Here is a 233299-nt window from a genome sequence, read left to right as displayed (position 1 = left end):
CCAAGAGCTGAATTAATGAAGCAGGTTATTATACATTTCCAAACGTCCTGTAGTAGTGTACTGGGCTCTGAAATAAACTGAAATGTCTGGACTGCTGGCTAGCCTAAAAGTACATTTCCTTTTGTGATTCGTAGTGGAGAGGAGTCTGTGCTTTGTGCTTCCTTTAGAAGATCGTCTCTATTTAAGTTATTTGATCTTGAAATTTTTAAGAAAAGGGAATCATAGGTTTTGCACCTGAATGGAAACCTTACTCACTTGGGGCAGAGCCTCAGCTGAGGTAAACGGTCACAGCTGCAAATGGAGCTGTGATAGTTAACACCAGCTGAGGATCTGCTCCTGTGGTTCCGAATAGTGAAATCCTGAAGTGGGATTTCAGTGATGCACAGGCCTAGGGTGGGATCCACAAAGGTGCACTGGTGCTTAAGTCCCATTTTTAGGTACCATTGTGAGCTACACAACTCCTGCTCGACTGTCACCTAACCTGGTAGGTTCCTAAGCTCACTTTGACACCACCGTTTTCCCTCGGCATGCACACTGCAGCCTCGCTGCAGGTGCCTATCTCCTGTCTGAGAATGCGCGTTGCTAGGTGTCTGGGTGCCTGTCTCTTGCCTAAGCCCCAGAATCATTCACAAACCAGGAAAGATAGGTGCACAGCCAAGCTGTGTGCAGGGACCCGGTCCAGCAGGTGGGCTCTGGCCACACTTACCAGCTTGGGGCCCTCAGGCAAGTTCACACAAAACAAGGGGGGGAGGACCTCCCTTATAATCTTTATCCTAGTGCAGAGGTATCCAAACTGAGGTGTATCCCCACAATGAGGTTGTTGGTGGGGAGTGCAAGAATCTGACAGGGCCCCACTGGAGGGCTGGGGTAAGGAGCGGGCTCTGTCCAGCAGGGGAAATGGATGGGGCTCTGTTGTGGGGATCAGGCTCCCAACCTTGCCCCCCTCCTAGCCACAGCTACCAATGAGCAGTTACCCCCCCCTCCTGGGGAGGATGTTCTCGGGGACTCTGCGAGTGGAGTCAGAGGCTGCACCCTGTGAGTACTGACCACACCTCCAGAGTCCCCTCCTGACTCTAGCCCTTCAGCGCGGCCCTTGCCAGACAGCCGGTGGAGAGGAAGAAAATGGGACTGTGCTGAAGGGCCGGTGTTAGGAAGGGGCTGTATCTGGCAGGGGTCCAATACTTAAGGGGTGCAGCTTTCTGCTCTCCTGACCCCGCTCCTTCAGCACCACCCTCTTTGCTTCTCCTGCACAGGCAGCCGAGACCGCCCGACCGCTGCAGGGAGCAGAAGGCTTCCTCAACTGCCACATGGTGAGTTCCCCCCATGGGTACTGCACAGCCTCTCTTGGCCCTGATGCGTACTTGGCACCCCAGACCCCATGAAGCTGGCATGCATGTGACATGACTCTCCGAAGGGCAACTGAGGGAAAAAAAAAAAGTTTGGGAACCTCGGGTCAAGTGGATAGGTTCCTCAGCCACGGATATGGGAGACAAATGGTTCAATTGGCCCTTCCATCTTCAAATCCCTCCTCTGTCCTCAGGAGGATCGGCCACCCCTCAGGCAAGTGTCCTAATCACTAAGCTATAGTCAGTCTAACGCTTTCTCTGGCCTAATTAATATGTAAGTGTTCCCAAACCCCTACTAAACCTGTTTCTTCTGCTCTAAATGAAATATCGGGGGGTCGAGGGCAAGTGTTAATCAAAAGAATGGGTGTTATAAGTGAAGGTTCTTAGGACTTGAGCCTTTAGGGACTGATGAATAAATAGGGCTGGTCCAAAAATACTAATTATTATCTCCCTGCCAGCGCAAGTGGCCAGGCAGCAGAGACAGAGGGAAAGAATATTCCCCAACCCTGCAATAAGTGTAGATTCCTGTAGGATTTGCACTGCGGTAGGTCCTCTGGCCCTAGCCTCTACTCCAGCTTTCACCTGTGCACTAATGAGCAGGGTGCTCTGTAAGAGGAGCTGCACCATTTCCACTAGTGGGGAGGAGGAGGCTCTTATTTCACCCACTCTTCAAGTGAAAGATTTGCAGGCCATGTTTAGTTGCTGTACAGGATTGAGCCCATATTCTGCTAAAGTTTTGGGATCTTAGTTCTTTTACAAATAAAAGATTTGTGCTTTGTAAGCCCCAGTGCACGAATGACACTCAGCAAACGCACGGGGCAGGGGGAATTAACTGTAAATCTGCAGCGGGGGGGAATCTAGATAAAAAGCTAAGGTTTATCATCCACTTACTGTAATTGCAAGTAGTGATTAAAAATCCATCTAATCTTATTTTCTTTAGCCATGTGCTATTATATATAGCTAGAACTACGTGTGTGCCAGAATAGCAAGCAAGCCGTTTCCAAAGAACCATCCTCTTTCATTTTATATTTCTATACAAAGTAAAGTGTATCTATTGCTGTGTGTGTCTATTGGTGGCAGACACAAGTGAGGGAAAGAGGACAGACTCACTTTTGGGTTTCAGATTCATTCAGACTTTCTTCTCGGGACCAGCTGAACTGTCTCCATCGATATGCACAAGAAAGCAGGTGGCCCTTCCGTTTGTATACATATTGTGTCCCTCATTGCCATGCTCTCTTTTGGCCTTCTCTGCATTCTGAAGGGGATCTCCTTTGGGTTCTTCACCTGGTGGTACATCGTTGGCGCTTCTTCCATTGTCGCTGCTGCCTTCACCTCCTTCCGCATCTATGAAGTCTGCATCCTGGAGGTGCGCCAAGAGTCTGCCTCGGAGCTCAGCCCACACCCGTGAACGGGATCACACAGGAGAGAGAGGCAGCACAACCTATAGGTCTCTCCATCCAGGGATTCCCCCCACAGCACATCTCACTCCAGCAGGGAAGAGCAATGAGACAGCTAGTCCAAGAACTGTGGCTTTTCAATCTGCTTTATCTGCAAACATTGAGAAAGATCAACATCATTTGTGGTGCATGAGACCATTTGACATGAACCTGCAGGGTTGAACACTTGAGTCATTACTGTGGCTCCATCTTAAAGTCCAGAGAAGCAAAAGAATGGAGACATCAGGTACAGCAATAGCACTTGGTGGAATTTGGGGTAGGAGTGAGTTTGATTCTCTACTATCTCTCCCCTTGCAGAGTCCTTTATACTACTAAAAAATGAGTGTGACACACTACTAGTCAGCTGTAGGATCATTTTACACCAGCTTTGCACTGATGTGAAAGATTGCACAGGATGCAAGGCAGTGGTGAATCAGGTCCTTAATTTTTCCTTTGTTTGCAGCAAAAAGACAGTTACTCACCTTTGTAACTCTTGTTCTTCAAGATGTGTTGCTCATATCCATTCCAATTAGGTGACTTCCAAGCCTTACCTAGGCGGGTCGGAGTGAGACGTTGCAGAGTGGAGAACCACTGAGCCAAATGCCACTTCACCCCTTGACTGTTGGACAGTCGTGTAGTGGGAAGCAAAGGTATGCACCGATGACCAGGTTGCTGCCCTACATATCTCCTGTATGAGTATATAAGCCAGGAAGGTGGAGGAGGAAGCTTGAGCCTGGGTGGAGTGGGCAGTAAGGTGCGTAGTTGGCACACCAGCCAAGTCATAGCACGCACAGATGCAAGATGTGATCCAGGACAAGATGCACTGTGTGGAGACCAGGAGGCCCTTCATCCGGTCTGCCACAGCTACGAACAGCTGGATTGTCATTCTAAAAGGTTTCATTTGTTCGATGTAAAAGGTGAGGGCCCTGCGAACGTCTAGGGAGTGCAGCTGTTGTTCTCGTTGAGAAGTGTGCGGCTTCGGATAGAAGACCGGAAGGAAGATGTCTTGGTTGACATGGAAGGCAGACACCACCTTAGGAAGGAAGGCAGGATGCGGTCGCAGCTGTACCTTGTCCTTATGAAACACCTTATACAGTGGGTCTGATGTAAGGACTCTAAACTCCGACACACATCTCGCCAAGGTGATAGCAACGAGGAAATCTGTTTTCCAGGAAAGGTACAGGAGCGAGCAAGTGGCCTCGAACGGGACACCCATGAGTCTGGATAGGACCAGGCTGAGGTCCCACGTAGGGGCCGGATGCTGAATTTGGGGGTAAAGATGTTCCAATCCCTTGAGGAACCTGCTGACCATGGGGTTGGAGAAGACCGAGTGTGCGTTTTCGCCTAGGTGGAAGGCCGAAATTGCTGCTAGGTGTACTCTGATGGATGAAACTGCTGACCCTGCTGTTTCAAGGACAAGAGATAGTCTAAGATGGTAAGTACTGGTGCCTCCAGAGGGGCAGCAATGCTCAGAGCACACCAGCAGGAGAAACGTCCACTTGGCCAAATACATGGACCTAGTAGAGGGCTTTCTGCTACCCAAAAGTACCCGCGCTGCACTGAGCGGGAGCAACATAGTTCAGATTGAGTTAGCACTTCAAACAGGAGTTGTGGGAGTCTCCCGTAGGCATCGGCTTAAGGCAGCCGAGCACGGTTTGAAACCCAGAGACCTAGACATGAGCCCGGGTACTGGGAGGAAGGGAAGGGGAGAGCCCCTTACCCCCCAATTACTATTACTATTTACTATTACAACACTAACAACAACAACAACTATTAACTACAACTAGAAACTAATAACAACTACTCTATAAAAACTATCTACAACTATACATGAGCTAGAAGCTAGGGAAGGGGAGATCAGTTCCAACGACCGTCAGGGGTGGTAAGAAGGAACTGAGAGGGCGCTGGGTCGGCTGGGGCATATATCTGGAGCCATAAGGGCGCCACTCCAGGGGGCGCCTCAGCCGACCCACCGAGTGTTGCTAGGAAAAATCTTCCCACGATCGTGCACACGGCGCGCGCACACTTAATTGGAATCGATATGAGCAACACATCTTGAAGAAGAACCCATGTTGTGGAAGACATGGACTGTATCTTATTTCCTGGACCTCACGCTAGTAATACTAAATTTTATTTTAGACATTTAATTTAAGCAATTTGCTTTTCAGCTTTAAAACTTGTACAGATGTCTACAGGGAAAGTGAAGGATGCGTAAGGGATAGATTCAGGACTGAAAGAGTTACAGCTGATCAAGGTCTCTAATAAAGTGAATTTCCAAAAGGCACTGGATTTATGTTTTATTACAACAATCTTTAACCAGCTAATCCCACCTTTTTGTCCTATGACAGCAAACGTGTTAACTTCCCACTTCACCTTGAATGATTTCTTACAATGTGTGTTAACTACTTGTTTTTAGCTGTGACACTCTGAATATCTTTCCCAAACCTGAAGAAGAGCTCTGTGTAGATCGAAAGCTTGTGTCTCTCACCAGCAGAAGTTGGTCCAATAAAAGATATTATCTGACCCACCTTGTCTCTCTAATATCCTGGGTTCAACGCAGCTACAACAACACTACCAACAAGGTCACAATGGCAACTTAAAACCGAAAGAAGTGAAATACATTTCCTTGATGTGCGCAAGCACAGCCCCTGTATAGACTCTGATGCGACAAGTTCAAATAAGGAGCAGAACATCATCTGTGTGGAGCTGAGAGTCCTGAACTCCCATTGAGAGTGCTCAGTGCCTTACATGATTGAACCCTTACGTTGATTGTACAGAATGTCTAAAGATCAAGAGCCAAGCTGACTGCTTTTTGCCAAAAGCGCTCTGCTACAGATTTGCTGGTACACACTGTAAGTCCTTACGAAATTAGCTGCTGTGTGCACAGTAGCCAATTTATGTGTATTTATTTTACAGATTGCACAGCAATGCCTGCCCATTTAACTGTGATTACGGTCAAATCCACAACAGGGTGCATGCTAGTCTTTGACGGGGGCCCTTCCAGAACAAGTCTCTTATAAAGAAGTCATTTTTCATAGGAAAGCTTCATTGTGAGCCAAAACCAGGGCTGAGCCCAAATAAGCAGGCTATGAAATGGAGATTCCCCCTGGGAGTGAATGCACCTGCAGACAACAGAGAGGCAGCTCTGGATATCACATCATGAATGTAATAGTCATAATGAAAATCGCTCTTTCATTGTAAAAGTTGTTACTGTTGTGTTATGCTAAAGCATTTACTAGTATAAGATACATAAAACAAAAGCACATGCTGGAAACTTATTGCAGTGAAAACAAATGTCATCTGATAAACCCATGATCCCTGCTATGTATATCCAAATGTAAAGCCAATAAACAGAGATTGGAAAAAAAATTAATGCATTGGGCTGGATCTCTTTTTTCCACAGGAAAGAGCTAAGAGAGGAAAATTCCATAACGGGGGTTAGGATCGGAGCGGGAGAGGGACTCTATTTCAGTGGAAATAGAGGATCTGGGGCATACAGGCTACCCACAAAAGTTCCACAAAGCCCCTCTAGTAGGGAATATCCCTTTAGTGGGGTGGTCCCAACATAGCTGAAGCCAGGGGAGTTCATGACAATGTGCTTTACTGGCTCTGTGCTGCCTGAGTGGTGCTCTGGGGGAACAGGACCCTGCCTTCCTAAACATTCCAAAGGGATCCACATGGACCCCATGGCATCCTCTAGGGGGCTCATTCCAGATGGACACAAACTTCCGTATTCAGATGGAACTGTCAAGCTGGAACTCCACAAGGATGATGCATTATGGGCCACAGAACAACTCAGTGGCAACTCCATGTGATCAGGTCCCAAACGACCTGCTTATGAGGAGGTAGGGAGCTCATACAATTAGTTCCCACAACCCTCCACCAAAAGTGTATCATTGGTTTGGTGGTGAGTGACTCCTGTGCTAGGCACCTGCCAATCCACAATGCAGGAACTGGTCATGTGATTCGCAGTCCGGGTATATAAGCCCCACAAGGGGACGAGTAGCTCAGTCTGTTCAGTGTCGCTCCAGGGCTTGGAACTCTCTTCTGCCTCATGGGGGCAACAGACTCCCCAGGTCTTAGCTTGCCCCTGCCCTGCTCCAGTCTCACTCCAATCCCACCTGGACTCCTGATTCTGGCTCTGACCATTAGGCATGACCAGATCCAGCCCAGTTTCTGATATTTACTCTCTTTTTAATAGGGTGATAAGATAATTGATGCTTCCTTTTTCTAAAATTAAAAAAATTAGCATGCAGGCGAGCCATTTCCAGTGATGTCATGGGAAGAAAGCAATGAGTTAACGTTGTCGTTTGAGGAAGAAATTGTACAGAGACTCAATTACCATTCTTAAAAATTGATCCTTTGTGGGTCAAGGATAAGTCTGGTGACACCGTAGTATTGTTATCATGTTTGACTAAAACTCACTTTTGAATTTAAATTCATATCTGTGGAAGTTTTTTCCACTCTTGTTGTTGCTTTTGTAAATGTCAATAGCACCAGCTCATTCACATACAGATTCAAGTGGAGTTGATCAAAACAAATTAAACATCACCCCCAAAAAAATGAAATTTCGAGGTAGATTGTAGTTTTCTAGGGTTCAAAATAGATCAGTTGTTTTCAAAATGTTATTAATTTTCATAAATCATTAACTATTTTGATGATGATTTGATAAAAATGTAGACAGAAAATTTCCACATAAGTTTGAAAATAGGCCCCAGTTTGAATGCTGCAAAATGGAAACAACTTTAAAATATTTTGCAACCATTTGTGTTGTTAGCAGTGAAAATGCTATCAAAATAACTTGATATTTTTACAGTAGAAATGATTACAATAGAAACATAACTTAAACTACGCTTTTATTTTGGTTAGCCACAGCACTTTGCAACCGCTGGTTAACAATCTGCTCTGATGACATGGAAAGAAAATTAGGTAGGCCTTCCTGAGCCCTCGCTCGCTTTTTGTTAAGTCAAGGTAGATGTCAATATGATCTGAGTGTAAATTTACTAGCTCAGAAGTTAATGAACCATTTCCTAGTTAGCAAAACCCAAATTGATCAGCTTTCATTTTAAAGTAAAACTATGCTGAAGAGCCAACTACAAACCTCACTGGATGGACTTTTCTGAAAATGTGCTAAGTAATTGCTGTCTATCTTTCCAGTTTCAAGGCAAAAATATTATATTCACGTTCAAAGTTTCAGGTTACTTCCTGTTAACATTGATGAAAGGTGGCAGGTGAAAGCCATCAATCAAACTGAAACTGTATTGCAGCATCTTAGTGCTCCTTGAATAGCAAATAGTGCATTTTTTTTGTTTGTGACTTTTATTTTAATGTTTACATCTAACACATCAATACTGGTAATACTTAAGGTCATTGGTACATTTGCTTGGGCACTGATACTGAGTGTCCTTTGGAACTTCCAGTGCAGCTTTGGTTTCTCCATTGGAGTTGGGACAAAGGATGGACCGGATAGGACTGCAATCTATTTTCTCATTGCCCCCTCTGGGTATTTTCTGGGAGCTAAGACTGGCTTACAACACTTTCTTAGTAGTCTTCAGGTTTCCTGCACATTTCTCCATCTGTGCAGTCTCTAAGGTGAGTTGCTCAATATTGCCAAACCCAAATGTTCAAAAAATCTTGAGGCATGTCAACCAAAATCATTAGATTGGCTTAAAAATCATGAGATTATTAAAAAGTAATACATTCTGGTTTTTGTTTGTTTGTTGGTTGAGCCTTTAGGTCTCTCTGCAAGCACGAGGGCGAGAAACTTCCATTTTTTTAAGTAAAGGTAAGAATCTCACAGAATCACACAATTCCAGGAGCTGGAGCTTTACAAAAACATCAGACTATCATGAGAATCCTTATTAAATAGTCTGAGTTGACAAGACTGGTTGTGAAGATGTTTGGCAGTCACTCTTCCACAATATGCTTGTTTCCTAGAACGAGTGAATTGTGGCTGGTAGATTAAATATATGTGCACATTTTCCTGCTTGACAGGAAAAGTGAGCCAGCCACAAAGGTTTCTGGGGAGAAATGTCTACATTCATTCTATGAGATTCCTTGGGTTATTTCTCCCTTTCAGACTGGTTGTCATTTCCGATCTATATTCATTGTTACCACGCTAAAACAAACTTCATTATTCCATATCTCCTGGGCACCCCAAGGGCTCCATTTGCTGCAGAATGGAGAGGTACTGTGGGACAGGTTAGGAGAGGGCTGCAGGTGTGATTGGTAGCTCTACAACCACACAGATCTTCTTGTCAAAGACACACACCCCAGGGGGAGGCACAGCAAATGTGGTAGGTACTGCAGCTGTGAGGCTGTCATCCAGAATGACCTGGAGTGGGGCAGAATGCTATTCCCATGGAATACTGCTGTGCAAACCCATTCACGCAGGGGCTTGGTCCAGGGGAGAAGAGTTAGCCCTAAATAAAATAAATGTAGAATAATTGTAATATGCAGAATGTCCAAATTCCATAACAGAAAAATGAGCATGATAGATCTCATTAGGGTCCATCTTTCATGGGTGCCTAGTCATTAGAAGAGCGGGCAAACTAATTATTTCCTGAAAAGGGGGTGCGGGGGGGAGATCAATGATTTATGGCAAAATGAGACACATAATTAATGACAAGACAATTAATAAGTCCACTGCAGCTACATTGCAAGATAGTTAATTAATATGCTATGAGATGATAAACCTGCTATAGATGAGGTTCAGGAAAGCAGAAATAAGTAGACTATTTAGATAGAGAGCTGTATTTTCAAGCTGCAAAACTCAGACCCAGTTTCAAATACTCTGAAGTTAGAGCTGTTCTAATCTGGGGTTTGGTTTAGTGCATTAAAAAGCTAAGGGCTATTTGCCAGAATTAGACCCCGATTTGTATTTCAAACACAATGGGTGTTTACATCCAGGTTTTTGACCCATCTCTGGACTCAATTGCTACACATTGTTGTACTGCCCCTGGAGCAGATGTAAAGACTGATTGTGACTCTGAGCCTGCATCTGACACTGAGAATCACAGTCTGCCTTCTGAGTACCCCCTTGCTCCGAGAGACAAATACCCTGCACCTGGTCTATGGTGTTCTTCGTGTGGAAGCTGCTCTCCTTCCTGTGCTAATACCCATGATCCTGGCAGCTGGTGCAAGAAACAAGGAAACAACCTACACTCCTTTTGTCCCATCCATGGGTATGCAAGCCAGGCCACAATCTGGCCCTATATAAGCAATACAATCAGAAAATCACTGCTATTTACTACATTTCCGGATGGGGCTCCATCCTGGTTGATCTTTAGGGGCTATGGCAATATCCATATTAAATAATATTAGGCAGGTGTCACTACGTGTCACTGCTACAGAGCTCCTTTTAACGTGAAAGCAAATGTTCAGTCTTGGGAAGGTGCTGTGGTGGTGTTAGGTATTTTGATATGTTACTTGCTGTGTAGAGGCCTGGGTCCTTGATGTGGAGCTGTGTGAGCAGCCAGAGAGTTTGCTTTCTGCCCTGGTGTCTGATTAGAGTCAGTTCCTGAAACAGAATTGCTCCCTAGGAACCAGGTGCAGGTATTGGGCTGAGATTCCTGGCACAATCTTCCCTTCTGTTTATCTATATAAAGGCCAATATAGGCTTTACATTTTATAGTATGCAAATGAATTAAAGCTAACTCTATGATGATTGGCTGAATAACCATAGATGTCATAATTCCACCATCAAAAGAGTTCTAGAACTCTCTTGAATGAAACTGTAAATAAATGTCTTCTGGTATGATTTTATTTCCAAAACATATTTTTTGCAAAACTTAAACAGACAAAAAAAAGACATTTTTCTATATTAAAAAAGCATCTTGTTTTTTTTAACTAAATTGTGTAACAGGTAAAGACTGAAAAACACCCTGTGAATAAGGTTCTGTTTACAAATTCTAATGACATCACAAATCAACAGAATGCCATTAATGTAGTTACCATGTCATCAGAATCCTGTTTTGTTTGTGCAGGGTTTGTTGTTTGTACCTCTCCTCATACGCAGGCAGAGCTCCATGAGTCAGATCTACATGTCACAGCTAGCACCAATAGCATTATTCCACATGTGATAAGTTACCAGCAAAAACCTATCCACCCTACAAAATATATTTCACTAGGAGAAGAGACTCCCATGGGTGCATGTCACTTGTTTGATAAACTAATTTTGAAACAGAATGTATATAGATTCCATACTTAGACACACAAAACTAGCATACCAAAAAGCCACTCCACGGTGTGCATTAATGTAGCAATAACCCACAACAGAGCAGGCATTAGTAAGCTAACAATGGACACCTTTGGTGCACTCAATTAAAGACATTCAACCCCCAGTACTCAACTAATATACCCCATAAGGTGACTTATTTCTTCCGGAGTATGGCTTATTCAGTTTATATATTATTCTTTTTAAAATGCTTTTTTTCCCCTCTCTAGACAGTTAAGTGGTTTTCATGCAATGTATCCTTCCATTATGAAAAGTAGTTCCTAGTTTGGTGAGAAGCTAAATAATAAGGGAAAGGTTACAAATTCTACTCTACACATTTCCCTCTTCTACTTTGAAAACTTGTTGTTTGTTCATTTGTCCTAAAACATCCCCCCTCCCCCGCTTTTTTTTAAAAGGTTCCCTGGGCTATTTGGCCCTCTTATTTCACCTTCCTGTCCCCAGAGGCTCGACTGCCCTTTTGGCAGAAGTTTGCGGCTCAGCAGCCAGTGTTGATTTAGTTTCCCCTCTGAAAGTTGCCTGGGATTGTTGAACAGCTCCTTGAAATGGAACTGAAAATGGCTGAAAGCGCAATATGGGTAAGGGTAGTTTGCCCCCATTCTCACAAAGTGGCAATTTAAAGCTATTTTCTCCCTTTAACTTCTCACTCGCCTGTCGCCCCTCCCCTTCACCTTCATATCCACAGGGTATATTATTATTTCTCCTCCTCCCTTCAGCGCTCTGCCTCCTCTCTCCCAAGTATAGCATAAGTGTGTGGGGGTGAGGGGTAGCATACGATAGAAGGTATGTGTGATTCACTGAAGAGATTTCCTGCTGGTGCACTACTGAGGGAGTTGACGCACAGCTAAGACATAATAGTGTCACTCCCTGACATACACATTATCCCCCTTCAGCCTATAACAGTAACGTTATCTTCCTTGTCCGTTGCTTTGATCTGGGGACTCACCACTCAAACACCTCTTTTTGCTCCCCAGCTGCTATCGCATCCAATCTAAGCTCTGTGTCACCTTTCAAAGCCGTCTCTCCCTCTCCCTATTTATTTCGCTTTATGTTGTCCCTCACTATCTCTGCTCCACCAATGTTTCCATCATAGGCTACCCATCTCTCAGCTTCTCATTCAGTCATCTCTATGTCGTCTTACATGTGGACCCTAGGCATAGTATGGCTGCCTTGAACTCATATGTGAGGCCCCTACACATGTCCACATATCAGTCCTCATAGACCCACTTTTGCCATTGTGCCTACAGGGAATCTAGTTAACTTGTATAAAAATTACCTATTTGTTGTTTTCCTTCCCCTAACCTCTATCTCCTTCTCCTAGACTGTGATCTGCTTGGACAGGGACTGAAACTTCTTGAAGCTCTGGAAAGCACCTAGCACATTGTGGGATACCATAAACAATAATCAACCTCAAAAAAGTTCAAGTGGCCAGTCCGAATGTGTTGGGTTTTTTTGTAGAATCAGTGTCTGCAGCCAAACTCTAATGCTCCTTGGAAGGGCAATTAACAAGATCATTATGGACATATCTTTGGGTTGTATGGTCAGGGAGTGTTTGCTGTACAGATCGCTGACCTGCCAATATCTTCCAGCTATGGAACAGTGTTCTTCATAGCTCTTCTCATACTCCTTTGCTTTTTCATGTTCTTTTTCTAACAATTTTAGGACCCAGACCTGCAACCCTCACTCACTTACTGATTTCAGTGCGACAATTCCTGAGTAATGATTACTCATTTAATAAGGGCTATCAGGATCAACCTTTAATTTTCCCTATGCTATTATGTTTTTCTCAGTCTTTGTTCTTGCTGTGTCTTTTTATTTCTCATCACTTTTATTTTTCCATTCCCCAGAAGCACTCATACTTACTATTTTACTTTAACTAAAGGCAAAATTACTGTTTCCCATCATATCCATAAGAGGGGGCCCTTTCATTTCTTTACAATTTGTTTGTAATACAGTACTGGTCTGTGTATTGTAAATAACAATATCATTATGATAATGGAGATCAGCAGTTGCAATGTGATAAGCACAGAGGAAAAGCACTACAATCAAATATATTGTGCATTTGTGTTTCCTTTGATTCCTAAGATTCAGTGACACATCTTCCACCCTCTAATTTCTCCTTTTTTATCTCTGTTTTCTATCTGTTATACTTCTCACACTCTAGGTTTTCTTAGTCTTTAAGAGGTATTTTAAAATTAAAGAGGATCTACAGTGCTGACCATTAAACAGGCACTTCGGGCCAACAATTATTATACATCGGTATCTGAGATAGCAGTGTTTTACCTTAGAATAAAATAGACCTGTAGTAACAATTGGCCCATGTTGATATTTAATACATCTTGTATAGAAACTTTTTTTTTAAACTAAGAGGATTACATTCTGATGCATCAGAGATTAATAAGTTTGGGTCATCTTTGTTTTCATTCAGATGCTGTGTTTTTTGAACCTGTATCACTATAAAGCATGCAGTCTAGTGAAAAATATTAAATATTTAAATTTGCATTGATTGTAAGGTGGGGACACATCTTCTCATGGCCTGAAGAGGTATGAAAATGTGCACTAGCTGGGTCTCTGCCCCACAGAGCTTTTTTAAAATAAAAGAAGCTGTAATGTAATTAATCACTGAGGAAACTTTTTCAGAGAAAAGTTTATTTCTTCTTATCTACCCAAAGACAGTTCCATTTCTAACATTAAAAAACAAACACATTATTCAAAGATAAAGTGTCATTTTAAAAATCTCAGAAGTTATCTGTGGTATCTCTTTCCAGAAATTCAGATGCATATTCTTCTCTGATTGGTCTGTGCTGGTTCTAAAAGCGATGGTGATGTCACAATGATCTACTTTGGAATGTGACACTGATGACTGTAAGACGAAACTGTGAGACAGATCCAGGATAATGACTGGAGATGCACAACAGTTTTCCCTATGAATCCCATACTTTTTCTCTTTGTATCTCTGCTTATTTCTGCAGGGACTACCAAAAAGCTAATTTCATCTTCTAAAGGTATGATCTCATCAAAACCTCTATATGGTGAGAATGGTTAAGGAAGTCTATTGTTACTTCTAGGAATAGATTGAATGCATGTTTCCCTTAACCTGTTGGGGGGACAGGAGTTGATTGATTGTTGTTTTTGTTTAAACTACTATAGTTTTTTTTTCCTCCAGAAATCTTAAGGAATCTGTTCCCCTCGGTGGCACTTTTAGCAGTGTCTTCTTGAAAATATACAACTAAATTCTGCTTAGTCATCCCTTGGGGTGCTGGAGGGTAGAAACGAAGTGTGCAGAGCATCTCCAACATCCCACCTTTGCACCTCTGCAGAACCTAGTCAGAATGCTGCTGCTAAAGCTCAGTCATGGGGTAAGGAAGGGCAGACTAGTATGCTGAGCAGACCACAAAGGGTCTGTTGAGTTGATACGTATGGTACAAGGCCTGCCCCTGAACCTCCCTGCTCTCCACTCCACTACTCTTTTCATGACACAAACAACAGAATTTGGTCCTTAGGAACTTTGGATCTGCCATACTGAATGAGCATCTATCAGTACTCTGCTGGGGTGATGCCAATCCCTGCTGCTTCAGAGGAAGGTGAATGAATTTTTATTGAACATAGTCTGCCATGTAATGCTGAACGCAAGGGAGTAATTCCTTCGTGACCCTGGCAACAATTATCTTATGCTTTGAAGCATGAGGTTGGATGACCCTTCTCTGACCATGCATAATTATAAGAATTATTTTTTAACATAAAGTTATCCAACTTTTTAAAAATCCAGACACAGTATTTGACCTGATGATCCCCTGGAGCAGTCATTTCCATTGGCTGACTACACACTGCATGAAGTAATATTTTCTTTTGTTTGCTCTATGTTAACTGTAATATCAATGTACGACCACTTTTCCTGCACTATTGGATGGCAAGGTTGGTATGATTTTCCCCAACCTGAAAAAATAACTTGTCCCAGAAAAATAAAACAAAACTCTGAAACTATCCAAAGATCTGACATACGATTTACTAAAGGAAATACCAAACCCATATCATATTATTCACTTCACAAGATACACACATTGTCCAATCTGAAAAGCATGCAATTCTATAAGTGAAATATAAACACAATAATTGAGTCCCTAATCTACTAAATCATTAGCCCTACAGTAGGCCTTTTGTATCTGCCCTTAGATACTGATATACACCAGACCCTCGCTAGAATGCGTGTCTATCTAGCGCGGATTCGCATATAATGTGGTCGTGGCCATGGATCCCAAATTTAATTACTTTAATTACACTTCATTTTAAGGCGGTCCCGCGCATGGATCTCAAATCCTGCGTTCTAGTGAGGGTCCGGTGTAATTTTACCAACTTGTTTGCTTCTTCAGCACTTAACCAATCAGAATGTGCTAAAACTGAGCTGACTGGTCAGAGCTGCAGGTCTTTTAAAAAATTGACAAAATTGATAATTCAACTGTCTTTACTTCCATGAATTTACTTCCACAATTTCCTATAATTTTGATGTTACACGATCTCATTCAAAACCATAGATTCTTGAGGGTAAAAAATCTGGTTCTTATATTTTAAACCTAAAAGAGAAGGAAGAACCTCAGAATTGCATTCCACCTGTCATTTTCAGATGTTACTTCTTGTTCTGGGCTTACCTAATATGATTGATTCCATATGTTAAGTCATAGAAAGGTTACGTAGCTTCTCTGCATCATTTCTTGATTTTGTCCTTGTGTGGTTCCAGGCTTCTGTTTTCAAGCTGGGTTTCCACTGGCACTATGACTGTCATCCAGCCTGCAATTTGTCAGCTGAAACATCCTTCAAATGCTCTTGCGAGTTTAATGTCTCTATGTAGAGTCCCTTGTATGTGTGCTATGTATTGATTCAAGTCCTTCCTGTGTTCAAGGCAAATTTCAACATACTTAGGGTAGCAGGATGCAAATGTGACACAGGTCAATTCTCTAGTTTTCCCAAATTATGCTCAGTTCATCACCAAAGTGGAGGGAGCAAAAGGTGGGTTTAGGTTACCTTTGCAGTCCTCTGCTACTGGGTTGGCTATTCTTCCAGTGCAGATCAGAGGGATAGCTCAGTGGTTTGAACATTGGCCTGCTAAACCCAAGATTATGAGTTCAATTCTTGAGAGGGCCATTTAGGGATCTGGGGCAAAAATCTGTCTGGGGATTGGTCCTGCTTTGAGCAGGGGGTTGGACTAGATGACCTCCTGAGGTCCCTTCCAACCCTGATATTCTATGATTCTGGCTGTTCTATACTGCACTAGCTGTCAAGAGTCCCTAAGGACCATTTCAAGCAGTCATGGATTGCTATGGTGTAGGTATGCCTTGAACATGTTCCCTGCTGGAGCAGCTGAAAGTGGGGGGGGTTGAGTAGGAACCATGATGACAGTTCTGTACCATTAAATGATTAACCTGTGGAAGGGGGGGTGGCGCAAAGTAGAGGCCACAAGTAATATGATTTACAAGCTCTTCTGCACCTAAATACCATACGGTAAGAAGTCCTTTAGAAATGCTGGGACAAGACTAGTTTATACCAGTAAAAATAAATGGCTTCTGGCTTCCGGTAGGTAAGAGGATGGGTTGAGAGATTTTCCCCCTATGATTCCTATCCCTCTCCCTGCTACTTGGAAAGATTGAAATGGGTACAAATTATTCTGTACCTTGTGCCAAGCAGCGTGAAAGCCACTCCTTGACCAAACTGAGAAATGCTCTGAGCAGCGTGTTGTGCCCAGAGGAGTTGCCGATGAAGTAGGAAGCTGCACCTGAGTTTCTCTGGACTACAGGATGCAATTTCTAAGTATCAATATTTTACACCCTGGGTGCAGAAAAATATGCAAGATTTAGAAATACATACAATTTACGTTATGACCATCAATCTTTGCCAAAGAAAGACTATCAGCATTTTTAGAGCCCATGGAATTGTATTGTTTTTAGATCAATTTGTCGCAGCAAATAAAATTCACAGCATGTCTCTGATTGTCAGCAAATACAGTAAGAAAAATAATCACAGTTTTGACAACTAATTTGCCCCATTTTTCTAGACTACCATAACTTACCTGTCAATGACTTGGAGGAAGAGGAGGAGGAGGAAGATGATAATAACTACGTTGTACAAAGTCCTGAGGCCCATGAGATCTTTTTAGAAACAGGTGAAGTAAGGTTTTAAGACTCCAAAATATAGATCTAATAGCAGAAATATACCAGCAATGGCAGTACAATCATCTACAAATTGCAGCTTTAAAAATGTTCTCCTATAGTGAAGTTCTCCCTGTTTTTATATCATATGAATTGTTCCATGTAAATTTATGCTCACAATTAATCAAGAACCCTTTGTTCTCTATAATCCTCTAGCATTCAAAAGAACTCACCCTACAGAGTCCTGCTGAATGAGATGCTATATAGGCATAGGAATTCCTTTGCAGTGAATCCCTTTGCAGATTAGGACTATATAAATATACATATATTATGAGTTATATTCTAGCAACAGAAATCTGTAGTTCCACGGTGGTACAATATTCCTAGTTCTTATGCATAGGATGGAAATAGAATGTTTGCATCACCATTATACAAAAGATGCATGAAAGAATGCAACACAGTACATAGCCTGAGGTACCAAACATAATCAGTCACGATGTGCGTGAATCATGGGAGGAGAGTGGCCACAACACTAGCCGAAGAGAAGATGTGCAGCAAAGCACGGTCGGGGGAAAAACCACCTTTAATCAAAATAATAATGCAAACAGACAACAAACGGCCAACATTTCAATGCAGGAATGAATTGAAGTCACTTCCAAAGGAACCAAACACACTCCACTCTGGATGCTCATAGACTGTCACTTTCCCTCATTTGTCAGGCTTTCAAAGAACTAGTAAATGCCCAACAGAGGAGGAAATAAGCCTTCTACAGCAGTTCTCCAGTTTTTTTCCTTATCCCTGGGGTACCTGTCCTACTGCTAGTAAAATTTAAGCATGGACTAAAGCTACGTCCATATTACCCGCCCGAGTCGGCGGGTAGCAATCGACTTCTCGGAGTTCAATATATCACGTCTCATCTAGACGTGATATATCGAACTCCGAACGCGCTCCCGTCGACTCCGGAACTCCACCACCGCGAACAGCGGTGGCGGAGTCGACGGGGGAGCCGCGGACTTCGATCCCGCGCCATCAGGACGGGTAAGTAGTTCGAACTAAGGTAGTTCGAGTTCAGCTACGCTATTTGCGTAGCTGAACTTGCGTACCTTAGTTCGACTCCCCCCCCAGTGTAGACCAGGCCTAAATTAGTACCATCATAGCATAGATAAGGTAGCATTGCTCTGACCCTAAAAACATTTTAAATACATGAATTTGTAATGCAGTGGACAAAGAACTGTATAGATTTATATAGATTTATAAAATGGTTGCTAGACGTGTATAGATTTCCTTTAAACTAGTTCTTTCTGTAATTTTTTGAAATAAATCATGCAGCACTTAATAGGCAGCAAAACTACCGTAATTAAAATCTCTGCTATTAAATTAATATCTGTACTACAGAATGGAACAAAACAGATTACGAAGGCTAAAGAAGGCTAAGCAAAGAAGGAGAATTATAAATTTGAATCGTTAAAACATATATCTTAATTGTACTGTAGGCTGTTAAAAAACAGTAAAAACCAAATTTCCAAAAGAGAGTACCGTGGCTGCACCCAAAAACGATACACCTATTGTGCCTCAACAAATGCACACTTGCATCCATAAATCAGAGAGTTGCATGCACAACTTGGTAGCTAGATATACATTAACCAAATTCGCAAGTGTGGGGGGGGGTGTTTTTCAGAGTTACATGCATTATACTCTCCTTTGAAAATGTGGCCTTATATGTCAAAAATAAGAATTTAACTGATTTTTTAAAAATTTATTTAGATATTTCTACAAATCCGCCTGTGTCCAAAGATGTGTTAATGCTGAAGGACAGTATGCAGAATTTACGGGAGTACTGTAAGTGGCCAAAGTCACCATTTAAGAACCTACGTGCAGGCACTTGAATAATTTTTAAGCACTTTAGGAGTAGTGGGGCAGGAGGGAAGATAGAACCATGCAGTAATGAAAAAAACCAGTTTATTTCCTTGCATGACACTCAGATACCACTGACGTGACTGTGATGTAAGTACCTGATAGATGGATGGATGTTAAAACAAGAAATCCTAATGTAGCCTCAAACTATTAACATATTCTTGGGCTGTGTGGATAGAAGGGGAAGGGATTCTATTGCCATTCTATTTTTTAAGTACAATATTTTGTGTCAAAGGCAAGTGTACAGAAATCATTTGTGGTACAGTGTGACTTGTGGGGAGAAGAGAAAAGCAATCGAATCTCACAGGTTTCCCATTCATTTAACTGAGAAACTCAGAAGATTCCTCTTCCCTGCTAATTTAGAGAGATCAGCATTGTTGGTGGCTGATGCTTAAAAGGAATTTAAATCCAGTACATTTACCATTCGGAATCCACACTCCTGATCCATATTTAATTATAAGAATGTAAGAGAACTTTGTGGAGCTAGAACATGTTGTTACTTTTACATTTTATTTTTGGGATAAAAAGTTGGAATAGTGCTAGTTTCAAACTAAACTTTATTGCAAACTTTCTTTACTCATTTCTCACAAAACAAACATTGCTGCTAAGAAACTACTCTCTGTTTTGTGTTAATTTTCTCATTTATTTGTACAATAATTTCTTGTCAACACACAAGACAGTATGTGCACATGGTTACAACATCTTTCCAATTTTGATCAAAATTGTTTCTTTAGTACATTCTTTTACAATCCAATCCTGAACCACTGAAGTTAATGAGAATTTGTGCTGGCATGTAGTAACATAGTGCTTCTGGAGCCTGAGCTACTTTACACAAAGGGTGATGGACCAGTGCTAACCCTCAAAACGTATCAGCATCCCCACCAGCTGATACTGGAGAAACATTAAAGATGATCTCAATTAAAAGCCATAGTTGTCCCTCCCTCCCACCCCATTCAGACCAGGGGCATCAGTCACATTGTCTTCTGTTACGTGGCTGCCAAAGCTACAAATGGGAATACAGAATCGGTAAGAATAGGTTGGCAAAAACCTATAGTTGGATGTTGGAATTTTTTCAAGTGTCCATTCCTATAGTAACTCCATACCTTTAAAAGATCCTATTATACTCAAACCTATTTGTTATTTAAACTTCTAGTGAAATTGCTCTCCATCAAAAAAGCTGAAGAGGAACAACTAGAGAGTTCTGAAGCAGAGCCTTCAGAAGGTAAGAATACAATGGAAGGTTTTATTGTGAGTATTGCTCTTGTAATGATTTACTGTAATATGCTAAAAACAAAAAGAACTTTAAGACACTGCTCTGACATGATTTTCTAGTTGTATTAATTGGTGCCATGACTTGAACTTGACTCTCCGGCAGCCCAGGAGAAGTGCCCTAACCAGTGGGTTAACAAGTCAGTCTCTCTCTCTGGCCCAGTGAATATTTATGTATGCAAAGTGAAGCAGCTTCAGTAGGAGAGATTGAGAGAGTCCCTTCCTTTACCCCAAATACCCAATAGCCTGGTGATTAGGGGACTCTCTTGAGTTCAACTCCCTACTCTAAATCATGCAGAGAGGGGATCTGCCCTGGGCAGCCCATATTCTGATTGAGTGCACTGCACTACAGGGCTGCCTTGGCTTAAGCATCTAAGTCCAGGAGCAGGTTCACTGCTGTGAACCTCAGGCTAAAAGAGGCGCCTCCCCTTTGCCCAAAAGAAGGTAGCATCTAGATCACATGTTGTCGGTTCTGCAAAGGCACACATTTGGAATAGGAGACATCAGTAACATACAAGTATTTTGCACTGAACTGGACAGTAATAAATAGAAACGGGACCTGAATTAGAGGATTCAAGTCAGTACTTGACTTCAAGAACTCACAGATTCAGCTAGCTAAAAACAAAAGAAAGAATTGATGACAAAATGATAGGCAAGGAGGTTGATAAAAAAGTCATGCCTAATACAAGGACAATAACTTCTTTTTACTGTTTGAAGAGCTATGTATATCATTGTACCAGCACAAAGGTCTTGACTTGCAGACAACGGAATGTAATACATTAAAACCGAAAGTTCTGACAGTGCTAATATGTAACTGAATGATTCTTAGATTTTTCTTTCATTAAATATGGCTACTAGTGATACATTGTGCTATCCTGTCAAGAGATATTGGAGTGCTGCTTCAACATTTCCCATTTTGTCATGAATAAGGACAAGCGCAACTTTTTTGCTGTTAGTGACAAGGCTGTGTTGAACTGTAAATAGTCTTTGCAACTCTTTTTTCTAGAATCCAAATTTGGACCTCATTATCTCAACATTATCACTCAAGGCCCAGTCGAGGAATCACTTAGTGGAGGTATGGTATGATGAAATCATCAAAACATCTTTTCACAGTTAAAATGGCCAAATTAAAACTTAAAATAATTGTAATCATAAATTACACAAGAAAACAATGCTGACTTCTCAAAATATTCTGGATGCAATTGACAAAAGTGAAATTAACAAAGAAAACTGAATTAAAGAGACTGTAATTCTACATCTGCATTGACTCCAAAATATCTACATTGACTCTAAGATAGTTGATAACCATACCCAGATTTTATAAAAATGTTTTGCACTTATGGTAGCCCCTTTCATCCAAGGATTTCCAAGCAGTGTAAAGGGTTAAATAAGCCTCACAACACTCCCAGGAAGTATGCAAGTATTATTGTCCCTATTTTAAAAATGGGGAAACTGTGGTATGAATAGGTTATGATTTACCCAAGCAAGTCAGAGAAAGGAACCGAACCAAGGTTTCCTGATACCCTGTCATGTGCTTTAAACCCTAGAACATGCGCTCACACCAAATTCTTGAAGAATTCTCTAGTCTGTATCTCTGGCATTAATTTTTTTCCTTCTATGAACAACCAAAGATTATTACCATTTTGGAACTGGGCTGACCACGAAAGAACATATTACCCTTTATCCCAAAGGTCTACGTGGGGCTTTCACTGAAGTAAATAAGACTCACTTGTGTATGCAAAGGCATAATTTGGCTTTTCGAGTCATATATTCTTTTTCTGTTTGGGCTCACTTGCAAAGTTCCTAATAATAACATAAGAATTGATGCCTTTGGCAAGGCAAATTACCATGTGTCTAAATTGTCATTTGTTTCTCCCGAGTGTTTCTGAAAAATAAGCTTAACTTCCTTTGTTTCCATGTAAAGAACATCTTAGCAAAAATATTTTTAAATTCCAAATTTAATCCAACTCATAAGGAAAGAAATGGCTCTACAACATGTTTATTTATTATGAACTTGTATATCAGACCTAAACAGATGAAAATAAGTTACTTGCTATTGGTTTTGTTGTGCAATGACTGAAGTACTACTGACAGATTCTTGTCATCTTTTTACAGATCTAAGAGCAAAACCTGTGAACATTTACAAGGACCCAATTTTGAAAGACCTATCTTCTGGTAAAAGTCTACAGACAGGGAATTTCTGGCTGATTTATGCAAATAGTTTTGTTGCCCCTTTGAAAATACTTATGGCAGGAAATTAATTGGCTTTTAGAAACTGCGTATGCGCTAAAAGACAATTAAATATGTGTTAATCTGATTGCTATTGCTTATTAGAACATATTGCAATCAAGAAATAAAAGAGAATCCAGATGCAACTAGATCTTAAAAAAATCAATGCAAGCAAAAAACAGACTGCACAACAACTAAAGACCAAAGTGAAATTCTGGCCCCATTGAAGTCAATGGCCCAAATCTCCAGCTAATGTAAATCAGCATAGCTCCATTGACTTAAACAAAGTTACACCAATTTACAACAGCTGAGAATCTGGCCCTAAATTTTTACATACAAAAGGATATAACCAAAATCAAGATCTATTATAATAGTTGCAATTAAATAATTTATAATATGGTCAACTGCTTGCAGATTACATTACTGTATGCAATGTTGTTATAGCAATGTTGGTCCCAGGGTATTAGAGAGACAAGGTGGGTTGGAAGCAGGGCCGGCTCTAGACCTCAGCGCGCCAAGCGCGCGCTTGGGGCGGCATGCCGGCGGGAGGGCGGCAGGCGGCTGCGGTGGACCTCCCACAGGCATGCCTGCGGAGGGTCCGCTGGTCCCGCGGCTCGGGTGGACCTCCCGCAGGCATGTCTGCGGAGGGTCTGCTGGTCCCGCGGCTCAGGTGGACCTCCCGCAGACGTGCCTGCGGATGCTTCCCCGAAGCCGTGGGACCAGCGGACCCTCCGCAGGCACGTCTGCAGGAGGTCCACCCGAGCCGCGGGACCGGCAACTGCCAGAGCGCCTCCCGCGGCATGCCGCCCTGCTTGGGGCGGCCCAATTCCTAGAGCCGCCCCTGGTCGGAAGAGCTTTGGGTAAGCTCGAAAGCTTTCCTCTCACCAGCAGACGTTGATCCAATAAAAGATATTATCTCACTCACCTTGCCTCTTCAGATTACATTGTCTTTGTTTCCATTCTGAAGCAAAAGAATTAACTTCATATGTCAGGGGGTAAGGAAACGGCACATTACATCACCTGTGTTTTCACTGCATCACAGGTTTTTTTGCTTTCCAGCAGAACTGGATAACCAAACTCCTGAGTTCAATGAGACAGAATATCACCCAAGAAACATGTTTTTTAAACCAGTACCAAGTAAGAACACAGTACAGTACTTACTATAATCTTATTGATTTCCCAGACAATAATCTTCTGGGATCATGGGAGATGATAGAGCTCAAGAATACTCACGAACACAAGGTCATATTTGTTTGGGGGGAGGAGGGGAAGTATTTTGATTAAACTAAAAATATTCATAGATCTCCGTACTCCATGGGGGCTGTTAAACTTCTACCAGAACGTCCTCTGGGACAGATCTGGATGTGGCAGTGATTTGAAGATCTTCACTTCGGGCTAAATTGTGGTCGTGTATGCAAAGGTCAAATAAACAGGCCTCAAGCATGGGATCTATACAGAGGCACGTTTAGCCTTTTTATCAGTCTGCTCATTTGTTGATGTATAATCTTTTTTTAAAAATCATCATTTCTATGTACATGGCATTCATTGTTTGAATTTGATTGGTCTGGTTTGTTTTATTTTTCTAGTGTCGGATAAGGGGGATCTTATTCAAAAGAAGGCAGCAAATGTAGGAAGAAAAAAAGATGTAAGGGAAATACTAATGCTTGCTGTATCATCTACAACTCTGATCATTTTAATAATAATTATGATATGCTGTGGTGTGACTCTCAGCCAGTTCAGCAAACAAAAAAAGTAAGTCTTCCTATCACATGGAGTCTGAGTCCTGGGAGGAGGCTATGATGAAAATACCTGTTCTGTACAGACCTCCCCATTGCACCTCTGAGCTCCCATATGGGATAGCTGAGTTTGTCTTTGGTGTAATGCTGGAGACAACATCCAGGTTAAGAGACCTCAGTTATTTCTACTTCCCATAAGACAATGGCTCTTTTGTGTTGTTTCAAGAGCTCAGGATTTTACCCTAGGAAGTATAAGGCAGACTTATGCATAAGCCTATTGTTTCTAATTATCCGCAACAGTGCTGCCTAATGCACCATGTATATGGAGCAGGGATGTACTGCTAGACCCCAGAATGCCCCCCACACCTGATATGTTTCTGTTAAGGTATTCATATTCTAATAGAATATTAACTCTTAAAAGAAAACTACTGCTCTTCTCCAGTGCACAGAAGTGGTAAAGCAGTTTAACAGTGAAGGGTAATATTCTTATATTGAAGATAATTACATGTTGAAATACATATGCTTTGAGAAAAGAATTGCGTGTTGAAATGCATAAAGGTTTTAAGATGTAAGGTTGCTATTGTTAACATTTAAGTGATACTACAATTTTATGTAGAACAGTGCAAAATCTTTAGCAACCAAATAAAAACAAATCCAACTTTAATTCTCTCTCCTGTTTGGGAAAAGGCACACATACATTCAATCACTTTGGTAACATTTTCCCCTTCAGGCGAAAAACAAGAAAAAAACCAACAAATGCTCAAACAAATGTTGAATCTAGGAAGTCTATGTACTACAGCGTTCTTATCAAATACATTAACTTTTCCTGCTTAGTTGTTAAAATCTTGAAAAGTGGAAGCTTGGTAATTTATATGCAACTCCAAGAATGTCTAGGGTGTTTGTTCTCAACATAATATTTAACGAGTAAAATGTTTTTTCTTTTTGTGTTTCAGGGGTTTTAGTAATGCCTTCACCACTCATGCTGAGCAACAGAGACTGGCATATCTATCTTATTTTCAACCTTTGGAAGGAGTATCTGATTCTTCTTTTTCTAAGACTGCAGACAGTAGCATGTGGGATGAAAAAACACTGTCGGAGATAAGGAGCAATTCACAGTCTAGACATTCAAAAACAAGAACATTATCCAATATAAAGTCAGTAGATGATGTCTCATCAATTTCTGATGAATCAACTCGCAGTGGAGCTACTTCACATAAAGCCTCAAAAACAAGCGAAAATGAGCTATAAACCAATCAGCTGAGTGCATGATTGACAAAACCTTTGAACCCTGATGCTGCTGGTATAAAAACAAACAAAAAATGCTGCAGCTACTTTTATAAAAATAGCATGCATTTGTGATTCATTAAAGTTTACAACTTGCAATTACATGAAGGAGGCAGAGCTAACTTAAAATTCTGATAGAAAAGGGAGAAGGGAAAGGGACTTGAAATTAAATCTGGATCACAAATGTTTGCAGGCATACTATACTCTAAGTGCTTCAGAATCAAGGGTGAAAGGAACAGAACAGAATTGGCTTTTAAATACCCTCATCTACACAATGCTACATGAAGGCAAAAGGAAGACCTAAGAAGTTTTTCCCAGTAACTCTGTTATTGCGATTTACTATAGTGACCTTGTTAAGTGAAGTAAATTCAAGGCCACATAAGCCAATACCAGGGGCATATACAGTATAGATTTGTAATGATGTAATCTCTAAGCAATAAATCACCTTTTTGAAAGATTTTTTTCAATAATAGCTATCTTGTATCAAAAAAGATATTAGCATTAAACTATTTTCTGAAATAGACACTGAGAATTTCAGTGAGAATAGCCTTTCAAGTCTGAGAAACACAAATAAGAATACCTGTGTGACGGGTTTGGTCACAGAGACCCCCCTGGGGACTGTCACCTGTTGTGCTGAGACTATCTCTGACCCCATTTTCTCTGCCAGTTTGAGACTCCAGAACCCTGGCTTGTTGAGCCAGACACAGAAGCCTGCTGCAACACAGACTCAGGGTCTAAACCACGACACCAAAGCTGAAGACTTAACTGAAAACAGCTTTGCAAGTATTCCTGTCTCCAGCACCCAGACACCCAGTTCCCAGTGGGATCCAAACACCAAATAAATCAGTTTTTCTCTGTATAAAGCTTATACAGGGTAAACTCAAACTGTCCGCCCTCTATGACATCGATAGAGAGATGTGCACAGCTGTTTGCTCCCCCAGGTATTAATCACTTACTCTGGGATAATAAAATCACTTTTGTTTATTAATTAAGTATACAAAATAGGATTAAGTGGTTCCAAGTAATAACAGGCAGAACAAAGTAAGTTACCAAGCAAAATAAAACACACAAGTCTAAGCCTAATACATTAAGAAATTGAGTACAAGTAAATCTCACCCTCAGAGATGTTCCAATAAGCTTCTTTCACAGACTAGATTCCTACCTGGTCTAGGCCCAATCCTCTCCCCTGGTACAAACCTTGTTAGGTCCAGCTCAGCTGGTAACTAGGGCATTTCTTCATAACTGGTCCACACATATGCAGTGGAGACTTGCAGGTAATCAGAACCATCTACAGTCAATTGTCCTAGACAATGGGCGCCATCAAGATTCTAAACCATCATTAATGGCCCACACTTTGCATAATTATAATAGGCCCTCAGAGTTATACTTCATATTTCTAGTTTTAGATACAAGAATGATACACACATACAAAGAGAATGAACACACTCAGTAGATCATAAGCTTTGTAATGATACTTCACAAGAGAACTTTTGCATAAAGCATATTCCAGTTACATCATATCCACACGTATTAACATATTTTTATTAAACATATGGAGTGCAATGTCACAACCTAGGTTTAATGAATGTTTTTGTAAGTAATGGCTGCATTTCAGCAGAAGTATTCCTGTATGTAGACCCCAACTTGTTGAGTGCGGGTGGTGTTCCACTGGAGTCAGTGGGACTCCATGTAGGTACAGCAGTAAAACACTGTAGGACCATGCAGCTCAAAGGTGTTGTGCTAATATCTGATTCCTATCGGAACAGCCCAGGGTGCAATGCAATTTGATGGTTCTTCTCAATAGAGCAGGGGTGGGCAAACTACGGGCCGTCTCCAGCCCCTCAGGACTTTGGATCCTGCCCCTGGGATTGCCACCCCTGTGGCACTGTGGGCCCCGCGCTGCTCCCAGAAGGGGCCGGTACCATGTCCCTGTGGCCCCTGGAGGAGAGGGGGCAGAGGGCTCTGCGTGCTGCAGGGAGGTGCTGCTGGCCGCTTCCGGGAGCGGCATGGGCCCAGGGCAGGCAGGCAGAGAGCCTGCCCTGGCCCCAGTGCATGCCACTGCCACCTTGGAGCTGCTCCAGGTAAGTGGTGCCAGATCAGAGCCTACACCTCAAACCCGCCCCTGCACCTTGCACCCCAACCCCCTGCCACACCCCTCCTGCACCCAACCCCCTGCCCTGCCCTCCTAACTCCCCCCGCACCCCAATCCCCTGCTGCGCCCCCTGCTGCACCCCTTCACCTCTCCTGCACCCCAACCCTCTGCTGCACCTTGCACCCCAACCCCCTGCCAAGCCCCTACCACATCCCTCCTGCACTCCAACCCCCTTCCCTGAGACCCCTTCTGCACCTCACACCTCCCCTGCACCCCAACCTTGAGCACCCTCCCTGCACCCCAACCTCCTTTCTTGCACTCCTCCTCTGCCCCAACCCCTTGCCCTGAGCCCCTTCATGCACACCGCACCCCGTCCCACACTCCAATCCCCTGCCCCAGTCCTACATTCATGGCCCTGCATGCAATTTTCCCACCCAGATGTGGCCCTCGGGCCAAAAAGTTCATCCACCCCTGCAATAGCGGGAACCACATATATACTTTTAAACACCAAATTAATCCTTATTTTAAATGTTTAAATTTATAAGTGCTATAGGTCCTCTCCCTAGAGCCCTCCTTAAACACTGAGTAGTCTGCTTCGAAGGTGGTCTTTAAAAGGTACCCAACTTCCACTGAAATCAAGACGAATTAGACACCTAAACGTGTCTAATCCTAAATGTCTTCCATCCTAAATGAGGATCTGTACCTAACTCCCTCTATAAGACATGGTAATTACTATTTGAAATAAAGCAAACTCTGCAAGGTTGGAGAAAACAAAACATTTACAGATTCTAACATTAATAATAGACTATAAATACAAATAGAAAAGATTTCAACCAGGCTCCTAAACCTACTTCCTTGCAGGGAATGATCTTGGTTATAAATTCAACAAGGAGTCCAGTGGCACTTTACCATAAGCCTTCATGGGTAAAAAACCTCAGACTAACATGGCTACCCCCTGATATTTGGTTATAAATTAACATTCAATTCCACCAGCTTAGCTTCCCCTTCCTTTTTGTCTACTCTTGCCTTTCTGTCCCATTTGTGTCTTACCTTCCCCTTTTTTCATCTTGTTCCCCATATTGTCACATCTGTGCCCCTGCTACTACCAAACAGAAGCAGCAGATTAAAGCGGAGATTGTGTGATTCTGCCGCTGATAGTGCTGACTGCCCTGTGAAAGAGGGAGGGGAAGGAAAAGTGTTATAGGCATTATCTTTCTAGGGGATAATTAATATAATTATTTTTGAAATTTACAAGTTATTGCAATAAAAACTTTAGCTTTCAGAATAAACATTAAGAATCACAAACTTGGGTTTAGTTTCATAAAGTACAAACATTAAAATACAGAACACAATTATGTACAGAAAGTGACAACATTCTTTTAACTCCATACCTTTTAACTTGATCAAGAAGCAAGAGTTAGCACTCAGTAGGAATCTAAAACGGAACATGGCTGAATAAGAATTAAACATGCAAACTGCTTTACATTTAGCAAACTAAACAGCTCTAGTTCAATTTAACTGATTGTTTGGAAGTGGTCTTAACTAAAAAAATTGTAAACAAAGAAGTTAGGGGTTTGCCAGTATTTGGTTAGGGGACTGCCTTGAGATTTTTTTTTAAATGAAGGGTCAATAAAAACGGAGGATTTCCAAACCCACACTGAATTTAACCCCTTGAAGACAACACAAGCATTTTAAATACTGTATACCTGTTTAACCTCACTAACTAGGGCCTGATCCAAAGCTGACTGAAGTCTATGGAAATCTTTCCACGTACTTCAATGAGCTTTCAGTGCAAAACCACCAGTATCGATTTAAGTGTCCCAAATACAAAAGGAGTTTTTCTTTGCCTTTATCTTACGCTATCTTCAATATATTAACTTTCTTGGTGACTGACAAAACAAGCTGTTTCTCTCAACGTTTACTGCTACCAACAATTAAACCAGCAGTCACGTTTTTTTGTTATTCCGTTATCTTAATCGTTTAAAAATGTTTTGAAACTTCTGCCTGTCCCAAATCTCCCACTGACGGGAGGGTAAAGAATTCCCGACTGAAAAGTGCATACTTTATAAACCCTGTTAACCCAGGGCCAGGTTCTTTCAGCTTATTCACTTTGATTAGTATCTTATGCCCAGATCCACACAGGTATCCAGGCTTCTAACTTCCACTGAAATCAACTCTGTTCGCACACTGTTTCCTCCGTTAAAAATCACATTGCAACAGGGACCCTGGGAGCACCCCTGCTGCCCTTGGCCCTTGCACACCCACTATGGATCGCCACACGCCGCAATGGGGCACCCTAGGTTTGCAGGCCCGCGGCTTCCACGCGCAGCGGGCAACCTAACAGCCGCGGGCGCGCGAGGCTCGGCGAAGTTTGCGAACGTTCCTCTCCCGGGAGACTCCGCCCCCGCTCTGGTTCCAGCGGCTGAACAGGGACGCGGGGCCCCGGGGCCCCGCCCCCGCTCTCTATAAGTACGGAGGAGGCTGACCCGTCCCGCCCACCTGCTGCCGCGGGAAGAGGGCGTGGCCGGGGTGGGGCAGTTACTGCGGGCGCCGCGGGGGGAGCGCGTGGCTCTGGCCGTGCCGCCCCCAACGGCCGGCTCCGCGCGCGGGAGTCTCGCTGGGCTGCGCGCGCGCGCTGGCTGGCTGAGGGCGGGGCGGGGATGCTGCGCTCCGCGGGTTACTTCAGTGGCTTTTCCTGCCCGTTCGATGGCGCCTCGGGCGCCGGCTGCCCGCGGCCTCACTGCCAGTATAGGCACGAGGCGGGGCGGAGCGGGGGGCAGCAGCAGCCGCTGAGCGACGCCCCTGCCATGGGTGAGGACGGGGGCGCTGCCCACGTTGTTAGAGGGCTGAGGGAGCCGGGGACCCCTCTGAGCGCCCCCTCCCCCTTGGGGGACGCTGTGAGGCGGGGGGGTGCCTGGACCGCCTGCTCCCCCCTAGTCTGCGCTGGCTGCTGTTCATCCCCTAACTCCACCCCCCTCCCCCAGCCTTTCTGGGGGCTCTGCAGCCTGCTGCTCCCCGCTGTGTGGGGCAGCCCCCCTGGGGCTGTGCCTCCTGACTGCACTGGGCCCCGCCAGTGGCGCTATGGGGAGGGGGGGGCTTTCCTTGGTACCAGTGTGTCTCTGACTGCCACCCCCGCCCGGTGGTGACGGGTAGCCCATGGCGCTGGTTCCACCCCAACACCAGCACAGCAGTGCCGCGTGGCCACTAGCCGGGCCTTAGGGGATGGCTGCCACGGCCTCAGTTGCTGCCCTGTGGCCACCCCCTCCGCCCCCCATAGAGACCTGGCTGTTAACTGCAGGTGTTGCTGGATATAGGTACCCCATAAAGCTGTTTACGCAAGTCTTAGGTTAGGGTAAGTAAGTAAGTTAGGCATTGTAAGCTGTGGGGCGCAATGTGGCACACAGTGTTTCCAAGCCTGCATTTGAGTGTCCACGCTGCATTTTGAGCCTGGGTTTGTACTTGCTGGGCCTGTGTCTTGCAGCCATGCTAATGTGTCTGTATTGAGCAATGCCACCCTTGCTCAAGTCCATGCTGCAAAACAACAGGGCTAGGGCTTGGAAGTGAGTCTCAGTGGAAGTTGTGCTCTGACCCAGCCTGGGGCACAGTCCTAGGGCCTAAATCCTGAATGTTTGTTGCTCTGTGTCAGACTGATTTGTGTTTGGACAAAAGAGGGGCATGTGCTCAAACCTGAGTCAGAGCCTTGGCTTCAGTATGCAGGTTAGGTATAGTAGAGTGTCATCTGGTGGCTTCATAAATAAATTACTGGTGGTAGCATAGCCTCTCTTCTTGCCTCTTTCTCAGAATTTTAAATGTAGCCCCAGCAAGAGAAATAGAAATGTTTCAATTATACTATTAAAAAAATAGAAACTAAAATAAAATGCAGTTCTCTGCAGAGTCTCTGCTGCAATATTGTTGTAGTGGTGAATGAAAACCAGGCAGTGAATTGCCTAGAAATTAAGTATAAAATGATTCGAGTTTCTAGCATTTATTCTTGCATTTCTCCCAGTTTTGATTAGCAACATAGAAAATGTGAGGGCTGATTTTGAGAGATGTTGAACCCCTGTAACTCCCTGTGGCATAAATAGAAGTTGGAAATGCTTCCTGGACTCAAAACTTGGTTTTTAAGTGTGTAGTTTTTTTTTAACTTTGAGCTATTCCTGTGAGCAATAGTCTTTCTGAGGAAGAGTAGAGGTGTATTGTAAATATTTACAGCTTTTCTGAAGGTGAGCACTGCTTTTCAGGTAGGAGTATGTCAGTTCATGAAGAGCCTAGTAGAACTTCATAGGGAATGTGATGTTCCAGATGGGTTTTATGCCACCTTCAACACTGTAGTATCTGAGTGCCTTTCAGTAGTGCATTAAGCAGTGTGACTAACATCTGTCACATCTGGTTTGTTTTTACTCTCACTGATGACTTTTCTGCGAGGGACTTTGTTCCTCTTATGAATTGTCATTTTCAGACACTTGTGTGTCAGTTTGAGTTGATTGTTGCATGACAAATAGTAGTGTGTAACTTGGTGGGAAATCTGGGCTGTTAGTACAGTAGTGGGCTAAGTTTATTTAACGGTGTAGAGCAAAACTTGATCTTAACCACTCTAATATCCCCAAATAAGAAAAGAATGCTGTAAATGTAGGTTTTAAAAACCTGAATTGCATTTCAGATACTTAAAAAATAAAAACGTAGTTTTTTTCATTTGATTTACTAATTTTTTTCTTCTGAAATCTATTTCCCTTGAAAGAATTGATAACCTTAATTAGTGCTTAAAGACAATAGGGAGTGTAGCTGGATGTTCCCAGTTTTATTTTAGATGTGTACAGTTTTAAGCATATAGTCTGTTATTAATTTGGGGTTGTAAATGATTGCGCTTCTTACTGATCCTTTGCCGTTTCACCTTTGTAGGACAATTGTGTTATATGTGAGAGCCATGAGTGACTCTTACCCCATGAAGTCTTTATCTTGCCTCCATGATGGAAGACTTAACTTCCAGATTAGTGCAACTGGATTTCCATGTTTTACAGTTGAATTATGATTAGTGGAGATTGTAGTTTTTCAACCCATGGGAGTTCAAGCTCATGGGTGTTACAAAGGGGTCACAGGCTAAGCAGCACTTCTGCTAAGAAAAATTAGCAGAATCCAGTTGTCACTAGCACCCAACCAGAGACAGGGAATGAGTTGATCCTTCATTCTCTTCCTTCTGTATCTACTGCTTACTCAATTGCAGTAGAGCACTCCCCTTCCCTGGATACACTGCAGCAGCACCACTTTAAGAAGCTCGCCTTAGAGCTGAGGTTTCAGTGTACTTTGTGCTCCACTGAAATGCAGTTAAAAAACAAAAAACAGTATTTGTAATAGTTTAAAAAGATTGGTATACCAAATGCTTTTTGGTATACCAAATTATGTTCAAGTACAATACTAATTGGCGTTTCAAGCCGTCTTAGAGCTGATACTGAGCTTACAGATGATGATATGCTTGTCTTGAAACTTATAAAGGTTATGAATATAACAGCTTAAAAACATAATTTAAGTGACTGAATAACAAAACTGATGTCTGGACCATAAACCTGTATAATTGTAGAGCTTTGCCACAGACTGCAATATTTATTACGCAGAAGATATTTTTCAGCTGAACTCTGTGAAATCATAACTTAATACTTGTAGTATTTAAGAGAGATCAGTGAATGACATGATTTTCTTCCATCAACAGAGCTAGGTAAAAGTATACAAGAATTGGAAAGAATCAAAAAAGCAATTGAGTCAGTCAAGACTGAAGTTGAAGCAGGGCAGAAGAAACTCTCGCAGTATAATTTGCAAGATGAAATACCTAAAAACTCTTTGACATCTAAAACAAATGATGTTAAAGGAAATAAAACTTCCCCAGATGATGATGGTCTGCGTAGCTCTCTTACAAAAGACAAATGTCTTGTAGCTCCAGTCTCTAAGTACTCTAGCAAAGGCTGTCATTTGGTGTCCAGTAAATATGTCATTGACCATAGTTGTCCAGCAACTGACCTTGAATATGATCCACTGCTAAATTATTCTGCAGGCCTACTCAGCTCTTCCATAATGAAAGAGCAGGAAAATGACACACAGCAATTTAAGCGGGTGAAAATGCCTCTTGCTGATTTTCACATGGAGTCTCCAAAAATGTCTCCATGTGGAAATCGGCATGGATCCCCAAAGAAGAGATCAAGAAGCTATTCACCAATCAAGCTTGAAATAAAGCTCCAAGAATCTGATGATGATGATATTCTGGTTATTGATGCTCCACCATTGACTGTCACTAAGAAGCCAAGAATAAGTAGGACCTTTAAAAACTGGAATAGAGAAGAAAACAAACAAGTTGCTGTAACATGTGCAGAAAATCTGCACAATAGTAACATAGGAGAAGATCCTCTTAAGTGTATTGAGGAAAAACGAGCAGAAGTTACTGTAACTCTGCAAAAGGATGACAACACAGATGTAAGCAACCCTGAAAAATCACTGAAAACGCCAACAAAAACTCAAAGTGCATATTTGCCTGATGTGAAAATTAATGCTTTGAAGTCTTTAAATAACCTTTGTGAACAAAGAAAACCTTTTACTATCTCTAAGGAAAAGAATATATCTTCAATTTCTCATATTAAGGCACAGATGCAGAATGAAACTTTGAAGAAAGAAGATCCAAAGAGTGAAATATCAGTGAAAACATCTGTAGAAGAATTGAGTACTAATAAAGATAAAAACACACCGAGTTGCAAGAGAGAGGCCCAAACTAGCCTGTATTTTGAAGCCAGCTCAAAAGACAAAACTGTGCTAACTGCACAAGGGACTTCTAAAACATTACCTGGAAATATAGGAAAAATTCAGATCATACATGAAAATGGAAAAAATGAAGTGTTGGGAAATGCACCCATTCATCCCAGCACTCCCTTGAATTTGGGTGAGAAAATTTGTCATGATGTAGATCTCTTGACTAAAAACCGTAGTGGAGAAAATAGTAATACTGTGAACACTACCATCCAAGAAAGTGAAATAATTATATTAGATTCTTCTTCAGAAGAAGAGATGGAGTGTAGTGAAGAGGATACTGAACTCTCTGAATCAGATGACCCTATAGAGGAATGCCGGAAAATTTTCAATGAGTTTGTTGAAAGCGAAGCACAGAAGCAAGAAATTGCTAAGCAGGTGCAGTACATTTTGTTGTACATCTGCACTTCCTTCCTTCATGGGGATGCAAAGAGCGAGAAGTGTTCCATACATTCTGTAATACTTTTTACTAGTGTTTTCTCTAATCGTATAGATCCACATTTTGGAAAATGTCCACTAATATTGCGTGCTCAGATTGGGACACAGGGCCAAATACTCAAAACTGTTGAGCACAGTCAACCCCAATTCAAGTAATTGGGAGCTTTCCCTGCTCAGCATATTTGAAGATCGTACACTAAATGCTTGAGTTGGGCATCCAAAATTAGTGGACACTCTTAAAAACATTTTTGGCAATAGTGTTTTATCTTTAGAAGTGGCCAGATGCAATGTATGGGAAGTCTAAAATGTGTTAGGCTTAGTAAATTTTGGATTAACTACATAACCTCTTTATTTGATGTTTCTCAAGTTTGGTACTTTTACTAAACAGACCGACTTGTAGGAGACTCTATTTTGAAAAATCTACTTATGCTATTAAAATTATTTCTAATAATGAAAATATACCATCTTTTTTCATGTGAAAATAAAGATGAAGTCCTTGTAGCTTAATCTTGGTGAAGGTATATACTTTAGTTGTTGTAACTTTAGATTGGAAATGTTAGGATTTCTTCCATTAGTTGGAACAGTTGAAAGCCTAACTAGTGAATTATGACATTTAGTCAAAGCAGTTTGTACATTGTGTAGCTAATAAAAGAAAAAACCTGTGTTGTCTTTTATTCTTAATTTTAATAGGCTCTTGGAGCTCATGTTGAAGTAGATACATTGGATACCAAGACAAATATGGTTTCTGGGCAGAAGAAAAGAATTGCGCACACTGCAAAATTTGATGTGAGTTTTCTTCTGGGAATTTTTGAGAAATATGCCTATATAATATCAACAATTAAATTACTAGTATTTTTTACTAATCTTCAGCTTAAAGTTAATTCCTTTTGAGGCTCATCTTAAATGAGGTATGTTAAACTAAAAGTTCGTGTTCAGTTTTAGTGAAAACTTCTTACTTGTAAATCCTTTCTTTAACCTTTATAAATTACAATTAACATTAGCAAACTCCAAGACTACTAGTGACTGAACTGTAGGCCTGCAAATTGAGATGTATATTTCTGCTTCACTGAACTCTCAAACAGTGAACCTACCACCACAATGCAGATCAGGCTGTTAGAATAAATTGAAGGAAGTATTAAATGTAGGGTGCCATTGACTCCAATGTGTAATTTTGCTCACAACTTGTTCTAATTTAGGAAAGGGGTGGCCCATTTTGAGCTGGCAGACACTAGCCATTCTACCAAACTGTTGCAGTACAAATATACCTAAATGCTGTGTTCATAAGTTCCAATTACAGCATCAACTTGGAAACAGTAGCAAAACTATTTGTTTTTGAACACCCTAGTTGAAAGCTTGCATTACCTGCTAGAGATCCTGCTATACGCCTCTACCCCGATACAATGCGGTCCTCGAGAGACCAAAAAAAAAAATCTCACTGCATTATAGGTGAGACGGCGTTATATCGAACTTACTTTGCCCTCCCACCCCAGTTCCTTGTTCCCTGAATGCCCCCTCCAGAGACCCCGTCCCTAATCACCCCCAGGACCCCAACCTCCCTGCTCCCTGTCCCCTGACTGCTCCAACCCCTATCCACACCCCCTGTCCCCTGACAGGCACTCACCGGCAGCGGCAGGAAGCGCAGCAATGTGGCCCCAGCCAACTCCACTCCGCCAGCTACTAGCCGCGGTGCTCCGCTTCCTGCTGCTGGTGAGTGCAGGGAGGTTGGGGAAAGGACACTTTCCTTGCCCTGGCCCCAGCTGGGGTGGGGTTGGGGAAAGGTCCCACACTCACCTGCTGCAGGAAGCTGAGCACTGCCGTTGGGAGCTGGTGGAGTAGAGCGGGCTGGGGCCGGGCTGCTCCGCATCTGTCACTGCCAGTGGGTGCAGGGAGGAATCCCTTTCCCCAAGTCCCTTCCCTTGAGCGACACAGCTGGGACTGGGGCGAGGAGAGGGAGCCCCTGACCATCCCCGAGACCCTCTGCCCCTTATCCAGCTCCTCAACCCTGGCCTGGCACCCTTAACACGCTGCTCAGAGCAGCATGTAAGAGCTTTACCACATTGTATGCGAACCCGTGTTCTATCGGGTCGCCTTCTATCGGGGTAGAGATGTATTATGTTATATATGGACGCTTCTTTTCTCTTTTGAATTGCATTCGAACAATTGCTTAATAATAAACAGTGAGTATAGTTCCACTGAAGGTCATTGGGACTACTTGCTTGCTTATTAAGCATGTCCTGAGGTGACTGTTGAAAACACAACACTTAATTATACTTCATTGAGCTCTCTGACTTCTGAATGAACCTCCTTCAGCTGAAAGTGTCCTGATGCACAGTGCATGATCTTTTTTAAAAAGAAGTTGTATTTTAGAGCAAGCAGTGCCGTACATTTCTTTTCAACAGTTGTTCTTTTAATTACAAAATATTTTAAGGCCTGTATCTGCATTGTATTATTTGGAATGTTCCTGTTTCTAGAACTAAGATATGCTAGAACTCTTCAGTTGAGGCCTACATTACAAGACTGGAGGATTTATCCTGCTACTGTTGTCATACCCATTATGGGGAACTGCCTTCAGATGTTAATGATATCAGCCACAGGAGAAACAAAGTTCTGAGCTTGATTCTTAGTATGAAATGTAAAACATAAAGTACAAATTAGTGTGTGTGGCAGAGTCTCAACATCTAGTCTCTTACTGACTTATATTCTTCAGTACTGTGTACTGTACTATACACCTAACTCCACTGATAACCTTGAATCAGATTACATTTATGTGTAAAAGGTTAATTATCCTTATCTTCTAGGGATGAAACGTACTATATTTCACATTTAATCTGATATTCTGCTTAGGGTGACCAGATGTCCTGATTTTATAGGGACAGTCCCGATTTTTGGGTGGGTCTTATATAGGCTCCTATTTACCCCCCCATCCCCGTCCTGATTTTTCACACTTGCTATCTAGTCACCCTAATTCTGCTTGACATCTATGGTATCCCAAGCCAACTATGCCATCTCTCTATATATAATATATACTTGTGTATATAATTTTTTTTTAAATTGAATAGATTCAAATAAAATCCTGTAACTAACATTTTTCACCAAGTGTGAGTTTGCATATGGATGACTGCAGGGTCAGGCCTTGTTGGTTTAAGGGTGTCTTGTGAGGATTTTGTCAGTATTGTGCATGGTGTTTTTTGCTTTCCGTTTGAGTTATTGGTCATATGCTCTCCACAGGTCTTTATCTGAAGATCATTGGGAAACATGCAAACTGTGATTTACTTCTTACTTTTATAGGAGGCATGTTGTGCCTTTTCTCCAAAAGCTGCCATTCAGTTTGTATTTAGATGGCCTATAAAATGGTGACTTGAATTTCTAAAGTCCTTTGTTGTTTCAGTCCTAGGTATCTTAGAGACTATTCTCTCTCTCCTTCCTCCCCCCCCCCCCTTTCCTTATCCTGGTGTTTGATATTAGCTAGGTTACTTTGCAGTTGCTTGGATGAGTAATGTGGGATTAAAAAAAAATAGACTATACGGCCTGAACCTCAGCTGGTGTGAATTAGTTGAGCTCCATTGCCTTCAGTGGAGTTCTGTTGACTTATGCCTGCTGAGAATCTGGCCCTGAAGCTTGTCTTGTTGGAAAATAAATTCTTTGAGAAGGAATGTAGAAGAGATAGTGGAAGTATATGTTTGGATGCAGTCTTCTATCATAAAATACACTGTAAATGTATTCTACGACTGTTAGCTTGTAAATTTGGAAGTGTATTTTGACAAATGTGCAATTGGCTGAACATTCTAATTTTCATGCCCATTAGGTACAGACCAACAAAGAAATACTGGTGCCTTTTAAGGCACCTCTTCCACAGCAATCTTGTCCTACCAGAATCCTGCATGCACAGCAACAGGCAGTGCAGATAACAGCTGCTGTTAAAAGTGGACAGGCTTTTGTTGCTGCAACTTCTGGACAGAAGAAAAGTGTACCTGTATTGTCAACTACTCAGATTCAAAACGTAGGACCAATGGGTATGAGATCTCGCTTCGCAAAGTGGGATAAACCAGGTTTTTAAAATAAATTTTGGTCTTTGGATTACTTTAAAATATTTGATCAGTTTGTTTTTGTTCCAAATGTGAGCATTCTTAAATATTTTGGATGCCTGAGTGAACCTTTAATTCATTTTATTATTCTAAGTATCATGGCTGAGTCAACATTTTAATGTCAATTTACATTAATGCAGTTAGTTTTGGTTTTGGGTGAAGTTCTCTCTAAAATGTTTGGAGGCAGTTCTGGGGGGCTGGAATGAAACAACTTTCAATGTCTATAATTGTTTCAAGTTACTGTCAAGTATGTAGGGTTTCTCAGAAGCCCTAAAGCATGGCAATCACTGTCTTTCTTTCCTGCATTTATGTATTTGCTTTCCTGAAAGCCTTCCTCCAGTTCAGTGGTTCTCAAACTGTGGGTCAGGATCCCATTTTAATGGGGTCGCCAGGGCCAGTGTTAGATTTGCTGGGGCCCAAGCCTAAGCCCTGCCACTCAGGGCTGATGCCAAAGCCTGAGGGCTTTAGCCTGGGGCAGTGAGGCTTAGGCTCCAGACCCCTTTTCTCCCAGATCATGTAGTGATTTTTGTTGTCAGAAGGGGGTCTCAGTTTGAGAACTGCTGCTTTAGTTTGAAAGAAAATACCAATAACTTAACATTTGGATATCTCTATTTTCATGCTGACATTAAAACCATCATGGCGCTTTTATAATTTTAAAAGTATACCTCTTTTAACTCTAATGTAATTTTTAAAAGAATGAGTACTCCCTGCCAGTTGTGCTGTTTAAAAATTTTTTAAGTTCTTTCTTTGCTATGTGAAAGTTTCCCTACTTTGAGTGGGTCTATGTATTCAGTGTTGTCAAATGCCCAAAGTGTGTGTGTGTTAATATATCTATTTATTTTTTTCTCTTAATTTTTCAGCTAGTAATTTTAAGTATTTACTAACAAGGCCTTTGGGCAAAAATATTCCATGTAGTAACTCCACTGATGTCAAGAATTGCACTAGGGATTAATTTAGTACTTTATACGTAGCCTGAAGGCTTTTTGGTTGTACAAGCCTGGCTTTTCAGTTCATTCATTTCAAGTGAGCACATGTAACTTAGAATGTAATTGAGTGAGTGTTTCTCAAACTGTATAATTGTCTTCTCACTTTCTAGTCCCTTCAACAGTGTGGTAGAAATTGGTGCCGAGAGGATCTATTTAGGAAACCGGTGGGCAGCTTATCAGGGTAATCTGCTGACGGGCCACGACACAGTTTGTTTACATCAACTGTCCACAGGCCCGGCCACCTACAGCTCCCAGTGGCCGCAGTTTGCTGTTCCCGTTCCTGACCAATGGGATGGTCAATGTAAACAAACTGTCACGGCCCACCAGCAGATAACCCTGATGGGCCGCAGGTTGCCCACCACTGATTTAGCGTAATAGCTATAATCCATACACTGTACCCTGGTCTTGGGGCCTATTTCTAAACTTTGTTTATTTACTTTTCTTGTGGTTTGTTGCCCATTTTTGGAGTTAGATTTTACTTACACGCCTCAAAGGTTTGTTCTGGTAAAGCACTTGGAGAGCTCAAACTAAAGTTTTGTATCAAGTTTTTATAAGTTTACCTGAATAAGTATTTTACTTTTACCATCCTGCTGCCCATCCCTGTAATATGAGTGCCTTCCACATAAAGTAGATTAGTAAAGTGAAGTTACTGGTGTGCTTTTTGGAGTCTCTAGCTATTGTCCTAAAGTTAGGCTAACTTTGAATGTGGTTACCAAAATAAAATTGTACAGAATGTGTCTCCTATGTGGCAGGGGTGGTGAGTTCTGTGGGCCCGTGGTACCTGTGCTCCAGGAATATTCAGAGCACAGGGGCCCGGATCCACCAATGTTCGGGGCCAGGTCTCTCCCCTGGCACTGCCTGTCACCCAAGCGTGCCTCCCTTGGAGCATCTTCTGGCCCCGCCAGCCACCCCTGGGCGATTTAAAAGGGCCCGGGGGCCACCATTGGCAGCACAGCGAGGCTAAAGTGACTTCCTGCTTGCCCTCGCTCTGCATGGCGTGCCACTCTCAGAAGCGGCCGGCACATCCTTGTGGCCCCATGGGGGTGGGGGATGTCTCTGCATGCTTCCCCTTCCCCAAGCACAGACTGCCATTGGAATTGTGGGCAATGGGAGCTGCGGGGGCAGTGGCTGTGGGCTGTGGCACCCAGAGACACACCCCACCCCACCCTGCCTAGGAACTGCTGCCAGAGGGGTGGGAGCTACCCAAGGTAAGCATCACACCCCTCATCCCCTCCCTGCCCCAGCCCAGAGTCTGCACCCAATGTCCTTCCAGAGCCTGCACTCCATCCTGCATCCAAATTCCTTCCCAGAGCCTTAGGTGAGGGGGGGAAGGGATGGGGGCTTGGACCCATTCTGGGCACCACCAAAATTATACAAACCTGCTATTTGGTGAAAGGGGATTGAGCAGTAAAACTTCATTCTTAATGAATAACTATATGTAATAACTACCTTCTGTTGTTTCAGTATGTTTAAATTTGCTTGAAGTTCAACCTGTTGCAACCAGCAGTGGTCAACTGAATGTATTCCTTCAAGGAAATGCTGTAACAGCAATGCCATGCAGACCTTCTAATATTTCAGTAAAAAGGATTGCTCCCATGCCTATTAAGGTACTATAATAGTAGTAAAATATGTGCCCAAATACTGCAGTTATCTGGAAAAACTCCTATTGATTTTATACAGAGGCTTGCTTGCTAAGCACTGCAGGGTATGTAAATATTAAATGTTAACTTTTTTCTGAATATTTCATAATCACATCATACAGTAAGTACTGCTTTCGAGTCCATCTAATAATACTAACAATTGGTGGTGTTCTGTGTGGTTACAAGTGGTCAGATTTCAGTGGTCAGTATTGTATTCTAGCAGAACTGTAGCTCACTCTCCTGCCTTCTCATAACTATCAACCTTCTGCTGAGAAGTTGCAGACATTGGGGCATTGCAGGTGGTTTCATGTGGGAATAGGTAGCAGTGATTAGGTGTCTGGATATTATTGTTGCATGTTTTACTTACACTAAATACAGCAGACCTTTAATAGAGGTGGTCAGACAGCATGTAGGCAATTCTTTATTTCAGGACCCAGTGGTAGGTTTCAGGAAGCAACTCTGCCCCAAGAATTTACTAGTTAGAGATTAAGGCAGAGAGCAAAAATATCCTGCTGGTAACTGCTCTTCCAAAAAAAATCTCACAACTAACAATGCAGCATTTCTTAAAAGGCTGAGCAGTGCTTGCACAGTAAACTTGTTAAACTGTAATACTATCATCTAACTCCCACCATGGTAGAACTTCAGATCAATCTAAAGGTAATTAATGATGGTGTTACTGTGTTTCATGGCTTAATTTAGTCTAGTCAGGCCAAATAAAACTATTTTACAATAATTATCTTATAGTTGTACTGGCTAGAGTTAATAAAGACAAGTGCATCTGAAATTATTTGTACATATGATATTGTGACATAACTTAGCATGATAGCAGGTTTGTTGGCATATAAATGTTTTATACAAGATCTGAAGGGGGTGGCTTCTCTGGCTTTATTCAATAAAGTATTTTTCCTCTTCTAGAAAGCAGAAGTTGAAAGGTTTATAGAAACTCCTTTTAATGTGAGTCCAAGTAGTAGTGCTTGGTTGCAGTAGGTTTATAGTGTGTTAGCACAGAAGTGCTCTGTCATCTTGAGCAACCAGCTTCTGTGTAGAGTACCATTGGTCTTGCTTACTTTCAAAGATTCCTCTAATCTTGATTTACTGACAGAAGGCATGACAGTTTGGGGGATAAAGTAAAATTCACTTATGAGAGTGGACTTTAAAGCTCTAAGTTTCAGAGTAGGCTAGGTAAATCTACATGTCAAGCAAAACTTCAATAATTGAGTTTTAATTAAAAAAACATAACCCAGAGTGAATAAATCAGTACAGTAATAGCATAGTAGCTGAGCATGCCACCCCATATCTTTTGTAGGCTATTAAACACAATTTTCAATTAAAACTGCTTACTAGATTGCTTCTTCAGTGTTGCTAAAGTAGTTTCAAATTGATTAAAACATACATTTTTGAAGATTTTTAAAGGCCAAATTCATTTACACTTCAATGATGGTCTGTCCCAAGTACCAGATTGTTTATGCCTGGTTCTGAAACTTGCTTTTTTGATCTCTCTCAAAACTACTTTCTGGAAGGCATTGTGGCTAACATGCTCTCTAGAAAGAGACTGACAAAATCAGAGGGTGATGAGAGTATCCTTATCTTTCGTTCTCTTCTACCAAAACTTACTCCTAGATGTTGGTAAATATCATTTAGATGGTGGTGATCATTCAGTATCACTACATAAAAGCCAACCATTCTGTGAGAATAAGTGGGACTAACGTGTTATAAGTAAACAGCTTGTTTAATAGCGACCCTGTTTGGACAAAAAAATTTAAAATAAGGCATATTATCACACCAGACTTCTGGATTTGACAGGTTTACCCTCAACTTCTTATTAAACAAATTTAAATTCTATTATGGCAAGCCTTGAGAAATTTTACATCTAATTACAAACTTTTTTTTTAAATGACAAAGCTCGTAGATTGTACCAAATTAATTAACTCCTGCAGTGTGCCTTCAGTTTGTGTTCTGAATGAAAAATATTTAGACACAGGCCAAAAATAGAAACTGTTGACTATTAGATGATAGCTGGAGCTGGTAACTCTTCGTGAGGGTAACACTGTATTCTGTCTAACTCTGCTTTTTGTTTGCTCTTGACTTTTTGAAACTTTTTTAGCTGAATTTTTATACTTCATTTTGGACTAAATTATTATTTTTTAGTTTGAGTAAAAACTGAATTATTTATATTATTCAGCTCCTTGTTATAACGTATGAACTGAATATTGAATGTTCTCTCTAAGGTTTCTAGTCGGAGAAGGCTTTCTATAATTCCAGAATCTGGATCCAAAGTTCCACATGACACAAGACAACGATATGTCAACTTTTTTGTTGAAGAATATTTGAAAGTTTGTAGAACAGTAAATGAAGCTTTTGATAAGGTTTGTATTGGTTATGAAGAAAAGCTTTAAAGGTGTTTAACACTTAAACTTTTCAAGGAAATGAACACGCTTCTTGCTATACATGGTTGGGGAAAAATGTTAGACTGTTGAGAAAAGACCCATTAAAATCAAGTATGTGTATAAGCCATTTGAAAATAGTCTAGTCATTAGCAGACAAAAACTAGCAATTTACTTGGTTTTTCTCCTCTTCCTTACCCCGTTCATTTCTCTCATGTTGTCCAAGTGTAAAATATGCTTGGAAGCTATCATAAAGTAAATAAGTTCCCTTTAAAATATGACATCATTTACATCTTTTATGAGAGAAATTAATACCTTAGTGCTATTCATGTTTGTGGTCACCTGTTTGGCAACAATCCTCATTCAAAAAAGCAGCCACAATGGTCCAGGCCATTGTTTTCCCTGGAGATTCTATTATACTGTCCACCCCACCCCAAGTAAATACAAATATACTCTAGAGATAGGCTCACGGGCACTAGCAGCCTGGGCAACATCTTCAGTGTGATCCAAATTTCTTGATTATTGCAAATTTGAGGGTGTTCTGTGAAGCTGTTCTGCTAGGGTCCAATGTAAATGTTTTGTAATTCCTTGTTTCTGTGCTCCATAGTCTCTAATGTCTTTCCTTTATTCTTAAACTTGTTTTATCCTTTCATTTTCCTGTCCTGAGGGTTGGCCTTCACTACAGGGAGATTGACACTGCTGCAATCTATTCAGCAGGAGTTTATTTAATTTAGCAGATCTAGTGAAGACCCACTAAATCGATGGCAGAGCACTCTCCTGTTGACTGATACTCCACCTCTCTGAGAAGATTAAGGGAAGTCGACTTACCCCAGTGTCTTCACTGTGCTGCAAGTCGACCTAAGCTATGTCAACTCAGCTGGTGTAGTGTAACTTAGGTCGATTTATCCCGGTAGTGAAGACAAGCCCTTAGTCTCTAATTATCCCTCTCAGTTTGCCACATGTAAAACCAAGGAGAGGAGAAGTAACTGTTGCCTCTGAGAGAAAGGAACACATTTTTGCTATCAAGTGTTCTCCAAAACAGAAAGCCAGGTTCGCTGCAGCAGGTTCAATCTACAAACCTATCTCATTAACTTTCCTCTTCCGTCAAATTGCTTCATGTCCTTCAACTTCTTCCACTACACCTTTACAGGAGGAAGCTTGGGGAAATTTTCCTAGCCCTAAAAATGTTATAGCAGCTACTGACTTCTGGGATGCTCTGTGGTATTGCTTATATCTGTCCCCAAGTGTCATAGTACTAAATTGCCTTGAAATAGCACGTGCAGAATCTGCCAGGCAATAATAAAATAAAATAAGACAGATCAGACTGTACTGCTTAGGGCTTCAAAAAATGGGAGTGGAAATATCTACCCTCCAAAGGAAGCCCTGACCATTATTTTCCTTCTATGCAAGAAAATCTTCAGACTTTAATGTTACACTAACTGTGTTTTACGTAGTTGTATAATGATGCTCTTTATATCATTCAATTTCATCTATTTGCAAGACAAGATTCCTGTAATCCCTATCTATAAATTTATATTTAGGATTTATTTAAAGTATCACTCTTATTTTCACTCAGATATGTGTTTACTTTCTAGTTCCTGAAATGGAGTTTTTTCTAAATATTACTTCCAAATATTTGTACAACTTATTAAAATATGATAGTCTATGATTAATGTAGCACTTAAGTGTTTAGGACACTACAGCTTAGAACTGAAGACATTTTTGACTGCAAAACTTTCTTAGACGCTGACTAACAAAGCTCTGCAAAATTTACAATAAGCTATATGCCCTTAAATTTTGGTCTTACTCTTTTAAATGTAGGCATTGGTAGAAGAAAAAGCAATTTATGATCGTTGTGGCAGTAAAAATATGTATCTGAACATAGCTGTGAACACCCTTAAAAAGCTGAGGGATCAAGGTAGTCTCTCTCCAAATGGTAAGAAATTATGTAGGGAAATGGGGGGGAAAGAAAGAAGTGATGCTGTCTGACACAGATAAAGATCATTCTGTTTTGCCTCATTAATGATTTTTATTTAAATTATGTTGGTGTAAACATGCTTCTAAAAGGTTACCAATGAGATGCAATGTTTTAATTCTTAAAGACTTCACTAACTGAAACAGGAAGTCTGAAGTTTGGAAGATGCATTTAAAAGTGTTTTTCTATTTTTAGGGCAGTCTTGTGGTAGCAGATGTACTAATACAACTGGATCTAGAAAATCGGAAGAGAAGAATGGTAAAACAATCTGATAGTTCTTACCTAAAATATGTAGCTTCTCCCATTTACATATAAACTGGGGCAACTTTTTCAACGTGAAATGAATTTTCATACCCAGTTTCCTGGTCCTTATTCCTATTGTTAGATTTTAGATATCAGCCCCAAATGCCACCCAGGACCAACATATGACCAACTTCTAAAACAGATTGAAGATGCTATTTTTCAAATCACTGATCTTTCTAAAGACAAGGAAAGAATTGAATTTCTGTATGAAGCAAGAATGCTTTTCAGAATTGTGGTTTTGCAGCCTTCTGTTAGTGTTAAATAGTAACTTGTTGGAAGTCATTTTAATATCTTACTCTATGTAGGGTTTTGGTTTTTGTTAATTTTGTTTGCTGTCAGATGTGACAAGTATATAATTTCTGATAGTGATCAGGTAAACAAACTAAGATGATTCAGTATAACTGAATCAAAACCTTAAATGTGCATCTAAGATGTAAAATGTTTGTTTTGAAATTCATTGTCATATTTGCTCTAACCTGTCTTTAAATGCTATTAGATTTTTCAGGAATTGTTCTCTATAGAATTCTAAAAGACTATGTTCTGACTGAGGAACAATTGCATGAGAATGGCTACCCACAACCAAATCCTGAAAAACCTGGCAGTGCTATGTTGAGTAATGGCATTACAAAAACAGCTGTATCTGATGGTAAGTAAATGAAACCAGAATTTGTAAATGTATATCTATAACAGTTGATATGGAAAAAACAGGTTTTTTTGGGTTTTTTTTTTTTAAACAAATCATTCTCTTAAACTTAACTTTCTTTTGGCATCTGGTATATATTGTATTGAAATTGTGTACAATAGTGTTACATAACTACTTGGGCCCTGATTGTTGCAAACTGTTACAAAATTCTTTAGGTTAGTAAAACTATTCGCGAGTGAAATTCTTGCCGAGAATTGCATATTCTGTCCACAGTGCAGTATTAGTAAACCAAAAATGTTTGAGAGTCTTTGACTTAAGTAATTGGATTAATAAAAGATAATACTTCAAGAATTTAATTTGTGAGTTTTAAAATAAAAAGCCTTAAGAATTCTTTAAATTCTTATAACTGAAGCATATATCAGAATTATGCCACAGGAATTCATACTATTTTAGTGCTTAAAAAAATAACTTGACCAGCCTCGGAAAACTTGTCATAAAAATGTATTTACTTAGCTAGGCAACTAGTTACTATGCCTATTACTTCTCTGATAATTGAAAAGGAAGAAGATCTTGTATTGTTTCATTTGTCCAGAGTAGGGCAAGTAGGATTTTTTCAAGGCTGAATTTTAATTAGTCATTGAACTATCATACTACTTTCAGCTTCCAAAAGAGTATGTTGTAGATGTGGAGAAATATACACTGTTACTGCTTCAGGAAAGCACATTCGTAAAGAAGAATGCAACTACCATTCTGGTAGAGTACTAAGACAAAAAGGTTAGTATAGTTCGTGTTCACTCTTGATGTAAGCCACTATCAAAAATCATTTAAAATAACTTTTTAATTGCTAATGTTTCATATTACGATCTTGTTTACCACCTTGAAGTGTGCTTGGATCGGGATGCACATAAAACTAGAAATATCTGCTGTGCCCTGAGGATTGTGGATACCTAGCAACATATCAATTGTTCATGTGTAAGAAGCCTGGGTTCTGCTAACCTAGACACACCATCATGAAGTCAAGTATAGGTGCATTAAAACATGTCCCTTGCGTCAAGTATAGGTGCATTAAAACATGTCCCTTGCTTCAGGAAAGTAAAACAAGTACTGATTTGTTTCAGTTGTTTGACTGCTTTTTGAATTTTCCTTTTATGGCAGTTCCTGGTGGCTTGGAAACACGGTATAGCTGTTGTGAGGGAGTAGTTGGGTCTCCTGGATGCCAGGTTGCAAAGGTAGGAACATGTTAGCATCGCTTCTCAAACTTTTTCACAGTGGGGATCACATCTTAAGAAACAATGTCTCAGGGACCCACTTTCCACTCCAATAGCAGGGGCTGAATACTTATGATCACAAAATAGCCCTGTGGCTATTTTCATGGAAATAAAATAGGAAAGTAATTGTATTGTTTCAGCTATTTCTAATATAATTAGGGTTATTTTTTCCAAAAAGAACCGCATCTAATTTTGCTTATTTTTGTGTGTCTTTTTCCTCCATTCATTTCTCTCTTCAGGAAAAAGGGGAGCCAGCACCTTGTGACCAGCCAGTTACCCATGACCCACCAGTTGTCATATTGCTTCATAAACTTGACATCTATCTTTACAGAAACGTTGGTTTCTGTACTAAGATTTAGTAGGTTGAGTGGAGAATGTTAAATAAAAGGGTCTCCTGTTTAACTCTAGTTAGTCTGTATCAAAGATAACTTACTCTCTCAGCAATTGAATAACACCTGGTCTGCACTTAAAATGTAGATTGACAGACTTGCGTTGTTCAGAGGTATAAAATATCTGTGCCACTGAATGAAATAGCTATGCTAATCTAACCACCCAGTGTGGATGCAGCTAGGTCAATGGAAAAAAGGTTTCCCTTGATCTAGCTACATTTGGATGGGGAGATGGTGGCCATACACTGATACTAAAAACCCCTTCCATCAGCATAGGCTGCATCTCTATCTATGGAGTTATGCTGGCATAGCAATAAGATGCTTATTAATCACATTTTAATGCTAATGGAAACTTCACAGCTCCATGTCCATGATGGCCGAAAGGAGAACCTGGAAGGCTTTGTGAAGACATTTATCAAACTAACTCCAGCTGATGGAAATCATGGTGTATTTGCACTCGACTGTGAGATGGTATGGTTAACTTTAGGCTTCTTGAAATATTCAGCTCAAACCAAACATTTGTCAGCTACTTTTGAATGTTGCTTCATAGGAAATACTGTGTATAATTTTGTTCTAGGGATAAAAAGTGGTGGAATGGGATTCCATTAAGATTTAGGCTAAACTGGATGCATTTTATCTATGAAGAATGATACAGAATTGGAGGCTGTTTAGTATGAGCTAAATAAAACGTGACTGCTGTTTATTACATCCAGAGACTACGTCTCAGTCTTTCCTTAAGGAGCAATCGATATAAAGAAACTTAACTGTTGCAGCAATCTGTGTTGGGTTTTTTTGGAAGGGAAACAAAACTACTTAAAAGTGTGGTTGCAGGAAAGGGTAGGTAACACGATTATTTGGACTCCACAGTACCTGTGTGGTTCTTTTATGTTACATATCTTGTACAAAGAGCAAAAAGCACAGAGGTGACTGACACATTCTAAATTTTCATTTAATACTTGTTTTGTTTTTCTTTTTAGTGTTATACAACACAAGGTCTGGAACTTACTAGAGTGACCGTGGTTGATTCCAACCTACAGGTTGCCTATGATACACTTGTTAAACCAGATAATGAAATCATAGACTATAATACTAGGTATGCATATCTTTAAAAAACACTAACATTTGAAGATGATAGTGCCTTAATTCGTGAACTGTTCATTTTAATTCAATAAAAACTCAGTTCTGAGAAGTTCCATATATATTTTCTATATTTACTTTTGTTAAACTTTCTTCTGCCTATTGGAGGTAAATTTGGATACAAAACAATTGGCTACCCCCTTTAAGTTAAACAGAAACCTCTTTTCTACATTATGTAAATTTTCCCTGTTTCTCCCCAAATGAATAGTTGCATTTTCATGTGACTTCACTTACACATTTAGAGATGTTGGTGTTTGTGATCCCTGTCTGAAGCATGACAACTTTTAAATAACAAACTTAAAAACTTACTGGAGTAAGATTTGATGAATGTGGCTGCTATTAATGCAGTTTCTGTGCATGTCCTATCTCCCTGTCAGTCAGGCAAGAGGCATCCATCCTGGATGCAAAAGCTTTTCGGCTTCAACCTCCTCGGGATCCTCATGCATTCTGTTCCGAAGTCTTGATTTTTGCCTTTGCTGAAGTAGCAGCAAATGTCTTAAGGCAAGACAACCTTTCTAGAGGTGTTGGCTTTTTACCTGCTCTGATCCCCTGTCAAAGGGGAGGAGGAGGAAGAAGCCCAGCAAATGCCAAGTCTGTGGTTCTTGCCTCAATCTGTCATTAGCGGGACCTGTGTCCTTGCAGTACCCCAAATCCTCCTTCATTCTAAGCTTACGTGGACAATCTGCAGCCAGCTGTCACAGTAGTTTTTCTGAAAGCAGAGCCAAAGCCAGTAACCTCATTATCCTGGCAGCTATGCTGGAGAGGAGAATAAAAATTGTTCTACTGTCACAGTTCAGTGTTCTACGTCTAACTCTACCCAGTTTTGGAATTTGAATGCTACAAAAAGGAATCCAGAGGCTATATTTCTCACTTACTGAAGCTCTTTTAAATCTATCTTAGATTTTCTGGAGTGACAGAAGAGGACTTGAAGAACACATCCTCATCTATTCGGGATGTGCAGGCAATATTGCTAAACTTGTTCAGTGCAGATACTATTTTAATTGGACACAGCTTAGAAAATGATTTATTTGCTCTTAAGGTAAAACATTTAAGCATTAGTTCCATGAAATTTCTACAAGATTTTTTTTTAAACCTGTGCTGTCACTAACTTTAATTTCAGAGCAACTGGTCTTCGGGAGAATATCTTTAGAATAGAACTGAACTTATTGCAGGATATAATGGTGCCCAGTTAAAGTAATGAAATAGGAAATAAAAGTTAAGATTTTGGCAGATTAATTTGTCAGCATTATACATGCTGTGGTTCATCGTACATATTATGACATAGATTAAATGAATAGCTTTCATATACTTAGATATAGAATAGAAAAAGGTATCCATACATAGGTATCAATACATAGATACAACACAAGCAAGCAAATGTCAATGAACATTTTTTTCTTTTGATTTTTTTTGTGTGCTTTTAACTATGCATTTTCACATCACCCTTGCATTATATTTTCCTTGTTGTTAAATGGGGGGTGGGGGAGAAATCTGCCACTATTTGCCTTTTTAGCATAAACTCTAATGAATTCACCACATTTAAATAATTGAGCATATATTTGTACTCAATTACTGCTGAAGCAAGCATCGTTAAACACACAACTTCTTGCTGTATGTATTCAGTACTCAGGTTTCTAACAGTCAGAATTTATTGGACTGACACTAGTTATTTTTAAACCTGTGAAAGGCACTAGTACTCAATGGAAGATTTCAGCCAAATGTAAAAAAGAAACAAGCATTTGGCAATCCTAGTAGGGAGTCCCTGCCATTGATTGATATTCAGAAGCTACAACTGTGAATTTTTTTCATACGACATATGAATTTATCAGGGTGCTTTTCACATAGTTTTCTGGCAAGAATAAAAAGTGGTAAAATATTAGCTTGTGGCCTAAAAATAGTTGATAGTTGTTGACTGTACATCAAATTAGCAAACTTCTAGATTGTGGAAGTAATATACATAACACGTTTCAGAACATATAAAGACAGCCCCTGCCCTTAAGAATTTACAATCTAATAAGACCAGATGAAACAGGAATAGTATGAAGAAATCAAGGGTGAGACCAGTTGAAGGAAGTGGGTTATAAAAAGGTATTTATAGGTGACAGAGGTAGTGCTTTAACCATGAGAATTTTTAAGTTTTATTTTATTAAAGGAAAAATGTAATTGGACTTGTGATCATGGATTGTACTTAATACAGACCACTGCAATTTTTTTTAACAGCTGATTCATAACACTGTTGTGGACACAGCAGTGGTGTTTCCTCATCGGCTAGGCTTGCCTCATAAAAGAGCACTTAGAAATCTAATGGCTGATTACCTCAGACGAATTATTCAAGATGATGGTAGGCGCTTATTTTAGTTTCTATATAATCCATTGGTGATTTGCATAATAAAAGGAAAAGCACCAAGCAACAACCAATCTCATAATACGATTGTTGCCATTTAAAAACTTGCTAACTTTATCTTAGATGAAATTACCTCAGTATTTGCAGTGTTCATTGTAGTATATACATAAAATACTGCAAGTGTAGATGTGGAAGTATTTAAGGCAAAATTGTCACCCTTTAACTTGCCAACTCTTTTTTTTTTGTGTGTGTGTGTGGGGGGGAATGACGCTCTTAATTTCACTAATTAAGGTATAGAATCTTGTGTAAGATTGCCTTTTACTTTAGTTGCACTTTAACATTTCTTTACTTTTGAGACTCTCTTCTCCATTTTCTCTCCCATGAGTAAAGTGAGTAATATCTCTCAAAGCAGAATTAACTTTCAAAGTGCAAGTTGTGTACCTATGTTTCAGCCATTTTCATTTATGCACATGTCAATTATTTTGGAGGATTACTTTTAGTCCACTTTTCAAATGCAATATTCAGTGTTTTTAAAATATTTTTTTCTCTCCTAGAGGCAAAAGTTCTAATAGTGACTTCATTTAAAAAAAAATAAAATTCTTTATACAAAACCGATGTGTATATATCAAATGTATAGAAACATATGAGCAAGGAAATCATATTGTCTACAAGTAGCACTAACGGGGAAAACCAATTTGAGGGAGTCAGAAATAAATATCTGAGAATCAAAATGGAAAACATAATGGGTTATGGTTGATAAATATTTTACATGCATATTTTAAACACACATCACACATGCTAGCAGCTAGAGACATGACACAGAAGGTTTTTTGTTAGGATACAAAATACCATCCTTAAAATTTTATTGGATTTCAGTTTTAAAATAATAAAAATGAATTGCTTAGTTGGGCTTAAAAGAAAAATCAGTAAAACTACATACACGGTATACATGTACAATATTTCTATAGACTAAAATGAGACATACTGTACATTATTAGTCATCTAATTGAAAGCACTATTTTAATGAGTTCCTAGACACACACTTTTTTGAGTCTTGGGGAGAAAAAAATGGAAACTGTACTTCAGATTAGCACTTCTGTATTTAGCTCTTTGTTAACACAGTTCTTCAAATACTGTCTTGATTGACAATCAGTTCTCGCTTTCAGAATGCTTCTATTTGTATGGCTGTCCAACTGAATGAGACATAAGGGTGCTTGGGGAGGAAAAGGGGCAAAAAGGGGATTCTAAGGAAGAGCAGGAACAACCTTTAAGTTATACAAGTTTTGAACACAACTTGTATCTGAATGCATTTGTACTCAAACTCCAGGTCTACGAGGCTCCTAATTGGCAACTGTCTATGATCATGTGGTCTAGATGATTAGTTGAAGGCTTCCTTTCAATAAACGCTTAGTTTGTATAAAGTTAAATATTCTCCAAAGACACCCTGGCTCTGTGATCTCACATTCCTTGGCTTCTAAATTCTACATAATACACAAGTTTAAATTATGAAATTGTTGTTAGGCATAGTTTCCTTGAAACTTAGAATTTCTATGGTGCCTACAAAATGTGAATTAATACCTGATGTTAATAGGCGTTTCAATAATGGCTAATCAAACAGAAAACGTCCGCACATAAGTAACCAAAGTAATGGCATGATCTTGTTGCTTTTACTTGACTCCTTCCTCACCTGAATCCCTTGCTACTATTCTGGCCACTCTCATGCCCAGTGTTAGATTATAATCACTTCAGGGGCAGGGAACATTCTGATATGAGGTGCCTAGTGTGCTTTTTGATATTGTAAAACAAGTGGTGGTGTCCAGAGCTAATGTGGAAATGTTCAGTCATATCCTGAACTACTTTCTCTGTAGTCAACAATATTTGTCTTCCATTTAATAGTTTTAATCAATAAAATCTTCAAAAGTAGAATACTTTTTTTTAATCTCTCTAAGCAAATATCTGACACAAGATGACTTGTACCTTTTGAACTTCTGTGTTTGAATCTTTCTTGGCTACTGCCTTGTCTTAGAGCTTTGTAATTACAGAGGTACAATAGCATCTCTACATTAAGCCTGGATTCAGTTTTTCACTTAAAGCAGAGATTCAGAGAATGCAGAATAGTGTCTCTTCCCCAGACTGGCAGGACACAATCTGTGGGTGATGTTTGAACTTCTAGGAATTTTCAACTAAATCTGTTAAGTTGGATTTAAATCAGACTTTTTAAAAATGGAAACTGTTTTTTCCAGTGTTTGTTGGGGTGTTTTTGTGCAGGGTGGGGAGAGGAATTATTTTAGCGAACAGTTGTGTTATCACCTAAACTCCTTACAAACCTTCCTAGAACATACATTTTAAAGAAATGTACATCTAATTAAGATATATATGAGAGAGAGGTCTCAATAAATTAGGTAAGTGATGCATTTACAAGGATTCTTCACTTTAGATCTCAGTCTCCAAGTTTTTAAGTGTATCAACATCCTGGCTAAAGGATGTCTGAGATCCTTTCTGAATGTCTGAGAATTTCAGTAATAGTCAATAAATATATAATTAAACAGGTAACCAGCAATGCAGACTTTTATACCAACAAAGCTAGAACTAAATTCATGAAGTTAAAGCCTCCTGTTTGCTTTCTGATAGAAGAAACTTGCCATATGATGACAACTTTAAATTTATTTGTGTAGGATACAAAAGGTCATTGAAAGACCTCCATATTATGACATAGGAATTTGTTTGGAGATGACACAGTACTTAATACAACATATTAAGTATTTACAGAGCTGGTACTTTGTTGTATTTTATTATCTTAACTTGTGCAAATTATATTTCTTCCAATGAATCTGGAAAGTACAATATTCAGGATTTCAGTACCTCTGTTGTTGGGCCCTGCTTCCTTTGAGTTAATGGAAATTTTGCCATTTCAGTGACTTGAGCGGATTTTATGCAAAAAAAACTAGATCATGTTCTTAAATGGTATTAACTCCTTTTGTTTGTACTTGTATCACTCTTCCTTATAGATGTAGTTTGTATGTGGTATATGTGATGGCACCATATTCTATTTTTTTAAAAAGGTGGTTTAAAGCTTGTTTCTAGCCTTTGAACACCACTGTTTTATATGGGGACTTATTTTAATAGCTTCTGGGCTAGTTGTTCTGTTGTCTATAAATCTTGCATATTTCATGAAGCAGAACACCAAACAGTTCTGTCTGCTTTGGACAACATTCCCCATCAACCACCTCACCTCATGCTACCAGATGGAAATGCCCACCATTAGCTCAAAGATAAGGGAAAAGAATGGCTGCTTGCAGGTTCTGAAGGACAAATGGGAAATGAGTTCTGCAGGTTTAAATGCTTCAAGGAAGACTGGAAAAAGAATAGATTTTTACAGCCTCCTAAACTTTCTGAAATCTTGATGCATCTTCAGTGGCTGGCAATACTTTTTTTTTTAAATGTTAATCACAAAACAGGCATGTAACTACTTTTATTTAAGTCAATAGGAGCTACAAATGTGTAGCGGGAGGGGAAAAAAAGCAGTGCATTACTATCTTACCTTCCCAGCTGGGTGTTTTCATTTTAAAGTAGACTTGCAAAAACATAAATTAACTGAACTGTGCAATGAGACAGTCAGGATATAATAGATGCATGTGGACTGGTGAATGCCAGCCTTGATCATTTTTCCTGTGTAGGGTACATGCCAAACATTTTTCTGTTCTACTAAAATCAAGGATAAGTACACCTGGCAGACAGTCAGGGAATGCTCACTTCAATTTAGCTACTCCGTACGAGGTAGTTCTACCCTTTCTTAGTGAAATATCAATAAAAATGCGTATTTGTACCTATTACTGCTGAAGAGTTTGGTACTCCTTATATGTTGCTATGGAAGTGCTTTTGCAAATTCCTGTCATATCAGTCTAAATACTGAATTTCAACTTTGTCACCTGTTTCCTGGAAGATATTCAGGTTTGGTCCTGATGTTTGATAGGATGTTTGTGAACAACACAGGAGCCATAACAAACTGCATATGGAAAAGTATTACGTAGTAACAAGCAAACTTACCTTGCAGTTTTTTTTCACGACTCTATACTTAATATCATTGAAAGATCAATTGTCTTTTCTTGTTTGTCCATATGCAGGGATGCTTTATCTCACAAATGATGGGCAAATAAGTGTCTGACGTAGATCATGCCACTAACCCTCCCACTTTGTTATTGCCCCCTCCACCTTCCCATTCCTGAATTAATTTTACTGCTGTACGCCAGTTATGTTCTGCAACACCACCGTTCTTGTAAGATTTTTTTCTTTACTTCTGTTTCTCTTCCTTCCACTGCATCTCATCCATCCTCTACTTTCTCATGTCACTAAATTAGTTTTAAATGCAATACCTATATATGCAGTACGCTCACAGATGTCCCAGGTTCATGTAAATATTATTTGGTAGGTTGCTGGTTTTCCATCCTATAGTTCACTAGCCAGTAGTGAAGCTGGGCCCTCTACATCAGTCAGTTTGAGAATAATTGACTCTTCTGAATGCTATGTTTTTCCTCTTTGTGATGGACACTATCTAATGGGAAAATGTTGCCGTTTACTACTACTTAAATATGAATCTATTTTGTTCCTTCATAGTTGGTGGCCATGATTCTAGTGAAGATGCTGCTGCTTGTATGGAACTGATGCTTTGGAAAGTAAAGGAGGATACTAAGGGCAGAAAATGGTGATTTTCTTCAAGAACATCATAATCAACATGGAACCACTTCCTTTTCCATAATATTTCAGTATTAATCACATTTTGTGTATGTTGCAGACAATGGGTGCTATTACTAATAGTGCTAGTGTAAAAGTATATCAACCCCCCTGTAATTACATTGAATATTCAGTGGAGTGTACTTAAACAGTCTGAAAGGATTTTTGTACAAGAATTATTTAATTTTGAATGTTTGCTATTCAGTGTATAATTGTTGTTCAGTGTAAAAATGTGGTTAGGTGAGGGGGGTTGGTTCTGTAGCTACTACTTAACAGCTTTGCACTGCTGATGATCTAAACAGTAAGAAACAAGAACTTGGTTTTTCAATTTTTAAAACTTGTACTAAATTCTTACAATACTAAACAAAGAACTAATTTACCTGACTACCTTTAAGGTGCCACTGCTGCTGTCTGCAAATCACACGCAGAAAGTAAATTTCTCTCCTACTTCTCTTTGACCCTGTGCCTCTCCTTCTCTCTCCCCCCACCCCCCCCGAAAGAGTGGTATAGAAAAACAATGAAGTGGAGAAACACACACTACACTCTTCTCACCTATGCCAGTTTTTCCCAATAAATGTATGTTAAGAAGTAAAATGCAGCTAAAACAGAAAGAAGTTAGGCTATCTGTAATCTGTACTCTTGTTTATGGATAACCTAATGATTTATATCTTTTATTTTGACCTGTTTTTGTTAAACTTGCTTCATAAAGGTGTTTTAGTATGGTCACCTTTTTTTTTAAAATGAAGAATAGTTAAAAAGCAATAAGCTGTCAGTTACAATCATCAACCTACAAAAAAAAATCCAAATTAAAGGTGTTACTCTTTACTGCAAAGGACATGTTGGCCACTTATTTCTCTCAAAGCTACAATGTTTTTCTTCATAGAACCCTTATGTGCTTCCATAATCTGATCCATAATTTATACTCTAGCACTAGCTACAGATTTTGGAAGTGTTAATGCACAAAATATTGAACTTGCGCAGTCTATGTGGTGTGATTTCTCTTGTGGTAGAGAGCAGATGGAGTGCATTGAAATCCTTCCAGTATTATAGCTCAGCCTGGACACCTGTGTCATGTAGAGTACACAACATTTATGGACTTTCTTGTTAAAGATTAATGAAATAATGTAAAGGAAAAAATGACACCAAATGTGGAGGTGCTAGTGCAGGGAGGGTGGACTAACAACTGTATTCCAAATCAGTACCAGGTTAAGCACCTGCTAGGAATAACCATGTGGTAGAATGCTATGCAACAGTACACCATGACAGAAGGTTCTTTGCACAAAGTACACTTAGCTAATGAAAACATAACTGGAAAACATGAGAGGCTGCCTGTAGAAGAGCCCAATTTCATTATTCCCCTTTCAGGGATGTGTCGTTTCCTCACATAGATTGTATTACAAGTTAAGCTTGACCTAAATTAGGAGACATATACTACTACCACGATGTAGAGGGGTTGATTTTTTTTTTCCTTTCAAATATTGACTTTACGAGACTTAGGATGGTGCTTGCCACATCCAAAAGAAACTCGTTACTCAGCTCTGTAAAGGCCACAGCTAGCACTAATCAACCTTTTGTTTACAGAACTCTCAAATAGCAAAGACACAAGTGCCAAAAATCTTTCTATCACAGCAAAGTAGTCAAAACTTTCTCTAAAAATGACCTGAAATAGGGCTGTATCTAAAAACTCTGCTCATGGGTGTGTTATTGTTTGAGGAGAGAGAGAGACTGCAGTGAAAGGGGGGTTCTTGTTTTGGGTGTTTTTTTTTTAATTGGTGGTTGTGTGAGCTGGCCAAGGAGAGACAATGTTTAATCCAAACTTCGCCGCCCCAGAAAGAAGGCTGAATGCAAATATGGCTAAAAACAATCAAATGAGTTAATATACACATAGCTCTGAAATTTGTCTTGGACATGATTAATTTATAAAATGTGATGGTGTATGTACAGAGCTACGGCTGTATGTTTATATATAGCTACATAAAAACTTTTAATAGGCAGCCTGTGGACTGATATAGCCATTATACCATCTAATGGGGTAGCTACAAATGCAGGCCCCCCCTTAGCATCCCCAGTCTGGAATAAAGTACCTCTTTAGGATCGGTGTGGGGAAAAAAGCTCATGCCAGCACCAGGCCTGTAGTGCTAGAGTCCTTTGCAGAACTGGGGGAGGGGCAGGGTGAGGGAGGTCTTAACAGTGTATTGTAAAATGTGATTGATCAAAATGTTAACTTGCATGATTATGGCTTGAGCAGGTACTTTCATACACTGATATAAATGTTTGGTGGTTTTGTTTTGTTTCTTTGTTGTTTTTTTTTGGGGGGTGGAATGTGTGGTACCTTGAACATATCACTTTAAAGTCTTTTCCCCCCACCAGGTTTCATATAGTTGTCCTTGATATATCTGGGAACATGAGAATCTGTCTAGGTTTTGCATTTACAAGGCATTTTGAAAAAGTAAATGGATGCCCCGCCCCCCTGACCAACTGCAAATTTGTGCCCCCAAAAGGTGCGATGTAAATAGCGTTACACATAGGTGCCTTAACAAGCCAACTGGTGTGCAGAGTGTGACCCTGAGGTAGGGGTATTGGTCTGTTATAATTTGTCTGAACAGCTTTAACATTCTTCAGCAATTATTTTAAAAATATTACAGCTGTGATATTATATAAACTGATCTGCACTTTAGGCAAGCACATCTTAACTGACAATGGACCATGAGCACGCCCATCTACACTTAATGGAATTTCCTGCCGTGACTAGGCAAAATGCAGGGACATATGACTTGCCAATGTGACGCCAAACTCCATCTTGTTGCTGTAATTTTCCACAGTAAGAACAATGGGATTCGCTCCACATGGCAAAAGCTGCAACAGGACCTGGAAACCTCTCCATTTTGTCTTCAATCTGGCTTCTTACTTCTGGAGGAGCTTTGCTACACACTGAAGCTCTGAATGACTCATCCAAGCTGCGGCTATATTCCAGACACTTGCCTTAACCTAGCAGTTTATTCCAACACTGCTACAATCCTGAACCAAGAGCTTTGTAATGACTGTATATAGTTGAGGCTTTTAACCAATTTTAACGCTCACCTTTCTTTCTTTTTATAAATAAACTTTTAGATACTAAAGGTTTAGCATCAGTGTGGCTCAACCTGTCCCTCCTCACTGTCCTGCCTCTGTGGGGGATGGTGAGGAGGGATGCAGTGAGAGGTGGGGGCGGGGACCTGGGGGGAAGTTGGTGTGGGTGTGGAGGGGAGGAAGATTCACCAGGCAGCAGCAGCAGGGACGGGCCACCACAGCCCAGGTGTCCTATTATACCTGCCACCCAGGGGCTGAGAGCAAATTAAAATTAAAAATCGTCATCTGACAGCAAGCGTCCGGATTCAGGTGTCAGACACACTAATGTGGAAGGCCATTATACTGAAATGTAAAAATATTCCTGTCCTCTTGAACATCATGTGCATTAGCTGAATGATGTGTAGGAGTTGCAAGCCTTTTAATAATGCCACTGAAGGAAACTATTTCAAAGGCTTTTAGTACATTATTTTTTAAAGGCCACACAGTAAACTACAGGCAGGCACACAAGGAATAGATTGGTCACAAGCAAGTAAGTGAACCTTGCCTGTTTATAATTAACTAATGATCTATAATTAGTCAGTGCATTATTAGACTCAAATACAAAATGAAAAAGCTGCACTCGTAGCCAAACTGACTTTTTAGAAATGTGTTTTACAATATGTAATACATTTATGAATGTCCACTCTTCGTGATAAACACCATGTGACTTTCTAAAATAACACCTCTCTAATACTTATATTATCACGTTAAACTTTGATATTTAATACAAGAAATTGTCTATTAAACTGAATGACAAAAAACAAACAGCAATTGCTTGTATGGCATAGATGTCAGCTAGTTCAAAAGCTCTAGCAACAAATTATTTTCAGGGCTCACTTTTACTGCTGATTTCCTAAAGCGGTGTTGTCTGGTACTGCTACAGCATTGTCTGTTCTCTGGAGACATGGCACTGTTTTGGCACGTACACAAAACGTGTTGTGTTAGACTCACCATAAAATTTAGCTACTGAGATATTCTATGTTATCATTAACGCTTGGAAAATACCTAGGGTAGCAATGTACAATGCATTTCAATAAGTGTGTCCACATGGGCTACTTAAAGTAAGTATCACCACATTTTCTGAAAAAAAATTCTATTGTGTGTGAGATGTAGTTCGAATTTATGACGTTAGCCCATTACCACTCAAAACAGTATATACACTCCTACAGTCTATGGAGGAAGAGCTTGCTGTAAGATATACACAATGCTATCTGTAGTTCAACAATATTATACAAAGAGCTATACACAGCACATCCCATTTGTGCCCCAGAAGACTGAGTTTTTAGTTTGTTTAATATATGACGATTTTTTTTCTGTCTTAAGCAGCTTCTTCAGCAGAGCAGTCGATGCCTGCATAGGTAAACTTCTCATACAGCGTGGTATTCACATATGTCTGAAAAAAAATAAGAGAAGTTGAAGTAGGTGATGCATTTTTTTTTCTCAAGTGCACCAAGCTGTGCGCTAATTATTGAGCAGGCTATAGACCTCACTAATTGTCTCATGAACTTTACACACATATGCCATGGAAAGATTTACCCTTTGGACTTCAAGCTAGCACAGCTATTCAGCCTTACCTTTCGTTCCTCTAACATTCTGTTCAGTGACACCAGGATCTGAGCAAATGATGGCCTTTCATATGGTTTCTCCCGCCAACACTGTCGCATTAGGTCATACCTTTAAAAAGCAGACACAACCCATGATGACTTAGAAGAATGTCACTGAACACAAAGCGTGAAGAGATCATCTTAAAACCATGACAAGCAACCCCAGTTTAAGGCTGGAATTTTTCAGCCAGACCTTTAAGAGGTGTACCAATCAGCCCTGACAGCCATGCTGAGAATTGAATGGCCACACTCCCTCCCGCTCCGCCAGTCCTCCCAGAACATATCCACTGCACCAGAGGTGGGGACGCGGGAGGCATAGGACCTGAGCTTTCACCATCTGAGAAGCTCATTAGGCACTCCCAGACTCCTGCAAAGGAATTGGCTTTACTGCATGGCACATATCCACGTTTATGATCTCCTCCATGGCTTCCACCAGCGTAGTGGTAATTATATTGGCGTTGCCCAGGTCTGCTAAGGTAGCAAACCAATGTTAATTAAAACATGCTTTGTTTTCGCCATCCAACGTCCATATTTGGGCTTAAATTTCCCATGATTGGCCTCCTTGAAGATGATTTTTTTTGTGTGGAAACTTGTGGTGGTTTTCAAAAGGATAGCCACCCAGCCTGTACAAAGTATAGCACCTTTGGAGGAGAATTGCTAGATTATTAAACATGAAAAAAAAATCACACAGTTGCTGAATCATGGCATCTCTGAAAACTGCTAGCTTTGCAGTAAACTATGAAAATACAATAATAATTAATGCACGTGTTTGCTTACACCTCATCATCACAGTTGAGAGGCTTTTCCAGTCTGTACCCTTGTGGCAATTTCTCATAGAGTTCTGCACATGTCATTCCACAGTATGGGGTTCCACCTGAAACACAGAGAGTTTAACATTGGCTTAAGCAAATTTTTCTGGTGCTCTCACAAGTAAGGCTAACCGCGCTCAGCACAAGAGCCACAGGATGGCTCAGCAACAAAATAGTTGATGAAGACAGGTAAAGCTGAAGGAAGCATGTACTGAGTAACTGGATTTAATAATAATAATTTTATTCATTATTTATGCTCTGCTAAAACTATGCATAGTGTTTTTATAAAGTAAAAGGCAAACGGGCCAGAGCCTCAGCGGGTGTAAACTGGTGTAGTTCCATTGCTAATGTGTCTTCCCAAAATTCTTACTGTCAGTGGCCTGATTCTGATCTCACTTACTTACAGCAGTGTACATCAGGAATAACACTACTGATGGCAGTGTAAGAGCAGACTTAGGGCCCATGTGACCAGTGGCAGTAAGTGTTTGCAGGATCAGGTGCTAAATTAGAGTTGGAGAGTAATCTTAGGGCTAGATATACAAAGAAACTTAGGCCTGGTGACATTGACTAGGGAGGCCTAGAAAAATCTCTGTGATTCACAAAGCCTGAGTTTGGCGCCTAGGCGCCCTATACAATGAATGCGGAAAAAATCAGCACCTCAGAATGGGCGTCACAAAAAGCCAGCATGCTAGGTGGACCTTGCCTAAAATAGCCAATGGGAGCTGCCAAGCTGAGGGGTATGGGCTCCTCCTCCTCCATCTGTTTTGCATAACCTCACCTCTAGGGGCCCAATCCAGTAGGCATGCTCTGAGCACGCTTACCAAACTGGGCCCTATAGGTGACGTAGGTGAAAGCATGCCTATCTGCTCCTGGTTTCCGTATGGCTCTGGGGCTTAGGCATGCAGACACCTAGCATGGCTGCAGTGTGCATGCTGAGAGGCAGAAAAATAGGTGCCTACAGGGTTCCGGGGCAGCTGAGCAGCGGTTTTGTGAATCCCAGTGCAGCCTGGGATTTAAGTGCCTAAACCGGCAGTTAAGTGCCTTGGTCCTTTTCTGAATCTAGCCCTTGGAATATTCATTATTTAAAAAGTAACTACCTGCTGTAAATGCCTTGTCATGGGCTAATGAAAAGAGGGTCTCTCTACCTTGCTCAGGTTACGTGGGGCCTCATCTGGCCTGAGTTGGAATTGTGACTTTTTTTTTTTTTAAAGGGTATTGTGACCAATGCAGGATGTAGTTAATAAATCAAAAGACAACAGCGAAAGATGTTTGAAAGCGAGGAATGGCTTAGTGGGCTGAGTGCAGGGCTGAGAGCCCAGAATGCCCAGTAGGGAGGTTACTGTACTAGAATACCCCACGCTGGTTTAGTTGTGTACCAATAAAAACGGATACTTACCTAAACTAACTATTTCCCATAATAGGACACCATATGACCACCTGCAACAGGGACAAAGACAAAGCACTCATGCCTTAACAGGAACAATGATTAAAAGTGAGCAGGTGTGTTATTGAACAAGATACTTTGCTAATATACAGAGAACGTAAGTGTCAATTCACTATTTCTGATTAATTTTCTGTTTGGTAGTAAGGGTCCAGGCTTTAAAACATATAAGGCCAGATCCTCAGCAGGTGTAAATGAGCATTGTACCATTGACTTCTATGGAGCGACACTGATTTACACCAGCTGAGGATTTGGCCCATTTCCTCACTGTCTTGGTCTCGTTTATTACACAAAGTGCCAAAAACTCTTCTCAGTTTCACCAGTGTAATCCCAGAACAACTTCACTGAACTTAATGAACTTATGCTGGCTTTACACTGGTGGAATTCATACCCAAAGAACCTCGCTCCACTTGCATGTCCTAGGGGATCACTCCTTTCCCCCATTGTCCTCCACCTTCACTCCATTCTAATTCTAAATTGTTTTGTGTGTGGTCCTTTCTCTCCAAGATGCCCTGTTTGCCCAGGACACAAGCAGAAATTTCCTCATTCCAGGGTAGAAGGAATTTTTTTCTTTCCTGTGAATGTTCTTGGCAAATCTTGCTTACTTTGTTCATGCAAGTAGGCCCATGGGACCAAATTCAGCTCTGTTAAGTGGCATAAATCCAGAGTAATTCTACTGACTTTGAGGAAGTACTCTCAGTTTTCAGCAGTGTACCCCAGGGCAGAATTTAGCCCACTGACTTCAATAGCACTAGTCAGATGGGCAGAAATTGGCTCTTAAAGGAGTCATCAAGAACATAAGAACAGTCATATTGGGTCAGACCAAAGGTCCAGCTAGTCCAGTGTCCTGTCTTCCAACAGTGGCCAATGCCAGGAGCTTCAGAAGGAATGACCAGAACACATAATCATCAAATGATGCATCCCTTGTCACCCATTCCCAGCTTCTGCCAAACCTCCTTATGAGGTTTCTTTTTTTAACTACGATTATATTCTGCTATTTTATTTCTGCGATTCCAGAAGAGACTGTCATACAAAGGAGAATTATGCTGTACCTCCTTTTTGTCTCTTCACTTAAAGATTTACAGAGCCTACGTTCCACAGAAAATGAGCACGTGTCACAGACGTTACCTAGAAATGAACCAACACTATAGTCTATACAGAAAATTTCAGCAAGGCACTTAAGCCCCCCCAAGCTTTTATGAGACAGCTCAAGTACTTACAGTTATGCACATACTTAAGTGCTTTGCAAGATCAAGCCAGTAGAGCTTGGGCAATTCTATCTGGTTTCCTGGCAAGTACTGCTATCACAGATCTGAACTTTTACTGTTTTCCTGGCAGAAACTGGTGTTCGTACGGGCCTTCCAAAGGTGCAGTTGAGTTTGAGTTTCAAACTAGAGATGCCCATGTCCAAACATCACATGTACTTTGTAGAAACTCAGATCTGGACTCACACCCAAATTTAGCTTGGTTCAGTTTTTTCAGACTATTCATTGTAGTCTGCTCAAGCTGTCTGCTGACATGGTGACACATATACCTGTTTTTTCTGAGTTCCATGAATTAATAGCTGCATGATTAAAAGGGCTGGCAAAAAAACTTTTCCCTATGTAGCTTTGTTGTTAATAAAGAAAGTCTTATTAAAGACACGTTAAAGAACTGTACTTACACGTCGCTGTTTGTGGTGTACACACTGTAATTTAGAGATTCAATTGCCATCCATCGCACTGGGAGCCTTCCCTGGAAGTGATGCCATTAGAAATGCATTACAGGCTATTACTTTAATGATAGTGCTCATAGCTGTTTCAAAACAATCTTATTGCAACCTGCACCACAAATCACCGTTATTTACATTAGTGAGCACTTACAGAGGTAGTCCCTTCAAGTCAATAGGCCTACGGATGTACGTGCTACCCAACTTGAGCAGTGGTTGTGCAGTCAGGTCCCAGGTGTACAGCTCCCAGTAAAGCAAAGAGACGGTCTTTCCAAATGAGTGCGGTCCCAGTATGAAATGAAAACAATTCTGCTTGTATGATGCAGCATGATAGCTCACATCCTGTGAACCATTCCTTTCCCATAGAACACAAGGTGTTATGGACTCAGCTGCAGAATCATGTGGAATTGGATGAAGAGACTCATTAGACAGTTCACTTCTTCCTCTTTAAGTGATTCCAAGGGTTTGGTGCCTGGGAACTGGTCTTCCTCCCTGAGAATCCTTGCTCATAGGATTCCATCTCATCACTCCCACCCACTCCACCCACTTTTCAGTGGAGCCTCTAGGGGAGCTTGCAAGATATTTTGAGCTGATGATTCATCCACATTCAGTCTCACTACTTTCTCAGGCCCTGATCCTAATCTCAGGTCACTGGCTTTACACCTGTGCACATCATGGAGGGATTCACTGTCATATATGAACTTTGTAAATATCAAATTGGAAAATAAGAATCAGTTACGTGCCTTTACATTGCTATTTCATTTTTCCTCATTACATTCATGAAATAAATACAAAGGCTAGGGTTGGAGTACAAACTTTAAGTTTGTGCAAACAATTTGCTTCTAAATAAGTCTGCCTTTCATTAAAAATCACCAGACAATTCTAGCTAGAGTTATTCCCATCCCTTGCATGGCAGTGTTCTATCCCAGAACTCCTTCTGCACATCTGGACAGTTGTCTGTGGTAGTGACACCCTTTTTTAAGTAGTTCACTCTTTCAGTTGTGAGCCAAAGCTGCCTGTGAATAATTATTTTGTTTTTTTTCTTCTTTTTTTTAAGTTCAATTTTTAGTACTCTTAATTGTGACAATAAGACTGACTGTTGCATTTGTCCTATGTGTGACATGCTCTTTTTAAAACCACTAAAAATCTTACTTAGTAGTAATGTCATACATACCGACATTTACTCTGCTCCAAATATCTGTATAGAACATTATTGCCATTGCTTTAACACATCTGTTTTGCACAATGGGATCCTTAGCTGACGCAAGCTGACATAGCTCCATCTACGTCAATAGAATTAAGCCACCTGAATACAGATTATAGTCGAAAGGTTTTTTTTTTTTAAAACGCTAGTGATGGGCCTCAGCCAAAAGGCTACATCCAAATATCCCTGAACTTCGCATGTGATTTTTGCAACTGGCTCCTTGGACTTTAGGAAGGTTAAAAACCAAACTTTGTCTCTCAGCCCCATCTCTAAGAAAAGACACAGTGATAACCCCTGATGACGTGTGATTGTCTCAAAGAATGATCATGCTGAACATGTTTGTTTCAATCCTTACCATGGTCTTCTTAACATAAACTTCTTGACCTCTAGACAATCCAAAATCGGCTATTTTTGCAACATAGTTTTCTCCAACCAAGATGTTTCTTGCTGCCAAATCGCGATGAATAAACTACAATAAAGAAAACAGAAATTCCAGTGTGGTTAGATGTTCGGCTGTATGTGCGTGTGTCTGTTCTCCCTGTGTGCTGTCCCAGCTCTGCTCAGACAGCCGGCACAGCAGACCTCGAGCGAACTGCCCAATGACCACAAGATTCATTAAGGTACGAAGGCACCAGGCCAGGTTTATTGTTGACAAAGCAGGGTAATAGCACCTGGTAGACTCTACAAGGATACTGTGACAGTGGATGCAGCTCAGTGAATGGCAGGACTTTCCTTTCCCCCCTCAGCTGGACAAAGATACTCCCTCTGAGATACACCTTTATAACCTGATACAAACAAGTTCTTCTTCGAGTGATTGCTCCAATGCATTCCAGTTAGGTGTGCGCGCCGCGCGTGCACGGCTTCTCCGGAACTTTTTTCCCTAGCAACTCCGGCGGGCCGGCTGGCGCCCCCTGGAGTGGCGCCGCTGTGGCGCTAAATATATACCCCAGCCGGCCCGTCCGCTCCTCAGTTCCTTCTTACCGCCCGTGACGGCCGGTCGGAACTGTGGAGTGCTCGTTGGCCTCCACTGCCCTAGCTCTTCCTATTTTGTATATATATAGTTAGTTGTTTAGTTAGTGATTAGAGTTGTTATAGTTCTTGTAGTGTAGTTGTTCTAGGTTTTAGTAAACGGTTAAGGGGGGTTTCCCCCCCTTCCATTTCCCGGTGCGGGCTCATGCCCAGGGCACCGGGCTTCAAGCCCTGCGCTGTGTGCCAAAGGCCTATGCCAATTGGCGATCCACACGACGCTTGCCTCCGTTGCCTCGGAGAAGGACATCGCACCGACAAGTGCGTTATCTGTTCTGCTTTTAAGCCGCGGACACGCAAAGAACGGGACTACAGGCTTAAGCAGATCCTTATGGAGGCGTCGCTCCAACCTTCGGCACCAGCGGCGCCGGCGCCGAGAACCTCTTCGGTGCAGAGCGCACCAGCGGCACCAGCCCGCTCCGGTACCGAGGCCCCGCAGGCCCCGCCTCCGGCGCCGAAGACCCGGCACCGCTCACTTTCGCCGGCAAGGAAGCGCAAGCTTGCTAAAGCCGTAGCTAAGTCCCGGGCTGCAGACTCAGCTAAAGTGCTCGTGCCGCCTGCGCCCACAGTGGTGACTGTGCGCAGGGCAGACACCGTGCCGTTGACTCCGCAAGAGCCGTCGAGTCCGGCACCGCCACGCTCCCCGGCACCGTCCGGTGTTGAGCCAAGGCTGCCGACGACGCCGGAGACGTACTCCTCCGCGCGTGAGCTGATACAGCTCGTAGAGGCACCGAGCCTCCGGCCCCCGGCGCCGCCGGTGCGGGCTGTCCCGTCGGCAGGAAAACCGGCGATGATGGTCCGACCGCCATCCACGGACCGCCGGCACGGTCGACGCTCTCGGTCCCGCTCAGGCTCCAGGAACCGACGCCGTTCACCGTCTAGCCGCTCAAGATCTCGGCACCGCTCTCCGTCGCGGTACCGATCGCCATCTCGCCGCCGGTCGCAGTCCCGGTACCGATCGTCATCTCGGTACCGGTCGCACTCCCGGCACCGGTCCAGGTCTCGATCGCCGTCGCGTCGACACCGCCGGAGGTCCCCGTCTCGACACCGTTCCCGGCACCGGAACTCCCGCAGCTGCTCCCGGCACCGCAGGTCCGGCTCCCGGTCGAGCTCCCGGCACCGGTCGAGCTCCCGGCACCGCGGGGACCGATGGTCGCGGTCACCCTCTCGGTACCGGACGGACGGACATCGGGCCTCCATACCGCCTGGTGATATCCCACAGGCCTCGATATCGGGCTCCGCCCCGCCCTGGCCGTCTCGCCTGGCATCTGTCGCCTCTGGCGCGGACGGCACCGGCTCATTGCCACCAACCCCACGCGACCACCCTCAAGGGGCTCAGCAGTGGGGCTTCTGGGTGCCCTGGGGTCACCATGAAGCGCAAGTCATTCCGCTTCCCCCAAGAGACGTTGCTGCGGAGCGCAGAGTTCCCGAAGCGACGATCAGTCGCCCCCCGGCGTCACCTCTCCGCGAGCCCTCGATGCCGCAGGACCGCCAGTCCCCAGTCCAGCCTGCCCCAGCCGAGGCGCCTCTAACGGCCCCTCCCATGGAAACCATCGGACAGGCTATGTCCTCGTCATCGTCCCCGGACGAAGCGGTGGCTGGGACTTCTGCTAAAGACCCGCCCCCCATAGACCTCAAGGCCCACCAGGAGCTACTCCGTCGGGTCGCGACGGCCATGGGCCTCCCGGTGGCAGAGGTCCAAGAGGATGAGGACCCCATTACTAATGTGGTCGGCTTGGACACTCCTGTGCGCGTGGCATTGCCTTTTGTTAAGACCATACAGAAGAACGCTGCCACGCTCTGGCAAACGCCCGCGTCCATCCCTCCCACAGCTCGAGGGGTAGAACGGAAGTACTCAGCCCCCCCCACGGGCTATGAGTACTTATACTCGCACCCAACCCCGGACTCGCTTGTCGTGCAGTCTGTGAACGGCCGAGAACGAAATGGCCAACCGGCCCCGGCGCCCAAATCTAAGGACGCTCGGAGGATGGACCTGCTAGGCCGTAAGGTCTATTCCGCGGGCGGCCTGCAGATGCGAATAGCCAACCAAATGGTCCTTCTAGCCAGGTATGTTTTTGACATCATGGCATCCCTGGCAAAATACACCGAACTCCTGCCGACAACTGCCCGCCAAGAGTTCTCGGCAATGCTCGAGGAAGGGAAGAAGTCCTCCCGTTCGTCCATTACGGCTGCCCTCGACGCGGCGGACTCGGGGGTGCGGACAATAGCAACAGGGGTGACGATGCGACGCATCTCATGGCTGCAATCCTCTACGTTACCACAGGAGGTGCAGTATACGCTGCAGGACCTGCCGTTCGACACGAAAGGGCTGTTTTCCGAACAGACCGATTCGCGTATACAGACCTTAAAAGATGGGCGTATTGCCATACGAACCCTTGGCATGCACACGCCGGCTCCACAACGCAGGTCTTTCCGGCAGCAGCCCCCTTGGTCCTTCCAGCAGCAGCGTTATCGACCGTATACGCCCAGACGTCCTGGCCAGAATCACAGACGGCCTTCGGGTAACCGTCGGAACCAGTCCCAGGCCTCTTCCAAGGGCCCTCAGGGGTCCAAGCAGGCCTTTTGATGGGACGCCCCAGGACGGCCCATCACTCTCCCCCTCGGATCCTCCCCGTTTGTTCTCCAACCGCCTCTCCTATTTTCTTTCGGCGTGGTCCCGAATAACATCGGACAACTGGGTTCTTCAGACAGTCCAGTCGGGATACCGTCTACAATTTGTTTCGCCCCCTCCTTCCCACCCACCCTCCCTGTCCCTCTTCAGGGACCCCTCTCACGAGCAAGTCCTTTTACAAGAGGTACAGACTCTACTGAGCGTGGGTGCCATAGAGGCAGTGCCTCCAGACAGGCGGGGCAGGGGATTCTATTCCCGTTATTTTCTCATCCCCAAGGCGAAAGGAGGGCTGCGTCCTATCCTGGACCTTCGAGAGCTGAACAAATACCTGCTCAAGCCCAAGTTTCGCATGGTCACCCTGGGGACCATCATTCCCTCTCTGGATCCGGGAGACTGGTTTGCCGCCCTCGACATGAAGGACGCTTACTTCCATGTCGCAATTTATCCCCCTCACCGGCGTTACCTTCGCTTTCTCGTCAACAACGACCACTACCAGTTCGCCGTGTTACCTTTCGGACTTGCCACGGCACCGCGAGTATTTACAAAGTGCATGGCAGTGGTAGCAGCGGCCCTCCGTCGTCGTCAGATGCATGTCTACCCCTATCTGGACGACTGGCTGATTCGTGGGCAGTCACAAGGGCTGGTGCAGCGCCAGGTAGCGGAAATCCTGTCCCTCTTTCAACATCTCGGGCTGCTTGTCAATGCCGAGAAGTCTACCTTGCTTCCGGCACAGCGGGTGGAGTTCATTGGCGCGGTTCTCGACTCCTCTGTGGGCCGCGCCTGCCTGCCGCGGTCTCGACACCTGACAATGGTCTCCCTCATCCGGGAGCTCGTCAACTTTCCGACCACGACGGTGCGGTCGTGCCTCCGCCTCCTGGGTCACATGGCATCGTGTACTTATGTCACCGCGTACGCGCGGCTCCACCTCCGTCCGTTCCAGTCGTGGCTGCCGTCGGTGTACCGCCCGCATCGCGACCACATCGACATGGTGGTCACGGTCACCAGACCGACCCTCGAGTCCCTCCGTTGGTGGCTCGACCCGGAGATCGTCTGCGCCGGAGTGCCGTTCCACCTTCCTCGTCCGTCCGCGACACTGACCACGGACGCCTCGGCACTCGGTTGGGGGGCTCACCTGGGTGGCCTTCACACTCAAGGCCGCTGGTCGCCCCAGGAGCTCGCTCTCCACATCAATGTCCGCGAGCTCCGAGCGATCCGCTTTGCATGTCACACCTTTCGGACCAACCTGCAAGGCCGCTGTGTGACAGTGTTCACGGACAACACAGCGGCAATGTTCTACGTGAACAAGCAGGGCGGAGCCCGCTCGTCCCCCCTCTGCAAGGAGGCGATCCTCCTGTGGGACTTCTGCGTGACCCACTCCATTCACCTGGAAGCGTCCTTTCTTCCGGGAGTGCAGAACACGCTGGCCGACCACCTCAGCAGATCGTTTCTCTCCCACGAGTGGTCCCTCCGTCCCGACGTTGCATACGCGATTTTCCAGAGGTGGGGGTTTCCCCGGGTCGACCTCTTCGCCTCCAAGGCGAACAGGAAGTGTCTCCAGTTCTGCTCGTTCCGGGGGCACTCGCCGGGCTCTCTGTCAGACGCTTTCCTCTATCCGTGGCAGACTCACCTCCTCTATGCCTTCCCTCCGTTTCCACTCGTGCACAGAGTGCTCCAGAAGCTTCGGAGGGATCGAGCCACCATGATACTTGTGGCTCCAGCCTGGCCGCGGCAGCATTGGTACACCCTGCTGCTCGAGCTCTCCGTTCGGAAGCCCATCACCCTCCCATTGTGGCCGGACCTCATCACGCAGGACTTCGGCAGACTCCAACATCCGAACCTGCAATCCCTCCATCTTACAGCCTGGTACCTGCGTGGTTGACCCACGCGGAGAGGGACTGTTCGGCGGCCGTGCAGCGCGTCCTGCTTGAAAGTAGAAAGCCTTCCACCCGCACCACCTACATGGCGAAATGGAAGAGGTTCGCGCTCTGGTGTGACCAGCAGGGGCTCAACCCTTTCGTGGTACCTGTCGCTACCATCCTAGACTACCTCTGGTACCTCAAGGAGCAGGGTCTGGCGGTTTCCTCCTTGAGAGTCCACCTCGCCTCGGTGTCCGCCTTTCGTCCGTCGGTGGAGGGTCGAACCATCTTTTCCGATCCGATGGTCTCCCGCTTCCTGAAGGGCCTCGACCGCTTATACCCGCCAGTGCGCCGCCCGGCACCGACCTGGGACTTGAACCTCGTCCTGGCCAGACTCATGTGTCCACCATTCGAGCCTATGGCCACGTGTTCTCTCCTCTACCTCTCCTATAAGACGGCCTTCCTGGTTGCCATAACATCGGCACGGAGAGTCTCGGAGCTCCGAGCGTTGACGGTGGGCCCCCCCTACACCGTCTTTCACGCGGATAAGGTGCAGCTTCGTCCTCACCCGGCCTTCCTACCAAAGGTGGTCTCAGCCTTCCACCTTAATCAGGACATCTTTCTCCCGGTCTTCTGCCCGAAGCCTCATGCTTCGCCCCGGGAACAACAGCTCCACACCCTCGACGTCCGTAGGGCGCTGGCGTTTTACATCGACCGGACAAGGTCCTTTCGGCGTTCCACCCAACTCTTCATCGCAGTCGCTGATCGCATGAAAGGCGAGCCGGTCTCTACCCAGCGCATTTCCTCCTGGGTGACTCAATGCATCAGGTCATGCTACGAGCTGGCTCACGTGACACCATGCCGACTCACCGCTCATTCTACGAGAGCGCACGCCTCGTCCGCCGCCTTCCTGAGCCATGTCCCCATCCAGGACATCTGCAGAGCGGCTACCTGGTCTTCGGTCCACACCTTCGCCTCCCATTACGCGTTGGTGCAGCAGTCTAGAGACGACGCAGCCTTCGGCTCTGCGGTATTACACTCCGCCACGTCTCACTCCGACCCCACTGCCTAAGGTAAGGCTTGGGAATCACCTAACTGGAATGCATTGGAGCAATCACTCGAAGAAGAAAAGACGGTTACTCACCTGTAGTAACTGGTGTTCTTCGAGATGTGTTGCTCCAATCCATTCCAGACCCGCCCTCCTTCCCCACTGTCGGAGTAGCCGGCAAGAAGGAACTGAGGAGCGGACGGGCCGGCTGGGGTATATATTTAGCGCCATAGCGGCGCCACTCCAGGGGGCGCCAGCCGGCCCGCCGGAGTTGCTAGGGAAAAAAGTTCCGGAGAAGCCGTGCACGCGCGGCGCGCACACCTAACTGGAATGGATTGGAGCAACACATCTCGAAGAACACCAGTTACTACAGGTGAGTAACCGTCTTTTAGTACTGCCCCTTTGACATAGTTAATCACTGCCCCCTGACGTGGCTAGTTATCACCTTGTTCATGTTGGTTCGAATAAAACATCTCTATTACGGACTGTCAACCTGGCATTATCTTTTAGGAGGGGTCAGTCTGTTCCTGTTACCCTTGGGGAATGTTTTTGTACCATCCTTGATATCGGAGTGTTCTGGTACCACTTGATATCGGGACGTGTTTGCGTGAGTATTCTGTGACTAGCACTTCTTAGGAATGTGTATTTATGCAGTATCAGCTCTGTTCTTGCCAGATTCTGGGAGCAGGTCCTGCCTCATACCAGGCCTCTGATACAAGGGCTTATGTCTCAGGCCCTCTTCCTACAACACGCATGACCCTTGGGTTTTGCATTATGCTGTGAGCTACATTCAAAACTGCCAAATGCAGAAACCATGGCAAAGGAAACAATACAGTGACAGTATATTGAAAATAGCGATTAAAGCTTCTGATTTAATAGAGAAAAAGGAAAAGGAAGAAAACAGCGAGAGTATTAACTGCAAATTCCTAAACCCCCATAAATTACCATCCATGTCAAAATATCTCATGAAGCCACATAAACCCAACAAATCTGGCCTCCATCTAGGCACCTGAAAAGAGGGCTGCCCAGAGGATTCCGGGGGCCTGGGGCAAAGCAATTTCGGGGACCCCTTCCATTAAAAAAAAGTTGCAATATTATAGAATACTGTATTCTCGTGGGAGCCCCTGCGGGGCCTGGGGCAAATTGCCCCACTTGCCTCCCACCCCACCCCGTGGGCAGCCCTGCCTGAAAAGGCTGTAAGAGCAGTCTTAAAATGGAGGTCAAAGTCTAACTGCTTCAGTACTTAATTTGTAATGAACGAGGTGCCAGGGCTCAAGCAATTTTTTACCCAGAAGTGCGAGGGCTGAGCCCTGACAAGCCCTGCACAAATTAAGCACTGGGCTGCTCACATCCCTATACATAGTCACATCCCTGCCACCTAGTGCCAGTGTACTTTTGCCAGTGGCTACAGTAATATGCCTGGGCTGGAATGCCACCTAATCCTCTCCCATCCCCCTCTGGAATACCCCTCTGTCATTCTAGCCATGAAGAGGTCTGGAGAATGGCATGTCCTGGAGTTTCAAGGGGAGACAGAAACAAACCAGGGAATTTCCACCCCCCTGTTCCCCCTCTGGACAGATTTAAGGATGGCATCAAAAATTCAGCCCTTGTTTTAACTTGCGCTAGTAATTTTCTGCCAATTTCAAAACAAGAAAGTCACACACTTTTTTAGGAGAGAGAGCAAGTTGATAAGGTGGCCTTCTCACCCACTTAGAACTGATACTGTACTTGGGTGGCAGCTAACTGTCACTGTCTACCGAGGTATTTATTAGAGGGAGTGGAAAAATGGGAAAACAAATTAATGACAATTTTGAAATTGTGAAATTATTTCCACTTCATAGCGTTTGAAACTGAGCCATTTTTTATTTGTTCAAAATTTTTGTCATACATTCCCCCCAAAAGTTCAATGTTTTGAAATGTTAAAATTTGAATGTTCAAAAAGTTGAATTTTGGATTTTCTCTGCCTGCTTTCTAGCCTCTGATGTCCAGGGTTTTTTCACTTTTAAAAAAAAATTCATTTTAACTTTTGCTAGACTTTAACTTTTCAAACCTTTCTCAATTTTAGAAAAGTTACAGTGTGGCAAAAGGAAAAATGAAATAAAAAGAAATTTTTTAAAGAGACAAAAGCCCCTACCTGACTCATCATTCATGCTATTGCATTCAGTAGGGAAAAGGGGGCAGAATGAAGTTTTTTTGAAACATTTTTGCTTTCTACAAAAAAGTGGAAATTTTGAAAAATCTGACCGCTTTTAGCAGAAGTTTTAGGTTTTGAAAAAGCGCATTTATTGAAAAAATATTTTGAATGAAAAACGTTGACCCGTTCTAGTATTTATACTGCACTCGTTAGCATAGTGTCTAATCACCAAAGGAGTGGATTGCTTAACAATTTCACTGCTGATCTCTGCTGCTTGCTTTTGTGTAGCCATGTTCTACTGGCATGTCACTATTTCAAAAGGTGATATTCCCTGTGCATGAAATAACTTGAAAGTAGGCAAAGCAGTAGTGAAGCAGTACATTTATTGTGGTGAAGTCGCCCTTCCATTAGATTACTCTTTCATATTCTAAGCTATGAGATGATACAACCTACAAGGCACTCAGAAGAAAAGAAAATAAACCAATTCTATCAAGAAGTACTTACGTGAAAATGCCTTTTGGTGATAATCTTGAGTTTCATTCAGATTTATTTTTAAGTGTTGCATGCATGCTCAGATAATATGGTGACAAGAGCCATATACATAGGTGAGTGAGTGAATATGAGTGGATAGATAGATAGATAGATAGATAGATAGATCCACGTTCTAGAAGAAAGAAATCTGAGTTGGAGGAACAAATAACTCACTGAAGAAATGCATAAAATATCAGTTCTGGTGTAGTACTACCAATACATACTGAATAGGGGCGACAAAAATTAGATCAAGCCCTAAAAAATAAAGCACAGTGGTTTTAAAAGGCAAGAAGCTCAGAGCTGACCTGTTTTTGGCTTAAGTAGTCCATCCCTCTGGCCACATCTGCTGCAAAATGCAGAAGCTGCTGCGAGGACAGAGTGGAGGCAGTGCTGTTGGCAATAGCAAATGCTGGGTCTGTCTCCAGCACTCTGCTCTTCCTCAGGAAATCGAGTAAATTTCCATGGGGAGCATATTCAATAGCCAGGTAAAGATACCCTAATGTAAAACAGAGAGAGCAGTATTACATAACAAGCTAAACATGGAGACAGTGTCAGTGATTATGCATTTCCCCTGATAGGGTCCCACTACTACAGTATAATGCCACACAAGATGCAAACAAACCAACCAACCTTGTAACTCCCAGGTGCAGAAGAAGATGGCAATGATGGCCATTTCAGAAAGATTCTTGTGATTTTATAGTTCAAAAAGAGTTTTTCATAACAGAAAGGTTGCAGCCCAGCAGTTCACAATGTGGAATACAGTAGAACCTCAGAGTTACAAATACCTCGGGAATGGAGGTTGTTCGTAACTCTGAACAAAACTTTATGGTTTGAAACTTACTGTGCAGAAGAAAAATGCTGCTTTTAACCATCTTCATTTAAATTAAATAAGCACAGAAATAGTTTCTTTACCTTGTCAAACCTTTTTTTAAACCTTTCCTTTATTCTTTTAGTAGTTTACATTTAACACAGGACTCTACTTGCTTTTTTTTTTTTGTGTGTGTCTGCTGCTGCCTGATTGCGTATTTCCAGTGCCAAATGAAGTCTGTGGTTGACTGGTCAGTTCATAATTCTGGTGTCCATAACTTTAAAGTTCTACTGTAGTACATGGCCAGATCATTAACTGGTGTGGATCTATTCACTTCAGTGAGCCTCCCAGGTAAACATTGGCTTATGAACGAACCTCCTGTCCAACTACCCCATTGCTTGGTTTTCAAACAGATTAATTCTGCAAACCACCAAAAAGAGCACTGCTGATCACTGGTGGTCCACAGACCACTGTTTAGCTATGTCGTGTTTTCTGGTTATTATGCATCTAAATATTTTATGTAAAATCTACTTATATTTTATGTTATGAACAGGGTGATATTTTTCCTTTTTTGAGTACAATAATTACTTTAATATAAGGAGAATTTCTGGCCTGGACAAATATGTAGTTTTATATTTTATTTTATTGTATAATTTTTAAAGTCAGGTAAACAAAATATCCTACCCCGATGTTCACATGCTCCCAAAAGATTTATGATATTATGATGATGTCCAAGTTTACAAAGAACTTCCAATTCTCCAGCAAAGTCTCTGTGATCATCCTTTGAGGCATACTCTAGAAATCAAAGAAACATTTATTTATGTACTCATCTAAACTGCAGTTAAAACCACACTGTTGCTACTATTCATTAAGACAAGACCTTGGACTACTGGTTGATGTCGAAGAGGGATAAACTCCATGGTATTCCAGTTTTTACCTAAATAATAACATAATTCTTCAATCAAAAACCTAGAGGCATCATAATGTCTTCAACAGTCACACCCAATATGTCACTCCTCTTATGGTATGGAGACACAATATGCCTTAGCAGATTATACAAATCCACCAGCCTAAAAAAGCGAGTGAGCAGATCTTGATATTGAAGTCCCCAAATACCAAACGCCTTAAAGCATCCAATTCAAGGGTAATAAAAGTACCCAAGTGAGCTTATTCCAAAATCCATCGATAGGCTAACGTGATCATACACCAGAAATATTTTTCACCTAGCACACTTACAATGCAGCACAAAATAAGACTTCTGTGAAGTCTGGTGTAGGAAACCAACTGAACCCATCTGCTGCTTATCTATGATGAAAAGTTCTTTTAACATCTAAAAATGAGGATATGATCTGAAACATCATAACACCGTTGTGGAATATGCCTGGTTTTATATATAAACCTTGTCTACAGCTATGATTCATCTTGTCCTTAATTAAGGGTCCAATCTAACCTTACCTGAAGTCAATCAAAAGACTCTACTGGGAGGTGGATTGAGCATAATAATCCCTAAAGAGCTTGGATCTCTCTGATTAAAAGATACATTATAAATATTGGGAGCTTGGCTGGAGCGTTGCCCCTAAACTTATATTTTGATTTACCATATACAATTTTACTTGCGTCTGTTTGTACTTGTCTATTGTAGCTGGCATAACCAGGGTGGTACTGCCCTTCTGGGCTATCCACACTTCGACCAGTTTTTCATCCATAAAAGATGCACACTGGGTGTGACGAATGACTAGTGAGGTATTAGAAGGTTTTGGTCTGGCTTGGTAAATCTAAATATTGGCATATCCACCAGGTTTGGGGATTGTTTGCCCCATTCTTTGCAGTTCATCCTAATTGACTGACCTCACTCGGCTCCCCTGGGATTCCGGGCACAGTGGCATAGTCGTGCTTGGACACACATTACCACAGGTTAACTGGGTTTTTGGATCAAAACCACACACTTGTCAAAAATTAATTTTGATATGGGAGAGTTTAAGGGTTAAAAATCAGTTACAGTTAGTGACCCAGATCCTACAAAGATCCTGACAGAAAAAGCCAGGAAGAATTGTGCTCACAGAGGGGGGTGTCTTTTAATAAATGGCCCCAGAGCAAGAACTGAAAAATCTGTTTATGGCCAGTCATCAGGAAGCAGACGCAGCGAAAATGCTTTCAGTGAGAAACCAGGCGCAACTTGAACAAAAGCGAATAGATCTTGGATTGCAGGAAAAGCAAAGATAGCTGATATGGAAAGAGACGCTGCTGAAAGAGAATGCCTATGTTTTGAACATGAACAAAGAATTGCATATATTTGATTGCAGGAACTAGAAACTAAGGCCAAAATGGACAGACTTAAGCTGCAGCTCAAGAGAATGAAAGAACTGTATCATCCTGAAAAGCCAGCTCCTCCCAGCAGCAAAGATGGGGATAGAATCTATCCAGTTTGTAACAATGTTGGTATGTTGTTTGACTCTAGGCAGTTGTCTGTGTGTAACCAAAATACACCCCAACTCTGCCACCTTTTATGTAAATATTTTTACTGTGAGCTCAGGTGAAGGTAACCCCATAACTTGGGCAGAGAATGTACAAATCAATGGTAAAAGCTGTTTAGGGCAAATGACAGGTTCTAACATCACTCTTTTTTAAAGAGGATCTTGTCAAAGAGGAAGATTACTTAACGGGTGAAAGTGTGAATATTGTAATCCTCTGTGAGTTTACTGTACATGTGCCTTTAGCCAGAATCCACCTTGAATGGAATGGCATTAAACATGAAGTGATAGCTGCTGTCTTTTGATTGAGCAGGATATTAAAGCTTTGTTCAGTCAGATTAAAATAAACCAGTCACAGGAAAGAAATAATCCTAAACCTGTGTCTATTAGGAATTGCCTATTGAGGAATTCTCCAAATGTTTGTCTGTGGAAAATAGCTCTGTGTGTCTGTCCAGAAAAGCAGTTTATATGTGAATGAAGTTTCTGAATGTCTGTCTAATATCTCAGGGTACGTCCATACTACCCGCCGGATTGGCAGGTAGTGATCAATCTATCGGGGATCGATTTATCATGTCTAGTGTAGACGCGATAAGATCGATCCCCAATCACTCTGCCGTCGACTCCGGAACTCCACCGCGGCGAGAAGCAGAAGCGGAATCGACAGGGGAGCGGCAGCGGTCGACTCGCCGCCATCCTCACGGCCAGGTAAATCGACCTAAGATACGCTGACTTCAGCTACGCTATTCACATAGTTGAAGTTGCATATCTTAGGTCAACCCCCCACGCAGTGTAGACCTAGCCTCAGAAGTGAATCTGGAATTAGACAAAGCACAGAAAGAACTCACTGGTCAGGAAAATGTTTCACTAGAGCAGATTAAAGTTGATGATCAAATTAAAAACCCAAACTGAGAAAGAAAGGGTTAAGCATCCTGCAGGACAAATGACACAAATTCAACCCTGAAAAACATGTGGGTAGATGTTTGTGTTTTTGTGTATTTACATATATATGGGTAGCGATCAACAATGTAATCAAACAGTCTGTCTATGCTGTATTCTGTTAATTCAGAGATCAAAAGAAATTCTTAACAATTAAATGAACTGTAAACCTAGGATATCGTTGTATTCATCTCTCTTTGAAATGTATAGCAAATCATCTGCAAATGGTGGGAAAACAGGCAATTGCCTTATGTGGATCTGTGTGGATAATTACTGGCGATGCTTAGGAAATGAGTGTCTATTGTTCTCCGAGGGACTCCGAGCTGTCACAAGAGAGCCTGAGGCTGTATGAAAAAGGGCTTGGGTCCTGATCCTGTCGTCTCAGATCTGCTTGAGGCTTCATGCAGGGGAAGCCTAAGCCACAAGCACTGAGATCCCAGCGCTGACTGGCCTGCCCTGAATACAAACACTGGACTATAACCTATGAACTATTTCTGAAGGAACTCTTTGCCTCTACAAAGCTCACCGTCTCTGCTATGAATCTCAAGCCCTGTACTCATGTCTGTGTGTATACTGATCTTCTAACCAATCTTCTCTCCCTTTTCTTTTTTAATACATTTTAGTTTAGTTAATAAGAATTGGCTGGAGCGTGTATTTGGGTAAGATCTGGAATATTCATTAACCTGGGTGGTAATGTGTCTGATCCTTTGGGATTGGTAGAACCTTTTTATATGATTAATAAGATTTTCATTAGTCCTCATTGTATTTAACTTGGGTGTCTGGGTGAAGGCCTGAGGCTGGGTTACTTTAAGGCAACTGTGTTGTTGGCTTCTGGGTAACAAGTATTATAGAAGGCTTTGTGCTGGCTTGGTAAATCTAAGTATTGGAATATCCACCAGCTTTGGGGATTCTCTGCCCGATTCTTTGCAATTCATCCTAACTGAGTGACCTCAGTCGGCTCCCCTGGTATTCTGGTCACACTGGGTATCATTGAAAACTCAGCATTCACCATTCCATGCAGCAGCAGCAACCATGCTTTCTCTTCTTCTTCTTCTTAGAATGGGTGATACAATGGCCACCCTTAAACAACTGCCAGTTTCCTTGGATAATGACTTAGAGAGCTGCATAACAACATCTCAGTATCTGCAGTATTCCAGGCACGATAGTGGCAGTATTCTAGTATTTTTGGAACTTAGATACCATGCTGATATGCATCTTAAAAGTACCTTAGACAGAGAAGTGATGCCCGACAATAAGTAGAGGGAAATTTAAATGACCCTGCAAATATACTACTACCTTATCTATTTATTTAGGGCAACCTTGGCAAGTTTTAAACGCTCTGTGCCATTATCACTGTGGAGTAGCAAATGATGAGCTTTTCATATGACCCATCAAACAGACTGAAACTCACATGTAAAAGTCAGCACTCAATGATACCGGGTTAAACTATAAAAAACACACAGACGGGGAAAAAAAGCCATCACCAGGATGCAAACGTCGGGCAGACAAAAGCAGCAGTGATCTTATTATTCACGCTCATTATTTAGCTAGTATTTATATTACAGTAGCAACCAGAGGCCCCAGTCAGAATCAAGGTCCCCTTGTGCCAGGCACTGTACAATCCCAGATAAACGTAGGGCCCTGGCCTCACAGACTCTACATTCTTTAATGCAAACTGCTGACCTTTCATCCTTTTGATGGCAGCATCCATTCGCAAGCCATCCTTCTTAATTCGTGCTTTAAGGACTTGTCCAAAGTTGCCCTCCCCGATCACATCTTGAAATTTGATGTCATTCCACTCGAGGACTGGATAGATAGTGTGGTCTGGGCTGTTCTTGGCTTTCCTGCTCAGAGTGAGAGTTCCTGAGTTAAACTGGACAGCTGGCTCTTCTCTCTGTGAAAAAAATTAACCAGGTGTTCGTAGTTGTTGTTGGTAACATTTGGAGTAATACCACAGAACTTATTGTGCACTCAGTATAAGCATATGGGAGCTGAGCCTTCTCTTGCTTATTGTCTTCTGCAGAGTAATTTCAGGTTTATACTGTCTAAATGAGAGGAATGTCAGACACTTGCTGACTGCTTTTATGATAGTGTAGGGGAGGCTGACAGAAAGTAGGCTACAGGGTTGGATAAGCTTCCCTCTTCATATTGAGCAGGTTCTACTGCAGTGTTGAGGAAGAAAGAAGAGACAGTGAAACATCTGAGCAAACTATTACATCTAGCAACTAAATCATCTCCACTCTGTCCCTTGCCTAATCAGGCTGTGGTGCAGCAAATAGACTGCTGTGTTCGAAGGGTCATCCTCACTTTAATTAATGCATTCCCATAGGATTTGCTTCTGTGGAAGAAAAGCATGTAGGGAGAGTTTCCATGGGACCTAGCAACTGGTGATCATGGCCTATACTGTCCACTGTCTGAAAGAAGCTGGTAGAGGTGTGGTGCTGCCATTGGCTGGCTCCTGGCCTGCTGCGCCCATCTCTAAAAACTGTAAAGGAGCAGTTACTGGGCTCAGAGTAGCAGCAACTTGCACTGCATTTTACAACCCATGGTGCAGCTTAAATGGAGACCATGCCACACAGAGTAGTGTGCTCACAAGCCTTTCTCTGGTCTGGCAGGGCATGCCTCCTGTCCTCACACACATCAGATCACAAACTGGTTCTGCAAAGGAGATAGAAGCAGCAAAGCAGAAGGGGAGACATAGTACATAGCTGCCTTCCTCCTCACGGTGGACCCTCTACTTCGTATCCCACAATTGTGATCCACTGCTCACCTCTGGGTCAGTGGTAGGAAAGCTTGACACTATTAATGCTAACACATACATTGGGGGCAGCTTTATTTTGAAAGTCGGAAGAGGAGGAGGAGGGAACCATCAGGAAAAGACAACAGATGAGGCTGAGATGAACCACTGCACAGACAAAGCAAAACTGGAAACTCACCACCACATTTTGGAAGGCTTGAGCCATTCTGCGCTGGAAGTTGGCTCTCTTTAGCTGCAGCATGATGAGAAAGGCCAGCAGGATTGTTAGGCAGGTCATCCCTGCTGAGCCAAGGATAGCAATCAGCAGCATTTTCCCTCCCTTGGATTCATAGGGAGCTGTTGAGGGGAAAATGGCACTTAGCACCTGGTTAACATTGACAGTCCTCTGAGGGAAGTAAATAAATATTAGCATTCTCATGTTACAGATACACAAATGGAAGCCCAGAGAACTTGGGCCTCATCTTCAGTAGTGCTGAGCACCTGTGGCTCCACTGATTTCAACTGGAGCTGGGGGTGTTCAGCATCTCTGAAAATCAGTCAGTGGGTGGCCAGGCTTGTGAAATTCCATGGCCTGTGTTATGCAGGAGGTCAGATTTGATGAGCTAATGGTCCCTTCTGGCTTTGAACGCTAAACTTCTATCAAACATTGGGCCCTCAATAACTGGGGCACTGAAAGTCAGCGGCCACTTTTGGAAATTGTGTGACTTGCCCCAGAGACAATAACAGAGCTGGGATTCAAATTCTAAGGCCTTTGTCTGGATGTGCATTGTGTATATTTTTCTTAAAATGCAAAACATTCAGAATAACAAATAAATAAAATCTCAGGTGTTCATAGTCCCCAGCTCTGTTCTCAGCTTGCTAACCCACATGGCCTCCCAGACCACCCAGGCATGGTCTGGATTGAGTTCAGTACGCTGGAGTAACCAACCTTTTGTTTCCGGGAGAGTCTTCAGTTCAAGAGAAGCATTTGGGTTGCTCGATCCAATATTGTTCTGTGCACTAATCTGAACCAGATACGCAGTGTTTGGCTCGAGGCCCTTGAGAGGATACTGCGTGGTGGTTGTGTTTTTTATTGTGACGTCAGTGTGGTCAGCAGTGCCATACATCTTGTAGCTGATGATGATGGAGGAGATGGACTGTCCCACAGCAGTTGACCAAGAGATGATGGCAGAGGTGTCCGTGATGTTGAAAATCTTGATGTTGTCAGGTGACGGTGGGATTCCTATGAACAAAAAGAGAACATGTTCCAGTTTACATCCATCCTTGCTCCTTCTCTTAGTGCCGATCCTTTCCCCAGTACTCCCACTGGCTTAAAGAGAACCAGGATCAGGGCGACAGCAAATGAAACTTGACTATGTTTTTATAAAGTTGACATGGTGCATTTCATTCTGGCACCAACTATTGCACTGCTGAACACTTCCAGCAAATTTCTCGTGGTATTCCCTATCCTTGCTAGGAAAAGGAAGAGACTGCTCCAGGTACTATCCTAGACAAAGGGATTCCTCTTGAATTGGGGCAGTGTAATTTTACCTCCTGACTGGATCAGCATCCCTCTGTGGCTCCAGTATCCCTTAGTTTTCATTGCTTTAAGGCCTGTTTTCCTTGTCCATTTAACAGCTGTTAGGAAGGGTAGAAGTCAACTGCAAAACTCCCACAGATTTCAACGGGAGCAGGATTGAGTCCCTAGCTGGTGGCCACAGCCACAGCTGGCAAGATAAATTCTCCTCAGAATAATATACCTATGGTGATATTTCCAGAAGCAGGTCACCACTAGTCATGTTTGTAATACACGCAGGGCCCAGCTGTGCAACCTTTACCAGTGGGGGTAAGCACCTATGCGAATGGGATTAGCACTAAGGTTGCAGGCACGAGTGGTGCAGAGATGTGCCCTTCCAGAGGAGCGTGCTAGAAGCACCGTGCCTCAGGCAAGCACAATGACTTCATGAGCCCCCAGGGAGTGTGGCTGTGGTGACAGTACTGTGGGGGGCAGGTGAATCTATGGCCTTACCACATTCTCATCCCTTCCCACCTCCTTTGAGGATTCTAGCACCAGCATTGCGACAGACTCAACTACTCTCTGCACTCAGTGTAGTGCACAAACATTGCACTCTCTCTTCACCGTTCAGTGGTTGGTACAACTCAGCCAGATTTTCCGAATCAATGGAGAGCCTGTTGTCTTGGATGGAGCTGTGAGTGCCCAGCACGTCTGAGAATCAGGCCCTCAGGGTGGGGTTTTCAAACGCACCGAAGTGATTAGGAGCATGTTTCCCATTGAAAGTCACTGAGACCTGTGCTCCTGAGTCACTGAGGAACTTTTGAAACTCACATCCTTAGTCTCTGACCGGGGAATAAGAATTAGTGCTGACCCTCAGCCATCCCTCTTAACAATAGCTAAAAGCAGCTGTAAGTGTGCATTCAGAAGGACTATGCTATCATTGCAGAGGATTGCTGTGACATTGCACTCCATATGTTTTATGGAAATATGTTTATAAGTGTAAATATAATGTAACTGGACTATGCTTTATGCAAAAGGTCTCTTGTAAGGTATCATTATAAAGCTTATAAACTACTGAGTGTGTTCATCCTATTTGTATGAATATATCATTCTTGTATCTGAAAATGAAAGTATTACTCTGAAGTCCTATTGTAACTGTGCAAAGTGTGGACCATTAATGGTGGCTTGGAATCTTGATGGCTCCCATTAACTAGGACAATTGGTTGTGAATGGCTCTGTTTACTCACAAACCTTCCTGGGTACGTGCAGGCCAGCCCTGAAAGAATGGAGAATGAGGGCTTACATGTCACCTGGTACTGGAATCCATGTTAAACCTGGTGCTTTTCCATTTAGAAGGAGGAGTGGGGACCCAGACATACAGAAGATTCCTGCCTTGTGCCAAAGCTATAAAAGGGGGTGGAACAGAGCAAAGGGGGCTGCAGTCATGAGAAAACCCCTAGTTACCACCTGAGCTGGAACTAACTACAACTGTACCAGGGGAAAGGATTGGGCCCAGACTAGGAAGGAATCTAGTCTGTGAAAGAAGCTTATTGGAACATCTGTGAGGGTCAGATTTACCTGTATTCAGTTTCTTAAATGTATTAGGCTTAGACTTGTGTATTTTGTTTTATTTTGCTTGGTCACTTACTTTGTTCTGTCTGTTATTTCTTGAAACCACTTAAATCCTACTTTTTATACTTCATAAAATCACTTTTGTTTATTAATTATCCCAGCGTAAGTGATAGTACCTGTGGAAGCAAACAGCTGTGCATCTCTCTCAGCGTTATAGAAGGTGGACAATTTATGAGTTTGCCCTGCATAAGCCTTATACAGAGTAAAATGGATTTATTTGAGGTTTGGATCCCACTGGGAGTTGGGTGTCTGAGTGCTGGAGACAGGAGCACTTGCTGATCTGTTTTCAGTTAAGTCTGTAGCTTTGGGGTCATGGTTCAGACCCAGGATCTGTGTTGCAGCAGGTTTGCATGTCTGGTTCAACAAGACAGGGTTCTGGAGTCCCAAGCTGGCAGGGAAGATGGGCTCAGAAGTAGTTTCAGCACATCAGATGACTGTCCCAAGTGGGTCTCTGTGACCAAACCCGTCACAATTACATTTTACAGAGACCTCTAGCAACATCAGAATCCTGCTTTGTGGGGGAGAGGGTAGAGGAAGAGAAAGGATTAAATAAAGTAAAGTGAATCCAGTCACTTACTGTCACTGTAGGTCCATGCATACAAATAATCACTCCACTCTCCGTCAGACCTGGTATTCACACGTACCCTGCACCTATACTGCTGTCTGGGTTCTAAATCACCAATAACCAGAGTGGATATATTTCCTGGCACACCGGTGATAACATTGTCCTGATCACCACTGTTGTCATTCACACTCGTCCTTTCCACTTCTACAAGAAGGTCATCTTCTGGCTTCTGTGCTATTGGCTTCCATGACAAAATCAGAGATGTCTTGCTTTCAGGAATGAGGGTGAGATCTTCTGGTGGAGGAAGACCTTGGAGAATCCACAGAGAGAGAGAAAAAAAACTTTATTTTATGTCTTCTGGATACTTGCACACAAAGGACGGTATTAAAACAATAATCTGGAACTGGCCTTCTGGGTTAGTGGTTAGTGCTTTGCACGGCCAAATGAGGCCTGAGGTCATCCAGAGTTCAAATGTTGTCCTCCATACCTAGCAGAGGCGAGAATTGCTGTTGAGGTCAAATGCTCAGCCCAAGCATGGCGTGTTTTGGGTTGCTTCTCAGGGACATGGCATCCTTGCATGGATCACAATACTGACATTTTTAAACGACTTTAGCATTTTGCAGTGCCCTTGATGGTGCCACTGGAAAGTACTGTCAATCTCTGATGCTGCTGGGCCTGCCACAAGTAGCAGGGTGGTGGATTTCAGATCTTCAGTTTCTCTGCAATGCCATTTGCTTCTCAGAAAATCTGGAATGTCTCCAGCCACCTCCTCCAGCCACATTCCCTCCTGGACTGAAGGATTCATGTGGCTTCATTTGCTCTGTTTTTGTGAAAGATTGTTTACTTCTAACATTTGGTGATAAGGAGTGCTGGTAAGAAACCAAGGGCCTGATGCCTGATTCTCCACTGCTCTGCACTGTGTATAATCATTTATAGTGCTACAAAGTGCACATAAAAGGCTAATACAGGGATTAGCAAGGTTTGTCCCGCGGCCTGCCAAGGTAAGCCCCCTGGCGGGCCGGGTCGGTTTGTTTACTTGCCATGTCAGCAGGTTCAGCCGATCGCGGCTCCCACTCGCCACGGTTCACTGCTCCAGGCCAATGGGGGCTGCGGGAAGTGGCACGGGACGAGGGAGGTGTTGGCCGTGGCTTCCCGCAGCCCCCATTGGCCTGGAGCGGCAAACCACAGCCAGTGGGAGCTGCGATCAGCCGAATCTGTGGACGCGGCAGGTAAACAAACCGGCCTGGCCGGCCAAGCGTTGCCGATCCCTGGGCTAATATGTCAATTTGGCAGCATTCTACATTCTGCATTCGCTTTCATAGGTGTAAATGACTACACATGGGGCAAGGCAATGGAGAATCAGACCCTGTCACTTAGTTCCTGTCCACAGTCACATTCGCTAGATCAGAATAGCAGAAGTAAACTCCCCTCTCACTTCCTACAGTTCTTCGAAGGAGAATGAGGAGGCCTGAATAACTATATTGTGTGTTGTTAAGTAAAACAACAGAGCTATGGGACAATATAGAACAGAGATAATAGACTTGGGAATTCAAATGACATTGAAGTAGATGGGGTGAAGGGAATAGAGCTAATACTCCACAGCTAGTAGATCCCTGTTTGGTTGCTGGTGTGCACAAGCTCCGTATAAAGAACTGTTGACCCGGGTATCAGCAAAAAAGTATCTTTCTTGTCTCATGTCCTTCACTGGGATGGAGGAGGGTTGAAAGATTACTGATGCAAAGTGGAAGTTTTTAAACCTGAGGAAAGGGCCAGGCCCCTCTCTTTTTATTGCTGGGTCATTTCCATTTTAAGGGTTCAGTAAACAAGAAGTCATTTATTTAGTGCTTGAGTATTTGATTGCTTCCTGTTCCTTGACTCAGTATGAGATTCTGATTTTTAAATTGTCTTAACCTTAAAGAAGTCAACATCGTCTAATGGTTAGAGCCATCACTAGTAACCAGGAGAAGGGGTTCTATCCCCAACATAGCTGAGTACTCGCTGTGTGGCATTGGGCAAGTTACCTAACCTCATTGTGCCTCAGTTTTCCCACCTGTAAAATGGGGAGAATTATATTTCGCCACTTTTGCAATTCTTCCCCCATTTTCCTTTGCTTTGCTTGAGACTCCTCTGAAAGGACCTGAGCCTCCCCGGGCCTCACTGTTTGAGAAACATTGTTTTGAGGCTTGGTCCAAAACCCACTGAAATCAATGGAAAGGCATCCATTGATTTCAGTGGGCTTTGGCATGCATGCAGCTGAATGTGGCTGTGCATATTGCAAAGAAAACGAAGAAGGCTGATTGAAAGCTCGCCATGTGAAAGGCCAAAAGTCCTACGTACCAAGTGCAGCCGTTGTGAAGCTTGCCTGTGGCCCAGGATGCCCTTCTCCACCATCCCCTTGCCGGCTGAGCTGAACACAGAACTGATATTCTGTTTTGGGTTCTAGATTATCTAATTTCTTGCTCTCTCCATTTACTGGGAACGAAAGGAGAAAGAAAGGTCAACCCTCCAGTCCATTCTGAAAAATAATAAGGGATTTTCTGAATCCCGCATCACAGCTGGATCTGCTCTTGAAAGAGGTCAACGTTATAGGCTCCGCTTTACCCCCATTACTCTAGGGTGAGCTGTTTAGCCGTACCTGTTAATTACCATTATGACAGTATTGCTTATTATGGGTTAAAGCACCAGCAATGTGCCCAGCCTTGCATGAGCTACAAAAGGGCAGCTTTTCAAAAGTACTGAAGTGCTCAGGGTCCTCAGTGGGCTGAGCACTTCTGAAAATCTGGCCCCAAGTGAGCTGGCCCCGATCCAAAGATCTTACAATCTGCTCCTGTAGTCAGATATGTGCAGGCAGGGCTCTTCACTCTTTTGGAGACTGGTCTAGCTATTAGGAGTTCAGATACCACAATGATGCACAGAACATATAAGCCTGGAAAGAACAAATTGGAATTCCGAATACCCGTGAACATGTTGATGAAAGGCTCAAGAATCCTCAGTGTTGATGTATCTGTGTTTTCGTCAAGAGATCCCAGCAAAGAGACTTGGTGACTAATGAAGATGATATGTAAAGTGATATAGGTTAGACTCCCATACAATCAGGCATACTCCCTTATATCTACCCTTATATCCAGTTATTTACACTTCTACCTCGATATAACACTGTTCTCAGGAGCCAAAAAACTCACTGCGTTATAGGTGAAACCGCGTTATATTGAACTTGCTTTGATCTGCCGGAGTGCACAGCCCCCCTGAGCACTGCTTTACCGCGTTATATCCGAATTTGTGTTATAGCGGGTCACGTTATATCAGGGTAGAGGTGTATATGTAAGGGAAACCAAGCTGGTGTAAATTACACAATGAGGAGTCAGAAGGTGTCAGTTAAAGAGGATGGGAGCTGCTTTAGATTACACCTTCTTACATCCTGCAATTCATTGTTTTTTTTAGCTACTCCCCTCGCTTCTGGCCTGTCAGACAGAGTCTGAAATACATTTGTTTACATTCCCTTGCACTCAGTGGGTCAAATTTAGAGCTGACGTGTAAGGTGTGTGTTTGTAAGTTACTCACATACTCACCAACGTGTAAGTGAGCCCATGTAAGCCTACGGGAATCTAGAAAAAGTCTACATGGCTTTGATATACATTGAGGGGACTGGATGAAGTGGTAATCTATCCTCTCCTCTAGGCTACTTAAATTCACTTGACTCACTTCTGAACTTTGCCCTTGGTCTTTAGAAGTCCTAGAAGCCAGTACTTAGGTACCACAGTGATAGGAGCCTTATAAAAACCTGAGACAGGAGGCCATTTGCTTCTGCTGCTGCTTTAATATCTTTTTAGTTTAAAAACTATGTAAAAATTGCACTTTCCAGGACCAGCTGTAGGTTCTTTTGAGCCCTGCATAAGTAAAAGTCATTTTTCAGAACAGAATTTTACTTTAGAGCAAACACTCCGTTCTAATTTTGCTTCAGCTTGATTGTAGATGAGGTTTCTGTATGATTGATGGGATGAACGGACTGACCCTTACCTTCCACTGACATCCAGGGCTGATAACCTTTAGCAGGCTTATACAGGAGCTTGGTTGACACAATCGGTCCATCGCCAGTATGGGAATCAGCATTGATATCGATGGTGAGAAAATTATGTCCACCCTCTATCATCCTCGGAGCATACTGAGGCACAGGAGGAACTGAGCAAGAATGTGGCTATTAGACCAGATCTTTTATTTGTCTGTATTAATAAAACTGTGGCATCTACCTGGATTCATAGGAATACAGGTATTGCCAGACTGTATCAGAGCAATGAACCGTCTACTCCAGTACCCTGTTTCTGACAGCTGCTTCAACAACATCTCTCTGTGGTAGGGAAAGTTTCTTCCTAACTCCCATTAGTTAGAGATGGGATTATATCCTAAAAAATGAGGGTTCAGATCCCTTTCCAAATGCTCAGATTTTTTTTTTCAATCTTTACCATCCCATTCATTTGCCAATTCACAAAAATTACAATGCAGGAGGTGGCTGTTCAAGGTAGAACTGCTTTAATATTTTGAATAGAGATGTTTGTTTAAACATTTCCCTGTAGTGTTGTCAATAAAAAAACATTTCAATCTTGTGCCAGTCTATGAGAACCAGAAAGTGAAACTGATTGGAAACATGGTCCAGGATAAGTGAAATGCCAAGAAAGTAAACAAACATTATCCACAATGAAAATACATCAGATTTTTAAAATTCTTTCAGCTTTAATAATCCCAGGTAGGACTATCAAGAGGAAGGAAGACTGTTAAAACATGAGTTTTGAACTATATAGTGTCCCCTTATGGTCAATATGCTCCCTACTGTAAGGGTCCTATTTCTATAACTCTTATTCACTTTGAGTAGCACTTACTTACTTACATACCCTGATTTTTAGAGCTGCTGAGGGAGACACAGAGGCCCATTGGTGGTTCACTTCTCTGTATCAGCAACTCTTGTCAAGCCTGACATACTCACTACACCTAATACAAAGTTGTCATGATATAGACCCAAAAGGTAGCGTGTAATGTATCACTGGAAAACTGATAACTCACTGATCATTAATATTCTTGCCTGAGATATGGATGGGTGTGTACAAGGAGAGACAGCAGGGAAGGTAGCTGTCTACTGTCTCCAAGGTCAATGAAGCATTATCAAAACAATGTAAGCCTGGTTTACATGCAGATCAGCACAGGGATGGAAAATCAACAGGAAGCCTTCCTGCATCTTTAACCGGGTAAATGAACTTTGGGAAAATAGCCTGGTGTCTACATCCCAGCAGGAGAGAGAAGTTTGGGCTGGTTTACTTTCCAAAGACTACAAAGAAAGGGGAGAGAGACCCATAAAATTCAAGGGACCAGAGCCCTTCAAATCACAGGACATTGGAGCCTTCAACCAAGGGGGCTGAAGTTTCTGGGAACTGTATATAGGTGAGAAACCTGCTTAGGCAAAGACTGTAACTTGCTGAAATTAAGTTTTAGTCTTAGAAGAGTATTTTTACTTTTGTTTGCTTGTAACCCTTTCTACCTTTACTCCTTTATACTTGATATCACCTAGACCTTTGATATTTTGCTTAATAACCTTATTTTTCTTTTACTATACACCAATTCTGTGCAGTGATTGAAGTAAGAGTGTTTGTCAAACCCAAGTTAAATTAATGAATTGGAGTGTATTGTCTCTTTAAAGGAGCAATGAACTAATAACTTCTCGAGCCTTCCAGGAGAGGACACTGCGGGAGACGTCTCTGGGGAACTTGGAAGTCACTGTTTGTTACCTGCAGGGCAAGGTTTGGACTGGCAGAGTCCTGAGGAGTTTGCTGGCAAGGCAGACAAGCTGGTGTGTCAGGGAGCTGTGACAGAGCTTAGCAGTAGCAAAACTCTCACTTGCTGAGGCAGAGGGGGGTAACGCAGTAACTCTCAATTCTGGGAACCTCAGCACATTGTCACACTGGCAGACGGTTTGGGGGAAATTTGGGACTGAGTATTGGGGGTCGCTCTGCAAAAAATAACTGGGTTGTGGAAGCCAGGGTGTGACCTGCCTGCTTGTATGCTGGCTGTTGGTGTTTGGGCTGTGAGCCATAGCAGCATAGCACTGACGCATCCAAAGTTGCAGGGCAGGCGGCGACACAACCTCTTACTGGTCTGGCTTGAACCCCAAAGCACCACTCTGAGCGCCTGTATCTCTGAAGTCTCTGGGTTTTCTAGGTGCTCAGTACACAAAGGGGGGAGGGATAGCTCAGTGGTTTGAGCATTGGCCTGCTAAACCCAGGGTTGTGAGTTCAATCTTTGAGGGGGCCACTTAGGAATCCAGGGCAAAAATTGGTCCTGCTAGTGAAGGCAGGGGGCTGGACTCAATGACCTTTCAAGGTCCCTTCCAGTTCCAGGAGATTGGTATATCTCCAATTATTATATTATTTTTTTATTTTATGACAATTGGGCTTCTTTTATTAAGATGAGTTAATACGGATGGCAGTGCCTAATTTACACATCTATGTTTGAGGATACTTGTCCTAGTCTCTAAAGAAGATTTTCCATACTACATTAAATATCAGCAAAGCAGCAAGCTCTGGGCCTGATTCACAGCTCTTTCCAGTCAATGGAAGGACTTCCACTGAGTTTAATAATGTAGGCTTTGGTTCAGACCCTTTAAGCATAGCTGGAACATAAATGATGGAGCAGGATAATATACATGGAAAGGGTTAAGTATTTGTATAAACAAACATAAACATGACATAAAGAAATGGGCTCATGACTCAACTCAATGCATTATCAGATCTCTGATCAGAAACTGCTAGAAGATAGATAGCATCTCATGAATGTTACGGACATTTAATGGTGTAAACTTGCCCGGGTTAAAAGAGGGATGCGAGGACATCTAAAAGCACATGATTCAGAGAACCTTACCTTTAACTGTAACATGGAAAGGCTCTTCTGCCATCCCCGCTACTGTCTGAACACTGCAAACCCATATTCCTGAGTCAGGGGGCTGGATTCTATTGATATGAAACTTTGCCTCTGAGCGATTGCTAAGAAATGAGACGGGCTGAAATGACAAATCATAAGAAGGGTCAGACACACCTGAACAATGAAAAACCTCCTCCGAGTCACGCCTCCTCCTAATCTAGGGTCTCATCCAAAATCCATTAATGCCAATGGCAAGTCATTACATGTAGTATATTACACCTCAGTCAGTTTTCTAGTGCAGACAAAATGGCCCTGGTAACTTCTGATTTTGATATCACTGTAGCTATGTTATTTCCTGACTACTGCGTGTTTCACTCTGCAACCTTCACTTTCCTTTAATGTAGCTTTTAATGTGGGACAATAATAAATATAGCTTCCATTTATAATACGCGTCCTCCCAAAAAACCCCAAAGTACTTCAGAGAAAGTCCCGCTTCTATTGGCCTCAGTGACAAAACTGCCATTGATTACCAGCTCCGCATGTATGAGCCCTCTTCACCCATCTGCAAAATGTAGCTAACTCTGAAGGAAATTTTACAGCCATTGCACATCAGTGTTATTTACTCAGTTTTGCTGCTACAACTGGTTGAATTAGCAACTACCAGTAAATCATCTAAAGAACTCAGACCTTTTTCTGTTTTGAGGTTTGCAAGAGCATTAATTATTCAGTCTTTGCTGAATAGTTTGAGTGGTGAATTCTGAGTGAATGTGTTGTCCGTGAACAGTTAATTTCAGTCATTTGCTATGTATTATTCACTGTGTTTCGCTAGTCATCCAAGTCACATGATATTTTTCTACTACCTCTTAAACTATTTAAACAGGGGAAAAACAAATGAAGAATGACAAACAGAACAGCAAACACACTTTTTCACAGACAAATATCACGGTTTGTACGCAAAGTAGGGGAATTTGTATGAAGGACAGACATTCCCCCAAACAATAGTGCAAACAGAAGCCTGTTCGCACAAATTGTCATGAACAGTGAATAAAAAGTGGCACAAACGTGGATGAACTTAGCAACCAATGGGAATTTGAACAAATGCTCTCACACTTTTTCACCATTATACAGCAAGTTCTGGACCTGATTTAGGAAAGCACTGAAGCACATGAATAAGTCTGTCCCTAGACAGATGACCATCTGCTAAGTGCTTTTGTGGAATAGGGATACCTTCCTGAACTGGCACCTCTATGAGTCTAGGCAAATTCATAGAAGCTGGTTGAAAATTTAGCCCTGAAGATCTCGTGGCATTTTCATACCACCAAGGAAGTGTACTTGGTCAAAATGTCTTTAGTGTGCAATAACTCACAAATAAACATAACAATAATAATAAAAATAAGAAACAGAGTAGAAACCAACCAGGGACTTACCTTGAAGACAGTCCCATCTTGTTTCAACAGTTTAAAGTCTTCAATAACAGGGAGTGGCTTGCCAGTGGCTATACAAATAGGCTTAAACTCTGTGCCAGAATTGAGTTCCACATGGTCTGGCAAGTGCTTTATCTGAGGTGGTACATCAGCTGAACCTGTGTAAGGAACCCAATATTCACAACATGACATCTGCTGATTGCTTTCCCCCCTCACAGATAAAACAGAGCAGGCTAAGAGGTTAAAAAAAGCAGCTACAATTCAAATTCAGGGCATATGCTGAACACATTGTAGACCTTAGCTACAGTGGGCCTGATTCTCCTCTCACTTACACAGGACTAAATCAGAAATAATTCCACCAAAGTCCGGGGTGTTACACCAGTGTAAAACTAAGTCAGAAAAGATTCAGACCCAAACCATACCAAGCACAAGCGAGCTAGCTTTTGCAAACTGCACACACTGCATTCTCTGAGTTAATGTGAAACACCCCCGCCGCTCATCATTGCCCAGGCCCAGAAGAAGACAGAAGTGACATCTGGGTAGCGTAGAAGTGCTACAGTCTGATCGTGATCTCAACCCTCCCCACTCTTCTTGAGCTTGAAAGACCTCGTGAGCCAGGAACAATATATGCATGTTCCTTCCTGTCGCCTATCTCCTGAGAATTTGAAGGCTACTGCCGGACTACAATAGGGTGACCAGATAGGAAGTGTGAAAAATCGGGACATTTTTGGGGGGGGGGAAGGAGGGCAGGGGGAATAGTTGCACGTATCAGACAAAGCCCCTAATATTGGGATAGTCCTGATAATATCGGAACGTCTGGGCACCCTGATCTAAAACATAGATCCCAATCTTTTGGGGCTATTCTATCAGTTTACCAGGTAAAAGCCAAATTCCGTGCTGCTTTATACCCTGGACAACTCCACTGAATTCAGTGGGGTTGCACAGAGTGTGAATCAGCACAGAGCTTAGCCTCCTGACTCTCCTGCGTCAGCTGGTGCCTACTGTCTCCCATTCAGCTCTGCAAGGCCTAACTCCCCGTGGAGCTAGTGTTGCTTCAAATCCCAGCCTGGTGATAAGCTTGGGGTTTAGAGAGCACCAAGAGACACTTGGTGCAAGAACATGCCCAGCTGAATGGGACAGAGGAAGTGGCAGTGCCCCATGAGCCAGCCCTGAGAGTCATCAGTAAGGGCTAGATGTGCAACCTTTGTTCACGTCAGTAAGTACTTACACAAGTATTCCACTGAAGTTCATGTCAGAGTCAAAGCCTGTGTGAGGAAGGGTTGTGTATTCTAGCTCCAATGTAGGGAGAGGTATTTTAGACTAGTACTCGTAAGCCTGAGGCACCATTCATGGTGTGCCTAACAGAGGCTGGCAGCCATTGCACTAGAGAAAAGATTTGAACCCAGGTCCTGTGCCCTCCAGAATGAAACGGGGCAGCTGCCATGGGCTATCAACCATAGCTGGAAATGTTAGGCCAGCATGAAGATTTGTTTCAATCACACTGGAAGAGGCCATTTACGACAGTGTTACCTTGCTTTACCTTCTTTTTCACAGTGTAGACCGCGCCAGCCAAACTGACAGAGGCAGCCTTTAAATCTGTCGCATTTCCCCCGATTGTTGCAATTACACTTGAGTTTACAGTCCGGTCCATAAAAACCAGATTGGCACTCTGCAAGCACAGGTGTTCAGGGTAAGTGTTAATAACACGGAATGAATAAAAGCAACTTGCTTTGCATCCTATGGATCTTCCTCCATTGCTTTAGAATCTTATGCTGAGTTCATTCTATCCAGTTCAGTGATGGGTGTGGTCCATCAGAGTAATCCACTGGCGGGCTGCCAGACCATTTGTTTACATTTGCACGGCTGCCCGCAGCTCCCAGTGGCCGTGGTTCGCCGTTCCCAGCCAATGAGAGCTGCGGGAAGGGTCGTCCGACATCCAAACGGTCTGGCGGCCCACCAGCGGATTACCCTGATGGGCCACGTGTGGTCCGCAGGCCACAGATTGCCCAACACTGATCCAGTTGGACTGAGTTTGCGAAGGCTTTTGTGCTTAAAGCATCAATACAGGGTCTCAAGGAACTTGACGACAACAAAACAGAGCAAAGCTGTTTCTGTACTTGTTATCCTGCGAAGTTGCAAGCATCTTCGACTCTCAGTGAAGCCATTATGATTTGAGTTGTGCTAGTACTCCTATCAGGATTATGGCACCATCGTGCTAGATGCTGCAAAGACAGATAGGAAAACTTGGTCCCTGTCCTAAAGAGATTACAGTCTAATATATAGTCAATGGAAGCTGAAGATGCTTGGCAGTTTGTAGAAATGGGTACTGACGTAACCCATTTTTATCCCTAGGGAGGGCGGGGGGGGGGAATGCTGAGAGTCATTTAACCAAACTATAAACCCTGGAAAGCACTTCAAGCCAGGAGGTGTGGCAGCACCCACAGCACCCCTAGTTCCAGCACCTATGTACCCCAGGTTATAGAATGTTTTAAATTTCCGTTACAGAATCAGTTAATTTATGGGATACTGGCAATATTTTGCACTTATACAGCACCTTTGATCTGCAAACCTCATATGCCCCTCTGGGGTAGATCTGATTATTATCTCTATTTCATAGATTGGGAAATTGATGGTATGTGAGCTGGGCATAAACAGCCTGGCTCTGTCCCACTGCCATTGCTTTTCTTTTTGTGTTTTACACACACTAAGCAGCAGCAGCAAACTTTCAATGAATGTACTATATTTATGACTGTACCTTCATCACATGCCAGGCCCATCCATCCTGTAGCACAAGAGCAGCCATATGGATCTGGTAGACAGAACATATAATATTTGCAGCCTGAGTTCTCTTTACAGCTTTCTTTGCAGGTTCTGCCAAATGTATTGTCTCCGCAAGCTATAGAAGGGGGGAAAAAATGGCCCAACAGCGTCAAGGCCATGAAAGTGCTTGTTCTTCCAGTGATACATCATTAGGCAACGTTAAAGAAATAGAAAAAACGGAAAATAAATAATTTTACCCCCAAATATTGGGTCCATTAAAATCCATAACTATGTCAATCAGCAGGCAAGATTCCAGGCATGACCTACGCTGCTGCTGCAGTGAAGATAACTTTAAGCAATGAAAACAACCATGGATTTTCTGTAAGATGAGGAAATATAAGAACATCTAGTGCTTTGAATATTCAAGGTCAGATCTTTACCTGGTGCAAATCACTGCAACCCCTTTGAATTTGATGGAGCTATGGTTATACCAGCTGAGGACCTGACCTAGCATTTTCCTCAGAACTTGATTATGGCTGAAATCTTGGACGTTTCCCTTCCAACCTAGTATGAAATCTTGGGCTCTCTGAAGTCAATGGCAGTGTTGCCAGAATTAGGGCCAGGATTTAACCTCATGTTTCCAAGGAGAGGTAAGTTTTCTTTCTTTGAGGGTGTTGTTCACAGCAAAGGGTCAAGAAAAACCTCCAGATCAGCCAAACAAAATGCTGAAGAACACATCACATGTGTGACACATAAGCTTGAGAGTAAACAGCCATGTTATATCCATGAGTGACATTATAGCCATGGCAGTTATAATTAAACAAACAAATACAGTATTGAATGGCCGATGGTCTCTTCCAACACTGTTCTATCAGGGATAACATAATAAATCAGGAGCGTATTTATATATATAGTGGCAAATGGCTGACGCTATTGTGGTGGGTCCCATGCTTTTCCTTGGCGTGATGGGGTCAGGGTGCTGCCCCTTCCCCCTATTCTTGGGTGTCGATGGCTCTGGTAGTGCCCTAGTGGGGGAGAGAAGGTGAGCGGGGAAGGGACCTGGTGAAGGTGACAGGGGAAGAGACCCTACTCTGGGTCCCAGCCCCTTCAGCTTCACAGGCTTCTTACCCTCTTTCCCCTTGGGCAGGGTATCTCTCGGTCCTCTGTGCCAGGGGAGTCCCTCTGCTCTGCCTGGGCAGGGTTTCCCTTCCCTTGGTATTCTGATCCTCTGCTCAATAACAGTACTCCTCCAAACTACAGTCAGATCTCCTTCCCTCCTCCTGTCTGACTGAAGCAGGGGGGTTTTATTAGGTCTCTGGCAGGGCCTTAATTGGCTGAAGGTGCTCTAATTAATCTGTAGTAACCTCTCCTCAGTCCACAGGGAGGGGCTTATATGCCTCCTTCTATCACTCTCCTGCTGCCCCCTGGCCCTGCTGTAACACAAAACATATATATATGTGTGTATATATATATGTACACACACACACTTATAGATAGATATATACACACACATATATATACACTGCTCACCTGCTTGAATTTAAACATATGTGTATACACGCACACACACGTGTATGTGTATGTATATATATACACCTCTACCCCGATATAACGCGACCCAATATAACACGAATTCGGATATAACGCGGTAAAGCAGCGCTCCGAGGCTGCTCACTCTGGCGGATCAAAGCAAGTTCGATATAACGCAGTTTCACCTATAACACGGTAAGATTTTTTTGGCTCCCAAGGACAGCATTATATCGAGGTAGAGGTGTATATTAGGGCTGTCAAGCAATTAAAAAAATTAATCGTGATTAATTGCGCCATTAAACAATAATAGAATACCATTTATATAAATATGTTTGGATGTTTTCTACATTTTCAAATATATTGATTTCAGTTACAACACAGGATACAAAGTGTACAGTGCTCACTTTATATTTATTTTTGATTACAAGTATTTGCGCTGTAAAAAGCATTTTTCAATTCACCTAATACAAGTACTGTAGTGAAATCTCTTTATCACGGAAGTTGAACTTACAAATGTCGAATTATATACAAAAAAACTGCACTCAAAAACAAAACAGTGTAAAACTTTAGAGCCAACAATTCCACACAGTCTTTCTTCTTGTTCAGTCAATCGCTCAGACAAGCAAATTTGTTTACATTTGCAGGAGATAATGCAGCCCTCTTCTTATTTACAATGTAACCTGAAAGTGAGAACAGGTGTTTACATGGCACTGTTGTAGCCAGCGTCACAAGATATTTACGTGCCAGATGCGCTAAAGATTCATATGTCCCTTCATGCTTTAACTACCATTCCAGCGGACATGAGCCCATGCTGATGATGGGTTCTGCTCGATAACAGTCCAAAGCAGTGTGGACCAGCGCATGCTCACATTCGTTATCTGAGTCAGATGTCACCAGCAGAAGGTTGATTTTCTTTTTTAGTGGTTTGGGTTCTGTAATTTCCGCATCGGAGTGTTGCTCTTTTAAGACTTCTGAAAGCATGTCCACACCTCGCCCCTCTCAGATTTTGGAAGGCACTTCAGATTCTTAAACCTTGGGTCGAATGCTGTAGCTATGTTTAGAAATCTCACATTGGTACCTTCTTTGCATTTTGTGAAATCTGCAGTGAAAGTATTCTTAAAATGAACAAAATGTGCTGGGTCATCATCCGAGACTGCTATCACATGAAATATATGGCAGAATGCAGATAAAACAGAGCAGGGGACATACACTTCTCCCCCAAGGCGTTCAGTCACAAATTTAATTAACACATTATTTTTTTAACAAGCATGTCCTCTGGAATGGTGGCTGAAGCATAAAGGGGCATATGAATGTTTAGCATATCTGGCATGTAAATACCTTGCAATGCCAGCTCAAAAGTACCATGCAAATGCCTGTTCTCATTTTCTGGTGACATTGTAAATAAGAAGAGGGCTGCATTATCTCCTGTAAATGTAAACAAACTTGTTTGTCTTAGCGATTGGCTGAACAAGAAGTAGGAGTGAGTGGACTTGTAGGCTCTGAAGTTTTACATTGTTTTGTTTTTGAGTGCAGTTATGTAACAAAAAAAATTTATGTGTGTAAGTTGCACTTTCATGACAAAGAGATTGCACTACAATACTTGTATGAGGTAAATTGAAAAATGCTATTTATTTTGTTTATCATTTTTACAGTTCAAATATTTATAATAAAAAATAATATACACTTTGATTTCAATTAGAACACAGAATACAATATATATGAAAATGTAGAAAAACATCCAAACTATTTAATACATTTCAATTGGTATTCTACTGTTTAACAGTGTGATTAAAACTGCAATTAATCACAATTCATTTTTTTAATCATGATTAATTTTTTTGAGTTAATCACGTGAGTTAACTGCAATTAATCGACAGCCCTAATATCTATATAGATACATATAATTTCAAGCAGGCGAGTAGTGCCATTGGCCTCAGTGGGACTTCTTACCTGTTTAAAGTTAGGTACATGTGTAAATGTTTGCAAGATCAGGCCTTAATTAAATTCACTTTCCTGAGATTATAGGACTGAATGTATCTGTTCTATAGTACCACTGCTCAGATGTCAGATCTTACTGTAGTTCAGTTCTGATGTCTGCAGCACCGCACTAAAATCAGAATATTAAGGCCCAAACATTCTTATCATGCATCCCACATGTTAGAGTAGGCAGCACCAGGCATGTTGACTCAACCATGGACCCTCCTCTCCTGTGACAAGCAGGCCCTTAAAGCCACAGCGGTTGGGGCTGAGGTCCAGTTGTAACTTTTGTCAACATTGCTGTGTAGAAATAAATGATACATCTGAAGAGAAAGCGTCTACTTACCCTTCTCGCATGTTTTCCCCATAAAACCTGGAGGGCAAATGCATTCTCCAGTATCTTCATGACATATGCCATTGTTCATGCACACCGGGCAGATGGAGCTGCACCTTGGGCCCCACTTCTGAGCTGCACAGCCTTTTGTGCAAAAAGTATAATAGTAAATTGTTTCCTTTCTCACACATTCACACACTATACAAACCACGACGATCTGTCTGATCAAAGCGATAACACTGGCTTTGTATATAGCGCCTCTGATTCATAGGGACCCAAAAGGGCTTTAAAAACCTTACAGACTGTACACAGTATATTAAGTGTCACTTTGTTTGCTACAGAAATACAGTCACTTCTCAAGTGGAACAGAGCAGCTGTTTATCAGCGCACTGTAACTCCACACCACGCTTTTAAGAAAGGAAGCAAAGTAGAGTTTTGCTATTTGAAACTGAAGGGAGGATTTAATGCAGGAAGAGTTGCACTCTCTGGTATTCAGCAGAGTTGCTCTGTCTGGGCAAGGATGTTACGTTTAACACTTTTGCTCTGATAAATGCCCAGGACTTTGACTACAAATACGCAGGAGCTCAGTTACATCTGATCTGAAAGATGTGGTGCTTATAATATCCCAGCAGGTTTAAGCTCAACATTTTTGGCTTTGTGCCTGTGGTTGGCAATCTGAGAATATTTCCTGTCTTTCTTTCAAGGAGACAGAAACATATTAGGGCTAATTCACCCACTATCTTTGCTGGAGTTATACCAGGGATCAATATGGCACACGGTTATCTTTAGAAACTGTTTAAAAACAATCAATAGACGTGTAAACACAAACAGGACCGGCTCTAGACACCAGCAAAGCAAGCACGTGCTTGGGGTGGCGCATTTCCAAGGGTGGCATTCCGGCCAGCCTTTTTTTTTCGGGGCAGTTGTGCTCTTGGAGCTCTGCCACTTAGACGGGGCGAGGGCACCACGTCCCCGGCCGCAGCGGGAAGGGGAAACCCCAGCCCCGGGATGCTGAGCTGCCAGGGCCCAGCCGCTACCTGGGGAGGAGAGGGTGAGTCCTGCCGGGGAGCACGGGCTGTGCCACCTCATCTGCACACCGGCTGCTGCGCTGTCTTGTGCCACCCCTTATATCGGGGCTTCTCTGCACGGCTGAGGGGGAGGAGGGGGTAAAGCCCCGGCAGGCGCTGGGAGAAGGTGACATCACTCCCTCCGCTTCCAGCGCCGCCTGCGAGCCTCAGCCCCACCTGGGCTTGGGGCAGCAAATGTTTTGCTTGGGGCGGCAAAAAACCTAGAGCCGACCCTGAACACAAACTCCTGTCTTGATCATTGTTTACCATTTCCTAGGCTGATAAGCTCCTAAGGACCTGTTCCTGAACTCTGGAAACCAATAGAAAAATTTTTCATTATCTTCAAGAGGAGCAAAGAACAGGCCCTAAACTCCATTACAAGCACAAACCTCAGAGTATGTATGCTAGGCCTGTTCCTGCAAGATGCTGGAGGAACTGCAGGGAGCTCCCAGGGCTCAGCAGTGTTCAGTGACCCTCTCTCAGTTACTATACTTCCTATGATCTTCTAATGCAAAGCCATGATTGTGAAGGTGATGATGGAAAATTCTTGAGGCAGCTCCAATAACAGAGCAACATGACTAGAGAAATCCAGACTTGGGCTGGAATTTTCAGATCTAAGCTTGCATTTAATATGTCAACGTGGCATTTGGATGTCAAAAGAGGCCCCAAGTCCTCTAAACATCTAAACAGAATTTTCACCGGCTGGCACCTACTAGGAAATCCTATGGAAAACCCCCAAAGACCAAACTCTGGGTCAGAGTCATGTTGATTGAGCTGCCCAAGACAGCATTTTTGAAAGCCGGGCTCCCACCTTTTCAAAAGCAGCATCAGCATGCACAAAGTAGGCAGATAGGGCCAAAATCCCTGCTTCGAGTCAAATGGTCTCAGTTTGCACCACCTGAGAATTTGGCCCCTATTTTGCTTTTACAAAGGTTGGCTCTCCGTTCCATTGTAACACCGCTTCAAAACACAAAAACAAAGAATGATCAACACACAAAAGAGGGAAACTTACGTCTTACTATCAGCCTTGTATAAGCAGAGGTGAAGGTGTTTCCTCCTATGTATCTGGCAGAGTAGACCCCTGCATCCTGCAGCAGGACTTCAGAGTAGGTCACTTCTAGTACATTTGGCACTTCATGCCTGGGCACAGCGTGAATGAAAGAACCTGAGAGAAGAGCATAAAAAACATCATAACAGAGCAGAACATCCATTCATCCCTTCGCAAGAGGAGCTCAGGTCAGCCAGTGGGTGAGGTCATCTCAGATGAAGCAAGCTGTCTACCACGCAAAACAAATCTGTTGACCATGACACAACTAGGGCACAAAACCTCTTCTTTGCCTCTCCTCCAGCTGCCACTGTGTAGGGATATTAAAGAAGGTTTATATTAGACATGGTTTATATGAAAAATGACTTATTGTTAATTGATGCCTCATAACTAAAGGTTTATGTTAAAAGTAAATTTGTGATTCTAACCTGCAAGCCACCAGCTGTGTCTGTGTGAAGCCTGCTCAAAGAAATACTTTGTATAAAACTTGTTAAACATTAATTAACTCTAAGTAAGCCAAAACAGTAGCTGTTATAGTGTATAAATAGAGACCCCCACCCTCTGTAAGTTTTCATCTCACTTTATCTTTGCTTGTTAAAAGACAGGGAGTCTCACATAAATTGGTAACACCCCAATAAGTAAAGAGACAGTGAAATAGATGTGATTAAGATAGAGAATGTATGTGAATGAATGGTTAGGGAGTTACCAGCCTGAAGAATTCAGTGTCGGCTGAAGAAGGTGTCAAGTGGGATCAACCAGATGACCCCCGGAGGGCAAACTGGAATCCACCCACCACACCTCAAAGGAAGGAAAAACAAAACATCTAATAACATGGAGCCAGCCATCTGCTGATTGATTTAGCAACAGCAGAATGAAGCAACTCCTATGAACTAACATAGGGAAAAATCCCTATAAAACTGGACTCTAAAGAATAAGGACTTTGAGTCTATGGTTCTGCTGCCAGCCTCCAGGAGCATCAGATGCATCTGACACAGACTTGGCTCCATCCTCATGACCAAGATACCTGGCCAGTAACTTGGCATGAGCAACATCTAGGCTGGTAACTATAACATCTATACAGAACCTGAATGAATGATTGTGTGAATGAATATGTGTGTGTGTGTGTGTGTGTGTGTGTGTTTGTATAAGGAATAAGTAGTAACAGAAACAATTAGAAAAACATTGTCTTTTGTTTTGTTATGGTATTTACAAGGGCTTGGCTACACTTACAAATTTGCAGCGCTGCAGCAGGGTGTGAAAACACACCCTCTCCAGCGCTGCAAATTGCGGCGCTGCAAAGCGCCAGTGTAGTCAAAGCCGCGCTCCCAGCGCTGTCCGTTATTCCCCACAGGGAGGTGGAGTACGGACAGCGCTGGGAGAGCTTTCTCCCAGTGCTGGTGCTTTGACTACACTTAGCGCTTCAAAGCGCTGCCGCAGCAGCGCCTTATCCCTCTTAATAAGATCCTGCTGGTTTTTATTATATTTGTATAACAACTGCATAGGAGTTGAACAACATGGTAATTAATGTCTGAAGAATGTAGCTGCAGGGATACTCATTGTGCCATCAGTGAACTGCAGAACTCTGCTTGGTTTAGAGGATCAGCTCACCTTGTGCTTCAGCTAGTCAGATGCCAGCTGATTCGCATGGCATGGTATGTATATTTGCAAATATTTGCTTTTATGAATAAGGTCACTTTGGATGGCCTCTTCTCTATGGTTTCACACTGTCATAGATATACAAGTGTTGGCCATTAGTTAGGTCCTGATCATGTAAAGTGATTCACAGACACAGACCCTTACTCCCTTGTGGAATCCTGTTGGTCTCGCCATTCCTTATGCTGGGGCAGCAATGGATCAGAGAGAGATCTCAGTCAGATGCCCAGCTTCTGGAGTGCTCAGGGGGGAGTTGGGCGGGGAGGAAGGGGAAGAGATCTTGGAAGGCAGCAAGTAAACAGAAAAAGAGGAAATGGGGCAGAAGCACTTAGAGCAGCATAGCACAGGAGATCTTGAGGGATGCAAGGCAGAGATACAAGGGCGGGGAGTTGTAAGATTAAAAGCAAAGGCACAACAACTGGGAAACTGGAGAGCACAAGAGATTGTGGAGGGGAAGCCAATAATTGGATGAACTCTGTTTCTAGGGTTGGCAATCTGGCTCCTTCTCTGAGCACTAAATGCACAAGAAACGATGCTTCCTTCAATTGCACAGCAAGAGCGTCATCAGTAATTATTTTAATGTAGTGACACAGGTGCTAGGATATCACAGTGATGGGTGAGGGGGAAATAGAGAGAGAGAATTGTTACCGTTTTTGTAGATCACTGCATCTTCCTCCTTTGCAATCTTTCTGATGAAGGAAATGTTCACATGTTCTCCCTTGTTCACTGTCATAGTTAAGGCCACTGGGAGGAAGGAAGCTAAAATAAAAATGGTCAAAACATGGGATCAATGACTATAAATATTATCAATGGCTGTTAGTCCCCTAAGCTGAAAGCTGGAGGACAATCTACAGCAGAATCATCACTGGTGATTTATATGTTTAGATTTCCTTTGCCATCAGCAGCCCCTGCTCTGTGTTTCAGCAATGGCATTGGGGGAGGGCATATAGGTGCTTGAACAATAAGGGGGTGTAACTAGAAGCAAGGCGAGGAAATTAATAATAATGTTAATACTGGCTGGATAACTGGAAACAATTCCTAACCAAGAGAACCAACCAGTTGTAGAATAATTTCCCAAGTCTTTTTAGTCCTAGGGACAATTTTTTAAAAAAGATTGGGTAAGGTACTGGGTAAATTTCCTAGGAAAAGATCTTTCACTGGCAAAGAAAGTTTCTATGATGTAGTGAAATGCAACAAGTGTCAGGACATCAGTGTCATATAAGGCCTACTGGAAGACAGGAATAGCATAGTGTAGTGCTCAAAATTAGCTCACCACACTTTCCACAAGTACTGAAAGATATCGTTCCTTACTGAGGACAACAGAATAAATGTATTCTGAGAAGGGTTGGGCAACATTTTTCGACCAAAATTTTTTCTATCTGAATACATCTTTTCATCAAAATCTAAACGTTCCATGGGAAAATATGCAGTGCAATGCATTTTTAAAAAATTCTTGAACTGGAAAATTCAAAACAAAAACAAAAAAGCACAAAACAGAAACCTCCTTTCACACACTTTCCTGCTGTTTTCCAATCTTTTCCAGATGGAAAACAGTAAATAAATGTGAAAAGTGAGTTTCATTCATTTTCATACCTTTTTTGTCTATTTACCAGTGGAGGAAAAGGAGTAGGGGAGTGAGAAACCTGAACTAATAATGGGAAAAAAAACAAAAACAAATGACATTTTAAGTCAAAATTACTCAAAACTTTAGTTGCAAAAGATTTTGATATGAAATTAAATCGACTTATTTCTGTTTTGAAATGACTTATAAAAACACTTTAACTGCTGTATTAATTATATTATATTATATTATATGCAGTGTTGTTTTAGCTGTGTTGGTCCCAGGATATTAGAGAGACAACGTGGATGAGGTAATATTTTTTATTGGACCAATTTCTGTTGAGGGAGACAAGCTTCTGAGCCACACAGACATTTAGGTCTTCAGGTCTAGGAAATTAACTCAGAATGTCCCTCCTTGTCTCTCTCACCAACAGAAGTTAGTCTAAGTATGCAAGTAGTCCTATTCACTTCAGTGAAACTACTCGTGTGCATAAAGTTAAGTGTTTGCAGGTTTGCAGCCTTGCACAGTATTATCTATGCATTAGCATCTGGACTTGCCTGGCCAATCACACAGCCAAATAGGGAATTCCAAGAACTGAATAATCAAATGACTGCTTCCTACAACCAACAAAATTGTGAACAACCCCAGACTGTTGCCAACTCAATAGCTTTCACAAGAAACAAACCCATTTCGAAAACTGCAATCTATTTGTGAACAGAAAATAAAGCAACATTTTTTAAAACAAGTTTCTTGCAACAATGATTCAACCAGCTCTACTAAAGTGTTTAATCTTAAAACTACATCCACAGTCGGAGCTGGGGGTGTGATTCCCAGCAAACGTAGACATACGTGCACCAGCTCTCATTGAACTAGCAAGCTAAAAAGAGCAATGGAGACATGGCAGCATTGGAAGCAGCAAGCAGCAGAATGGACTTGCCACCCCAAGTATGGACTGGAATCAGGGCTGATAGCTCATGTCACCTCCCGCCGCTACCTATGTTATCACAGCTACACTACTTTTTGAGTGCAACTAGCTCACTGAGAGCTAGCACAAGTATGTCTGTGCTAGCTGGGAACTGCACCCTATCTCCAAGTATTGGGGTGTTCGGTTCGCTGGCTTTTTGTTTTCAATGTAGACAGCTAGTATCAATTGTTTGTCATGAGAAATTCGCTTTACAGTTCAGCTTTTATTTTTCCTTTCTATTTTCTTTGTGTGAGTTGTTTAGTTTATCCATGGGACCTTTTTTTCACAGCATCGTTGTAATGGAAAGGAACTCACATTCCTTGGTGGGCTCAGTTCCAATGTATTTTTAGCTTATGATCTGCATTTAATTAATTAATTTACAATATGAGCCCATTCCTTAAAGAGACACAATGAACTAAGTTGTAGAAGTGCCCCAGTTCTCTTTGGCTTACATGTCTATAAATCCATAACCATCCCTTCCTCTGTAGAGAGATTCTGTTGTGTTACAATTTTTTCCCCTTCAGTCACTAGGAATAGATTCTAAACGATACATACCATGTGCCATGCAAGTCTAGAGTATACAGATATAGAAGAACAGGCCCTCTACTTGGAAAATGTTATATGTAGACTCATGCAGAAAAATGTTCTTCCTTTACATTTTCACATTACAAAGGCCAAGATTGTCAAAAATGAACAGCTTAAGTTAAGTATCAGAGGGGTAGCTGTGTTAGTCTGGATCTGTAAAAGCAGCAAAGAGTCCTGTGGCACCTTATAGACTAACAGATGTTTGGGAGCATGAGCTTTCGTGGGTGAATACCCACTTCGTCGGATGCATCCAACGAAGTGGGTATTCACCCACGAAAGCTCATGCTCCCAAACGTCTGTTAGTCTATAAGGTGCCACAAGACTCTTTGCTGCTTTTACAGCTTAAGTTAGGCTCTTACGTCTATATATAGGCACATAGGCCCCAGTAAAGCATATAAGCATGTACTTAAGCATGTGAGCAATCCCATTAAAGTCAATGGGACTATTCATATACTTAAAGTTAAGCACATGCTTAAGTGGTGTGATGGATAGGGGCCCAAAGCAACTGCTAGATTTTCAAAATTGCCAATCATTCAACAGCTCCTGTTGTCTTCAGTTGGACACACCGTGCATCTTTCAACTCATTGGATGAGAAGAAACACTTAGTGTATTCAGAAACCTTTAAAATTATTCAGATAATAACTGTGGAGAGGAAAAAGGCCCGTTTGCCAGCTACAGTAGTTTTGCCAAACCTCGCAGCCCTTCCCTCGCCTCTCTTTCCTCTCCCTGTGGCCTTTAATAGCTTTGAGAATTTCTACCATGTCTCTTTCTCACCCATCCAGAAGCTCACTACTCAGTGCACATAATAGGCTCTCTGATGAGATCCAACTCAAACCATATCAGCCAAAGCTTTTAGCAAAGATCATCTGAAAAGTAGAAATGCAATAATCAAGACCCCCTTCTAAATCCATGTACAGCTGGTAAGAAGATTATATCTCCTCTGAATATAACAGATTTAGCCTGGGTGATCCATGTGCTGGGCTCTCAAGTCTTGGTTATTGTAAGTCTCTCTTCCCAGGCACGTAGCCCTTGACCTTAAAGAGCTACAATGGGCTCAGAACCCATCATCTCATCTGCTGAACACAAGAAGTCAAGAGAACATCACCCCAACAACCTGCTATCTACACTGGCTTCCTGTTAGATACAAGGCCAAATTCAAGATTTTGGCCCCCATCTTCAAAGCCTTTTGTAGATTGTTACCTGAGGGTCTGCCTCACCTGCCTGATCATGAACACCCCCCACCCCCATTGAACAGAACAATGGAACTGGCAACCTGAGACATATGTGAGTACAAGGGACAGAGCTTTCTGGGTGACAGGCCTGAGAATCAGGAGTGCGCTCTCAGTAGAAGCCAGAACAACCACAAACCTTATCACCTTCAAAGCAATATGCAAAATCCACCTGGCCTGCTCACACCACATTACAACAAAGAAACTTCAGCCCTGCTCACTGGGGAGAGAGAGCAAGAGAAAGTGTTATTATATGTTCACTCTACAATTTCCATCATCTTGACAGTATTTGTGCACAATAATGGATTTGCAGGCTGAGTGGGGGTGTTTGACCTGTTGGTACCATAACATATTGTGCTAAATATTAGTGATGGGTGAACTTCCAAAGGTTTTAATGTTTGATGAAGTGCAGAAAATTATCTAAAAGTTCTTATGTTTCTCTGGAGCTTATGCCAAGCTCTTTGCTTTGGAACTCAGCCTGAAAGTCTCATGAGATCAAGATACATATGAAATTTCCATTATGAATAGGCATGGCCTAGGAATCAGAGCATAGCAATAGCTCCTAGCTTTTAAACTCATCTATCTATCTATCTATCTATCTATCTAATACTGTTGCTCATCACATTGATATCAGAACACCTTCCACATAAAAGAGATTGGCTGGCAATAGTGAAATTCTTGGTGGACTGTGTGGAGTCTCTTGGCTTGACTATACAGCATGGCAAAGTGCACTAGAGGAACCCAGTTTATAAAGCGCTCTGTGTTGTACTGTAACTGCTCCATATAGACCCTGCTGGTGCACTTTAAAAGGTACCTTTTAAAGCGCACCAGCAGGGTCTACATGGGGCAGTTAGAGTGTAACAAGTTAGAGTGAGGTTTGCTGTACTGTGTAGACAAGCCCTCTGGTTTTTCTCAGATTATGGAAATTACTTAGGGTAGGGGGTCATGTTTTCAAAGTGCTTTGAAGATGAAAGGCCCAATGTAAGAGTTACTGTAGTTATTGCTTTGTGGGTTCAATGAGGCCACAATGGTTTTTCTTGCCATATTTTATTGCTTCCATTTTATGCTGCTGGGTATAACCAGAAATGGGCAAAACATGCAAAAATGTAAGAGAAAAATACCAACTCAGAACATTAACCAAATGTTTCTGAGCCTCAGAAAAGATTGGTTTGGATTTGGACCAGATAAGTTCTTAATGAATCCAGGCCAGTTTGCGCACTCTGGATCCACTACTGTACCTGCTCCTGTTATTTAAGGGTAGCAGCCAAACTGCAAGCAGATGTCCCCTAGTGGGGCTCGCACATCTCTGGTCTGACCTGCATACAGTACCTCCTAGTGGCATCTTCATTGTACGTATCCTCGTCACCTCGTCTTTGACTTTCCCTTCACAGTAGTAAGCTCCGATAGTTTCACCCGCTTGTTCCCTTTTCCACACCACTTTTTTGGCTGTTCCTCTCTTCTCGTCTTCAGTAACTTCTAGAGGGTCCTGGTGTTGGCTCATCAAGGCCTCATAGTCTCGCCCTATTGTGACAGACTCGCGGGAACTCCATCTGTCTGCAATACAGATAAGCGATGTCTCCGAGTTGCCCACTAGAGGGACTGAATTGATCAACATCAGGTCCAGTGCTGCCTCCACTTTACCTACAAACAAACAAGTAAAGGGATTTTTCTGCAGAGTCTGAATATTTCTTTTAGTTCTGGTTGTTCACATAGGTGCTTTTGAAGTAATAATATTTGGAGATATACCTATCTCAGAGCTGGAAGTTGATCCAGACCAGCCCCCTGCCTCCACTAGCAGGACCGAGTACTGATTTTGCCCCAGATTCCTAAGTGGCCCCCTCAAGGATTGAACTCACAACCCTGGGTTTAACAGGCCAATGCTCAAATCACTGAGCTATCCCACCCCACACACTCAATGCTTCCCCCATGCTTACTGAACTAAAATAAAATGGCTGCAAGTAAATATTCTGTTCTAGTTACTTTGGGAACAAACCCTGAGCCCAGATTTTGCCTTAGGAATGGGTGGAAGGAGAGGACCCTCCACTCATGGCTTTCCCCAGTTTGTGCAGAATGGGAAGTGAGCCACCTCTCTGGCAACACAGACCCTTTCCTCACACCTCTTCAAGGTGAGGGGTGATGCAAAGATCATACATCCTTTAAGACCAGCACTAAGAAGTAGGGGCACAGGGAGACTGTTGTGTCATCATTGCGGATATAATTGCATGCATGGATCAGTGGCCATGCACTTGCCCCAAGTAGCCGTCGACTGATGTATAAAAATAATAGCATCTATTTTATCGTTCATGAGCTTCCTTATCCCATTTTTATGGGAAGAATATGTACCAGGAAAAATTGAGACCAGTATCTGAGAATATGCCTCTAAGAGCCAATCATACTCCCATATTTCAAATTTCTGAGCCAGCTTCTCCACTGCTTTGTACCCTGTGACCCATGCACATCTAAATGGAAAACGTTACCAAATCAAAACGCCCTCTTTATGCCCACTTTGCCAAGGTGCCAATGGCTAGGCAAAGTGCAGGACAGTGGAGAATCAGACCCCTGTTTGCATCAAAGAAAACCCCCTTTTTCTTACCCTAACATTGCTAATTATATGTTGGCTGTTTCATGCTCTACAGACATAAAATCACTTTAAAACTAAAAACTTAAACTCTCTCCCATTACACCCTTCCCTCACTGATCTACAGTCTAGTATGGTTATCGCTTTAAAACCCAAACGAGAACAACAAACAACAGAGTTACAGGGGTTCCTTACAGTTTTCAGTGATCAGTGCTTCCAACAGTTAAAGACCCACAATTTAAGAACGCACTTAAGTTCCAGCACATGCTTACTGGCTTTCCAACAAGTACATATTACTTACATTTTGATGGTCTAGATATGTCACATAGCCAAAGGAACTAATATGAAGTACAACAACAAATACTTTGGACATCTGAGGTGTCTCCCATAGATCTGAAAGTGTTTTTCAACCATTTAACCAATGGCCAAGATGTAAGTATTATTATCTCCATTTTACAGACTGGAAAACTGAGGCCAAAAGGAGGTTAAGTGACATTCCAGAGGACATAAGAAGTCTGTGGCAGAGAGATAAACCAAACTTTCTAACTTCTACTCGTGTGAGTTTGCCAATAGATAAGGCTCCCTTTAATAAATTTAACTGACTTGAAATACTATGGTGATAGGTACTGTTTAAAAACAACAGATAGATACTGAGAGAAGGATAATTACAATGTTTTCTCTTGGAAAGTGTTGTAAGTCTTAGTTGTTGAGGGAGTGAGATACAGAATCCCTTATGCTCAGTGCTTTCAGTTTTGGAAATAAGGGTAAGGAGTAGGGGAATGCTGTCATTTTTCAGCTAAAATGCAAACAATAACTGATTTCTGTTAAGCATTGCCTTTATTTTCCAGCTTTAGATTCAGCTGTATTTTGCGTGTATACCAGCAGGCTCTCTGCAATCAGTATTTTGTGCCATTCTGTTTGCAAACAGCTTTCAGATTTGAAGCAAGGAGTATAGCCCTAGATAAAGAGGTCAAAGGGGAGCAGTGCTTACTGCAGATTCTGAATGTGTGCGTGTGTATTCTGTGCTTTACTCCAAGGGAGGAGGTACTTCACGGCATGCAATGCCAGCAGCTTCTCAGGGGAATGTAGTATCTTAAGACACGCTGACATCCATCCCTCCCAGCCAGAGTGCTGCAGTTACCACCCTTTCATGTGCCAACCCAGATAACTTATGTTACGTAACAGAGAGATAAAACCTTCTGGAAAGGATGTAGCAGCCATTAAAATAAATGTTGCATAAAGCCAAGGGTCAAAGAAGTCAAGTCGTCCTGTAGCACATGACAGAAATGACTTGTTTGAATCCAGCTAAAGTTACGTAGCTGTACAATGCAATCAAGGCCAGTTGGGTGTGTGCATTTTATTTATTTTTTATTTACTGCATATATAGGGTCTAAGCTTGCAATCTGTATTCACATGAGCAGTTCTTCCTTGCTCACTCTGGGATCAAGTCTCCTTTTGCTTTTAACCAGGGTAAATCAGAAGCCACTCCACTGAAGTCAATATTTAAGGATGAAGGTTCTACAACAGTTGTCTATGGATGTTTCCTACAGAGCATCGAGTGCTTACTGGAAAGAAACAAACCTCTATAGAAGTCAAGGGAGCTATGGCAATATAGAGCAGCAGAGGAGCCATCCCATATTCTGGCAATCCATAACTAAACATGGGCCTGGACCGACACTGGATCCTAATTTTCCCAAACTCTGGAGAAGTTCAGATTCAAATCTGGATCCCAACTCCATGACTAGGAGGTGGGATTGTTACATGTAACCTGCTTCTCGGGAGTGGTGGAGCTTGAGGCAAGGTTGCAAATTAGAATGAAAATGCATTGATATAGCTGAGAGGGAAGGGCTTCCATAGCACCTACATGGACACAAAAATACCCACCCCCACTTTCTGGTCACCTGTGGGGGTGGGATGGGTCAGCATCCCCATGCTGACCTGGTCTGAAGCTGCCACAGCAAGTCATTCTCCGGATGTCTAGCCCTTAAAGGGGCACATACCTTTTTGACAAGTCAGACAACGCCCCACCGCCACCTGCCTTTAATGTGCAGTCAGGTAATTTGCTTACATGAACATAGATTTCAAGTCCAAAATATAAAAATAAAGAGAACGTCTTTCTCCTGCATTGCAGGAGAATTTTAATACCCCTCAAAAGCAGCAGAATCTTAGTCTGGAGCCTAAGTCTTGTGTAGGCATCGATCCCGGTGCAAAGTGGGTATAATGAGTGTCGAATCAGCATGGTAGCACTTTACACCCTATTTGCTCTTTCTTTGCAGAGGTGAAATGACTAAACACAAGGCACAGAACAATGGAGACTCAGGCCCATAGTTTACCTAGGGCCTGGCCTACACTTAAAAATGAGATCACCTAACTACATTGCTCAGGGCTGTGAGGGTTGCTCACGTCCTGAACACCATAGGGATGTCAACCTAACCTCTCAGCTAGGTTGATAGAAGACGACTTCTGTCAATCTAGCTACCGCCCCTGAGCTAGATGGTTTAACTATATCAAAGGAAAAACCTCTTCCACTGATGTAAGCAGCATCGACACATAGCTGTGCCAATGTAGCAGCTGTACTGTAGGCATGCCCAGTACATGGGACTATCCCAGTGGAACTGACAGTCTGGCTACCCAAGAGTCATTTCTTCCTTGGGGATCAAAGTCTCATAGCTGGAATCCATTTCAGGTGGAGATGAAAATATAGTCCAGGTGCAAATTCTGAGCTAATGAAACGTCCATCTCTAGATAGATGGTCCCAATGAGGGCCTGATCCTGCAAGGTGCTGAGCATTTCCTGGGAGGAGAATAGCTCTCTCAACTCCCACTGGCTTCAGCATCTGCAGGACTGGACTTTTAGGGCTCGAACTAAAAACCATTGAAGCAATAGAAAGACATTTGATATCTCCAAGCAGCAAAGGATTAGACCCTTAGTCCCCTTAGATGTAGGGCTTGTCTATATGAACAGTTAGTGCTCAGTAAACTGGGGTATAAATCTACTTTGCACTAGCTTGCTGCACACGAAGTGTCCGCGTGGCCCCAGCTGCGATGCACTAAATGTTCCATAGTGCACTTTGAAACTGGAGCAGGTCACAGTGCGCTAGGGAACTGTTTGTGCCCAGCAGCAGAGTCCACACAGTCCATTAGAACAGTGGGTCTCAACCAGGGGTACGTGTACCCTGGTGGTACGCAGAGGTCTTCCAGAGGGTACATCAGATCACCTGGACATTTGCCTACTTTTACAATAGGCTACACAAAAAGAACGAGCAAAGTCAATACAAACTAAAATGACAGGTTTCAGAGTAGCAGCCGTGTTAGTCTGTATCCACAAAAAGAACAGGAGTACTTGTGGCACCTTAGAGACTAACAAATTTATTTCAGCATGAGCTTTCGTGAGCTACAGCTCACTTCTTCGGATGCATAGAATGTCATACAAACAATGACTTGTTTATACTGCTCTATATACCATACACTGAAATGTAAGTACAATATTTATATTCCAATTGATGTACTTTATAACTACATGGTAAAAATGAGAAAGTCAGCAATTTTTCAGTAATAATGTGGCTGTGGCACTTTTGTACTATTGTGTCTGATTTCGTAAGCAAGGAGTTTTTAAGTGAGGTGTAACTTGGGGGTACGCAAGACAAGTCAGACTCCTAAAAGGGGCACAGTAGTCTGGAAAGGTTGAGAGCCACTGCGTTAAAGTGCAGCAGGCTAGTGCAAGGTAGATTTACATCCCAGCTTGCTGTGTTCTATCTGACCATACAGCCAAGCCCAGAGGAGAAAGTGCTGATAAAGTAGATTTCCGCTGCAAGCCAACTGCCTACAGCATAGTGCTTAGCCGCCTCTCATGGCCAAATCCTGCTATTCTTATTCGAGAGGAACTCCCGCTCCTTAGTGTGGCAAAACTCATGCAAAACTAACCCTTGAAGTCAATGGGAGTTTTGCCCAACCTGTGACTGAAGGATTTAGCTCTCTGAGAACGCAATAAACACAGACAGGAAACAGCCTTTCTCTGTATCAGTGAAGATCCCCTGTGCTTCCTTGAAAAAATCCTTTGACTCCTGCCCCTCTCCTTGTAGGACTGACTTCTGCAGGAAGGAGATTTGCTGTGTAGGCAAAGGGGGGTTGGGAAAAGGAGGCACCCGCAGGCGGCGAACACTGGAAATGGGAGGTGTAACTTACAGCGAATTCACTGCCAAAAGACTGTTGACACAGAGTTATGGCTGCCCAGCACTGCCTTGTGCCGTTCCAGAACAAGGAGTGTGGCTAAACTTAATCCTCCGCTAACCAGGAAATACAGAGTTAAAGTAATGTCTGTTCCACTGCAGCTCCACACACACACTTTACCTCTGTGGAGACAGCAATTGCTCACGTAGATACTCGTGGTGCTCAGCACAACTCCACTTGAGCACAACTAATCCAAGGGTTGCACTATCCCTCACTAGACTGTGTCTAGCAGGACGGATCCAGGGAATACTGTAAGTGGTTAGCACAGCTCTCACCGTCACTTCCAGTGGCTGATAGCCCACGAGGGATGCCAAGAAGAAAATGGGTGGTGGGTATAAGAGGCCAGGGGAGGCTAAGCTGCCCCAAACAGGATGCAGCGCACCATCCTCTGGAGGCCGAAAGGGTGCCCAGGCCATGGCCCCACCCAGGCTCAGCCCCGAGGCCCCACTCCTGCTTGTTCTCTTCTCTCGTGGGCCGGCCCACGCTGCTCCTCTTTCCATCGCCACTCTGCCTCTTCCCCCGAGGTCCCCCCTGCCCACTGCTCATGCCTCTCTGCCCTCTCTGGGAGGGGCGGGGGGGCGCTTCATGGGATGGGGGGAAAGAAGGGAGGGTCTGGGGGGAGGAGGAAAAAGGCGGCAGACGGAGGGCCTCAGGAAAGTGGGGAAAGGGCAGGGGGAGCCTCGGGGAAGGGGCAGAGCAGGGCCTGGGGTGAAATGGGGGTGGTGTATGAGTGGGGCCTCGGGGGAGAATGCCGAGCAGAGGTAGGGGAGGGGCCGTGGCTCAGGTGCTGGTGGCGCCCCCCCCTCCCCCCACTTCTAGGAAGCTTCCAGTGCTCACGCCCAACCTCCCGAAATGCGGGAGTCACGTGCTGCCCTGGGAATATAAAAGTACTTTGCACTTTCCTCGCAACCCTTTGCATATTGGTCCACCAAAACTCCTCCTTTGCAATGGCATTCACACACTGCCATGTACCCCGCCAGTCCTCTGTGCCATGCTATTGCTCCAGTTAGTGCTCAGTCAGGAGTAACTGGAAGAGATGGCTCAGAGGAATTCTCTGGCACTCATCCCAGGTGCATGCCAATTTGCAGACCTAGGAAGCCTCTCTAATAATTTTTTTTAATCTTGCTGCCCCAGACACTAGCTGAGGCTAAAGTTGATCTGGTAATCTGTTTGGGGGAGATCAGTGCCATAGTTTGCAAAAATATCATAAGAATGGGATAAATGTAATGACAAGTCTTTTATTTCTTGGCACCAGACCTCTGGAACGGAACCCCTTGACTCAATAATCCAAAATTTGCATCCCTGGGCCCTGATAAGGCATGGCGGTTCGCAAGACAATGTGAGTATGCGCGGGGATGTGAGAGCACTTTGAAAAATTGCCTGATAACCTTCAAGTATGGAGACCCTAGCTTTCCTTCAGAAGAGCAATCACTCAGCGTAGCTGTGCCAGCCAGACCAACAGAGAGCTCTGAGGAAACAAAAAACCCAACCACCTATCTGAGAACTGGTTAATATTTATATAGTGCTTTGAACATGTAAAGTGCTATATAAATGCATCAACTATTTATTCATTAGTATTATGATGAAGCAATGCGAGAAACGGGGAAGGAAGGCAACAGCGGAAAGGTGGAAGGAAAAGAGCTTGTTAGGGTAGGAGTCTGGATTTTAGGGTTCCTTATTAACAACATGGTGTAATTAGGAGTTGGGAATGTTCAGCATCAAAACCAGATCCCCTTTGAATTCTGAGCATAGTAGGGATATAACAAGAGCAACACCAAGAGAGAGCTGGGTAAGTGAGTACCATGCAGGGTCCATCTAGTAGCGGAGTGGACTGGGAATCAAGGCCCAGAGACCTCCCTGGTGCTCTGGGTTACTTTTTCACTGTGCGGCCTATTTCGATCCCATATCCAGGCAGATTTCTTCCAGGAAGCATTCACTGATTCCTTCAATCCCTTCATGGAGCAGTAGGCATTGTCCAGTGTTCCCTGCTCTGTATCACTTTCTGGATGCTTTGTTTTGACCCTATGGACCCACCCGTGCCCTGTTCTTTCATTCTTTCCCCCTGGTATTAAGTTGATCTGCTTGTTTCTTTTGGCCCTGGTACTCTGTTGAGGTGGAGGTCTTTGCTGTTTTTATAGGGAGAGTTGCCTTGGAGGGCTGTGCTCAGCACCTGGGGACCAAGTAGGCTGGATTTCTCCACACTTCAAATACGATTAATTCCTTTCCTCCAAGGAGAAATCGGAGGCAGGAAGTAGCTGCTCAGGAAGCACTGGCAGAGAATTTCCTCTCTGGAAAGGGAAATTGGCCATATCCCAAAAGAATTTTCAAATGGATTCAGGTAACGTGACTGTAGTGCCCAGTACAAAATCCTTCCCCACTGAAATCGGGGGCAAAACTCCCATTGCCTCCATTGCAGCCAGGATCACAATCTTAGTCTTATAGCTGTCAACAACCATTTTTTTAAAAGTTCTGCCCAGGCAACAGCTGGCACTAACTAATTACATGAAACTTTTGAAATATCCTTAAGGACGTGGGCAATGTCTGTGTGTACTTGGGGCCTACATGGACCTGCATTTCCTCCTGCACTGTGGACAGATAGAAAGAAGCCCCTCCTGAAGTGCTGAGCTGCTCCGGTGAGATGCTCAACACCCTCAGTTGCCCCTGAACTTCAATGGGAGTTGAGAGCATTGAACACTCCCTGAACACTATCCAGTCTGAATCAGGGAGTGAAAGGGGAAAAAATAAACCCACAAAATAAGTTCTACCATCTTGAGATGCCACTCTCAGTGCAGACTAGAAACTTCTTATTTTTCTTAAATGAAAGCTTAGATTCTTGCACATAAGATAGCAGCTTGGAACAGATCTCATGATTAAAACACAGACATGGAAGTGTGGAGAGAGCTGGCTTAGATTCCTTGCTTTGCCACAAGCTTCCTGGGCAAGTCACTTAACCTTTCTGTGACTCGGTTTTCCCATCGGTAACAAGAGATGAGAGCGGGGTGTGGTGAGCTTGACTTCATTTGTATTTGTATGTAAACTAAGTTAAGATCCTGGAGTGGAATTTGCAGAAATGCCAAGTATTATTATAGTGGTAATTTGATTGTTCCAATTACCACCCTCCTGCCTTGTAGTGGAGAACCCTTCTATCCAAGGAATCACTTCAATTCACACATCAAACCCTTTTATCATCATGGGTAAAAACAGAGTCGTTAAATGGAGATTATAATGTAATAAATCCCAAAAGTTTAGGCTGGATGTATACAGGCCTTTGCTATTGTTGGGAAATTAAATTAGTTTTTCTAGCGACCCACCTGGGGATATGAATATAAGCCAAATGGACACCCTAGCAACAGGATGGCTAGAATCTGTGCTTGGCCTTCAATCTCAGCATAGAGAGCATGGCACATTAGCAGGTAAATGTAGGACCTTCTCCTGTGTCTTTGTTATATGACAATATGCAACTATGGGGTTTAAGACTAATTTAGAGTATATTGAAAACAGACAGCTCAGTTGGCCCAGGCATCAACCTCACGTCTTTCAAGACCCTTTAAAAAATATTTCTTCCATGAAGCCCACAAAAGTGAGTTTGTCATCTAAAACAAACCCTAACCACTACGTCTCCTGCACCTCTGGATTTCTCAGGGTGTCTATGTTTTAGATTGAAAGCTCTTTGGACTGTCTTTATTTTTGTGTATTGTACAGAAAAGAGTATATTGGCACTTTGGTGGTTCTAAACAAATTCATAGTAGTAGTAGTAGTACTAAATCTATTTAGAAACCAAGAAGTACATCATTTTGGCAATATTGTTAAAGAAAGTAATCAAACCTGACAGCTCCTCTAACAAATCTTTAAAATGAAATGCAGTATTTTATTTATTATTATAAGTGCAGTACTACATTAACTACTACTGAAATTTACAGTTATAATTTTGTTGGGCCTCACGAAGAAATGCACTAATTATGGACCTAATCCTGCCACACTTACTTATAAGAATAGAACAATCTTTCCTAATTGAGCTGGTTGAAAAATGGATCCAAATTTTCACAAAAAATTCATAAGAACATAAGAACAGCCATACTGGGTCAGACCAAAGGTCCATCTAGCCCAGTATCTTGTCTTCCGGCAGTGGCCAATGCCAGGTGCCCCAGAGGGAAGGAACAGAACAGGTAATCATCAAGTGATTCATTCCCTGTTGCTCATTCCCAGCTTCTGGCAAACAGAGGCCAGGGACACTATCCTGTTATTTTTGGGAGGGAGAGGAGAGTTACTGAAAGGTTGCACAAATGCCTGTCTGCTTTACTTGCTCCTGCCTCAGCACATGGGGCTGGACTTGATGACTTCTCAAGATCCCTTCCAGCCCTAAATTTCTATGATTCTATGGTTGACAAAATTTGAAATGTTGACTAAAAGTTTTGTCAAAATTTTCATTTTCAAAATTTCAGATCTCCTTAACTAGTGGGAGTGGCTGAAGTGAACTGTAAGAACTTCTGACATGAATAAGGGTTGCAGAATTGGGCCATAAGCACAGATTTGCACAGGTTCATGATAAACAGTTCTCCCTTCTTTTTTATTTTTAATTTAAAGTATTTGCTGAATATTATGGGCTCTGGTGTCCAGAGTCCATCTTATGGAATCCAAAGTCCACTGATGTCATGAAAAATGCTAAACATTTTTGGTGACTAAAAGATAACAATGACCAGGTACTTTCTCAGATGTAGTCAAATTCTTGCATCTGCATTCCATTCATAATTATCATAGAAATGTAGGGCTGGAAGGGACCTCGAGAAATTATCAAATCCAGCCCCCTGTGCTGAGGCAGGACCAAGCAAATGTAGGCCATCCCTGGCAGGTGTTCAACCTTTTTCTTAAAAACCTCCAATGATGGGGATTTCACAACCTCCCTTAGAAGACTATTCCCATGCTTAACTACCTTTATAGTTAGAAAGTTTTTCCTAGGCTTTGGCTACACTTACACTTCAAAGCGCTGCCGCGGTAGCGCTGCCGCGGCAGCGCTTTGAAGCGCTAAGTGTAGTCAAAGCGCCAGCGCTGGGAGAGAGCGCGGCTCCCAGCGTACAGCACTGGGGCTTTGACCACACTGGCGCTTTGCAGCGCTGCAAATTTGTAAGTGTAGCCAAGCCCCTACTCTCTAACCTAAATTTCCCTTGCTGCAGATTAAGCCCATTACTTCTTGTCCTAGCTCTAGGCAATAGTGCCTAGCGCTTTTGATCAGATGATCTCAAAGCACTTCACAAAGATAAATAAATGTCATCATCTCCATTGCAGAGAGGGGGAAACCAAGGCAAAGTGACTTGTCTAAGGTCATCCAGCAAGCCATTGATAGAGTCAGGCTGAGAACCCCGCTGTTCAGAGTCCCCATCCAGTGCAGTAGCCGGAAGACCAAACTGCCTCCTACCAGACTAACTACCCCTTTGAAAGCTCAGCCTCAGCAGAAAGACAAAGCTGATACATCATTGTAAATACATTATTATTGTTCAAGCCTGTCTCTGCCACTTAACAGCCAGAAATAATAAAATTAAAGCTATCACTGATAAATAGCGGTAAGGAACAAAACTTGAAGCCTCTGATTATAGTCAGTGGAAAGAGTCCCACTGATTTAAGAACTTATCATTTAAAATACAGACATCAATTGATTCTCCTGTTCCGCTTTCTTCCTATTCATTCACCTACCCCAAGACAATTATGTGCCTGCTCTGTGTAAAGAATGGATCTCATATCCTGCGGATACCCAGACTCTGTGGACTGAGTATATCTCACACAACATTGAAGACTTCTTCTTGAAACAGGAGGAGCTTGGTGTTATCCTCTGTTGGGTTTTATAAGCTAACATGGTGGTAATGATAAAGATATCCTAGCAGAAGATGAGTTCTTCTACCAATAGTAAGGGAGGGATTTGGGTGGGAGCCTGAACCGTTAAACAGTATTTGCTTTGTGGTGAAAAGTGGATCAGCACTTTGCCATTGCTGACAGTCTCATTTTGAAACCAGCAATGAAGAAAGTTAAGGTGAATGATGTGTCACTTGTACATAGTGGGTCTGATTCTCATCTCATTTGCTCTGTAATTCAGAAGCAGCTCCCATAAAGCTAATCCAGTTATCGTCGTGGTATGAAACCGACATAGGAGAATCAATCCCTTGGCTTCCTATATACTTTAGTCTATTTTATTGGTCATCTGTGTAATCTCTTAAGATGATGGAAAAGCTAATTTAAATTGATTTTCAGAGAAACACTGCTATAAATTGAGATTCAGGCCCCACATTTCAGTTTCCTAAAAATAAAGGGATGGGAGTACAAAACCTAGAGAGAATACAAATGTTTTCACAACACGAAAAGAGAAAAGCCTAGGAAAACAGTTGTTTCAGATGCAAACACTGTTTTGCATTGTCAGAAAGGCAAACACAACAGCATTGTGCTGGTACACGAGAAACAGAGAGAGACACTTACTGGAAACTGAAAGTGAAATTGACCCAGTCTAATAAAATGCAAAAAGTAAACAAACAGCATAAATGGTGAAAAGGAAAACCCATGGTTGAAATTATTTCAGTTTTAAAAATGTACGGTTTTGTCATTAACTAGAGTTGACTGGATAAAGAAAAAACAGATTTGCAAATATGTTGGTGAATTATACAGCCCTTTTCGGTGAGCTGGCTCTTTTCTCTGCCTTTGACCCTTATCTTGCAAATGTTAATGTATTTGCTGAGTTTGGGACAGATTTATCAGACTTAACTGGAGGATGGGTATCAGACATGTATATTTAAAAAGTTACATGTGTTTTAACTGCTTCATTGCAGATCCTGCACTCCAGCCTGTTGCTTTCCAGTCAGCTTCACTGTAATCACAATGAAATTCTTCTGTGTGTGGTTAGGGCACTGTCCTAAGAGACCCAAATTCAAGTCCCTGTTCTACTTGATCCAAAGCACAGTTTTTCATCCCAGACCACTATGAATCAGAGGAGAACTTGAGTATTCCACATCCCAAGCCTAGGTCCTAACCACCAAGCTACAGTCAGTCTCTCTCTCTTTCTTTGACCTAAAACTCTCCTGATGAAAGTTTCATGGCAACTGATACATCCCTGCAAAACATTTCAGCTTTGACAAATCAGCATTTTTTTTTACCAAAATGTAATTTCAGAGACAATGTTCTGACTAGCTCTACTCATGACACAATATGTCCATCTCCTTCAGATTATCATGGGATCTCACTTCACTCTTATGAATTTGATGGGTTCAGGCCTGGCCCAAGGCCTCTGTGCTCTAGCTATTCCCAGCTGCTGGAACTCCTCTTATTAGAATAGCCCTACTCTAACTTACACCAACCGCAGACACAGAGCAGCACTGTATAGCTACCAAGGTGACACAGAGCCACCTTTGCAACCCCTCAGGTTGTGCATTACGTCACTTTTGCAAGGTTTTCTTTGCACACATGTACCTAGAAAGTTAATAAAAAACCCAAACCCATTATAGATTTTACAGCCAGAAGAGACCATTATGATCATCTAGATTGACCTCCTATATAAAATTACTGCTTTCCAGGTGGTCAGAGCATTTCACCCCATGCCTTCTGCATCAAGCCCATATCTTCTGGATTAGCTTTGACAAAGAGTTTAAATTCTGCAGAAACTGCTGGAGCCATTAGAAAAATACCAGGACACTGTGCCACCACCTGCTGTAACTAATCCAAGTGCTGCAGACAGAAAGAATTATTAAACACCATAACTCACCCACTCCCTGGGGAGGAGGGACCAGAAACCCTGGCCCTGTTTCTCCTTTAGCAGATATTCCAGGTTAGAACTTTTTTCAAAATTTAGAGGTGCAACTAAAAAAACGTGATGAGAAACAGCACTCATTTGTCTTTTCATTTCCTTTAATTTCATTTTGCCTCATTCTGCAGAACCTCTTGTACAGTATGGTTTATATAGTTTTGGTATATGGTATAATATAGTTTTGGTATGTTTTGATTATAGTTGTTTAGCTTTACACACACACACAGAATTATAGTTATACTGTAAAGATGCTTTTGCTGCAAGCCTTTGAAGGTCAGTTTTCACCATATATGGATTGAAATAAAATAAGAAAAAATAACTCTAGTAGTTTTAGGAACCCACTGGGTTCTCCCATCCCTAAGTTTTAGGAACCCTCTGGATTGTCTCATGCTTGGTAGGAAGCAAAACTTCACCAATGTTGCTCATCCTAGTAGTCTGAAAATTCATAAGCTTCCCACCCGCAATAGTTGGCAAAATGTATTCGAACATGTTTTTAATTGCTGTTGACTTTTCCAGGCTCACGGCTGTGAAAATGAGGCTCAGACACTAACACTGCTGAAGCCCAGTGTGAGAGTCTGTAAATAGGTTCCCAGTCTGGTTCAGAATCCTGCTATCAGGCCAAGGACAAGTTATATTGTTCATTCCTAATAACATCCCTGCTTGGTCCTTTAAAGTGACTATGAGAGCACTGAAAACTGCTCCCATTCTGAATGAAACTGAGAGGGACTCAAGCCATGAAGTTGGGAATTGAATCCAAACTTCCATAAATGTCAGGGAGTGGGGGTGGATCCAGGGCTTTGGTTCAGCCCATCGTGATGCTACGGGCCACATGCATAGTGTAGAACAGAACCTCCACAGAAGGTAGGAGTGTTCCCGTTCCTAGCATTAAACCTGTCCCTTTTGTCAGAACGATGGAGATGTACTTTGGATTGTGTACTGTTGGAGAGAGGCTTTCATTATATTATATCGCACTTCAGCAGCGTCTTTGGGAATCAAGTCTTTTGGCTGTGGATGCTGATGAAGTAAAGGAAATTACAGGGCATGTAATGTAACCAGGAGTCAAGCCCAGAGGGATGGTCCCCACCTTGGAACAAGGGTGGAGTACATTTTCGCCTACCCAGCAGCACGCCCACAAAAGCCCACAACTATTTGGGACAAGGTTAAGTCAGTTCACAGTCTGCCAATGGCATTGACTTTAATGTCTCCCCTGCTCAGGGAATGTCAATACTGCTTTCCTGAACTCCGCCTGTTCTATCTAGAGGAAAGGGGGTTAGCATTGTCTTCCACCGCTCGCCCCAGGAAACATGATATCACACTTGAACAAAAGCGGGAAAGCTGACAGATCTATTGAGATGGGTGTGACTACAATACACACCTAACTGGTCAAGTCCTGTGGAAAGGGTTGTGACTGGCAGCTCTTCAATGCCGAACTCAAACGAGCACACTGTCTATGTTTATTGCTAATCTGTGAAGCTTGCTTTTGTTTCTCACACATTCCTATGACTTCATGGATTTTGCTTGCTTCCTGTAGCAATCAGGTATACACTGTGAGCTGGCCTTAAGGAAGGGAGACCCAGGGGAGATTTGACTCCGAGACAAGGGTGTAGTGTTGTCCCATTCAGTTGAAGTTAACAAAGCTCTCTTTTTTATCTTCTGTATGTAACACTCAGTGCATAGCCTATCTGCCTCTAAAGTGAAAAGTCAGTACTGATCTGAGAGTTAAATAGGATGCAGTGCTATCCATCTACAACAAGCAAGCAACCCACACCACAAAAGAGGAATACACACTATACAACCTACTGCAGCAATAATTATATAACAATACACACACACTCACCACATTTTATGTTAACTTTTTGGCCTGCATATAGCCATAGACCTTTCCAGATACTAAAAAACCCCTCAAAACCCCAAACCTTTTTGTTGACCATTCATCGTACTTCTGAACATTTTTGTGACCCATAAAGATCAAGAGATTGTAGAACAAGTTCTATTGCAGTGAACAATTCTGTTTTCTTTTGTTACTACTGTCTGTCTCTTACTGTAGCAGCCTGCAGCTATGTAGCAGATTACATTTTATCTAGAGATGGCCTGGAGCCAGAAAAATTAGATCTGAAGCTACACTTTCAGGGATGAATAAAAATCTGGGGTGCTGGTTGGAGGCCCCTCTCTAGGTTTATCAGGTTTATGCTTTGTATCTTACATTGAGGAGATTGCCTAGAAACAGGTCAGATGGAGACACAGTGGTGTAAGCATACACGTCAATGCTGAGAGAGAACCACATGGAAAGAAGATAATACTCAGAACAATGAGTATTTGAGTAAAGCATCTCTGACCCTTAAGGCTCTTAATGCTATGAAATAAACTTTGCATTAATAAAATCATAAATATACATTTACCAGTTATGGGAAATCCGTACCTAAGAATTAGTACTATTTAGACAAGCAAATGATGTCTGGTAATAATATTGTTGACTCAGACTTGTTTTTAAACAGTATTTGCGATGAACCAATCCGTTGTATTTAATGCATATTATTCAAACTTCAATGTACAATATGTGTCTAGACTCAGCAGCTGAAAGAGACAAGCTAAAAATAAATACTAGATAGAACACATATCTGATTTTTACCGGTTAGCGTGTGTTTCACCTCTATATTTGTGAGGTGGACAGTAAGAGTCAACATTTACAACAGATTTTACAAAAAAAAAAACCATGTGGTGATCATTTCCAAGCGACTGGCTCAGAGAAAAAGTTTACTGGCTCAGCAGAGAAATCCACACTGTAGCGTTTGTAAGTGTGAACAAACAGCGGGTAGATTAAAAAGGATTTAGCTACAGATCCCAAACGCATTCAGCCACCCTCTGACAAAGAATCAGGGCATAATCCTGCTATCTTCACCCAAAGTGAGAGATCCTTACTCATTCAAATAATCCCACTGAAGTCAATGTGAGAATTATACTAGTAGAGATACCTCAGCGGAGTGTGGATTTTAGGATCAGACACTTTTGTCTGTACATTGCGTGAGAAACAGTAAAGCCACGGCACCTCGACAATGCTAGCTCAGTAACTAACGCAAAGTCTTACCTGAAATCATCAGGCTGAATCCACAGAGAATTAAATGTGCTAAAGAGTCCATGCTTTCCAAAATACCTCCATCCAGTTTCCACAGCAGCTCATGGGGTTAGGATTATCCTTTCAGTGGGGTAGACCTTGGTTACTCTTCCCTTGCATGGTATGAGGACTCTTGTTTACAAGTCAGAGGCAAGAAATTGCAGTGGTGGAGTGGGCTATAACAGTCTCATTGCTGTCTGAGTACAGGGAGTTTAAGTTCCTTTTTCCTGTTTCCTTTGTAGATTAGGATGGGAAAGGCAGGATCTTAAAGGCATTTTGTATCAACAGGACTGTGAGGCGCTGCAAACCCTGTCCATCTAGCAATACATCATAACACTTATCTGGGGCTGTTGGAGAGGCAGGGGATTGCTCTCAGAGAACCGGCAACGGGTCATGGTCAGCAATGGCAGGAACAATAGTGGCATCCTCCAGTAGGCGGAACAGGGCAAATAACAAGCTCTCCATCTATGTACAGCATGTGGAAATTGTCATCCCAGCCTCTGCTCGAACTACAGATCTGCTAATTGCTCCAGAGATCACTTTACGCTTCAGCACTTCAGGGAAGGGCTTTCGGGAGGCAAAAGTCTTTTCATTTATTTATTTAATCCACTCAGAAGGCGCTTACTGCAAGGCATCTACAATACAAACATTAAGGAGAACCCTAACAAAACAACATGTCAAATCCAATAAAGACCAAAGCCTAGAGCTCTCCAGCAAACAACCCCTTTACCTCATGTATTTTACTGGAAATTATTATTTTTTCATTCCAAGACTGGAAACAGACTCGGAGATTTGATGTAATAATAAATCACAACAAGATTTGTTTTGACTTCAGTGGAACCTAAATGCCACAGCACTCGAGGGGCCTGGGAGCAAAGGTAACAGCACAAAAATAAACAAGATAAAAACCTAGAAAGTAAAGCCACACGAATAGAGGAAAATTAATCATGCAAGTGGAGAGGCAGCACTCAGACAAATCAATGTAATTGCAAATAAAGGGCAATCTTATTTACAACCACTTGACTAAACATATACCCAGGTGATTGTATTAGAAGACACCGTCATCTTGCCAAGATGCCAACACCCAGAATGACACTTCAAGGAGAACAGAGAAATCAGTTCTCAGCCTCCTCTGGAAAGTGAGTTACGGGGCTGACTGTCTGGCTATGGTGAAAGAATGACAGGAGACATTAGGTTTAATCAGGCCACAACTTTATTATTAGATAGATGTCTGGGACTAACCTGGTGGCTAAAATGGGACATACATTTTGGATCTGCAAAATGTATGTCCCTCCAGCAGATCCACTGCCGGGACCCTCCAATTCCAGCCAATTTTTTCGGGGGTGGGAGTGGGGGGGGGCTTCCACAGCTGCCCCCCCATTTATTCAGGTCCCTCCAGCAATTTCCTTGCCACGACCTTACCGACCACGCCCCCTGGTAGGAGGGGTTACGGTGGACTATAATGATGGGGGGGTTGGCTCCCTGCTGTACCAATCATAGGAGTCCCCAACTGCCCCCGGCTTGCTCAATTATCAAGCATCTCTCCTTAATTCCTTTTCCAAGCCATTTTTCTGTTCTTTTGTGCCTTAATTTATGGAGCATCTGCACTGAACATCTGCCACAAGGAGGCACCAATGGCTGCCTCCTCCCCACACCCAGCCGGGTTCCCAGACATCTCCCAATGCCCTCTTTTATATCAGCCAAAAATATGGCAGCACCTGAGTCTGACAGGTGCACGCCATCCTCCTGAAATAACTCTGGTGTCCCATAGAATATGCCAGGATGTGAAATTACTGTCCCCTCCAAGGGCAACAAGAATTTGGCAACTTCCCTGTTCACACACTTCCCTGTACACATACTTCCTGGTCCACCCTGGTGGGGTTCATGGCTCCCCACCAGACCCTGCGCTGAAGCATATCCAACCAGACAATGTTAACGCCCAGAAAAATTGCCAGGATCTGCATCAGGTCTCTCCTAGTTCGAAGCATTAACTCCACCCCTTTAAAAGTTCCCAGATCATTTTCTCCCAGGTCTATATATCCGGTGGCCGCTGACACGTCCTCAAAGCATACAACAGAGGTATCAGTTGATCCCTTAACATGCCCCTCCGTGCATGTCAGCTGAGTAATGCTTCGCCACCGAATCCCAGCTGGGAGCCCTCGGGCAACCTGGATGCGTGGCTATGCACCCAAAACACAATATTGTGCCCACAGATCCACACTCTCATGTGCGTAGCTGGCTGTCCCATATCTCAAATGAGAACACAACCAATTAACGTTGATTTTCCACCTGTGGTGTTACATACGTTCGATATGCATTAGACTGCCACCGTATTGCCATGCACGCCCTCAATGCCCGAATGGGGCAGATCCCAGGCTCGCTAACCTCCCAGAGGGTAATGAATGCACCCCAGCCGACTTGATCAGTCTTTGACCTTCGCAAGTGTAATGTCACTGCAGGCTTGTGCCAGCTTATGAAATTCCAAAGCCTTTCACGTAGAATCCCTGATGGACTCAGGCACTAGCTCACTGATCCTGAAAGCACCAAAAAATACAGTCAAGAATGGTGCCCTGAATAGGGACACCTCCCGTGCGCTATTACATATGACACTGAGGACGTGAAGGAGGTCCCTGAGCCTGGAAACCCTGATGGGACGACGGGAATCCTCCCTGGATCCATCGCTATGTGACCATCCCGCCAAAAACCTTCAAACTAAGAAATCCCTGCAAGGATCTGGGTAGCCATTTAGCCTACTGACAACTGCAATGGCCGAAAGGCGATTGGAGATTGTGGAGGACGCCAGTCAATGGGATGCCAATGACAGCATTTACCACAGCACCTGTTCCTCTGTAACGGGCCACATTGCCGACTGGCCTTCCTGCTCCTGAAATTGTATGAATTCATGAAAACTTTTCTTGTAGCTGCGCCACGTACGTGGTGCCACTGATCTCTGGACCACACTGACAACTGTTCTACGCCAAGGTTCCCTACCATGAACAGCATTTGTCTGGGTTCCTGGATGGTGATCCTTGCCCTGTGCGTCTACCGTTGCTCCTGAAATCACCTGAGCTCTGCATGATCTGCTCCGCTTTGTACAGCCTGTAGTGCTGTGGAAACAACCTCATACGCAATACATTTAATTATTCATAGCAGCTCCATGCTAACCGGCCCCCCATCAGACGCCGCTAGCTCAGTTGGGTGAGTGAGAGCTGCACCCAGAGCCTGATAGGCCGTCTGTGACAATCCAATGCACTCGCACACTGTAGTCTTGCCAAGATGCCAACACCCAGAATGACACTTCAAGGAGAACAGAGAAATCAGTTCTGAGTCTCCTCTGGGTAGTGAGTTATGGGGCTGATTCTGCTTCCAGTTGAAGAAATTAGGAAAATTCCCATTGATTTCAATGGGAGTAGGATTGGGTCCCAGGATGTACTCTGCAAAAGGTTCCCAGATGTCAAGAAATGCAGGCAGAATTTGCGCACGTCACAGGTTTAGCTTGCAGCGGGCTGGCTCAGCAGTTGTTCTCCTAGAATCATTTTCATTCCCCCATCAAAACAATAAATACAGACCTAGGGTGCAACTCCCTGTGTGCAGAGACCCAGAACCAGGCTTGTGTGCCATGAAAGTCCATCTTTAAGTGTCCTTCAGTGCCGCATGGGCACAGAGATACAATGCATCTTTCCCTTTACTCACAAACCTGAAGTGCCTCCCCTTCGTTCACACACAGACTCCAACTGTTTGTCAGACTTTGCAGAAGTACCAACTAGCCAGCAAACACTCCCCAGTCTTTGAATTCCTGGTTTGAATATCCTCAGTATAAGGATGTTATTTGTTTAATTATTTATTTTCTTTTGATTTAGAATAATTAAAAGTGCACAGGCCAGGCTCTGAGCACCCGCCGATTATTTAACATTACAAAACGCAATAGAATCGGCTCACTTCCTTCACCAACTGCTTGTTCATAAGTGAATACTAACAGTCCCTTACACTGGCCTATACCTCAGTCCCCAAATCCCTTATACAGCTGATTATGTTTGGCCCACGCTGCATTAAAATTCATTCTGCTCTCTCAGGATAAAGTTCCTTATTAAAGAGGAAAAAAATCAAAGATGGGCTTGCACCAAAACCCAAACCCGCCAAACTCTGTGAATGTTTGAAGTCCGAATCCAGATCCACTATTTACGAAAGGCCTTTCTGTTTATAATCAGCTGAACCAAAATCCCAACTCTAAACACCCTCAAACTCTAGGGTTTTTGAAGTCTGGCTGCAAGTCAAAATGTTGTGCCTTGAACCCATCAGTAGCAGGAACTCTGCCTAATTTACTGTCTCACTGTTTCCTTGTGCTCCCCTGTCTGTCATCTGTTATCGGTTGGCTCATACTTACACTGTAAACTCTTTGGGGCATGGACCATGTTTTGTTCTTTGTATGTACAGCATCTAGCCCGGCGGGGTCATGGTCCATAACCATGGCTCCAAGGAGACATGGTAATAGGGTAATGATATAAATAAGCATCTTTCTTTTTTTGGTCTACTTGTCAGTTTGCTCAGTGTTTTAACCCATTTAACCAGGTCCTGGCTCCTGAATGAAGTTACCATTGGTCTGTAGCTTATTTCAAGGTAAGATAACCAAATCTCATTCTTCAGGGCATAAACTGATCACTGGAGAGATCAGGAGGGAATTCCATCCTCTCCCCATTTGTAAGGCACTTAGTAGATATAAAGTTCTACATAAGGGCTAAGTATGATGATCATGATTATAATACAGTATGCATAATTGGATAGGTCCATTATGAGGGTAATGCACTTTCCTCTGAAGCATTAGGTAATGCCCACTGATCATTCTGTCACTGAAATGTAACCATCTCTGGGGTGAAGCATGTCAATTACTTAACAACATACAGCAACACTATACGGTAGGTTAGAACAGCAAGTGAAGAATATTGCATCCAACTGAAACTGCCAGGGAAGAATGTAACTAGCCAAGTTAGAATCTAACCAACATACTGGTGCTAACATTCTGAGCTGTAAATCTGGCATATTTCAGTTTAAGATTTTTAAATACAAGAACAGTTATTCTTTGAAATAACTGCAGATATCAGTCCTGATTCAGCAGAGTACTTATGCATGTGCTTGAGTTCATGTTTAAGTCTATCCCTATTCAGAGAAGCACTTAAACATCCTGTCTGTTGATGTGCTTAAGTTCCACTGAAATCAAAGATAAGGATGTGCTTAAGTGCTTTGCTGAATCAGGGCATTAAAGACATTGCATTATACATGTTGCCCCATTGTTTATCACCATGGATGCATCAAAATAACTTTTGCATGTTTTTTTATCCCCAAATTTCATTTATTACTCACATTAGCTTTCAAAAATGTCTAAGTAGGTTACCTCGTCCCTCATTTTTAACTGATGTGGTCTCAGTGGGATGACCACGTCCTTCCAGTTGAAAGCTGTTTTCACTAAGCAGTCTTCCACCTAAAATCTAAAAGAAATTGCTCTGGTGCTAGTCAGCACTTTCCCCCTTATATCAGCATAACATATAGGGTCAGATCCTGAGCTGGTGCAAGTCAAGGTAGGTCTGTTGGCTTCAAGATCTGGCTTATGTAGCCTATGGATTGTTTCCCAGTCCAGATGGAGTAAAATCCTTCTCTCGCTTCTGTGGTGTGACAAGCTATCTTGCAGCAGAATCAGTGTGGCTTGTTTGTGCAGGGGCGGCAGGGTGTGTGAGGGGGTGAAGTTTCTATAAGATTCTCTGTCTGATGATGTGCTGGGGGCGGACATTGTTTACTGGCAAGATCGGAGATCTGCCACTTTATGAATATGCTTGTCCTTACTGTGACGGTGTACCCCATAAGGCTTCATGGGAATATGCTTATGAATGTATATATGGTATAACTGGAATATGTTTTATGCTACATATGCCGTGTAACATATCTCTGTAAAGGTTATGATCTACTGAATCTATTAATCCTATTTGTGTGCATGTATCATTTTTGTATTCGATGTTATGAATATTGGCTTGGCACTGGCTTGATTTTTAAGTAGTCTTTGTAAAGCATTTGGTCAGGTTCTTGGAAAAGGAATGTGCAAATTAAGTGCACAATCAAGAAGCACTTAAGGGACAATGGATCTTGGGAGGCTCCAATCAACATAAGAAGTCTACATGAGGACATTCAAGGCAGCAGGTAAGCCATGGCTGCTGCCTGTAAAAACTGAGTCATGCACGGACATGTGACTTGCCCGTGTGGCTCCAAAACTCCATCTTGGAGCTGGACTTTGCACAGGAGAGAGGAGGGGGTCTCCATCCACAAGAGAAAGTCTATTTAAGCCTGTGGGAGACCCCTCCATTTTGTCTTCAGCTGACTCAGGAGATAGCCTCTCCACCCCCAAGGATACCTGAAAGAAACTGGAACAAAGGATAGTAACTACAGGGGGTGTGAGTGATTGCTGGACCCAGACTAGAAGGAGACTAGTCTGTAAAAGGAAGCTTACTGGAACTGGTGAGGGTATATCTGTTTTCAGTTTTCTTAGACATAGACTGGCGTGTTCTATTTAATTTTACTTGGTAATTCACTTTGTTCTGTCTGCTGTTACTTGGAACCACTTACATCTTACTTTCTGTATTTAATAAAATCACTTTTTATTTATTAATTAACTGAGAGTATGTATTAATACCTGGTTGGGGGGGGGCAAACAGCTGTGCATCTCTCTCTATCAGTGTTATAGAGGATGAACAATTTATGAGTTTGCCCTGCATAAGCTTTATAAAGGGTAAAAGGATTGATTTGGGGTTTGGACCCCATTGGGAGTTGGGCATCTGAGTGTTAAAGACAGGAACACTTCTGTTAGCTGCTTTCAGCTAAGTCTGCAGCTTTGGGGCACGTGGTTCAGACCCCGGGTCTGTGTTAGAGCAGACTGGTGTGTCTGGCTCAACAAGGCAGGGTGCTGGAGTCTCAAGCTGGCAGGGAAAGCAGGGGCAGAAGTAGTCTTGGCACATCAGTTGGTAGTTCCCAAGGGGGGTTCTGTGATCCATCCCATCACACTTACCCATTTCAAAGGGCAGCTTAGGGGTCATTGTTCCAGCCATGTGGCTGCAGTAGCAGCCATTGCCCAACTATGCTGCCAGGGCTGGAGCACCCACGAAAAAAATTAGCTGGTGCTTAGTACCCACCAGCAGCCAAGGCCCCCCCCCTCCCCCCAGCACCTCTTGCTCACTGGTGACCCCACTGATCAACTCGCCCTCCCTCCCAGCGCCTCCCGCCACAATCAGCTGTTCTACCACATGCAGGAGGTGCTGGGAGGGAGGGGGAAGAGCGGGGGATGGGGTGCACTTGAGGGAGGGGGCAGGAAGAGGCGGGGCGGGGATGGTGGCTTGGGTGGAGAGGGGGTCGGGCCTGGCACGGGGGGGCAGGTGTCGAGAGCCCCCTGGGTAGAGAGGATGTTGGCGCCTATGCTGGGGAGTAGGGAGAAGATTTTGCCCTACTCCTTAGCCTGAGGAGGGAACACCTTTCAAAATGGGGTTACCACCAAATGCTCACTTGTTTTGAGCCTCTACAAAGCTTTCTTCTCCCCCAAATTGTCTGTCTGCTCCCAAACATTGCACAGGTAAAACTGCCACCTTAGTAAAAGAAGAATTCTGCTTCTCTAACTGATCCATGAATGGTGTCTATTGCCTTGAAATGAGAGCCCCATTCCTCAGTGTAAAGATGTGATATGTTTGTTAACAAGAGAACGAAACCCAATGGTTAAGAACTGATGTAAAGAGCAACCAGAGGACGTCATTTGCACTGCACCCGTTTTACTGGCCCTCTGCAACCCAGGAACTATGCTACGTATTCTGGAGTACCATCTACTGGCACTTTATCTATTAAGTATTTACACGCAGCACTCGATATGCCCTTGAAATGGTCAAATTATACATGACACACGTAAACTCCCAAATTGGCCCCTCTCTAATTTTGAGGCCCTTTGTTTTGGCTAGTGAACTTTAGAAAAGGGTATCAAGTTAGGGACAATTTTTCACCGAGCTTTAACCAAGCTTCCAGTTTTGCATCCACAGTTAATTGAATCTAAGTAATTTCAACATCTATGGCGATCACGTGGTTCACAGCCAGAAGAACTCTGTACTGTATTTTGAACCTAGATAAACACAATCCTGCACAGTGCAGAAGGGAACAAAGACTATGGGGAAAACATATTGCCGAGCCCACGTGTTCAAGAGTCAGGAGTCAGGCCTGAAAAAATATGAGATTAATTTAAAAATCGTGAGATTTTTAAAATAATAAATGTTGGGTTCTTTCAATTTGCCTAATGATTTTTGAGCCTTTAGGGGTCACGTTTTTATACATATGTTTTTATGACAGTGGAATATCTAGGATTCAGAATCTTTCCCCACCTTCTAAAACCTGTATATTTAATACATGTCTGACTAACTTTTGTGCCCTTGTGTTTTTGGAGGGATGTTTTGATGAAGGAGAGAACTATGAGCTTTGAACTCAGATTCAAACCTGAAATTGCTGTTTTGATTTGGGGCATTTTTTTGTTTGGTATTTTCTCTTACTTTAAAAAAAATTTCCAGACATCACTTTCCCGTATAAACTCTAACATCTAGAGTCAGGGATATGTTCTAGTGATGCAGAAAAGCCACAAACCTACCTAGAGAGGTAGTTAAACTGACTTACAGGTGCTGTATGTCACTAGAGTGGCACAAAGCCGCCAAAATATTTCAGTGAATCTGGTCTTGAGTGTGCAAACTGGTGGACTTGGAGGGAACAGAGCCAAACTGAAATAGTGCACGGATCTGTGCTACAGCTGTTGCATATGCTGATAGATTTCAGTTGGTCTCAAGACCTGTTAAGATCAAGAGAGAATGAAATAAAGTAAAATAACTCTGTTACTGGTACAAGATTATTTCAACTTCTCTAGCACTGTCTCACCTTACATGATAAATAGCTATTTCTTAACTGCAGTTGAGTGATTGGCACCTGAGTTAGTTTAGCCTGAGCGCGAGCAACCAAACTGCAAAGACTTACCTGAACTGCCACGTCCTCACTGTTGCCGCACTTCTCCGGGTGGGTCGGTAGGACTTCTGGGGCTATGTCCCGTGGCTCTTTGTGCCGCAGTAAGGTGAGCTGCTCTATGACTCCTTTCTATTGTATTAGGGGAGAACTTGTGTGTCCTTCTGGGCACGTGGGAGAATTGTGGGAAGGCACTGGAGGACTATCAGCACTAGAGTTATTTGACCTGTGTCCTCATTCCAAAGTGGGCAGGCTACCAGCCCGAATGAAAGCGGCACCTACGTATTAACCTATCACCCCCATTCAGGCTAGCCAGCTTGGGTAGCAAGCACTACCGAACGTGGGTGAGTAGCTTTTGTGTGTGGCCAGGAGGGGATGAGGCGGGGTCAGAGAGCAAGTTAACTCTGCACTGATGACATACCCTGTGTGTAAACAGATCATTAGGTCTGGCTGATAAAAGGGGCTGGGAGGGGGGAATCACATTTTTCCCCACAATTCCTTTGAAATTTTTAATTTCAGAATATTGACAAAATTTCTAAACATGAGAATTTTCAACTGGGCTCTACTATTGATTTACATGTAATTTATGTCTAAAATATTAACCAGCAAGCACCAGACACATGGAGGTATACCTATATCTCAGAGCTGCAAGGGACCCTGAGGGGTCATTGAGTCCAGCCTGCTGCCTTCACTAGGCAGGACCAAGTACCAATTTTTGCCTCAGATTCCTAAGTGGCCCCCTCAAGGACTGAACTCACAACCCTGGGTTTAGCAGGCCAATGCTCAAACCACTGAGCTATCCCTCCCCCACATATATGTAAAGTGAGGCTGTAAAATTAGTTTAAAATCAGTGAACAACATCTTTCATGACACATGTTAATACAATCCTCAAATTAACAGGCATTGACATAACATTACTCACTGAAGGCCTGATCTGGCACTGTGCTGAGTCCCTTGTACACCTGTCACTGTACCTGTTCCAGGGCCGGCTCCAGACACCTGCCTACCAAGCACGTGCTTGGGGCAGCACCTTGGGACGGGGTGGCACTCGGGGTTTGTTTTTGGGTTTTTTTGGTTTGGCCGGGCAGCACTGGGGGGAGGCGGGGCTTGGGAGGCGTGGCGCCGTGCTGGGGGGGCGGGGACTTGGGTGGCACAGCGCTCGGCTGGGGCAGGCTTCAGCGGCACGGCGCTCGGGGGGATGGGGGACTTGGGCGGCGCGACGCTTGGGGGGCGGGGACTTGGGCGGTGCGACGCTTGGGGGGCGGGGACTTGGGCAGTGCGATGCTCGCGGGGGTGGGGTGGCGCGACGCTCGGGGGGGGTGGTGCTCTTTGTTTTCGCTTGGGGCGGCAAAAATGTTAGAGCTGGCCCTGACCTGTTCTCTGGATAACACAGCACTTGTCTCCAGGGCAGTCCTTTCCTAAGTCCCAAATCCACATACAACCCTAAATGGGGAAAGAAAGAGAAAGGAAGCTATTTCAGAGAACGCACATCTCTGTATCTAGGGCAAAGTGCCTGTAGAGGCTAGTATCATCTTTGGACTGAATTGTATTAAATCCATTCTGATTTGTTGATTTCTGAATCCAACTTTTTCTACTCATTGCAAGATCCACCCTCCCCCCTGATAGCTTATCAGCAAGAAGCAGATGTATTTCCAAGGAATCCACTCATAGCAGGTTCTTAGAAAGGGATTTCCAATTATTGGAGATATACCAATCTCCTAGAACTGGAAGGAACCTTGAAAGGTCATTGAGTCCAGCCCCCTGCCTTCACTAGCAGGGCCAATTTTTGCCCCAGATCCCTAAGTGGCCCCCTCAAGGATTGAACTCACAACCTTGGGTTTAGCAGGCCAATGCTCAAACCACTGAGCTATCCTCCCCCCACAAACTACTAAGTGTGTGTGGGTTCTTTGTTGTTGTTGCTAGTGTTGTTTTAAAGTAGCCACCTTGATGTCCTCCCCCGACAAACTACTAAGAGGTTATTTTTCTTTCTCCGTCTCCCTCATCTAGACCTATCTCTTAAAATTAAGATGTAATTACTTGGACTTTTTATCCTTAGGCATTTTACCACAGAAGTGTATTAAAAGGGACCCTAGAAATTAACCATCTCTTTGACCTTAAAACAAAGCATGCCAACATTAAAAAACACGAGTTGAGAAGCTATTAGATTGTTTAATAATCACTGGCAGGTAGAATAGGGAGAAATGAGAAAGAATCCGTATTCTGACCGGAATGATTGTTACACGTGACTAGAACTAAACAAAAGACACACACAAAGATAGCATCCTGTTGGGGCAGATGGGTAACAGTATGGGGCCTTTTATGTCTTTGCCACTGGTCCAAATCCAGCCAGATTGGGTAAGTAGGGAGGAAAATATATTCCTGAACAATGTGAAACTTTTAGCATGCATTTTGATTCAGCCCTGTTTGTACCCTTTTTTGTTCACTACTTTGCAAACATTTGTATGAGCAGTTTTTGTTTGCAGGAACACTCGGAGAGGAACTTGTTTGGTGCAGGTGTACCTGGTCTCCTAAGATTACATGTTTATGTTGGCAGTGCTCATCAGACCAACATGTATAGTCTTCCTGAACTTGGGAGGGCCAGGAGAGAAAGTAGCTGATTTAAAACAAAACCACGTGCTCACCATGAGCAGCAGCCAGGGGGAGCAGGCCAATAAGACCTTACTCCAGCAGCAGAAATATTGCTTCCCTGGAGACAATATTACAGCCCCAGACCAAGGGGTGTGCAGCATTGGACAGACACTGAGGAAGGAACAGGGCAAGACCTTCTGGGCCCCTCTCTATGCATGGTACAGGCCCAGAATAGTTGCCAAAGGAAGGCCCATCAGCTTCACCGCTAAGCAGCGTCAATCAGGAGGGGAACAGGCCAGCATCACAGCTACAGTACCACAGCAGTGGTGAAGTCTTCAAAGCCCATGTTGCCTTTGAGCAGCAGGTATTTTTACATCTGAGATACCCATACTTCTCCAGAATGTAATGGCCTGTCTTTTGGAAAAGCAGGAACGGTTTAAAATGTCTGTTTATCTGCTGCTCCCTAATGTGCTCTCGCTGTGAAAGCCATGCATAAAGCTAGATTTGAATTTAGTACCAGACCTCTCTGGACACGCCCAGTGAGAGCCCTGTCCTGCTGAAATTACATTTTGATGGTTTAAAGGGGATGGTTTTGGTGTGCGGTTTGCTCACCGCTTCTGTATTTGATACTGTATCTAAAAATCTCACTTGGGAAAAATAAAAAGAATTGAGAAGTCGTGACCTAATGCTTAGTGCTCTGCCCCTGCAGGCGGGAGCCGACAGGTTCAATGCTTTTCTTCTTCAGTCATCAGGGGCTAATTATGGAAGCAATATGCCAAAAATAAGGAGGCCGGAGCCTTGAGGATAAGGTGTTAAAAGAAGGTATGAAGGGGACGTTCTCAGGAGATGACAAGTAATCAGAAGAGCTTCATGGAAAACAAAGTAAAAATATAGTGCTAGAGCCAGTGTTTGTTTATGATAGAATTCCTGTGAAGGACAAAACAAAGGCCTGGGAACTTTCCCACCCTAATTAACACAGTAAGTGCCATGGTATAACCAGGATCCCTGGGCACAGAGTGAAAGGGAATTTCAGGGAGTATGTTTATTCCGTTTGTGGCTTCTTTCCATTGTTAATTAAAATGTGTTGTAGCCTGAGAGGAATTCAGCAGGCAATGTGACTGGCTAAGGAAGATCTGACCTGGGAGGATATTTGACTCCAGCTTTATCTCAGCAAATAATGGACTCTCACTGGAATAGCTGAAACTCTGAGAGGAAGGAAGAGACATTAGTGGGAATTTCCCCTAGATAACAGATTTTGGTTTATAGAAATCCTGTTCCGGCATGTTGTCTAAATATTATATATAATAAATACAGAGAGTGGGAGGATTTACTGAGCTGAGTTTGGAAACCATGGTCCTTCCAAGAATCTTTTTGTGTAACTTTCCTTCATGCTCTAGATAACATGCTTAGTCACAGATTCAGAGACATTAAGAAATGGAAAAGACCTAATTAGGTCATGCCATGCCCCTGGCATATTTCCTAATTCTCTGTCCAGTCTAGTTTTATAAGGTGCAAGTGACAGGGTCTTTACCTCTTCCTTTGTAAGACTGTTTTGTGATAGTAGAATAATTACCAACCCCGCCTCTGCTGTTTGTGATAAAAGATCAGCCGAGTCTGGCTGGAAGCCCTGTCCACATTTAGCTGTCTGCAGGCTCCAGTACCTGCTTTTGGCTGGCCAGGAAACGGCATTACTAACTTGACCTCCCAGGTGGAGGAAAGGTAATCGGAAGTAGATAATTATACTGTAGGTAGGAAAGGAAGAAAATAACTAAGGGGAAGTAACAACAGCAATTTTGCTTTTATTTTAAGGGATCCTGGAATGCCACCATACAGAATAAATAGGATTCAAAAAGTACTGTCAGATCTAGCCACGCAGAATTCTCTATTTCACACATTCTTCTGATCACACTGGAGCTGCTTGTTGCTGTGATGTGACATGGAGGCATGAAACCTGGGACAGAGAATCCTACAAGACGATATCTTCAGAAAAAGAAGAATTATGAGTAACTTTTGTTTTTAATTTCTTTATTGGTGAAAAACATAAAACCACACAAAGTCAGCATGGAGAAAAAAACTTTCCTTAGCTAAGGTTTTATTAGACTCTCCACTGTACATTTCTCCTTATATAATAACCTTACCAAATATCACATGTAATAATGAGATGCTCCAGTAATTATTATAGTGTCCTTTACAGAAATGAAAATACAATGAAAGAGCCTTAAAATGCATTAGTCCTACATTTTGTTTCCCGCTGTGAAAGTTTATATATAAAGAGCTTCTGATCAGAAGGGACACGGGGCTGTATCCTCTGCTGGTATAAGAGAGAGATGCTGATTCACACCAGCTGAGGATCTGGTTTGCTATCTTAATAAGGTTTAAGATAATTGTTTACCAACAACAAAGGGCCAGATGTTCAGTCCTGACTGAGGCAAAGTTCCCGTTCTCTTCTATGTGTGGTTTGCCTGAGTGAGGATTACTGATCCCCAATGGTTTTGCTTGAGTAAGGATTGCCGGGTTGGGCCCCAAATAGTTAACGATGTAGAGCAAACTATATTTTCATATCCAGAGTGTGTATCCAGTGGGCTCACTTTAAATGTCTTCTCTGGCTTTAAAGCTTTCAGAGATCGTCCCTATATTTAAAATGAAGAAAACTGCTGAGACCACAAATCTCTCAGGAACTTGAAGGCATTTTTTGAATGCACCTACTGTGCTACTGTTGAGTTTTCAGCTCAGCAGTTCAGAGTCCTACAGTGCTTGTGGACATCTCCTATTGTTGGTCCACCGGAGCAGGAAGGAAGCGCCTGGGTTCAGTTCCTGGTGTTCTGTAAAGCCTCTATGAGAGTTGTGTTATACTCTGCAATCTGCTTACTCACATTCTTCATTACTGGCTGGTAGTCACTCTCCTGACTTTTTGTCGCTATGACTGATTAAAAGAGATAAGGACAGTAACTGGCAAGAAAAATACTAACCTAATTAGAGATCATAAGGGAATTATACTACAAGAAGTCTCCTTGTCAAGGCTTGCAGCTAATGGAAAAGCACTAATTGTGTCTAAAGAACTATACCACTTTAACAGGTTAGCCATTGTATCACACTGAGGGCTTGTCTATGAGGTGTGCTGGCCCACGCCAGAGGAGTATAAATTCTAGTGCCCACTAGCGTATTGAGCATTATGGTTACATTACACAGTGAGCAGCTGCCTCTAGGCTCTAGTGTTTCAAACAGTACTTCATTAATGCGCACTAGGGAACTTTCAGTGCATGTCAGCGGGGTCCACACAAGCCACTTAGGGTGCATCTACACAGTACGAGGCAGCAAGTCTCAGAGGCCAGGCCACAGACTTGGGCTCATGCTCTGGTGCTAAAAACAGCTGTGTAGATATTGCAGCTCAGGCTGAAGCTCAGGCTCTGAAGCCCATCTCCCTCCATCCTGGACATCTACATAGCTTTTTGGGCACTGTTTAGACAAGTCTGAAATGTGCTGGAAAAGTTACTGGCACATCTTTTGTTCTCTATATGTATTGCTTCTGCAGGTCCACGCTGGGAGACCGTACTCACTGCCACATGGCGAATGAATCCGTTTCAAAGCAGTTACCTGTTGTGGGAGGGTGTGCATGTCCCCGCATTCCAGCATTCTAGAAACCAAGGATATAAAAGCCCGTATCCTGACAACTGTTCCTTCTCTTTCTGCCGGGCCAAGCAGACGTGAAACTATCAACCCCTCTATCTTTTGGGATCTGTGCTTGGACACTTGGTATATTGTCTGACTTAGAAGTAGTTTCTAGTGTAAGGTTATAGTTAGAGGTTTGGGTGTTTGTTTTTAAATTTTATGTTTAGACTTTTCCTGTTAGCTTGCTTCTTTTTTCCATGGCAAATGGTTAAAGATGTCAGGGTCTAAGATTTCTTGTCTTGACAAAATATCCCTGTGGAGGAAAGGATCCCAAACCCAATCATGTAATGCCAGGAGGCTCTTCTGGATCTTAGCCAAAGAAGTCCCTGGATCTGATCAGGGAATGACCAGTCATGTGGTGCTGGGAGGCTGTTCTGGGTCTAAGCCCACCAGCAGAAGTTCTCTCCCCTGTCAGTACAGGAGGTCATAAGATCCTTTGCCCAGGAGCAGAGCAGGCACTCCTCTGTGTGTCTGGGGGTTTCTTGGTTATACCTGATTCTACTCCTAAGAATAACAGGAAGCACAAGGGCAAACAAAAATAGGACCCATTGCCATGTGGTAGGGTACGGAATCTCACAGTGGGTGTCTGCAGAGGTAATAGATCTTGTATATGAATGAGAATCAGACTTTATTTGAAACTAACCCTTCATCGATTGTATTCAACCACAGAAAACAAGCACATGGTTCACTGAGGTATATTTTACTGCATGTCAGGTTTTAAAAAAATAATTGAGTTTAATGGTAATCACAATTTTTCTCCGCACAATCATTTGAAACTGATAGCAAGGACTTTTAAAAAAATGAAATACGACAATCTGTTTGTGGAATTCATTGCCCCCTAGTATCACTGTGATCAAGGAGGAGGATTTAAATAAAAGGACTAGATACTTAGCTGACTAAAGAGAACTGTTACAACAGATAGGATAAAAAAATTTTTTAAATGGAATATAAACTTTCATGCAATGGGGCATAAGACAACTACAAAGGACTGGTCTACTCTACAAAGTTAGGTCGACTTAAATTAACTATGTTGTTCAGGACTGTGAAAAATGTCATGCCTTGTGCAATGTAATTAAGCCAGCCTAAGTGTACACACCACTAGGTCGACAGAAGAATTCTTTGTGGAGCTACCTACCACCTCTCAGAGAGGTGAATTTACTACAACAATGGAAAACCCCTTTCCATCGCTGTAGTATTAAGTGTCTATAGTATAGTGCTACAGCAGCACAGCCTCAGCTGTAGTATTTCTAGTGTAGACATGCCCTAACTGACATGGGTTAGGGAGGAATTTCTCCTGTGGGCAGGCTATTACATAACTGTCCATTACAGGTTTTCTTGTACTTTCTTCTGAAACAGCTAGTATTGTCCACCATCTGAGACGGGACAATGGACTAGACCACTGGTCTGATCGGGTACTGAAGTTTCTAGGTACCTACAATATTTTGAGCTGTAATGGTATAACAGTGATCTCACTGTATCTCTAATTCTTCAATGCTACTGTTTTTAAGTCATTTTGTAAGAAGGGAGTTTACTTTAGTAACTTTTTAGTCCCTGGATAATAAAATTAATATACGATTATGCACTCTTCACATCTCTGCAATAACTAGGGACAGTAGTGCAAGTTAAGGACAAAATGTCAGCTCTCATTTAGAATGGCTATGCTTTTGTTAGTTTAAAAATCCATTTTCAACTATTTTCTGGCAGTCCTTTGCAATGAATGTTCTTTGAAAGTGTCATTACCACTAGCTTTTGCAAAGTTTTATCTCAATATGTGTGGGTCTAATTCTGCTGTCACATAAGCAACTCTCATTGCATTTAATGAGATAAAACACCTGAAAGCAATATTGGGCCCTTTCTGGGTTTTGTTTGCTGTATTTTACATACTGTAAAATGTCACGCGTAGTTATGGAGCTATGTACATTTAAAAAAATCATTGCCTTTGCTGGAAAGCTAAATATAAGAATTGGCTGGCGTAAGAAAACCGATGGGTGATAAACCCAAGAGCACAGCAGAAAGCATATGCAATGTACAGCTGGTCTTTTAGTGATCAAATAAAAATACTGGAAGCTTGGAATACTATAAGGAGTCATTTAATGCTGGAGGTTGCCTAATGAGTTTCAGGTTTCATTGTATATAAAAGTCTATCCATCAAACAAACATTTGCAAGACCCATTATCCCCCTTCTTCACCCTGCTGTAAAACTGTCCTGATTGACTTTGCTTTTGGGAGGAAAAGGCTTTCTCAGTCAATTACTATACTGTATTAATTGTCAGCATTTTTTAAAAAAAGGATACATTCTTTCATCACAAAGTTATTTTGCTCGTGGTGCTGCCACTTCCTTTCCAAATTTGTAAGCTGAAAACACAAAAAGAAACTGTTAGGAACAGCCACAAATGAAAACAGACGCACAATCATTTATACGAAAAAAGCCCCCAACTTGTCTTATGGATACCTCACATTCTATCAAATCTGGTAAGACCGTGGTTACAACACAAGAAAACGAGAAGATAAACAATTGGGAAGGATTTTTTAAATATCCCATAATATATATGTATGTAAATGTAGCCCTCACATAGCTACTGCTCTGCTGTTTGCACAAAAATGAAAATACTGAATATAACTGGTATGGAACATGAAAAACTGGATGATTATTTGAGATTTCTGTCCTCTCTGAACAATTATAACAGCATCACAGAAAAGATGAACGCTGGAGGAAGATATGAATTCTTATCTTTTCATATCACTGAAAGATGATCTGTTTGCAAAATCACCACTGATACAATATATCCTGACACTGTCTTGGACCCAACAGCAGTACAGAAAAAACTTCCTTATTTCCATAGCTGAGTTTCCTGTCTGATGCCAGAAGCTGTGATAAGAGCAGAGCTGTAGTGAAAAGATTGTAAGAATGTAGGTTATATGTTGGCACTTCTTCAATTCTTTCAGCATCAACAGGAAGCTAATGTGGATATTATATTATATTCCTCACAATACAATTTTATAATATTAAATTGTTTTTCTGATGCTACTATTCAAGCTTTTTTTATTTCAAGGTATGTAAATCCTTTTAAAGGTATTTTTTTTTAAAATAATGGTTGAAAATCATCATTCTAAAACCAAATTTTAAAGGAAAGCCACCAATATTGATATGTTTGAGGATGAAAAGCAGTTCTTAAGCTGAATGATTGAGAATAGATGCTGTGTTACAGCTTTCCTTACCCGGTACCAAAATTATCTTTTTAAGAAAAATTCTATCCATATACCACATCCTTTTTATCCCTAGTTCAAAGCAAACATGAATTCTGCTGTTTGTGTAAGTTATAAAACAAGATATTTGTGATCAATTACATACTACATCCACTATGGGTGCTGCTAAATCTAATATACCTAGTAAAGGCAACTGAATTTGAATATATAATATAATATAATATAATTGAAGAAAATGATCAGCACTTTTTTATATAGCTTCTTGTATAATGCACTCCACATAGTAAAACACTTTTAAGGCCACTGTTTTCAATCTTATCAAGGGTAAGCTCTCAAGTCATATAAAGCCTGTCTACATTTACATATGATTGATATATAAAAAGGATGTACGCTGTACATCAATAGCTATGCAGGCTGGCAAAATGGCTAATACAGTCATCTTGGGATCTTACTTTCCTTCAAACTAAGTTTTTTTTAAGAAGATGATAATTACATTGAAGGATAAATTCTTATCTATGGAAGAGAACATAAGCATTCTTAACTATAATGCTGAAACAGAAGAGTTGCAGCTAATCAAAGTGCAGGGATGCTGTACAGTTACTGATGGCTGCACATTTTTATCCCAGTTAATCAGCTGTCTGAACCTTGACTGTCTGTCAGTGGGCAAATTACATAATCAATATGGACAAGATCTGATAGCCTTACTCAACAGCACCCAGGAGTAGTCCTACTAAAGTGGCTCAGTTTGAATACTGCCCAGTGCTCTGACTAGTTGGCAGACACTAGCCAGAGTTTGTAGACTTGCAGAATCACTGAATCGTTATTTCTACTTTATATATTCAACCATCTCTATTCTGATTAGTTCATGTATCAGAATTTAAATTGTTTCCCAACAATAAAGATGACACCTCAGCTTCTTACTCCCTGAAGCTGAAGTAGAAAAAAATCCAAAATTTACATGAAAGTGAAAAACAAACAAACCAACAACCCCAAAACACAAGAATGTGGCTGGAAGAGAAATCAGTTCCCAACCCCACCACCCCTCCCATTTTTCTTAAAGCCAATCTGTTTTCCTCCTTCTTCCCATCTCTACAGTCAGTAAAGCCCTTGTTGCCAAAATGATAGTAATCTATTTGTATATAGTATGTATATTGGAAGTCTCCAAGTTGGTGGAGAGTTTAAAAGCCTCTTCCCTCCTGATTCACTGTTGAAACACAGTGTATATAAAAATGTATATGAAAGTTACTGTGGGGGAAAGAAGCCTTGCTGGTCTGTAGGAAGGGGAACAAAAAGCAAAAAGAGAAAGAAAAGTGTTAGGGGATGAGGGGAAGGAAGGGCTTGTAAACTGAATTTAAAAAAGTAAAAAATTACCTTTTGCCAGTTTGGTTTCTGTAATTTCTCCACTTTCATTTAAAAAACAATGTTTCATAAAGAAATCTGAATGGTTATGCTGATGATTGTTTAAAAGGTCCTTCTGAACACAGTAATAACCTTATTCCATTCTCCTCAACATTTGAACTCATTCAGTCTAGGATACAGATATTAAATGGGAACGACCCTCAAGTGATAATGTTATGCGTGTGTTTATTAGGCTTTAAGTCAGAAGGCAAATCTAACTAGATTTAACTTTTATCTCCCCTCTCAATTGCTCAGTATTTTATAGGCTGGAGAAAACATATTGCCATGGCCTCTTTGCACCTGCCAGTCAGCCCTGAGACAAGCCAAGCCTAATCCTGAGCTCTTGCAGCAGCACCAGCAAGCCTGGAGAAGAAAAATGAGGACTTTGAACAAAACTAAAATGAGTATTTAACAAGGGACTTGCACATTTTTGACATAAGACGGGTCTCAACAAACTTGAAATTGTTGGCTTTCAATACATTGACTGGGGAAGGGGGGTTTGTTAACATTCTGAACAAACAAGGCATGGAATTCCAATACACAGCTCTGAAAACTTACTCCAGAGTCTATGCATTCCTCTAAAAACGCCTAACTGATTGATTCAAATATAGTTCCATGTATTTGAGAAACACAAAACCTGGAATGAAACAACCGAAGAGACACCTATTTTGAACTATACCTGGGAATGTGTCTCATTTTCCTCAAGTTGTGTCTTTAGTGTTTCATACGCTGCATTCAGTTGTGCCATTATTTTCTTGAAGGCATCTCTACGTTTTATCAACCTTTCTTTCTCCTCATGGAGTTTCTAGAGGAAGAAAAGCAAAATGGATCAAACTGGCCTGAAGGTACTGCCAATTAAACCTGCCAATTCCTTTGAATCTAAGAATTTCTAATATACTCATCACCATAGTGATTTCTTACTCTCCCACAGAAATTCATTCAAATTTACTATGGACTGGTGGTCCCAACTGTTCGATTGTTTTCAATTTAACTTTCCAGGAGCTATTTTCTTTTTCCACCCTCCTAAGCAAGAAGGTATACAGAAAGAATTCAGAACTTGTTCTACAAATATCACAAAAACTACACCAATACTTAGCATGAGAAGTTGCATTTAATACCTGTGAACAAGATGTAGCCGATAAAATGCACACTTGGTGATGTGAAACAAGGCACAAATGTCCACAGCCTCTTTCGTATTAATTCTAGAAACGAGGTCATGACAGCATACAATTATACTGGACAAAGCACTGAAGCTCAGGAGACCTGGGCTCTATTCTTGATTCTGCCAATGGCCTGTTAAGTGAGTTTGGACTAGTCACTTCAACTCTCTGTGCCACAGTTTCCCGATCTGTAAATTGGGGATAACGATACTAGCCTCCTTGGTAAAGCAATTTGAGATCTATTAATGAAAAGAGCTACATAATAGCTAGGTGTTATTATTGCTATTACTATGTCAAATATAACGGAGGTGAATTTGGTGCAATTTGCTTCAAGCCTTCAAACAAATTACTTCCCAAAATTGTTTTGAAAACAAAGATATAAACCAGACTCTGTCTGAACATAGCATGACAAATATCAGTCTCAGAACACAGGCAATGTTCTTGTTATTTGTATTGTAGTGCGCCTCAGGCATGACCTAGGGTCCCATTGTGCTAGGTGCTGTACAAACATGGAACAGAAAGGTGTTCTCTGCCCAAAGAACGTACAATGTAAGTATTATATGGAGATATACCTATCTCATAGAACTGGAAGGGACCTTGGAAGGTCATCAAGTCCAGTCCCCTGCCTTCACAGCAGGACCAAGTACTGTCCCTATCTAGGTAGCGCTACCAGATACTGCTGTTATTACCTTTTTCCTCTCTTCTCCTGATGCTTTCAGAGCTGGCAAATTATTGTACATCTCCAAGTCCTTTGTCATCTGTTCAATTTTTTCTTTGAGAGAAGCCTGTTCATCGACCATCTTACCCTCCAACAATTCCATTTTCTGCAGGTCCATTCGCAGTCTTTGACTATCTGGAACACAGGGAACAAATGTCATAAGCAACAGTAACTTTTCTTCATGATAGTATTAGCCAGAGTACAAAGATTTAACTCCCAATTTTCCACTACACAGTGCACAAGCCAAATCCTGCTTGTCTTATTCACATTGACACCAATGGGACTATTCATGAGAATAAAGTAAGCAGGATTTGGCCCAACGTACAGTGCCATTTGTCAAAAGATATTATACAATTACTACAGATACTGAAGACTAATGAGTCTAAGTCTAAGGAAACGCAGTGGTGTTCTGAGATACTACAGGCTTTTGTTAATATTTACTTCCTTGTTATTTCAGGTTTTACTGTACCAGCACATTAGTACAAAATGTTGGTTGCAAACCATACAAGTGCCTATCTGTTTATTTTTAAACTGTTTCCATTCAATTTTTTAATTATATAAATATTTCTGTTTTCATTTTTGAAAGAGTCTTGTTTTTATACTACTAAATTTAGGATCAAATTTGCCCTGGACATTGGCTTTATACATGAGGAACCATTCCAAAGCCTTAGAATAATAAGAATTGGTATATGTCACAACTGAACAGGTCATAATGCACTGGAATACTGTGTTCAATTCTGATCACCACACCTCAAAAAGAATAAAACAGAATTAGAGGGGATTCAAATATGGTTAATCAGAAGAATCAAAGCCATGGATAAAGTCTTAAATGAAGAGAGATGTAAGGGACTGTTTACTTTAGAGACGAGATGAATAAGAGAGGACATGACAACGGTATGCAAAATAATGAATGGTGTAGAGAAGGTAGATGGGGAACTTGCTTAATCACATACTTAGCACTAAATGCTATAAATGATGATAAAAAACCTTTAAAATGTGAACTGCTTACAATAATTAGATGAAAATATCTGTAGAAGTAGTTTTGCATTTTCTCAAAATTGAAATGCATAGGTAAGATTTTTGCTTTAATTAAAAATAAAACAACTAAAATTCATTTTTGGTGGATAAAAGTAATCAAAAAATCCTAAAGATGTTAGAAAAAGATTCCTGTAATGCAATATCAGTATGCTGATAATGCTGGAGTAGACAGCTAAGGAATATTCCTATCCAAGCACACTTTCTAGAGAAAAAGGAAGAAGCTGTTTGGAGAAGGTAAAGTTTATGCTCATTATTTTTATATATATATATATATATAAATAATAAATAAATATAAATAAATTATATATAAATAAATAAATAAATAAATAAATAAAAACTAAAAACTTCTCTAGGGGAAAAGACAGGAAGAGGATGCAGCCCAGTTCCTTCTGATATGCCATTAAGTTGCAGAGTTTAGCAGGCAGTGTGTACACAGTAGCAAAGTTTGAGACCAAACTGCTTTGACCCAGGAAAATATTTCTGGGAAACGATGCCATCAGCACATTTGTTTACTCTCTGTAGTTTCCTTTTTTGTTTTTTTTAAAAAAAGGACTCTGCTGATGGCCTTTTATATCTTTGAGGTGGCAAGAAAATCTGGAAATCCAATTTTTAATACCAATAGAAGAATTTTGCAGATTACTGTACTATAATTCAAGGTTTGGGAGGCACTCCAACTGGGGGGGAATTGTACAATTATACTTTAAAAGAGTCCCTATTATGTTTATTATGGAACCTTTATTGTGGTTCCCAGTTCCAGGAATTTTCTTTATAAATAGTTTAAATTATTTGATTAAATTGTAGACTCTAAACTTTTTCAAGAAAGAAACTTTGTTTTCATTCAATGTCCCTACAACATCTAGCACCTTTGGGGTGTTACTGTAATGTAAAATAAAAATAATATGCTTAGTTAAAATGCTCATAAGAAAAATATATTTCATATCTTGCCCTATAGTGCAAGGGTTAATTTTTCAAAATAGACACCTATGTTGTGACTGTAAAATATGTATTTGCAAATAAATTTGTTACAAAATATCCAGAGGCACATGGAAAACAGGCAATTAACATCATATTTTGTACAAAGCAATTACTTCTTTGCAGATACATATTTTGCAGTCACAACACAGAAGCCTATTTTGAAAATTGGTAGCAAGTACAGGCTGTGGTAGTCACCAAACAAAATGATTTATGATCATTGCAGCTTCCTTTCAGTAATCAAACAAGGAAAACCTTGCTCAATCAGTAATGATACTGGCAAAGGTTTAGATTATGACAACAACACCATAACCAGCAGAAATAAAGAATTAAATAGAAATCACTATCACTAAACCACAAGAAAAAAAAAATCTCTGCTTTTAGAAAATATAGGCCTGATTCCCAAACTTTTACTCACATATCTAACATTAGTGCAGTTTTAACTTTATGCATATGAGTAGTCCCACTGACGTCAACAGGAATATTTTTGTGTTTTAAGTTACGAATGTGCATGCTTGCAGAATCAGGTCCTGAAAATCTGATCTTGATGATTTACAAGGCAAGGTTGGGTCATCCATATTATAGCTGCCAGGAATCCTCTTTGGGATATGTCTACACAGCAGCTAGAGCAGGGATCGGCAACCTTTGGCCCGCGGCCCGCCAGGGTAAGCCCCCTGGTGGGCCGGGCTGGTTTGTTTACCTGCCACATCTGCAGGTTCAGCCGATTCGCCGCTCCAGGCCGCGAGTGCATGGGGCTGATTCATTGCTGTGTAGACTTTTGTGCTTGGGCTGCAGCCCTGGCTCTAGGACCCTTGCAGGGTATGAGGGTCCTAGAGCTCAGGTTCCAGCCCAAGCGTGAAGTCTACACAGCAATGAAACATCCCCATGAGCCCGAGTCTGCTAGCACAGACCAGCCGCAGGTTTTTCTTTGCTGCATAGACATACCCTTAGAAAAGCACTAACAAAACGTAAGTATAAGCAACATTATGGGGTCCATTTTCATGGTTATTTCACTGTATGGCTCTCTACTACTTTCTATTACATGTTATTTTAAAATTTATGAAGAGCCTAGAGTTTGAGTCAGTTGCTAATAAATAAAAATAAATAAATAAAGCAAAGTCCTACTAATGCAATGGGAAGTGCTATACACAGTATTAAAGTGCACTCTTAATATGTCCTAAATCAAGTAAACAAGAAAATCAGTTATTGCTAATAGAGAAATAGTCTTCTAATGATGAATTATAAATCATTTGTGTTAGCACTAATAGGAATTATATAAAGGCACCAAAAGAAGATACATCCCTTAGTGTTTGCATTGCCTCACACTCTAGCTCAGGGGTGGGCAAACTTTTTGGCCTGAGAGCCATGAGGGGTTCAGGGTGTGGGCTCTGGCCCGGTGTCGCTTACCTGGAGCAGCTCCAGGGTGGCAGTGGCGTGCACCATGGCCAGGGCAGGCTCCCTGCCTGCCCTAGCCCCGCGCTGCTCTGGCACCACATCCCTGCTGCCCTTGGGGGATGGGAGGCAGAGGGCTCCACGCACTGCTCTCCTCTGCGGGTACCTCCTCCGAAGTTTCCATTGGCTGTGGTTCCCCGCTCCTGACCAATGGGAGCTGCGGGGGGAGGTATCAGCAGGCGAGGGCAGCGCATGGAGCTCTCTGTCCCTCCTCCCCCAGGGGCTGCAGGGACATGGTGCTGGCCGCTTCCAGCAGCAGCGTGGGGCCCGTGGCGCCACAGGGGTGACAATCCCACGGGCCAGATCCAAAGCGCATACCTGCCCTAGCTACAGTGTTTTAGCATACATGGTATGCAAGATCACCAACCCTGTATTCTATGACTCATGTTATTTTATTTTTTAAAAGGAAGGAATTTGCAAATTCATACATTATATGCCTCACCTGTACTCAAATTTTTAGCGGTGCTCTGTGATTTCTGCATTTCATTTGATTTGAAAGTGAGGTCCTCCTGCATGATCTTCAGCTCTTGATTGGTAACAGAGGAGATTTGTTTCATACGATTGACATTCTGTTCATTTACAGAAATAAGAACAGTAAATTAGAACATTTGATATCTTTGCAGCTATGAGCGTTCACCGGAAAGCAAGAAAAAAGCTCTGCTAGTACATCACTTATGACTTAACTCTTTTACAACACTCTTGGACAAAATATTTTTAAATAGTTTGAGACCATTTAAATATAATAATTTTCTATTTCAGGTCTGCCAACCTGAACTGTGTTCCTTTTATAACTGATGTATTGACATACCATTGAGGATGAAATAGGGATGTTTAAATGACATTGCCTTAGATACTTCACTTGTGGTAGAGTCATTGTACTATAAAGTAAAGCCCTACTTCATTTGTGATATTGCAGAAATTGTGGATCATGCAGTACTAGGCTTCCCCCACAATTTTGATTTTAATTAGCTTATTTTGTGCAGGCCACAGTTTTACGTACATTCTGAGTATGCAATTAGTACCACACTAACATTCAATGCCTGTAAAATGTAAAAGGCTAAAATAACTTAACTCGATTTCTACAGCAGTTGTGTTAGGACTTTTAGTTTTCTGAATTTTATATTGTACCGGTCACTTTTTTTAAGGGAATGTAATATAGTTGCAGCAAAATATCTGGCTATCAAAAAAATTTAGCAGCCATAACATAATATTGTTCCAGCAAATTTTTCTTAAACAAATAGCTATACTCTGCTTTTTCCAAATTATGGCTATTAATAAAGGTCAATTATTACTTTTCTGCTATTTTCCAGCCACAATTATTTGAAGATCATCCCGTGATTCAAGTAGGATCTTAACTACAAGGAAAATTTAATTCCCCTGTGTCATGGGACTTGCAGCACATCAACACTTAAGCAACCTTCCTAGTAAAATAATTTGAAGTTATGGGGCATCATGCTGAAGAACAGTATCAAGGAGCTGGTAAAACACTATTTATTCAAAACAATACTTGGCTAAAAGATGCCTATGACAATCCTCTACAAATAGTCCAAAGGAATCAAAATCAAAGAAATGGAAGAGTTATTTGGGGGAGAATTGGAAAAAAAATAGTATGATATTGATAATGGGAAAATTCTAGCTGGACACCAGGAGCATATATAATTTAGAAACTATACAGAAGGGAACTCCAGAAATACTTTTAATAGGTTAGGTAGAAGAAATTTCCTAAAAATAACATAAATTAGAATATGGAAAATAATCTAAGGGAGATGACTGAATCTTCCCCTTCATTTATGATGTTCAGACTTGGTCTGGATCAGAGGTGGACAAACTATGGCCCGGGAGCTGCATCTGGCCCTCCAGATGTTTTAATCCAGCCCCCAAGCTCCCGCCGGGGAGTGGGGTCCGGGGCTTGCCCCGCTCCAACGCTGCAGCCAGGGAGCAGGGTCAGGGGCTTGCCCTGCTCCGCACGGCTCCCAGAAGCAGCAGCAGCATGTCCTCCCTCCGGCTCCTACACGTAGGGGCAGCCAGGGGGCTCTGCACGCTGCCCCCACAGCTCCCTTTGGCCAGGAACTGTGGCCAATGGGAGCTGTGGGGGCGGCGACTGTGGACAGGGCAGCGTGCAGAGCCATCTGGCCACACCTCTGTATAGGAGCTTAAGGGGGGACATGCCACTGCTTCTGGGAGCTGCATGAAGTAAGTGCCACCCGGTGCCTGCACCCTGACCCCCTCCTGCGCCCCAGCGCCCTGCCCCAGCCGTGATCCCTCTCCTGCCCTCCGAACCCCTCAGTCCCAGCCCGGTGCACCCTCCTGCACCCCCAACCCCTCAGCCCCACCCAGAGCCCGCACCCCCAGGTAGGCTCTCATCCCTCCCACTCCCGCACCCTACTCCCCTGCCTCAGCCTGGATCCCCCTCCCACACCCTGAACTCCTCATTTCTGGCCCCACCCCAGAGCCAGGACCCCCAACAAGAGCCTTCAACCCCTTCCCGCACCCCAACCACCAATTTCGTGAGCATTCATGGCCCACCATACAATTTCCATAACCAGATGTGGGCCTTGGGCCAAAAAGTTTGTCCACCCCTGGTCTAGATAAACTAGCAAACAATGCAATTTCTTAGTTTTCATATTCTCGCATGTTTCATATTGATGGATTATAGTAATGCTAAAGACTTTTCTTTTGTTCTGGTCACAAATATCATCTGATTTTATTAATTGTAAAATGTCCTTCAAAACAGTGAGAGAATTCAACAGTAATTACATAAATTTTACTTTGTTACAATAACACATGGCATCAGTTTATTGTTTGGAAGATAATTACACCAATAATTGGGCTGAATAGTATTTAATCAGCGCTGTTCTATTTAATCTCCTCAATGTCTTTTATGAGGCTATGACTGCCTAATTTATCAGAGACAGAGAAAGGCACTTACCCTACTTGAGTGCTCTAACAGTGCAACAATGTTGGCCTCTATCTGTGCCTTCCGTTCCAGTTCTTGGGTCTTCATCTCTTCAAAAGTCTCAAGAAAGTCTACGGAACAAAAAACAAGATAAGGGAGGCTGCTGTTTACATTAACATTTTGGGTTCTCCATTATGACTGTACTTACCCTGAATTCAACAGCTAATATAAAAATACCTCACTGTAGTTTTACAAAATTGTATCTTATAACACCTAAGATTTAAATATTCTTCAATTTAAATAAAATGCTCTATCAAGTAATTTCATGCTTAATAAATGCTAGAGTCTGAGAAGCTTTGCAGTTTTATTTTTTTAAATCTGTATTTTACTGTTTACCGTTTTGTTAAAATTTTAAAGATGAGAAATAATCACATTTTAAAAATAAAATCAATCACAGCTTGCTTATTTAAGACATTTCTTTGCTGAGTGAAGTGGAAGAGATTTCCCCCCCCCAGTTTTCCAGTTCCATTTTTTTAGAATGATGCCATATCGATGTATGTTTTTGGCATTTTTGGTACTTATACAATTGTTCACTCAAGATGTATGCTTCTGGCTAACAGTCTATAAAATTAAAGAGGAACACCATAAGGCTGTGTTGGGGGGCGAGATAGCTCAGTGGTTTGAGCATTGGCCTGCTAAATCCAGGGTTGTGAGTTCAATCCTTGAGGGGGCCACTTAGGGATCTGGAGCAAAAATTGGTCCTGCTAGTGAAGGCAGGGGGCTGGACTCAATGACCTTTCAAGGTCCCTTCCAGTTCTAGGAGATATACCAATCTCCAATTATAAAAGAATGACAAAAGAAGGGTGGAGATTGAGACAATGCAAATAAACTTTAGAGAGTCTCTATTTTACTATTTACCATTCATCTAAAACTATTTCTGCAAAGCAAATTCATTAGCTTTATATTCAACATATTACAAGTCTAGCACTTAGACAATGCAGTGAAAGCTCACTAGAAAATCCTTAAGGAGAGACAAAGAGAAAAGGCTTTCAGTACTCTAAGTCTCCTCAATTGTCATTTAACTCCCCTACAGATATTTCAGAACACAGGAGCAAAATTCTTCCTTGCCCACTGCTCAGACCATGTTGTGTCCCTCCTCAAGCCCCATCTGTGCCTCTTTTATGCCTTTCCCATCAAATTTAATTTAATACAGAGAATGAGTCAGTCAGATAGACAAAGGAAGCTTGAGGCAGAAGAGAGGAACAAAGAGGCATGCTTTTGTAGCAGAGGGGACCTTTTCCCACTGTGATCCAGACAGGAGTTGGAGCTAAAGGATAGTGACTGCAGGGGTCAGCTAGACAGACTTCATGTTTTGAAGGAGAAGCCATACGCTGCAGGAGGGGAACCCGTGACACCCTAGAGGACGCTGAAAAAATCCCAAAGAGTGCTCAAGAGAGATGAGGAAACTGAGGCAGGGAATGGTGTATAGTTGTTTGATTGATTTTTGTGCTGTAATTATGTTGGATCCCTTTGCAAAGCCCGTGTCCGTTTGCTTGAACTATCACTGGTCCCTGGAGAGGTAAAACGTAGCCCAGAGTATCTGCAAGTTTGGAGCTCTGGGAAAGTGTGTGCTTAAGCAACAGAGGAATATTGAGGAGCTGACAGTTTCATGGCCTAGGCAGCTGGACGAGGGGCCTCAACCGTCAGAAGGGGGTGTTAGAAAGGGAATCTGAAACCTGCAAGTGTGCCTAGAAACCCAGAGACAGTGCCTGGACTCTGCTCAGACTCAGGAAAGTTTATAAGCATGTGTGTCCAGGCATGTTACATATCATAAGAACATAAGAAAGGCCGTACCGGGTCAGACCAAAGGTCTATCTAGCCCAGTATCTGTCTACCGACAGTGGCCCAGAGGGAGTGAATCTAACAGGCAATGATCAAGTGATCTCTCTCCTGCCATCCATCTCCATCCTCTGACGAACAGAGGCTAGGGACACCATTCTTACCCATTCTGGCTAATAGCCATTTATTGACTTAGCCACCATGAATTTATCCAGTCCCCTTTTAAACATTGTTATAGTCCTAGCCTTCACAACCTCCTCAGGTAAGGAGTTCCACAAGTTGACTGTGCGCTGCGTGAAGAAGAACTTCCTTTTATTTGTTTTAAACCTGCTGCCTATTAATTTCATTTGGTGACCCCTAGTTCTTGTATTATGGGAATAAGTAAATAACTTTTCCTTATCCACTTTCTCAACATCACTCATGATTTTATATACCTCTATCATGTCCCCCCTTAGTCTTCTCTTTTCCAAGCTGAAGAGTCCTAGCCTCTTTAATCTTTTCTCGTATGGGACCCTCTCTAAACCCCTAATCATTTTAGTTGCCCTTTTCTGAACCTTTTCTAGTGCTAGAATATCTTTTTTGAGGTGAGGAGACCACATCTGTACACAGTATTCGAGATGTGGGCATACCATGGATTTATATAAGGGCAATAATATATTCTCAGTCTTATTCTCTATCCCCTTTTTAATGATTCCTAACATCCTGTTTGCTTTTTTGACCGCCTCTGCACACTGCGTGGACATCTTCAGAGAACTATCCACGATGACACCAAGATCTTTTTCCTGACTCGTTGTAGCTAAATTAGCCCCCATCATGTTGAATGTATAGTTGGGGTTATTTTTTCCAATGTGCATTACTTTACATTTATCCACATTAAATTTCATTTGCCATTTTGTTGTCCAATCACTTAGTTTTGTGAGATCTTTTTGAAGTTCTTCACAATCTGCTTTGGTCTTAACTATCTTGAGAAGTTTAGTATCATCTGCAAACTTGGCCACCTCACCGTTTACCCCTTTCTCCAGATCATTTATGAATAAATTGAATAGGATTGGTCCGAGGACTGACCCTTGGGGAACACCACTAGTTACCCCTCTCCATTCTGAGAATTTACCATTAATTCCTACCCTTTGTTCCCTGTCCTTTAACCAGTTCTCAATCCATGAAAGGACCTTCCCTTTTATCCCATGACAGCTTATCAGAGAAAAGAAGACTGAAGTATTACTTTCTAGACTTAGAGCCACAAATTTGTTTCCAAAGAAGATGTGTAAATGTAATTCAGGATATCAGACAGGAATCTCTTCTGCCCCACAAAATCCTCACAAATATTTTCTCTCCACAATTTTAGAAAGAGAGTTGAAACTTATAAAATATTGAGTTGGTTCAAAGCAGAGAGAATGGAAAAATGGGAATTATGAAATAAACTTACCTTTAGAAAGAAACATTTTAAATGGGTTCCTAGAGATCATTACAACACAAAGATGTATACAGTAAACCTTTTCTGTACTAATTCTATAAAGGAACAAAATCCAAGGAATCAATGGCTGTCCATGGATATATGATATAAATATTTTACCTCAAGTTGTGGATTTAGAGAATTATTACCCCAAACCTAACAGTGATTCACAAGATGACCACTTTTTCAACCTAACAGACAGTGCTTTCTCCTAAAAGTTAAAAAATCTAATGTGTTATATTCTACTCTTCCTGTGTACCGCGTACCCTTGCTCTTCTCATTCTAAACGCTCCTTAAACAATTTTTTCTTTTGGCAAAGTCTATATATACCGATCTCACCAACAGTGCCTTCTTTCATGCAAACTAGTTTTCTACATAGCACATGTCTAAATCTGCTGGTAAGCTCTTGTAAGTTCCTGGTTTGGCTTTGTAAAGAGCCGTATATATTTATAATGCTCTATAAACATTCTAACACTAGGATACCTTTTAAAATATATTTTTGCCCTAAATGATTTGCACCCTCACTTCGTCTCTGCTGAGGCTTCTATGTCATGAGACTTCACTGGAAAGTCAGGAAGCTCTAGTAGTACTCATCTTAGATAAATAAGTAAGAATGTACGAAAGTTGTAGTTTCTGATTCTCAGAACAACTTCAAAGTTTTGCTCCTATTCAGACCACCAGTGGGCACTCCATGACATTTTTATTTAACTTTCATTTTAGCATATTTTAAAAAATTCTTTTTTATTCTAGCTTTTACCTCGTAAAAACATGTTCCTGAAATCTTAAACGCCAGATGATGAGCCAGGAAAAGTGCTCCAATCATCTGTAAATGTGCAGTATCAGTTACCTTGTGCTGAGGCATCTCTGAATCAGGTAACAGGATCTTAAGACAAGTGGTCAGCAGGTCAACAGTTTTGGGGTTCAAATAAATTGTGCTTTGACAATCCAAAAAGCCTTGTGCTTTGGCAGTCCAGGAGTCTAATCTGTATTAAACAACTTACTGTCCATGCTTTCCTCTCTCTTCTTCAGCTCCTTGTATTTCAAATTTTTCTCCCCTACAAGAGACGTAACATTGATTTAACTCCAAAACATCAACGCTCCGAACTCTACATTGTGTTTTTATAGGTCTTTCTTTATTAACTCAATCCTGTAGCAGGATTAGATAAGCAAAACTTCGATTATCTAAAACGTGAATTCGGCATACTTAAGCACAAAAGGATTGGACTGTATGTTATTTACATGTCTCACTATAATCATTGTCAATCAACAGCATACTATACACATTTAAAAAAAGGGGAATCAGCATAACAATACATCATCAGTGTAATCTTCAGGGTTTTTTAAATATATATATAGTGGGATAGAGGGTCATGTGCCTCAGAATTTGACAGTGCCCCAAATATTTTTTTAAAATTGTATTAGTTGGCAGATTATTTTTAAATTAAGGGCCAATACATTTCAGAATATTAGTCTGTTTCACTTTCTAGTGTTGGAAAAATCACATTTGTGCAACTGGGCCATGTCGACTGGCAAACTAAGTCATTCTGCACTTCTTTTTAAGATTTGGGAAGTGATGCCAGTTTCTCTGGCTTTCAGCAGTCAAGATTACTTTGTGATGTGCTTTCTGGATATTAATAAGTTAGCAATCTTCAATAAAATAAGATAAAACAAAAAACCCCACACCATCTGTATTGTCACGCATTAGGATAGTCTTAAATAACTAACTCATGGTTCTGCTTCATCCCTAATTTGGATTTCAACTGCATTAGTCACAGGCAAGAAAATGAATATCCAGTAGAAAGCATAGTATATACATTTAGATTTCTACAGTGTAGCAATTTACTGGTGGTGGTTGGGACAGCTATGTTAAGACAAGATTAAGCTGAGAATTTGAATGCATAAGTCAGGAAATGTTCCCTTCCTGACAAATTTGTGTACATTAATTAAACTTTATTTTTTTTAAATATTTGAAACACGCTCTAGACTTTATTCAGAGGGTCAAATTCATTGTGTACACCTCTTATTTAAATCATTTGGATCAGATTGTAACTTTCACTGTTTACCTGTGCAGGGGTGCAAGAAAGCACTCCTTGCATTCGCTACTCATATCGCAAGTAGCCACACAGAGGGGGGGAAAGCAGCTTTTACGGGGCTGACTTCTCTTGCTCAAGTAGCCTGAGTAAACAAGCAATTAGTGGAGAGCTTTGGCTCCACACTCAATGTCCCAGCCACAATAGCTGTGCTGGCAATAATTCAAATAAATAATAATAATAATAACAGCAGAGTTTAGGGCTGGTGCAGATTATTCACCCTGCTGGAGGAAGGGGAAATTGGAGATCAGATTGTGACTCTGAATCACAGTCTAGTTACTAGTCTACTCTTAAAGTAGTTCAGCTATGCGCTTCCCTTCATTCAGGGCTTGTGGCAAGCCATAATTTAGTCCAATGTGAGCAGGGTTTAGGTACCACAATTCACTTCAGCACAGGAACAAAATGTAAAGAAAATTTGTTTAAAATAATGCTAAGATAAGACCGTTAGAATGTTTTGAACAGTGACAGTATCAGTACATATACCAGGACGGCCTTACCTCAAGCCACCTTTGTACCTAAATACTGGGTTACAAAAAGTCTTCAATTGAGTCGTCTCAGAACAGGGGCAGACTATTACTATATATGCTGCAAAATTTTAAGAAGATGGGGCAGGTTCATCATGTTGTGGCAGCCTTAACTTAAGTGCCCAGTTTGAAATTCAGTCTTATCACTAATTTCAACATATGTCGGAGCATTTAAAAAGCACAGGAGGAAAGGAAAAGCTGGATATAGATTTAACTGAGCAAGCACATTTTCCCCCAAGTCTTTTACATCTACATCCTCTCTGCTTTCCTTTTTATCTAGTGCATATAAACAATAAGCATAACCAGTGGCCTCTGAGGAACAGTGATTTTGCTTGAGTTTCCTTGCAGCTGTGGCCTTGTTTCTTGCTGACTCTCCCTTTCATGATACAGGGTAAATTAGCAACATGAAGTCCATTCCACTTGCAAGAAACTGTGCATCATTCTACATGGTTAGCATCTTAAGGCTCACTGTAAGCAATCTAAAAGAGCTTAAAGAATTATAGCACTACTTTTAAAATGTCCATAGTATATAAAAGCAGCAAAGAGTCCTGTGGCACCTTATAGACTAACAGACATATTAGAGCATGAGCTTTTGTGGGTGAATCCCCACTTCATCACAAAGTGGGTATTCACCCACAAAAGCTCATGCTTCAATACGTCTGTTAGTCTATAAAGGTGCCACAGGACTCTTTGCTGCTTTTACAGATCCAGACTAACACGGCTACCCCTCTGATACTTGACATAGTGTATAAATAAGTTTAGCTCAAAGGTTTGAATTATTTTACCAATAACACACTTTAAACTTCATTTGCAGACTACATTCCAGAAATCTGATTTATTCAGAGCTTGTGACTGGTCACTTAGATGTCACTGCCAACTTACAAGTCACATATTGTAAGTGGACTTTTTTTTTTTAAACCTATATTATTTTAGATGATTAAAAGTAAAAATTTTAAAAATCCTAATTACTTGCTTCGCTGCTTGGACAATAAAAATCAATGAAGTCAGTTTTACCATTGTTTACAACAGTCACTTTTACTTTCATTTTTTAGCAGTGAAATATTTGGATTTCAAATGCTGCAAAGGAATTTTTAGTTGTATAAAATGAACTGTTTTCACTTGACATTTTCATTTTTTGAAATGTTGCTATTGAACTGAGGCTTTATAAAAAGCTTATTTATATAAAATTTAAATTTGGGGCCAAATATAAGTTAACATAGTCCCAGTTGCACTGAGAGCTTGTGTACTGAGCTCCAATAACAGAAGTACATTGAAAAAATTACATCCTAACCATTAATAATATTATTTGCTCTAATTTCTTCCTATTGTGTTTGAATCAGTTTGCCAAGTGCTCTAATTCACTACTGAGCAATTCTCCCACCCACCTCTGGACAGCACTGCTTTACTTTTCAAATCCATTGTAGGTCCCACTAAAAGCCTCTAATAAGAGGCTTTTACAAGAAGCACCTTGGCTCTCAACATTCACACAAGAAATGGGCAGGAGAAGTCAGCAGCAGTCCAGAGCACAATGAGAGAGAATGACTATTTCAGCTACTGTTTCGGAAATTTCTTTTTGTGCTATCCAGCTGCTGTTCCTGTTAGCAATGATTAGAAATTTGGCCCTGATTCACCAAAGAATTTAAGCACATGCGTAAATTCATGCGTATTCAGCAAAGCACATATGCATGTGCTTAACTTCAAGTGCTATCAGCCTCTAGTCTACCTTGTAAAAGTCTGGGTGACAAAAGGTTCAAATGAGAATAACTTACAGACAAGGACCAGGTTAAGTACAGATTGTGAGGACAAGTTATGTAATCACTACTTTCCCAGTCAAAAATACAGTAGTCATGCAGTGATGTTTTAAACAGATAAAACGCTGATGAGGGAAAAAATATGGTAAATAAATTTCAGGGGCGGATTCTCAGCAGGTGTAAACTGTTGTCACTCCATGGACCTATGACAATTTAGAGCAGGTGGGCTCTGTCCCCACAGTGCACGAACAAGGTCAGTGCCCAATACACTTCTGATTCAGTAGAGATTGTAGGAAACATTATTGGCTATCAGATAAATATACAAGGTAGTCTCATTCAGCATGTAATACTTATCTTCTACTGACCATTCCGGGTATCAGGGTATCAGCAGTTCGACTAAATGTACTTCATACACGTCTTTCAAATAAAGGCCTTTACAAAACAGATGATGGCAGCAGAGCAAGTGCAATGGGGGACCAGCAGGAAAAGGACTGGTTGCTATGCAGCTGTTGGTAAACTATAAACTAAGAAGCAATTCACTTCTTACCTTCTACACTCATCCAAGAATACAAAGATAACAGTGTTGGAAACCAAATAAAAAGAAAAATAAAAGCAAAATAGTAAAGCTCTTACTGCTATCTGGAAAAGGGAAATTAATAATAAATAAATGTTTTCAATAACAAGCTATTTCTCCGGGAAACAACGAAAATGCTACATTTCAGTAATAAGAAACAAAATGTCATACAAGAGATGGAGAAGAGAAACAGCAAGTATTATGCAATTGTTTAAGCTAAGCTCAATATCAATATAATTATTGTCGTTTCGAAGAAACTAGAGGTCAGATTGTGTGCTGAGCCTCCTCTCAAGAGGAAAAAATATTCAGGAGAGTTAAAAATATTGTATTTGTTTACACACACACACACACACTCTCTCTCTCTCTTTAATTTAAAGGTCTCATAGGAAGCAAAATAACTTCTGTTACAGAGATTCTTGCATCATCATCATCATAATGCAGCTCCCAGTCAAAGTAAGAGCCACCAGAATTAAAACAAGCCTTTACCAGGGTGAACAGAATTTTGTCAGGGCTAGTATGGGCATCTGGCTAAACTAAGCTTTCCCAGCTGGACTAAGCTACACAAGCTTTGATTAGACTCCCAGGCTAAGCTGAATCTTTCATAATTGGAACAGGCCTCTGCCTAAGCCAGGCTCTCAAGCCAATTTCAGTCCTACACTAAGTCTTCCATAGCTGGAGTAGGACTTTTTCTAAGTCAGGCTAGAAAGACCCTTTTTAGGCTGGGGTGAGCTTAGTAACTCATTAAGCCCACTACCACTAAGCTCCAGTCAATAAGCAATCACTCAGAGATGGACCACCCTATCACAGCTGATTCAGAGATAGACCACTGTTAGCTCAAAGTCAAATTGCCTCCAGCTTCTATGGAACAGGGAATGAGCTACTGTGTAGACCGTGAGGGACAGAAAATGTATGATCCGACATACTTGATCAAAGCACTGGTCAATCAAGTTGTTATTCTGCTCCTTGGCCAGGGCAAAAACATCTGACGCTTCAAAGGAAGAATTCAGCTCCATTTTCATGTTTCACATTATACATTGTTCATTGCAAGCAATAAACATTCCAAAATCCAAACTAACTGACAATATTTCAGAGATCAAAGACAACAAAAAAATAGAGTATTTTGTTTTTCTGGTAATATACGACTTTAACTGACCAGAACCACACTTCCGGCCTCAAGCCAATTTAAGGAACTCACCATTTTGGATATCTACAAACTGAAGTTTGTGCCCTTGCAGATCAGGCTACACAAAAGATAGTTGCAGATGCAAATCAGAGTTTTAGGACATCGCAAACTGCAAAACCACGCAAACCACATGCAAACTTAAAGACAACTTTTGTAAATTTGGCTCTTTAGATTCTATTTTGAATTTGGTGCTATTACCTTGGTGCTCCTCCAGATCCATGTCAAGTCGTCGAATGACATCATTAAAATGGTTGATTTTTTCTTTTATTTCTGTCAGCCTAATAATAAATAATAAAATTTGTAGCTATTAAATGGTTAACTTTTAAGAGGCACTATGAAGAGAAGGATCAGTAAAAATAGTAAACAGAATGTGTTACTAATACAAATAATAATAGAATAGTAAGGTTATTGTCATTATAACAAGCATTTGGATGGCACCCCTCACCATGGTCTCTCAATGTACTAAACACATTGTTTCTGCCTCGTTTTGGACTAAAACCCTTTTGTCTTTGTGAAACAAACATAATCACTACAATGATTCAGTTCCTATTCAGTTTTGTGTTACTATATGGGTCCCTCTGTTGGTTGTTACACAGCTTTACAGAGAGACAAGAAAAGGCATAACGCAGCAGGAAATAGTGATTTTTATTTGAATAAAATTCTCTGTATAACAATATTAATTAAGAAATGTAAAACGCTGTAGACTATAACCAAATGGATTAAGTAATTACATTACATTAAAAAATTCTTCTGTAAATCTTCAGCTATAATTCTTTATCAATTATCATTTTTCTTAGTTACCAAGAATTCTGTTTAAGCAACTTATTAGCCAATCAAATGTTGGCTAATAAACAGTTTAAAAAGACATCCACAAAATGCCTGTGACTGTGAATATTTAAATAAAATTTTACACCATAGTTTCTAGGAGATTTAAAGAAAAAAAGGTTACTAACTTCTCATAACTGTTGTTCTTTGAGATGTGTTTCACAGGTCCTTTCCCTTTCCACTCTTGGTTTGTGCATACCCCACGCAGAGTCGCCAGAAACTTTTTCCCTCAGTGGTACCTGCCGAAATGCCTTGAGCATCCTCTGCTGATGGGCCCAGCTGACCTTGAGCCCCTCAGTTCCTTCCTTACAGAAACTCCAATGCAGAGAGGTAGAAGGGTGGGTCGTGGAAAGGACATGTGCAACACATCTTGAAGAACAATAGTTATGAAAGGTTAGTAACTATTTTTTCTTCTTCAAGTGATTGCACATGTGCATTCCGCTCTTGGTGATTCCCAAGCAGTTAAAAAGGCAGACGGATTAGAGTTTATGTATGCACAGACAATACAAAGCGACCAAATTTGGCGTCATCTTTTGAATACTGAGTGATGTAGAGAAGGGGAGAAGAAAGTGTGTACCAATGACCAGATTGGTGCTATCCAAATGTCCAAGATAGGCATCTGCAACAGGAATGCTGTTGAGGATATTTGCAATCTTGTAGAGTGGGCAGTCAGCTTGTCTGGAGGAGAGATTCCTGCCAGATCATAACACGTGCAGATACAAGAAGTTATCCAAGATCAAATTCTCTGAGCGGAGATCGAAAGACCTTTCATTCTGCCCGCTATGGCCATGAACAGTTACGTGGATTGCCAGAATGGTTTGGTCCTGTCTATGTAGAATGCCAGTGCTTATCTAATGTCTAATGTGTGTAGCCATTGCTCATCCCTATTTGCATGTGGTTCGCTCTAAAATGCGGGCAAGTAAATTGACTGATATGAAAATTTGAAACTACTTTAGACAAAAACCTCAGATGAGGGCGTAAGTAGACCTTATCTTTAAAGAAGACTGTGTATGGTGGTTTGGATGTGAGGGTGCGCAGTTTGGAGACCCCTCTGGCAGAAGTGATAGCAATTAGGGAGATCACCTTCCAGGAAAGGTGTAGTATAAGCAGCACGTATAACCTCTAGGAAGAGGCTCAAATGGCAGTCTCATAAATTTAGCCAAAACTAAGTTCATTCCCAAAAGGAAATGGGCTCCCTTAGTTGAGAGTACAATCTTTCCAAGCCTTTAAGGAATCTAATTGTCATGTCATTATGAAAAACAGAACAGTTATCCACGTGAGGGTGGAAAGCTGATATTGCTGCCAGGTGAACAGAGGAAATTGCTAAGTCTTGCTGTTTCAGGTGCAGGAGACAGGCAAGTATTTGGTGTATGGATGAATGAATTGATGAAACTCTGGTTTGACAAGCCCAGATAGAGAAACCCTTCCATTTTGACAGACAAGTGGCTCTGGTGGAGGGCTTTCTGCTACCTGGTGAACTTGCTGCGAGCAAGCCTGCTCTTTGGGATTTAACCATGGAGCTTTTAAAAAAAGGGTTCACAGGTTGGGGAGAAGCAGCCAACTGTGGTCCTGAGAGATCAAATCTGGTGCAATGGGAGCAAGATTGGAGTTGCCACTGAAAGGTCCAGTAGAGTGGAGAACCAAGGTTGGTGGGGCCATGCTGGGGCTAGTAATATAATCCAGGTGTGACTCTGCTTGCTCTTTAGTGGCACTCTGTGTAGGAGTGGGATTGGGGGAAAAACATAAGAAAGCTTTCACATCCAGGGTAGCAGGAAGGTGTCTGTAATGGAACCTGGACTGTGGCTTTGTAGGGTGCAGAATTGGTGACATTTTCTGTTGTTTGCAAATAGGTCTATTTGGGGAGTCCCCTACTACTGGAAAGTGCCTCTGGCTATGTCGAGTGAAGAGACCATTCATGGTGACTGGAGAAAGACTTGCTCAGATCTTTTGGCTTATTCTACACCCCTGGAAGACAGGTGGCCTTGAAGTTGATTGGATGGGCTATGCAAAATACCAATAGGTGAACTGCTTCCTGACATAGGAGGGACAACTGAGCTCCTCCCTATCTGTTCAGGTAAAACATTGCTGCAATGTTGTCCAGAAGGACAAGCAGGTTTCTTTCCCTGATATGAGGTAGGAAAGCCTGACAGGCAAGACGAATTGTCCTGATCTCACTGACATTTATATGAAGAGCAAGCTCTGTCAAGGACCAAAGACTGTGAGTTCAGAACTCCAGGTGAGCTCCCCATCCTAGAGCCATCTGAGATCCTGAGACCAGAGTCACTGATGGTTGAGGGCGCAGGAAGTACCCATGCAAATGTTGATAGGATTCAATCACCAATTCAGCAAAATTAGAACCTGTGAAGGTACCATGAGCACAGTGTCCAGATGCAGATGGTTTGGTGAATACACTGCGGCAGCCATGTTTGAAGGGATATCGACACATGAAAGTAGGCACCTCTTAAATCGAGGGTGGCATATCAGTCTCTTGGATCCAGAGAGGGAATAATGGATAGCAGGGTGAGCATGCAAAACGTAATCTTCTTGAGATAGTTGTTGAGCTGATGCAGGCCTAAAATAGGCCTGAGATCTCCCCTGGCTTTCGGGATTAGAAAATAATGGGAGTAGAAATCTTTCCTTCTTAAATTCTGTGCAACTTCCTTTATGGCTCCTACCTGAAGAAGAGATTGAACCTCCAGGACCAGAAGTTCTTTGTAAGAAGGGTCCCTGCAGAGGGATGGAGAGTGAAGGTGGGAAGGAAATACATAGGAAGGTAAATCCCACCTCTACAGTGCTCAACACCCACAGGTCATAGTGCTATGAGACGGGCAAGGCAGTTTGAAAACAAATGAAAAATTTGGTCTGGCATCCTGGGAACTGTCCTCGAGCTTCCCATCAAAATGCCTGCTTAGAACTCCCTGGATGTCTAGGTGGGGCCTGCACTGAAGTGGAGGTAGAAAGAGGAGATGGTCTACACCTATAGCCTCTAGTCTTCGTTCTCCACAGCTCCTGTTGGACAGCTGACGCAGAATATTGGAGGGGCTACTGAGGCATGAAGTGCTTCCTGAAAAGGGCTAGGGTGTACAACCCCAGGGACTTAAATGTTGCCCTCAAATCTTTTAACCCACGGGCTTAGTGTGTCTGCTCCTAAAAGAGCAAGAATCCTTCAAAGGGCAGTTCCTGAACAATCTGTTAGACCTTCTGCGGGAGCCCACAGGACTGCAATCAGGAGCTCCTACGCGTTTGCAGCTGCCAGGGACCTCCTGACGGTGTTGGTGCCAGTATTGCCGGCACGACAAGAGTCGATGCTGTTGGTGCCAGCAGACATGGTGCCATCTTCTGTGGTACCAAAGCAGAGAAGCCTACAAGTCCACTCAGTCCTGCTTCTTGTTCAGCCAATCACTAAGACAGACAAGTGTGTTTACATTTGCAGGTGATAATGCTGCCCACTTCTTATTTACAACATCACCTGAAAGTGAGAACAGACATTCACATGGCACTTTTGTAGCCGGCATTGCAAGGTATTTACGTGCCAGATATGCTAAACATTCATATGCCCTTTCATGCTTCGGCCACCATTCCAGAGGACATTCTTCCATGCTGATGACGCTTCTTTAAAAAAATAATGCACTAATTAAATTTGTGACCAAACTCCTTGGGGGAAAATACTATGTCTCCTGCTGTTCCACCTGCATTCTGCCACATATTTCATGTTATAACAGTCTCGGATGATAACCCAGCACATGTTAAGCACTGGAATAAATTGCCTAGGGAGGTTGTGGAATCTCCATCATTGGGGATTTTTAAGAGCAGGTTGGACAAACACCTGTCATTGATGGTCTAGATAATACTTAGTCCTGACTTGAGTGCAGGGGACTGGACTAGATGACCTCTCGAGGTCCCTTCCAGTTCTATCATTCTATGTTATTCATTTTAAGAATACTTTCACTGCAGATTTCACAAAACGCAAACAAGGTACCAATGTGAGATTTCTAAAGATAGCTACAGCATTCAACCCAACGTTTAAGAATGTGAAGTGCCTTCCAAAATCTGAGAGGGATGAGGTGTGGAGCATGCTTTCAGAAGTCTTAGAAAAGCAACACTCTGATGCGGACACTACAGAACCTGAACCACCGAAAAAGAAAATCAACCTTCTGCTGGTAGCATGCGACTCAGATAATGAAAATGAATATGAATATGCATCGGTCCGCACTGCTTTAGATTGTTATCGAGCAGAACCCATCATCAGCATGGACACATGTCCCCTGGAATAGTGGATGAGGCATGAAGGGATATATGAATCTTTAGCACATTTGGCAGGTAAATATCTTGCGATACCACTATAGCAGTGCCATGTGAACGCCTGTTCTCACTTTCAGGTGACATTGTAAGCAAGAAATGGGCAGCATTAACTCCTGCAAATGTAAACAAACTTGTTTGTCTGAGCAATTGGCTGAACAAGAAGTAGGACTTGTAGGCTCTAAACTTTTACATTGTTTTATTTTTGAATGCAGGTTTTTTTGTACGTAATTCTACATTTGTAAGTTCAACTTTCATGATAAAGAGATTGCACTACAGTACTTGTATTGGGTGAATTGAAAAATACTATTTCTTTTGTTTTTTTACAGTGCAAATACTTTAATCAAAAATAAATATAAAGTGAGCACTGTATACTTGGTATTCTGTGTTGTAATTGAAATCAATATATTTGAAAATGTAGAAAACAACCAAAAATATTTAAATAAATGGTATTCTATTATTGTTTAACCATGCGATTAATCGCACTATTAAACAGTTTACCTACTGCGTAAATATGGATTAGACAATATTTAACTTGTGTTGTAGGGCTTAATTGTATCAATAAATATTTGTATTCAAAGAAGTTATGATAGTTTTAAATTATGGAAGCAAGCATATCAATTATTTTTTTATGTCTCATGGACATTTGATTTATACAGCACATATCAACACAGCAGCAAGCCAGTCAAATATTTTAAACTTTGGAAAAACTTTTTTAAAATAATTTAAAACAATTTTCAAAAAGGTCTCCAGGTTGAGACTGCTAGCTAAATTTAAACTCAGAGACGTTTTTTAAAAACAGCTGAGTTTCTAAAGTAAACACCAAGAGATCCTCAAATACAGTAGCTGAGTATGAGCATAATATGTATAGAATGCTTTAGTAACTTAATTTACTTAAATTTTACTGTAGATTATTATTAATAACAGCTACAAGCAACACTTATCTATAATTTATAAATATTAACTAATTCTCATGGCAGGATAACAAACAGGATAAATGACTTGCTCAACTTCACAGAGAAAGTTTGTGAGAGAATGAAAAGTAACGCTTGGCTCCTAATCTTACGTTCACTTCTCTTATAATGTGCGGACCCACTGGCAGGAGTGGGGCTTATAAGAGCAATACAACATAAGTACTCACTGTCTTTCCATACTTGCTATTTCCTGGTTATCTTCTTTAACCTATAAAAAATGAATAACAAACGTTTCAACACGGGGAATAAATTCAAAGACAAAAAAGAGAGAAACAATCTAAAAGATGCACAAAACCAAATGATTAAGTCAGTTATGCTAGGAATGAAGGCTCAGCCTGCCAAAGATCTGCATAGAAATCATTTTTCTACAATGGTTGCTCTGCTGAATTATCATTTAGTGGTGTCATCATTTCAGCTACCTCCCAGTACTTTTCTTCTTTCCCAATACGTATTTTAAACTTTAATGCTCTGCAACACTTACTCACATGAATACTTCTTATGCATGCAAACAGCTTCATTTAAATTAATCAGACTATTTATGTTAGTAGGAATTACTCACATCAGAAAAGGTTGCAAGACCGGGTCCTTAATGAATAACACAGCTCATCTTTCCCAAACTTTTTTGTCTTGAGATAGAAAGATATTAAAGAAAATGAATCCAATTTCCCCGCCCCTGAGTGCTCCCTTTCCATCCTGACCTGCCCTCTAAACTGGTGTGAAAGTAACTAGAACAGGAGCTGCCTCTGACAGTTTTACATTAGCTGAGAGCTGCACCCCACCAGATAATTCTTAATCCAGGTTCCAGCCCCTTTGTGTTGCTCAAAGAGCAAAAAGGGCCAGAATCAAGGCAGAGAATCCAGCCCATTATTTTAACATTTTCATTCTTTAAAAATCACTGAATTAAAAAAGCCTTGTAAACAGAAGATGTAATAATCATTTTGTTTTCCTGCCTGTTTCAGTAATCTCTCTCTTTCTTCCTGTGGAGATCCCATACTCTTGTCCTCAGCAATCATTTGATCCCGATGTTCCTCGAGCCCATGAAGTTTTTCATACAGCTGAACTGCCTCTTGTTTTACCTGGGAATGTACTATTTCCTGAGTATAACAAACAAACACTTACTGGTTAGACACATTTCCAGTAGAAGAAATTGTTGCAGTGCTTGTATTTTTATTTAGCAAAATTCACATAGTTCATAAAACAAGTTTATTTGGCAACTGTAAAGTGAAGTCTGTACAAAGAACCACCCATATAATCTAGCTGTCTAGGATCTTGCCCTTAAGCACAGTATCTGAGCATCTCAGTGCTATCTGGGTGCTTTATTAGGCTATGTCTTGCTATGAGGGTCTACCCTAATGGAGCTCCAAATTTACCAAGTACATTTTTGCTCCTTCTTTGCTGGAAGATAATCTCTGTTAAGGAACCTTTATGGGGGAAGGGGCAGAAAGGCCTTGCATAGTCAAGACATTTTCACTATGATATCAAGCCACATGCACACATCAAAGGATCTAATATTTGAAGGGGTTGTCAAAATATCTGTGCCACTGACCTGTGAAAGTAAGAGAAGAGGAAATTACTTCACTCCAACTGTTGTTTTCTGAGGATATATACTACATCATATCCACACTTTTGGGTGTATGTTCCTCTGTGAGACCAATGCAGGCAATCTTCAACTTCAGTGGATTAAACCTATTGGTTTGTGTGTGTGTGTAGCACAACCCCTGTTATGGAATTTAGGCCAGTTCTTTCAAAGTAGGAGGTGAAGTCACTCACGCACATATTAAAGACGACGGAGTCATAAGGAGAAATTGCAAACCTCTCAACTGTCTGGGGAGAAGAGTTTGTGAGTGATCTGATGTATATATTCAGAGAAAAATTAAAAGTAATTCTCTGATTTCTAATGTCACAAAAGAATACATCTGACACTGTTAAGGGTAACTGAAAAATAGAGTTTAGAAAGGAAACTTCACCATAGCTATATGAGTTTGCTATCCTGAATGCTAGAGTGTCTAGTGGTAAAATATGTTCTGTTTTCTTTCTGAGGAGCAAATCCAAGGCAGTGCAAAACATGGAGGAAAGCCACAGGCCTACTACACACTTAAGTGACAGCACAGTATATATTCACCATGGGAAAAATTTTAGCTCATGCTAGAGAGTACAAGCAAGCCCCTGCATGCTACGTAAGTGTTATGTTGCCTCTGCAGGGATCGGAGTGGGACAAATTACCATGCATGATGACCTTCAGTGGAGCACCGATACTAGATCAAAATAAGTGACTGTGGAGAGGATCATTGATTTGGGCTCATATGTTGGGGTTTGGAAGGACTGCATCTGGTGTTCCAGCACATAGGCTAGAAAAGTGGCCACAGGAGGACAGTGTTACAGCCCTGATCTTGCTTGTTGATGGAATTCTATTCTCCCGGATGTTTGTTTGGATCCACACAAAAAAATAATTACTCTATTAGCAAAAAAGAGAGTGACTTTCTTAATACTTTCAAAAATGCTAGTTTACATCTATGATATAATCACTGAGCTATATTTCACATGTATGATATACTAGCTGTGAAATATAGTTATCGGATTACCTGACACCTAGCAAAAATAAGTTATAAATCATAATTGGTGGGGTTTTGGTTTTGATAAAAATAAAATTATACAAATTAATGGCCTGAGTCCGCACCACTAAAATAGATGCGAGCTTTGCCCTTATCTTCAATGGGTGCAGGATCAAGCCGTTAAAGAGTTACAGACAAAAATATACTGTGATTACTTTGTTGATGTAGGATTTTTTTTTTGCATTTACAAATATAAATAGATCAGTTATTTATTTTCATACATACAGCTCCTAGAGTGTCTTCCTTTATATTTAGTCCATCCAACTCCTGCTGTTGAGCATCTAATTCCTAAAGAAAAAAAAGCATGAATAGTTTAGGTAACAATTACCACTGGAGGAGGATTTACTTCCCTATTCTACACATTTTTTACTTGCAAATGCTGTAGAACATTTAGTTGTTTGTTAGGTATATACGTGAATAGGTTAAGACCCCTTCCTCTAAACAGCTCCAGGCAGAGCTTCACTGACTTTGCAGTACTGGAATCTTTGTGAATAAGCTTCATATCATTGTTACTTGTATTTTGGCTATACTTATGAACCATTGTCCCCTTTCGTCAATTTTTTTTTTGAAGGGAAAGTGTCCATTGAAAAAATAGTATATATTTTAAAAATATCCTCATCTCTTTTGTTAAACTTAAGATAACTGAAACTGAAAGAATTTTAAAAATCTAAGTTTAATTTTTGAAGTCATTTTCATTTATGTAAATATCAGGCACTTATTGTAGTGGATAAGGAATTAGAAATCTTGAGTTTTGCTCTCAGCTCTATCACTGACTTGCAATGTGATCTTGGGCAGGTCATTTAGGTCTGGATCCTGCATAGTTTATAACTGTTCTTAATTTTACTCATGTGCTTAAAGTTAAGTATCTAACTGTTTGCAGGATCAGAGCCTTAACCTCTACACCTTTATTTCCCCTATCTGTAAATGAGAATAATGATGGAGGAGAATGAGGATGATTTATCCTTTGTAAACCACGTTAATATCTACAGGTGGAAAGTGCTAAGTATTATTTTGTTTCTAGTCAATTTCATTTTCTGATTGTCATGCACTAGCACAAAGTTGAAATGTTGGGGATAATGCTAAAGTTTCCTTTTAAATTAATCAGATCATAAATTCTTCAGTATTCCAAACTATACAGTGGAAATTATGGAGCTAATTTCACATACATCTTAAACAAATAATATGACAAAACCCACCTGCAACAGTTTTTCATTTGTAGCCTTCATCTCCATGTATTTAGCTTGATTTTCCTGAGACATATTTTTTATTATGTCATCAGCTACTTGTTTTTCACGCTCAATATCTTCTTCCACTGCTTGAATTAACTTTTCTTTGCTGTAACAACAGAGGAAAATAAGAATATTTTTGTAACTTGTTCTAGCTACTACTTATACTTTTTATTTATAAAACAAAGATGTTCATTCCATGCTTTGTACCCCCTGAAACAATCTAATTTCACACAAAAAATATACAACTAACTTCTTTCCCCAGAATAAAATAAATATGTTCCAGCCGATAAAAATAAGTGCACCATTACTGTAGATTTTTTGCTTGAAATACAGTATATATGATACACATTGTATAACACTGGACTTGATTCTTCTGTCCTTACACAAGTTTAACTCACTGAAATCAATGTGAATTTTGAACACAAAACAACTTTAGGATCAAACCTATCATAAAGTAATTTTTTGAATGTTAACATATCATACAATGTTCCCTCTAAATAAAGAGGGATTATATGACAGATTTAAGCTACTACTAGAGATAGTTGCTTCAATTACATCACCATTATATACAAATTAGCAAACTAAAAGATGAGGCTTGCAAACCATAAATTTTCATTTAAAAATGTGCACATCTGTAAAGATCTGAAGATTTTACTTATCTGATGACTAAATTCCACTTACAAAATAAACCTCTTCTCTAAGTTTCTTTAATTGACCACAACTCATCCTTTGTGTAAGCAATATTTTAACTTGATTTCTCCTATGTAATCAGAAATTATGAGGCCTAAACAAATCATTACCAGACTTCCTTATTGGCTGTAGATCCAAATAAACCTAAGTGACCATAAGAAATTGCTCAACCTAGTCAATCTTTTGCTAAGGAAGTTCTAGTCTTTTATTTATTTATTTTTAGCTACCTGCCTATTCACTGAGTACAAAGGTTGAAAATAAAGTAAAGTGCTGTTGCAACACATCACTTCTTTTTAATGCCCAGGAAACACACAACTATACATATGTTCTCTCAGAAAAAAACAGAAAGAAGGTAAGATACTTTATAGAATTTTTTTACGAAACCAACTTTATATCTTAAGTGTGTGGGAAAATACTTTGTTTATATAATTCGGCTGTCAGACTGGAAATAGCTCATACATTACATACGTTTGGGTTCCTCAATCAATATGAACCCCTCACAAGCCAAGCTACTGCATTATGCTTTATTAGAAGATTAACAAACAACCTTAGTCTTTTGGAAAGGAAAGATTTTCTGATTTTACAAACTACATTTCTTCCCAATTTATTCTTGAAAACTGCATATTTTATTGTTTTCAACTAATATAGGAAGTGTAAAGGAACACATCCCTATGAAATGAAAAATCCTAAAAAGCCATTTATAAAACATTTTCAAAGAAAGCACCTATGGGCTCAGATCTTAGGAGAATGTCAAGATATTAATTATGTGCTGCCAGTCTGAGTTTTTTGCAAAAAGACTAATATAAAAAAAATCTACTTTCCAATAGATCATCCTTCAAATAGTATATGTTGAATTTTTTTAATAATCCTTTATCTTTCTGCTCTTATGTTGATGTTTATATGGGTCTTTTCATTGCAAAAGAAACTGACTGACTATAAAAGGAAAATTTTTAGACAGAAATGGATTTATTGAGTTTACAGTGTCCCTTTAATTCAGATATACTGAACAACTTTGATAATTTTCATCATTTAGCAACTTGCAAAGATTTGTTTCCCCTGTTCAAATTGCAATAGTATTCTGAGTCAGGATTGCTTTAATAGCCTGCCCTCCCTAGGTGTGGGGATAAACCCACAAATCTCAGGTATGCTGCAGTGATGGACGACAGGGAATGGATCACTGGATGATTACCTGTTCTGTTCAGTCCCTCTGAAGCATCTCGCATTGGCCACTGTCGGAAGACAGGATACTGGGCTAGATGGCCCTTTGGTCTGACCTAGTTTGCCATTCTTATAATAACTGAAAGTTTCTATACAGCAGTGGTTCTCAACCAGGAGGTCTGGGGCCTCCTGCGGGGCTGTGAGCAGGTTTTAGGGGATCCACCAAGTATAACCAACGTTCGACTCATTAGGGCAGAAAGCCAAAGCCCTGCTGCACAAGACTGTAGCCCAGGGCCCTGAGCCCCACCACCTGGGGCTGAAGCTGAAGCCTACGCAACTTAGCTTCGCGGGGGGTCCCTGTTGTGTGGGGCCCCAGGCAATTGCCCTGCTTGCTACCCCTCTAACGCCGGCCCTGGCTTTTATATGCAGAAAAACAGTTGTGGCATGGTTGGGATGTGGAGTTTTTATAGCATGTTGTGAGGCCTCAGAAAGAAAATGGTTGAGAACCCTTGCTATAGAGCATGTGGAGTGAATCTAGTAGATGTACATTTCCAACAACAGTGGAGATACTCAACTGGCTAGAGCAATCCCCATCTTCCTAAGGGGACAGATTGAAGGAGGCAGACAAGCAACTAGCTAGGTTGGGTCAGCAGCCCACACCTGTAAAAGAGATCATAAGTACTATTTGAGATAAAGAGCTATAAGCCAATGTGCCCAGCAAACATGTTTGCCAATGGCTAGGCCTGCTATCACCGTACGAGATTGGCTAAGGCTTCTTTTAACTAGCTTGGAGAATAATTGAGACGTAGCTTTAAGAAAGAATTTTGATGCTGAAAAGTCTCTTGGGGTATGTTTAACCTGCATCTGGCAGCGAATCTTCCAGCTCCGGTCCACTGACCATTGTGCTAAAAATAACTTTGTAGACATTAAAATCATAGAATCATAGGACTGGAAGGGACCTCTTATTCATCTATTTTCTAAGGTAAAGCATTCCACTGTTTTCAATCTCTCTTCATATGAGTTTTTCCATGCCTCTTAACATACTCGTCACCCTTTTCTCAACTCCCTTTAATTCTGCAATATCTTTTTAGATGGGGGTAACCAGTACCATACACAGTTTTCCAGATAAGGCTACATCATTATTTATATCAAGGCATTATAATATTATCCATATTCATGATCACATTCTTTATGCATCCTAACATTTTGTTTGCTTTTTTGACCGCAGTTGCACGTTGACCAGAGGTCTTCACTGAGCCATCCACAGTTGACTCTAGGTCCTTTTTCAGGGTTTATACAGTTAACATAGAAGAACCCTGTAAGGTGTCTTGAGTTTTTAACTTTTTCTCCTCCACTGTGCATTACCTTACACTTACCAAAATTGTAATTCAGGTGCAGTTGTGTTTCCCATTCACCTAGCTTGGTTAAGTCTCTCTGAAGTACTCATACAGTCATCTTTGGTCTTGACTAACCTAAATAACTTTATGTCATCTGCAGATTTTGCTACCTTGCTGCTCACTCCCCTTTTCCTGCCCATTTATAAATATATTAAACAGAGGACCTGCTGTGAATCTTTAACCAGGATGGGTATTGGCCATTTCATCCTGCTCTTTGTTTTCTGTCTCCTAGCTAGCTTTTGACCCATGACGGGTTTTTTAGCAGCCTCTTGTGTGGGACCATGTCAAAGACCTTTTCAAAGTCTAAATAAATTATCTCATCTGATCCTCCTTTATCCACAACTGTACTAACAAGTTTGAAGACTGTGAATAGTTAGTGAGACATTTTCCTTTTGCAGAAACCATGCTGGTTACACCCCATTATATCATGATCTTCCAGATGTTTTATTATTCTATTTTTAATTATTGTTTCAACCAGTTTGCCAGGTAGAGATGTAAGGTTTACTGGTCTTTAATTAACCTGATAACTCCTAGTGCCTATTTAGTCCCTAAATTTGCACTGCATATGTCTGAAGGAGCCTAGATTCAACTTCCTTAAGGGGTGATCAAGTAAATTTTTCCAAACTCTGGTTTTCCTGCCAAATCCTATTTCTCCATCTCTGGTGATTTTGCCTCACAGGATTTTTGCCTTTCTTGAAAATCCAAAGGTGCTGCATGCATGTATCCTTTAATACAGCTTACATGGTTTGCATTCACTTTTACTTTATTACTTGATGGGTGGCTATATCTTGCCAATCAACCCTGATTCAAAGGAGCAGATGGACCAGGTGTCATTTGCACAATTTCTGAGGTAGGTTAATCTTAAAACGAATAGCCTCTGTAAGGAAAGCACTCATGATTTCCAATAGATAGTGTGCATCCCTGTTCAAAGACCCCAACACAGCATGCTGAGCACCATGGTTACCTAGCTCCAAAGCACAGATGAATAGGTCGGTGCATAGGGGGCTATCCTATGATATGAATAATAGACAGCTTATGAGTTCCATTGACTGTGCTGGTCACCACATATACTGATCGACTGCACAAAAGCTTCCTGGTTGGTTTCAGGTTTGGCTCAGTTCAATAAAAGCTGCAGCTATTTTGGCTAAAATGCATCTCTCTCTCCAATTAGAGTCTTATTTAGGCTCTTGGCAATATTTATGTAAGAAAAACACAGTAAGTTATGATGAATCATTTGTTTCAACTATAAATCAACACTTTTGTTTACATTACTAAAACCATCTTCACCAGGAGCATGCCTTTAAACTACTAATATAGCAACTTAAATTTTGGCCCTCATGCAAAAATATTCTCTCTTCTAGATTTTGAACATGAAAATCCCTTGGCTAATGATCTGGATTGGAGCACTATTTTCCAATCCAGTCACGACTGACTGCAATATTACTTCTCTTTCTGTAAGTTTTATAACCATATAAACGAATCTGTTTAATTTTTGCTCATTTCTGTAGAAGATCCATAGAAATTACAGGAGATGCCTTGTAGATTAAAGACATTATGTATTTTAACAACAGTCCCATCTTCAACCACCTCAATACCTTATGGTGCATATATACAAAGCCTATATATAGCTATAGCTGGAGAGAGAGAGAGAGAGAGAGAGAGAGAGATTCAACAACCTGCTGGTGGAAGCATGTAGAAATGGAATAAACAACATGGCTTTCTTTTAATTGCACAATAACCCAATGCAAATCATTATGACAAGGCTGCACTTTTAAATTTATTGAATTGCAAACATGTTTGATAGGTTTATGTTTTCAGATCTTGATCCAAAACCCACTGACGTCAACGGTCTTTTCTCTGACTTCATTCAGTTTTGGAGCAAGCTCAAAAAACTGCAAGCTGCTGGGCACCCTCAACTACCACTCAAGCCAAGAGTGTTGATGGAGTTCAGCACTTCACAAAGTCAGCCCCACAGCTTTTGAAAACAATAATAGTAATAAGATAATAAAATTTGATTTTTCACCTCACTCTTTCCAAAGAGAATTTTAATTGAATCACTTCCTCCTTCTTGTAGTTATATTTTGGGCGTCATGATGGACAGTCAGGTGATTAAACTGCTGTTACATTGATTACTCTGCTTACATTAAGGACGTGACTCACCGCCTACATGTCTAGAACTAACTTTGCTTTTTATCTTTTGCACTAATCTGTGTGAGAGGAAATTACACATACACACACGAGAAATCCACCATCTTGTAAAAATAAAACAGGTCTCAGTGTACTCATCGGTATGCAGAATAAAATCAGTACAGTAGGCTCTCAGAGCTGACTTCAGGTAGGTTAGTTTCAGCCCAGAAAACCAAATTAGTTTAAGTGTCTTGGTTGCAATAAAGATTTAATCTTTAGTGAACTCAATCTTTCTCCAAAAGGTCTGCCTGAAAATCTTATTAAAATAAATATCTTTACATATGGAACAAAAAATAAAGAGAAACCAAAAATGAGTTAATTCTCAAACTCTTGCCCCCTTCCTTTCATTTAGTCACTACACCTTTCTTCAGGGATCTTCTGGTTATGTAGGAAGGCAGTTCTTTTTATACTCAGCCCCCTTCCCATCAGGCCTGGCCAAAACTTCACATTACATTCCTAATTGCTCTTGGTCATTAATTCCCAGCTTTACCCCTCACCACATAGGGGAGTTTCACCTCCATGTCTTGGAATTCCACACTCCAAAATTGCTTCACTAAGGGCTTGTCTACACTTACAGGGGGATTGGTGCGTGGTGATCGATGCATCGTCGGTCAATTTAGCGGGTCTAGTGAAGATCCGCTAAATCGACCGCAGATCGCTCTCCTGTCGACTCCTGTACGCCATCGGATCGAGAAGAGTAAGGGGAGCAGAGAGGAGAGCATCTCCCATTGACACTGCATAGTGTGGACCCCACGGGAAATAGATCTAAGCTACGTCGACTTGAGTTATGCTATTAATATAACTCATATTGCATAGCTTAGATCGACTTTTCCCTGTAGTGTAGACAAGGCCTGAGATGATTTCCACCATCTCAGTATATCCCACAAGTATATTTTTAAGAAAAATCAGGAATAGGATAGTACGGGCCCAGGACAGCTTTCCTTTTGGACCTCAAAGAGTTGGTACACTTGGTTACAAGGTTTTTTTGCACTGCAGGTGCTTGTCACTGTTTCTCTCTCCTTCACCAACAACCCTCTCTACTAGAAAATAATTTGTAATTTTCTATGTTTATATTGTTTTTCTCTCTCCCTTCAACAGGTCACTTGTGAGGAATCTGCAAAGAATTACTCTTCTATCCCTATCTCCCTAAGTAAAAATGTTACTAAACTGTATCTTAGCAATAACAACATTACTTTAAATGATACCGACAAAAAGGTTCTGCAGCTATTTATTAACTTAAGGGAACTCTATCTGAATGAAAATGCCATTACTGTGCTACATAATAATACCTTCTGCAATCTGTCAAAACTCACAATTCTAGATATTAGTAGTAATTATATCAGTACAATTGAACAGGCTGCATTTAAAGGCTTAAATCAACTATCCATATTGTATCTAAATCATAACAAAATATCCCAGTTGGATTCTGACACAATTGCATCGCTAAAAAACCTGATGATTTTGAGTCTACAGGACAATTTGTTGAAGTACTTTGATGTGAAAGCATCATTTAAACTGATTACCTTAAATGGAAATCCATGGAATTGTTCCTGTGGCCTGCTCAGTTTACAGAAATGGTTGAATACCTCAAATGTGACACTGGGTAAGTTTTGACAACAGCAGCATTCAGGACATTACAATATTTACAAAAGTAACCCCTCTGCAGTGTTTGTTTCTCTCCAATCAACCGGCATTATTTTGGTCTTACCTGGTTGCACCTCATCCAGCTTGCCCTCATGTATAAAATATGATTTAATACTGTTAATTAATAATGAACCTCACTTATATATCACAATATCTCACAGTGCAGCACAGACCCTATAAATATAATCTTTCATTACCATTTTATTATTCATACTTTCAGAACGTGAAAATGACACTCTGTGTGCATATCCAGATGTCTGGAACAAATCTTCTATCAAGACAGCACCTATCCAAAAAGCTGATTGTGACTCAAGAAGAGGTTCTATAGCAATCACTACACCTTCCACATCTGCCATTTTAACATCCTCTCTCAACTCTTCAAACAACAATATTAGGAGCAATGCATCACATCCAGGTGATGTATTGATGTTTCATTTTAATACTTCATAATAGCACTGTCCAATACTAGTGCTATGGGACATTTCTCCAAATAAGTTAGGGATATGGGGATTGCTGTGCTTCTAGGCACAGAAATTTTGTGTTCATATTATATGGAATTTATGTTATGTTTAACTTTATCAGGAGCTCAAAACTGACCTGAATTAGAACTCCATTATGGAATATTGTAAAATAATATCTATAAACTAATGATGTGAGAAGAATATTTGAGGTTCAAATAACCATCTGAGTGTTTGTATTTTAAATGAACTACAATCAAGCCACCCAGTTAAACCGCCCACAATCTTCTATGCCTGAAACAGGCTCCTTCCTATTTTTAGTTTTCTTCTTGGTATGTAAACAAGGTCTACTGATTTACTTACCCATACCCTTCCCCCTAACCTCTGGTGTGTTCAGTGGGAGGGCACCATGACTGTTCCCCACCCTACCCCTATTGGAAACATGAAGGAGTATTTACACCACTTTCTTCACCATTGGTGTCCCATTTTGAACCACCTCCACCCCCTACTTGATCCCCTTCCTCTCCCTTTTGACCCACAATTTATTCTCTACTTCATCCTCCAGCCAAATGATTCTGCTCCCCTGCATTTTTCCACTCAGAGTAGCAGCTCCACTTCCTGCTCCTGAGACTCTCTCTCCTCTGCACAAAGAGACCAAAAGGACCGAAGTGGGAGAAAGGGATGGCAATCTCTGGATCGTTTTATACCTAAGAGGCCAGCACAGCCACAAAATCCCTTAGGATGCAGCAGCTGCCATAATTCCCTGGACACTAGCCAGCACTGTGAACACACAGGGTAGATTTGCAAATAAAGATTCTTGGCAGCTATGATCTGTTGGGATTTTCATCATAAAGGAAATATATCTGGAGAGATGTGCAAAATGAAAGAAAATTAAAAAGTGACTATCTGGATGCAGATGTTCTAGAGGGCAACCATGTCAGCTTGAAGCTTGAAAATAAAAGTAAATTACACATTCTATTGTCCTATTCCAGGGATGAATCTAAAGTTCACTTAAAATCTGAATAATGATTCGTGGAATGTGCCCAGAACATTTCAACAGACCTTCAGCCCTAAAAAGAAGTTACTTGTTTAAACTTGGCCACACAGCACATTCTGAGTATCTAGAGGGTGAAAATATGGACTTAGGTACCCGCACGTAAAAAGTTTGTTCTCGGTGCACAGATTTTGGTTGCCCAAATCTTACTATTCCATTAATGCTTACTATTCCATTAATCTTACTATTCCATTAATGCTGTACAAAGAGTCTCAAGAATTCTTCTATCACTTTGTTTCCATGAGTCCCTTATTGGGCCATGAAGCAATTAATATCATAGTTCTTTTGGGTATTATGCAAGGAGCTGGTTATTTTGGTTTAAGATATTTAATTTAATGTGATTTTACTTTCTTTTGTATTCTTTAAGGTTCTCCACCTCTCGGCAAAACTTGGGTCTTTCTGCTGGGTGTTCTGGTGTTTGTCCTAAGCACTTCACTACTGATTTTTATTGTCATAAAATTCCCACTTTGGTACCTCTACTTGATCAGCTACAATCACCGACAGCTGAAAGAATATGAACCAGAAATGTATGATAATGAGTTCGCAACTGATCTGAGCACTTCTCCATCAATATCAAATACCAACGAGCAAGATTCCATTACAGTATTTGAACAAACTCATACATTTATACTTGATGAGGATGGATTTATTGAGGACAAATACATAGACGACCCTGAATTAACTGAAGAGGTCTAAATTCTTATATAATGGATGATAATTTGGTTTTTCAATAGCTGATTATATAGGGTTAATCCATTCAAAATCTTGTATATAAATATTTCTACTATAGATAGATTGAGAGCTTTGAGGTCTCTCTCTTTTGGACAAATGTGTGGCACATGTATTAACTGTAGAGGTAAGAAATCTGGTGATGTGCATGTATTACCACAGTAACAAATATTTCAAAGTACATAAGCATATACTCCATATATCTGACATTTAAATCTCACTGTTTGATTATAATGGGGGAAAATAACACCTACTTCTTCTATAATATTTTCATCAGTAGATCTCAAAACACTTTACAAAGGTAGCATCATTACCCCTGTTTTACAGTCAGGAACCGAGGAACAGAATGGGGGAGTGACATGCCCATGTCACCCAGGAGGCCACTGGCAGAAGTGGGAATTGAACCCAGGGGTCTCCTGAGTCTCAATTCAACGCTCTATCCAATAGGCAAAACTAAAAACATTGATTAGAGCACTTGGGATTTTCCAGCTAAGCCAAACTCAGTTTTCTTTATTCATAAACAAAAAGTATTTGTTTGAGTAAGCAAAACAAAAATGCTGTCTCACCTCCACCATTTAAATGCATCCAAGGACAAATTATCATAATGATAAACCAACCACCTTTTTATCTAATGCCACTGTTGCCTGATGTCTTTTTGGTTAACATTATGAATATTTGAAAACTGCCAATGCAGTACATATTTTTAGCAACTTAAAGAAAACACTGAGACATTTCTGTTTTTAAACTGCAGGTAGATGAATCTCTTCAAGATTTTCAAATATTCTTAAAATCAGGTTGTTGAGATATAGGAAAACAATTTTATTTAAGGAATAATTTATGGTAAATGAGAAAATAGACATTTGTTTTTAATATTAGAAGAAAAATGTATTTCACATTATTTCACAAAAGTGTTTATAAAATACAGTGGATAGCAAAATGCTCCATTTTTCATAATTTTTTATTAAACTTTTAAAGTCACAAGACCTTTGCATTGTATAAAAAACAAGATTTGAAACATTAATGACCCAAATCTATCCTCAAATAGACCCACTGGAATAAATGCTATTGATTTAGGCATGTATGAGGACAGAATTGGCACCAACTGTAAAAACAAACACACTACAAAAACTTGTGGTGTATTTATAAAACAGTTAGCAGGTATGTGGTCATTTTTAGTGTATTTAGAAATCACTAAATAACTCATTTTAATTGTGTTATGATAGCTATGATAACATTTGTTTGTTTCAGTCAGGAAGTCAGACTAACTATAAGCAATCTCGAAGAAACAAAAAGCTGTCAAAGAACAAAGTGTTTGTTTTTAAAGAAGACATTGATTCTTACATAATGTTCTTTTAAATAGCTTCACTTTTGTTGTACTGAATGACATATTTAATTGCAATATTTAATGAAACAAGATGCAGTAGTGACAGAATAGCCTGTACGATTATTGACCTGATAATTTCTGATTGGCTAGAGGACAAACCCATTATGTGTTTCAGCTAATTAGAAATCAACTTCTTTAATAAAATGCATTGAAACAATATTTTAAATGTACTTTAGGACTATGCTGTACTTTAAAAAGTTGACTGAGTGACTGAAGTTTTAGTTCTTACAAACTTTATTCAGTAATGCTTGTAGAGCATACATTCACCTCTTAGGCAATATTTTTCTGAGTTAAAAATCCCCCAATCAATCAGATCACTTCTTCAGTCTTACCCATTTTAATAAGCTATTTTATGCTAAAATTCAATTTTCTGATATTTGATGTACTTACGCTTGTCTCTCTGTAAAAATTATATCAATACTCTGAGCTTCCCGGTCATTTTGAGTTTTTAGCTGTTAAAAAAAAAATCAATAATCAGTGAGTAACAGTTTTTTGCATGAAAGGATACTTGACACTAATGAAAATATAAACACTATCCATTCATCCAAGGTTATACACACATTTGAATGAACGAGAGGAATGGAAGACCAGAATGGAGACGGGAAGGAATAGCAGTGGCTTCCTACCCCAAAGGCCTATCTGATGCTGCAGAGATAGATTCTGTAACTGTAATTCCCATTGGAAGCCTGCATTTGAATGGGAGCTGTAATCACAGAAACTGCATATCAGTGTTTTTATTAATAATCAGGTTGGATCACTTGGGGTAAAAATATCTTCAGTGGTGTCTCAGGCTGCTGGAAGCCTCTTTTCAAAGAAAAGTTCCTTCTGACTATGAACACAGTGAGCACTGGCGCAGTTTTGGTGCCTGGAGGAACCCTCCAGCAAACTTATGAAATTAAGAAAGACTTTCAAGGGAAAGCACAGCTGATATGTATTTGCTTCTGAACATACCATAGGCCCATTAATGCACTATTGCTTTTGAAGGGTAGAGCGTGGAGGAGAATGAAGAAAAACTCAAAAGCCTGGGGAATTTATTAGGAAGACTGGTGCATGTGGTCAGCCTCTCAGCTGATTAGTTTTCTGTGCCTTCCACCCAAATAATGTGTGATATATGTGAATATTGGTACCTTGGGTTGGGAGACATACCACTCATATCTTAAATAGAGAAATATCATGGGCTTTGAGGATGATTCTAAGAGCAACTTTGTCACTGACCAACACAGATGCCCCAGCATTAGGGTCAAAACAGCTGGATGAAAAGGTTTAGTCAGTCTTTCAATAACTGTAGCTCTACAGATGTTGATTTAGGATGTCAACCACAGTATTTTAACACAATGAATCTGGGATGCCAGGATACCACATTTAATATCCCATGCAGTGTTTTCAGGGTATACTCGAGATCTAAATTTTAGACATGCACTTCCTTGGGAAGCAAAAAAAAAGAACTGGATTCACTGAAAACATATAAGAAATACCTTGATGAGTTTTTTATAACAGAAACTTTTCATCTATTTAATTTTTTAAAAACTATCAATCCTGTTTCTGGAAAACAATTATAAAGTGTTTGCTAAACTTTGAGACAGAAGAGAGTTTTATGCTGTCACAATTCTATAACTAAGGCCTCAGTCCTCCAAACACTTACACGTGTGCTTAACACAATACACACAGGCAGTCATGTGGGTCTCAACCCAGCAAACTCTTACATACTTCGTATTACTCACCTGAATAATCTCATTACAGTCATTAGACTGTTTAGGTGAACAAAACTATGCAAATGCACAAACATTTGAAGTATTGAAGTTGTAATGCATATATATATATTTATTGTAAATGCTATATTAACATGGCAAATCCTCAAACTCTTACCATATTATAATCGCTCATCACTTCTTCCATATCTGTATTGGTGTTAAGTTTATCCACTAACTGAAACAAGAAAGAAGCTCAGACAGTTAATGCTCTGTTCTTTTTAATCACATTAAAGAAACATACAAGAAGTTGGAAAACTCTTAAATCACTCTTTGAAAATGTTAAAAAAGAGGTGACTGATATAGTATTGCAAACAAAAATCTGAAATTAGAAATTTTAATATACTACATGTAAGCTTCATATTTCATAATTCTTACAAGTTCTATATAACTGTATAGAAAATTAATAATAAATAACATTAATATTACAGAAGCGGTATTGATTTCTCACATCCAAAGCAAAGTTGATTACTTATAATATCAGTACATTTTTTTTTTAAATACTCTCCTTGGTTTCCCTCTCCTTCTTACAAGCCTCAAAATATTTTTCTCTCTCAACTGATTTTGCCCTTTCCTACGGACATATAGAAAGAAAGGCTAATTTTCAACTCCACTTCAAATTTGAAACAAAATGTATCTGTCCAATTAGCTTAAATTTCTTAAAAACTTAACAATGGCTACGAACACACTTCAAAATAGTGCTTGTTAGTTAGGCAACTACTACTGCACAACCAATAGAAAACACTGTTTTTATGATTCTATGCAAGCATAGGTTATTCTTTGGGATTTTTTAAAACAGTAAACTGGAGCATTAAACAATATAAAGTTCCTCAAAACACATCCTCTTTGTCCACACAGATCAGCTCTAAGAACTGCGGTCTTAGAATATAGAAGGCATTCTACATCACATTGAAATTATTTTAAAGTAACTAACATTTCAGGTCTAGGCAACTTGACAGAATCCTTTTAAAGTCACAATATTGTGATGCACATGTACAATAAAGTTGTAGACTATCGCTAAAAATGTCTAGATATATAAAGGTACTGAAAGAGATAACACTGTAACATTTAGTAGTCGAGGTATCAGTGTAGAGGTGATCAGCTATAAGGAACCAGACTGCTGACATGTAAAATTCAACAGGTCTAGAGGATTTTGTTTTTGTTTTTAGATAAGGGCTGGGGGAAAGCTGACAGGTGCAGAGGAACATAGTTTGGATAGAGACATCCCTTAGGGATGAATTTATTAAAGGGGGAACTCTCCATCCAAGTAAAGTGGATAGAAAAGAAGTTGGTAAAGTTCAGGTAGAAGCTAGTCAGGAAGAGTAAAGCATAAGAGACCCCATTTAAATATAACACACAAAAGCAAGCAACTGAATATTGACAAAATGTACAAGTGCTTATATACAAATGTGAGAAGTCTAAATACTAAGATGGGTGAACTAGAGTGCCTGGCATTAAATGAGGCTATTAATATAATAGGCATCACAAGAACTTGGTGGAATGAAGAAAATCTATGGGACCCTAAAAATCAGGGTACAAAATGTATAGGAATGACAAAGCAGGTAGTGGGGGAACTAGCTCCATATTCACTGGGTACATGTCATCTCAGGAAGGGATGCAGAGAGAAAATTTCTAGACACCATAAATTACTGCTTCTTGGAGCAGTTTGTCCCGGATCCCACGAGAGGAGAGGCAATTCATGATTTAGTCTTAAGCAGTGCACAGGATCTGGTGCAACAGGGGAATATAGCTGAACTGCTTGGTTATAGTGACCATAATGTAATGAAATTTAACATCCTTGTTGGGCAAAAAAAGACAAAGAAACGCACCACAGTAGCATGTAACTTAAAAAAAGGGAACTAAACAAAAATGAGGGAAATTAAAAGGAACAGTCACAAGAGTGAAATGCCTGCAAACTGCAGAGACTATTTAAAAACACCATAATAAAGGCTTAAATTAAATATATACTCCAAATAAAAAACAAACTGTCATGGTTAAACAGCAGAGTAAAAGGGGAATTTAGAGACAAAAAGGCATAATTTAAAAATTGGAAGTAAAATTCTAGTGAGGAAAATAGAAAGGAGCATAAATTCTGGCAAGTCAAGTGTAAAAGTATAAGCCAGGCCAAGAAACAATTTGAAGAGACACTAGCTAAAGACAAAAAAATAACAGCAATTAAAAAAACAAACAAACAAACATCAGAAGCAGGAAGCTTGCCAAACAACCAGTGAGGCCCCTGGATGACTAAAGTGCTGAAGGAGCACTCAAGGAGAAAACAGCCATCGAAGAGAAGGTAAATGAATTCTTTGCATCAGCCTTCACTGCAGAGGATGTGAGGGAGAGTCCCACAACTGAGCTATTCCTTTCAAGTGACAAATATGAGGAACTGTCCCAGACTGAGGTGTCCACAGAGAAAGTTTTGGAACAAATTGATAAATTAAACAGTAATAAGTCACCAGACTCAGATGGAATTCACCCAAGAATTCCTAAGGAACTCAAATATATAACTGTAGAACTAATAACTGTGGTATGTAACCTATCACTTAAATCAGTCTCTGAATCAGATGACTGAAGAATAGCTAACGTAATGCCAATTTTTAAAAAAGGCTCCAGAGGTGATCCTGACAATTACAGGCCAGTAAACCTAACTGCAGCAACAGGCAAATTGGTTGAAACTACATGAAAGTTCAGAATTATCAGATTCAAAAAGAAGCATGATATGTTGGGGAAGAACCAACATGGCTTTTGGAAAGAGAAATCCTGTCTCACAAATCTAATAGAACTCTTAAGGGTGTCAACAAGAATGTGGACAAGGGTGTAATAGGACTTTCACAAAGCCTTTAACAAGGTTCCTCACCAAAGGCTCTTAAGCAAAATAAGCAAGCATAGGATAAGAAAGGTCTTCTTGTGGATCAGTAACTAATTAAAAGTCAGGAAACAAAGGGTCAAATAAATGGTTAGTTATCACAATGGAAAGAGGTAAACAGCGGGGTCCCCTAATGATCTGTATCAGGACCAGTGCGGTTCAACATATTCATAAATAATCTGGAAAAGGCGGTGAACAATGAGATGGCACAATATACAGATGATACAAAATTGCTCAAGATAGTTAAGTCCAAATCAGACTGCGAAGAGTTACAAAGGGATCTTACAAAACTGAATGACTGGGAAACAAAATGGCAGATGAAATTCAACGTTGATAAATGCTAAGTAATACACACTGGAAAACATAATCCCAACTATACATACAAAATTAGGGGATCTAAAGTAGCTGTTACCGCTCAAGAAAGAGATCTTGGGTCATCATGAACAGTTGTCTGAAAACATGTGCTTAATGTGCAGCAGCAGTCAAAAAAAACTAACAGAATGTTAGGATTCATTAGGAAAGGGATAGATAATAAGACAGAAAATATCATAATGAGACTATATAAATCCATGGTATTCCCACATATTAAATATTATGTGTAGTTCTGGTCACTCCATCTCATAAAAGAGATATTAGAATTGGAAAAGGACACAGAAGGTCAACAAAAATGATGAGAGGTATAGAACAGCTTCCATATGAGGAGAGATTAAAAAGACTGGGACTGTTAAACTTAGAAAAGAGATGACTAAGGGGGAGATATGAGAGAGGTCTAAAAAATCATGAATAGTGTGGAGAAAGTGAATACGGAAATGTTATTTACTCCTTCACATTACACAAGAACTAGGGGTCACCCAATAAAATTAATAGGCAGCAGGTTTAAAACAAACAAAAGGAAGTATTTCTTCAAACAACACAGTCAACCTGTGAAACCTGTTGCCAGGAGATATTGTGAAGACTTCTGGGTTCAAAAATAATAGATAACGGAGGATAGGTCCATCAATGGCTATTAGCCAAGATAGTGATGGACAGAACCCCATGCTCCAGGTGTCCATAAATCTCCAAATGTCAGAAGCTGGGACTAGATGACAGGGAATGGATCACTCGAAAGTACCCTGTTCTGATAATTCCTTCTGAAGCATGTGGCACTGGCCGCTGTCTGAAGACAGGATACTGGGCTAGATGAATAATTGGTCTGATTCATGATGGTTGTACTTATGATCATATATTAACAACTCCCAAATTATCATCGGGGTCATTGATCACGTAATCAGAGACTTCACTGAAAAGCCAAGGGAAATTATTTTTTCCAATGACATAGTGTAATAAACATCAAATTCTGATATTGTAAGAGGAAGTTGCGTCTAATCATAAAAACACTAAAATGTATGTATGTGTGGGCGTAAATATCCTTATGAGACAACAAGGCAAGCATTTGTTTCCTTTTTAATAAGTGAATTAAAGCGGTGTTAAACAGTAAATCTTTCTAATGGAGAAATGTCATACAAAAAAATACTGAAGGTTAAAACCAGTGTGTTCACCATGCAAAAGCAATGGGGGAAAATCCAGTGTGAAACAGCTAACCATAGCATACCATATTGTAGTCCGCTAGTTGACCTTGAAATTCTTTGATTTCACCAGCTAAAGTCTCTGCCCTAGATAAAGAACAAAAATTCAAGTTTTTGAGATTAAGTGTTTTATACAACAAAGCAAAATCAGAACAAGTATCCATTTTTATAGTTCTGTAGGTTGCACAGTATAGATATTCAAGTCTGATATAACAAAAGACAAGGTCCTGACAAGGCATTTGGCTATGCTAATGTTGCATTAACTGCAACATGACTCACCTCTTTTCATGAGACAGATAGACAGAATTCTCCTGATTATACATTTCTATTTCTTTCTGAAGCTTATTTATTTCTGTTGTGAGTTCACTTATTTTGCTTCTATAGAAAAGAAATACAAAAAGTTACTTGTATGTTTAAAATGTACAATTAAAATACTGTAGGATAAAACTAATACTATATTATAAATGTATGTATTCAAGGCATCTCTCTTGTATTACAGGTTGTTTCAAACAGCTCTAGGATCAGCTAAAGAAATAAAAAAGGGGGTTCTACCTTGGATAAACTCTTAAACAGTTATAAAGCAGGAGGATAGCATAAAAAGTTCATTTTATTTAAATTAAGAGTATTTTCTCCCCTTTGGTGTAACTGTAAAGTAGAATTGTTCAGTTGTTCCAGTAGAACAATCCCACAGAGGGTGACCAGGCAGCAAATGTGAAAAATTGGGACAGGGGGTGGAGGTAATAGGAGCCTATATAAGAAAAAGACCCAAAAATTGGGACTGTCCCTATAAAATTGGGACATTTGGTCACCCTATCCCACAACAGTTTCACAACATGGATACCCTCTATATGTAAGAGGATATGATTTAGGAGTGCCCATCCAACACAGAAATTTGACTGAACATGACAAAGTGCTTTATAAGATACTTAGGGCAATAATGAAAAATTATGTTAATTTAGCAAATTTATTCTTGGAATTAAGGTTGAAAAGTACCCCAGGATAGAGGATCTACAAAAGCCCTTCTCATCCCGGAAAGCCTTATAATGGGGAGAATTTCATCATAAGTGAACAACCAACCTAATCCATTTATGCTGCTGTATTTTATTCCTTGATATGGGTGGGGGGAGGGAGAAGACATTAACTATGCTACAGCTTGAAAGTGTTGACACTAACATACCTAAGCAGTCCAAGATAATAGGATTTATCCATAATCTGTCTCTGAGGACCTAACAAAAGAGAACAAGAAACATTTTATTAGAAAAAAATAAGTTTTAATGAGACACAAATTAAGTTCACAAAGGACGAGTTGAAGTTATACTCCAAACAGAGAACCAGCACCTTCAGAATGTCCTCATACAGCCTTTATTCAATCAATACAGATGAAATCCGAGATGCATGTTAGGCTTTGGTGAGGATTTAGATTACTTAAGCAACTGAAAATTTCTGAGATGAACCTTGCACGAGGATGACCTCATCCTAAAAAGATATGGAGGATTTAAGGAAAACTTGCAATAACTTGCCCTAATATGTGTGTTCTCTACAAAAACCAAGCACATATTAAAAATAAAGACATACAAGTTAAAAAGCATCATAGAAACACTTAATTCAGGGATAGAGTTTCAACCCCACTTTGATTTCTTACACTCTTCTCCCTCAGCTAAGCTTAGAATTTCACGTTCAGCTCTAGTCTCCTCTATCCTTTAGAGTTGGTTCCTCTATGCTTCTCCAGCCTCCCAAGCTCTGACTGACTTTTCTTGTAGTTTGTACCGGCCCAGCCATGCCATCAGGCTGAATGAGTCCTTTAAAAACACAGGTTCTCCCTGCCCTGAGCTGTATCTCTTTTCACTCTGTATAAAGCTGAAATCACCTTGAGGTGCATCACATGCTCTCTCCCAGTTCTACAGGCTAAACATCACAGCACACAAGAAATAGATTCTCCGCACAGCACAAAGAGGTGACATATGAATCAGCGGTCTCTCTCTGGTTGACAATCTACTGTAAATCTAGCTGCTATTTACCTGCCCTTTCTTTTTCACCTGCTCAGTGGTGATTCTAGGATAGACTCTCTTCTAAAATATGGCCCCTTTGTGCCATTCCAACAGCAAATGGACTGTAAAGACAGCTGATCCAGCCAATGGGGCTTTCACCAACGCTAAGCCACCTCCAACATAGGGGATATTTTGGTAACATGGCCAGAGCACTGCTGTGCCCCAGAAATCATTGGTTGCTGTGCCAACCTCCTTGGAGCCATAGCCACACGACAAAGGACCTCTAAACAATGCTGCGGTCTGGGCTGGTATAGAACCAGCCTTAGGTATGATGAGTTGCAAATAGTTCCTATTCACCCCCATCTTGTCCCTCAGCTATTCCCAATGCTTAGTGGGCATAGCTAAATCGGAGTCTTTGAGAGGACAGTCGTGATAGGAATTTTGGGACCTAAACTGAACACCCTGGAATTAAAAGCAACAGTTCTAGTTGTAACCCACTACCTCGAAGGACATCTGAAGTCCCCTCACCCTGGAGCTGTATTTCTGACATCAAACCATAGTCCAATTGTGGGTGAGATCAATGTGATTACAACTGTATACACATTTGTTGTATAGTAAAGTATTTATAGACAACGTTCTGCGGTGCTGGAAGGAGACTCAATCTATGCCTTCTTTTAATATTAATGTTTTCAAATATCACCCTAGAGATGTGAATACTGTAAGTAGTGTTCAGGCATAGAAAAGTCTGCTACTTCTGAGATTTCTAAAAGCAAAGATAGTAGAAGGATGGACTCATTAGTCTGCCTCTCCCCTCCCTAATCCCTATTAGCTGTAGGTCCTTACATCACAATTTGTTCAGCTGAGAGGAAAAAAATCTCCCTATTACTCTTCCTTGAAAAAGATTTCAGATACCTCACTAACTTCCACGCTTTCTGTGATCCATGTCCTCGAGTCAAAATGTGACTTATTTGATGCTAGTGGTGATTTAGTGCATTCTAAAATTGGAGTATTAGAAAAGAGGGTAGATAATGTAGAACAGTCTACAAAATAACTGGAGAATAAAATTCACATTTTGCAAGATCAGGGTGAAAGTATAAAGTCTCTTACTGGAGTTCCTTTTTATACATAACAAACTATGGAATCATAAAATGGAAACTATAGAGAATAATATGAAATCCTGAAATTTTAGAATGTTAAAACTAACAGAAAACATTGAAGACGCCAAATCATTTAATGAATTTGCGTTAGTCTTACACAAATATTTGGGTTAGACATTTGACTCACTTCTGTATGTTTTGAAATGATTTAGGATTCCCATTTAAATTGTTACCCTGTCTCTCTTATTCTGACGCTTCACAAATTTGGGGAACTCTTATTGTTATGATTCATAAAGAGTCATAAGAATAACCTGAAGTTATAAAAGAGATTTTAAAGATTATTTTAAAGATACGTATTTTCTCTGAACTTGTAAAATCTACTTATACACAGATAAGAAACTTTTGACTTTGCAATCAGAATTTTTTCTTTGGTGTTAAAGCTGTTAGGATCTTTATCAACTAAATCTTTCTCCAATTGTAAATAAGGAAATATAATCAAACTCAAGATACAATATATTTTCTAAGTCCTTAGACCAGGGCCATAATCACTATATGCCATTCATCCTGTACCCTGAGGGCCAACATTTGTTCTCAATTACAGCAATGTAAATTTAGAGTATGTCCACTTAATGAGTCACTCTGAATTTTCACTGTGGTAACTGAAAAAAGAATTTCTCCTAAAAAGAGAGATGGAATCACATGATGACCCATTCATTCACTATGTAACCCTGCCTCATTCAATACACAAAATACACGTTTGCATAATTAAAGCATATCATAAAGCACTAGCACAAGAAGCAGACTTTTGAGTGCTTCACTTTGCAACCTTAATTTTCTTTCTAGAAACCTACAGATATTCCACACAGAAACTATGCTAAGAGAAAAACCGATAAAACACAGACAAATAACATGGAACTATTTTCTAGACATTTGTAAGACCCTCTGTCTTGCACAAGATGTGTACTCGGGAGGCTGGTTCATTTGCCCCCTTGCCTCATTCAATACGCACATTAGTAGATCATATAGATAAGGCAAAGCTCCAAATTCCACAAGAACATCAAACTTTCTATGGAATGAGACAAGGCTAAGATTCCATACACACCCACCCTTATGCTTGCATAATATGAACAGAATATAGTAAGGCCGTTATTCAAATATGTGCAAGCCATATTTTTAAATCCCTATACATTCTGCCAAATCTGCCCAAGGACCTCGAAAAGGCACATGTCTGACCTAGTGACTATCTCATTGCCAAATTTCAAGTTTCTGTCCCAAACTAGAGGCACTAGAGCCATAAAAGATCCTCTGCCGTCCAGTTTCCCCAAATTGTATTGCTTCATTGACAGTGTTAAAAACACTTTCCTGTACTAAGATGAGAATTCTTCATATATTAAAATACCTTTCACTCCAGTTTTCATTCCACTTAACCCTTGTTGTGTCACTGGACGGTCTGCAACTTTAATTTGAGATGACAACACCCCTCCAGTACCTAGGAGACCACCACGAGTACCAGGCCTTGATGTACCAGGAGGCATCTAGACAAAGACAACAGAATAATAAACCAGTTGTTATATTTATGTGGTTGTTAAGAGAACATTTAACATTTAAAAGCTTGTCTGGACTGTTCTAAAAATTAGAAACTAACATACGTATTCTACTTAGTACATTAGATCTTTAGCAGTATTTTTCTTGCAGGTGATAATTTATACCAAAAATGTTAGAAGTAAATCTAAATACTATAATACTAGCAAATCAAAACCTCTAGTACAGACATCTCTTTATATTTGTTTTTGAGACTCAAGGCTATTTTATTTGCATTCTCAATGTTCTTTTTCTCCCTCAGGTTTGACCTCTGCCCAAATGGTAGTGTAAACTGAATTCCCACTGTTCTGCTTATCATGTTGTGTGGTTATCCTTTAGCAGTTAGTTCCAATAACACCCTTCCCCGTTCCCCCGCATTAGATTTAAAAAAATCGATTCAGTGAGACTGTTATTTTAATTGTCAGGTATAGCATGATTGATTTTCCTGTCCAAAATCTCCATGAAGCTCAGGTTTCTACTTATGTGTGGAGAAAAGCATACAAGTCTCATTCTCATGCCTCACATATAATGCTTCCCTTTATTGAAATCAGCTACTCTTTATTAAAATCTCCTATTTCAACAGAGGTGTAGGCTAAAACTAGCCTACTGGCTACCGAAAAGTGCATAAATTAAGGAAGAACAATTTGTTGCTCTTCCAAACAAATGTCTCTAGTTTGGTTGGAGAGGACAGGCTGTTAGGGAAGAGCCAAGTCTTTCTAACCATGGATTGAACTGTGAAAGCGAAAGTCCAACCCTATTTATTCTAGTCCCAAAGTGCATCAGCAGATGCCTTAGGACTTCTGCAAAATGCATTTTGCTCCTTTGAGGATACCAGATGTGGGATGCACTAAGCTTGTAGATCCAGTAATCTTTTAAGAACTGTGGGCTTGACCTTTACTTGGCCTTTGCAGGCCATACCAGAATAAAAGGACCAGAGGCAATCTGAAGACCCAGAGTAAATTACTCCCATGACATGAACAAAATCATAGGGGAAGGCAACTGACGAAGGGTGACTTGATACCTCTCTAACAAACCAGATCTTTTTGCTTTTTCCACTTGTGACTCTAAAAGATATATTTCATCCAATATATGGCAATAACAGCTTCCAACCCACCTCCTTTAACATACAACAGACAAATCTTCTTGGAACGAAGAAAGAAATATGAAATACCAAAAAAGAATACAAACTGCTACCTTCAATTACAATTACTGCTGGCACACAAGTCTTCAGGAGAAAAAAAATCAGGATAAAATCTAAACATTCAAAACAAACATATTAAATCACTTTAACACACCCCTGTTCCCATTCTGGCTGCTGATGGCGTCCGTAACAAGGATGAAGAAGGCCTGGCTGTGAGCCCAACTCCTCCTCTTGAAGTAGGACGAGCTGTAGGTGGCTTGTGATTGCTTGCCATTTTCTATTTATTTTAAACTTCTCTCTGGAAAGAAACAGATGATGTCCTTTAATTAGAACTGATCCTTTATTAGTAAGGATCCTTTACATTACTAAGGGAGCCTGTTGTGTGTTGGGAGAGGAATGGAGGGTGTTGGACAGTTGAGGGGTGTGAGGAACGTGTAGCGGATGTAAGGTGGTACTAGGGTATACAGGGAGTATAAATAATGGGTGATGCTGGGGGGAGTACTGGGTATATAGGGAGTACTGTGGGAATACTAGAAATACTTGAGTGGGTGGGGAGTATAAGGTGCAGCACAAGGAATGTGGGGGAATACAGGGAGCAGAAGGAAGTATAAGAGGTGGCACTGTAAGTTGTGTGGATTACAGTGGGGCTATTAGGGGGATGGGTGGGTAGCCAGGGTGACACAGGGAGGATGGGGGTATTGGGTGCTAGTGTTGAGGGGGGATTTACAGGTGGCACTGCAGTATGTGGGGGAATACAGGCTGGCACTGGGGGCTGTGGGAGATACAAGTGTGGATGGGCTATGACAGGGATCAGCAACCTTTGGCACGGGGCCCGCCAGGGTTTGTTTACCTGCCATGTCCGCAGGTTCAGCTGATCGCAACGGTTCACCGACCCAGGCCAATGGGGGCTCTGGGAAGCGGCACGGGTTGACGGACGTGCTGGCTGCCGCTTCCCGGAGACTCGACTCTTCCCTAACAGTAGAGGTGTACTTCTTAACAGCTCCTCATGCCCCCAACACCACCTCAGTATCTCCAGTGCCACCTTATATTCCCCTCACACCTCCAGTGCCACCCCATATGCCTCACAGAGCCCTAGTACCCCCATCTCTCCAGTGCCACCCCAGTATCACCTAACAGTTCCCATAGCCCAGGGATCGGCAACCTTTGCCATGTGGCCCGGGCCAGTTTGTTTACCTGCCACGTCCGCAGGTTTGGCTGATCGTGGCTCCCACTGGCTGCAGTTCGCCGCTTCAGGCCAATGGGGGCTCCGGGAAGCGGCACGGGTTGAGGGATGTGCTGGCTGCCGCCTCCCGCCACCCACATTGGCCTGAAGTGGCAAACTAGGGCTCTGTGAGGAATATGGGGTGGCACTGGAGGTGTGAGGGGAATATAAGGTGGCACTGGAGATACTGAGGTGGTATTGGGGGCATGAGGGGCTGTTAAGAAGTACACCTCTACTGTTAGGGAAGAGTCAAGTCTACCTCGATATAACGCTGTCCTTGGGAGCCAAAAAATCTTATCGCGTTATAGGTGAAACCGTGTTATATTGAACTTGCTTTGATCCACCGGAGTGTGCAGCCCTGCCCCTCAGGAGCACTGCTTTACCGCGTTATATCTGAATTTGTGTTACATCCCGATAAAACACGACCCGATATAGGTGTACTAGGAATGACACGGGGGCTATGGGAGGTAACAGGGGTGGCACTGGGAAAGATGGGGTACTAGGGCTGTGGGGAGAATATGGGCTGGTACTGGGAGTGTGGCGAGAATTCAAATGGGTACTGGGATAGTGCTGGGAGCTTTGGGGTACTGGGGTGGCACTAGGGTCAGTGGGGATTGTTAAGGAGTACTAGGAGTGACACGGGTGAGAGTAGGGTTGCCGACCCTTCAGGATTGGCCTGGAGTCTCCAGGAATTAAAGATTAATCTTTAATTAAAGATCATGTCATGTGATGAAATCTCCAGGAATACATCCAGGAACGATGGGGTCTAAGTTAGCTGTTACCACTCAAGAAAGACATCTTGGAGTCATTGTGGATAGTTCTCTGAAATCATCCACTCAATGTGCCGTGGCAGTCAAAAAAGCGAACAGAATGTTGGGAATCATCAAGAAAGGGATGGATAATAAGACAGAAAATATGATATTCCCTCTATATAAATCCACGGTACGCCCACACCTTGAATACTGTATGCAGATGTGGTCGCCTCATCTCAAAAAAGATATATTAGAATTGGAAAAGGTTCAGAAAAGGGCAACAAAAATGATTAGGGGTATAGGACGGCTTCCGGATGAAGAGAGATTAATCAGACTGGGATTTTTCTGCCTGGCAAAGAGGTGACTAAGGGGGGATATGACAGAGGTCTATAAAATCATGAGTGGTATAGAGAAAGTAAATAAGAAAGTGTTATTTACCCATTCTCATAATACAAGAACAAGGGACCACCAAATGAAATTAATAGGCAGCAGGTTTAAAACAAACACAAGAAAATATTTTTTCACGCAACACACTGTCAACCTCTGGAACTGCTTACCAGAGGGTGTTGTGAAGGCCAATACTGTAACGGGATTCAAAAGGGAACTAGATAGATTCATGGAAGATGGGCCCATCAATGGCTATTAGTCAGGATGGGCAGGAATGGTGCCCCTAGCCTCTGTTTGCCAGAAGCTGCGACTGGGTGATAACCTGTCTGTTCATTCCCTTTGGGGCACTTACCATTGGCCACTGTCGGAGGACAGGATACTGGGCTTGATGGATCTTTGGTCTGACCCAGGATGGCCGTTCTTATGTTCTTATCAACCAAAATTGGCAACCCTAGTTGTGGGGAGTACTAGGGGTGGCACTGGAGGGGTTCGAGAAGTGGTTGGGCTATGGAGACTGTTAGGGAGCACCAGGGGCGGCAATGGGAGTTACTAGAGTGGGGCTAGGGACAGGGGCTTCTACAGGTAGTGCTGGGGGTACTAGGAATGGAGCTGGTGGGTGTGGGCACTAGGGATGGGGACGGTGCATGGGGGCACTAGGGGCGGCGCTAGGGGGGGCGGGCACTGGGCACTAGGGTGGCGCTCGGGGGGGGCACTAGGGATGGAGGCGGTGCATGGGGGCACTAGGGGCGGCGCTCGGGGGGGGGCACTGGGCACTAGGGGCGGCACAGGGGCACTAGGGTGGCGCTGGGGGGGCGCACCGGGCACTAGGGTGGCGCTCGGGGGGGGGCACTAGGGATGGAGGCGGTGCATGGGGGCACTAGGGTGGCGCTGGGGGGGGCACACCGGGCACTAGGGTGGCGCTGGGGGGGCGCACCGGGCACTAGGGTGGCGCTGGGGGGGGGGCACTAGGGATGGAGGCGGTGCATGGGGGCACTAGGGGCGGCGCTGGGGGGGGCGGGCACTGGGCACTAGGGGCGGCGCAGGGGCACTAGGGTGGCGCTGGGGGGGGGGCGGGGCACTAGGGATGGAGGCGGTGCATGGGGGCACTAGGGGCGGCGCTCGGGGGGGGCACTGGGCACTAGGGGCGGCGCAGGGGCACAAGGGTGGCGCTGGGGGGGCGCACCGGGCACTAGGGTGGCGCTCGGGGGGGCTAGGGTGGCGCTGGGGGGGGCACACCGGGCACTAGGGTGGCGCTGGGGGGGGCGCACCGGGCACTAGGGTGGCGCTGGGGGGGGGGGCACTAGGGATGGAGGCGGTGCATGGGGGCACTACGGGCGGCGCTCGGGGGGGCACTGGGCACTAGGGGCGGCGCTCGGGGGGGCACTAGGGTGGCGCTCGGGGGGGGGGGCGCACCGGGCACTAGGGTGGCGCTCGGGGGGGGCGCACCGGGCACTAGGGGGGCGCTCGGGGGGGGCGCACCGGGCACTAGGGTGGCGCACCGGGCACTAGGGGGGCGCTCGGGGGGGGCGCACCGGGCACTAGGGTGGCGCTCGGGGGGGGCACACCGGCGGCGCAGGGGCACTAGGGTGGCGCTGGGGGGGGCGCACCGGGCACTAGGGTGGCGCTCGGGGGGGGGGGGCGCACCGGGCACTAGGGTGGCGCTCGGGGGGGGGCACCCTAGGGTGGCGCTGCGAGGTGGCTCCCTCCCGGGACGGTCACGGGAAGAGTCGGATCCGGGCCCGTAGCGGTTGCGCGCCAGGCCGGAGCGCGGGGTCCCGCCCTAGCGGGAGGGGCCCCCAGCGCGGGCCGCGGTCGGATCCCGGCCCCGCGCTCTCACCCGAGTCGGCCGCGCTCCAGGGCCAGTTGGAGCCGATTTACCTCCTAGCCGACCCGTCCCCACGCGCCGCCAGTATCACAGCAACCGACCAACCCCGCCCCACCGGCTCCAGCAGCCAATCATCCCCCGCGCTCCTTCCGCTCTCGCGAGGTTCTGAAATCCCGCCGCCTCCAACCGCCGGGAGAGAGAACGAGCGCCCCACCCCCGCGCTGAGAGTACAGCGTTTACCCCACTAAAGGGAGAGGGGGGAGGGACCGCAGCACAGACAGGCGCTGGGAAAGGACCGTCGGACACTGCACGGTGCAAGTCCCAACTCGCGAAGCGTTCCGCGCGGGCTGTAATAAGGGCCTACCAATCCCAGCATGCTAAGCGCCAGCTCTAATGTACGTGGGCTACTGTGACTACAACTCCCGGCACACATCGCGCCATCTCCCACCTGGTCTTTCCTCTCGACCTGGCGCTGCGCATGCCGGGATCTGCAGTCCCCACCCCTTCCACGCGCTCCATGGCCCCGGGGGCGGCGGCCCGGCACTTGTTGATGACGGCTTCCGGCGGCGGCGGGGAGGGCTGTTGTTGCTGTGTCAGGGTCTCGCCTCGCGGTGCCTCCGCTGCCCGCCGGCTGTCCCGGGCTGATAGGAGATTTCCAGCTGCGGGCAGCGCCGCGGCCATGGCGAGCGCGGGCGGCACGTACCGGCTCCGCTGCTCCGTGGTGGGACACGAGCTGGACGTGCGGGGCTTGAGTCCCGGCCTGTTCCCGCCGGGCGGCTTCGTGTCTGTGTCCCGGGACCGAACCGCCCGGCTGTGGGCCCCCGACGGGTGAGTGCTGAGGGGACCGGGCCCCGCACTGTTGTGCTCCGCTCTCCCCTAGAAGCGGAAGCCGCAGCCGCTTGGGCTCCCTGTGGCCCGCGCCCCCCAGTCCTGTGCTGCGCCGACAGCAGGCCTGCGGGAGGGCGAATCTGGGGGATCTCCTTTAACCCAGCCTCCCCCAAGCTGTAATCGGGGCTCTTGTGCCCCCGCCAACCCCAGGACTAGCTCTGACATTTCCTCCTCGGCTCTAAGAGCCAAACTCTGCCCTGGCTCCTCACTTTGGGAGTTGGGGGTACGTGTCTCACAGCTGAGTCTGGCCATAAGCGTTCAGAATCGGAGTGCAAAGGAGTTATAACCTCTCTCTTCTTTCTGCGGCTGGTCTTAGCTGCTACTTATATGGAGGTGTGTGTTTTAAAATAGATTACAGCCTTAGTGGCTTGCCCGGTGCGTTTTCTAACCACCTTGTGAATCTCTCAATTTCATAACGACCCTGTGGAGTGAGCAGACTTGTGGTTGCTCTGTATCAGGGCTTTTTGTGCAGAGTCTGCCCCAGTTGGATAGCTGGCTGCTCTATGAGTGTAGTCCTTGTGTCTACTTTCTGGGGAATTCAGGGAATGATGCTCTTATAGGTCATTTTATCTCAATAGCTCAGAATGCTGTACATTTATGTCGCTCCCATAAATGTGTGAATCCTGTTTATTGATGGGCTTACTGAAGCAATAAGAGATAAAAGTGATACTGTAAACTTAGTTTTTAAAAATAAAGTCATTCAAGTTTTTGACAGGTCAGTGTTCTAAAATTTTTAAATTCTTTTCACAGATTTTTTTAAAAGGGTATTTCTGCTTTGTTTAATGTTCACAATGGTCTGTTCAGCAAGTTAGAAACTGAATATACAGATATTGTGTGCGCTGACACTACTTATACACAAAGTACAGTTCAGTGCGCAAAACAAACTGAAAAAGTAAGGTAAACCTTTTTGTTGACTGCTTTCAGTTATAAAAATCTTAGGTGTTAAAAACAGCTGTACACTTTCGTTTCTAAGTAGCCTTGCCAGGGTCACACTGTGAGTCATTGAATTGAAACTAAGAGAGCAAGTCAGAAATTGAAACTGAGAGCTGATTCTCAGTCCTTTGTTATAATCAGTAGATGTACTGCTATGTAGTCAGGGGTAGGCAGCCTATGGCACGTGTGCTGAAGGCGGCACACAAGCTGATTTTTCAGTGACACACACTGACTGGGTCCTGGCCACCGGTCCGGGGGGCTCTGCATTTTAATTTAATTTTAAATGAAGCTTCTTAAACATTTTAAAAACCTTATTTACTTTAAATACAACAACTTTAGTTATATATTATAGACTTATAGAAATAGACCTTCTAAAAATGTTAAAATGTATTACTGGCACGTGAAACCTTAAATTAGAGTGAATAAATGAAGACTCGGCACACCACTTCTGAAAGGTTGCCGACCCCTGATTTAGTGGGTATGCACTTTCTTTTCTAACAGAGAGTGGAAAGAGAAGCAATTGACAAGTTCATCTGACTATTTTGCCAGGAGGCTGTCATATAAAACTGTGATTTGCGTGAGGGAAAGTTTTACTGGAGGGATAGACTCTTAAAATTTCCTAACAACTTTATCACAAAGGAGGGATTTGTCCTTTCTTCCAAATAAATATGACAGCTCTTTTTAGTTCTCCTCCTCTATGTTAATGATCACAATGTGGGTAATAGCAATATGTCCACTTTAGGACATTATAGAGATACAGCGGAAAGGGATCAATGCATAAACTATCATATACAAATTTTTGGCTGCACCTGGGGTTGCTGTAGCCCTTTATTCTTCTACTTTTTGGTGGAGGAGAGGTTTAGCTGACTACTGAGACTTCCACTATTGTGCGTATTGTGACTTCAACCTACATGTAGCATTTGAGAAGTTGAAGGAACGGGTGGGAGGGGAAGATCATGATTTTTATAAGAAAGCCTTTGGAGTATGGGGTTTAAATAACATTTTCACTGATTCCTGTGCATCTGAGACATTCAAGGAGGTAGAGAGACAGCTGCATACAATACCTGGAAAGTTGAGTTTAAAGTTGTTTCAGGTTCAGTACATGCCAACTTTTGTAGTTTGCCAGATTTTTATATTTTTAATTACTGTTTTTCTCAACTAGACTGGCTGTTCAGAGGAAGTCTTGAAACTGTGTACAGAGAGCGGTCAAATATTGTGTAAACAAACCTAAAAATAGAAATATTATTCTCCTTTAATCTCTAATTTATTTTAATATTAGGTGTGTCTTCTATCTAAAGGTTTTTTGTTTTTCTTTTTTAACCTAGAAGTGTGAATTTTTAGTTGACATTCTTTTAAAATATGAATATTTCAAAGTAAATGTTTTTTGGCCAATTATGGTGTAGCTGTGAAAAACCCCAAATCAGAATGTGGAAGAAAACAGTATTACAGCAGGCACTTTGTAGGTTGAGTATCAGAGGGGTAGCCGTGTTAGTCTGGATCTGTAAAAGCAGCAAAGAGTCCTGTGGCACCTTATAGACTAAAAGACGTTTTGGAGCATGAGCTTTCGTGGGTGAATGAAGTGGGTTTTCACCCATGAAAGCTCATGCTCCAAAATGTCTGTTCGTCTATAAGGTGCCACAGGACTCTGCTGCTTTTGTAGGTTGAGACGCTTACAATTGTTCAAAACTTCAAAAATCTGTTTTTTTAGCTCTTCAGGTTATAGACTCATAGACTTTAAGGTCAGAAGGGACCATTTATGATCGTCTAGTCTGACCTCTTGCACGATGCAGGCCACAGAATCTCACCCACCCACTCCTGTTAAACCCCTAACCTATGTCTGAGCTATTGAAGTCCTCAAATTGTGGTTTAAAGACTTCAAGGTGCAGAGAATCCTCCAGCAAGTTACTTGTTCCACACGCTGCAGAGGAAGGCAAAAAACCCCCAGGGCCTCTGCCAGTCTGCCCTGGAGGAAAATTCCTTACTTACCCCAAATATGGCGATCAGCTAAACTCTAACCATGTGGGCAAGACTCACCAGCCAGACACCCAGGAAAGAATTCTCTGTAGTAACTCAGATCGCATCCTCTCTAACATCTCATCACAGGCCATTGGGGATATTTACCGCTAATAGTCAAAGATCAATTAATTGCCAGAATTAGGCTATCCCATCATACCATCCCCTCTATAAGCTTATCAAGTTTTGTCTTGAAGCCAGATGTCTTTTGCCCCCATTGCTCCCCTTGGAAGGCTGTTCCAGAACTTCACTCCTCTGATGATTAGAAACCTTTGTCTAATTTCAAGTCTGAACTTCTTGATGGCCAGTTTATATCCATTTGTTCTTGTGTCCACATTGGTACTGAGCTTAAATAATTCCTCTCCCTCCCTGGTATTTATTCCTCTGATATATTTAGAGAGAGCAATCATATCCTCAGCCTTCTTTTGGTTAAGTTAAACAAGCCAAGCTCTTTGAGTCTCCTTTCATAAAACAGTTTTTCCATTCCTCAGATCATCCTAGTAGCCTTTCTCTGTACCTGTTCCAGTTTGAATTCATCCTTCTTAAACATGGGAGACCAGAACAGCACACAGTATTCCAGATGAGGTCTCGCCAGTGCCTTGTATAATGGTACTAACACCTCCTTATCGCTACTGGAAATACCTCACCTGATGCATCCCAAGACCACATTAGCTTTTTTCATGGCCATATCACATTGGCTGCTCATAGTCCTGTGATCAACCAATACTCCGAGGTCCTTCTCCTCCTCCGTTACTTCCAACTGATGCGTCCCCAGCTTGTAACAAACATTCTTGTTATTAATCCCTAAATGCATGACCTTGCACTTTTCACTATTAAATTTCATCCTATTACTATTACTCTGGTTTACAAGGTCATACAAATCTTCTCTGTATTGGCAATATCTTCCAGCTTTGTGTCATCTACAAACTTTATTAGCACATTCCCACTTTTTGTGCCAAGGCCAGTAATAAAAAGATTAAATAAGATTGGTCCCCAAACTGATCCCTGAGGAACTCCACTAGTAACCTCCCTCCAGCCTGACAGTTCACCTTTCAGTATGACCCGTTGTAGTCTCCCCTTTAACCAGTTCCTTATCCACCTTTTTCCAATTTAGCTAATAATTCCCCATGTGGAACATATCAAATGCCTTACTGAAATCGAGGTAAATTAGATTCACTGTTTCCTTTGTCTAAAAAAGATCAGGTTGGTTTGGCACTATGTACCTTTTGTAAAACCATGTTGTATTTTGTCCCAATTACCATTGACCTCAATGTCCTTAACTACTTTGTCCTTCCAAATTTTTTCCAAGACCTTGCATACTACAGATGTCAAACTAACAGGCCTGTAGTTACCCGGATCACTTTTTTTCCCTTTCTTAAAAATAGGAACTATGTTAGCAATTCTCCAATCATATGGTACCACCCCTGAGTTTACAGATTCATTAAAAATTCTTGTAGTCCTCAAGCCCTCAGCGTTTCTCGTACATGCTTATAAAGGTATATACCTAATCATGCTTAAGCATGAGTATGAAAGTGCATACTTAGGCCTTGATCCAGCAAAAGACTTTGTTCAGGCAGTCCCCCATTGAAGCCACTTGTACTTCACATTGGGGAGAGGGGGAGGAACAAGAAAGAGGAGGAGGTTTGTTGCCCAGGCACAGTCAATTACAGGATTGGGGCCTTAGTCTGCAGTAGTAACAGGCAGCTTTTTGCCAGCTGGCACAAGTCTTCTAATGACACAAGCATAAATAACTTGCTGATTGGTGTCTTATTAGTTATAGAAGAATGATCTTTTCTTAAAAAAATAAAAAAGACTTGAAAATTCAAAACAGAGAACTATTAATGCAACATAAAAGTTGTATGATGCATTACAGAAATCTTGACTTGTGATTACAAGGTATTTTAGATACTAGATTAAAATATTATATTGTATTATTTGATAGATTATATTACATCAAATATTTCCTTTTCTTAGGCTTGTCTCAGGAAGCTTATATTATTGTTAAATGTAACCAGATGGGTTATGGAAACAATTTCAACCCACACTCTGACTATAATAAGGGAAACTGATGTAAAATAAAATTAAGGGGATATTACAAAATGAATATTTAAAAAGCTAACTGCATGTGTAGGAAGGGGGAAACAAATCATTGGAAAGTAGGAAACTTCCCATTTGCAGCATGGGCCTTAATAAGTATTAAATAGAATGGAAGAAAAAAACTGATTTTTGGAGGGAACTTGTAAACATTTGTCAGTGCTAAGTGGCAATCAGTAAGATTTTAAGAAATATGATTATCAAGTTAACTTTATTTCTGTATTTATTAATCTCAATTTCTGTAGCTATTTAAATCATTTAGTATTTTATCTTCTGCTTGTGCAAACACTTCTCAGTACTTTTAAAAAATATATGTGGGATTCAGTAAAATACTTGACATTCAAAAATCTTTATCAAGAAAAATCCTTCTATTCTATGTGTAACATTATAGAAGTAGTGGCTTTACTTCTTGACTCCTTTAGGCTATTTGTAAATAAATGGCCAGGCTTAAATATTGTCATATATATATAAAATCAGTCCAAGAGTTTTTGAATATAAAGTGCATTCTGTAGCTTAAATTAATTTGTTTTATTTTATGATTCTGTAAATGTAAATTTATTGATCTATACGTCTGTTTAGTCCTAACAGGGGGTTTACTGAAATGCATTGTATGAGAGGCCACTCCAATTTTGTATCTTGTGTATGCATCATACCTTCAAGTGACATCTATCCTCGTGGGCTAATTGCAACAGGTGGAAATGACCATAATATTTGCATCTTCACACTGGACAACACAGCTCCACTCTATGTCCTTAAGGGTCACAAAAACACTGGTAAGTATAGGTCTTGTTTTATAATTCCCCTTGCAAAAACTGGAACTAATGCAAATTGTCTTTAACTTGGTTAAAATAAAATATGGCTTATAAAATGTGACTTTTGTAAGACTTAGAATTCTGTAGTATTTTTCCATGAGGAATTACTTCCAAATATGGCTATCGGCAGGTTTTATATAATCCAGATTCTCTGTAAACTAGTCACAGTAACTCTCATGTTTTCAACAGAGCAAGGCATAGCTATCATAATATATAATTATTTATGTGAATTAATAATATTTGTGCTGTAGTATCACCTAGGAGCCTCAGTATTGAAGTAGGGCCCCACTTGGGACTTTACAAGCTGTTAAAAAACGATGAGCCCTGCTCCAAACTTGACTGTCCAGGGAACAAAGAAAGTTGGCCCTGGGATTGTGGAATACTTCTGAAAGCCTCCCAGAGCATGAGTCAAATGGGGCTGCATCTGCACTGCAAAGCATTAGGGCTTGATTCCTGGGTCCAGGCCCTGGCTTAGAGTGATTTGTGTGTAGATGGAAGGGGGGTTGGCCTTGAGCCTGAGTTCAAACGCTGGGCTTACATTGCAGTGTAGACATATCCTCATGCCCGTGGCTGACCTGTGTCAGCTGATTTGGGCTTGAAGGGTTTGGGTTGCAGGGCTATAAAATTTCAGTGTAGATGTTTGGGGACCCACCTCCTCGCAGTGCCAGCCAGGCGTGTTTTGCTGCAGTTATTCTCCCTGACTCCAGTAGGAGAGAGACTTGTTTGTGCTTAATTGAGAGTCAGCTCCCTGACACCTCCAGTCTGTTAGCTACCCAATTAATCTCTGGGCTGTGTAAACCCTTATGTTGCCTTGGAGGTTAACAGTAGGTATACCCCAGACTAGACGTGGACAAACTACGGCCTGCGGGACCGTCCTGCCTGGCTCCTGAGCTCCCGGCTGAGGAGCCTAGCACCCGGCCCCTCCCCCGCTGGCCTCTGCAGCCACGCGGCTGTGCGAGCCGCACTCTGGCCCGCTGCTCCTGCTGGGCAGCGTGGGGAGCACAGCTGGCTCTGGCTGGGTGTCACGGCTGCAAGCTCCTGCTGCTGGTAAGGGGGCAGGGAGCGGGGTGGGGGGGTTGGGTAAGGGAGCAGGGAGTCCTGGGGGGCAGTCTGGGAGGAGGGGGCGATTGGATGGGGTGTAGATTCTCTGGGGGTGGTCAGGGGATGGGGAACAGGGAGGGTTGGGAGTGGGAGTCCCGGGGAGCCTGCCAGGGGGTGGGGATGTGGATAGGGGTCGGGGCAGTCAGGGGACAGAGAGCAGGGAGGTTGGATAGGGGGCGGGGGTTCCAGGAGGGAACGGTCAGGGGACAAGGAGCAGGGGGGGTTGGATGGGTTGGAGGTTCTGAGGGGGGGCAGTCAGGAGGCAGGAAGTGGGAGGGGGCGGATGGGGGTGGCGGCCAGGCTGTTTGGGGAGGCACAGCCTTCCTTACCTGGCCCTCCATACAGTTGTGCAACCCCGATGTAGCCCTTGGGCCAAAAGTTTGCCCATCCCTGCCCCAGACCCAAGACTTTGAAGCGTTCCCCTGTTGTGTTCAGACTCTTATCCACTCATACTAATACCAGGTATGCTGTCCCCAAGGGTATAGTAGATACATCAGCTTGAATGATTCGACTTGGGATCAGTTCCTTGTGCAATACCAAAGCACTGAGATCTACTTATAGTGAGAACAATCCTAAGTTTATCATCAAAAATCAAGATTTAAGACATACAGTAGAAACTCTGAGTTAAGAACTGACCAGTTAATCACACACCTCATTTGGAACCGGAAGTACACAATCAGGCAGCAGCAGAGACCCTCTCTTCTCCACCCCCACTCCTCCCCCAAAAATACAGTACTGTTTTAAATGTAAACTACTAAAAAAAAAAAGGGGGTGGGGGTGGGGGAGGAGAACCATTTTTCTTCTGCATAGTAGTTTCAAAGCTATATTAAGTCAATCTTCAGTTTGTAAATTTTTGAAAGAACAACCATAATATTTTGTTCAGCATTATGAACAGCCTCCATTCTTGAGGTATTCATAATGCTGCAGTTCTACTTTAGTGAGTAAGGATAATGAAACCAGAAGGGTTACATATAAAATCAAATCAATACATGCTTTCTAGAGGCTAAACTTAATAGACTAACCTCCTGTCTAGAGCCTTTTTGTCGTGCCCCCCCGCATTCTTCCCCCCATGTCCTTTTGCAGTGACTCTTACCAAGTTTGGTTGGCATCCCGTTTTTATGTAAATGTGGTGTTTGTTTACTTCCTGCTGTAGTTCAGTCTCTAGTGTATTGCCTCCCTGTTGACTTCATATGTAAATTGGGTTTCCAATGTATTGGCTTACTATGCTTAACTTACCTGTGAACCGAGACAGGTGAATATACAACCTTTGTCTGGCAGAAACCTGTTTGTGAGCCCTGTCTAGATTCAGACTTTAGGAACATATTTTCATTATACATCTATTTCACAATGACATTAATGATCAGCATGATGCTTGCTTTCATTTAAGCTCTTACATTACATCATTGGTGGATAAATACCACGAAAGCTGTGTGCTAGGTGTAGTAAGTTAGTCATGCCTGCTAGGAGTTGCTGTTACAGAACAGTGAACCGTTTGCCACCCGGCTCCAATGGTCCTCTGTGTCACAGAGATGTCCTCTGAAGAAATTAGTTCTAGTTAGTACTGTGACTGAAGGTATGCTAATTTCCCTTTCCAAAGTAGAAGAGGAAAGGACCAAAAGCTTGCCCTGGAAATAAGTTTAAAAAAGATTACATTCCATGAATATGTGCTGCTAACATAAGAAAAATCTCCTTCCATATGTTACTGGAATAAGAAAGGAGCAGAGGATAGGAATGTGTCAATGCTGATTTGAATGTTTGTTCCAGTTTGCAGCCTTTCATCTGGGAAATTTGGCACATTGCTTAGTGGCTCATGGGATACCACAGCTAAAGTCTGGTTGAATGACAAATGCATGATGACATTACAGGTATAGTAGTTCTTCATGCGTATATCAAATAATGAATAATTGAACATCTTTGTAAATTCAGTTGTTCTCTAGCTATTCTAACACTGTTCTTGTTCACAGGGTCACACAGCTGCAGTATGGGCAGTGGAAATACTGCCTGAGCAGGGATTAATGTTGACTGGTTCAGCTGACAAAACTATTAAACTATGGAAAGCAGGCAGATGCGAGAGAACATTCAATGGTAAGTATTTGGGTAAAATTGAGAGTATTTTCTAATCTGACATCTTTATAAATCAACTTCCAGTTAGTGAAAATTTAATTGATTGATCCAGTTAGTGAAAATTTAATGGATTGAAGTAACTTAATATTTAGACCAAGATTTTAAAAAGTGACTAGTGGTTTTTGGGTACCCAACTTGAGACACGTTAAAGAGGCCTAATTTTCAGAAAGTGCTAAGCAAAGGAATTTTTTTTTAAAGCTGGATCTTTATTAAACATCAGTTTCTAGGAAAAGAAATGAGATATCAATACCTTATTTTTCAATGTTAAGCTGCTGCTGCTGAAAGCAATATTTGGTTATTCATAAAACCTTTTCCTTTCCTTTATAAAGGACACGAAGATTGTGTGAGAGGGTTAGCGATTTTAAGTGACACAGAATTTCTTTCCTGTGCTAATGATGCCAGTATTCGAAGGTGGCAGATCTCGGGCGCGTGTCTTCAAATTTATTACGGACATACAAATTATATATACAGCATATCTGTCTTCCCTCATTGTAAAGGTAAGACTTGTCTTCCAAAGTAAAATAGCAGAATAGCTTTTCAAAGTGAATGGTAGTTCTGGTACCATTATATAATCTGAGTTCTTTCATCAGCATTCTATTTTCTGTATTTTTCAGTTTGGACAGTGAACATGACACTGCAGGAGAAATGTTCTTGAACATCTGGGTTCAAAACTGTTCAGAAAATAGATATGAGCCAAAAGGTCCTGGGAATCAGGTGAAGTCCTGTCCCGCTGAAGTCAATGGCAGAACTCCCATTGACTTCAACAGGGCCAGGATTTCAGTCCGGGTTGCCATCTACCTATCAGTACCATCGCATAGAGCAAAAATGATACTTATACATAGCAATAGTCTTAGAGACAATACTTAATATTCCTATAGCAACTTCTGCAGAAGGATCTCAGAGCACGCTGCAAATGTTAATTATGTAATCTTCACTACATATCTGAGAGTTAGATGTGACGACAGAGGCTCAGGACTGTGATTTGCCCAAGGTTGCAGAAGAAGTTGATTCTCAGGTTTATGTGTTAATCATAAGACCTTTTATATGATTTTTAGAATATGTTTGCACACTTGATGAAAACTAAAGCTCCAAAATCACTGTAACAGAGCATGGGACCCCAGGGGTGCATGCACATGTCTCAGTGCACTTGTTACAGTCCTTGTACCCTTTAAAACTGGCAGATGTAGTAGTAGGTCACATGTTTCTCCTAGTTTGTGCGCTCAACAGTAAATAACATTTGAGGTTTGCTGCCTCTTAGCCAGAGGGGCAGATGGGAGAGGCCCAGGGTTCGGGAAGGATTTAGGAGGGGACGCCTGCAGGAGCCAACTGGCAGAAAGCCTCCACTAGGGAGGGTTGTAAAGACTGAAGTCTTGCAGACCCCAGTGAAGACAGTGCCTTGATGATGATGAGACTGTTTTGGTTTTTTTAAGCTTTATTAATAAAGCCCTGAGAAGAGAACTGGAACTGTGCTGTTGTTTGGAGTATAATTTCATCTTCTCCGGCTAGTGGATCAGCCCACCAGTTTACACACTTGAGTACTTTTTTTTCAGAAAGAAGGATGAGTAATGACTATTTTACCCTTCTTTCCCTGTAGACCTCTTTAAGGAGATGCAAGAAGCATTTAATTGTAAAGTATTTACCTGCAGGAAGCTACTTTGTACCTTTTCTTTGGTTTTATATTAAACTTCTATATGTTCTCTCTTTTCAGATTTTGTAACCACTGGAGAGGACAGATCACTTAGGATCTGGAAACGAGGGGAATGTGCTCAAATAATCAGATTTCCAGCTCAGTCTGTTTGGAGCTGCTGTGTGTTAAACAATGGTGACATCGTGGTTGGTGCAAGGTATCCAGACTTCACTCTGTCTGTATAATATGTAGTGAGCTAAATTTGCAAAATACTTTGTCAAACTGATTATATGCATCATTGTGTGTGGGAGAAGTGCCTTGCTTCAGGATAAAATTTCTTATTTTGGAGGAGGTTTTATATTTTCTTAGTTTCATAGAACACTTTTATTATTCTGAGTACGTCAGAAGAAATAGTGCCTTGGAATGTGGCTGGTTTTTCAAGTTCAGTACCATGGATAGGCTAGCAGTTATTCTGTACCAAAGTCATTTGATAGGAGTATTCTGCCTCAAGGCACCTCTACTCTGTCTGCTTATTTCTTTGTGATAGAATGACAGCATGAGAACCGAATCTTTTATATAGCAGATACTGGTTTTTAGCCTATTAAAATTAACAAATGGCAAAAGTTCATGTTAGAAATAACTTTATTCCATACCAGGAACATAACCACTTTGACATGTTAGATGATGGCGATTACATTTTTAAATGTGTTGTATTTCTCTTCATTCAGTGATGGGATTATCAGAGTATTTACAGAGTCTTTGGAGCGCACAGCAAGTGCTGAGGAGATTCAAGCTTTTGAAAATGAACTTTCCCAGGCAACTATTGACCCCAAAACTAGTGATTTGGGAGACATTAATGCTGATGATCTTCCTGGAAGAGAACATCTGAAAGAACCTGGTAAATTCTTCAGTTTCTATTGCATTAAAAAACAACAATAAAGCTTAGTTTTGTAGCATCAGGAGCTTCATCTCTCCTGGGGATGGAACAGGTTTTGTTGATCACTTAAATTGTGTTCTTTAACAATAAAAATTTCATTCTTCTGTGTTCACTGGTGTTATGGAGGCTCTGTTATGCCTCTAATAAAATATTTTGTTTCTGAGGATTTAACTGATATTCTTCTATCACTTCATAGAAATAGAACAGATTAAATTTATGATGACCCTTTAATGGCTTTATTATGCAACAGTGCAGCAGTTTTTGTTTAACAATGTGACTCAGTAAGGGACAACTTGATATGGCATTGTTTGCCTAAAAAAGAAAAAATAGTTACAAAACAAACTTAACACTTTCAAACTATGAATGTTGAAATAGAACTGATGTTGTCTTAATTGCATCAAAACTTAGTCTTAAATTTACTTACTTCAAAGTGAAGCTCCCTATAAGAAAAGAATGGAGCCAAGTGAAATGAAAGGAAGCAGTGATAATTTGAATAGCTCTTAAGCAGAAAGATGTGAACAAACACATCCACCCGCACCCCACCCCACCTCACCCCAGTCGGGAGGTAAAAACCTGAGCCAAATTTGAAGGTTTTTTTAAACTTGGAAACATTCTTATTTCTCACTGGAAGCTGCTTCACTGTCTTAGTTCTCTCTAGCTAGGCAATGTTTGTTTTATTTTTATTTATTTATTTTATTTCAAGGAACAAGAGAGGGGCAGACACGACTAATTAGAGATAATGGGAAAGTTGAAGCCTATCAGTGGAGTGTTAGTGAAGGGAGGTGGATCAAGATTGGTGAAGTGGTTGGCTCATCTGGAGCCACACAGCAAACATCTGGAAGGGTTTTATTTGAAGGAAAGGTATGTAAAGTTTTTTTTTTTCTTAGATCATCGTATTGATGTTCTAGTAACTCTTCATACAAAAAACCCCACATTACTCCAGTCATTGTTTGGAATAAACTTTTAAGTACTTGTCATTACTTCATTATAGATCCTAGGTCTAACAAACATCTCTTATTTAGAAGCAGAAATGTTAGATACTGTACTTGTCTACAGTGTATACCTTTAATATTTCTGAAATACATTACATTTGCTGGCATCAACTAGCTGATGTGGAAAACTGTATAAACTCTAAGCAGTGTTTAATTTACTATTTGGGATTGAGTTCTTGTGCATTTATTGCTTATTGCTAATGCCTCATTAGATTTTGATTATCCTGTGGCCTGCTTTTCAGTACCTGCAATTTCTGTTGACTTCAATGGGAGTTGTAGTTGTATGTCTGAAAAGGTCACTAGTTTGTCAAGCCTCATATCTACACATACATTCAAGACTCCATTTTATAGTGCGTCTGATCTATTCTAACCTCTACAGCCTCTGTAGATGGCCAGACTTGTTCATGAGAATTGATGTGATATGTCTGCTTAATTATTTTTAGTGTTAGTTTGTCTCTAAAAGTCACACACACGGAAGTGTGATTTCAGTTTTCCTATTCTTTGCCCCTTTCAAAAGGAACATCTCTGCACTCTAAGGGAAACCATCACTTCCATTCATGGTAAAACTTGCTAATCTAGCCCACACTTGTTTTTTAACTGTGTCCAATATTTTCTAAAATAAAATATTTAGACAAGCAGCCAGCATAGGAGAGTACTATATTTTACAGTTTAATGAAATCTGATAACAAGGATATTCATGTTCTCAAAACCAGAAATCTTAGTCTGGCATCATTTGCCTGTACTGTTCTTACAGTCCACATTTGATGTGTCTGTAGATAAATATGTGATGACACCCCTTTGACTTATTTCCATTTTTACTTCCACTTAAAGGAATATGATTATGTTTTCACTATTGATGTGAATGAAAATGGGCCTTCCTACAAATTGCCATATAACATCAGTGATGATCCATGGCTGACTGCATACAATTTCCTGCAGAAGAATGATTTAAATGCCATGTTTCTGGATCAGGTGGCCAAGTTTATTATAGACAACACCAAAGGGCAAATGCTGGGGAATACAGACACTGGATTTTCAGATCCTTTTACAGGTAAAGGAAAAAAATTAACTATCACTGGTGCACACTTTAAGATTTCAAATGTTAATATCTTTCTGAATTAAAACTGCAAACTGTAAGGTGCCTGTTCTTTTCTGTCTGCAGCATACAACATATTTTTATATAGTTGGCACATTCACAAATATGGGACATCAGTTTAGCAGAATGCTGGTAAAGCATTCTGTATATTACCATGCAAATATGATCCCACTAAGCTTCCAAATTCAATTTCCAATACTTGTATAGCAAGACACTGATTTACTGTGGGGCTTTGCCTGATCTAGCTTCTGATTGACTTGAATTGACTTCCACTATGTTTTGCTTAATTGTTACTAATTTAACTGCTGTGTTGGGTTTGCATTTTTTGTTAAACTGCATCTTCAACAAAAAAAGTCACTTACTCTTCAATTTTCTTTTTATAATCAGTAATAGGAACAAAGCTTTTCAAAGCGCATAACATATATATATTTTTTTACCTTAAATTAAAAAGCTCTCAGGAATCTTAGTACAAATTATTTTTATTTTTTATTTTTTTTCCTTAGTGCTTTAAAAAAAAAGTCTGAATAGAAATACTTTGACTTTTATATTTCAGTTACAAGTTCTATTGAGATTGAAACATTACCCTGCAATGTGCTACTTCAGCATTTGCTAGCTTATGAAAATCAAATGCAACTGATTATGAACTGTTGAAATAACTAATAAGAACATACACCTGCAATTAATTCCTTGGGGAAGATGGGAGAGGAACCCCACTTGATAGATATTAGTGTTTTGTTTACTTAGACCTGAAGAAAAGCTCTTTTTAAGCACTAAAGCTTGTCTCTCACCAAAAGAGGTTAGTCTAATAAAAGACATTACCTCATCTAGTTTGTCTTTTGAAAGTCTAGAAAGTGCTCAGATGGTAATGAACAAGGTGCAAGAAAGTAAATAGGATAGACTAGTATGTGCATTTTCCAATCTCATTGAAGAAGAAAAAATAAACTACATATGTGGTGGTAGTAACAAGGACACTGTCTTACATTTTATTTAAAAAATAAAATACATTTTTAACATTGTCTTTTTTTTAAATACGTGGAGCTGACTTGTTGACGGTAGTCAAGCTCAGTGAACAGACATAATTTTGTATGCAAGACTTTTAACAGTATCTTCCTTTTGGAGATACATTGCAAATCTGGTAAGTCTCAATCTAAGTGGAATGATTTTAACCCAAAAGTGCCTTAATTTTGCAACATAGATGGTTGATTCGGCAACTTGCTAGGAGTCTGACAGTCACAACAAATATGTAGGAATATATACCTTTTTTAAATGAAAAAAACAAGTGCTCAGTTGGCTTGGCTAGATGACTAGAAAGTGTGTGTATATGTATGACGTGTGTATGTATAACTTTATTTAGAAACAAAACAAAAAAAAACCCTGCAAACATCTTTATCGCCCCAGGTACAAACTGCATTCAGCCTCATTTTGAGCCACTTTGCTACCTGAGGAGTGACCAGTGCAGAGACTAATGGGTTTCAGTAGAAGTTATTATCAACATAAGAAAATTAACTGGCTTTCCTTTTCTTACTACTTCACAGGCAGTGGTCGCTATGTTCCGGGCTCTTCATCTGGGACCAATGCTGTACCTGCACCAGATCCATTTACAGGTATTACATAACTTGATTTTGTTCTAATGCCTCTGGGAGGCATCAAAAGGTGGGTTTTTATCATGTTCAGGCCCAACCAATGGCCAACAAAGAGCACTAAGTTTCCACCCATCCCTTTATTTTGGGGGGCCACAATCTTGATCAGATTGACTCCTCTTGACTCAGATTGACCAGACTGACTCCTCTGCTGTGATAATCCACTGTGAGGAGAAGTGATATGAGGCTCCCTCTTCTACCTCACACAGTTCAGTTTGTCCTCTACAGTGTACCACCACTCCAGCTGCAGAGGATACAAGGTGCTTAACCCTCATATTTGCTAAACTTTTGTTAAGTCACTTGGCCAACTAGGGGTTTGGTTTTTTCTGTAGAATTTTACACGTTAGTATCTTCTTACTACTCTGGTTTTATCTGAGTGAAAACTGTCTTAATGTAAGAGCATAGAACACTTTCAAATTAGCAGGATTGTGACCACAACTGTTGGTGTGGGGATAAGACAATCACTTGGCACTCAAAAGAGATCAGTTTGGCTTGTATTTTTTAATTTCTAGTTTTGTGCTAGAAAAAACAGGACATAACTAACATACCACAGTGTAGCACAATCCTCAAACTGTGAAATGCTGAGGATAACTTTTATTTAATTAAAAATAACCTTTTTACTTTAAGGGGTATACGGATATTGTGACTGTGTGATATAATTTCATCAATAGCAGAAAAACCTAGTTATCTTTTTACTTGCCTTGTTGTGGTATACATTAATGTAATCCCTCAATTACCATCTTTTAGGTGCTGGTCGCTATGTCCCTGGTTCTGCATCAAATGTGGTAGCTCCTTTGAGTGGAGTAGTTGATCCATTTACTGGTAAGGGCTTCATCTTGCAAATAAATAAGCATTACAAATCTTTCACTTCAGTTTCTCTTTTAACACTATAAGATTCTGCTTGAGATGAGATTTTTATATTAAATTCAGTTGGTTTCAAAGCTGTAGTAAAAGGAAGCTTGTTCATCCTCTGAAATGATTGGAAAAATGGAAGAAACTTTTCATCTTTGGTATATCTCTATTCTGTGCTCCAGTGCGAATCGTGCAGTGAAACATCAAAGTATGTGGTATTTAATCTGCCATTAAAGGAATATAAGGGTGACTCTATTAGTATGTTAAATAGGTTTCAGCTCATACAGATGGTGTGAGTAGTACCAGCCAGAGAAATTGGTACACCTCTACCCCGATATAACGCAGTTGTGGGGAGCCAAAAGTCCCTACCGTGTTATAGGTGAAACGCTGTTATATCGGTAGCGGTGGCAGGGCTGCAGCGGTGATTTAAAGAGCCAGGGGCTCCAGCCGTGGGGAGCCACAAGCCCTTTAAATCGCCGGCGGAGCCCCGCTGCCGCAGCCCCAGGGTAGCAGCGGCAGGGCTCCAGTGGTGATTTAAAGGGCCTGGGGCTCCCTGCAGCAGCCGGAGCCCTGGGCTCTTTAAATTGCCGGCGAGCCCTGCTGCTACCACGCTATATGCAAACCTGTATTATATCGGGTCGCGTAGAGGTGTATATTCAGTTTTAAATAGCTAAGTGAATTCTACTTAATTGAGTTTATTCTTTTCAGATGTAATTCTAGCAAATCGATCACAGGTAATAGGTAAAAATCTGATAATTCATTGCTAAGATAGAGGAAATTGCCTTTCCAAAGAAATCTCTCAAACTTCAATTCCAAATAATGTAGGTGTAGCCCATGCAGACCACCTAAATCATTTGCCTCTTTATTGTGAAAATGACACAGTGAAGATAAAGGGTTTTTTTTTGTGGATTAAAATTTGGACTGTCCATACTTGTGTGTCAAATATGATATCTACTCTCCAATTCTAAGTATTATTTTGGGGGAGATATGTGGCTACTGTTACATAGGAAGTCAGACTAGATGTTCACAATTGTCCCTTCTGATCTTGGAATATTTGAATCAATGAAAAGATTGTGAACTGAATGATATTTGTTTGGATTACAATGAAATCCTAGTTATGCACTTGCTATTATGTAGGAAAGCATTTGGAAAAAATCCAATTATGAATGAATTCTGTTTATAATTATGGCCTTTTGGTTTTGTAACTATTGTAAGTACTAGTGGCATAACTAGTGACAAATTTCAGGAGCAACACATATAGAAATATATAGCCAGCAAGTTTAACTTTCTGAAAGGAAGTTACTACTTGTTATCAAACACTATTCTGTTGAATTTCTAATATCTTTACCTTGTGTAGGAAGAGGTGCTTATCAAGCAACCGATGCTAAAGCTGAAAATATTTATTTTCCAAAGAAGGAAGCTGTCACTTTTGACCAGGCCAACCCCACACAAATATTGGGTGAGTTTTTTTTTTTATTCCTAAATCTAATTTTGGTTAAACTAATTCTCCACTCTTTCTCAACCCCTCCAAGAAGCTACATTACTTTTTACCACATCTCCGACCTTCTAGTCATGCACAATTGATATCTTTCAGTCACAGCTCCAGACAGACCTACAATATGGAAGGGTATTTGAAAATCCAGACTGTGGGGGATTGGGAGACCAGGCTAAATTTCACAAGGGACTAATTTTTCTTTTATATAAAATAGCTGCTTTGTTCTCCCTGTAATACAGGTCTTGCATGCCTATTCTTGCTCTTTTGGGGGATTTTGCTCACTGAATTCGTGATTCTGAGTGATATAAGTCTTGCTCCCCCTGTTGCGATAAAACTCCACAGTGCACCCAGCCCTTGCTGGCTTCAGGAGGACATCCTTTGATTTTGAATGTATAGCCAGGGCTTGATAAATTTACCCAATATCCGGGGTAGTCATGTCCTCCGTGCTGTGTTTCACAGTCATGTCCCCTGCACTTTCCTAGACCAAGTCCAAAAGGGACATTATACTCATCTAGCCTGACATCCTGCGTAACACACAAAGTAAAACAGTCGTGTACACCAGGGGTTCTCAACCCTTTTCTTTCTGAGCCCCCCCCACGTGCTATAAAAACTCCACAGCTTACCTGTGCAACAACAGCTGGTTTTCTGCATATAAAAGCCAGTGTCAGCATTAGGGAGTAGCAAGCAGGGTAATTGCATGGGGCCCAATGCCACAGGGGCCCCCGCAAAGCTAAGTTGCTCAGGGTTTGGCTTCAGCCCCAGGTGGCAGGGCTCCAGGCTTCAGCCCCATGCAGTGGGGCTTCAGCGAGTCTAACACTGGCCCTGCTTGGCGGACCCCCTGAACCGTGCTCATGGTCCCCCGGTGGTCCACGGGCCCCTGGTTGAGAACAACTGGTGTATAGTATTTAATTGTAATTTACAGTGAACAAAGTTTCCACTGAAAAACCTTGCTTTTGTTAGACTTTTCCTTTTCTGCCTTGACTCCACTCTTTCTCTTTGCTGTAGTAGATCATAGTGCTTGTTTTCACTGTCACTTTCCTTTTCTTACTCTCCCTTGACCCTCCCCACTTATAATTTGCTATTTAGTTCTGTTTCCTTCCCTATGTTTTCTGTGTCTCATCTGTCCCCAAAATCTCTTACCCTTCTTTTTTTTGTCTGTATTTTCTGTACCTAGGGAGTTCTATAAAACTATACTTGATATAATAGTAATTCAAAATGAGATAGGTGCTATACACGTTTACGGGATGACTTAGTGCTACCCTAAAGAGCTTATGAATGTAAAATCTCTCCTTCCCACCCACATTTATTCATCATTTCACTATCACCCTCTCCCCATCTTCTCACCTTATGGGGCTTGAAAATGTACCAAATATCCAATAGCCAGAGGACTGAACTACAATGAAGGGTCCCACTGTCTAGGGCCAAATGCCCATAACCTTACCCCAGCTGTTTCGAAAATGAAGAGTGCTGGGATTACTACCAGGGTGCTGTCCTTTGACCACCTCCTGGGGTTCCCTATTTTATACTCAGTACTAGAAAATATCTGATCAGTGTGAATTCCAAACCCAGACTGGTAGAGGGTAGAGAGCAGTGGCACTGGAACATTTTTAGTAGTGAGGGTGCTGAAAGCCAGCCCCCGTAATCCTGTCTGCCCCCCAACCCACCCTGAAGCTGGGAGCAGGGCTGTCTCTCTGGGAGCGGGGGACCCGCATGGGATAAGGGGGCCGAGGTGTGGGGCCAGAAGCAGAGCCCTGGGCAAGGGCTGGCAGCTGGGACCCCCTGTGCGGGGCCAAGAGCAGAGCCCTGGCTGGGTGCGGGGCCCCAGGCATGGAGGCCTGGGAGTAGGGTTGGGGCTGGCGGCCAGGACCCGAGCCCCAGGTGAGATGAGGGGTTGGGGAGCAGAGTTCAGGCAGAGGGCCAAGAGCAGGGCATAGGCATGGGAAACAACCCCAGTTTTATGCACGGAACCAGTGGCTGGAGAGTGGGGTGCGGGGCCAGCTGCCCTGCATAAAACCTGGGGATGCTACAGTACCCCCTGCACTGCTACTTCACGTGCCTATGGTAAAGAGAAAACATTCTTCCTCTAACTCTACAAGCTGCTGGTTGCTTGAGTATAGTGGTGGTCTCTGCTAATCCCATGCCTTTGTTTGTGGGGAGTTCTCTCTACTAAATAGCTCCAGTCCTGCCTCTGCTATTATTACTCCTAGATTTTTCCCTATATGATGGAGAATGAAATTGACTAATTTTTACTCCTTTAACTGCTGCCCATAGGGTTTCCAGTAATCGCTGTGAGAACTGAAATTTGCATTCACAAGGGCTAGAATTAATTATTTATTTATTTTAAATGAAACCTTAGATTCTGCAAACATTGATGTCACTCACCCAGGAAAGTTTTTCCTATTAGCCCTGTGTGAGTGAATTGTTCAAATGATAAGATTATGGAACTCGGGGGGCTAGAGTTCCAACTACAAATTTAATATAGGGTTTTTTTCAAGATAGACCATCAACATGTCCTTCCAGGACTTCCATTGATTATCTGCCATGAATTTGACAAGAAAGGGTAGCAGGAATTGAAGTGGTACTCCTGCTTGTACTTTTCTATAGAACTGGAATTTGTGACCTTCGGTAGGCGTATGTGCATCAGTGGATCAACTTTGTGGCAAACTGTAAAATTTTGGAATATATTACATACAATAAACATTTTGTCCTTAAATTAGCATAGTTGAAACTAAGTTTAGTTTCAAAGGCTTTTTGAATCATAAAGTGATTACATGTTCCCTGGCACTTAACAAGCAAGTATGCATATTAAGATTTCAATAATTTCTGAGCACATCTTGACTCATTTTAACTTTGAATTACCCAGCCTTCCCATACCTTAGCTACCCTGATAATCAAAAGGTAAGGGAGGGAGTGGGGGGAACAGCTATAAACACTCAAAACCAATTTGTGGTGATATGATCCTTTACCACCTTCAGCTGACATATTTCAGTATCTTATAGATGTGAGTTCAAAATCTCCCTCCCCCCCATTTTAAAACACTTTATTTACTTTTGAAAATTTGCAACAGTGTTACTTACTTCTGTAACCAGCTCTTTCTTGAACTTTCGTGAGTGTGTAATGTTAAGTCTCCTAATGAGAAATGCAAAATGATAAAATATGAACTATTATTATTGATGTATTTTTATAACTTAAGCTTAGGAAGTCCAGACTGGGACAAGAGTTTTCTAGAGATAATGTGGATCATGGAATGTTGCGACTAGAGCAGGGAATCAAGGATCCAGATTTTGGGATTGTACCTCAGCTTTGCTGGGTCATCGTGAAAATGACGATCATGAAAAATAGCCACTTGTGAAAAACTGAATTTGAAAGGTTGTGAAGTCAAGCAAAATAACAATTTCTGTTAAAAAAATCTACAGAACAAAAGTTGTGAAAATAGTGGGGGCTCAATGATTCTAAAATGCTTTGAGATTCTCTGGAAAGTGCTTTGTAAGTATTTTTCAGGTGGTGAAAATCTACTGGCACAGACTAACCTTTTGGGGTTTTTTGGTTGCACAGGTAAACTAAAGGAACTTAATGGAAGTGCACCTGAAGAACAAAAGCTAACTGAAGATGATTTGATACTCCTAGAAAAGTTACTCTTTGTAACATGTAATACCTCGTTAGAAACACCAACAGCACAACAACTTCAAACTTTGTGGAAAGCCATTAACTGGCCAGAAGGTATGAAATAAACACATTATATGGATGGGCAGGAGATAATTGGGAAGCGCCTCTTCATCTATCCCTTCCTTTGAGTTGTTCCTCCACAGTGTATCTGTTCCCTCCAAATATTCATCCATAGTTATTTGAGCAAGGGAAGTAATTAACTTTGCATTATGGTGCCTTAAATTTTTCACGATTGTTTCACTTAAAAGCCTGTCATTCTGCCATTGTTTAAACCCAGATGTTCACAAGCTACTCTGTAAACCTCCAAAACTGCACTGAATGCATCTTCTCAGGAGCTCATTGGACTAAGCTGAAACTGCCCAACTGGAAGTGATTAGGTGTACCAATATTTGAGTCGGTCCCCAGCCTGTAGCAGTGCATGGGATTCTTCCATCCTAATTGCAGGACTCTGCACTTGTCCATGTTGAACCTCATTAGATTTCTTTTGGCCAGTCCTCCAATTTGTCTAGGTCACTCTGGATCCTATCCCTACCCTCCAGCATATCTACCTCTCCTCACATCTTAGTATCATCCACGAACTTGCTGAGGGTGCAATCCATCCCATCATCCAGATCATTAATGAAGATGTTGAACAAAACCGGAGCCAGGACTGACCCCTGGGGCACTCCGTTTGATACTGGCTGCCAACTAGACATCAAGCTGTTGATCACTACCCATTGAGCCCAACGATCTAGCCAGCTTTCTGTCCACCTTATAGTCCATTCATCCAATCCATACTACTTTAACTTGCTGGCAAGAATTCTGTGGGAGACCATATCAAAAGCTTTGCTAAAATCAAGGTATATCATGTCCACTGCTTTCCCCATATCCACAGAGCCAGTTATCTCATCATAGAAGGCAATCAGGTTGGTCAGGCATGACTTGCCCTTGGTGAATCCATGTTGACTGTTTCTGATCACCTTCCTCTCTTCCAAGTGCTTCAAAATGGATTCTTTGAGGACCTGCTCCATGATTTTTCTGGGGACTGAGGTGAGGCTGACCAGTCTGTAGTTCTCCAGATTCTCCTTCCCTTTTTAAAAGATGGGCACTATATTTGTCTTTCTCCAGTCGTCCGGGACCTCCCCTGATCGCCACGAGTTTTCAAAGATAAAGGCCAATGGCTCTGCAATCACATCAGCCAACTCCCTCAGCACCCTCAGATGCGTTGCATCCAGCCCCATGGACTTGTGCATGTCTAGCTTTCTAAATTGTCCTTAGCCTGTTCTTTCACCACTGAGGGCTGCTCACCTCCTCCCCATACTGTGCTTTCCAGTGCAGCAGTCTGGGAGCTGACCTTGTCTCTGAAGACCGAGGCAGAAAAAGCATTGAGTATTTCAGCTTTTTCCACATCATTTAGCAAATGTCCCACACTTTCCCTGACCACCTTGTTGCTAACATACCTGTAGAAACCCTTCTTGTTACCTTTCACATCCCTTGCTAGCTGCAATTCCAATTGTGCTTTGGCCTTCCTGATTACACCCCTGCATGCTCTAGCAATATTTTTATACTCCTTCTCCCCTCCCCCATCATCTGTCCCAAGTTTCCACTTCTTATAAGCTTCCTTTTTGTGTTTAAGCTCACCAAAGATTTTTTCTGTTAAGCCAAGCTGGTCACCCGCCATATTTGCTATTCTTTCTGCACATCGGGAGGGTTTGTTCCTGTGCCCTTAATAAGGCTTCTTTAAAATACAGCCAGCTCTCCTGGACTCCTCCCCCGCCTCCTTTTTGCCTCCCAGGGGATCCTGCCCATCAGTTCCCTGAAGGAGTCCAAGTCTGCTTTTCTGAAGTCCAGGGTCCGTATTCTGCTGCTCTCCTTTCTTCCTTTTCTCAGGATCCTGAAGTTGACCATCTCATGGTCATTGCTGCCCAGGTTGCCACCCACTTCTTTCTTTACCAATTCTTCCCTGTTTATGAGCAGCAGTTCAAGAGTAGCATGGCCCCTAGTTGGTGCCTCCAGCCCTTGCCCCAGGAAGTTGTCCCCAACTCTCTCCAAAAGCTTCCTGGATTATTTGTGCACTGCTGTATTGCTCTCCCAGCAGATGTCAGGGTGATTGAAGTCCCCATGAGAACCAGGGCCTGGGATCTGGAAACTTCTCTTGTCCGAAGAAAGCCTTGTCTACCTCCACCTCCTTGTCTGGTGATCTATAACAGACACCCACCATGACATCACTCTTGTTGCTTTCACCTTTAAATTTAACCCAAAGACTCTCAACAGGCTTTTCTCCAGATTCATACTGGAGCTCTGAGCAATCATACTGCTCTTTTACATACAGTGCAACTCCTCCCCTTTTTCTCCCTTGTCTGTCTTTCCTGAACAGTTTATACCCATCCAGAACAGTGCTCCAGTCATGTGAGTTACTCCACCAGTCTCTGTTCTTCCAATCACATCATAGTTCCTTGACTGTGCCAGAACTTCCAGTTCTTCCTGCTTGTTTCCCAGGCTTCTTGCATTCGTGTACAGGCACCTAAGATAACCAGCCAATTGCCCTACTTTCTCAGTGTGAATCAGGAGGCCTACCATTGCACCCTCCTCCTTGTGTTTCCTCCCGGGATCCCCACTTACCTCAGGGCTTAGGTCTCCATCCCCTAGTGAACCTAGTTTAAATCTCTTCTCACTAGATTAGCAAGTCTGCCTGTGAAGATGTTCTTCCCTCTCTTCGTAAGGTGGATCCTATCTTTTCCTAGCAATTCTTCCTGGAACAACATTCCATGGTCAAAGAATCCAAAGCCCTCTCTCCAACACCACCTGCGTAACCACGCATTTTCTTCCACAATACAATGATCCCTACCTGGGCCTTTTCCTTCAACGGGGAAGATGAACGAGAACACAACTTGTGCCTCAAACTCCTTTATCCTTCTTCTCAGAGCCACATAGTCTGAAGTGACCCGCTCAAGATCATTCTTGGCAATATCATTGGCACCCAGGTGGAGAAATGGGAAGGGGTAGCGGTCCGAGAACTTGATCAGTCTTGGCAGACGCTCCGTCACATCCTGAATTCTAGCTCCGGGCAAGCAGCACACTTCTTGAGTTTCCCGGTCTGGACGGAAGATGGATAACTCCATCCCCCTTAGGAGGGAGTCCCCAACCACCACCACCACCTGTTTCTTCCTCTTGGGAATGGTGGTCGTGGAACTCCCCAGCCCTAGGACCCATGCTATCTGGTCGATGGGGTCTTTTTCTGATCCCTTCCCTGAGATGACTCTTCCAAACCATTCTTTGCCATAGTATCTGTGCAGAGAGCCTGAAAATGGTTTTTTAGTTCTATCTGCATTGGGGGTACGTGGATTCTCCTTTTTCTTCTTCTGGAAGTCACATGCTGCCAATTTTTTTTCCCCGTTCTGCACTGCCCTTTCAGATTCCTCAGCATGCTGTGCCTGCAGTACCAAACACTGACTTCTATACAGAAAGTCATCATTATCTCTGATGCAATGCAGGGTTGATACTTGGGTCTGTAGACCTTTAACCTTCTCTTCCAATATGGAGACCAGCTTGTACTTGTACAGACAAAGTCATTTCTGTCCTCTGGGAGAAAGACAAACATGGCACATCCTCTGCAGGTCACAACAGCTGATCGCTCACTATCCATATTGTCTTCCTTCTAAGAGCCTCTTCAGATGTTGTATTTACTGCTCACAGAAGCCTGAAAGGCAAAAACTCTGGGAAATCTCGCCAGGCAAACTGCCTCTGTTTGCTTCTCCTCTGTTCCACAGCTCATTCGGTTCCCAATTGTCTGCTTTTCTATAAGGCTGCTGGCTCAAAGCAGTTGCCCTGGCTCAAAGCCTTCCCTCCAATCAACCACTCAAGGCCCACCTGGAACAAATCACTCCCAATTCATGCTTTTCAAACAAACAACCACATGGTCAAACAGTACCTGCAACTAGTACCAATCAAACAAATGGGCACAGCAGACAGACACTCGGATATTCACCGCACCAGCTCACAACACAACCCCCCTAATGCGGCACTCACCATAGCGGAGAGTGGCTCTTTAGTCAGGTTGAGATTTATAGCCTGTGTAAATCAATTGAGTGCACTGTGTATGCCGAACTCAGAGGAAACTGAATTTAAAATTAACCTTATATCAAGCTAATGCTAACGTGATGTTTTAAGTAGAAAACTAACTTTTTTTAAACAAATCACATTTAAGAGATTTAATATGACGTTTTTACGTTAGGTAAATCATTCATAACAGTTGTGAAACATAGCAGTTAACTATACTATAGTCTGCAGAGATGTGGGAGATCAGTGCTGACACCTACATGTTTCTAGTGCTTTTAGGGTGTACAGTCTCTTCATTCCAAAGAGCCTGGATGCCTGTAAAAACAGCTGCATGTGAGGAGGAGGACCAGATGCAGCTGATGGTAAAAAAGCCCTGCTGCTAAAAAGGAAAAGAACAGGATCCATTAGTGGGACTGGAACTGTCAGCCACCAGAGAGGGACGAATGTCCAGGGGAAGATGGAACTGGCAGCATATCCAGGAAATTAACTGCCTGGACTTCATAGCACTTTAGACATCTTGTTCAGGGGAGTGTGGGTGCAGGGAAGTGTCTGGGGGAGAGGAGGAGATTTGGGGGCAGGAAAGCATGTTATAGGAGAGAAAAAGGAACAGAATAGATGGTTTGGGGAAATTTTAAAATGGAGATCAGTAGCTCACAGCACAATGAAAGGGACTGTGCCAACTTAAAAATCACATTTCTGCCTGAAATCTTTCACCAACTGTTACAAATAACTCCCAAGATTATCCTAACAGCCTACCGGGGGTGAGATTGGAATCTCCTTTTAAAGTTGTATATTTGTCTGCCATTTGTATATAGCCAGTTTTGGTAGTGTTAGTTTCCCTTGTTCAATGTTTGCTGTTTTTGTTTTTTTAAGTGGTTCTATAGCCACAAATATTTGTATGTGAACTAGGAGGCAGATGTAGTACCTGAAACTATTCATATTTTAAGCTTACTTTAAAAATACAGATTAGGTTTCAAGTTGATGGCATCCTTTCCATTTTTTTTTCCAAATTGGATAAAAAACATATCGTAGTGTGGGCAGCTGAAAATACACTAAATATTTTCCTTTTCTATGTAAACAGTTGCTGTAGTGGTCACAAAGACGTTATGAGATCTGGAATGGGAGGTTGCCCATGATATGCTTGCTATTTAGATGTGGGCTACATTGAAAAAAGTTAACACCTGTGAAACAGCTGTGTTGCATGTGAAGTATCTGTCTTCTCAATATTGTCAGACTGAATTCTTTGTATGTGATAGTTTACAGGTGTCTTGGAAGCACTATGACTGTATCTGGCATGCAGCAAAGTTTCTCTGGTAGACATCTGAGACTTTTTGTACAATTGGGGCTGTGTACACAATTTTGGTTTTGATATGAATTTCTGCATATTTGAGTACTTGTGGTTTAGGCACTTGGGGTCTATCTGAATCTTAATTGTTCCCTGCATGTTCCTTTTATAGTACTCATTTTAAAAGCAGGAGTACAGATCTGCACATATAAGGAAAGCTCTCCAGAGTTCTTACAAACAATGCAATATCTATGTAATGCATTAAAATATTTTTCTTGTCTCTTAGATATTGTCTTTCCAGCATTAGACATTCTTCGATTGTCTATCAGGCATCCCAGCGTGAATGAGAATTTCTGCAGTGAAAAGGATAGCATACGATTCAGCAGCCATCTCCTAAAATTTCTGAGTCGTAATGGAAAGCAGGCAAACCAGTTACTGGCACTTAGAACTCTTTGCAATTGTTTTGTCAGCCAGGCAGGCCAGAGGCTCATGATGTCACAGAGGGACACAATAATGTCACATGCAATAGAACTGAAATTGGGCGGCAATAAGAACATTCACATCGCACTGGCCACATTGACATTGAACTATGCTGTTTGGTTACATAAAGTTAATAACATTGAGGGAAAAGCTCAGTGTTTGTCAGTAATCAGCACAGTCATAGAAGTTGTTCAAGACCTTGAAGCCATTTTTAGACTGCTTGTGGCTCTTGGGACGCTAATCAGTGACGATACAAATGCTGTGCAATTAGCCAAGTCTCTAGGAGTTGACTCTCAAATTAAAAAATATGCCTCTGTATCAGAAACAGCTAAAGTAAGTGAATGCTGTAGGTTTGTCCTCGATCTGCTGTAACTTTTTTTAGCACTTGGGCAACTAGGAGTATGTAGCGAAATAATTTTTTTTTCATATTTTACATGACTGAATATAACTGAAAAAATACTGTGGGAGAATTACAGATTTGATGAAGATCTAACTTGTCAGGAGTGGAACAACCTAATAAAAACTTTTGCACTGATTGTAAATTATGTTTTACTGTCTGGGATACTTGAGACACTGGTGTGAACTATACTGTCTTGAGTGATGAGCTCATTAAATTTGTCAAGCTTAAACAGGGTCAAATCAGGTCAGTACTTGGAAGGAAAACATAGGAAGGAAAAAAACAAGGAAACGATTCAGTATGTGTCAGTCTCTTTAGAATCAGCACTGAAAATAGTACTTCAGCATGATGCTGGGAAGCATGGTGCCTGTTGTTGGTGCTGTTTGCCAACAGACACAAAACTAAGATTCTGATCAAATGTGACTGTTAAAGATTCGATGGTACTTGTCAGAGTTGAGGTCTGAACTTGGCCAGAATCCTGAGATTAACTTTAATAATTGCATTCTGCCTACTTAAATTTCCCTTGTAGTTTTCTTCACTTCCTTAAACTGTTGAATGTGGTGTTGCTGTACATGGTTAAAAGCTGCAGCACGTTAACCCCGGTGAGGTGAGGGAGGAAGCTCTTTTGGAGCAGCAAATATCTGTAAGTGACATTTGAGCTTACTCACTGTGAGTGATTTGGTGATACGAGAGACCACCTTCATGTTATGTTTTACTGAAAATCTTTGTCCTAGGCTCTTCCCTTTGTGTTTCATCTGTCCTGGGTCAAAATCAGTGAGAGGCTGTCACAGTGGGAGGGGTTGTCCAGGCATCAGAACACTGTTATGGACAACAGATTAGCCTTTCACTGTTTCTTTGCATAAAGGAAATTGTCTTGAGAAATTGCCCTCAAGGCACACTGGGAGCAAGAACAGCTTTCTTAAACTAGGGTTTTCAAAGAGCTTCAGAGGTTAAGTGCCCAGATACCATTGAATTTCCATAGGATTTGGTTGCCTCCCACCACCTCTTTTTGAAAATCTTAGTCTTAAACTTTAAGCTCTTCAGGACAGACTCTCTTCCTTGTCTGAACACAGCATTTGGAGAATTGGGTAGACGGAGAGGGATAAGGATTATAGAAACAGCCCTGGTGTCTGTTTTAGGTATTTTATATGGTCCCCATCACAGCATTTTCTGATTGCCACACAGTCTTTAATGTAGTTATCCTCACACCACCACAAGGTATTAGGGCACTGTTATCCCTATTTTACAGCTGGGAAACTTGGGTACAGAGAAGATATATGACTTGTCCAAGCTCTCAGGAAGTCTGTGGTAGAGCATGAAAGCGAACACGGGTCTTCTAAGTCCTAGGCTAGTGCCCTAATCACTGGACCCTTTTCCTCTCCAGCAGCTGTGCTCCCAGGTGGTTTGGGTCCAGCAGCAGTGAGTTGCTAGCTGACTTCATGAGAGACCTTAGGAAAGTCACTTATGCCCAGACTTTCAGGTATGTAGGTGCCTAGCGCCCATGATTTCAGTAGGAGCTGGGTGCTCAAATACCTTTGAGGATCTGGGCCCTAACCTCTCTCTCACTGTCTCTGTATGTAAAATAGGGATAATGGTATCCTCTGAGATGTTAAAATGAAAAGGGGTTATGTAGAGCTAAGTATTATGAGACAACGAGGAGTCCTTGTGGCACCTTAGAGCCTAACACATTTATTTGGGCATAAGCTTTCGTGGGATAGAACCCATTTCATCCGATGCATGGAGGGAAAATACAGTAGGCAGGTATAAATATACAGCACCATGAAAAGATGGGAGTTGCCTTACCAAGTGTGGGGGTCAGTGCTAACAAGGCCAATTCAGTCACGGTGGATGTGGCCTGTTCCCAGCACTTGCTAAGAAGGTGTTGGAAAAGTCTGTTGGGAATGGGCCACATCCACCCTGACTGAATTGGCCTAGTTAGCATTGACACCCCCCACACACACGGTAAGGCAACTCCCATCTTTTCATGGTGCTGTATATTTATACCCGCCTACTGTATTTTCCCTCCATGCATCTGATGAAGTGGGTTATAGCCCACAAAAGCTTATGCCCAAATAAATTAGTTAGTTTCTAAGGTGCCACAAGGAGTCCTCATTGTTTTTGCTGATACAGACTAAACCTGTTATGAGACAGTTGACTCTCATCCATGCCAATCTCAACCAGATGCCGGATAAACCAGTCAGTCATGCTGCTAAGGTTGAAAGAGAGGGAAATCTAAACTTAGAGATAAACCTTGATGGGAACTTTGCAGTGTTGTTCTATAGAATCCCTTTTCATAATAGAATAATTGTACAGGTGCTATTTCTTCTATAAACCATAATAATTTGATAAGGTAATCTGTAAGGATCTCTCTTGTAAAGATTTTGAACAGTCAACTGCATCTTGGCTCCAACTGCATTGAGCCTCACTAAATGTCACCAGGCCTCTCTCTTTGCTAGTGTCATCTCATCAACTCAGGCACTGGCTCAGTCAGGACAGCTTCATCCTATATATTGCTGCATACTATGAGTAAGGATAAGATTTAGTCACAGATTCCGTAACTTTATCCGACCTCCATGACTTCTTTGGCTTCAGCTCTTAGCGGCTGAAGCCAGGGCTAGAGGCAGGACTTTGTCCCACTGCCCAGCACCTGGGGTTGGAACTCGGACCATGCGCTCCCCTGCCCTGCAGCTGGGCCTGGAGCCGGGGCCGCGTGCCCCTGCGCCATGGCCGGGACCATGCGCACTGCCCCACAGCTGGGGCTGCGTGCCCCTGCCCCGTGGCTGCCCTTGGTGAATCCATGTTGACTGTTTCTGATCACCTTCCTCTCTTCCAAGTGCTTCAAAATGGATTCCTTGAGGACCTGCTTCATGATTTTTCTGGGGACTGAGGTGAGGCTGACCAATCTGTAGTTCCCTGAGGCTGTGCACTCCCCTCGCAGCTTCCATGGGCCATATGCCTCCTTCACCTGTGCTCAGGGCAGTGCACCTGTGGCTAGGATTGGAGCTGGGACTGTGTGCCCCTGCCCTGCAGCTGTGCATCCCTCCCCTGCTGTGGCTGGTGGAGCCAGGGCTATGTGCCCTCCCGCTATGGCCCTGGGGCTTGGCCTATCAGTTCCCCATGGGACTCCAGCTGTCATTCCCCCCTGCCCAATCTAGCTTTGGCCCCTGGTTATTTTTAGTAAAGTCACAGACCGCTCACAAA

At 41.9% G+C, this 233299-nt stretch overlaps 6 protein-coding genes across 21 annotated transcripts; 4 read left to right on the top strand and 2 right to left on the bottom strand.

Annotated features, from left to right (window-relative positions):
• Positions 1-13848: 13848 nt before the first annotated feature.
• On the top strand, positions 13849-26011 carry EQTN (equatorin). 3 transcript variants are annotated; one of them, XM_045022004.1, is made up of 9 exons: positions 13849-14047; positions 17062-17169; positions 18920-18994; positions 20223-20291; positions 21345-21413; positions 22454-22513; positions 23627-23704; positions 24154-24319; positions 25257-26011. In XM_045022004.1, the coding sequence occupies exons 1-9, from the start codon at positions 13942-13944 to the stop codon at positions 25549-25551; spliced, it is 1026 nt and encodes a 341-aa protein (XP_044877939.1). In that variant the 5' UTR covers positions 13849-13941; the 3' UTR covers positions 25552-26011. The 3 variants fall into 3 exon arrangements, with proteins under 3 accessions (XP_044877939.1, XP_044877943.1, XP_044877940.1); XM_045022008.1 differs by having other exon boundaries at positions 13850-14020; positions 25257-26010; XM_045022005.1 differs by having other exon boundaries at positions 13851-14047; positions 23630-23704; positions 25257-26010.
• A 4229-nt stretch (positions 26012-30240) lies between these two features.
• On the top strand, positions 30241-58965 carry LOC123373289 (RNA exonuclease 1 homolog). Of its 3 annotated transcripts, none has more exons than XM_045022214.1 (16): positions 30243-30490; positions 33384-34843; positions 35594-35689; positions 38709-38952; positions 41439-41581; positions 43843-43980; positions 45820-45934; positions 46169-46231; positions 46773-46922; positions 47580-47693; positions 48075-48148; positions 48937-49047; positions 49554-49669; positions 50614-50752; positions 51934-52054; positions 56672-58962. In XM_045022214.1, the coding sequence occupies exons 1-16, from the start codon at positions 30340-30342 to the stop codon at positions 56761-56763; spliced, it is 3327 nt and encodes a 1108-aa protein (XP_044878149.1). In that variant the 5' UTR covers positions 30243-30339; the 3' UTR covers positions 56764-58962. The 3 variants fall into 3 exon arrangements, with proteins under 3 accessions (XP_044878152.1, XP_044878149.1, XP_044878151.1); XM_045022216.1 differs by having other exon boundaries at positions 30244-30490; positions 38709-38916; positions 56672-58961; XM_045022217.1 differs by lacking the exon at positions 48937-49047 and having other exon boundaries at positions 30241-30490; positions 56672-58965.
• Positions 58966-60295: 1330 nt separating this feature from the next.
• Positions 60296-127462, bottom strand: TEK (TEK receptor tyrosine kinase). 5 transcript variants are annotated; one of them, XM_045021606.1, is made up of 23 exons: positions 127259-127462; positions 110916-111227; positions 105896-106006; positions 103562-103714; positions 101495-101626; positions 97637-97777; positions 96422-96550; positions 94885-95039; positions 93458-93596; positions 90572-90733; positions 88892-89026; positions 86567-86863; positions 83791-84084; positions 83041-83198; positions 81788-81998; positions 77382-77492; positions 76195-76385; positions 67018-67131; positions 65414-65484; positions 63706-63746; positions 62278-62374; positions 61471-61570; positions 60296-61289 (listed from the first exon to the last, which is right to left on the bottom strand). In XM_045021606.1, the coding sequence occupies exons 1-23, from the start codon at positions 127308-127310 to the stop codon at positions 61215-61217; spliced, it is 3381 nt and encodes a 1126-aa protein (XP_044877541.1). In that variant the 5' UTR covers positions 127311-127462; the 3' UTR covers positions 60296-61214. The 5 variants fall into 5 exon arrangements, with proteins under 5 accessions (XP_044877541.1, XP_044877542.1, XP_044877544.1 ...); XM_045021607.1 differs by having other exon boundaries at positions 110916-111140; XM_045021609.1 differs by lacking the exon at positions 86567-86863.
• Positions 127463-140903: 13441 nt separating this feature from the next.
• IFT74 (intraflagellar transport 74) lies at positions 140904-202010 on the bottom strand. 5 transcript variants are annotated; one of them, XM_045020653.1, is made up of 20 exons: positions 201993-202010; positions 197597-197740; positions 196120-196255; positions 192813-192861; positions 191915-192013; positions 191662-191722; positions 187323-187382; positions 185847-185908; positions 174723-174861; positions 173752-173814; positions 171865-172008; positions 171082-171122; positions 165015-165094; positions 159696-159749; positions 155436-155533; positions 152949-153075; positions 149016-149179; positions 147846-147971; positions 144856-144916; positions 140904-141815 (listed from the first exon to the last, which is right to left on the bottom strand). In XM_045020653.1, exons 2-20 carry the CDS (start codon positions 197714-197716, stop codon positions 141700-141702), a joined length of 1800 nt encoding a protein of 599 aa, XP_044876588.1. In that variant the 5' UTR covers positions 197717-197740; positions 201993-202010; the 3' UTR covers positions 140904-141699. The 5 variants fall into 5 exon arrangements, with proteins under 5 accessions (XP_044876588.1, XP_044876585.1, XP_044876587.1 ...); XM_045020650.1 differs by lacking the exon at positions 201993-202010 and adding an exon at positions 201641-201747; XM_045020652.1 differs by lacking the exon at positions 201993-202010 and adding an exon at positions 201682-201744.
• Positions 149776-187696, top strand: LRRC19 (leucine rich repeat containing 19). Of its 3 annotated transcripts, XM_045020655.1 has the most exons (7): positions 149776-149938; positions 153817-153985; positions 179362-179454; positions 181286-181790; positions 182052-182246; positions 183711-184033; positions 186006-187696. In XM_045020655.1, the coding sequence occupies exons 2-7, from the start codon at positions 153959-153961 to the stop codon at positions 186024-186026; spliced, it is 1164 nt and encodes a 387-aa protein (XP_044876590.1). In that variant the 5' UTR covers positions 149776-149938; positions 153817-153958; the 3' UTR covers positions 186027-187696. The 3 variants fall into 3 exon arrangements, with proteins under 3 accessions (XP_044876590.1, XP_044876591.1, XP_044876592.1); XM_045020656.1 differs by lacking the exon at positions 186006-187696 and having other exon boundaries at positions 183711-185615; XM_045020657.1 differs by lacking the exons at positions 149776-149938; positions 153817-153985 and adding an exon at positions 175675-175797.
• PLAA (phospholipase A2 activating protein) lies at positions 201797-230236 on the top strand. 2 transcript variants are annotated; one of them, XM_045020649.1, is made up of 14 exons: positions 201797-202023; positions 208136-208329; positions 211234-211334; positions 211434-211554; positions 211923-212090; positions 213302-213437; positions 213949-214118; positions 214861-215018; positions 215981-216200; positions 217781-217849; positions 218633-218707; positions 220095-220196; positions 223788-223952; positions 229508-230236. In XM_045020649.1, the coding sequence occupies exons 2-14, from the start codon at positions 208158-208160 to the stop codon at positions 230071-230073; spliced, it is 2223 nt and encodes a 740-aa protein (XP_044876584.1). In that variant the 5' UTR covers positions 201797-202023; positions 208136-208157; the 3' UTR covers positions 230074-230236. The 2 variants fall into 2 exon arrangements, with proteins under 2 accessions (XP_044876584.1, XP_044876583.1); XM_045020648.1 differs by lacking the exon at positions 201797-202023 and adding an exon at positions 202092-202456.
• The last annotated feature ends 3063 nt before the right edge of the window (positions 230237-233299 follow it).

This window comes from Mauremys mutica, chromosome 6 (assembly GCF_020497125.1).
Source record: "Mauremys mutica isolate MM-2020 ecotype Southern chromosome 6, ASM2049712v1, whole genome shotgun sequence".
NCBI classification, from domain to species: Eukaryota; Metazoa; Chordata; order Testudines; family Geoemydidae; genus Mauremys; species Mauremys mutica.
The sequence above is the reverse complement of the archived record's forward strand: the minus strand, read 5'-3'. Positions and strand labels throughout refer to the sequence as shown.

Excerpts from the sequence above, each read along its gene's own strand:
- TEK (XM_045021606.1), bottom strand. The coding sequence starts at position 127,310 with ATGGACTCTTTAGCACATTTAATTCTCTGTGGATTCAGCCTGATGATT. Across the intron at positions 106,007-110,915 it reads AATGAAGATGCCACTAGGAG|CTTCCTTCCTCCCAGTGGCC; the intron begins GTACTGTATGCA and ends TTTTTATTTTAG. Across the intron at positions 101,627-103,561 it reads TACAAGGCTGATAGTAAGAC|GCTGTGCAGCTCAGAAGTGG; the intron begins GTAAGTTTCCCT and ends TTTGCACAAAAG.
- LOC123373289 (XM_045022214.1), top strand. The coding sequence starts at position 30,340 with ATGCTGCGCTCCGCGGGTTACTTCAGTGGCTTTTCCTGCCCGTTCGAT. Across the intron at positions 30,491-33,383 it reads GAGCGACGCCCCTGCCATGG|AGCTAGGTAAAAGTATACAA; the intron begins GTGAGGACGGGG and ends TTCCATCAACAG. Across the intron at positions 47,694-48,074 it reads TAGAGTACTAAGACAAAAAG|TTCCTGGTGGCTTGGAAACA; the intron begins GTTAGTATAGTT and ends CTTTTATGGCAG.
- PLAA (XM_045020648.1), top strand. The coding sequence starts at position 202,107 with ATGCCGGGATCTGCAGTCCCCACCCCTTCCACGCGCTCCATGGCCCCG. Across the intron at positions 202,457-208,135 it reads CGGCTGTGGGCCCCCGACGG|TCCTAACAGGGGGTTTACTG; the intron begins GTGAGTGCTGAG and ends ACGTCTGTTTAG. Across the intron at positions 218,708-220,094 it reads AGTAGTTGATCCATTTACTG|GAAGAGGTGCTTATCAAGCA; the intron begins GTAAGGGCTTCA and ends TACCTTGTGTAG.
- LRRC19 (XM_045020655.1), top strand. The coding sequence starts at position 153,959 with ATGCTGAAGAACAGTATCAAGGAGCTG. Across the intron at positions 153,986-179,361 it reads AGAACAGTATCAAGGAGCTG|ATTTTGAACATGAAAATCCC; the intron begins GTAAAACACTAT and ends TCTCTCTTCTAG. Across the intron at positions 184,034-186,005 it reads ACCCTGAATTAACTGAAGAG|GTTATACACACATTTGAATG; the intron begins GTCTAAATTCTT and ends CATTCATCCAAG.
- EQTN (XM_045022004.1), top strand. The coding sequence starts at position 13,942 with ATGAATCCCATACTTTTTCTCTTTGTATCTCTGCTTATTTCTGCAGGG. Across the intron at positions 14,048-17,061 it reads CTCATCAAAACCTCTATATG|ACTACCATAACTTACCTGTC; the intron begins GTGAGAATGGTT and ends CCATTTTTCTAG. Across the intron at positions 21,414-22,453 it reads CGAGGAATCACTTAGTGGAG|ATCTAAGAGCAAAACCTGTG; the intron begins GTATGGTATGAT and ends ATCTTTTTACAG.
- IFT74 (XM_045020653.1), bottom strand. The coding sequence starts at position 197,716 with ATGGCAAGCAATCACAAGCCACCTACAGCTCGTCCTACTTCAAGAGGA. Across the intron at positions 196,256-197,596 it reads CAGCCAGAATGGGAACAGGG|ATGCCTCCTGGTACATCAAG; the intron begins GTGTGTTAAAGT and ends GTCTTTGTCTAG. Across the intron at positions 187,383-191,661 it reads AACTAGCGGACTACAATATG|TTAGTGGATAAACTTAACAC; the intron begins GTATGCTATGGT and ends TTCTTGTTTCAG.